Consider the following 268,146-nt stretch of genomic DNA (forward strand, 5'->3'; position numbering starts at 1 on the left):
CAGCCTATGCTATGCATACCAGTGGTGGCAACACATTTGGGCACAAACTTTTATTATTATTTTTTAAATGTATTTATCTATATTATACTTTTTTTTATAACTAGCAAGGTCCATGTTAATGATGATGGGGTTGAGCATAATAATGGCTATTTACCCTTCAGCTAAAGTACCTCCCAAATTCATTATGACATCACCAGGTCATGTGCCTGCTGCAGTCACATGGTAAACAGTTTAGGCAGCTGCTGCATATATTACTGTTCTTGTGTAGATTAAAGTTTTTTGAACTGGATATGAAGAAAGTGTAATGAGGACACACCAGTGGAAAGAGGGGCAAGTGGGGAATAAGATGCTGATTGGGGGGTGGATGTGACAAAAATATTTTGGGCAGGATAGCAGGTGAGAGAAAAGCTAGTGTTCAGGGGGCATGTGATCAGAAAATGTGGTGGGCAGGGTCCAGGGGCGGGCTGAGCCAGGGGGGCATCGCCCCCCCGGGCCGGTCAGTCTAACCCCCCGGAAGCAATATTATCCATATATAACCAGGAGGCCGCATCACTTGACAGGTGTTGCGGCTGCGTCAGCGCATGTGCGGCCGCATCACATCACACGCGATGCGGCCGCATCATCAATGACGCGGCCGCATCACGTGTCATGTGATGCGGCCGTCTGTGTGCCCCCCGGGCTGCATGTTGCCAGCCCGCCCCTGGCAGGGTCCCATGTGGCAACAATATTGCTGGGACGGTGGTTGCAGGTGAAAGAAGAGCTGTTTATCAAGTGGGCAAGTAAGTGAAAAACTGGTTCGCAGGGTGTGACGTGTGTGAAATGTTGGTTTGCAGAATGGCAAATGAGGGAAAAGCTGGTGAACAATGGATGGCATGTGATAGAAAGGCTGGAGGGCAGAAGGCATGTCATATTCTATTTTCCCAAATTTAAAAGCATAGTTTCACTTTACAAACAACTATGCAACTATTCCATAGATAAACAACCTTATAGTTTTACATGTCTGATTAAGCTTCTTACACAATCTAAACTTTTATAAAACTCTGCCACTCAAAGTCAGTAGATTCCTGATCATTAAAGCAAAAGCTTATAGGACAAGCTTCTTACGTAATACAGACATAGTATGCCATTCTGTGGTTTGCTTCAGATTCAAAGCAGTCATGGGGGTATATTTACTAAACAGCGGGTTTGAAAAAGTGGAGATGCTGCCTGTAGCAACCAATCAGATTGTAGCTGTCATTTTGTAGAATGTACTAAATTAATGATAACTAGAATCTGATTGGTTGCTATAGGTACCATCTCCACTTTTTCAAACCCGCAGTTTAGTAAATATACCCCATGGAACGAGATTACTGTTATTCACAAAATGGTGAAGCTGCTGATTCACAGCCTTCTTTATTCGCTGGAATACACACATGCAGTCTATGCAACTGAAGGTCTTAGTAGCTATGTAACTAACCCTTTAGTCCCAGGATCCATCCCACTCAGTCCATTAATTCACCCCACTCAGTGCCCACATAGACTTTCATTGTGTGATAATTAAGTTAAAGAGAAGTTGTGGATAATAAGTGTAAAGTTGGGAGTCAGTAAAATGTTTGATCTGATAAGATCATAGATGTGTTGTTATTGTATTGTGAGAACTGAATGGTAGGTGAGTAATTAGGGGCCTATTTATGAAACTAAAAGGTGGGATCAATCTCTGAATACTAACGTTTTTGGGGATTAAACGCAAAATTCTTATTTACTATCACTGCATCGCAGCAGATATCATAGATATCTCTTCGTGTTACTGAGCAGTCCCAATAACAGTGTATGGGCACTGCTCAGTATCGCTATTTACTAAAGATTGATAAAAAAATTTTTATCTTTTTTTAGCAATTTAATGTACACCAGCTGTACATTAACATAATTCAAAAGTTTCAGTGCTGTCAGCTCTGTTCCAAAGAGCAGAGCTGGACAGCGCATGTGTGGAGGGATCACATGATCCCTCCCTGTCACTCACCGCTCTCTCTCTGCAACTGTATAGTGCAGGGATGTTTGTGCGCATGCCCAAGGTTTTCAGTGGACGCATGCGCACTGGAGTGAGAACAGGACCCCCGTGGATCGCATATTTCTACGGAGGTGAAGAGGCAGTGGTAAGTATGTTTTGCATTTCACAGGAACAGCAGTTTTTCGGAACTGCTGTTCCTGTGTTGCTTTTTTCATAAATATGAGAAATAGTTCAATCCTTATCAATGCAATAAGGATTGTAAACTATTTTTCATTTTATGTGGTAGTTGATAAATGTGACCCTTAATGAGAAGTGGGGAACTAAAGGGACACTGGAAATAATCAATGACTAGGAGATGAGATGTCAGGATAAATTGGGAAGTATGGATTGGATATGATGTGGGGGCTAAAGGGATAAAGTGAGTAAAAGAGATGTAGAGGGGTAAGTAGAAGTTGGAGTGCAACTAAAAAATTAGGATCTGGTTAGGAATTTAGAAAGTTATATTGGGGTTGAGATGTGTCTATTGACTGAAACATGAGGACTGAGATTGGGATCTGAGCGGGATGGTTCAGGCTACTGAATGGTTGTGGTGAATGAGTGTAATGGTTCTGGCAAATGTTTATAGAAGCTGAATGTGCTGAATGTGTAATGGAGAGTGTTGGTTATGGGTACTAAGTGGGATGGTTATGGAAACTAATTGGGGTGGTTGTGGGGACAGACTAGGAAGTGGGGACTGAGCGGGATTGCTGTGGGGACTGAATGATATTGACGTGAGGACTGAGTCTTATGGATGTGAGGAGTTCTGTTACGCAGCTGCTCAGACCGTCAGATACCCTGCATCCTCTCCTCTCCCCCTTTCTCCTGTGCCCTTTGGAATGCTAGATCAGTCCGTAACAAATTGACTGCTATCCATGACCTTTTTTTATCCAACTCCCTCAACCTTCTGGCCATTACCGAAACCTGGCTCTCCGATTCAGACACTGCCTCCCCTGCTGCCCTCTCCTATGGTGGTCTCTCCTTCACCCACTCCACCAGACCCGGGGCCCGCCCTGTCGGTGGAGTGGGCTTCCTCCTTTCCTCCACCTGCACTTTTCGTGTCATCCCTCCTGAACCCTCCCTCTCCTTCTCCTCCTTTGAAGCCCACTCTATCCGCCTCTTCTACCTCATCCATCTCCGCGTCACTGTCATCTACCGCCCCCCTGGCCCCACCTCCCTTTTCCTTGACCACTTTGCTGCCTGGCTTCCCCACCACCTATCCTCTGACCTCCCCTCCATCATACTCGGCGACTTTAACTTCCCCATCGACAACCCCACCGACCCCGCCTCCTGCAAACTGCTCACCCTTTCTTCCTCTCTTGGTCTCACTCAGTGGACCTCTTCCTCTACCCACTGCCTTTGTCACTCCCTTGATCTTGTCTTCTCCTACCTTTGTAGTCTCTCTGACTTCTCAATTTCTCCCTTTCCTCTATCTGACCACCATCTCCTCTCCTTCTCACTCTCCTCTTCACCTGCTCCCCGCCCCCAGCCCAAACCTACTCTGTCCATTCGCAATCTTGACGCTCTTGATCCAGCCATTCTGTCCTCCTCTCTCGATACTCTCCTTTCTCCCCTTTCCTCCCAGGCCTGCCCCAACCAGGCGGTCTCCCTCTACAATCACACCCTCACCTCCGCTCTCGATGCGGTTGCCCCTGCCCACTCCGTCCACCCTCGCTGCTCTAAACCCCAACCCTGGCACTCCAAATTTACCCGCTTCCTACCCTTTCAGTCGGGGTCCCTCAGGGCTCTGTTCTAGTACCCTTACTCTTCTCTCTATACACCTCTTCCCTGGGTGAACTCATCAGCTCCTACGGCCTCAAGTACCACCTTTATGCTGATGACACTCAACTCTATCTCTCCTCTCCTGATCTCTCTCCCTCCCTCCTCTCTAGGGTGTCCGCCTGCCTCTCTGCCATCTCCTCCTGGATGTCCTCTAGATTCCTTAAACTCAACCTCGCCAAAACTGAACTCATTGTCTTTCCTCCCCCTCATATTTCCTCCCCCTCTGACCTCTCATCCACTGTCTGCTCCTCCTCTATCTCCCCTGTCCCCCAACTTCGCTGCCTCGGTGTCATCCTCGACTCCTCTCTCTCCTTTGCCCCTCACATTCTCTCTCTTGCTAAATTCTGCCGCTTCCAGCTGCGTAACATTGCACGCATTCGGCCCTTCCTCTCCCAAGATGCCACCAAATGTCTTATCCACTCTCTGATCATCTCCCGCTTCGACTACTGCAACCTTCTCCTCACTGGCCTCCCCCACTCTCATCTCGCTCCCCTTTGTTCTGTGCTTAACGCAGCCGCTAGGCTTATCTTCCTTTCTCGCCGTTCCTCTTCTGTCTCCCCCCTCTACCTAGCCCTTCACTGGCTCCCCTTCCCCTACAGAATCCTGTTCAAGCTCCTCACTCTCACATACAAGGCCCTCGCCAACTCCACTGCTCCCTACATCTCCAGCCTCATCTCTATTCACGCTCCATCCCGCCCTCTCCGATCTGCCAATGACCGTTGCCTCTCCTCCCCTCTGATCACCTCCTCCCATGCGCGTGTCCAAGACTTCTCCCGCACTGCCCCCCTCCACTGGAACAAGCTCCCTCCATCAGAACATCCCCTAATCTGTCCAGTTTCAAACGGCTCTAAAAACCCACCTCTTTCTCAAAGCCTTCCAGTCTCCCACTTAACTTCCTACCTCTTTTTGCCTCTTCCCCCTCCTCTGACTCTGCCACCGTTCATCCTTCTCTCCCTCTCATCCCTGTGTCTCTCTGTCTGTCTACCCCTCCCATTAGATTGTACGCTCCCTTGAGCAGGGCCATCTCTTCTCTTGTTTCCTTCACTTCTAACTCTGCTCTCCAGCTACCCTTCCCCCCACCCCTCTGGGGGTCTCCCCGTCATCCGTGCCCATCCTCTTGGGCTCCAGTGCTTGCTGGTTTTCCCTCCCCCTCTCTCTAGCTGTGCTTTAAGCTTACTGAGTTACTGTGCTTATTGTTTACTGTACCGTGCTGTCCCACCTTGTATTGTACTTGTTTGTCCCTGTACGGCGCTACGGACACTTAGTGGCGCCCTATAAATAAAAATTAATAAAAATAACAATAATAATAATGTAGGTATTACAGTGAACTCAGAAATCTATGAATTAGCAGCTCCCATATTGTAGGAATGGCAGCAATCTCAATCCATGATAGTGATGAATATGAAGTTAATCACTGGATGTGATCGGATACCATGTTTACATTGCACAAGGAAAACAGCCAGTAAGATTTCTGCTTTAATGATCATAATTTATTTAATTTTTGGAGTAATTAAACTTTTTTTAGCCTAGTTTCAAAAGTTTTCTTAAATTGTAAATCATGTGTTAATATATGAAGCCTTAATCTGACATGTCTAACCGGAAATTTTCTTGTCTATGTCATTCTTCTTTCTGATAAATCTATTTGCATTGATGTCACGCCTGTATAAAGATATTTCACATGTGAGAGCAGACAAGGGCTCTAAATATATTAAATTCAAACTATTATTGACCTTTGAATAAAAATGTCATGTAATCGCCCTTTGTGTTGGTCACATTACATTTCACCCTCTGTAGGGGGCAGCTGGGATAGATTTAGATATTATTTTGAATACTTCCAGGTGAATCTATATTTATTTCCATATACAGTCTTACAGCACAAACTGAGTGTAATTAAACATGATAACAAAGACAAAGTCCACGAGGGTACAGTATGTAATGTTCTACAAATTGCTCTTCTCCAGCATAACTTTTCTGGAGTTAAGCTCAGGTTTTAGAAGCAGAATGTAGAGTTTTGGGAAAAATATACAGCCAAGAATTCCAGCACATGAGGACAATATGGCGAATATCTCCACAGCCACCATGTATTTCCCTTTAGTGCTCAGATAGGCCGGGATCATTGCAATCCAGACACTGCAGAACACCAGCATGCTGAAGGTGATGTACTTGGCCTCATTAAAGCTGTCCGGTAATGTCCTCACCATGAAAGCCAGAACAAAACTCACAGCCGCCAGAATCCCCATGTAACCCAACACAGAGTAAAACCCAATCACTGATCCTTCATTACACTGAATGATGATCATTCCCTGGTAAGTGTGGTGGTCATACTCTTGGTAGGGAGGAGAAACAGACAGCCAAATACCACAAATCAGTCCTTGGACAGAGGAGCACACAATGACCACATAATTAGGTACTTTATATGTGACCCACTTCCTCCAGGAACTGCCAGGTTTGGTGGCCTTGAAAGCAATGCAGACGGTTACAGTCTTGGCCAGTACAGAAGAGACAGCAGTGGAGAAGAAGATCCCAAATGAAATTTGTCTCAGCATGCAGGTTATATCCACCGGCCGGCCGAGGAACAAGAACACACAGAGGAAGCTCAGCAAGATGGAGACCAGGAGAATGAAGCTTATAGCCCGATTATTGGCTTTCACAATTGGAGTGTTCCAGTAATAAATAAAGATTCCTAATATAAATAATGTTATGATAGAACAAGATAAAGCTATTACTGAAGAAATTAGCACAATAACATCCTTATCATAGGACAGAAAGTCGTATGTTCTGGGAATACATTTCATTCTTCTCTCATCCGGCCACTCTTCATCTGGACATTTATGGCAGACGTCACTGTCTAAAATTAAATGTAGAAAACACATGTATTATCTGTGTGGTCAGTAATGTGTTCAATATGAAACAATCAAACAACATGCAAGAATAAAAAAGTAACAATATTTAATATCACTTAAACCTGTCGTTATAGTTCATTGCATTTAGTGCATTTATATGTAAGTATATATGTGTGGGTGTGTCTGTCTAACCATATTTATGTTCATATACTGTATGACTATATATTTATACTAGAGATGTCCCTTGTATTTCAGTTTCAAAACTGGTGTCGGTTCTAAACCGCATTCGTGTTGTGGCTTTGCTGCTGGTTTTGCCAAAAATTCAGAACAGGTTTTGGTTTTGATTTTGGATCTGGATTTAATTAAACATTGTCATAAATAGCAAATAGATAAAATAATGTCATTTGACCTGTTTTTGCTCCAATTTGACTATTTATAATATTAATTTCCAGTCTTTCTCAGTCTATTTTTTAATGATCCCTTCACAACTGTCCCAATTTTCACCAATGTTGACCAAAGTCTGCAGTGAGCTGTCTTAATGAAGGATTCTGTAACTTTGCCATCATTGCATTTACTTTCTCTGATTCAGTTCAAATAATTATAAACTGCATAGTGTTGATTTCTCTTTTTCATTGCACCCAAACTTACTTCGCATGTTTAGACTTACTATTACTGTAATTGAATAATTAGATAACTACACGGACACCAATGTATGTTTGGCAAAAGGTAACAATTTTTAGTTAAGAAAAAATGGTGGCGGAGAGAGCAATGCGACTCAGCTAACAACAAAGAGCAAATCCAAACAGTCAGGTCAAATTGCCATTACACCGCTGGACCCAGGATATAATCCTTGTCGATGTTACAGCTTCCTAGTAACTGTCATAAGCTTTTAGAACTAGCAGGAGAGGTCTTCACCTATAGTAGCTGCCTTTCCTGTAAAATAGATGCACTCACACGTACTCAGATGCATCCAGAACTTAACTCAAAGTAGTAGTAGTAGTAGAGCTTATGAGCAAGAACTGGTAACACAGAGATAGGACAAATGGGACCAAGAGCATGCTCAGCACTGCTGAATCTTGCAAACAGCTTTTTTTAAATATAGATATCTCTGAATGACCCTGCCAAATTAGACAAGCATGAAAAATAGAAGATATTAGAATAAATAGCGTTTTTTTGAAGAGTGCAGCTGTGTGTTGACCCTCACATAAATGACCCTTTCAATATTGACATGTATTAAGATTAGCATGGCCCCTGCGCAAGGATGACACGCAAATTCGTGAAGCGTTCCATATTTTTCTCAAAGCCTAACAACCATCCACTTAACCCCCATCTCCTCCGCTCATGCTCCCCTCTCTCCCATTGCCTTAACTGGATCCTCTTGTGCCAGGTTTTTTCTTGTGTTTTCCAGTCACCTTTGCTCTGACCTTTGTGTCTGATCTACAGCCACATTCAGATTGCCATTGTGCAATGCACTTTGTGTCTGTTTTGCAGTCCACTTTCAGCTTGTTATTACGTTCTGCAACTTTGCATTGAATTTTACGGCTGTTTTATAGTGAGTTGTCAGCTTTACTCACATGTCAACCCATATGCCCACCAACTTTTCTCACATCTCACCCCATATGCCTACCAGATTTCTCTCACATGCGACCCTATATTCAGAATCCAGTGCTCAAACAGGTGTCAAAGGAAAAGCGATGACTATCCTCAGTCCGAGGGTGTGAAGATACCGGGTTTAATGTAACTGTCTGTGGTGCACAGCTGACCTACCCGGTACCTATCCAAGGTTCAAAATCACCCAGGCAAATATCCTAAATAAAAGTAAATAAGTTTATTTAACAAAATGGTAGCACCAAACAGCAATAAACATATTTCAATAATAACCTACAACAAATAATACTACATTCTGGTACAGACAACATACATGGTATAATGAAAACACTTCACCAGAATCCTATCCATGCTCAGGGTGTGCTGTCTATCCATTCAAGCTTCTCCCCCTCTCTCCTTTGAGGCTACCAGCAAGGCAGTGGTCCTGAGTCACTGTCAATCCGCTTTTGGCGGACACACAGCTCCCCGAGACCTAGAGAGGTAGATTATGGCAAAGGCAGTACTCCAGGGACCGATTGTCCCTTTCCTGTCAGGGGCAGAGGAATCAACCTCTGCCTGACTTTAGCTATCACTGGGTAGTGAATACCTATATTCTTTTCTCTAGAGATCCTTTTTAAAGCCTTAAATGACCTCATCAGCAATTTCAGGACCTAGCTAAATGGTCCTTTTCTGTGTTTACCTTTTCACAGGTAAACATACAGACAAAGGGATAGCAGATGAGTCACTCCTGATATAATTAAAGATAGGTATTGTTATGTGGTTATACAGCAGAGTTTGTTTAAACAGTAGAGATCACAACCCAGACACATTACATGTAAATACACAATGCAGTCCTGTGTAGTTAAACATAGAGCTCTGTCTGTGATCCTTTTCCCTATCCTAATACATGAGCCCCCCTGGTGTGATACATTCATACATGACTGGTGGTCAATAATCCTGCCTAGGCTGAGACAATGAACTAGTTTGCAAGATAAGAAAACCATGCTCGCAGATATTTTAACTACTTACAAATGGAATATATACAAGTTTAAATATGACTGAGAAATATGGGGAACCAAAGGCCTAGAAAAAGTCTATGTTTTTATAGTCCACTTGTGAGAAACGAGGTGCAGACTGGTGGAGGTGATATTAATACCTTGTTTCATCAAGAGGGGAAAAATCTATTTGATTGTCGTGTAGCACAGACATTAGTGCCTTCCCATCTCACTACAGGCTATGAGCGGAGTGGGGCTGGCCTGAGTTATACAGCTGAGGATAACAGCTCCGTATTAGCCGGGATGACTGTGGTTCTGTATGGCTGGAGGTTCAGATCTCACACATACACATAGCAGTGGAGATCTGACACACACAAGTAGAGAGTCTTTCCAGTCACTGTCAGAGTGCAAGCTGCACAGGACCATCTGTTGGATTTACCTACAGTGATTCGCTAGAAAATGGAGTTAATGTTTCTATCTCCATAGAGCTAGATTCATTCAATCCACAAAGTTCCCTTTCTTTTCTGGTTCCCTAAGTATCATTAGTGACAAAGTGGCACACAGAGCACAGTTTCCTATACCCTATTCCCTGCACTTATCACTGCTACCTATGGTCAGAGCAGGAACCGGAGCACAGAGCAGTTTTAAAATGAAATTGAAATTGGATTCACTAACAGCCGCCTCGAGCACCACTCAGACAAATTGAACTTTGTTATGAAATCAGCACCAGTGCTAAAAGTGGTACAGTGTTCCCTCCAGCCCCAAAACACACACCAGACCCACCGCGGCTGGCAAACATCGAAGAAGAAAATGTTTATGCAAGGAAAAGTCAGCCATATTTTTCCTCTCAAGTGAAGCCACTCAGAATACACCCAACACACATCTCTATATGACATGCGTAATGCTATGAAATCCCCTATCTTCAAATTTTTAAAACTAAACGTTTCTCAAAAATGTAATCCCTCAAAGGCACTCCAGAGTAACAATAGCTTTCTAACAAAACAATCACAATGGGGTAAATGTATCAAGCTGGGATTTTGGCAGCTTGATACATCAATTATCCCCATTTTTACTATACACAGGTTTATCTGAAATGCAGACAATGTCCGCATGTTGCCATGATGATGACGAGTCCTTAGAAGGCAAATCCACCTAGGTAGAAAAAAATATGTTACATAGTTAATGTCACTGGGCCTGATTCATCAAGGAAAGTTAAGCAAAAAATTGTATAAGTTTTCTTACTCAAGGTTTGCAAAGGGGTGTAAATTAGTTTATTATATTGCACATAAGGAAAATTCTGACTGTTTTTTCATGTAGCACACGAATACTTGATAGCTTATTTGTACACTGAAATTTAAAGTTGATCTGATACATGTCCTACACCAAATATAAATTTGCCATCACATTTTAAATTTACAACTCCCTCAAATGCAACATGGTTTTGCCTCACTTACGCACTCTTGCTTAACTTTTCTTAATTAATCAGGCACACTGTCCTTACACATTTTAATCAGTGGTAATCGCTTCAACGATTACGATAACATCGACCATCATCGGCCACCCGTACCCCACCCATTTTAATTAACCAAGGAACATCCCCAAGCCTATATGTCACCACAGTCGGAGATGGATTTAGTAGAAACACCAGCAACACACAAAGCAGCTGAGCAAGACATTTATCCTAGAAAGTGTAGATCAATTTTTGCAAGTTGTGGAGTCTGCAGAACCTGCACCACAGAGCCTTCCTCAAACAGCTCCACCCCAACAAGCGGAATCAGCAACTGCTCAAAATTTGCCAAGTTCCACAGCACAGTTTTGTGAAGTACAAAACAATTTATTGTAATTCCATCAAGATTCTATGAGGGGAATCCAAAGGCAGCTGACAGAACTTCCATAAGACCCAACTGCGGCTGTATACAACTTGTGAAAGGATTAATTGCAGCCTTGTGCAATAGACTGACTGGGGCAGTGAGAGATCTCTCAGGAAGTCTCATATCATCATGTGGCCAGATGCAAAACACACTAATAACATTGAATACATCCATGTCACGTACTCCACAGCGTTATACTGGTGATATCATGAACTCCACACCTAAAAATAAAAAATAATAGCAATTTGTTAATGTTGTTATTGAAAACCCTTGTGCTTTTTTTTCCTGGAAAACATTGCAACATATAATAAAAATGCAAATTTGCACATTAACACATTGTTGTCTTACTGTTCTTATACATCTTAAAAAAGTAAACTTTATGCAAACTGCTATTGGCCGTTGTGGTTTACATTAAAATTCTTATTCGGATATTTATGGTATAAATATTTAAAACATTAGATTATTTTTATTACAAAATTAGGTTTATTTCAAATCACATACACATATCCTTTAATTGGTAGCAAAGACTGAAGTCACCTAGTCTTGTGCTTATGATGAAGACTCTACATCATATATACAGAACATTAAATTTAGTGTAATGGTAGTTTGTAAAAATTTACATTTGACGATAAACCATATTGACCAGAAATAAAATCTGAACGATATCAGCCACATTAGCTAGGTCATATAGAAGCACAATACCAGCTGTATCAAAGCACCTGAATCTGGACTTCAAAAGGCCAAAGATACGTTCTATCACCCCTCTAGTGGTTGTGTGTGCCTCATTATATCTGTGTTGTGCAGGAGTCTGTGGATTCAACAGAGGTGTCATTAACTAATTATTTGACACCCATATCTTGAGTCACCTAGAGTGACACACAAATTCAAACAATTTAATAAATCAATAAACACACACAAAAAAAATATATAATGCATGAAGCTGCATGATTATTATATTACATGCCCAGTAGCCATCCCTCCGGCATCTCACCACCACTCTGAAATTTGTGAAAGAGGACTGCCTGGCAAAGGATATAGGCATCATGGCAAGAGCCAGGATAGCCTGCAACAACACTCATAACTTCCATGTTTGCATCACAGACCACCTGCACATTCATAGAGTGTGAATGGTGTCTGTTTGTATAGACTTCAGCCCTTTGATGACATTAGGTAATCCTGACAGCCTATAGAAAGTTACTTTCAATTCATGCCATACCGAATCCTGGTGAGGGAAGTAGACATATGTAGGCACCAGTTTGTTAAGAGCCTGGAGGATCTTGCCTGTGTGAGCCCTACAACCTGTGAGCACACAGACTGAAATGAGCCAGTTACAACAAATTGAAGAGAATACAATAATTTTTGCATTGGAGCAACATATAATTGGCTCCAAGTCATATCCCAAATGTGCATACAACTGCAGGAGGTTCTCTCTGTTAAACCTAATCATTTTAGTTACCTCCTGCTCTAAGAGGGAGTCCAGGTTCATACGTGTTCTAAAATCACAAAGCCTTTGAAAAAGTCAATACTGGATGAAAGGTGTCGCCTTATTACCTTGCTTTATTACCTTTGATTAAATACCAATATTGGATACCCTACTTTCTCTCAACCTTAATCGCCGATTAGTATATCCTGTATATGGAACTTATGTGATAAGATTGTTAGACAACATTTGGTGATCACCATAAACATGTGGAACAGCCGGGACCAGAGGACCTGCGCGGGCCTTCATATCGTGGAGACTGAGTTCTAATTATCTATTGGACTCCTAAACAGCCCAGTATCACTTGAGATTTATAATCTGAGTTCTAAAATATTTCTTAATTTTCATTGAATTATTTTATTCATGAATCTATAAGGCGGAAACAACAGATGATAGACAAATGGGTATTGATAAACATCTTTCTGGAAACAAACTGGTGGTGTTTTCTATGACTTTAAAAACACTTGGATTTTATGTTTATATGTTTTAATCAGCTAACCACAAAAATATAGTATATAGAACATTTAATATCTCTGCAAGACTTGGAGCTCATTTATACTAACCAACTAATTATATAAACAACATATATTGGAATATAAAGATTCTAATAGTTGTCAAATGAGCAGAGATTATGACTTAGATTATGAATGCTATTTGCCATATATCTGGTTGTATTGCTTCTAACTGATATTTGTGACTATTCATGTTGTTTGATTTGCATGAGGATTTATTACTGGTATATGGATTTTTAATATTTAAAATGAATAAATTATATGATTAAGGTTTAGCAATTTCCTTGGATTTACTTATTTAGATATTTTGTACATTATTCAGACCCAGATAATGAGAGAGTAAAAGTTATATACTCTGGGGCAGCAATATCTGAGCATCTCTCCAGAACAAAGGATGTCAATAAAAAAGACTCTTTCCTGAAGGTCCAACATGAGGTCAAGTCCCTTACAGGAGAATGCTGCCAAGATCGATCATAGACGTCATTGTAAAGGCTAAAGGGAATAAAGGGCATTATATGGAGTACAGGGTGTGAGGTACCAAAAATATTGAGGGCACATCCGTGATCATACGGCCCACACATCAACACAAGACCTGTGCAAAGCCGCAGCTTCGTCATCAAATCATAGTTTCCCAGACATTACCTTCTGGAGGTTATAATATCTGAGGATTCTCAGTTTGCAAGAACGAATCTTCAAGCAATTGATTACTTTTGGCATGCATAAATGGATCAGTTTTGATTTATTTATTTTGTTGCCCCTCCCTCCTCATCCAAATGAATTGCTTGAGTAGATCCCGTATACAAGGGCTGTCATGGAGTCCAATAAGAACTCCAGGCCAGTACAATATTCCCATCCATGCTTTTTGAACATGTTTGCAGAGACAGGGAATGAGAAGACAGGAAGGATAGGAAGAGTCTCTCTCTATACCTTCCAGGAGTAACAACCTTTCTTCCTGTCTATACTCTACTAATGGACTAAACGGATATATAAGGGCTGCCATGGAGTCTGGTAAAGAAAGATGCAAATTATGTTACCTGATCATTTATTTTCCTTGAAGAATCCATGACATTCCTAATATTCCCAGCCATGTTGTTTTGAAGATTTCCATAGAGTCAGAGACAGTTTGGGAAGACAGGGCGAATAGGAGGAGCCACCTTATATAGCTTTCTTCGTGTATACTCTCTACTAGGGTTGTCATGGAGTTCTTAAAGGAAAATAAAGTATCATTAAAATAATTAGCATCTTTAATATTGGTGACATTTTAATTGCCACAATATAAATATGTTTATTAAATAAATATCACCACAATTCTCATTGTGTTGAGCCACAGAAAGACAGAACAATCCCACATAGTGAAAGTTGCCAATTTAGCTTCATAGGGGGAAAAAGCCCATCCTGACTCCAAAAATAGGATTCATTTCCTGAATTATCCCATAATCTCATCTAGTTATTGTAGTAACATATACAAATTCTTGTAAGAAAGGTGTCAGAATTTCCAATATAAAACCATGGAAAGAACGTAATGAATGAAGTGGTTTTTATTAAACACCGGTTACAAAAGTTTCATGCTGCAGTACGGTTGGGTATGGCAGAAATGGCAAAATAACTCAGTAAATAACATATGCAGAAGGCGATGGTCTGCAGGACTTTATCACACAGTAGTGAAGATGACACACTAGGTGTGACAGTCTGCGGAGCAAGGCACTGAAGGTAACGGACACAGGATGCAATGGTGATGGTCTGCGGATAAATGTGCTGGCGACTCAGAGAACAGGTAGTAATAGTCTGCAAAGCGTCACCACAGGATAGTGGAGTAGACACAGAGGCTGTGATGATCTGCGGATAGATGTGCTGGAGACTCAGAGAACAGGCAGCAAACAGGAGCCAGGGAACAGGACATCTGAACAGGAGAATAGACCAGAAGCTCAATCAGGATAAGACATGGGACCAGGCACAGCGACACAGGAAAGGCCACAGATGATCTGGCCCAGGTTGCTAGGACAGGCAGCCTTTATAGGCCAGAGGCTGGTGTCTAAGCTTCCAGGAACAATGAGGCAGGTCTGGCAGATGAGAGAGCAGTCTGAGTACCACAGTGGCCCCTTTGGTGGAACATGGTATTACAGGCAGGATACATCTATATACAAAGGTCCAACAAAGTTACTGGCAGACAGGAGCTGCCGGATGCAGATCGTGACAAAAGGCATCCAATCCACTCTTACTTTCTGTGAATTTGCCATCACATTCTCATATGATATGAAATTTCACAACTTAACCAAACTTACATTAAAGAACCCTTCCTAAGTCCTTTGTTTTTCTATTCACAATCCATAACCAGTATGATCCTTGAAACAAAAACTTGTTCAAATAAATCTTTGTATTAACTTCAGATATATTTATACATCTTGAATAAGGTCACCTCTAACTCTCATTTAATCCCAAGTAAACAAACCTATATTTGTAAACCTTTCCATTTCCCCTTTCACTGATACTTTCTATCTCTTTTGATTTCAGCATTGTCTATCACCCAACTGTACCCAATATTCAAGATATAGTGGTTTATGACATGATAATACTACGCTGCATCACTTGAATTATCGCCTTTTTATGCGTCCTAGGATTTTATTTGCCTTTGCAGCCAGTGACTGGCACTGTGTCCTTATACTTAGCTTTATGTCTACTAGTATTATTAAATGTTTTTCCATCTCAAGTTTCCCCAATTGTATTACACTAAATCTGTGAGTATCATAGTTATTACCACAGCCTATGTGCATACATTACATTCATCTGCATTCATTTCATCCTCACCACCCCACCATGCACAAGTTGATGCACCTTTTCCTAATTATCTCCACCTCTCCTAAATCCAAGATCCCAGTTCTACACTCCCTTCATTACTTCCCCACTGCCACCTTTCTAGCCTGCCTGTATCTTTGGACATCCTCAGCTATAAGGACCCTCATTGCTCTCCAGCTGATACAAGCTGAACTACCATTACACCCACATATCACTCTCCCTGATCCTATCTTTAACCACCTACTGCTTGCTGACAAAACCTCCTTTTTAATTCAACAAAATTGATGGGGGATGATTTGCAAAGCCACATGGAATAGTAGAAAGTCTTGAGGTTACCATGGGAATTATGTAGGGGAGGACCAAGTCTGAGGTGGAGGAATACTAACAGATTTTGGGAAAAGAACAGAGGGTTATGGGAAAACATCACTACAAAGAATAAGTGGACAGGGACAAGGAGCTCCATAGAGGAGTAAGTGAACCTTAGCAAGGAGCATATAATCAATACATTAATATACATAAATCAGGTAGTATCAGGAAGCAGCTGCTCTTAGTATAGATGTTGAACCAAACATTTTCAATGAACTATTAAGAGAACAGAATCTCACAGTTAAAAACAAAAAAAAACGGAAATGTTGTTCACTGAACTAAACTCAGATTATGAAATTGCTAAAAAAAAATAAAAAAAATTTAAGCACAATCTTTGGTGGAGGAAACATTATCTAGGATATTCAGTAAGTTGTGAGTGTGATCCCACATGCCATTCTGATGAAGGAGTTTTCTCATGACTGTTAGGAGGAACACAAGTGTAGGAGGTCACTGAATCTGAATTAGGAAGGGTGTCCCCTTTGGAAAGAATGACCTGTTCTCTCACATGTCACCTCATATGCTCACCAGCTTTTCACTCACAAGTGACCACTGTAAACCAGCTTTTCCCCCCACATATATTTACTCTCAATGTTCCTGCATCCCTCCTTCAAGGAAGAAAGTAGCTCTTTCACCTCCAGAGCTGGTTTCAGATGTGAGCTGCAACTCAGCTGTTCAGCTCCTCAGTCCTGATAGTAGCGAGTGCTCCTGCTTCAGTCTCCCTGGCAAGAGCCTGTCATTATCTGGGGTCACAGTCCTTAATGGAAGTGGTAGAAAGACCATGTAAAATGAAGAACGAGCATTGAGGAAGTATGGGGAACTTACCAATAAGCCTTTGTTAAATCAAGAGTAATCAAGTAGTTGCTACCAGATATATTTTCTACCCGTGGCACAGGGTATCGAAGTGGGATACACTATTTAACCGTCTAATGTTGCTCCAGAACCGAATACTCCCATGGGGCTTGGGACAAGCACAATAGGACCGTTCCACTCACTAGTGGATCCCTCAATCATGTTCAGCTGGGCCATCTTCTCAATCTCCTTTCTCAGCGCAGCCCTTCTGGCTTCAGGAATGCGGTACAGCTTCTGCTTCATGACAACTCCTGGAGTGACAATGTCATGTTCAATTCAAGTAGTAATGGGAGAGAAGACTTCCCTGTTCCGGCATATCATTTCCTCAGTCTGCTGTTTTTGCCTAAGAGTTAGAGCTGGCTCTATGGGAAATTATGACTTTTCAATGACAGTATTCAATACCCGAGGAGAGGGGTCCTCATTATTCCAAGGTTAAAGGAGAATGACAAGGTATATTTGTTCCTTCCTTCTCATCCCCAATTGATGGACCCTATAATTGACAGACTATAGGACTTCATACAGACCTTGCCAGTGGATGAAAAGTTTGCTTTCCTGGGTTGGGACCAGCACCAAAACCTTGTCCCCAGGATTGAAGGACCGAAATACAGCAGTTCCTAAGCCTCTTTTACATGTTGTTGTACAATGGGCCCTATATTTCCCAAACTCTCATTCGTTTGAACCACAAACTATACCAGATTTAGCTTTCTGGCTCCTTGCTGTTCCCACCCTTCTTTCAACATATCCAAGATACCCCTTTGCTGTCTCCGGAACAATAATTCAAAAGGGCTAAAATCCCGCTTGAACCTAACAGGTGACAAACAATAAATGGAGGATAAGATTGTCCCAATCGTTTTTCCCTTTTGTTATTCTGAATACACCCCTCCTGTCGCAGTAGGAGGAGCCTACTGCCACCACTGGACTCCTTTATGGCATCCAGAACCACATTCCTTCTGGGTAACTGTTGCTGCTAGTGTACTCCCGTGCTGGTACACCTGAGCTGGTACCCCTGACTGCTTACTATGGATCAGGGTGCTCTAGATGGATCCCTCCTGGCCCATCACACTGGCCAGAGCTGCTGGGTAGCAGGCAGAGCGGTGGTACTAGGAGCTGGGTCCAAACTTCAAAACAGCCTGAGGACGGATTAGATTTAGGGTCTAATTTGTAGATCATAGGATTACAGCAATTTTGAAGAAATTGTCAAGCAGGGTTTTGAAGCAGAGAGTAATGATTATTTTGCTCAAGTGTCCTGACAAGGACAGTTCCACTGATTAAAGTTACCAGTGGTCAGGTCAGATGGGACATCAGAATGATACATTTCAGTGTACAAGGGCTTCCTTTTTATACAGTTTTAGACACAGCCTCACAGGCTATTTTTAGAATCAGGATGCAATTTGTTTACCCAAACAAGGATTTACATGCAATGCAAAGCTAACAAAATTTACGCTTATGTGTGATACTCTAAAACCTTCCTGTGATTTCCTGCATCTTATTATGGATACAGTGGATATCTGACAGCAAGTCTAATTACCCCTTTCTTTCCCTTAAGGGGAATTGGACACTCACATCAAAAGGTCTAATTAACATGAGATTAGCATGGGTGCTTTCTTCCAACAGTTGCAGAATACACATTTCCTTAAAAGAAAATAATTCCCCATGAAAAGTTGCAAACCCCAAACAAAGCTTTTCCTTACAACAAGATATACAAAAGACTTTGTAAAAAAAAAAAGTCTTATTGTATCAGATATATACATCAGAAATAATGCATTTCCTCTATCAAGGTTAAAACAGAAAAAGCAAAGTTTCTCCTCTGGTCTCAGAAATAAAGAATTCCCATATCAAAATATACACAATATCAAAAATAAGTGCACTGGCAATTATATAACTAAGCATCCTGAGCTATTTCCTTTAAATAAAGTTATACCATAAGTTACTTATAAGTGACCCAGTCACACTAATATTTAATATTTTAATATAATATATTTTTATAGATAGATAGATAGATAGATAGATAGATAGATATACAGCCAGATGGTCGGCACCCCTCCTTAGAATATCTTACTGCCTAGGTGCCCTCCAAGAGAAAAAACTTTTTCAAAATACATCACCACCGTGGGGGCGGCACTATATCTATCTATCTATCTATCTATCTATCTATCTATCTATCTACCTATCTATCTATAGATCACCACATGGGGGCTGCACTCCTTGGTCTTCCAAAGAATCTATATACAAAGTTGTTCTTATTCTCTTTTTCCAACGTTTCAATCATGTTTAATGATTCTCCTCAGGGATAAAACATTTACCTTAAATAGGCAGCTACACCATGTGCACATCACCCAGCAACTCCTCCTGGAAGTCGGCTGACAACATCAGAATGCACCACACCCTCTGGTGTGCATCACATCCAACATCATCACACCAGACCTCCAGGCCTACTTGCTAATTATAAAACCAATGCAAACACTCTCCACCAATAACAAAACCACAACCATGAGATAGAACTGCAAAAGCTGTCATAAACACAATCAAAACAACATACTATATGCTGTAATTGACACTAGGATCCGCATAATGCCTATTTCACATGCTTAAAGTCCAACAAAACAGTTGTACCATAAGTTTAAGGCGACAATGTATCGTGCCCTGCAAACCAGGGAGTCCATACACAGAAGCCATCACTAGGGATATGGAAATCTTACAACTAGATCCATATAGACACATGTAAGTACAAAAATGCCACAAATAATTACCATTGCCCTATCTACCACGCTACAGAGCTAAAGCAGAAAGAATCTTCTCAGTTAACTTGGATCTAAACTACTCAATAATTGTCCACCCCCCCTCCTCTATTGTACACAAACAACGCCTCCTATTGGGAATAAATAATGCAAAAAAATTAAATAAAAAAATATATGTGTCACCTATCCAAATAGATATCAAGTAGGATACTAGGTAAATAACAACTATTAGAACACTCTAGCTCAAAAAATGTTACTCCATTATTTACAAAATCCCAAAAATTATAACAGATTCACACAAAATGACCTCTATGACAAAAATTCAAATAAAGGCCCAATGGAGCCACAGTGTTAAGATGATGTATCCATCTGGCTTCAAGTTGAAGCAGCCTTCTCTCTCTATCGCCCCCTCCCCACAATTCAGGAACATGATCAATTATTTTATATTTCAATGTGGCCAAAGGTTGTCTAAGTTCTTCAAAGTGATGAGCTACTACTTGTTCAGCTTCTTTGCCACTCAGTGCCAACCTAATAGAGGATCAATGCTGTGCCATCCGCTATATAGACATACAAATAGTCTTTCCGACATATGTCAAGCCACACGGACAAGTAATGATGTAAATAACATAACTAATCGTACAATTTAGCACATGTTTGATTGAAATTCTCCTGCCAGAATGAGGGTGTACAAAGTCAGGTCCTCTATCTAGATATCTGCATGTGGTACATCCAGTACACCTATAACTCCCCGGGGCTTTAGAGAGGAAGTGTTCAGACCTTTCAGCTACTTTTATTGTAACATAATTATGCACCAACCAGTCTTTCACATTCTTGCCACATTTATAACACGGCATAATGTTTGCACCTGCCAAAGCAGTAATATTTGTGTCAGTCCTGACAATAGGCCAATATTGTTTGGCTATTTTGTTGGTTAAGTTACTTGCTGTGGTATAACGATGTATAAATGGAAATCTGTTCGTTGTAGTTCGTCTTTTTATAGGGCACAAAGTATCTTCTCTTTTAATTGACATCACCTTAACTTTGAACAATTGTAACTCATGGGGATCATACCCTCTGTTGATAAAATTCTGAATTAGATTGTCGGTCTGTATATTCGCTTTAGATTCCAAATTGGTGATCCTTCTAACGCAGAGAAATTGTGAGTATGGAAGGGCTTTTTTCATTGCAATCGGGTGGATGATCCCCATGAATTACAATTGGCCAAAGCTAAGGTGATGTCCATAATAGGAAAAGCATTAAACATGATTGAAGTCTTGGAAGAAGAAGAACTCTGCATATAAATTCTTTGGAAGACCAAGGAGTGCTGCCCCCATGTGGTGATGTGTATATATATCTATAGCTTCTCACAGGTCTGTCTCAATCATTTTTCTCCTCCTCACATAGCACTGTCTCCCCTGTCCCTCTCCTTTGTGTCCAGCAGTAGAACCATTAATCTTCCCCTCACCACTGTCAGTGACTCCCTTGTCAGTTCCAGCTGCCGGGGACTCTGGGATATGTAGTTCCGACTGCCGCCGGCTTCTATATGTAGCTCAGTGGCGGATGTTACATGTAGTTTTGCTGTGGGGATGCCTATCAAAGGCTCAAGGTCACTCTGCACAATCTTCATAATTTCCAGAATGTCCTTTGGTGGGAGGACAAACTGCTTCTCTCCTCTATGACCAGTATCCCAAAGATGCTGGTGGCTGTAGTAAAATTATGACAAGTGTTAACATGTGATTCTATGTGAAAGAAGAAGAAACACTACAGAGGAAATACGTTGGGTGTGATTTCTGCTGGAGAATTTGTAGACATTACAAATAATGCAGGATATTTAAAATAAATAACGGATATATGATGACATCCCTACAGGATATATGATGACATCCCTACAGGATATATGGTGACATCCCTACAGGATATATGGTGACATCCCTACAGGATATATGGATGACATCCCTACAGGATATATGGATGACATCCCTACAGAATATATGATGACATCCCTACAGAATATATGATGACATCCCTACAGGATATATGATGACATCCCTACATGATATATGGTGACATCCCTACAGGATATATGATGACATCCCTACAGGATATATGGTGACATCCCTACAGGATATATGGTGACATCCCTACAGGATATATGGTGACATCCCTACAGGATATATGGATGACATCCCTACAGAATATATGATGACATCCCTACAGGATATATGATGACATCCCTACAGGATATATGATGACATCCCTACAGGATATATGATGACATCCCTACAGAATATATGATGCATATGGTTGTTACTAATTATACATTTTAAGTAACCTTATACACAAGTTTTTGCTTTGTAAAAACACTTTCATCTTCCACACTGTAACTTCACAGTTCAGCTCTAATGAACAGCATATAAATATATAATGTGACAGGGATAGGGGTATTGTTTTTCCAAAATACCCCAAAATATTTAACTAATGGAAACTACTGAGGAAGAAAGGGATCTAGGAGTCCCTATTTCAGGTGACATAAAGGCAGGTGAGCAATGTAACACAGCAATGAGGAAAGCAGGTCAGATGCTTGGTTGTATAGGGAGTGGAATTAATAGCAGAAAGAAAGAAGTAATAATACCACTGTATAGGTCATTGGTACGGCCTCATCTAGATACTGTGTTCAGTGCTGGAGGCCGTATCTCCAGAAGGATATAAATACATTAGCGACTGTGCAAAGAAGGACAACTAAAATGGTGCATGGCCTACAGCACAAAACTTACCTGGAAAGACTCAAAGATCTTAATATGTATAGTTTGCAGCAGAGAAGGGAAAGCGGGACATGATAGAAACTTTCAATTATATCAAGTGTTATAACAAGGTACAGGAGGGAAACATTCTTCAGAGGATGAGAAGTATTCGAACACAAGGACATGTACTGACACTGGGGGGAAGAGAAGTATTAGAACACGAGGACATGTACTGACACTGGAGGGAAGTAGGTTCAGAGGAAATTTGAGGAAAAACGATTTCACATAAAGAGTATGGATAAATGGAATAGCCTCCCATCAGAGGTGGTAGAGGGTAATACAGTAAAGCAATTTAAACATGCTTACGATAGACATAACAATATACTTACAAAGAATAAAGGATCAAATAGGGTTTGAGGTTACCATAGGTTAAAAAATTAGCAGACTAGATTGGCCAAGAGGTTCTTATCTGCGACAAATTCTATGTTTCTATATTTATATCCTGGTATGGCATTGAGGCAATCATAGTACCCAACTTATGCACAATCGCAATAGCCTACTCGAACATGAACATTCTAATATAAATTTCATAGGCACAGGAAAACAGCATTGTTAATTCTGAATGTAAAAGATAGTTTCTACAAATAAAATATATATTATAGTGAAGATGAGGGTTTAGAGAGAGAGTGCTTGTGTTACGGTTCTGATGCCTTAGTCAGTATTTGCACAGGCTTACCTAGGGCGCGGAGTCTAACGTCCTTCCGGTCTTCACCAAGAACCACCGCAAGGTAGGGTGGACTTTGCTGCCGAAGAACCGCAGGTCGCGGCCCCCAGGTTAGCCTACTGACGTAAGGGAGAAGGCTCTAAGTGATGGGTAGTCAAACAGGCAATATGACAAAGTGATGCAAATACAGGCACTAACTGTGAATTCCAGGGTTTGGACGTCTAGAGCAGTCACCGGTAGATGAACAGAGTCGGTTGAGTGCGTAGCAGGAGATGGGTCCAGAGGAGTCGAGACACAGCCGGGTCGGTACACAGGAGGTATCAGGTATACGGTGCCAGAGGGAAATCCAGAGAGTAGACGATAACACAGCCGGGTCGGTACACGGGATGGTCAGTCCAATTTGCGGTGCCAGGGATAAAGCCAAAGAATAGTCAGGTCACAGCCAGGTTGGTACACAGGAGTAGAAGGGAAATGGAAGTTCACAGGGAGCAGGGTCACAGGAGTCAGGTACACAGGAACAGGTAGCCAGGAACAGGAAACACATTGCTCTGACACAGGCAGCGTGTCAGAGCAGAGTAGATATAGAGATTTGAATTCCCCGCCCAGGAGTCACATGACTAGATGCAGGGAGAACCCGGAAGTGCGGGGGCACCATCGGGAGAAGCGCTGAACAGCAGAGCGGATACAGCTGCCAGACAACGCTGACAGCGCAGCGGAGCGGGGACAAGGTAAGTTCCTAACAGCTTGAAAGATTGAAGGTTGGAGGAGTGTGGTCAGAAGAGGTAGAGATTCCTTAAGTACGGAATAGCACTGGAGTTAAAGGTGGTTACCAGAGAGGAGCAGAGGTGTAGGTCAGAGACAGATCAAAGATGGTGTAAGAGAGTGTATCTCATGACCAGGTCAGAGATGTATGACTTGATATAATATATAGCTGCAACACTAATAAAGTTCTATCAGCTAGATGGGCCCATCGCCAAACAACCAATCAGAATAGGCTACATAGTGCTATTGATTGTCATCATCATCTTCATTGGGTATTATTGCACCAACCCTCCAATGCCCACAAGAGATACACCTCCTGACAACACCTCCACCCCTGAATTGTAATTACGTGAACATGCCCTTATTGTACTCGGCCAATGCTTGGAATGGGGTGTTGATGTCTGCAATTACCGCAATGTATGAGGACATGTGCACTCATCCCAAATCAAAGTGGAAGTAAACTTTACTTCCTCTCCAGTGCATGCTTCTAGATTACAATAGCTTGTGTAGGCTAATTACATGACATTACATGGCTGGACAAGAAGAAACACAATTAATCATTTGCTTTCACATTTCAAGTATACTTTTCTAACTTTTCTGTCAATAGGATTATACTTGCCAACTTATATTTACACCACTCATTGAGATAATAAAAGGGAGGTCGGGTGGCATGTGGGTAGGGTAGACCCATGTCTCTAAACTCCACCTCCACCAGGGATCCGGGGCCGTGTCTACTCTTCTGAAAGTCTGGAAGGACTCACCAAAATGTGGGAGTCTCCTGGAAATTCCAGGATGGTAGGAGAGTATGAGCAGTCGGCACACAGGGACAGACCAACAACTTGAATGACCTGAGGTGAAATTGATGTATAGAAAACATTTTAATCCACATGCTATATAGGCATTAAACATTAATGACCCCTTGTAGAGTTAGAAGCAAATTTGCTCCTTGACAAACCATGTTGTATTATAGGGGGATGTAAATCTGAATCTGTCTGCACATTTTAACCCCTCCCCCCTTGCAGTGCATCATGGTATTACCAAGATGCAAAATGTCTTATTGTTATTCTTTGCCTTTAATATTGTATGATGACATGGCATTAGTACAGTGTGTAACTATTAATTACAGATTAATAAGTACATGTTTAAAGTAGGGGTGTGCACCGGCCACTTTTGGGGTTTTGGGTTCTGATTAGCTTGAGGTTTTGGGTTCTGATTTGTTTTGCCAAAACACCTGACGAAAGGTTTTGGTTCTGATTTTGGGTTTTGGGTTCTGATTTTTTTTTAAAAAAAGCCTAAAAAGTGCTAAAATCCATATTTTATTTTTTTTCACTCCTACACTATTATTAACCTCAATAACATTCATTTCCACTCATTTCCAGTCTATTCTGAACACCTCACACCTCACACCTCACAATATTGTTTTTAGTCCAAAAGGTTGCACCGAGGTAGCTGGATGACTAAGCTAAGCGACACAAGTGGGCGGCACAAACACGTGGCCCATCGTAGGTGGCTGTGTAGGCTTGAATGGCCTTTTGCTGCTCCTCCATCCTCTGCAGCATATAGAGGGTGGAGTTCAAGCTCATCACTACCTCTTGTTTTAGTTGATGGCAGGGCAGGTTCATGCTTTTTTGATGTAGCAGGAACAGTGAACGTAGTTTAATATCTGATACTAATATTTCTGCACTGCAGGAACAGTGAACGTAGTTTAATATCTGATACTAATATTTCTGCACTGCAGGAACAGTGAATGTAAATTAATATCTGATACTAATATTTCTGGACTGCCTATTGAAGTGGAATCTCAACGGGATTTGGTACCGGGGACACAATACCTCCATCAACCATCTAAATTCCACTGCACAGATGGCGGACACCGGATGCACGTCTAACACCAACATAGCTGTTACGGCCGCAGTTATCCGCTTTGCCATAGGATGACTATATAGGAGTGGCACTGCAGTGGCAGACAGGATGGCAGTTTGAAAAACTAGGCCTCAAAGAGCACATAATGCCAAAAAAAGAGTTGCAATATGGAATTGTCCTTGGGCCCTCCCACCCACCCTGATGTTGTTAAAATAGGACATGCACACTTTAACAAACCAATAATTTCAGCGAAAGGGCCTACCAAACTGTGGCTGAAATGATTGGTTTGTTTGGCCCCCTTCCAAAACAAGCTGGCAAAGAAAAAAAGGAGGTGCAAGATGTAATTGTCCTTGGGCCCTCCCACCCACCGTTATGTTGTTGAAATAGGACATGCACACTTTAACAAACCAATCATTTCAGCGACAGGGCCTACAAAACGGTGGCTGAAATGATTGGTTTGTTTGGGTCCCCACACAAAAAAAGCTATTCATCTCTCCCTGTACAAACTAAACAGGCTCTACTGAGGCAAGATGTTGTCCTCATCCTCATCCTCTGATTCCTCTCCCCCTACAGTGTGTACTTCCTCACCCTCACACATTATCAATTCGTCCCCGCTGGACTCCACAACCACAGGTCCCTCTGTAGTCTCTGGAGGCCAGTGCTGTTCTTGAGTGAGGAATTGATTATTCATTTTTATGAACATCATTTTTTCAACGTTTTGCGGAAGCAACCTCCTTCGCGACTCACTGACCAGGTTCCGCGCTGCATTAAAAACTCTTTCCGAGTACACACTGGAGGGGGGACAACTCAGGTAAAATATAGCCAGTTTGTACAGGGGCTTCCAAACTGCCTTTTTTTCCTGCCAGTAAAAATAAGGACTGTCTGACATGTCTACTTGGATGGTGTCAGCAAAGTAATCCTCCACCATTTTTTCAATTGTGACAGCATCCAATGCAGCGACAGTAGACATGTCTGCAATGGTTGGCAGGTCCTTCAGTCCGGACCAGATGTTCTCAGCATCCCCGCCAGCGGGTCTTTTAGGAAAACTGAGCTTTTTCCTCGCAGCCACAGGTGTTGAAGAAAATGAAGGAGGAGCTGTTGGCATGTCACGATCCTCTTCAGAGGACAATCTCCTGACCAGCAGGTCTTTGCACCGCTGTAGACTTGTGTCCGCCGGAAACAGAGACACAACATACGCTTTAAACTGAGGATCGAGCACGGTGGCCAGAATGTATTCCTCTGACTTTAAAAGAGTGACCACCCTCGGATCCTGGCAAAGCGTACGAAGAGCTTCATCCACAAGAGCTACATGCTTTGTTGAATTGCAATGCTTTACTAGCTCCTCCCTCACTTTCTCCAGCTGCTTCTGCAACAGCCTGATCAGGGGAATCACCTGACTCAAGCTGGCAGTGTCGGAACTGACTTCTCGTGTGGCAAGTTCAAACGGCTGGAGAACCTTGCACAACACGGAAATCAGTCTTCACTGCGCTTGACTCAGGCGCATCCCCACTCCTTTTCCTATGTCGTAGGTGGCTGTGTAGGCTTGAATGGCCTTTTGCAGCTCCTCCATCCTCTGCAGCATATAGAGGGTGGAGTTCCAGCGCGTCACAACCTCTTGTTTGAGGTGATGGCAGGGCAGGTTCAGCCTTTTTTGATGTTGTTCGAGTCTGCGGTAGGCACTGGCAGAATGCCGAAAGTGTCCAGCATTTTTGCGGGCCACCGCAAGCATCTCCTGCACACCTCTGTCACTCTTCAGGTAATGCTGCACCACCAAATTAACGGTGTGGGCAAAACATGGGACGTGCTGGAAATTGCCCATATGTAATGCCCGCACAATGTTACTGGCGTTGTCTGACACCACAAATCCCCAGGAGAGTCTAAGTGGGGTAAGCCACTGCGAGATTATTTCCCTCAGTTTCTCTAAGAGGTTGTCAGCGTTGTGCCTCTTATTAAAACCGGTGATACACAACGTTGCCTGCCTTGGAACGAGCAGCCATTGTGGAGATGCTGCTACTGATGCAGCTGCTGCTGTTGCTGCGGAAGGCGATGCATCTACCCAGTGGGCTGTCACGGAAGAATCCCGGTTTGAAGAGGACTCAGTCATGCCGGTGACATGGCCTGCAGGACTATATCTGATGGAGATCGTGGAGGAAGTTGACGAGGAAGGTGTTGGTGGTGTGTATACAACAGGACCACGGGATTTAGGTGTCCCTGGACTGCTGACGGTCCTAGCCACAGGTCCTGAACTAAACACTGAATTATGAAGGTTCTTCAGGTGACGTATAAGGGAGGATGTCCCTAGGTGGCCAGGATCCTTACCCCTGCTTATTTGAGCTTTACATAAGGTACATATGTCCATACATTTGTTGTCCGGATTGGGATAAAAATAACTCCAGACCGAAGAGGTGGATTTTTTGGTCTTCTGACCAGGCATGACGATGGGCTTTTTCATCCCATAGACAACAACTGTTTCCCACCCTGGTGCCTCATTAAAGATAACCACATCAGCATCCTCCTCGTCAAGTTCCTCAGCGCCAGCTACATCAATATCCTCCTCCTGGTGTACAACATTGACACCTTCATTATCCAAATCTGTAACTGAACTGTGGGTGATCCTTCCAGCATATGCAGAGGGCATGCTGCAAATGGTGGAAAGAGCCACCTCTTCTCGTACAGTGATGGGAAGGTCAGGCTTCGCAACCACCAACACCCTTTGACTCACCTTGGGGATTTGTGATGCCATCTCTTTAGAAGGCAGAGTTGTTTGCTGTGTTGTTGATGACAGCTTAACTCTCTTAAATTTTTTAGAGGGGGGAGGAGGAGGGCTTAGATCCTTGGGTGAAGCTGAACCACTAGTCATGAACACGGGCCAGGGCCTAAGCCGTTCCTTGCCACTCCGTGTCGTAAATGGCATATTGGCAAGTTTACGTTTCTCCTCAGATGATTTGAATTTTCTTTTTTTACTAATTTTAGTGAACTTTGGCTTTTTGGATTTTACATGCCCTCTACTAGGAGATTGGGCATCGCCCTTGGCAGACGACGTTGATGGCATTTCATTGTCTATGTCATGAGTAGTGGCAGCAGCTTCAGCATTAGGAGAAAGTGGGTCTTGATCTTTCCCTACTTTATCCTCCAAATTTTTGTACTCCATTATATGCAGCACAAGAGAGCGTACCCCTAAACCACACACACTTTGGGACTGCGGAAACAGTGAACATAGTAATATAGATTGCAGTACCTATTTTTTGGGACTGCAGAAATAGTGAACGTAGTAATATAGATTGCAGTACCTATTTTTTGGGACTGCAGAAACAGTGAACGTAGTAATATAGATTGCAGTACCTATTTTTTGGGACTGCAGAAACAGTGAACGTAGTAATATAGATTGCAGTACCTATTTTTTGGGACTGCAGAAACAGTGAACGTAGTAATATAGATTGCAGTACCTATTTTTTGGGACTGCAGAAACAGTGAACGTAGTAATTTAGATTGCAGTACCTATTTTTTGGGACTGCAGAAACAGTGAACGTAGTAATTTAGATTGCAGTACCTATTTTTTGGGACTGCAGAAACAGTGAACGTAGTAATATAGATTGCAGTACCTATTTTTTGGGACTGCAGAAACAGTGAACGTAGGTAAATTTAGCAGTACTAATATTTCTGGACTGCAAGAACATTAAACGTAGGTATTGCAGTACTAATATTTCTGGACTGCAAGAATATATTTCTCTAGAATTGTTTTTATACTTTTTAAATTATTTGTTTATATTTTTTTTTAATTATTTTTGTATCATTTTTTTTTATTTTTTTTACATTTTTTTTATGATTTGTTAATAATTATAAAATTACTATGGACTTATCAGAACAAAGCACAGGACAAAAGCACCACTGGACTCAGCAGGACAGAGCACAGGACACAGCACCACTGGACTCAGCAGGACAGAGCACAGGACAAAAGCACCACTGGACTCAGCAGGACAGAGCACAGGACAAAAGCACCACTGGACTTAGCAGGACAGAGCACTGGCCAAAGCACCACTGGACTCAGCAGGACAGAGCACAGGACAAAAGAATAAAGCACCACTGGACTGATCACACAGGAGCAGAAGCACCACTACCCTACAACCTCCCTCTTCCCTGATCACAGCCCAAATGAAGATGGCGGCCGCAATCAGCGAATTTATGACATCCGAGTCTCGCGAGATCCGACGCGAGACTTGGATGTCACAGCCTCGTTTCGGATTTTTTTCCCGTGCGGAAGTACCCGAACAGTGCTCGGATCCCGCAAGGAACATACACACAACATTTTTTCCCCAGCACACTGCTATAGCCAGCAACAGATCTGCCATTTCTACTGTAGATAAAAATGCAAAAGTCTTTGTTGCACACATTTGCAAATGTATGTTTAAGCCATCCTGCCACGCCAAGGCGCTTTTGCATATAGGATGGTCCTACTCTAAACAATGAGAGTCCCTATATGTGGGCCATACATATGTGTTTTTAAATTGAGAGCTAACTTACCAAAGAGGTACCCCAGAAGCCTCCAAATAGCAATCCAATGTCAGCACTCCCCCTCAGCTACTGACACCAACATGCCTCTCAGACAAATACAAAAGTGGAAGCTGCTCAAATCAATGATTTGAGCAGCTTCCACTTTTGTATTTGTCTGAGAGGCATGTTGGTGTCAGTAGCTGAGGGGGAGTGCTGACATTGGATTGCTATTTGGAGGCTTCTGGGGTACCTCTTTGGTAAGTTAGCTCTCAATTTAAAAACACATATGTATGGCCCAAATATAGGGACTCTCATTGTTTAGAGTAGGACCATCCTATATGCAAAAGCGCCTTGGCGTGGCAGGATGGCTTAAACATACATTTGCAAATGTGTGCAACAAAGACTTTTGCATTTTTATCTACAGTAGAAATGGCAGATCTGTTGCTGGCTATAGCAGTGTGCTGGGGAAAAAATGTTGTGTGTATGTTCCTTGCAGGATAACCCCACCCTTTCAGCACCTGTTATGGCCTATAAATTGATTTGAGCAGCTTCCACTTTTGTATTTGTCTGAGAGGCATGTTGGTGTCAGTAGCTGAGGGGGAGTGCTGACATTGGATTGCTATTTGGAGGCTTCTGGGGTACCTCTTTGGTAAGTTAGCTCTCAATTTAAAAACACATATGTATGGCCCACATATAGGGACTCTCATTGTTTAGAGTAGGACCATCCTATATGCAAAAGCGCCTTGGCGTGGCAGGATGGCTTAAACATACATTTGCAAATGTGTGCAACAAAGACTTTTGCATTTTTATCTACAGTAGAAATGGCAGATCTGTTGCTGGCTATAGCAGTGTGCTGGGGAAAAAATGTTGTGTGTATGTTCCTTGCAGGATAACCCCACCCTTTCAGCACCTGTTATGGCCTATAAATTGATTTGAGCAGCTTCCACTTTTGTATTTGTCTGAGAGGCATGTTGGTGTCAGTAGCTGAGGGGGAGTGCTGACATTGGATTGCTATTTGGAGGCTTCTGGGGTACCTCTTTGGTAAGTTAGCTCTCAATTTAAAAACACATATGTATGGCCCACATATAGGGACTCTCATTGTTTAGAGTAGGACCATCCTATATGCAAAAGCGCCTTGGCGTGGCAGGATGGCTTAAACATACATTTGCAAATGTGTGCAACAAAGACTTTTGCATTTTTATCTACAGTAGAAATGGTAGATCTGTTGCTGGCTATAGCAGTGTGCTGGGGAAAAAATGTTGTGTGTATGTTCCTTGCAGGATAACCCCACCCTTTCAGCACCTGTTATGGCCTATAAATTGATTTGAGCAGCTTCCACTTTTGTATTTGTCTGAGAGGCATGTTGGTGTCAGTAGCTGAGGGGGAGTGCTGACATTGGATTGCTATTTGGAGGCTTCTGGGGTACCTCTTTGGTAAGTTAGCTCTCAATTTAAAAACACATATGTATGGCCCACATATAGGGACTCTCATTGTTTAGAGTAGGACCATCCTATATGCAAAAGCGCCTTGGCGTGGCAGGATGGCTTAAACATACATTTGCAAATGTGTGCAACAAAGACTTTTGCATTTTTATCTACAGTAGAAATGGCAGATCTGTTGCTGGCTATAGCAGTGTGCTGGGGAAAAAATGTTGTGTGTATGTTCCTTGCAGGATAACCCCACCCTTTCAGCACCTGTTATGGCCTATAAATTGATTTGAGCAGCTTCCACTTTTGTAAGTGCTCGGATCCCGTCGGATCCGCACTGTTCGGGTGGGCTCCGATTAGCGGAATCCGAGCCCGCTCATCCTTAGTTTAAAGCTACACCTTTATTAATGAAGTTTCCTCATTTATTTCAATGTATTTTCCAGAACAGCCTGTACATTGTAACACTGTCAGTGCAGGAGAGCCAGTTATTGTTATGTTACAATTACTGAACTTGATAAAATTGACCATTGAGTGTTATGGGGACTAAGGTATTGTGCGGTATTTTATATCTCCTGCGTTAGACTTTTCTTAAATGGCCACTTTACTTAAAGATTTCTAAACCATGCGGAAAAAAACATTTCATCACTACAGTGCACTAAAATCACTGGGATATCAGAGTAGACAGTACAGGGTCCTGATTATCCCCCATTATCCTAGAGCCCATTATAGTCCCTGCGCTGAATAGACTGGTGTCTGATCACATTGTTGTCCCTCACATCAGGCCCCTTCCTCTCATCATTCAAGCGCACCCTCGTCTCTCCCATAAATGCTCTGTTTGATGATTGCATCAACTAAACTGTAACTACTTTTATATGTCTCACCTCAGACCTGGGAAGTGTCTGGGACACAACACATAATAGTGTAGGTACAGTGACAGCTATCTAGTGACAGATGTGTCATGCAGACAACACTAACTACCGTGCACAGACATGTGGTGCTCTGATTAGCTGTATCTTGTCTTAGTACACGACTTTAGTCATAGCTCAACACTGTACGACAAGTTGGACAGATCGATACAGCAGATGTATCTATGTACAACACTATATGCTTAATTGTGAGCTGGATGTATGCTAAGATATGAGCAACTCCAAACACACACATAAGAACACTGATTTTGGCCTCAGTTTCATGCATATATTTAAGCTGCAGAATTGTGGCACACTATAAATATGGCCTAAGCATCAATGTCCCTACTCCCGCACCCCATCCAAATGTGAAATACAATAGAATAAAATCCAGCATTTATGTCTCTATTTTGGCTGGAATAATACACCATTATATTTATTATTTTAATGTTTCTTGATTTTATTGTGATGTTTGTTAGTTATCCCTCCAGAGAGGAGCAGGAAACGTGGGGGCAGAACCATCACTGAAGAATTTTCTGTTTGGTGCAAAATGGTCATTGATGGATCCTGAGGACTGCAGGGCTCTACAGTTCCACTATCACTTAAAATACACAAGTTTCAGATGGACACCTACGTAGCCCCAGCAACTGAAGCCTAAAAACTGTGTGTGAGGAAGTAATGGAAAGGAGTTTACACTGACATTTACAATTAAAAAAGGCTATTTTATTGCTTCAGTTGCTGGGGCTACACAGTGCTCTATCTGATTCCCATATGCAATGCCCCAACTCACTTATTGATAAGTAAATGTGGTGCACTTGTCCCCTTTTCATTTTGGGTCTGATATTGAGTTGGGCAGACGTCCTTTTGCTTAATGTAAAATATGCACATTTGTACAGTGCATGTGTATGCCTACATCCATGTGCCGACTCAGATGCACCATACAGTTGGGACCCCTTCCACTTAGAGAGACGGGACAGGGGATGGAAAGGGCAGTGTAGGCATTGCACAGTAACCGCATGGTAAAGTATATGATTCAGAGCTGTGTACAGCCACTTATATGTCTGCCAGGATCCTTATCAGTTGTTGCTGTAAAAGGTTGGTGCAATGTTTCATGATGCTGATGATAATAATCAGTGTTTAACTTACTAGTGTAAAACTAGGTTATAAGTAAATAAAAATTGTGTTTAACTTCAAAAAAGTGCTTGCGGCACCAATTTTCATAGCCTAGGCTAATTAGGGGGGAAAAAACAGTGTGGGGGTCCCCAAAATTCCACTATCTGCACTAGACTAAGACAGGCTGGACTGGTGACAATATAACTGGTAATCGGCAGTGTGGGGGCCCCCTGGAATGAAGTCATGCAGCCCTAGCCCATTAAGCACAGGGCTGAAATTCCTGGAATGGGGCCAGCAACAGTAATGATGGACCCCTCTAGAAATATACAACTTTGTGCTGAAAGCACAAGGGCTCCCCCCAACTACCCCACTCCCCTTGCTGGTGGTGTTGGGTCTGTAAAATGTTTAGATAAGATAGATATGAGGATTTTTTGTGCACTACTGGTCCAGGCAAACATGGCCAGCCCTAAACTGTTTGTGTATGCTGGCGCTTGAGATACCCATGGCTGCCAGAACTTGTAGAACTATGAACACCAGCATGCCCTACATCCACTGCCCCCCGGCACCTGTGGTGCATTTTCCAAAAATACATTGAAATAAACACACTGGAACTCTGTAAAATACAATTTAATAAAAAGAAATGCTGGAAAAGGTTTTTCGAGAGGTTCATTAGTTCGCAGGTGATGTCACAGCCTTCATGTCCCCATAAAAGGACTTGTTTTTACACGTCCTCAGAGGCAGGGGCGCTGGGAATTTATACAGGAAAGTAGAATTTTAGGTACATTGTGACCAATGGAAGAAGTAACATACAAGTGTGTGATAGAGGCACATATGATAACAACAGTTCTGATGTCCCATCTCTCTCATGATTTATTTAGGACATAAACAGAGCCTAGCTAAGCAATGTTTTATGGGGAAAACAGGTAAAACAGAAATGAATGTAAGGGGTGGTCTGCTCTCCCTGTATCTGTGCTATAGAGGTCCACGTAGGAGGGGGCCACTGACAGACCCTCTGGTAGTTTACATGAGAAGTCTACGACTTCCTACATACACACATGATGTGATTAGTGTCATTTGTCACCTGCACAGATTTACTAAATATACCGGGAGGAACTCAGCAGTGAGGAGAGTAGAAGGATGTGTTATAATTCATGTAACGTGATGTTTCATATTGTCCCTCACATATTGTATTATATGATTACATAGTGAGGTCAATATTCAGTTTAATGTACTATAACCAGTCACACACTGAAGATCTATCCTGACGAGCAGATGGTTAACATCAAGTTCAGTCTCTATTCAGTGACTCTTTCCCGAGGGAGCTCTCAAAGTTTCTGCTGTAATTCTTATTATACTTGTTATTCTGCAAATCTGACTTTCACACAACCATTATTAAAATTACTTCACGGTCTCTGCACTGTAATTATGCATCTGGCTGAGAGAAGCCAGGTGAGACTTAGTTATTGATAGATGGAGAAGTGTAACCACAGGAGAATGAGCGGAGGATGAGAGAACGCCCTCCCTACAACATCAAACATTATCTGTGATTATTTCAGATCCAATGTGTGAAACAGACTTACTAGTTCAATACACCAGAGGCCAAACTTACAAGACAAACTTTCTGAAAGCCAAAGTCACTGATACATTGATCTTGAATCACAGATATAAGATATTGAATCCCTTTCTACATTAACATTATAGCTTACAGTACCTGGTACATTATGTAATACAATATTAGAATGAGTTACACAATATACCAGTACAATTTTTACACACTATGTGCAATGCCCAGTGATATATAGTGGGGATACGGGGTGGTTATAATATGTAAAATCTTATTATGTGACATATAAATGTGTTTTATTTCCACCTATGTGCCCATTCCCATATAACTCCACATCCTCTCTGCTCATTATCCTTCATTATTCCATACTCTACTTTCACCCCAGGGAATGATTTTTATATTGTATCCCAGGTCTGTCCCCATTCTATATGATGGCTGTACAGTATGTTGCTGTATTGGACAAACTACAGCCATATATAGTATATATGTAATGTACATCATCTTCTAAACTAAGGGGCATATAAACAACTCATCCTCCATATTTGTCACATCAAAGTCGATAGGCGCAGATAGGGGGCGGGGAATAGGATAAAATTATGGTGAGCTCACATAGTAATGAGATTAATCCTCACTATGTACATGTGCCCCGGTCCCTCCTACATCAGAGGTGGAGATCATCTCTATCATCTTTATACATTAGTGCACAGTGTCCATAGTTTTCATTTCCCAGGAACAACATGAGAAATACAGAAAGTCCTTAATAATCATTATTCATCTATACTCTTTTCCTATTATAACGAATATTGTTCTGTAGATGGGATTAATTTGCTAATCTCATTCTTAAGCCAAGTCTCCATCTTCTGCCATTTAGTTGCTCTGATCTAAATGTCCTCTCTCTGTCCAGTAAGTTTATTTTAAGCCATGATCTGCTCTGTGCTGAAACATTGCAACAATTTAGAATTTGTGCACTGTTGAAGCTAAATTTTCTTAGAACAGACTAGTACACACACACGCACACACACACACACACACGCGCACACACATACACAAACACACACACAGACACACACACACTTGTTTTTATTGCATCGTGAGGACCCAAATCTGGACCATGGCGTATAGGGACACCCCTTTCTTAATGCCCTGCTGACAGAACAATCATAGGGGTAGGTGTAGGAGCGGTTTGTCACCAAAGTTACCACATGAGCTTTACACTTTGACTTTGTATAAAGTACTGACACGGACTGCATGATGGGGAACATGTCATGTATTTTCACTGTCTGGGGACATCCACATTCCCGCATACATAAATTAATAAACAAGAACAACGGTGGGCAAAGTTTTATGTGTTTTGGCCATCTGAGGACATCCGCATGCCCGCTTACTCCGACACCTAGCCATGAAGGTTGCAGCCCTGTTCAACCACTGCGCCTTCTATGTGTTTCCTTATGTACAATTTCACCCCTGACCAGTACGTGTTTTTTAATATGGATGGCTCAGTCATGAGGCACGCAACACAGTCACGCTTTCCGGGCACCTGGCGTGTATTTATAAACTTCACCAAGTTTTTCTCCACAGCCTGGATCTCATCTCTGTATCAAATTTTCTTCCACAGTTCTTTGCAATCTGAAAGGATGTAGAGTGGTCCATTGCGTCTCTGCAAAATACATGGGGGATTGCTGATTATCTGACATGTCTCTCAGTAGCTGGACCGGTTCTGAACAGAAACAGATTTGTAAATAACCAAGGTAAAATTCAAAAGCATACATCAGACACCAGGGGGTAAATGTATCAAGGTTCCTATTTTTTTCAGCGGGTTAAAATCGTGGCAAATAATATAATAATTAATAAAATAAATTTGTAATTCCAAAAGTCCTGCTTGTAATGTCTTCTATTCTTCTGCCCAGGGGGGGGGGGGGGGGGGGGGCATTTTTGCTTGCAGTCTTCTGTTCTTCAGCAAGGGGGGCCCTATATTTGTAACATCCCCGAATCTTCTTGCCGCAAACAGCTTCTACTAGCTAGAAGCTCCGATACGCAATGAGCTAAGCTCATTGCTTATGGAAGCTCCTACTGTGTAGAAGCGCCAATACGCAATGAACTTAGTTCATTGCATTAGTTCTGTTTATAGTATCAGGTGATTTTCCCACGCTAGTGGGAAAATCCCCTAATACTATAAATAGACCTAGCGCAATGAGCTAAGCTCATTGCGTATCGGAGCTTCTAGCTAGTAGAAGCTGTTTGCGGCAGTTCTTCACTTTTTTTACTTCCTTTCAATCAAGCAAGAAGATTCGGGGATGTTATAAATATGGGGCCCCCCTGGCTGAAGAACAGAAGGCTGCAAGCAACAATGTCCCCCCCCCCCCCCCCGGGCAGAAGAACAGAAGACATTACAAGCAGGACTTTTGGAATTACAAATTTATTTTGGACTTTGTCAAGCATGGACTTTGGGAATTACAAATTTATTTTGGACTTTGGTGCAAGTAATTTTTGGATTGAAAGCTGCTGACAACAGAAGAAAACTTAATTGGTGAGTATATTGGGGATTTATTATTTTTAATAAAAATATGTGGTGTAAATGAGGGTGTTTATTGTTATTATTGTGGGTTTATTATTTTTATTAAATGTTAGTGGTTTTAACTAGGGTGTTGTGGATTTGTAAACATTTTGGTTTGTGGAACTACAGGTCCCAGCCAGCCCTGGGTGTCAGGGCATGTTGGCACTTGTGGTTCTCCAAGTGCCAACATGCCATGGCTGCCATGGGTATGCTGGGACCTGTAGTTATACAAGTAGGAGCATGCCCACACTATTTAGGGCAACCTGGCTGGCTGGGACTTGTAGTTCCACAAAACAAAATGGTGTCAGTTTGTTTTTTTAACACTTTATCGCTGTTATTACCCTACACCCACTGCCCAGGGGTGTAGGAAGAGCCATAGTGATTTCAGCACTGGGCTGGGTGTCCGTAGAGGGGGTCCCACTCGTTTATAATGACAGGCCCCACTCCCTAGGGAATCCAGCCCAGCACTGAACAGCCTGGGGTTGGTTAGTCATTATGGCAGGGGGACCCCTGCCGCGGGTCCCCCTGCTATAGTGCCTCCAACACCGGCTGGTTTGCCCAGTGCTGGTTCCATAAAAATAGGGGGGACCAAATTTTTCCCAGATTTTCACGGAACCAGCAGTAGTCTGGCAGCACTAGGGTTAAGATTAAATAGAGTGCGGTCCCCACGCTTTTTTTTAAAAAAACTTTTTTTTATTCTTTACTGTTTTGACAGCTGCCGAAGTATGACAGGCAGTGTAACAGTGATTTGTTTACACAACACGCTGTTAGCAAGCAGCGTGTTGTATCTGGCGTGTTTGAAAGCAAACGCTCCTGAGTTTGCTTAATCGCAGCTTCATACATTTGAGACATTTGCAAGCTGGAGTGGAAAACAGTCGGGAGTTTTATCTCTAGCGATTTTGTAAATAGCGATTTTGACAGAAGCACAACTCTGGCGATTTTACATGTAATATCAGGTTATCACATCTGCGAGTTTTAACTCTCCCGAGAAAATTGTTGGATTTGCAAAATCGCACCTTGATACATTTACCCCTAGATTTCCTACTTACCGCTCGGATCAATGTGCATCTTGTCCAAATTCTTGCCTTTGAATTTGGCCAGTCTGCCACTCTCGAGAGCCATTACCAGTTTGCTGATCTTGGTGAGTTGGAGTGTTCCTTTTGGGAGGTGGTACTACAGCCATTAAACCCCGATGTCGTGCTAAAGGAAGTCTGCCAACTGATCCAGTTTCTGTGTCGTTTAGGTTGAGGGCCTTCGAGAGAATGGCAACGTGTTTTTGAATCTTCGTTGAAGACAATGTGTGGGCATGTATAACCCCACACTCTCAAGCAAACAGTCGTATGCAATTGGAGCCTTTGAAGTGTGACAAGGCAGCTGGTCTGGCAAACATGTAGACATTTTGGATTATCCACTCCACATTCTTCACGCTTCTCTGCAAGCAGTTCCATTACATCTTGCATGGCTGGTGTCAGCAAGCTGGGGACCTTTCTCCCTCGTTTTCCTCGGATTTGAATGAGTAAAATGCCAGCAGAGCTTCCTCTCAATCTCGGTAAGTGCTAGGGCCACATCTTCGTGGAGATCCGAAGTGTCTCTTTTGGAGAAGGTAGTCAGCCACATTTTGGAAACTTCCCCTTCTCTTCTTTGATTGAATAAGATCGCCTGGCCAGGGTTACTTTTGCAAGCCGTGTCCAGTGGTTAGCCGTTGGCTCGGTGGATAGTCCACTTCAGTATTCTTGCTGCTTCTCATCGAGGTACAAGTGCATCTTTTTTGCATCTTCTGTGACAGGTAAGAGCTGAGGCATGTTCCATTTGGAATCCTTAAGAGTTTTCAACGCAGCTGATGAGATCAACTCATACCATCTCGTCTCATATATCCTCCTAAAGTTTTGTGTGTTTTCAACCGCAGCACTGCAGCCCTCCATCATGGCTTGCCACCCCACAATCCTCGCTATCTTTTGCAGGCCGTTTCCGACCCTGAGTGCCAATGAGGGCGTCTTAAATGTACCTGTCTCCTCATCATAGCCAGCAACCAGCTTCACAGCTTCTACTACGTGCATAAAGTTTGATGGGGTGGTAAAACCTTCCATCCTCTCCAAAGGGTTAGCTCTTCTGGCCTGTAGCAGTAGCCTGCCCATTTCTCTAAGCTTCTGATGGATGTACTTGTGCCTACCAACATCTGAATCGACCCGGTTAAAAAGATGCTACCCCAAACGATTTAAAGCGAAGCAGACTTACCTGCATCTCGACGTTGGAGATGTCCGATGAGCGCAGGATGCTGACTGCAAGTTATTACGACTACTAAGGTGTCCGTCAGGAGACTTTAACATCAGTGTGACTTCTATTCTACAAAATGATAGCTAGAATCTGATTGGTTGCTATAGGCAACATCTCCACTTTTTCAAACCCGCAGTTTAGTAAATACAGTATACCCCTTAATCTGCGGGGTTTGACATTGCCGCTTTAAATTAAAAGGGATAGAAGTCGCACTGACGTTAAAGTCTCCTGACGGACACCTCAGTAGTCGGAGTCACTTGAGGTCAGCATCCTGCGCCCATCGGACATCTCCAACGTTGAGATGCAGGTAAGTCTGCTTCTATTTAAATCGTTTTTTTACAGATTTGTATTTTAATTGGAGGAGTCCTCGGTGTCGTTATGGTGGTAATAAAAAAAAAATGATTACCACCACTACATGCTGTACCCAGAGAGGAGTGGGTTAAGCATCTTGAGCCCACACTACGAGGACGCGCAGAGGAGGCATACCGTGGAGTGCCCTCTGAGGCTATGATTTAGTGAAAAGGGCGCTCCTTAAATGGTACACTATTACCCCAGAGACCTATCGTCTGAAGTTCTGGGACCTTACCAAGAACCTCCAGGCCACCAATGAGAAGTATGCCAACCTGCTGCGGGAGTCTGCTAGGAAGTGGTGCGTGGCGCAGGTGCCCAGACGGTGGAGGAGGTAATAGATCTGATGTGTCGAGAATAATTTTACCGCCAGTGTGCCAGGGGTGAAAGAATGGTTGCTGGACAGGAAGTCAGGCACCCTGGAAGCAGCCGCCCAGTTGGCGGATCAGTATGTGGCAGTGAGGCCACACTGGCAGAAACGCCAGTTTAACAGCCAATACCAAAGGACTGTACAATCAGTCGGACACCCCTATTCTACTCACCCCCAAATGCAAGTACCTAACCCTTCGGGGGCCCTTTGCCAGCCACCAGCCCGCCCTGTCCCTGGGAGTTATCAGAGACCATCGGAGCCCAGGCTGGAGAGGAAGTGCTACAGCTGCAGGAAGGCAGGTCCCCTCAGGGTGGACTGTCCCACAGCCCCAGCACCCCACTCTTGTGCCCCTAATCCTAGTCCTGGGGCCCAGCTGACTTACTTAACTGGCGAAAGTGAGCCATTAGAGACTGTTTCCACCCCTAGCAGCCCAACAGAGTGTGGGGTGACTAAAGGTGACTTGGAGAGAAGAGTTACCTGTTTGTCCAAAAGACATCCCAAAAACATGTGGAGAAACCAACCTGCAGCTGGTTCAAGTGGAACCCCTGCAGACAGAATGACTTTGAGACTCAGGGGCTTCAATCACTATAGTGAGCACCTATCTTAATGATCCTGCTGCATTATTCGACTGCGCTGACCAAAGTTTCAATGATTTGATCACAGCAAAAAATAATAACCAATACTCTCTTATAATTCTCCTGGATCTCTCTGCTGCATTTGACACTGTTGACCACTCTCTCCTCATACAAACGCTGCAATCCCTAGGTCTTGAAGGCACTGTCCTATCCTGGTTCTCATCCTACCTATCTAATCGCTCTTTCAGTGTTAATTTCTCTGGATCCACCTCTGCTCCGCTTCCTTTATCAGTTGGAGTTCCACAAGGCTCAGTCCTAGGTCCTCTGCTATTCTCTATCTACACCACTTCTCTTGGAAAAATAATAAGCTCCTTTGGATTTCAGTAACATCTCTATGCGGATGATACACAAATCTATCTATCCTCTCCTGATCTTTCACCATCTGTGTTGTCTCGCGTTACTGACTGTCTTTCTGCCATTTCATCTTGGATGTCTTCTCGCCAACTCAAACTCAATCTTTCAAAAACTGAATTAATAATATTCCCACCCAAGAACAGAAGCTTCCTGCCTGACATTTCTATTTCTGTCGATAACATGACCATAAATCCCACCCCGCAAGCTCGTTGCCTAGGTGTAATCCTTGATTCACAACTGTCGTTTATTCCCCACATCAACTCTATATCTAAATCATGTTACATACACCTAAAGAACATTTCCAGAATACGCACATATCTGACACCATTGCCGATGGACTGGAGAAAGAAGTGCCTGTACGAAGGGTGTTTCTGGACTGGGCGGATGGCCAAGAGTTGCGAGATGTTGCAATTATGTATTGCCTCCCAACTGAGGTGATCTTGGGCAACAATGTTGGGAGTGGAATTGTGACCGCATTTCTCAACTCTATTACCCGGTGCTAAGCTGCCAGAATACAGTTTTCAGGATTTACACCTGCACAACCCAGCCCAGAGGAAAAAAACACCTCTGCTATTTGTTCAGGAAGCAGGCAGCCCTTTGCTTCTGGAAAGACTACACCCCCTAACATCGCAGAGGATGTTGTCCTTGCCAACCTGATCTAGCGGGGGTGCCGGTGATGCTTTTTCACTAGCAGTATGTCAGCTCAGGGGTTGAGTATAGCTAACCACAGTGACCTTCCTTTGACTGACCCCACTTTGACTGACCCTAGTAACCCCAACATAGACCCCCCTGCAGCAAATCCTGACTTAGACGATAGTGAGGGCCGCAAGGAAGAGTACAGGGCAGCGCAGCTCTCTGATCCCTCACTGGAAGGCATGCTGCGCCAAGCTGGCAGTGGCCTTCCAGGTATGGAGGTGGGGAGTGTGACCTGGCATAAAGGGTTGTTGTACTGTGTAGCTACTAGAAAGGTAGATGGATTTAGATCAGTCAGGAAACAAGTTCAACTGGTGGCATCATGGAGCTTTTGCACGCAACAGATGTCAGTTGCACACTAAATCCCTATGGCGGGACACCAGAGAGAGACTGAACACTGAAGAGCCTGACACAGAGCTTTTTCTGGCCGGGAATGCCGGATGATGCCCATTCCTGCTGTAAGTCCTGTGATGTGTGTCAGCGTCTTCGGCGCTCCAGTGCTCGTGCTCCCATCAGGTCCTTGCCAATAGTTGGGGAACCTTTTCAGCGAGGGGCTGTGAACATTGTAGATTCCCTGCCTGTGCCCCGTAGATTGGGAAAGAAGTACATCCTCACCGTGGTGGACTACTCTACCCGGTATTCAGAGGCTGTAGCTCTGGCCGCAATAACTGCGGAAAAGTTAGTGGATGCACTGCTAGGAGTGTTTACAGACTAGGGTTCCCTAGTGTGATCCTAACCAATTAAGGTACACAGTTCATGAGTGAACTGGTCTAGTGTCTCTGGGCAAAGTGCAGAGTGTGGTAACTCTGTTCTGCTCCCTACCATTCCCAGACTAAAGGACTGTGCGAGCAGTTCAATGGTACTCTAATGCACATGCTACAGGCATTTGTAACTTCGGAGGGGGGACTGGAAACGTTACCCGCTGCACCTCCTCCTTGCTTATTGGGAGGTGCCACAGGAGTCTACCGATTTCTCCCCCTTTGAACTACTATAGGGCTGCAGAGTCTCTGGACCTCTTGACCTGTTCCGGGAGTCTTGGGAGGGGAGCTACCCACCCAGGATGTCGCTGTGGTGGAGTATGTGTTGAAGCTCAGAGATAGGTTTGAGAATCTCATGCGGCTTGCGCAGGCTAACCTAACTTAAGCACAGGCAAAACAGAAGACTTGGTATGATCAGGGAGCATGCCAGAGTATTTGAAGAAGGGCAGAAGGTCCTTGTTCTGATTTCCACGAGCCAGAACAAGCTCCAAGCTGCCTGGGCTGGACCGTATATGGTCTCAAAACACCTGAGTGACATCACTTACGTGGTGTCATTTGATAGCGACGGTAGGCGGCTGCGGACCTACCACATGAATATGTTGAAGGCATATCACGAGCGTGTGGAGTCTGTAGCAGAGGTTTGCCGCTTACCCACTGACCTTCTCGCGGATGTCCGATATGAAGGTGGTGTAGAGGAAGTAGGCTGGGATGAGCAATTGAGTGCCTGCAAAAGGGAGCATCTTGAAACAGTGCTGTGACCCTTTGCAGCTCAGCTCAGTAGAAAGCCCACCGGACTTCTATGGTGATGCACCATGTGGCCACTGGTAAGCATAGGCCAGATAGGCAACCCACTTATCAGGTCTCAGCAGAGGCCAATGGAAAGTATTTACAAGGAGGTACAGGAAATGCTAGAGCTAGGGTTGATCCAGCCTCATTCTGGATTCAGCAGCTGCAGAGACAGGTTGTGTCAAAGCAAGCTCTGTGCTCCAGTGATCCCTGGAATTGCGTCCAGGGAAAGATGCAGGATCCTGGGGAAGAGGAGGAGGATAATATCAAGTGAATTGCTGGAACCTGAAAGCAAAAAGCAAGAAAATCTTGGAAAGGATAAACTGTTTGAGGATGCTGTTTGTGATCCCCAGAAGCAGTATCATGATATAGACAGTGGTTTGGAAATCACAGAATTCTCTCTAGGACACGAAAAAGCAACTCCTGATTGTGTAGGAGGAAGTTATCCCATACAGCAAAGGGTTAATGCTTCATCCTAATCAGAGGAGAGTGAAATAGAAGGTGGAAACATCAGTGAACAAGTTCAATGACTGCAAGAAAAGGCTCCCAGCAATGCGGATAGGCTGATTCGGCAGGAAGAAGCGATTCTCTGTTTCACCTCCGATAATCTTAAGAGACCGGGGACCAAATCGTGGGGACATGGCCCACTGGTTGACCACATGGTCAAGGAGGGAAGCATGTAGCTTCTTCACCTATTAGTAACTTATTGTAATAATATATTTTTAAATTATTAGCACAGTGTGCCAATTTATATTGTTGCAAATGTACAGATTACTTGATACTGTGTATTATAAATGTACTTATTTTATTATATTGCGTTATATTCCTTTGTAGGAATTGCATTAATTGCTGAGGTATATGTCTGATACAACGAGCATTTGTTTGAGGAGTCTATTGTGTAACTTCGAGAGGAAGTCCTCATTCAGGCTAATTAAGTCTATTCAATGTGAATGACCAACACTTAAATACACAACAGGGAGTTGTTACCTGTATCCTGCCTGGATAAAGATAAAAGAACCTGTCAGAACATTGTAAGCAGCACGTGATATAGGATGTCACAGATAAGTGTAAATTTTGTTAAGTATAAATTGCATTTAAATCCATGTTTGGGGAAGCATATTGCATCCCGATACTAAAAATAAATCAGACTTTTTGGAGCCAGCAAAGAGTTCAGGGGACTGACTTACCCAATGCTAGAGTGCGTCCAATACTGTATAAAACAGCATTGGTTTGTACTGAAATGTATTATTATTGTTCCATCTGACATTCTGATCACTGGTACCTTATCAGGACACTTGAGAGAATAAACATCACTTGCTTCAAGATCCTGCTTTAACAACTACTTCCCTGCTGAATTTCCTATGACCTACAGATTAGACCCAACTCTAATCTGTTTCCGCTGTTCTGTGGCTTGGACCCAGCTTTCATGTACCACTGCTCTGTGGTACCTAGCTGCTCTGACCAGTGTGATAGGCCAGGGGGGATGCAACCACAGCAACCCTGATCTATAGGAAGAGGTCAGTGGTACCAGCCCAGGTGCACCAGCAAGGGGGTACAATAGCAGCGACCGTTACCCCAGAGGAATGCGGTTCTGGATGCCATTATGGAGTTCAGTGGTGGCAGTATCTTAAACCCCTCCTACTGCGGTTAGAGGGTGCATTTGGGAATAGAAAGGGAGCGGTGGCAAGGTAAGCCCAGCCGGTTCCCAGCAACAACAGACAGGGTAGCATAGGCGGTCCATCCTGTCACACAGGCGAATAAATGAGGTAATGGATAGAATGGTTTGGAGGTGGTATGATAGGTGAGCTTGAAAAGGTAAATTTTAAGAGAGCGTATGAAGGCCTGAAGGTTGGGGGAGAATCAAGTGAGATGGGACAGGGAGTTCCAAAGAATGAGGGCAGCATGGCAAAAGTCTTGGAGTTGAGCATTGGAGGAGGTAATTAGTGATGAATTGAGGTGAAGATCAGAGGCAGAGTGGAGTAGCTTGGTAGGTTTGTACCTTGAGGCAAGGTCAGAGATGTAAGTGGGAGAAGTGTAGGTCCTTGTAAGTGAGGTAAAGGAGCTTAACTATATTCTGAAACAGAATGGGAGCCACACAGAGGAGTAGTGGAAGAGTTGTAGCAGGAGAGGAAGATGAGCCTAGTCGCAGCATTCATTGATTGAAGGTCAGAAATGTGAGAGTCAGGAAGGCCAGTGAGAATAGTCGAGACAAGAAATGATGAGTAAATGGACCAGGATTGTGGTTGCTTCCAAAGAGAGGAAGGAATGGATTTTTTTGATGTTATAGAGGAGGAAGTGGCAGGATTTGGTGAGGGACTCGATATGGGGATAAAGCTTAGGGCTGAGTTAAGGGTGAATCCAAGGCAAAGAATCATCTGGGTTTATTAGAAAGGGAGGAGATGAGGGATGCAAAGTAGATTTGCTTGGCTAGAGAGAGGGCAAAATAGTAGAAGGAAGGATGAATTTATAATGAGTGAAGTCAGCAATGAAGCGGGATTTCCTCCATTGGCGTTCAGAGGAGCGGGAGCACTTTTGGAGGAGATGAGTAAGAGGAGAGTTCCAGGATTGAGGTTTAGATTGGTGGAGACAAAGGGGGGGAGGGGCTGCAGTATGAAGGGAAACAGAGAGTGTGGAGTAGTAAAGAGAGACAGCAGTGTTGGGACATGATAGGTAAGAAATGGGAGCGAGTAAGGTTTTGAGGGAGGATGCAAAGATGAAGGGGTCAATGCTGTTGATGAGATGCAGAGTGCAAGCAACTTTGGGTGGTTGAGAGGGCCAGGGGTTAACATAAGGGAAAGGAAAGGAGATTGTGGTCAGAAAGGGAAAATACAGAACTGGAGGAGATGTCACTAGGTCCAGGGAGTGACCATCACGGTGGGTGACAGAAGTTGTCCATTGGGAGAAGCCATAAGAGGAAGTGAGAGTTTGGAGTTTAGAGCAGCGGTAGTAATAGGAGAGCCGGTAAGGATGTTAAAATCCCCAATAATAATAGTGGGAAGATCAGAAGAGAGATATTGGGAAAGCCAGGCAGCAAAGTTATCAAGAAATTGCGAGGAAGCGCCAGGGGGGGCGATGGATAACAGCAACACGAAGGTGAAGAGGAGAGAACAGGTGGATTGCATGAACTGCAAAATAAGAGAAGGAAAGGGGGGATAACACTGAAGCTGTACCCAGGAGACAGTAGAACACCTACACCACCTCCCGGGAGGTCCCCAGGACAGGAAGTGAGGGAGAAGGAGAGACCCCCATAGGAAAGTGCAGCAGGGGAAGCAGTATCAGAGGGGTAGATCCACGTTTTAGTATGGGCCAGGAGACCAAGTGAGTTGGAGAGGAAGAGGTCATAAATGGGAGTGAGTTTGTTGCAGGCAGATCTTGCATTCCAGAGTGCGCAGAACAGGGGAATGTGAGGGAAGGATGGGAGTAATGTTGGTGGAAATGGATGTTCGAGGGGGGACAGGGTGATATGTGGTAAGCTTAGGTCTGTAGTATGGAGTAATGATGTGGGGAGCCATGTGAGGGAGTGGATGAAAGTGCTGAATGGAGAGTTATACGGTAGTACAGGAGATGTAGTAGTTGAGACCTTGCAGACTAATGAACTAGGAAAGTGGGAAATGGCCACATGCAGCTCAAACTCATCATATTAGTGATGGATGCCAGCAAAGCTTTGAGTGGGTTTGACAAAACAATGAATGAGTTAGATAGATGACTGAAACAACAGTGACAATGGGAGGGAATGGGTGAGCAATAAGAGCAGCAGGCTGGTTAAACAGAGGGGATGTTGCAGCGAAATAAACTGACAGATAAACTTTCTTGAGGTGAGAATGAAATAAGCTCCTAGTTCAAAATATAGTTCTAGAGAGGTGAAGTTTGCAGCCAGGGAGAAATTGAGACACCAGGGGGTAAATGTATCATAGTGCGGGTTGTACAAGTCACCAGAAATCGGCGAGATGACAGCTTAAATTTAAAGCAGCGCTGCCTTGTAAAGGGAAACTTCCTTGTGTATGTTTGCTTTGCTACACAAGAGGGTGTATAAATTTATAACAAATGCACACTGGCTGACACAGCCTCTTTCTCATCAATAAGTGAATAAACCTCCAATAATAACACATTACAAAGACAGTCAGAAATGATTAAGTAAACAATAAATTACAAATCAATTAACAGACAACACCTCAGATTTGCAGGATTATGATCTCCTGTATCAGTGGTATTTTGTAGCATTTTCTTCTCCCTTTTAAGCTATATAAATTCTAATACACTCTTATTTAAACACACTTATTAATGCAGCAACACCGGCTTGCAGCCATACTACAACGATTATATATGGTTAAACACATCTGATCAGTAACAGCAATCAGACCCCCCAATAACTCACAACAAAGGTTAGCAATACAAATCTTAAACAAACAAGCAGCGATATAACAGCATAACATCAATTTAAAAAAACACTTTCTGATATTCAGAATTATTATTATTTGTATATATGCAGCAATGTGCTAGTTCCCCAGACAGAGGTGTGTTCATTCTTGGGCTTGTAGGATATTTAGGCGGTTTACATCTTATTGTTTCTTCTTTGCCGCCTGCTAAAAGATTTTTTTTTTAATTCGCCCCCTAACTACATTTAGTGGTCTCCATGTCCTTCAGTCCCCACATTTTAACAAATAATTTTCTATTAAAATGTATGTGTCTAATGTGGGTTTGGATTATTTTGTGTCAAGACTTGAGGCGGCAGAACAGCTGCTGTGCATTGTATCCTGGTGGTCCTCAAACTCCATCATGGAGAAGTAGTGCCTCAAATGAAAGAGGTCATCAAGGTCCTCCATATCTACTTCAGGGGGAGTTTTGTTGTTGTCACTGACTATGCCCCATGAGATGATTTCACTCTTTGCAGGATGCCAATAAGGTGGTACCTGATGCATCAGGACATTTTTTTGAAGTCTCATTATCATATGGGATGTCTACATCTCAGATGGGGCTGAAGTGTCTGTCTTCTGCCTCAGCTGCTTTGAGATGAACTTATAATGAGGGATGTATGAGTCCAGGTGATAGTCATCCATATGTGAGGAAGGGGTACACTGCTCCAGAAGTATGGGGTAGATCTGCCCATTTCCCACAATGGGTGGGATTATGCTGTTTATAAAGCCCAACAGGCCCAGTATAAGAAATCATCTGCCAGTGTAAATACTGCTTGTACTGTATATAGACCCATCACTCTCATCCTTCACCCCCTTCACTCTGTGCTAATCTCTACCAGTGTAAATGCTGCTTGTACTACATATAGGCCCATCACTCTCATCCGTCAACCCCCTCACTCTGTGCTACCCTCTACCAGTGTAAATACTGCTTGTACTATATATAGACCCATCACTCTCATCCGTCAACCCCCTCACTCTGTGCTACCCTCTACCAGTGTAAATACTGCTTGTACTGTATATAGACCCATCACTCTCATCCTTCACCCCCCTCACTCTGTGCTACCTCTACCAGTGTAAATAATGCTTGTACTGTATATAGACCCATCACTCTCACCCTTCCCCCTCCTCACTCTGTGCTACCCTCTACCAGTGTAAATACTGCTTGTACTGTATATAGACCCATCACTCTCATCCTTCACCCCCCTCACTCTGTGCTACCTCTACCAGTGTAAATAATGCTTGTACTATATATAGACCCATCACTCTCATCCATCACCCCCCTCACTCTGTGTTACCCTCTACCAGTGTAAATACTGCTTGTACTATATATAGACCCATCACTCTCATCCTTCACCCCCCTCACTCTGTGCTACCTCTACCAGTGTAAATAATGCTTGTACTGTATATAGACCCATCACTCTCACCCTTCCCCCTCCTCACTCTGTGCTACCCTCTACCAGTGTAAATACTGCTTGTACTGTATATAGACCCATCACTCTCATCCTTCACCCCCCTCACTCTGTGCTACCTCTACCAGTGTAAATGCTGCTTGTACTATATATAGACCCATCACTCTCATCCATCACCCCCCTCACTCTGTGTTACCCTCTACCAGTGTAAATACTGCTTGTACTATATATAGACCCATCACTCTCATCCTTCACCCCCCTCACTCTGTGCTACCCACTACCAGTGTAAATACTGCTTGTACTGTATATAGACCCATCACTTGTATCCTTCACCCTCCTCACTCTGTGCTACCCTCTACCAGTGTAAATACTGCTTGTACTGTATATAGACCCATCACTTTCATCCTTCACCCTCCTCACTCTGTGCTACCCTCTACCAGTGTAAATACTGCTTGTACTATATATAGACCCATCACTCTCATCATTCACCCCCCTCACTCTGTGCTACCCTCTACCAGTGTAAATACTGCTTGTACTGTATATAGACCCATCACTTTCACCCTTCACCCCCCTCACTCTGTGCTACCCTCTACCAGTGTAAATACTGCTTGTACTGTATATAGGCCCATCACTTGCATCCTTCACCCACTCACTCTGTGCTACCCTCTACCAGTGTAAATACTGCTTTTACTGTATATAGACCCATTACTCTCATCCTTCACCCTCCTCACTCTGTGCTACATCTACCAGTGTAAATACTGCTTGTACTGTATGTAGGCCCATCAATCTCACTCTTCACCCTCCTTACTCTGTGCAACCCTCTACCAGTGTAAATACTGCATGTACTATATATAGACCGATCACTCTTATCCTTCACCCCCCTCACTCTGTGCTACCTTTATCAGTGGTAATACTGCTTGTACTGTATATAGACCCTTCACTCTCATCCTTCACCCTCCTCACTCTGGGCTACCCTCTACCAGTGTAAATACTGCTTGTACTATATACAGACCCATCACTCTCATCCTTCACCCTCCTCACTCTGTGCTACCCTCTACCAGTATAAATACTGCTTGTACTATATATAGACCCATCACTCTCATCCTTCACCCTCCTCACTCTGGGCTACCCTCTACCAGTTTCAATACTGCTTGTACTGTATATAGAGCCATCACTCTCATCCTTCTCCCCCCTCACTCTGCGCTACCCTCTACCAGTGTAAATAATGCTTGAACTGTATATAGACCCATCACTCGTACCCTTCACCCTAATCACTCTGTGCTCCCCTCTACCAGTGTAGATACTGCTTGTACTGTATATAGAGCCATCACTCTCATCCTTTTCCCCCCTCACTCTGTGCTACCCTCTACCAGTGTAAATAATGCTTGAACTGTTTATAGACCCATCACTCGTACCCTTCACCCTCCTCACTCTGTGCTACCCTCTACCAGTGTAAATACTGCTTGTACTATATATAGACCTTTCACTCTCATCCTTCACCCTCCTCACTCTGGGCTACCCTCTACCAGTATCAATACTGCTTGTACTGTATATAGAGCCATCACTCTCATCCTTTAGCCCCCTCACTCTGTGCTACCCTCTACCAGTGTAAATAATGCTTGTACTGTATATAGACCCATCACTCTTATCATTCACCCTACTCACTCTGTGCTACCCTCTACCAGTGTAAATAATGCTTGTACTGTATATAGACCCATCACTCGTATCCTTCACCCTACTCACTCTGTGCTACCCTCTACCAGTGTAAATACTGCTTGTACTGTATATAGACCTATCACTTTCATCCTTCACCCTACTCACTCTGTGCTACCCTCTACCAGTGTAAATACTACTTGTACTGTATATAGGCCCATCACTCTCATCCTTCTCCCCCTCACTCTGTGCTACCCTCTACCAGTGTAAATAATGCTTGTACTGTATATAGACTCAACACTCGTATCCTTCACCCTACTCACTCTGTGCTACCCTTCCCCTACAGAATCCTTTTCAAGCTCCTCACTCTGACTTACAAGGCCCTCGCCAACTCCACTGCTCCCTACATCTCTAACCTTATCTCTATTCACACTCCCTCCCGCTCACTGCGATCGTCCAACGATCGTCGCCTCTCTTCCCCTCTGATTACCTCCTCTCACGCACGTATCCAAGACTTCTCCCGCGCCACTCCCCTCCATTGGAACAAGCTCCCCCGCTCCATCAGTACTTCCCCTAATCTGTCCTCTTTCAAATGAACATTAAAAACCCACCTTTTCCTTAAAGCCTTCCTGTCTCATGCCTAAACTCCCACCGGTCGGCTACCTCGCTTTCTCATCCCTTCTTCCCTTCTCCCCCTTCCTCCCGTCTCTCCGTCTCATCCATGTGTCTGTCTGTCTACCCCTCCCTTTAGATTGTTCGCTCCTTTGAGCAGGGCTCTCCTACCTTCTGTTTCCATCACTTTTAACTGCGCTCTCCAGCTACTCAGCTCACCTCCTCTTAGTCCCTCTGCCCTCTGTCTCCTCTCGCTTCTCTCCGCTCCCCTCAGTGACTCTCAACCTGTCATCCGTGCCCACCCTCTTGGGCCATAGTTACCTGCCTGTACTCACTTTTCCCCTCCCTCCCTCTCTTTCATGCTGTGCCTGAGCCCCCAGAGTTATAGTGCTTACTGTTACTTGTACTGTGCTGTTTCACCTTGTACTGTGCCATTGTTTGTCCTTGTACGGCGCTACGGATACTTTGTGGCGCCCTATAAATAAAAATTAATAATAAAATAATAATACCCTCTACCAGTGTAAATAATGCTTGTACTGTATATAGACCCATCACTCGTATCCTTCACCCTACTCACTCTGTGCTACCCTCTACCAGTGTAAATACTGCTTGTACTGTATTTAGGCCCATCACTCTCATCCTTCACCCTCCTCACTCTGTGCTACCCTCTACCATTGTAAATACTGCTTGTACTGTATATAGACCCATCACTCTCATCCTTCACCCTCCTCACTGTGTGCTACCCACTACCAGTATAAATACTGCTTGTACTATATATAGACCCATCACTCGTATCCTTCACCCTACTCACTCTGTGCTACCCTCTACCAGTGTAAATACTGCTTGTACTGTATATAGACCCATCACTCTCATCCTTCACCCTACTCACTCTATGCTACCCTCTACCAGTGTAAATGCTGCTTGTACTGTATATAGGCCCATCACTCTTATCCTTCACCCCCCTCACTCTGTGCTACCCTCTACCAGTGTAAATAATGCTTGTACTGTATATAGACCCATCACTCTCATCCTTCACCCCCCTCACTCTGTGCTACCTCTACCAGTGTAAATACTGCTTGTACTGTATATAGACCCATCACTCTCATCCCTTACCCCCTCACTCTGTGCTACCCTCTACCAGTGTAAATACTGCTTGTACTGGATATAGGCCCATCACTCTCACCCTTCGCCCCCTCACTCTGTGCTACCTCTACCAGTGTAAATACTGCTTGCACTGTTTATAGACCCATCACTCTCATCCTTCACCCCCCTCACGCTGTGCTACCCTCTACCAGTGTAAATACTGCTTGTACTGGATATAGGCCCATCACTCTCACCCTTCACCCCCTCACTCTGTGCTACCTCTACCAGTGTAAATACTGCTTGTACTGTATATAGACCCATCACTTGTATCCTTCACCCTCCTCACTCTGTGCTACCCTCTACCAGTGTAAATACTGCTTGTACTGCATATAGAGCCATCACTCTCATCCTTCACCCCCCTCATTCTGTGCTACCTCTACCAGTGTAAATACTGCTTGTACTGTATATAGACCCATCACTCTCATCCTTCACCCCCCTCACTCTGTGCTACCTCTACCAGTGTAAATACTGCTTGTACTATATATAGACCCTTCACTCTCATCCATCACCCACCTCACTCTGTGCTACCCTCTACCAGTGTAAATACTGCTTGTACTGTATATAGACCCATCACTCTCATCCTTCACCCTCCTCACTCTGTGCTACCCTCTACCAGTGTAAATACTGCTTGTACTGTATATAGACCCATCACTCTCATCATTCACCCTCCTCACTCTGTGCTACCTCTACCAGTGTAAATACTGCTTGTACTGTATATAGACCCATCACTCTCATCATTCACCCCCCTCACTCTGTGCTACCTCTACCAGTGTAAATACTGCTTTACTGTATATAGACCCATCACTCTCATCCTTCACCATCCTCACTCTGTGCTACCCTCTACCAGTGTAAATACTGCTTGACTGTATATAGACCCATCACTCTCATCCTTCACCCCCCTCACTCTGTGCTACATCTACCAGTATAAATACTGCTTGTACTGTATATAGACCCATCACTCTTATCCTTCACCCTCCTCACTCTGTGCTACCCTCTACCAGTGTATATACTGCTTGTACTGTATATAGACCCATCACTCTCATCCTTCTCCCCTCCCCCCCACTCTGTGCTACCCTCTACCAGTGTATATACTGCTTGTACTGTATATAGACCCATCACTCTCATCCTTCTCCCCCCCCCCCACTTTGTGCTACCTCTACCAGTGTAAATACTGCTTGTACTATGTATAGACCCCTCACTCTCATCCTTCACCCTCCTCACTCTGTGCTACCTCTACCAGTGTAAATACTGCTTGTACTGTATATAGACCCATCACTCTCATCCTTCACCCTCCTCACTGTGTGCTACCCACTACCAGTATAAATACTGCTTGTACTATATATAGACCCATCACTCGTATCCTTCACCCTACTCACTCTGTGCTACCCTCTACCAGTGTAAATACTGCTTGTACTGTATATAGACCCATCACTCTCATCCTTCACCCTACTCACTCTATGCTACCCTCTACCAGTGTAAATACTGCTTGTACTGTATATAGACCCATCACTCTCATCCTTCACCTCCCTCACTCTGTGCTACCCTCTACCAGTGTAAATACTGCTTGTACTGTATATAGACCCATCACTCTCATCCTTCACCCTACTCACTCTATGCTACCCTCTACCAGTGTAAATGCTGCTTGTACTGTATATAGGCCCATCACTCTTATCCTTCACCCCCCTCACTCTGTGCTACCCTCTACCAGTGTAAATAATGCTTGTACTGTATATAGACCCATCACTCTCATCCTTCACCCCCCTCACTCTGTGCTACCTCTACCAGTGTAAATACTGCTTGTACTGTATATAGACCCATCACTCTCATCCCTTACCCCCTCACTCTGTGCTACCCTCTACCAGTGTAAATACTGCTTGTACTGGATATAGGCCCATCACTCTCACCCTTCGCCCCCTCACTCTGTGCTACCTCTACCAGTGTAAATACTGCTTGCACTGTTTATAGACCCATCACTCTCATCCTTCACCCCCCTCACGCTGTGCTACCCTCTACCAGTGTAAATACTGCTTGTACTGTATATAGACCCATCACTCTTATCCTTCACCCCCCTCACTCTGTGCTACCCTCTACCAGTGTAAATAATGCTTGTACTGTATATAGACCCATCACTCTTATCCTTCACCCCCCTCACTCCCGTTCCTTTGAAGCTGTGTTTGGTGATCCTGCACTTGAGCATTATAAAGCTGTTGGTAAAACTTGTAATATAAATATATATTGTTACATTTTACTCCCAGTAATAAGTTCTTATAAACATTTTGAATATATTTATTCATTTTTTTCGAATAGAAATCTAGCATAATTATGTTAAACATTATTTTATTTTACTTCTCCTTCTCCTTGTTCACCAATGTCTGTTTAAAGCTCATCTTGTATAAAAATAAATACATAAATAATAAAAGTCTACCAATTAAATATAAATAAATTATATTCACAGTATGTTCATATTTAGAATCCTCAATTAGGATCTGCACTGCAGCTGTCAGTCTATATTGGTCAGAGATAAGGTATATAAACTGCTGCTAGTTAGTATTCCTAACAGATTGAGACTGGAGTGCTGAGGATCTGCAGAGCTGTCAGTGTCAGCATGCAGTGAACACCTTACATCATGGATAGGTCTCCAGCGCCCGCTGCCTCTTATGTGCTCACAGTTATATTGTGGCTCATTCTCCTGTGTGCATCATCCTGTGGAAATGTATTGCAGAAACCAAGAGGATGTCACCTGACTTTTGCAGATTCGAAAATTAAATTGGAATATTATCAGAAAGGAGACGTCATTATTGGGGGACTGTTTTCTATGTTCATCATTTTGCATCGTGTTCCACCTTTTAACAATCTTTCTGTAAGATTTCGAACCTTTGTGTAAGTCTACATTCTTCTTTATTAGTAACATATTTCAGATCCACTTAATTGTCTAAAATGTATTTAACAGAAGACACAGAAGCTGCAATGTTTCACCCTTTACCCTGTCCCTAAACCTCAGCTTGTGGCCATGTTCAATCCCAGACACACTGATATAACGAGTGTAATTTTGGGATATATAAACGCCAGGGGTTACAGATAAAGATTAGTGGAATCACTGAGTTTATGTAAATCATTGGACAGTGGATGTTTCCTGGGTCTTAAAACATTTCCAGATATCAATGTATTTGGGCTAAATCCATGTGAAGGAGTTTTTATGTATCTGTCCTGCATCAATGCTCACTAGGAATTCTGTGGTTTCTTCTCCCCAAATAAATGTTATTTAGGTTTCTGGGACAGACGTGGAATTACCACATCCATGTAGATATATGTTTCATTCACAGGCTCTATCCAAATCACAGGCAAACTGTATAGAAAACAAACAAAACAGAAACACTTTTCTATGCTTCCGGCCTTAGCTATTTTCAAGCAATTAATTTAACCCATGAAATAGACCCCTAATTATAGTCTGTACTTTGTAGTGTTACAGAGGATGTATATATCACATATCACATTATACAGGACTAGACTGCAGGAGCACACGTTATACACTGATAACATACTAATCACAGTAACTAACGTCTGTGTATTGGAGTCTGTAATATCGATGCACAATATAATATTTAGGTTCTTAGAGCACAGTTTGAACAAATCCCCTTTAATTTTCCTGTTTAGCACTTTTATTCCTTCTTTGCCCCCGGCACCCCCCTATTCATACACATATTATACTTTCTATTTAGTAATATCCATCAGCAAAGCTGTCACTCCCATAAAGGCCTCTGTCAGAGTCTCAGTCAGTACACAGCATCTCTTCATGTCCTGATATTGTCATCGGTAATAGGATTTGCACTATAGAATATTTCTGCATTTCCGTTTGTATTTGCCATCCTCACTTCTCATGATATGTTATTTAGGAAACTTTTGTGTGTTCCTGTCTATTATTAATAATAGACAACCGCCACATAACAGACACTGAATGTTGCTGGCACAGGAATTATTCCTAGACCTGGGCTGACATAAACAGCAATCCTCAACCTCAGGATTTCCTTTAATTGCAAGTTCAACAACTCCTGTCCCTCTGTCACTAAGGGGCCTATTTATCAAAGATCTCCCCCCTGTAATTTAGAGGTAAATCCCCGAAAACAACAGTTTTTGGGGATTTACCACTAAACTATTATGTATTATTCTAGCATTGCAGCAGATATCTGCAGCTTTGCTTCTCTCATCATTTTACTGAGCATTCCCCATAACAGTGTATGGGGAGTGCTCAGTAACACTATGTACCAATGACTGATACTTAATTTTCAATCATGGTAATGTACGCCATCTGAAGCTGGCGCCATGTGAAGCTGGCGCCATGTGAAGCTGTACGCCATCTGAAGCTGTACGCTGTCTGAAGCTGGCGCCATGTGAAGCTGGCGCCATGTGAAGCTAACGCCATGTGAAGCTGTACGTCATGTGAAGCTGTACGCTGTCTGAAGCTGTACGCTGTCTGAAGCTGGTGCCATGTGAAGCTGGCACCATGTGAAGCTGGCGCCATGTGAAGCTGTACGCTGTCTGAAGCTGGCGCCATGTGAAGCTGGCGCCATGTGAAGCTGTACGCTGTCTAAAGCTGGCGCCATCTGAAGCTGTACGCTGTCTGAAGCTGGCGCCATGTGAAGCTGGCGCCATGTGAAGCTGGCGCCATGTGAAGCTGTACGCTGTCTAAAGCTGGCGCCATCTGAAGCTGTACGCTGTCTGAAGCTGGTGCCATGTGAAGCTGGCGCCATGTGAAGCTGTACTCTGTCTGAAGCTGGCGCCATGTGAAGCTGGCGCCATGTGAAGCTGTACGCTGTCTGAAGCTGATGCCATGTGAAGCTGGCGCCATGTGAAGCTGTACGCTGTCTGAAGCTGGCGCCATGTGAAGCTGGCGCCATGTGAAGCTTGCGCCATGTGAAGCTGTACTCTGTCTGAAGCAGGCGCCATGTGAAGCTGGCGCCATGTGAAGCTGTACGCTGTCTGAAGCTGACGCCATGTGAAGCTGGCGCCATGTGAAGCTGTACGCTGTCTGAAGCTGGCGCCATGTGAAGCTGGCGCCATGTGAAGCTGGCGTAGATTACCATGATTGAAAACTTTCACTGAAAACAGCTCTTCTCCGAAGAGCAGAGCTGGACAGCGCGTGTGTGGAGGGATCATGTGATCCCTCTATGTCACATGACTCAGGTTTCTTCATTCGGGGATATCTGTGCGCATGCCCGAGTTTAGCGGTCAGCGCATGCGCACGGGGATTGAAAGAGAGGCGAACAGCACCGCACAGGGAGGAGAAGAGAAGACTCCAGTGAAAGGTAAGTGTTAATCTTCACAGAAACAGCCTTTTTTCGGATCGGCTGTTCCTGTGTTGATTTTTTGATACATATGACAAACTTTTCAATCCGCGTCTATGCGATGAGGATTGAAAAGTTTCATTCATATGTTGTGGTGATTGGTAAATACACCCCTAAGCATCTAACCCCTTCCCATGAAGGATCCCTTCTCACTGGGAAAATGATAATATGTTGGCTGTGTTAATGGTATAATAAAACTCTCTAATAATGTGACCCATATAGGAACACGTCAGGTTGACACATTAACACTTGTACATCTGAGTTTATAAGCGTTATTTTCCCTACGGAGCCTCCCTGACCTCTCTGATGCTTTCAATACAGTTTTCAGTTTCTCCTTCTACCTTTCTAAACGCTCCTCCCGTGTCTCTACTGCGGACACATCTTCCCCTCCGCTCCCTCTTTCTGCAGTGTAAAGAGAGGTTCAGGCCAGGACCTGTGTATTGGGGGTAGAGGGGCATTGGGGTGCTGTGTCCGTGCCCCAGGGGCCATCAGTCTCTTAGGTTTTACTCATACAATGATCTGAATAAAAAGAAACATTTTTGTTAACGTTCTACACTTTATTATTGTACTTTCTATCAGTTATGGGATGGAGGCTTTAGGGCTGGTGCACTGATTATTTATACTTACATTGTATCTGATTATCACCTCTCCAGCAACATCTGTGTCCCTCCCAGCTCTGGAGCACTCAGTGTCAGTCTAAATGTATGTTTGGTAGTGTGTGATGCTCAGTGTGTTATATGTGATACAGTGATTGTTATCATAGCTCTGCATTCTGTATTTATTATTCTTATAAAGATACTGTAACCAATCACCACAATCTCAGTAGCTGCTGATAAGGCACAAAGTCTTCTGAAGGGAATATAAAGTCTTTAGTGTATTCACATCAGACGTGAACACTTCTCAGGTAGAGAGAACTGTCTCCTTGTGCAGACAAGTACAAGCTTCTATATCTATTAACAACATATGTTACACTGTGTAATGATCTTTACTCTTATTTATAGTTTCCTAATTAGGTAAACAGGTTTCTCATTGACATTTGCTACCTTGAGAGTAAAGCCTATGTGGTGGCATCGTAATGTTACTTCCCCTTATTGTACTTACATTTATCATTGACCTTTCTTACACCTAAAGGTGAAGGCAAAGCAGCGTCCTGGGGCGATCCTGCAGTGCAGGCAGAGGCAGATCCTGACAATAGTAAGCCACTGCGTATCATTTTAACAAATTTTTATTTATATTTACAAGCTATTATCTGGTTATTTATGTAGAAATTCACAATTAACCAGTTTCGATATCTCAGTGCTGATGGTCCAGCCATGTTACATGCAAAGCAAGCATGATTTTCAGGCACATTACATGTCTGAATGAACCAAATAATGTGCTTCTCCACAGCTAGGATCTCATCTCATCTCTGTCCCAGGTTTTTTTCCGCACTTCTTTGCGACCTGAAAGGAAGTAGAGTTGTCCATTATGAAGCTACGAAAAATAGAGAAAGAAACATGCTTTTGCATATCAAATTTGTGTGCTACATCAACCTTTGGAAGCCGTGGCTGGGCATTGGTCCCATGTTGCTGGGTCCATACACTGCCTTTCTCTTACTGGAAAGTGTCAAATGAATGTATGCTCACTTGTCTCACTGTTTCAGGTGTTTGCTCATCCTCTGATTCATCACTGTGTATCTGGACCGGCTCTAAAAAAGAACATATATTTAGGTGACCAAGGTAAAAGTCAAAACCATATATCAGGTACAAGATTTCCGACCTACCGTCTGGATCAAGGTCCATCTATTCCATATTCCTGCTTTTGAATTCAGCCAATCTTCCCCTCTTGAGAGCCATTGCTGATCTTGGCAAATTGGAGGGTACATTCTGGAAGGCGGTAATATGCGGCCAATGCAACCTACTATTGTGCACAAGGAAGTCTGCCATTTGATCCAATCATGTGTTGTTTAGGTTTCAAACTTGTAAAAGAGTGGCAATATGCATTCAAAGCTTTTTGGAAAATAATGTTTGAGGATTTTTAGCTCCACACTCTCAATCAACGAGGAGTCTCTGAAATGGGACAACACAGCTGGCCTGACAAACATATTAACATTTTCGGTAGCTACTCCACATTATAAGTTCCTTTGAGCATTGCATTGTACTGCACATTGCATTGTTGAAGTCAGCAATGGAGCAAAGTATCTCTTTAAGTGAAGGTAGTCAACAGCATCTTGGAAACTTCCCCTTCCTCTTCAATTGAATATGATCAGCTGTGCAAGCAACGCCCATTTTTAAAGCAAAGGCTTGGAGGATAAATTGCTTTGGTACGCTTGTTTTTTCTCATTGAGATACAAGTGCATCTTTTTCACATCTTCAGTGAAAGGTAAGAGCTAAGGCCCGTTCCACTTAGACTCCTTCAGAGTTTTCAAGGCAGTCGATGAGATCAGCTTGTTTCATCTTGTCTCATAGATCTTCATGAAACTGCATGCAATGTCCACTATAGCAGTGCAGTCCTCCATCAGTGCACAGCATTCCCTAATGATCAATATCTTTTGCAAGCCATGTCCGACCTTCAGTGCCAGCGAGTGTGTCTTGAATGTACTGGTCTCATTGTCAACACCATCTTCCCATCATCTACTACATACAGAAACTTTGATGGAATGGTAAAGTCTTCCATCTTCTCAAAATGGGTAGTTTTTCTCTAATGTAACAGTAGCCATCCCGTTTCTCGAAAATGCTGATGGATGTACTCATGTATGCCAACGTCTGACCAGACCTGATTGAATAAATGGTGCTCCATCTACATGATGTATCGGTCATTTTTGACTGTGAGTAAAATTTCATCTGGAGTCATATTGCTCACAAGCTTCCAAAAGCCACCATTGATGTTAGGGGGAATAGGCTGAACAAATGCACATAGAGACTGGCCTTAGTTTGGGTTTATTGCACTTTTGGTTTAGCTAACATGTCTTTTTGTGTCACCACACTTATTTTCCTGCAGACAAGCAGGACAATGAATGAAACCTTCGGAAGCCATGTCTTTGGTAGTTTGCATGGAACTCGAACACAGCTTCCTGTCCTTATCACAATCAGAGTTGTTAAGAACAGTACAAGCATTACTGCTTTTTGTTGTATGGTCTGGATCCATCACTTTTTCTGGAAAGTGTTTGGAGGGATACCGCATCAGATTTTCGATCTTGGGTGTTTAAAACACTGCTGCCATGAAGCTGCAATCCCCTTTTATTGCAGCCCAGCGCGGACCCTGGCTGCTCTATGACACAGCAGCAGACACGTAATTGATTATTTATGTGCCTGCAGTTCCACTGGCAGATGGTGCAGGAGCGAACACTTGTTACCCTCCATGGCATAAACACACTCACACTTTTTGTCACTGAGGTCTCACAATGTTGGTGTGTAAATAGGTCTAGTAAGTCCATTTGTATTGTCTTTAAAAACCACATATATGCATGCCACTACCTAGCACAGAACATATGTATGGTAAGTAAGGTAGACACATTGCCCCTGATTTATTAAGGAATGTAAATCTCGATACGTGCCGTGTTTTGTGTAAAATTGCTCTGCGCATGCTCAGAATCAGTCTGTACACCAGTGCACCCAATTTATCTTTAAATGCAAAGGGCACTTTACGTGCACACATGAACAGAACGAATACTGTACATAGAAGCAGCTGCCATCAAGAACAACGGTCCCACAATGAGTATTATTTACTTACCTGACTTGACTACAAGTCAAGTCAGCAATGGGTAAGACATTTATCAGTATTCTCTTTCTGACTATACTGCTGGGAAATGTGGGAATAGCTGAAACATCTTCACGTATTCAAGTGAGGAAAAGTGACATATGGACTTTTTTGTATTGTTTGGTAATAGTAAATTGAACAAAAGTTTTTGGATGCTAAACAGGATTCATAGACTTAATTGGTGACTCTTTAAAACTGAGGATTGTTTCCACCTATTGCCAAAGAATCACCATAGTCTGAGGGACTATTTCGATACCAGTAATATATGCACTCTTGATAGTAGCATTCACTCCATATGCCAGGTGTAGTGCTCTTAGCATCCATTACCCTTAGAGAGATGCAGGAGGCACAATCTCCATTCACCACTTTCTGTATCTGTATTATGAGGAAGGTGGTGAGAATGGTCATAGAAGTAGTGGGGATGTTGTATTATTACAGACAAATATGTGGTACTGCAATGGGCACTTGTTTTGCATCGGGATATGCAAATCTATTTGTCTCTCAATGGGAAAACAGGCAGAACAACCCCTTCGCTCATCACATCATAGAATGGAAGAAATATATAGATGATGTAATATGCATCTGGAAAGGAGGAAAAGAAGCCGTAATGTTTTATTTTTATGTGCAAATTATTGTGAAACACAGAATTTTATTACAGAATTGTGGACCTTAGTTAGATTCTCATAACTACTGAATCACATATATGTGGCGCCAGGAATTATATTTTTTGTACAATTTATATACCTAACAGCTTGGATAACTGTTATCCCACTGCAATACTATTCAGGGGAAAGGCTTTGAACCTATACCCACTGAAAATATATGCACAAGGCAGCCTAATAGTGATGTAGGGAAGCGCTTAACCTTTCTTTCTTCTTAAAAAAAAATCAGCCCAGTCTTCCCTTAATTTGGATTTGTAATTTCTCAAATTATTTCAAGAATGATACCATGCGGAGACAGTTGAGTATGGGGTTTAGAGGCAATATTGAAAGGTTTGTTTATCTTCCACAAACTCTGCTGATTTGGAAATTTCCTTGTACATCTTTGGTGTGTGAGAGAGTGTGACTATTACCACCACCCAGCAACACACCACCACCATCTGATATCTGGGATAGGACAGAGCTGTGAGTGCTGTACAAGCAGCCAGCATGGAGGTGTGCGGTACACTGTTGCTGTTCAATCAGCAGTGATTTATAAACAAGGTTTCCCCATTTCCCCAGTAGCTGAATGTACAAGAAGCTCTTTTCAATCAGAAACAAGTAAGGGGTTTCAAGACAGTTACATTATCTTTGATTTGCTGGTAGCTCCGACCAATTACATGGAAGTGTGTGAGACTAGTTGGTCGTGGATTTTAGTACGAATTAAGTTTAAGTTTGTTCCTAATTCTTGGATGTTTTTTTATATTGTTTATTAAGGACTTATTAGGGGTTATTATCATATAATGCATAAGCTAACCAAAACATCTTCATTTTAATTTTTAACAATTTGAAATATTTTTTGATCTTTCGACAATATTTTAATAATCGTGAATGATGTCTTGTTTGGATTGTGGGATTTCTCCCACAGAAGGTGTCTTCTTGAGCTGTTGAAAAAATAGACTAAAATAAAAAACATGTTTAGCTAATTGTTACAACATATATTACTTCAATAGGATGTACTTTGTTTATCCCATTTGAAGGGATAAGTAGAGGCAAGAAGTGTTACATAACTTAACATTGTTTGAAACCATTAATGGTATGCTAAACACAGTACTAGGCAGCGGATTAATACTTTTGGTTGATAGATGTATTTATATATACAAATTTGTGTGTTGACCGAGGGAATGGGTTTTACTTGAATCCATAAAAAAAAATTATTCTCGGCATCATGGCTGTCAACTGTTGAATGGATAACTAGCTATTCGGACAATGGCATGTAGATAATCATGATTTTTGAGCAACTACAATGTTCCTCTAAAGTAATACAATTGGGGAAAGGGTTTAATTTAAATACTTACATTCACCCATTGGCAGCTCAAACACCACCAGTGTGGCAGTCACCTCCTCCTCCGGCACCTTCTCAACCACCTCCTGCGCCTCCTCAACCACCTCCTGCGCTTCCTCAACCTCCTCCGGCTCCTCCTGCACCTCCTCTGGTGCCTCCTCAACCTCTTCCGGCTCCTCCTCCACCACCTCGGGTGCCACCTCAAATCACTCCACCGCCATTGCAGATGGACTACAGACCCGCGGCAGAGCAATCGCAACCATATGAAGCAGCAAACCATTTTGTAGGCCCACAGCTTCATTTCGTTGGTGACATATCTGCCACTGGGCATGCTGTCCATGCCCTCCGCCAACAGACGCAACTCTCTTAGAACAAATATAGCCAACCTCATTTTGTAACTCAAGTATTCAACTGTGTGATTGGTTCTCAGAGCACATGTGGGCGTGCTTATGTCACTCGCGGATCTCTTTGCAGAATGTCTGCATGTCATTCATTCCTCGTATCCTAGCAAACAGGGGGAGGCCCAATGGAAACTATACTCAGCTATTCCCAATTATAGGCACTTTATTTATAATATGTACTAGTTTTTGTCCAAGCTAAGTTGTAAATGCAAGTGTATAAATAAAGTGTAACATTTACAGGTAACTACCAGAAAAAGCATACAGTAAGTTACTTATGTTTTAAATTCCAGATACCTATCTGAAACCATAACTTGGTGATCTGGTTTTGATAAGGTTCAAAGTAACACATTATTAGGCCCTAATTTTCCTCATGAATCTGCTCCTCCTCATCACAAATTTACCCAAAAAATTACTTTTAAGCAATACACAGGTTATAGTGTTGTTATTTACATCTATGAGCCAAATACAGAACGACAGTGCTTTTCAAAGTATACCTGAAAAAAAGTAGGTCTGAAAAAGCAATGTACATTTGGGTGTCCTTGGCGTAGAGATGGTATTTTAGGGCAAATGACCAAATTAATTCCCCAACACAAGAGATGTGCAATATTAAAGTACAACATTTTGCAAAAAAAGGAGTCTTGTGACACCTCAATAGAGAGTGAGAGTGGAAGGGACAATGTGCCAGAGGTGGGTACAGAGGTGGGTTCACTACAGGAGCGGTTAGAGAGGTAGGAAGTGAGCCAGGAGAGAACTGTGTCTAGATGGACAATGAAGTGAAGGATGTGTAGGAGAAGAGGATGTTAATCACTGTCCAAAACAGCAGAGAGTTACAGGAGAATGAGTATTGCCCAAAAAAATTATAACAATAATCTATAGACACAATTACAGTTCACAATTACATGAGAACAAACTGAAAATACCAACTCCTTTGTAAGCTAAAAATTATAAGCACATGCATGTTGGTTTCATCCCATTGGTTAGAAGTGTTGCAAGGCAGGTGATGCTGGAACCCATAAGGCCTGTCTCCTTTCTCTGTTTAAAATTGAAAGAGAAAAAGCAATCAACCTCAGGCCATTTGGAAATCAAAAAATCATTGACTATTCTTTGTACACACCTGTACCTTCAAGCAGTAAAATAAACAGTTTGTTGGCTTAACTGTAACACAGGTCCCCAAATAACCTAAAAGGAATAACATAACTAGATACTTACAAGCTGCAAAAGGAAACTCCTCCATGTATTGATCCTTCTGCATGAAATTTAATTTGTCAATCCTCCTGGATTACTGAATATTTTTCAGGTGAGGCAGACATGTCCCAGCTAAGGCCTGGTATAACATAAAGGAAAGCCTTTAGTTTGGTCCATTTTAAACAAGATTCTACCAACCAAGCTGCATCATTATTTTTCTAAGTGCATTTCTAGAGCTATGGCTCTAAAAGTCACATCTGATAATCTCAGCAGGGGCAGAGACAGCCCTTACAGCACAATTTCAATTTAGCAGAATTCAAAGGTAGACTTTTGTTTAAGTCCAAACTATCTGGTGCCTGCATTTGTATATGTTTATAAAAATTAAACAGGCCTTTACTTTCATCACAATACAATTGTTTTTTTGGATGACAGATTTTACAAAGTGTGATATAAACCATATTTGAAAACATTTTTATCTTGCAAATCAATGTTTCATCTGAAGTATCCTTTATCCACAGTTTCTGGAGTACTATGGATCTGTTGGATAAACATGCACCATGGAAAATTTTGAAAGCCACATAAGATATAAAATAATAGATATTAGATTGAAAAACTTCACAACACCACCACCCCAAAAAAAAATGGGTTACAGTTTATAAGACAAATAACACACACACAATAAAATGCACTTTACATATGAAAAGAGAGATGCACTGTTATAGTGTAACATAAAATATCTTACAAACACAAACATTTAAGGTGTCTATAAAAGAATAAACTAAAATATAACTCTAAATACAAATAAAAGACCACTATACAAATTCCCAACAGAAAAACACACTATAGAGTCCTAACCAACTGCAAGTGTGCATGAAGTAGTCTTTTATAGTGGATTGTAATGAGACAAGTATATGCAGGTGTATGGCCCACTGTGGTGTCAGATGACAAGATCTTATGCTGAGTCAATGCAACGCTGTTTTCGAAAATGTTTTGTTTCCTTTTACACTGATTAAAACATGTTTGTTTTTATTTCTGATTGCGAATTAATCTGATATACATTAGCATAGACTTTTTTATTTTAGTTTTTATAAAACAAAACATAATCCTTTTATGCCGAGCGATTTTACATGCGACCGATGGTCCGATCGCTCGGTCCATGGACTGCATACACACCAGCTTTGTTTAGGACGATAAAGGGAAGAGCGGACGTCCCTTTAGCGACTTTTTACAGCCATGTTGTCGTGAACAATGATTTAAATTTCTTACACACTGCAGCGACATTTGCAGGAAATGTACGAGATACCAAAGACATTAGCATAAAGGGGCGGAGCTTTCACTATAGTTAACTCCCAAAACAGCATAAAAACAGAAGTCTACACTGTCCCTTCATTCATTCCTATTTGTAAACCTACAATGGCTACAGAAGAACAAGAACAAGCAGCTGCACTTCTCCTGCTTGCTGTGGCAAGAAGACTGCAGGTACGGAACCAAAGAGAAAGAAGGAGAAAGAATAGATCTTGTTGGAGCAAAGATTGGTTCAAGAGGAGAGACACGTTCTGCCATATGCCCCTGCTACAGGAGATACGGGACAACAACCCAGATGATTTCAAGAATTTTCTTCGTATGAATGATTCAACTTTTCAGGAACTGCTCCAACTAGTAACCCCTCTTATCCAGGGGGAGAACACCCATTTAAGGAGACCCATACCGCCAGAGCAAAGACTGGTGGCAACACTACGATTTTTGGCAACAGGGAGAACACTGGCAGATCTTAAATACAGCACGGATATTTCACCTCAAGCTCTTGGCATGATAATACCTGACACCTGTGATGCTATCATCCAAGTTCTCAGTGACCAGTATATCAAGGTTGGTGAAGAGCAATAGTATTTATTGTAAAAATAGCGGTTTACATATTAACATATATAACATTGTAAAAATACATTTAACTTGGAATGTGCAATTCGTAGATTGTTTGGACCAGAGCAATAGTTTATAATTGTTGGTAGTGCAAAATTTCGCTTGTGTCCCCTGCGTAATGTGGCATCCTTACTGATGGTAATGGCGTGGATGTCATACAAGGTTGAGACATGCCGCTTTGTCCACCCATGGTACCATGCTGCAACTGTGCTGTCTGAAATATGTATGCTTGTTTGTGTCTGTGGTTAGTTGTGGAAATAAAAGTGTCCAGCCACAAATCTTCAGTGGAAGCCCTACACATGAGGTCGCACAGCAGCCACTCCATTTCAGCTTGTATGCGCTTGCTACTACTTCTCATTTTGCTAGCTATTGTTGCTCCCAGGAAATCAAATGTGTCCTGTTCCTCTCTTTTTGTTATCAGAGTGTTAGCACAATCAAGCATCTTTTCTGCTAGTGCATCAGTTTCTTGTATTTCATTTATTCTGCGTCTCTTTCGCTTCTGATTGTTTTTTGCTGGTGTATCAGCTTGGGTCACATCTTGCCTGTCAGCAGTTAGCTGGCTTTCACGTGGAGTGCTATTAATTGTTGTAGCATTCTGGTCTTCAACTTCCAGCAAGAGCCCATCAGACAGTAGTGCAGGCTGAAAAAGAGCAAACGAATGAGGTAATGTAATTGCATGCATGTTCAAATGTAAACTATTTACACATCTTTATGTTTCAGTTTCCATCGACAGAGGAAGACTGGAAAGTGATAGCGGAAGATTTTGAGAGACTATGGAATTTCCCAAATTGCGGTGGTGCTATTGATGGCAAACATGTCTCGAATCATGCCACCATCAAACAGTGGATCTTTCTACTATAGCTACAAAGGGTTTTTTTTTAGCATTATTTTAATGGCCATAGTAGATGCAGTTATAGATAAAAAAAATCGATACACGAGGTTATTATACACGAATAGGCTTCACCCACAATGCTCCATTCTCTAAACAAACGCCCATGTCTCAGTGTATAAAATTATAGAGGAGCCTGTCTGGCCGAGGAACGTGAGAAGATGACGAATGAAGAGAAGGTGTTACTGGGGGTTGGAGCAATGGAGACGGAGACGCAGTCACAAATGGTGCTGGAAGGGCCAACAAATGTTTGAAAAGTTAAGGTGGGGGTGGAGATGCTCAAGAAGAATGTACTGCAGGTAAAAGAGCAAAGTCAATGAGCCCAAGAGAGATGGAGATGATGGTAAAAGTACTGGACCAGTACGACTACGACTGTCAGAAGCGAAAGTACAGAAAAGTGAATAATAGAAAGGAATTGATAATGCAAAAACTACTGCGATTACTGAAGGAAAAACTTGGAAAGAAAAGAAATAAATTCCAAGTCCAGAAGAGGTGGTCGGACCTTAAAAATAAAGAGGCAAGGAGACGGGAGCGAATCCGTAGAAACATAAAAAAAAGTGAGTAGCCCGTGTAGTCGTGTAATGTACCTGTTTGAAGGACTTTATGTATTTCATTCTACTGTCACATGAACCAATGCAAACGTATGATTATTGTTTTGCCAGAAGGAAGAATTAACAGTGACAAGGCCACTGTAGATACCATAGATGTAATAACACCTGTTATAAAACAAGAAAAAAATAAATGTGCCCGAGGGACCACAACACAAAGTGATCTCGAGCAGTGTGCAAGGTGAGCACATTTCAGGTGTTGGAATAAAACTTGTATTAACTTTATTAGAGATATAGAAACTATATGGTAAAACATTTTTATTTTCTTGCTTCATAGATACCATCGTCATATCCGATGAAAGTTCGGAAGAAGAAAAAAATGTTGCCGAGCTCTACGATCATTTTAAAGAAATGAAAGGAAATATTGCCAACATTAAGAAAAAAATCAAAAACCTTGATAATACTTTTGATGACATGTATATGCTGTTTGCAACTGTTGTGCCACAAACCAGTAGCACCTTTCACTGTAATGCTAATTTTTTTTTCACGTTTCATATTGTACTAGACAAATTTTATGTTGTTATTTTTTTTACCTGCAATAAAACTGTTGCGTTAACACTGTGTGGTTTATTCTGAGTATTTTATAAATAGTATTTAATAAAGGTTAGTATGACTTTATAACTTTCATAGTTTTTAAACTTTATAAAGGTTAAATGAAAAATTATTGCCAACATAGATGTAAAGGGTAATAACCTTCGTGCTTTATACACGTGTAATGGTCTGCAGCCAGACAGGTGCAATACACATCTATACAAAACACAAGCCTGTGATGTGCGGATTCCGCACCACGTGGGACTGGGATTGACATCAAAAATTTACATACACACGCCCCCCAGGTCGAGGAAGTATCGGAGGATTGTCGTGGATCTGTCGGAAGTTTATACACACTACACAGCGGAAACGAGATTGGAACGAAAATATTAAATGGTACGACCAACCAAATGAGGCGACAATCATCCATTTGGGCAGACTTTCGACCATCTTGTCACTGCACACACTGACCCGACTTTTGAACGAGCGGTCGTATGTCGGCTGTTTGAGCCGATTATTGGACGAAAACAGTGTAGTGTGTTCCCTTCTTATCTCCCTTTTCTGGGAATGCGCAGAGAAGATTTCCGTAAGAGCCGCAAGAAATGGGAGATCCGATCGCTAATGAATCAGGCCCAATGTTATTATTAACATTAGCACGGTGGCTAAGTGGTTAGCACTTCAGCCTCACAACGCTGGGGTCTTGAGTTTAATTCCCTACCATGGCCTTATCTGTGTGGAGTTTGTATGTTCTTCCCGTGTTTGCGTGGGTTTCCTCCGGCTGCTCCGGTTTCCTCCCACACTCCAAAAACATACTAGTAGGTTAATTGGCTGCTATCAACATTGACCCTAGTCTCTCCCTCTCTGTCTGTGTGTGAGTGTGTGTCTATATTAGGGAATTTAGACTGTAAGCTCCAATGGGGCAGGAACTTCTGTGAATGAGTTCTCTGCACAGTGCTGCGGAATCAGTGGCGCCATATAAATAAATGATGTTGATGATGATATTATAATTAAAATAAAAATGACTATGATAGTAATGTGTAGTATGTTGTATAAACTCTGAGTGTGACTAGTGGAATATGGTGATCCAGAATCATTTCCCCTTGTAAGGTGGACTTCAAAGGCTTTAGGGACGTGGGAGCCTCAGGACCACACAACACATCCCATCAATCTAGGTGGAAAAATAGAAAAAACGTGGAAAATGACAGAAACAGCAGCTGATAAAAAAATAAATTAGTTCCACTATTTGTGGCCACAGCATTCTGATTGGAATTGTAAAAAAAAAGTCCTAACTAGACTAAAGCCAAGACAAAGGAAGTAAGGGCTGAAAGAAAGTGAGATCAGTGCAGAGTGTTATTAAAGTAATAAAATAATTCCTTCAGCAAAAGAGACTTTAAGAATAAAATTATATCATTGTTTATTTACAAAAGAAAAAGCTTGCGCTCATTGTCAATGCTGAAAACTCTGGTCTTCAACAGACCAGACACGTACTTTTTGTTCCAACAAAAGTAGGTTGTACTACAATTTACAAATATCATATTTCAATTGGCTGAGAAGGTATATAGGCGTATCCTGATCCTTATGAGTCTCCTGGATGCAATGGAAAAGTTGAAGAAGTCTGTGTAAGTCTTTGTTCAACATCTTTTGATTGGAAACATCTGTTCTTTGAATAACTCCTTCATTCCTGTTCATATCCGCTGTCATTAGCTCACACACAAGGCTCCAATTGACATAACAATACCACATCAAATATTAATGATATACTAAAATAGGATAAAACAATGTAAATATTTTCAAGGTAAAATAAATTGTCTGCATCCAAAATAAAATATCTTTGACAGTGTCTTACTGTGACAGTGGGACTCATCACACCCCAGTGATTTTTGGCACTCGGATCGTTACTCTAATGGTACTCACATTGAGAGTTTCATTGCTACTGGCCTGGCTCGTCTGTTCTCTATGGGAGGGTGCAACTCCATAGTAAAACTGGATGTACAGTGTGCAAGAGCTCATTGCTAATCAGTATCAGGTACAGTCTACTTGCGGGGTAAAAAAATATTCGGGCCCCCGTACCTAGACATGACCAGGCCAATGCTGAGTAAAATGATGCCCGTCTCTGGCCAGTGGGTTCCAGCATAATTAAGTAGTTATGCACCCATTATTAAATATATAAAGTAAATATTAATAAATATTAGTGCTCCCCTCATGCTGTTTAAACATTGTCACCCTTTAAAACAATGCAGTTTGATTTTTCTCTTTAATAGATCCCTCGGTTTACAAACCGACCATAAAAGTGCTGGATAATCTGTGGTTTGAACAGACCTCAGGTTAGTAAATCTCCCCCAGAGACAGGGAGAGAGAGACAGACTAAGGCAGAGCAAGAGACATAGAAAGACAAAGAGAGCGACAGAGAGAGTTTAGCACATTTATGTGACACAACTGAGAAAAATACATTGAGACATAATGTAAGCGCTACGGGATTTGCTGGCACTATATAAATAAATGTTGATGATGATGATGATTATGTTAATCTTGTGTATAATCAATATATTATTATGCAACAAAATATGTATCACCTTTCCTAACATTTCCCCAGGCCGATTACACAGAACTATGTAGCCTTGCTGGCTTTTATATTTGCTGTTGATGAAATTAACAAGGACCCACAGCTTCTGCCCAATATTACTCTTGGTTATCATGTATTTGATGCTTTTGGAGATGAGATAAAATATTTGCAAACTGTTCTACAGATTATGTCTGGGCCCAAGTTGGATGTTCCTAACTATTCCTGCACCGAACACGGAGAACTAGCTGGTTTTGTTGGACATTCATTTGCAATGACACAATTGCTCAGTGTATACGGCTACACAAAGGTAAGTTGTAAAGGTCACATTTCTCTTGTAGGCAGGGCCGGTGCTAGGGTCCCCCCCGCAAAAATCGCCCCCCCCCCCCCCGCAAAAATCGCCGCCCTCCTCTCCATACCTTGTCTCACCACCGCCGCCTCTCTGCTCCGTCTCCTCCCCTCCACTCACTGACACTAGTAAGTGGAGGGGAGGAGACGGAGCAGAGAGGCGGCGGTGGTGACAAAATAGCCTCTTCCCCCCTCCCCATGCATCTGATGCCGTGACAGGTATGGTCAGCGGTCACCACACAGTTTTAAAGTCTTTTATTATTCTGTGGCGCCCTCCAGGCGCCCTCCAGAGCCCGGCGCCCTAGGCAAGTGCCTTGCCTAATGGGAGGGCCGGGCCTGCTTGTAGGAAACAGTCTCCATAAGAACAGATATGGTTACAGTGGAAGCACGTGTTTGTGGATGTTTCCAGGTAGAAATGAGTGGAACTGTGACTCAATGTGACACCTAAAATGAATAAATCTATTGAAGGCCTCCAGGTTACAACTATTCATACAATAGGCACACTGTACTGTACTGCACTTGTTGCAAATACCTTATGGTAAAGACTATAACACAGGACAAGTGTTGTATATAATGTAGATGATGATGTAAAACATGAAGTATGAGACGTGTGTGTGTAATAGTGTAATGTAATATGATATGTGATGGTAATGCAAGGTATAATATATTAATGTGTGTAGGTATATGGAGAGAGGCTACAGATGTAATATGTGAGAAGACAATGGATATTCTCAGATAGAGCTCACTAAGCATAACATACAATAGTAAAAACAATAGGCAGCTATTTTAGAATGTCTAACCCACCGGCCCCTTTCTCCACGGTCACATCTAACCAGATGGGAGAGAACAGATTTATTCACAAGGTGATACTGGGACAGAATGATAAATAGTTATCTGATAATCTGATAATAACTAAATGTACATAACATAACGACACAAACTGACAGTGATAATGTTGTGTAACTTACCTCTTACTGGACGCAGTAACCCTTGTGCTTTGGTCTTTTTCTCTAGACTCCCATAGTAATTATATCTTCACTGTCCAGGTAACATTACCCAGTGTTTTCCCTCTATTAGAAAATGGGGAAACCTACACCTGACATAAAGAGAACACATATACCTAATGGAGACATTCTAGAGCTAGATAAATTAAATACACATTTTACTGATATGCATTAAAAATATTTTTAATTTATTTTTATTTTTCAGTATTTCTAAAGCAAGCAAAATACAAAACCTTGTAAAAAAGTGTCCAGTGAAAAGTAAAAAGAAATTAAAAAAATAACATTTTGAGCTGTCAGTTAATTATTATTTTTGTATATGTGTGGTGCCCCAAAATCTGAGTACCCTGGGGTGTATCTATATGTTTTTAATTTGTTAATTTAATTTGTTAATTGTTAAAAGTGTTTATAAAGATTTAAAAAATATATATATATTTTCTTTAGGGAGAAGTGACAGTTGGGAGTGGTTGATGGTTGCCGGGAGTAACAAGAAGGAGGAGTGTGTGGCATAGCAACAAGTCTAATTTTGGTAATAACTGTGAACTCCCAGAAGGCAGTGGGAAGAGGAAAGTTCTAGACTTCTGAGGGAGAAAAATAGGGACAGAATGAAAATCGGACAAAGTGATATATAAGCAGATTAAAAGTGAAGTAAGTATAAGAAGAGAAGAAGTGGCCAAAGAGAGGTGTGAGTAAAAAGGAAAGTACTGAAAACAAATAAGCAGTATAGAGATCTGTGACATTACACTAAACAGACTGAGCTATGTACTGAGAACAGTGTGAGAGGAGAGAAAATAGAGAGGTCTGTGAATACACACAAAAGAGACTGTGTAATACAAAAGATCATCAGTTTATTTGGCGTGAAAAAGTAATTTATGGGCCCAAACCACGTGCAGCACTTCTACTAAATTCCTGTGCACAGTTCAACCCAGGACTGAGTGTAAAATATGGTAACGTTACCAGGGATAATATTGGTGCACCAAATGTTTTAGTTGAATATTAATGTTAAGTGATTTACCTGAAAATTGATTTATTATTTTATGTTAAATGCTATTGTGCTCTATTTTGATCAAATGAATATTTTGTCATTACCATTGAGTTGAAGGGGTCAGTGGCGCGGTGGCTTACCAAAATTATCTTTACCGCGTTATTAATAAACCCAAGTTACTTGTCCAATCCTTGTCCTTTTCATTGAAGAATTTATCTCCTGACCACCGGATATCCGACCAAAAAAGAACCTGACTTGTGTCTGGAGGACAAGGTAAGGGAAGGAAATCCCATCAGTACTCGACCACCACATATGTTCCTCTATCAATCTTATATTTTTTTTTACTTTTTACAGCAACTATACAAATTTTTTATTGAGGACAGAGCAGCCAAATTTGCAACATTTATAGACAATTGTGGATATAAAATGAATATTGAGCAAAATTATTGTTTAGCCATATACCTGATTCAAGTTATATTAAGAGAATCAGACAGGAATGATGTTCTAAAAAGAAAATATTGGATATATATTAAAGGACCACATCAGGCTCACAGCTGCCCCTCAATGTCCTGCAGTTCACGAGCTATAAGCTCTAGTTTGAAGAGAGCTAAATATTTGGAACGGACTAATCTTTTCATATATAACACAAAGAAAAATGAGGACACATATTGTTCTCCGCTTGGACATATTTTAATAAATCAGATCAAGGGTATATTTACTAAACTGCGAGTTTGAAAAAGTGAAATTGTTGCCTATAGCAGCCAATCAGATTATAGCTGTCATTTTGTAGAATGTACTAAATAAATGATAGCTAGAATGTGATTGGTTGCTATAGGCAACATCTCCACTTTTTCAAACCTGCAGTTTAGTAAATATATCCCCAAGTCTTAAATCCAAACTAATCTAATTAGTTTCTACCAGGAAGTTAGTGGGAACTTAGACCAGGGCAGCACAGTAGATGTGGTCTACTTAGATTTTGCAAAGGCCTTTGATACAGTGCCACACAAGAGGTTGGTTTACAAAATAAGGGAACTGGGTCTTGGAATCAACATTTGTACTTGGATCAAAAACTGGTTGGAGAATAGGGAACAGAGAGTTGTGATAAGTGGAACATTTTCTAATTGGTAAAAAGTCTTAAGTGGAGTACCTCAAGGTTCCGTGCCGGGACCACTCCTCTTTAATATATTTATTAATGACCTTGGTGATGGTTTAGAGAGTAAAGTTTATATTTTTGCAGAAGACACTAAACTCTGTAAGGTAATAAAATCAGAGCAAGATGTAGCTTCTCTATAGAGGGACTTAAATAAACTGGAGGATTGGGCGGCCAAATGAATATAAGGTTTAACATAGATAAATGTAAAGTTATGCATTTAGGAATCAAAAACAAGAACACAATCTATAAATTAAATGGAATTAATTTAGGAGAATCTATAATGGAAAAGGATTTGGGAGTGTTCATAGATGGTAGACTTAGCAACAGTGCTCAACGTTAAGCAGCAGATGCAAGGGAAGTCAGTGTGATTTTGCCACTGTATAAATCGTTGGTAAGACCACATCTTGAATATGCAGTACAGTTCTGGGCACCACAATATAAAAAAGATAATTTGGAACTAGAAAGGGTTCAGAGAAGGGCGACAAAATTGATAAAGGGTATGGAGTCATTAAGCTATGAGGAAAAGTTAGCCAGTTTAGGCATGTTTACTTTAGAAAAGAGGCGTCTAAGAGGAGATGTGAATATTATGAACAAATACATTAAGGGTAAATACAGAGAACTTTCATGGGAACTTTTTACCCCAAGGACTATACACAGGACACGCGGTCACCACCTAAGGTTAGAGGAGAGGAAATTTCACAACCAACAAAGGAAGGGGTTCTTTACAGTATGGGCAGTAAAGATATGTAATTCACTGCCAGGGAAGGTTGTGATGGCAGATTCAATAGATATGTTTAAGAAAGGGTTAGACAAATTTTTGGCGGAAAAGTGTATCCAGGGATACGACCGTTAATTAATATGAAGGATAGTAGTGGATATAGGGTGAAATTAAGACCGTAGTATTGGGTCTGGGGGGATTTTCACAACTGAAACAGATTGGCGTTATCTTACTCTGGATCAATTTCAAATATAAGTGAGGGATCACAGGAGATACAAAATAGGTTGTACTTGATGGACTGGTGTCTTTTTTCAACCTCATCAACTATGTAACTATGTATATACAAACAGTAAATAAATGCCAGGCAGATTTACCACATTATCTGTTCCTTACCGCACTAGCTTAAAGAGTTACAGTCACCTGGCTGTCCTGACTTGTAGAATCCAAGACCCATTTAGTTCTTCAGAGCTGAGTTGTACCAGCAAAATGCTCATTCCTGCAGAAGTCTAGAATCCAATGCTGGAGCTCTTTCCAGGATGCAAGCTGCAAGATGCAACCCACTAGCCCCACAATAGATCCACAGGCAAATAGAGTCTGTCAACCCACAGTCTAGGGAGTCTTCATATTTTGCTGTTCCTGGCCACTTGGCCAACTCTCCACCAGCGTGGTGGGACTCCGAGTATCAGTTTCTCCACTCCTGTTGGTTCACCAATTTACTCAGAACCTGCCGAATATCTCCCAATGGGGTGAGGTGATGACAGTTCCTGTAACCTGCTTCTCAGGTTACAGGACAGCGATGATCACCCGGTCTGCTGTTAGAGAACAGAAACTCAACACCAGTCAGTCCCACAACTTCTAGAAATAAATTCACAGAGAGAATACTTCACCATGCAGATTTTCCTTATATCCATAGTCAAATTCCCACTGTGTTATCCCCTCCTTGGAGAACCACTGAGTCTCTCCTTCTTAAACATTGGTGGATGCTGGACCAGGGTGTTTAAGTTGAAGTTGAGATGGGTCTGTCTTCCACAGTGACTCCCTTGCTGTGTCTATGCCACAATGTCTGGGCTAGTCTTGTGGAAGACAATGGGTAATAATTGGCATTCCCCACCTCCAGATCTAGGATAGCTCTCAGTCCCTCTTGAAATTAACCCCTTACAAGACTTTTCAGTCAGAACAAGCTTTCAGCTGATCAGAACTTCCTGTAGAGAAAGTGAGGGGGAAAATTAATGCATCTACGGCCCCCTCACCTGTATCCTGGAATTGGACCCCATCCGATCCTTACCCATAACCCACTTGGCTCCAATTTTAGAACAATGCATAAAAGGATTACTGCAATATCAACAATATACAATAAACAATATACATTTTTGAATCAGGCCCTTTATGTCAATATAATGTAAATAAATTGGCTCTTATAGTATTCACTGAATGAGAACCTGGTATTCCCTATTAATTACCAGTAAACAAATACTGCTTCTCTGTCTAAAGAAAAATGAACTGCATTGTACTTGATCTAACGTGTGGTACCTTGGATAGAATTTATTTCTCATCAAAATAAATTGTAAAAAATGTTGATGTCCACAAACAAGCTTCTTAAGTGGTGTAATGAACTGCACTGCATGTCAGTAATGTAATATACTCATTCCAATAGCACACCAAAATATCTAGCTATTCCATGCAATACAAACTGTTTCAGCATTCACATTTCACACCACACTAGAGCTGATGCAAAATGGGTGTATATCACATTAGTGGCACTATATAAATAAACGGTGATGATGATATCTCCCGTTAAACAATAGTCTGGTCTACTTGAAAATATAATTATTGATGTCTTGTTTATGCAGATCTAGAATACACATAAACTTACTCTTTTGACATAATTGAACAATAGAAAGCCCTAGGACTAGCATGAATACATCACCTACAGTGTAATAGATAACATAATACAATATATTACTAGCTGAAGTACCCGGCATTGCCCGGGTTTAAATCTTAAAGTTATTAAGTTAACAATGAGATGGATGTAACTGTCAACATTTTAAAAATAATTATCAGCTTAGAAGCTCTTCCAACACACTCATTAGGTCGCTGCCCAGTGTTGTTTTTGTTTTTAAATTAAATGTTATCCAAATTTATTCAGTGGAAGATCCAGAACAGGCGACCCCGGGTCAAATTTCTGGCCAGCGTACACCAATGGGAGGTGAAGAGATGAACGCAAGGAGAGAGGAAGAGTGAGGGGGAGGTAGAGTAAGGTAAGTCTAAAGGGATACTGATGAGGGATAGAGGAGGGCAGGGTTAGATGAATGAAGGATAGGATAACCTGAATAAATGGGTTTTGAGTGAGCTTTTGAAGTGAGACAGGTTGGAGAAGAGCCTGATAGAATGGGGTAGATTGTTTGAGAGAAGGGGGAGCAGAACGGGAGAAATCTTGAATGTGGGAGTGAGAGATGGTGACCAGATGGGAGGTGGGGCAGCGCTCCTTATAAGACCGTAGAGGGCGAGAGGGAGTATGAGAGGAGATGAGGTTGGAGAGATAAGGAGCAGTGGCATTAGAGAGATGAGAGCGAAGAGTTTGAAGAGGATTTTGAAGCAGAGGGGGAGCCAGTGTAGAGCTTGACAGAGGAGAGGCACTTGAGGATTGGCGGGAGAGGAAGATAAGTCAGGCTCCAGCGATCAGTACGGACTGAAGTGGAGCCAGAAGGGAGCAGGGGAGGCCAGTGAGGAGGAGGTTGCAGTAATCCGGGCAGGAGATACTGAGAGAATGGATGAAAGCTTTAGTGGCATTAGTGGAGAAGAAGGGTCTGATCACAGATAAATTGCAGAGGTGGAAGCAGCAGGATTGGTAAAGGCATTCTATGTGATGGGAAGAGTCAAAGGTGTCCCCCAGGCAACAAACTTGGGGGTGAAGAGAAGATGATGGTAGAACCAATGCGGAGGGGGGCGTCTCTAGAGGGTGGGAAGATAATGAGTTCAAATTTTGGCCATATTGAGTTTGAGGAAAAGTTGGGACACCCAGGAAGAAATGACAGCAGGATACCTTGTTGAGGACGGAAGAGAAGAGGACAGGAGAAGAGAGGTAGATCTAGGTGTTATCAGCATAGAGGTGGTACTGGAGGCCGATGGAACTGATAAGATTACCCAGTGAAGAGGTGTACAATGAAAAAGCAGAGGGTCAAGGACGGAGCCCGGAAGGACTTATACGGGAAGTGGGGAAAGGGAAGCCAGAGAAGGAGCGGTTAGAGATCTAGGAAGTGAACCAGGAGTGGACATTGTCAGAAAGGCCAAAGGAGCAAAGGGTGTCAAGCAGGAGAGGGTGATCAACTTTGTCGAAGGCTGCAGAGAGATCCAAGTGGAAGAAAATGGAGTAGTGGGATTTGGATTTATCAGATAAAATGTTGTTAGTGGCAACGAGGAGGGAGTTGTCGGAAAGGTGGTTAATAAGACGGCTATAGATTAGCAGTTCAAGTAGTTTAGAGGCGAAGGGTAGCGAGAGTGCGGTAGTTGGATAGGGTGGATGGATCAAGATTCGTTTTTTTAGAATAGGCACGACTATAGCATCTTTCAAGGAGGAAGGGAAAATTCCAGATGAGAGGGATAAATTAAAGAGAAAGTTTTATTTGAGAGCAGGTAGAGGGATCTGAGGAGGTGGGAGGTACTGTAATCAAGAGGACAGGTGGAAGGGGCAGAGGATCGAAGTAAGAATAGACTACTTCACTCGAGGTTGGAAGGAAGGAGGACATGGAATAAAGGTTGGAGGGAAATGGAAGGGAGGAAAACTGAGGGAGGATGAGATTTCGGTTGTAATGGAGTCTATTTAGGAGGAGAAGAATGTAGTGATGTCAGAGGCAGAAAGATAAGGTGATGGTCAGAAAGGGTAAATTGAGATATGTCAAAGTCAGAGAGTGCAAAGGTGGGTAAAAACATGGTCAAGAGCATGACCAAGACAGTCGATAGGGGAGGAGGTTCATTGTGATAAGCCAAAATAAGAGGAAAGAGCAAGAAGCCATTCCCATATGGTTGAAAGCCCCTTGTAGTTGTGGAAGCTCTCTTTTAATGCAACTTGGCCCTCTGCAGTGTCCTGGTCTTGGCAGATTGCACCTACTCTTTGCTTACCTTGTAGCTGATTGGAGATTAGGAGACTGAGGCTGCACTTCTCTTGCCTGATTGGTGCTTCTCCAAGTTGGCAATTTACGTTTAGCTATGCAGAGCCAGGCTGCAAATGCTTCAATTTTGTCTGCTATGCTTATAATCTGACAATGGAAAAGGGATGAGTCTCTTCTGATTAATTATGGAAAGCAGTGGCAGATCCGGGGGGTGATCGGGGCATTCCTCCCACCCCACCCCACCCCTAGCAGCTGCACACTATGTTGGCTGAGAGGCAGATAGATAATCTTACCTGCCGCTCTGATTGTGTTTTTAAACATAATCAAAGCAGCCTAAAAGCATACTCTGCCTGCCTCTCTGTTCAAAGGAACATGTATGTAGTGTGCTGCCGCAGCCTGGAAGTATCTTCTTCCGAAAGATACATGTATGTAGTTTTCTTCCGCAAACCACACATTACATACAGAAGTAAAAAAGGGAACAGGGACTAAATGCCCCCCCTCAAGAAAAAACTAGACCTGCTAATGATGGAAAATTTAAAGTGCCTAGCCTTTGGTATGGTTGTACAAGAGCAATGCTCTCTGGCTGCAGGCAGATATTTAAGTAGTCTATGAAGTACTTCCAGTAAAACATTAATACAAATGTACAGTACATGAGTAAGAACACATTCTGCCTATTGAAAAATACATGTTACATTGGCATATGCAAGACATTGTCTAGACTGGATAATCCCCTTACAGTTTGCTATGGCCAGGCCAATCGCAGGCAATTGGCAGGCCATTGTTCATGGACAATAGACTCCCCTGCTGAATACTGAAATCACTATTAACTTGGCAAGAGCATTGTTTCCCATAATTGTACTACACTGACTTTGCCATTGTACTGCTTATTACACATTAATATTCTCCACACCTGAAATGTAGGGGGCAAAAAGGTTGTGACTGGTTCCCTTTTGCCGTAAGGACCTAGTCCCCTTCCCCTTCATACGCAGGACCTGACCACTAGGGGGCAAAAAGGTCCTTTCAGCAAAGGGGAACTAGCCAGTTTGAATTAAACTAGCTAGATCCCCTTTACCAAAAGGACCAGGTCCTTACAGAGAAGGGGAACTAGTCAAAATGAGTCCAACTGGTGGAACACATACAGGACGTTCCGGATTTGAAGAAGAGACATGATGATAGGAATGGACCAACGCGTTTCGTCCCAAACAGTGACTTTCTCAAGGTGAGACGTCAAAAGTGTCCATGGTTCATACTTTATAGAAACAAATTAGGACGTCTATGTTATATTAGGCTAATGCAACGCACATGGTAATTGAAGGGGCACAGTATCTTTTGTGAGTGCCATCAGATGAGAAATGTACATCTGAATTGTAATCAATATACTAGGAGTAGAACAAAGTGAATAACAATATCTTCTTATGAATTTATAAACAAACATAAATGTAAAAGCCATAATCCAACAGTAGGTGATGGTCTACAGTGTACCATTAAAATCATCTAAAATCACTGCATAAGAAACATAATAAATGAATGACACATTATAAGCCAAATTTATTGATAACAAAAAAGAACACACATGTTAATTATACAGTTGTTATTGTGTGACATCACTGCATATACAATACATGACAACAATCAGTAATTTAAATGTAATCCTGAAGTATGTTTCTTAGAAACATAAACCATGATATGACTGTTTATTAATGTTCACATCTCACATGTATTAAAACCAACGTGGTTAGAAGGAAAAGAAGGGGTATGTAATCTATATCTGTCTAATTTGATATTTTAAAGAGGAAGGTTTATGTACTTAGCATGCATATTGGAAAATATGAGTGACATGGGCAGGTAAGTATATTAATTTCCAAAAACTTAATCCAAGAGGAGAGTGGTTATTAGGGAGAGAGTGGCAGCTTCCATAGGGCAGAGAATCATCAAGGGGGCAGGAGATCATATAGATAGGTAAATGTCAGTCCATCAGGTTTGACAGATTCTGGACCGCCATGCACAAGTTACGCCATTGCTTGCAGCACTAGGTTTTCCAAAGTTCATCAGTGCTTGGTATTTACCTAACCCAATCCTGTATCGCTTCCAAATTCGAATGGGGTTGGGCATATTTCAAGTTGGTATGGTCTTTGGCTGGCAATTCAACCAAGAAACACTCTCAAAGGCAATTCTGGATCTCAAAGTCAAGTTTCAAATCCCTTGCGGACAAGGATTTTAGTTAATATCCACCATGTCTCTGATATATTGAGGGTCTTCCAAAAAATGCCCCCCAAATTCTCTGCACCTTCTACATGGTTTGAAATTTAGGAGACAAAGGATCACTGTTATGTATCTGTTTATAATGACTCACTACACTATGGGTGTCTAATCCTCTTCTGATATTTTGTATATGTTCTCCTACTCTAATCTTCAGGGGTATTATTGTGCGGCCTATGTACTGAAATTTACAAGGACATTCTAGGAAGTAAATCACTTCTTTTTTGTCAGGAAATCTGTGATTTTGTGAGTCAAACCTGCTTCTGTTGAGCTAAACTCAATTTTGGATGTCAGGATCTGCCTGCAGCTTTCTGTATTTACATGCTGCTTTGTATTAGCAGCTACTGCATGACAGTGTGACCAGCCCAAAAAACAGCTTTGGAGCCATGTGAAAGATTTGCTTTGGATTTTTTTTTCCTGCGACTCCAACTACAATTTTTTGTTTATTTGTTTTCTCCTGCAAACACGTCTGCCTTACAAATTATTGCCTCTGCTACAGACTCTACAAACGGACTTAATTTAGTAATGCTCTCAGGTGGCTCAATTTTTTGCTTTACTTATGGACCCACTCAGGAGACTGTCAGTTTCTGCCGCCAGCCCTGAGGTGCCAGTTTCTGCCGCCAGCCCTGAGGTGCCAGTTCCAGCCCCTTGCCACGAGGTTCCAGATCCAGCCCCTTTCCTCAAGGTGCCAGTTCTAGTCACCTGTTCCAAGTTTCCAGCCTCTGCCTCCAGTCCCAAGGTCCCGGCCTCTGCATCCTGTCCTGAGGTTCCAACCTCTGCCTCCTGTTCCAAGGTCCCAATCTCTGCCTCCTGTTCCGAGACCCCAGCCTATGTCTCCTGTTCTAAGCTGCCAGCCTCTGTCTCCACTACAGTGACTTTGCTTACGCCAGAAATGGTGCAGTCCCTAAAGCCTGCTCCACTACTGCTTAATCTGGTTCAGCCCGAGTTGCCAATCCATGCGGTTCAGCCTGAGTTGCCACTTAATACGGTTAAGCCCAAGATGCCACTAGTTACCTTTCAGTCCGAGTCGCCACTTTAGTCAGTGCAGCCAGAGTTGTCATTTTATATGGTTTAGCCCACATTACCATTTGGTGTTCTCTGGTCCGAGGCTTCTCCCAATGCTGTCTAGTCCAAGTGTGCCCAGCCCGGGCCTTCATCCAAGTGTGCCCAGTCCAGGCCTTCCTCCAATTTTCCCAGTCCGTTCCTTCCCCTACTGAAGGTGCCCAGTCCGAGCTGACCACTGCCGAGGGTGTCCAGACAGATCCGTCTACTGCCGAGGGTGCCCAGTGTGAGCCATCTCCTGCCAAGGTGCCCAGTCTGGGTCTTTCCCTGCCGAAGGTGCCCAGTCCGGAGTTGACCACTGCTGTGGGTGTCCCGGCCCGAACAGTCTCCTGCCGAGGTTGCCCAGTTTGAGCCACCTCCTGCCGAGGCTGCCCAGTCCGAGCCATCTCCTGCCAAGGTTCCCAGTCTGGGCCTTCCCCTGAAAAAGGTGCCCAGTCTGGAGTTGACCACTGCCGAGGGTGTCCAGGCCGAATTGTCTCCTGGTGAGGGTGCCCAGTCTGAGCCATCTCCTGCCGAGAGTGCCCAGTCCAAGTTGTCTCCTGCCAAGGTGCAAAGTCCGAGCCATTTCCTGACGAGGGTGTCCAGTCCAAGCCGTCTCTTGCCGAGGGTATCCAGTCTGAGCCGTCTCTTGCCAAGGGTGTCCAGTCCAAGCCATATCCTGCTGAAGGTCTTCAGTTCCAGTTGTCATCTAACTTTGATGGGAACCTCTCTGAACTTAGTGTCTTTCTGAGGTTTTGTACTTCATTTTTTCCCTCCGTACCTAGTCTTGTCAACAACCAAAAAAAGCAGGTACTGTTTCTGTTATCAAATTTTAGAGGAGAAGCCTTGGAATGGGCAAACCCCTTTATCGAGACTAATCATCCCATCCTGTTTGATTTACAGCTATTTACTGAGCAGTGATCAGAAAGTTTGCGCCATCCCTCCCATTGCCAATTTGCAGGTCATCAGAACATTCGGCAATATCTTCTATCACCTTGGGCTAAGAATTAACACTCTGCTCCACTCAATTGGATCAGGCTCTTATTTTGAGGAAAAAAAAGGGTGCAAAAGAGAGGAGGGTCTGTGGTGCCTTAACTTCCCTCTGGCTTGATTTCCATTTCCTTTCCGCCCTTTGACGAGGGCTTCTCTACCAGGACCCCAACTCTGGACTATGCTTCAGACTTTTTTAACCATTTTTCTCAATTTGAGCACCTGGAATCCATTCTTAAGGGATGGGGTAATGTCAGGATCTGCCTGCAGCTTTCTGTATTTGCATGCTGCTTTGTATTGGCAGCTCCTACCTCCAGGACTTTTGGACTTGTTACATTGGATGTATTATCTGGCAGTTCCTCTAATTTAATTATGCTTCAGCTGAAAAGAAGGAAAAGATTTCTATCATACAGATTGGGGAATGACACTCCAATATTTCTAGTACAATTTTATCTTGCGTGGAGGGTGCTACCAATAACATATTAAGTATAATATGAAGAAGAAAGAGGCTAGAAGTTATTTTTGGTGCACAGTAATTCCTATCTTAATTATCAATTGTTATTGGGACATCAAGTACATTTAAAATATAACCTTTATTGACATATGTATAAAACTAATCTCTTTAAAATGCGTAAAATATAATATGTGAATTGGTGAATATTGTGAGTTTAAAACTCTGGATGCGCTTGTTCACTTCTATTTATTGATACATGACCACTTATTAACGTTACCTTTTGGTTTATCTGTTCTATATTACAACGCTAGCTATGTAAGTAACTATTCTGTATCCCTCAATAATTTGATTCTCATCATAGGGATTAGTAAGGTTTATAGAATATCTAGAATACCACTCATTATGGCTCTCTTATTTAGGATGGCTAAGAAATTGGTAGCACTATATTCTTATACATTGATAGAACATGTTTCTCTAATGAGTATGAATTCATCTGGCTCTCCTTATAAAGAGTCTTTTTTTCTTCTTGTAATATTGCTACTATTTTAAGTAACTCAATTTCTTACTACATAAACATTACAAGGCTAAGATTTCCCTTTTACACCTGCTTGGTCTTGCTGTTTCCTATACTCTAAAGCGCTAGCATGGCATCTGGTTCTATTATAGGAACTGAATTTTGGCATATGAACGTTAGAGTTCTATGGTATCCCTTATGCATCTGGTGGGTATGCACTATACTCTATATCGCTGACAATAGAACTACCGCTATAAAAAGTTGGTCATGTTGGTATAATTATTTAGGAGAAGTATAAGCAGACATCCAGAGAAACGCCCGACGCGCGTTTCGCTGTGCTTTATCAAGGACTAACCCATCACTACACTGGATTTCTCTCCACTCTGCCATTCTACCTGTATCTGCAACCAGTATTCAGCTTTATTCAGAAATACCTGTACAGTATCAGCAATATTGGGTTCGTACCATTTCCTGTATTTTCTGATTTAAACCCTCCAAATAAACACCTTATTCTTTTATCACATCCCAGGCTCCATTGCTATGATTTCCATTGATGCGTGGCAATGGGCTTACTGCTCCTGCATTTACTTGCTTTACACCCATTACAGTGACCACAGAAATAGAATCCAGATAGATTCCCAGTAGATGTTCAGGATGTTTGTTTCAACTGTTTTGGTTTAATGTGATTTATAACAAATTTACTTTATGATCAGGGGCCTTTCTAAACACTACATCAGGATTTGAAGGTAGAATTTGTTTACGGTCCTCATCCTGCAAAAGGAGCTTCCATTTGTTCTTAAGAATATTTTCACTTCAAAGGTTATTGCAATTCGTAATGAAAAATTTTTACTTTCTGATTTGATGTCTCTTTTTTCGTCCTTGTAACTCAGCAGGTATGTTCTATTGGGGTTCTCTGTATCTGTAAAAGTTTTTATTCTAGTAAAGCTTGATTGTAAAGTTTATCTTTAAACTGTGCTTGTACTCTAAAATTATCTATGTCAGAGCAGTTCCTTCTTATCCTCTTAAATTATCTTAGAGGAATGTTGGATAGCCAATTTGGAAGGTGATTTCTTGTGACAATAATGTAACTGATCATGTCTACTTGTTTATGATGAATTTTTTATTCCAATTTGTTTGTATGTGTGTATACTACTAGGTTCAAAAATACAATACCTGTCTGTGTTGTTTTGTAAATTTTAGCTGATATGGATTATTGTTTAAATTAGTGGAAAAATTAAGGAATGAGGCCTCGTCTCCTTGCCAAATAAAAAAAAAATTAATCTATGTACCTACACCATAAGGCCAGATTTGCCCCTGTGCCATTGTAGAACCAGTTGGTCTTGTCCTCCCACTTACTCATAAATATATTGGCATAACTCGGAGTGAACCTATTCCCCATGGCTGTACCTCTAGTTTGTAGATAAAACTAGTCCTGAAACCAGAAATACTTATGTTTAAGAATGAAATTAATGCTTTCCAGAATGAACTCCTTTTGGTCTGGATATAACGTTTGATCTTGCAGTAGAAAATAATTAATACTTTCTAACCCTTGTGTATAATCAATGAAGGTATAGAGGGACGTGAAATCATTGGTTACCAGCCAGTAGTCTTCCTTCCAGACTATATCCTGAAGGGTTTGGAGGATTTGGGTGGTATTATGTAGATGTGATGGCTGCTGTTTGACATAGTTTTGAAGAAAAAAATCTATGTATTGTGACAGACTTGCAGTAAGTTAATTGATACCTGAAATAATAGGGCAGCCAGGTGGATTCTGTTAATTTTTGTGAATTTTTGGTAAATGGTAGAAAACCAGAATGACTGGGCAAGCCACATTAAGGAAATCAAATTCCTTTTTGATAAAATCCCTTACTCAAAACCTCTTTTGAGAAGTGTATTCAATTGTTCCTGAAAGTCGGTTGTTGGATCTACATGTAAAGGTTTTGATGTAAATGCATCATCTAGTACAGGGGTCAGGGAACTTTTTTACCTTTACCCCCCAAATATATTTAGATACGCCGACGTTACCCCCTTGATTTGAAAGGAAGGAAATCATATATTATTGATTATTGGAATTAAAAATTTTATTGAATGCTTCAACTTCAAAGCTTCAGGTTTTGAAGAAATGACGTTGCTTCATTTTTGATACGAGAGCATCAATATTGGGGCATTTTAATGTCAGAGCAATTTGGATACAGTCTTCAGCGTCCAATTGATTTCTCTGCTTTGTTATTATGTTCGTTAGAGTGGAAAATCCTTGTTCGCAAAGGTAGGTTGTTGCAAAAGGCAGCAACTTTTTGACTGCCTCCTCAGGTGCAATTCTGATGCCTTTGCAGCTGCTGACATCCAAAAAGATGACAGATCTGCTTTGTTTTGAAATGCAATACGTGCTTCATTACTGCATCGAAGCGCAAGAAGTGCCTCTGCCAACCACTAAGGCTCTTCTGGTACAACAGCAATTCCACATTTAAAGGGGTCTACAATCCAACTGACAGCATGTGAATCAGCAGCATTACCCCCAGGAATTTCATTTTTACCCCATTTGGGGTAATTTACCCCTGTTCCCTGACCACTGATCTAGTATATTGGTGGTTTCCCTAATGTAGCCCTGTTTGTTTAAAATAACAATGCCCCCTCCTTTACCCGCAGGTTTGATTATTAAATCCTCATTGTTTTGTAGGTCACATAGTGCATCTCTTTCAATTGTAGTTAAATTTGGATTTATAGGTCTTTTGTATGTATTCATTTTTTAATATCTTCCATAACAAGCTTCTCAAATGTATGGATACAGGGACCTTTCAGATAACTTGGATTAAATTGTGGGTGTGGGCTTCAAGTATGTATGTTGGAATGTACTTGTGGTTGGATTGGTAGGTGGAGCATTTTAGGTATAACTAGCTGCTGTGGGGGACTTCAATGCTAGTTACCTAGTGAACCTCTGTAGATTCATAAAGATGCTGAACTTTGTCATTTGGTTTCTTGGTGCAAATTTAAGACCTTTATGAAGCAAGGAACTGTGAGCAGGCATCAAAGTGGGTACTTAGGTTAAAAATCCCTAAAGGTGCGGTGCTACTTCTTCTATTATCATGTGCATTGTTTATTTGGTTCTTTTGATACCCCCCCCCCCCCGCCAGGCACCCTTTTCTTCTATTTCCAAATTTTGTTTTTGACTTACTTAGTGGTGTTTGCACCATTAGTGTTATATTGTCTGCCAGGTTCTCCTGAGTGACTAGTTCTAAAAAATATAGCTGTAGACAGCCAGACCTGATTACTATTTTTTATATTTTGAAAGGTCATCAACATTTGTCTGCATGAAATGTGTACATTTACTTGTGATTTATAGATATTGGCTAATAAAGTTTCTTAATATGTTGCATTCTTTTATCGAGATCTGTGCCCATTAGTATATCAAACAATGAACTTTTCTTAAGTGAAAGATGCATGGCATTATTATACACAAACTCTACCCAATCATCTTGTTGAAATCAAGCTCATAGATATTGTTCAAAATATTTTTTGAACCTTTCTGTTTGGCAGTTTATGATTGGGGATAGTATGCCAAGGAAAAATCTATATAAATGTGTAAAGATTTGCAAAAGGCCTTCCAAAACTGTTATTTAAATGTTGTCCCTCTATCTAATACAATGATTCAGAACAGCCATGTAATTAAAATATAGTTCAAAAACAGGTGGAGATGGCAATTTCTTAAGAGGTACAAAATGTGCCAATTTTGTAGAATGATTCACAACACCGGAATGGATGTAAAGCATTAAGAAGGTGGTAGCTTGGTTTATAAAGCCACAAAAATCTTTCTAATGATAGAGGTTGGTATAGATGGAGGCTGGAGAATTCTGGCTTGGAATAAATGAGAAATCTTGATTTGAGCACAAGCCGGGTGATATGGACTTTTGTAGAATTAATCCAAAAACAAAGTCTGTTCAGAATATTGTCTTTTATTTATGTATGCGCAATACAGACTATTCAATGCAAATAAAATAATGGCAATTTCATATTACTTTTGCAAGCATTTTATACCCAAGGCCACATTTAAAACCACAGATTAATATGTAAATAAAAGCATCATTAAATACTTTAGACCAATAATATCACTCCACATCTCAGGAACTATCGATATTACATGGTCTAACGAACATTAATACTATCATATAATGGATCATGTTCTACTCTTATTCTCTCAATTTGTCCGTAGTCATTTCTCTCCTCTAGTATCTGCATTCGTACATATTCCCCTTCTCTACCTACAATAGACTCCTCCTTGGTCTTTACCACTTTCCTTATTCCTGAACAGCACAAAGGAAAACACTTGGAACAAACATAAATCACTGCAATAATCAGCAATCCTACCACCACATACTGTAAGATACCACTCATCATTTACCAAACCAGCCAAAAGGATTCCATCCTTCTTGTCCAAACTCCTTCAGACTGCCCTGCAATTCCTGCACTTTAATCAAATGATCATGTACCTCTGCCTCATTGTCCTCAATATATGTGCAACATTCTTGTCCTACGAATGCAAATGTTCCTCCTTCTGAAGCCAATATCTGATCCAAGGCCATTTTATTTTGCTATGCAACCTTTCTGATTTGAGACACTTCTTCCATAGTTTGATTTATGGCTACAACTGTCTCACCTACCATGTCATCCATAACATTAATGATCTTACTCAATGCCATCTCCATCAGATATATTGTAGACAATGAAAACAATGTACCTGCAGTTCTTTCTCCATCACTACATCTGAATGCATCACTTTTCTTTCTGGACAACCCTCTTTTCTCCCTGTGAGTCAAATAAGTCATCCCATCAGGAATCATTTCATGTTCTACAGGAATATTTCTAGGATACTGTTCTAATTCTTTATTAACCTTAACATATGGAAACACATATGATAAAGCACATTGTCCTGTAACGCCCCATGGAATCCTAGAATAAGCTTTATTTACACAAATCCAATATAAACCCTTTGGCAATGGGAGTGCTCTGTATACATTGTATGCAGTTCCTAATGCTTCCATAAAAATAGCTGTGTTGTTCCCTTTTGTAGTGTAACAATTTTTATAATTGAAATCACAACGCTTTGTTTTAATATTTGTCAATGTCTGATTCCCAACCAAAGTTCCATTTTTTGCTGCATTATATCACCGTAATCTTTCATAACTATACTTTGTAGGAAATTTAGTCACAAATTTTGAGTGAGAACACTTAGTATTCCCCATTTCCTGACCTGGTATTGGGATATTTGCTACTACCTCTTGTGTATTTCTGTCCCATATTCTACGGTCTATCACCCCTGTATCTCTTATTTTAATACAAAATTGAGGAAACCCACTCAGCACTGTTACTATAATACCTGGGGACTTGTGCAATGATTCCTTAGTCCACAAATTCCATGGTATTTTTACTTCTATCAATGTGGGATCTGTTTTTTCTCTACAGTCCTTGTTCCCTTTCTGCTCCAAAAACTGCACAATTCCAATCCATATTATCTATGTCCTGTTCCGTAATAAAATGAGCTACTAAAGGAATACCTGATGTAGCGCTTACCGGCAAATGTGTACATGCCCAACAATCACTTTCATTTAATCTTGATGCTATCTTGCTGTGCATTTCCAACACTGAATTCGACATTTCTACCTCTACAATTTTCCTATGAATTTCTCTTTTCTTTATCCCATGACCATTGTTTTTCTTACACCATTTGACACATCTTTCCTCTTGGACTGGTAAGCAGTATTTACAAACATATATTTATGCACGTAACTCTCTTAACTATTGAGCATCCTAACTTTATTTTATAACCAGCTTTAATTCAACTTCCATTTGTGTGAATTGATTATCCATATCAAGGGGAGGAAGAAACATATTGACAAATATTCTTAGAAATTTGGGGCCAACAATAATATCTGGAAACAAGTTCCAAGGTCTTGACTCCACAAGGATGCCCAGCTATCTTGGAATGATGGTATTGTACCAGAATATTCTGTCATAAGGCAAGAGTTACGAAGAATATAGGGGAGAGTTGAGGTTAATCAGACGTTTTGTGTAGCTCAGGATATTTCCATTTCATTTTATGAAGACCGTGCATTTTTCCAGTGGAGGCAGCACAATGATAATGTGAGAGCTGCTTAAACTTTATTTGCTTGTATAACAGGCTCAGCCCATTGAAAAGTATCCCGTGAGCCTTCAAATTGTCATAAAAAAGCCTCTTCCTTGCCATTGCGTGAGCAGGGTCTGTAAGTAACTGTAAAATTGAATCTGGTATAAACCAAGACCTTTTGAGCTTAAAGGGCATTTAATATTTTGCAGAATTCAGGTAATCTAGGTTTCTATAATCTGACCATATAGTAATCTGTATACTGGATCATTCCAGAAGGTGTCTTCATACACTATTAGTGAAGGAAAATGACTAACAACTCATTGTCACCAACAGAATAATTATGTCCCGTTGATAATTATTTCTTTGACAAGAAGGCACAATTGTTTCTCAACTTGTCTTTGAGAGAGTACAGCCCTAACAGCAGTTTCAGAAGCATACATTTTCATAATAGAGGCCAGAATGGGGTCCGAATGTGCCAGGACAAGGGCATTTTCAAAAGTCCCTCTTAGTATAACAAAAGGTCTTATGAGCAGAAGTGGTCCAATAAAAGAGACGGCTTTATGGGTAAGAGCAGAAGTTACTTGAACAATTTTATAAAAAATTTTAATGAATTGCCTGAAGAAATTAGCATAAAGTAGAAAGCGTTGTATCACCTTCAGATCTTTATGTACAGGCCAGTCCTACACAGCTCGAGTTTTTGCAGGACCCATTTCAATGATGTCGGCACTGAATCTTGAGCCACTATCTGGTAGTGCACAGAGTTCCGATCCACATTCTTGACCTTTGAAAATATTGAAACCTTAATCATGTCAAGTCCTATATTTTCAGCAGAGATGGAGAGGCAGTTATTTAGGTTGTATAATCTAGGTGGCTGTTTTAGAGTGTTGTAAGATACCGTGTGCGTGATAACGCATTTCATCACTAGGTTGTGGCTTCTTCAGGGAGTATGTCATAATGTGCAAGGAAATCAGTGTTTTTATGTAACAAAAGCCAGGCAAATAACATTCCAATCAATAAAATTTACCCTTAATATTGGGTCATTAGTTTTCTTTGTAAAGTTCATGTTGATGTATACACTATCAACACGTAGAAATGTAGCACAATGTAATGCATCCAATTTAAATACATCTCTCTTAATTCAGATTCATAATTAATGATCCAGATTGCTCAATTTGTAAACTTAAGCACAAGTGCTATATAGTGCACAGGTGATTCAGTATGTGATTAGTTGATCATCACGACTACAAACGTCTTCATATCTTACAAACTTCGGGTTATATTTTTGATTTACATGTGTCACACCTATGTCATTTCAGAATGATAGGTGCTTTTGTGTTAATATTTTATAAGGATATACACCTTACACCACAGCAGCTCTGGAATCTAAGAACTCTACATACTCTGAATGCAGATACTTTCTCTCTGATTGTATGATCAATTTCAATACTTTTAATAGATGTGATGTGTCCCAACAACTTTACAGATTCAGCCTCAAAAATTCAGTATCCAGTTTAGTGATTAGTCCTTGAGCGCTAAGATGCTCCGTAACTGCTCCTTAACTTTTCCAAGATATCTATAAATACTTCTTTAACAAAATGCTGGAATGTGTCATGTCAATAACAAGTCCAAATGGTATCACCAAATAATCAAAGTGCCCATATCAAGTTCACAATATTGTCTTCCATTCATCCCTAGGACGTATACATACTAACTTAAATGACCCTATTTGGGGAAAAACTTGTCAGAGTGTAATCACTCACATAATTCTGGAATAATAGGCAAATGGTATCTGGTACATGTGGTAATGACATTTAAGGCCCACTAGTCCACACATGGATGAAGAATTCCATCTTGCCAACTAATAAGATGATCTTCCCAGCTGGTGATGTGTAAGGTCGAATTAAACAACTTTGCAGATTATCATCAAAATATTACTTTAAAGTGACAAGTTCAGGTTCAAACAAAGGGTAAATATTTCCAAAGGAAATTGTCATCCCCTTTCACAAGATCAGTAGGAGAAACTTTATGAGGAGGTGACAGGAAAGCTTCTGCTTGTCTTTTGTCAAAAACATCTTTAAATTATAGATATTGATCAGGATTTTTGAGAGGGGGGATTTGTGTTCTAAAACCACTAGGAATTTAGGTGATTGAACTATCTACAACACAAATAATTCACTAATAAAAGTACAGGACCTTTATTCACATATCCAAAGGCAATTGGTGAGCTGTGTATGGTCTCTAGAGGAATAATAATGGCTTTAACTTGATGGAAATTTGATTTTGCTTGAGAAATCCACTGTCAATAAAATTTCCCCTGGACCCAGGATCAACTTAGACTGGAGCAGATATCTGGGGGTAAATGTATGAAGCTCCGGGTTCTTCAACACCCGCGAGATCGGCACCTTCAGAGCTTAAATTTAAAGTGGCACTGCCTTGTAAAGGGAAGTTTCCCTTTACAAGGCAGTGCCGCTTTAAATTTAAGCGCTGAAGACGCCGAACTCGCGGGTGTTGAAGAACCCGGAGCTTCATACATTTACCCCCTGGTGTTCACCATGGCCCAATTATAATTTTAGGAAAATTAGCAACATGGAAAACAGTCAGTGGGTATGAAGCAGAATGACTCCGGCCCCCCATTCATCAACCTGGATACACTTGTTTCCTGACATGTTACAGTTTCCTCTTGGGAACGGACATTCTGCCAGAAATGTTTTGAACTAGCGCAATAATGACAGATTTTATTTCTTCCTCCTGACATTTTCCCCCAACATCTCCAATTGGCATAGGTTTTACTACTGGTTTTGCCGACCTCATTACAGGAATGATAGAATGTGTTTGTCTGCGTTTCTTTCTGGAAGGTTCAGTAAGTATCTATGTCAATAAATCTGTACATAAATTTTACCAACAAACTCAAGAGATCAAAGCGCTAAAGGACCAATTAATTAATAAATTGTTTAGTAAAAAACAAGGCCAAAAAACCAATAATATAAATAAAAAGTAGATACAATTTATTGAAAAATATAAAACAATGTCAACAATATGAGCTCAATATACAAAAACATCCTATATACAATATGATGGTAATAACTGTGGGGTCGAACCCTCCAGACAAAAAAGAGATGGTCGTATTTAGCCCATTCGGGTGTCAAAAATGTAGCTTGGGTCGTGTAGTTAGATGTCCAGAATCAACATCATAGGATATCTCCTTTTTAAATGTTTTCAACACTGAAATCGGGCTTATCAAGATGCCCATAGTAATAAGGGGCAGTTATAGTCATATAAGGTATGATCCAGATTCACAAGCCTATTGATTATCCAGGGAAATAAGGGATAGGTGTTTGAAAAACATTTGTACTCACAGTCTCCCAGGTAGTTCTCTGTTTTTATGGCTCTCTGGTCATCACTTTTCCGCGACTCTCCATTATAGATGTACTCCAAGATATGATAATTCTGGTCCGTGGAGGCAATCGGAAACAAGTATCAGAGAATAGTATAAGAATTTGTCTGACGCGTTTCATCTCTATATTGAATGTTTATTATATTATTATTTTATTCTAAGTTATATATTATTATTCTGCCTGTATTTTAAGTTATAAACATCTTTAGACTGTATCTCTATAGGGTTAATGCGGTAGGGTAACTGGGATGAGATAAAAGGGGAAAGGTACTGAATGTGTTACTATAAACTATATAGTAATATTACTAATTAACATCTAAGTAATATGAGATGGTTTATGAATAAGCTAAATATGAAAAAGCCAAATATAAGAAGATTTTGGTTTGGTTTTGTTACTACATATGCAATCTCACTATATGGTGTTGGTTTCCTATGTGGAGAACTGTTTTTTTTGCAGTGTGGATTCATGGTTTCACCGTATGAACATCAGGTGAATGTGATTCAATTAATTAACCAATTGCATTGGAACTATATAATACCCTCTGAGAGACATAGTAAACATTATCTCTGATGAAGTTGTTTGCTACAACGAAACGCGTAAGTTAGGTTCTCTTGTCTTTTTGATCTATACTCATATGCTGTTTTAAATACTGGGCAGTTCACGATTATATTGGAGCTGGAATTATATATATATTTTTTTAAAGACTTCCAATTAGATCCCCTATTGGAGATCAGTGATTGCTATTTTTGCCTAGGAGGACTGCATCGCTGACTGGGAGTCCGTGGAAAAACCCACAGTACACTTATATTCAACAAGAACCTGAATTCAGGCCATTTATATCAGGAGGAGGACTCCGGTTGCTTTACTATCTGCCTTTATTAACGAGGAATCATACAGAGTTTGGGTGACACATCACGTATACCAGAGTCTGGAACTTTAACTCAGGCTATCTATGTTCGGAGAAGGGCTCTGGCTGTAAAGACTGACAGCACTTATCAGCGAGGAATTAAGCGGAGATCGGGTGAGATACCACATATGCCAGAGTCTGGTAAGAAAACACTTTTCCTCTGTGGACTTTATCCACCTCCGTATCAATATTTGCTTATGATTAAAGACTTATCACTGAATCAGTTTACACTTACAATTAACAACTAAGTGTACTTGCAACAGTAATACCGGGGCGAAAGACTGTTTAACTCAGGTGCTGGGGACTTAAAGCGATTTCTCACTGACTTATTGGAACAACTTATCTCCACTATCTATTTAATATTTTATTGAGTCCGGACCCCCTATGTCAGTAAACGGATTTATTGATGTGAACTTTGCCCAATATCTGAATGTGATCAGGATTAATTGAATTTTTTATATAATCTACTTCATTTTATGTTTGGAGGAGTTAATGCAATTGGACATAAACTTTCAATATAGGTTATAATATAACCTATTCAACATTATGCTCCTCTTCTAGATGGTTACCAACATATGTTTATTGAGTATTGGTCATTTTTATGTCATTTTATGTTATTTGTTTTAATAAATATTTTTTATATATCCACACTGCAATACTGGTTATTTTGGATTACCTGTAGTACCACTGCAATTTGTTTGTTTATTTATCGTCTCTATATTGAGACTTTTTCAAAGCCCAAAATGAATATGTGCTCATTGTAGGAGCTGTGTCTTAAATAGAGGAAGGAGGTAGTACTAATCATCAATCAATTCATTAATTAGCTCTCAGCTTTGCTGATAGCTGGTCTTAAAGAATAGTTTACAGGTATGAATGAACATAAGTGTGTATATACACACGAAACTGACATTGTAATACAAATCACAAGTACATAATATTGTAAATATATACTTACATATAACAAAAGAGAAGAGAAGGGCAATAGTACTATAACATTAACATTCCACAAAACAATCTTCCCAACAATAAAAGTGGAAGGAAATATACTGATATACAATCAATCATATAGCCATATAATATATAAAGAGAATAAAATAAAAGTAAAGATACATAAAGTTAAATACATAAAAATAAAAATAAATATTTTTTTTTTAATATATAAATAAAAATAAAAATATTAATAAAAATAAGTATAAATAATAATAAAATGAAAATAAAAATAACAAAAATAAAAATAAAAATAAAAATAAATAAAAATAAAATATGTATATATAAAAATAAAAATAAACATAATAGTAAACTCTAATCACCAAATATGGGCTAATTAATGATCAAAAAAGTCCAAGGCTTTATAATAAAGTCCATCTGGACTTAAAGTTTTCAATTTAAAGGTCCATAAAGTTTCAGCTTCACATAACCTTCTAAATCTATCTCCTCATCCAGGACTTCTCCCGAGCTGACCCCCTACACTGGAATGACCTCCCTCGCTCCATCCGTCTCTTTCAAACGCGCACTTAAACGGGCACTTAAAACCAACCTGTTCCTTAAAGCCTACCAACCAGCCACCTTACCCCTCATCCACTCTTTTCGTTCTCCCTCTCTCCATTGGTCCCTCTCTTCTCTCCCCCTGCTTCACTGGCTCCCTTCGTGCCTGTTTTTGTTTCACCCTCCCTTAGGATGTAAGCTCTTATGAGCAGGGCCCCCCCTCCCCTCCTATCTCCATACCGGTTCTTCTGTTCTGTCTTTAATCCATATGTCTTCCTGGAGATCCTGAAGCATTGGTACTTTGTGTTTATTGTTCTGTACTTTGTCACCCTGTTTTGTACTACTGTTTGTACTGTGTACTGCGCTGCGGAAACCTTGTGGAAAATAAAGGATAATAATAATAATAATCCTCTGGAAGTCCTGTTGATTAATTGAACTCCTGTTACTGTTAATCCAGAGGGATTTCTGTCATGAACTATGGAGAAATGTTTAGATAAACTCTGTATCTGTAAACCCAAAATAATATTCCTTTTATGTTCTCTAAAGCGTGTCTTTAGAGATCTTCTGGTTCTCCCCACGTATTGATGTCCACACGGGCATTATACCCAATACGTAGACAACAAACTTAGAATCACATGTAATATATTGTTTTATGGGAAATATTTCTCCTGAGATAGTCAAAGTAATTTCTTTTTTCCTGTTAGAGACAAAAGTACAGGTCAAACATGTCTTTTTATTACACTTATAACAACCCAATAAGTTATTCTGAAGCCAATTGGAACTTGTTGGTAATGTAGTCTTTACTGAAATGAATTGACTAGAGGTCAGAAAACTTTTTAAATTTCTATTTTTGCGAAAGACAATTTTAGGTTTATCCCCAAGTAGGGGTTCTATTACCCCATCCTGTTTCAATATATCATAATTTTTTAGAATCATTTTCCTAATAATCAATGATTTTGTATTATATTTGGATATAAATATTGGATGATCCATATCTTTATTGATCTTGTTTCCAGCCATATTAGTTGTGTCATCTTTTTGTGTTTTTGATTGAAAAGTGTTAATCTATTTCTTTTTAAAGCAGAAGTTTTTGCCTCAGACAATAGATCACACAGATAACCTCTTTATGCAAAATCATGACACATCCTGCTTGCTTGTATCATGAAATCATCATCCAATGTACAATTACATCTTAATCGGTTAAGTTGACTTCTTGGTATTATTATTTACCTACGGTCTGTGGTGACCACTTTTATTGTGTAAAAAATTATTAGTATTAACAGATTTATTATAATTTCTCAACATAATTTTATTGTCTTGAATAAAAAAGTGACATAAATTCATTATATGTGTATGTGAAAGTTAAATTAAACAAATTTGAATTTAAATCCGAAACAAATTCATGTGCTAGTGTAGGTTCTCCATCCCTAATAATAAACAAGTCGTCAATGTATCGACCATACAACACCAAATTTGCCTCATATGGGCCATTCCAAATATGTTGGTCTTCTAGCTGAACCATATATAAGTTGGCAAAACTCGGGGCAAATTTGGTGCCCACTGCTGTCCCTAAAATCTGTAAATAATAATTGGTATCAAACAAAAATTAATTGTGAGTAAGAATAAATAATATAGAATCCAAAATAAAAGAACAGTGAAGGACTGAAATGTCTCTATATTTTAGAAGCGCTAACTTGATACCTTCAATACCACAAGATTGAGGAATGTGAGTGTATAAAGCTTGTACATCCAAAGTACAAGGAAGCCCATATAAGGTCTCCACTCAAATCCTTCTAATGAAGATAGGAGAGACATAGTGTCTCGTATATATGAATGCAAGGAAACAACATAAGGTTGTAAATAATAATCAACATAGGAAGAGAGGTTAGTGGTTAGGGACCCAATCCCGGAAATGATTGGTCTCCCAGGTGGTTGGGTTAGTGATTGATTTATGAATTTTAGGTAGAAAATAAAAAACCGGGGTAATAGCATACTCAACAAATAAAAATAATAATTTATCTTTCGTTATTAATCCCTCATTAAATGCGGTCTGTAAATGTTATTGCAATGCTTGTTTATATTGATATGTTGGATCATCATTTACTTTTTTATAGAAAGCTTGATCACCTATTTGTCGTGTCGCTTTAGTAACATAATATGAAGTATTCATCACAACAATCCCCCCTCCCTTATCTGCAGGTTTAATGGTTAACGAGGTATTTTTTTCTAATTGATTTAGGGCTAATATTTCACCCCTAGATAATTTTGTATTCCCCAAGCCCCTATTAGGGCATATATCACACAATCTCTTGAAATCATTCAGAGTTTTCTTATAAAAACCCTGTATTGCTGCACTTCTTTGATTATTTGAAAAGAATGTCGTTTAAAATGAGTCCTCTCGGATCTCGACACATATTGTGAGCTCTTGTTGATATCAAAGATTGGACAAAGCACTTTACTATTCTCTTCAGAGTTGTTATACTGAGCCCAAGGGATTCTAAGATCTCTAACCCCATTGTGTCATTATCATCAAGTAAAATGGATTCTAAATCACTAGACAGGTTTCTTATCTTTTTTTGTGCAAAATATCTTTTTCTGCAGAGACTTCTAATAAAATATTTAATTCAGAGAAGAGATCAAATAAATTTGGATTTGTGCTAGGAACAAAATTCAGTCTGATTTGTAATAAATTAATTTGGTTGGTAATCAGATTTACATGTGATAAATTAATAGACAACGTTAGTGTCTATTGGTTTGTATATGTTTTTTTTATATTTTCTCCCTCCTCTCTTACCTCTAAATCTCAGGATCTTTTTAGGGATCTTAAACGAAGTTCTTGGAATCTGTTTTGGTGAGCAAATTGCTCCTTCCTCCTAAAAAATGTTGGTTGGTGTCATCAGTGTATTTAGAGGTATCAGAATATGACATATCTTTAGTTCGTGTCATTTGGTCTTCAGTGAGAAAAGTATTAGAATTAGATTTGCTATCTCTATAGTCAGCTTTATGTCCTTGTAATGTTTGTTGGTCTTTTAAAGGAATCTTGTTAAACCTCCCATTATTTGTTCTATCACGAGAGGAGGAGGAGTACAATCTTCCTATTCTGAAATTGCAGAGGGTTTACCAAATTTTGGAGAGGATCCATAGGGACCAGTCCATCCTTAATGTTAAGCCCCAGACAATACTGATTGCATTAACATTAATGAAATAGTGTAATCTAACATGGAGTGTGGCCTTGTTGAAGATTGGATAAAACTGACTCTGCAGCAGTAGTTCTCTGTGGGTTATCAAAGGCCTTCCTAATTGCTTGAATAAAGATTTACAGGGAATTTAACCTTGAATCCTAATAGCAGGGTGTGGCCCAGGGTAAGGATTCTCCTTTAAGCAGGGTGAGGAACATGCCGACCTTTAAGGAATCTGAGACACAAGTGTGAGAGATATACATTTTATGAGCTTCTTGAAGTAATGCATTTTGTATAATTACTGCTGAAAGAAGAATAATCTGCAGGCTCGCAGATCATTCTCTATGACCTTTGCCTTACATTTCTTTTCTCTTCGTCAACATGTTTCTTCTCAAGAGGATGTGCACATCTTGCACCTTCTGATAACACACCCGGAAACCACTGAAGGCCCCTCAGGGGGGAGTGTGACTGGAAACAAGAACTTCAAGGACATCTGCTTTTTGGACTGACCACAAACTGCTGACATGTGCAAACTGCTTTCATAGACCTTGTATTCCTTATCTCCTTTTCCTGTTTTTACTATGCATAAATAAACGTACTCTGACTGAGGGCTGGTCAGATCCAGATGGAGTTTCAGCCTAATATCTGAACTTGTCTGTCTCTCTATCGATCGATACCCACAAGGTATAGCAGCCGGAGTTCAGGAGAAAGGACCCGTTTAGGTCATCTCTGACACAAGCTCGAAAACACTTTTAAAAAAGTAAAAGCATTTAGCACTAAATGGATTATAGTGTACTTGGTTCTCAGGTCTCTCTACTTTAGGTTCAGGGTCTGCATTATTTGAAATAGGCAAAACAACCACAGGTAATGTAGAAGCAGTTATAGGCATCATTGTGCAGATCATCTAGATGGGCCTGTATAACAGTAAGCCCAGAGACTCTTCAATCACTTGAACCAATGCTAATCTGTATGAGCAACAGCAGCCCTAGAGGGATCCATAGCGTGATGCCAGATTATTCTGCAACTCTTATACCGTATACCCGTATACTTGTATACAACAATGATCTATCCAGCAGCAGAGAAAACTAGACTTTTATACAGGATATAACTATTGTGGGATAGGAGTGGACATGCCATTTTGTCTTCTGTGGATATTTTCCAGCTTTTCTTGCCATACTACTTACATAGATCCTTAGACTAGCTCCATCACATGGATTAAAGACTTCACACAGTAGAGCTTCTGCTTTACAAAAACAATTGTAATATATAGAGAAATCCCTCTGCACTGTTTGAACCATAGAGAGGAACATTACAGTGTGTATTGTCTCTCTCTTGTCCTCCTGCCCAGCTCTCTTGTTGTCTCTCCTCTCACCCCCTTCACTGGCAGTGTACTGACTTTATCTTGCAAATAGGCAGCATAAATTCAATGTGTTTTCTAGTACAGGTCTCTCAAACCATTATATAAATAGTCACATACTACATAAAATGTGTAACTCACTATGTAAATGTCACAGAAACACCACAGTGACAACTGCTATAAATATTTATTCTGTCAAATAACTACATGCTCACAGGTCTTATGTTGTTAAAATAATGATTTCATAAAACAGAGAATGGTATTTAATGCAATTAACCAAATGATTCAATGTCACCTTGGTCCGCACAGTGGCACAGTGGTTAGTATTGTTGGTTCACAGTATTCAGGGCGTGGGTTTGAATTTTTATATATTTTCATGGGTTTCCCATTACTCTTAATAGACATATTGTTAAGTTCATTGACTTCTGTTTAAATTAACTCTAGTGTGGTTCAGTGTACTAGAAATATAGATTGTAAGCTCCACTGCGGCAGGGACTGTATAATATATAGTACTATATAAATTACGATTAACAACTTCTAGAATAATTTTTGTATTTCTTCCAAAGATTAACTACGACATCACTGATCCACTGTCAAGTCACAGTGAGTTTGGAAAGTCATTTTTCACAATTGCTCCAGATATTTCGAATCAGCATTTGGCTATTATATTATTACTAAAACATTTTGGCTGGAACTGGGTAGGAATTATTGTACCACATGATGGCAGTGGAGATGCAGAGCTGCGGAATCTGAGCAAAGAGATGGCCAGACATGGAATCTGCATCGAGTTTGTCTTTAAATTATCTCATGACGTAAATATTCGTTTACAAACACATCATATTATTCCGGAATCTACTTCTCAAGTTATAATATTGTGTGGTCAATTTTCTATTACTTATCCTGCTTTAATTCCAAAACATTTTCGCAATAAAACACTAATCCTCAATGATTCATGGTTTATGCATCCTCATTTTGGAATTGACTATATGAAGACAGTTAATTGTAGTTTCAGTGTTTCACAACCTCATAAATCTATCCCCAGGTTTGTGGAATTTATAAAGAGTGTAGATCTGAACAACCGTCCGACTGATCCATTGCTTACAGCAATTTTAAGGTTTCATTGTTTAGATCCAAAACAAAACTTCTCACTTCGTCGTGCTTTAAATATTTCTGTATATAAATGCAATACAACAAATATTCCGGAAGTAAGTGCTCATTTACATAATATAATGAACAACTACGTGTATACTGCAGTACATATCCTAGCTCACGCTCTCCATGACATGGATCTGTTTCTGAAAAGGAATCATGATGTATCCATAAGTTCTGGATACAGGGAGAAGGTAAATAATATTAATAATAATAATAATAATAATACTACATTCATGCGATTCAATGTACATGTAACGTAACCCATGCAGTTAGTATTCTGAGCAATGTATCCCTGTGACTGGTGGCAATGCAGGGATCAAAAGTAGGGACAACAGCACCAACATAGAAAGACTTTTAAATTGGATGAGACTAAAGCTGGAGTATCTTTTATAGTTAATGTCCTTAATAAAATTGGTGCCAGCTGCTCAGCACCAGAAATTGGGATAACGCTCTTCAGCAAGTTTAAATGAGCTCTGAAACCTCATTCTCTTAAAACAACAATTGTTGCTCAATATGAATCATATGAAATAGTAAAATTCAAAGTGATTTTTTATACAAAGTCCTCACGTAACCAATAAATAATGAGTTCATTTATATTAATTTACCAAAACAACTGTCTCAGAAATATCGGTAGATGATTTTCTTTTTCTTAACGCTGTCGCTCCTCCTGTGTATGCCCAGCGTCAGAGGTGTTGAAATACGGTGTTAACCCCTGTCGCCTCCTAGACTTGTATTTTAAGTGTGTATAGTAAATGAAATAATATATTTAATGTATGGGTGCCGCAGCACTGGTAAGTAACTGGTTCGCATCGCTGAAAGGGTTAAGTTCCGGTGCTGGATGTGTAAATGTATTTCTTATTTTTCATGTATTGATTTGTTGACAACTGGGAGCAAAGTGCACCAGATTCCCAGAGAGTAGCGCCGTCTTCTCAATGGACATTATTGGGAAAACTAACCCCTCTGTCCTAATAAGAGGGCAGGATCGCCGGGCTAAAAATCCAGTTGGCGGCCTTAGGGGACAAAGCAACTGAAGTTGAGAGGGTACAGGTCATCCGGGCATGAAGCCAAGAGGGAAGGGCACCAGCTGTGCGGCCCAGGGAGGAGATAGCCCCTAGGTCATTATCATCTTTATCTTGCCCTAAATTTGAGGATAGTGCTGGAAATATTGACAAGCAACTGCAAGTATTTGAAAGGGCCTGCAGACTAAATGCTGTTCCCAGTGTGGAATGGGTCAAGCATTTGTTACCCATACTGCAAGAGCTTGCAGTGTAGGACTACCGTGGAGTGCTCTCAGAGGACTGTGTGAACTATAACAGTAAAGAGGGCGCTTCTTAAATGGTACACAATTGCCCCAGGGACCAACTGAAAAAAATTCAGAGACTTTGCCAAAAACCTCCACGCCACCAATGAGTAGTTTACCAACCTGCTGCAGGTGTCTGCCAGGAAGTGGGCGCATGGAACTTGTACCCAGATCATGGAGGAGATCATATACTTAATGTGTCAAGAGCAGTTTCACCACTGATGCACACCAGAGATGAAATAATGGGTGCTGGACAGGAATCCAGGAACCTTGGAAGAAACCGCCCAGTTTGCAGATCACTACATGACTGTTAGGCTACACTGGCAGAAACACCAGTTTACCAGCAAAGCCCAAAGAACTATACAATCAGGGGAACACCTCTCTTCTACTCACCCCCAAGAGCAAGTATGCAACCATCTGGGTACCTATCTCCAACCACTGACCCGCCCTTTCAATGGGAGTTATCAGAAACCTGGCCAGCTTAGCTCTCTGATCCCTCACTGGAAGGTATGAGCTGCCAAGCTGTCAGCGACCTTTCATGGATGGAGGTGGGGAGTGTGACTTGTCATAAAGGGTTCCTGTACTGGCTACTCAGGAAGGTAGATGGGGATAGGTTAGTCCAGGAACAAGTTCAACTGGTGGTCCCACAGAGATTTTTTTTTTTTTCAAAATAAGTTTTTATTGAGATTTAAGAACATAAAAAGGTTATACAAACATTTTCAACAGTATTTGTTCTGATTGGTCAATTATAAAGAAAATACAATCATTATGTCAATATAAAGGATGAACATTTCTAATCTTATAAGGAAAGCTATTAATAACCTAGTACCAAAAACTAAAACACAAGCACAGGGGTGGGGAAGGGGTAAAAACAGAACTAAAGGGTGTTAGGATAGTATAATAAGAACTCATAACAATATATCAATTAAGGTCTCAGATAATCGATTAAAATATATCTAAATCTTATTTAAAACAATTTTGAAGAATAACCTAATCTAATAATCATATAGATCCCTTATATCTCTGTATCTATACATATATATATATATATATACACATATACATACAAATACACATACATACATATACATACACATACACGTAGCTCAGGTGGGTATGTTTAAGGCTGCGAAATCTGGAGAATCAATAAAATGCAACCAAGGACCCCAAATAATAGAATATGTTTCAAAAGAATCAGTAGTTGATAGATGTAGTTCCTCCATAGACCTATAATACTCTAATCTATTAATCCAGTCACGGATATTTGGTGGTGTAGTTGTTTTCCATCTTGCAGGTATAACTGCCTTAGCAGCCGATATCACAAATATTAACAAAGATTTTTTTAAAGCAGGATATAGACATATCTATTTTATTGAGGAGCCAGAATACTGGGGTATCGGGAATGGATTGGCCAAGTAATTTCCTTGTAATGTCTTTAACTTGTGACCAAAAAGGTTGTAGTATAGGACAGTCCCACCAGATGTGTATTAGTAAACCTGGTTCCTGTGTACATCTCCAGCAGACATTAGATTGTCCGCTAAAAATTTTCGCAAGATATGTCGGGCATCTATACCACCTTGTAATAACCTTAAAGTGAGTCTCTAATATTGAGACATTAGGAGAACAAGCATGGATTGTTTGAAAGATTTTAGACCAATCAGCTTGTTGTAACTCTATTCCCAAATCCTTTTCCCATTCTAAAGTAAATTTCAGGGGAGACTTAAAGAGATATTCCACTAGAAGCTTATAGATAGTAGATAGAGAATGTGGAGGATAATGTGATCCACTGCAAAGGGACTCAAAAACCGTTACATTTCTATTAATATTTTGTTTTGGGAGACTCATCGAAAGGAAGTGTTTAAGCTGGAGGTATCGCCAAACCTCTTTATTAGGTAATTCCCATTTAGATTGTATCTCTGTAAAAGAGAGTATCCCTGAAATTCCCACCAACTGGCCGACACAATGAATTCCCGCCTGCAACCACCGATTAAATGTCAATGGAGTAGTTCCTGGAGGGAACATTGGATTATTGTACAATGGAGTCAATGGGGATATTAATGAAGAGATGTGAGCAAGAGTTCTGAGTTTGGACCATTTTGCAAGGGAGGGTCCCAAAGTAGGATGTGATATCTTAGGTAATTTGGCGAGCCAAATTAATGTAGTACTAGGGGATTCAAGAGATAATGATTCAATTTCTACCCATTGCTTTTTTCCTGTTTGGATTGATATCTCCAATATTCTAGTTAGGATCACCGCATCATAGTACGAGGGAATTTGAGGAAGCTGGAGACCTCCCAAATGTTTACGTCTGAATAATATTTTGTGCTTGAATCTAGGGCACCTCCCACTCCACACAAAATCACGCACCAGACGCTGGATGTCTTGAAACCATGAGTCGGGTATAGAAATAGGTAACGTTTGTATAAGGTATAGAATTCGAGGTAAAACATTCATTTTGATAATATTAATCTTACCTATCCAAGAGAAATTCTTATTTTGCCACTCTTTTAAGTTAGTCCGGAGACTCCCCAGGAGTGGTTTAAAGTTGAGGTCACAAAAAAAAAAAAGCTCCCACAGAGCTTTTGCGTGCAACTGTTGTTAGCTGCCCATGAAATCTCTATAGTGGACACCAGGAAAGGGTTCAAACACTGAAACGTCTGACACAGAACATTTTCTGGTCTGGAATGTTGGATGATGTACGAGCCTACCGTAAGTCCTTTGATGTGTGTCAGCAATCGGGGTGCCTCAGTGCTCGTGCTCTCCTCAGGTCCTTGCCAATTATTGGGGAAAAATTCCAGCAAGTGGCTGTGGACACATTATGCACACTACCTGTACCCAGTAGATCAGAGAAGAAATGTGGACTATGCCACAAGGTACCGTGAGGTGGAATGTAGTCAAAATGGCGACAATGAAAATTTCGCCATTCAGAACTTTTAGATGTTCATTAGGTCGTCACAATTAAAATGTTGACATTATGACTGTCGACTGTTGTGGTGTTGAAAGTCGCACTGTCCACATAATGCATTAGATTAAAAATCGGCAATGCCTCAGCTGCCGGCACTACCACCAGCACTACATAAAAAAAATGTCAGTAAATTAAAAAAAACATTGTCCCCCCCCCAAAAAAAAGCTCCACCTACCCTACCCTTTGCCTTCCGGTGCCGGTGGCACAATAGCGGGGGAGCCCAAGGCATAAGGTCCTCCTGGCATTATGACAAACCAGACCAAGGCTAGTCAGCACGGGCTAGATTCCGTAGGGAAGTGGGATCTGTAGGAAAAAAAGCGTACTAGGGGTACCCAACCTTGTTGGCTGGTTGGTTTAATAAACAGTGTTGCCTTACTCAGACTTTTTACCACACTAAATAATACAAGCTTTACAGAACTATTTATTCAATAACCACTGTATCTCAGCAGTCCTTCACAGTATATATTTATTATAAATAAACCTGCATGTACACGGAGAGCTAGCAATTCCTGTAGGAGCTTCAAATGTTTCTCCATAGTCTCTGTATGGAGTAGTAGAACATCCACATATTGCAACAGGCTTTCTGGGTGTGAAAATACACTCAGTACTTCTGCTAATGCCTAATGGAAGTATGTCGGTCTACTGTGAAATCCTTGGGGTAATACGCAAAACATGTATTGGGTATCTTGCACAGTGAATGCAAATTTGTAACGGCAGCTTTCTGCTAGTGGTATCGAAAAGAAACCATTGGCTACATCAATGGTAAAGAATACCTTACTTTTGCCATTTATTCTTGCCAATATGTATGTGGTCTCTGCTACCACCTGGGCTGACATGGGGGTATATTTATTCAAAACCCTGAGATCAATTGTGAGTCTCCAGGTGTTAGTCTCCTTCTTCTTTACAGGCCATAAGGGATTATTGCACTTGGAATTTCCCTTTACGACCACCCCACTTGCTTCTAAATCAGTCACAGCTTCTATCACTGGTTCCATAGCTTCAGGGGGGAAACGATATTGGCGTTGAGGTGGTGGATCTGGTCCTTGTATGTCCACCTGAACATCAATCATCTTTCCACAATCATTCTTCCCTTGAGCCCACAGCTCTGGGAATTTGTATACAATAGGTTCAAGGTCTGTGTTATTCGAGACCTCTGGCCATTTGTGTACAACCATGTTAGCTGTTCCACAAATTTCATGTTTGGGTGGTCCTAAGTGATGTTTCTTTATCACACAGACCTTTGAGTTTCGTGGTCCCTTCCATAGTAAACAGTTTGCTAGATCTAAGATCCAGCCATTCTGTGTCATTACATCAGTTCCGATAATGTTATCAGAACCTGAATAATACCACATAGGAATTTTTAAAGTGAAATCATTGTTGATTTCCACAGTGACTTCCTTAATTCTTTGGGCTTTTTAAGTCATGTTCTACATTAGTGATTGAAATTTCTGCCCCAGTATCACACAGAACTTTCAGTAATTCATTTTTTATTTTGGCCATTATGTGGGGTCTCCCTGAGGAATCCAATATGATATTGCATATTGGTGCCAGATCCTTAGGGGTTCCTAACCTTCAATCTAATTGCACCAGATTCCCAGTAGGGATATCTGCTGTGCGAACTGCTACTTGTGCTTTCTGTACGTCACAATTGTTTACCTGTTCTAAAGAGTTCTGTGTCTGTGGAGTCACTGAGTTATGTGACTGTACATGAGACTGTCCTGTTTGGCCAGTATGTGTACTTACAAGCGACACACATTTTTGCATCTGATTCAGGTGCTGCAGTTTTGACTGGGTATGTGTTTGCTCATCTAACTATCTAACATGAGGCTTGTTTTTAAAGCCATTGTTATTGCCCAGGTGTTCAGAGTTCCTTATATAGTCTTTGCGAACACTTTGTGGACAGTTACATCTTACATGGCCAAATATTAGGCATGCATAACATTGCACATTCACCCATTTCTCCTGTGGAGGAACTGTAGGGGTAATATGTGTCTGTCTGCGCTAATTGCCATATGTTGTGTAACGGTTATTTTGTGATCTGCCATTTACCACAACATATTCCCTGATCTTCAGTGAATTCCTATTTTTCATCAAATCTTGTCTACTCTTCTATAACCATTGCTGCATCTGCAAGCGTTGGTTCTTTAGCCTCACTTAAACGAATCGCTGTGTCAGCGTAAGGAAACTTTTCCTTAAACATGCATATCATGCCTTGTGGAATGTCTGTACCTTGATCTTTGGTTACTTTTCTATACATTGCTTCAAACCTACCACATAGAGACAATGGCTCATCGTGAATGGTTGGTTTAAAGTTAGATAGGATCTCTGGGGTAACTTCCCAATGGCCAGTTGCCATTTCATGAGGACAGAAGTCTCTCTTCCAAATCATGAAATTGACAATTTTTGGGAGCAGCTTTTCCAGTTGCTGCATACATCTGATTGAGGTGAGTGGGTAACCACAATTTAAAGTTCATGCGATGTTCTGGGGCGACACTAAATTTGTCACAATGTCCCTCAAAATTATCGCAGGAAGTAAAGGGGTCTATAATGGGATCATATTTTGAATTTTCAACAGAAATTGAGTCTTCTCCATACTATAATTTCGATGGGAAACATGCAATCCTGTGTCATTACCGTGACTTGTTTGTGGTGTAGGAGCGGTATGTACAGTTTTCCAACCGTTGCCTAGGCCAAAAAAATTGATCAACCGAAAATTGTGCATGACCATTAGATCCATTTCCCATGGGTGTAGGGGAATAAGTTAATGTGCATGCTACTCGGTCAGCCACTAAGGCTATTGAATTTCTCTGATCTATCACAAGAGTAAGTATGGGCATATGTAATTTATGTCCTATACTCCCTGTTTCACTGCTTCTCTTATCTGTTATACATACCTGCTTTCTAGCCATGGATGTATTATGTGTTGTGGAGAAGGGTGATAACTCATTGATTATTTTTTGCATATTGGTTATCAGCTGTGCTCTACTGATTAAATCACATTGTATTTCACCAATTAGAACTTCATTAGATGCTACCTTATCCCTGAATACATTGATCTCTGTGTACATTTCTGCCAATTCCTTATCAACATCTGTGTAATATTTTTCTCTCTCTAATATTTGAGAATTGAGCATACAAATCTGTCTTCCCCTATCTATATTGGCCATATCTTTGTTTTCCAATTGTGCTTCAAGTATGGAAACACTTTTAACCTTTTCAATGCAGCACTGCCCAAGAGAATTTGCATCAGTGCCCTTTTTGTTTTTAAGTACCATTTCAGCGTGTTCAGATATCCAAATCCTATCTTCATAAGCATGTACCAATTTAGCTAACATGTGGAGACGTTTGTTTTTTTTGTTGAACACGGTTCTCCTGTTAATACATAGCGCATCATGTGTATAAGCCTGTTCTAAAAGTGTTGCCCATAATGTTTTCAGCAGATGTGTAGTTATTAGGAATCACTGGGTTAAACATACTATTTGCTGACAACTTCTCAATGGTAATAAAATTCATACTCGCCTGTCCAGATACAGAAGTAATTTTTGTTCTGTGTTCAGTGTTACTTCTCACTGTAATACCGGTCCCCTTAAGCCTCCGAGACTTAAAAATGCTGCTTCCAGAAAGATCCTCTTCAGTTCAGGAATGTCTTTCTCCTCTCAGCAGGACCCTTCCAAAGGACTGTTGCAACCTTCAAAACTGAATCCATGTTTCTCACAAACGCTCACAGTGCGACAAACCGTTCCTTCTTAAAGAAAGAAATAAAACAACGAGTATCCAAGAAACTTTAACTTTTAAACTAGATTGTAATTAATTGTATTTCTTCTAGGCTTCAAGAAAAACAATGTTATCTGTCCATAACCCCTTTCCAGAAAAAGCGTACGCTAATAACACATAAGTATCACCTCCTTTGTGTACCTATGCTATTCATCCCCGCCCCTCTACCAAATTAGGTTTACAATATAACAATTTTCACTACTATATCCTAGAATAAATATTACAATTTGGCCATGGCTCGCCAATGTAAAAAGACCTGTGATAGCACCTCACATGCGCACGCTATCCTCTTATTCTGTTCCTAGATACACTAGCTATGAAACTCTCACTTTTATGCACTTTTCCTTACACAGTGTTGCCTTACTCAGTCTTTTGACCACACTAAATAACACTTAAGCTTTGCAGAACTAGTTATCCAATAACCACTGTATCTCAGCAGTACTTCCCAGTATATATTCGTTATAAATAACCAATACTCACAACCATACGTGCGCGAGTGCACTTGTCGCGTGCACGCATGCCGTGGCTCCCCCTTTATAATGCCCAATTATGATAAGGATTTTATTGTGCAAAGTAATGTTTTACAGTACAGACTTGGAGCAGTGCTCAGTCACGTGGGGCCAGATGGGCAGGAGCACCCTGTAGCCAATTTTAGCAGCAAACTGCTAAACCGGGAGGTGGGGTATGCCGTGTGCTGCTGTGTCAATGAATACCCAGCGCACAGTACCAAAAGAGTTAGGTCCATGCACTGGGAGTGTAAATCTATTTATTTTCATATTGTCCATGTATAGATTTATTATGAGCTTCTGGAAGAAACTTGTTTCTGTAATGTTTCCGAAGAAAGAAAATCTAATTCTAATTAAGCCTTTTCATGTGAGAGTGACCCACACATCTTTTTAGAGTGAATACACAGCAGGGAGTCATTATCCTGTGTCTTAAATAGATAGGGAATATCTTTGAATAAGGAAACAGAAAGAAATTTGGGAAATCACAGATTGATGTAAATGATGTTAAGTTTAAATTGCTTTAAATTGAAGTTTAGAGTGTATATATAGCATCCTGATGCTAAACATTGAATGTGATATCTCAGAAGCGAGAAGGGGGCTTGGCTACTCCCTGCCCACATGTGTATCAAAAACTGTCTAAAAAGTGTTGTGCCACTCTGTCGTGTTGCTGGGGACCAGCTGGGCTTGCCATGCCATCCCAATTGTGCCCCTCTTAATGCTTTAGGAGGGGCTCTGCTCCCAACATTAGGCTCCTTCAACGGCACCTAGAACTGCTTCCTTCTGGGTAACTTTATGCTAGTGCTCCCCCTTTCTGGGTACCTGCGCTGTTATAGATGACCTCTTCCTTCCAGATCAGGGATGCTGTGGATAATTCCCACTGACCTCTCACAATGGCCAGTGCTGCAGGATAGCGGACAGAGCCTTGTTATTAGATGCTGGATCCCAACCATAGAACAGCCGTATAACGGATTAGATTGGTCTAACAGGAATTATAGCAGATAAGTAGATGTTAAAGCAGGATCTTAAAGCAATGATGGTTATTATCTCAAGAAGTCCTTATAAGGACAAGTTACGCACTAGTTTGAGGTACTAATGATCATCCAGAAAATACAGATGGAAAAATACATAACATGGTCAAACATGGCTCTTTTTATACAGTTTCTGACAGACTTGTTGGCCAGGGTAACCCTGCCCCCTTCCTAGCTTGCATCACAAAGCCTGAGTTATTATATCAGATATTTAGCATCACCATGTAATACATTCTCTATTTTTGGATTTAAACAAAATTCACATTAATCTGTGGTTTCCTAATTTATTTACTGTTAGATTTCCTATCTCTCTAAGACACAGGATGAAAAGCTACACAGAATAGAAAGGTAACGACCCCCTGCAGTGCATTCAGAATGAAAAGTCGTAATTAGCATGGGATTGCTTGCCTTCAGAGGTTACAAAATTAAATATCATCCTACATTGCATACGGCTCCGGAAATCGATACATTTGCAATTAAAAAATCAGTACATTTCCAATTATATACATTGGTGCACAGCGCTGCTAAATAAAATAAATGTATACAATAAGTTATCAGCAGCAGCAGCTATTTAAATAGCGCCACTAATTCTTTAGCCCTGTACAGAGAAATCACTCACATCAGTCCCCATTGGAGCTTACATTCCAAATTCCCTAACACACACACACACACACACACACACACACAGACACACACAGAATGAGAGAAACTAGGGTAAATTTGATTTCACCCAATTAACCTATTAGTATGTTATCTACAAGTGCTGTAGTTTATATTACAAAGTTATATAACACCTGAAAGTCTGGATAATCACTAGCACCTCTAACTAGTGTGTAACAGTCCTTGTAAGGATCCTTTCTGAGCAATAAACATCACTTCCTAAAAATAAATGTATACAATAAGTTATCAGCAGCAGCAGCTATTTAAATAGCGCCACTAATTCTTTAGCCCTGTACAGAGAAATCACTCACATCAGTCCCCATTGGAGCTTACATTCCAAATTCCCTAACACACACACACACACACACACACACACACACACACAGACACACACAGAATGAGAGAAACTAGGGTAAATTTGATTTCACCCAATTAACCTATTAGTATGTTATCTACAAGTGCTGTAGTTTATATTACAAAGTTATATAACACCTGAAAGTCTGGATAATCACTAGCACCTCTAACTAGTGTGTAACAGTCCTTGTAAGGATCCTTTCTGAGCAATAAACATCACTTCCTGCTTTGATGCCTACGTACCTGCTGTAATTCCTGTTACCTACAGATTAGATCAGTCTAATCTGTTATCCGGCAGGTTTGAGGTTGGGACCCAGCATCTAGTAACAACGTTCTGCCATTCACTGATGTATGACCACGAAGGAACGGAAACTTAGGTTCGGCATATGTGGTAGATTAAGAGAATAGACTTATTCATTTACGAGAACGGATAGCTACAATTAGCAACATGAGAGCCACAGATACCCGCACTCACAGCTGTGGATGCTGTATACTAATGAACGCTATGGAAAGAACATAAGTTAGAGAGAGAACTAAGTGGGTAAAGGTAGTTATATACCAGATAATTAATTTACAGGTAATGTAACCATTGGTTCAAAACTGGCTAATTAACTAATTGATGTACTGATATCCTGCATGTGTATGTGCAACCATGACCGCTCTTCCATGACGGAATGAAACGTGTTGAGCCATAAAGATTGTCATTGTATACAAACTTGAACTATTGCAAAGTATTACACCCTGCTTGGAGAAATTGAACAAATCTGTAGCTATATTTGGACGGTGTCGGACATCCGATTAGTTTATACGAGCTAATTTCGGACTGGGAACCTGAATATGGTGAAATGAGAAATGCACTCCTTTATTATCGGTACAGAATACAATGATATCGATTACAAATACTCTTGTCTGCATGTAACCTCCGGAGACTGCGTTCACAAGCAGGGGATACAGCCAGGATACAGCCATCGCAGGTAAGACATGTTAGCAAGACCAAATAATTATGTTCAGGTGGAAATTGACAAAGATTCAGTTAAACAAAGAGACATTGAACCAAGGACATCAGTGTGGTACTATTGACTGCAGCAAGTGTGCAGGTCGTTTCTAAGATCCACAGTTCTACAAATTAGTAGATCTACTTTATATGTTTATACCTTGTATAGACAATTATTGTGGTATCTTTTCTAACACATATTATATCCAGATTAAGCACTGAAAGTGTGTGTAAAATTAGGTTTAGTAGAACTATTGTATGAAATTTGGGCAGCAACCATAGTAATGCTTGAAAAAGGTGTTTTATTCTGTTGTGTATTTATATGGATTTCCAATGATGCATCAGAATTTGAACAAATGAATGTTCAACCTCAAATTGATTTTCTTAAATCTAAAATGCACATATAGCAAAAGTTGCCTGCATCTGTGTCAGGCAGGATGAATTTAATTAAAATGGTGATACCAACCATATTTCTCTATGTGATCCAATAGGCAACTTTCTATATATGGCCCTCTACATTTTACTGATCAATCATTACCTCTGTTCGCTGGAATGGGGAGCTAAAGCTGCAAAATTAAATCTAAGCACCCTATATAAGTCCACACACTCTGGAGGTCTTATGCTGCAAACCTTAGACTATAATATTGTGCTATGCAACTAGGTTGCCTAAAATTCTGGGTGTCCTTCCTGGGCTACAAAAATCTGCACTGGGAGTTGGTGAGACATTACGGAAGTGGGCGTACTCCTTTTCAGGCTTTGCTGGCAGGTAAATGTCTGAAACACTTGCTAACCCAGGCTGTGAAAATTTAGAAAATTTGGAATGATAAAAATAGACTAATGGGGGGAAAGGGTATAAATTGTTGTACCCTCCTTTGGTGTAATGCTGGTTCTCTCTGGATGATACATGGGGTGTCCACTCTCGGATAAATATATTGAGTGCTATCCTCAGGTCTTTTGAGCAAATTAGGGAGGAATTTTCATTTCTGAGAAAAATGTAGCTATACCATGACATACTAGGACCATAGAAACTTATCAGCTGCACTGATTTCTCTTCCATACATGATACAGCATCCCGTAATGTGATATGATTTATATCCTTCTCTTGCACCCACTACATAGAGAAGGGGAGATACACATTACAGAAATATATACCCTGAGCCGTTCTAAGCTCTCTGTCTAGGCTTCAGCTCCTCATGTGTCCTGGCTACTAACTAATGATGATATAGCACACTTCTGCTGGTACAAAATAGTGGGTACCCTAGGTAGTTTAATGTAACAAGCACCTATGCTAATATATTGTCATGTAACTCTCTGTATTAAGTCATGCTCACCACTGCCTGTATAATAAAGGGCCGCTCTATTGTTATGATATGATGGTAAACCCATAGTTGCCGACTTTGTGACTCTTTTCTCCAGGAGGACAGGTCACGTGACAGGGGTAGAAGACATCTCTGCATCACCATAGCCACGCCCCCATTATGAAATGCCTAAATTCACTGCATTGAATAGGTGGAGACGTGGCTTAATGACGCAATTAAGCCCCCCTCCCCCCCGCAATATTAAGTGCCGTGAGTTTCAACATTTTTTAGGATCTGGGAGGGTTGCCTACTCTTCCGGGAGTCCAGAAGGACTCCCTGAAATTATAGAGCCTCCTGGAAATTCCAGGAGAGTAGGCAAGTATGGGTAAACCCTGCTGTTATAACTTGAGTGTGTATAATCTTATGGGCTTCACAGCTATAAAGCAATGTCCTGGGTCTGGTAATGTATTTAAAGAAATTTGGTCAATAAAAAACATTGATTTTCATCACATGCAACATTTATATGATATCAATCCAGGTTTTTTTTCCTGTAATGAGATTTGTTTAAAACAAAGATCAGAGCATGTAATACTAACTATAACAATAACAATAACAACAATAATAATAATAATAATAATAACAATAATAACAATAGTAATGATAATTCTTAATCTTCTTCTTCTTCTTATTATTATTATCATTATTATTATTATTTATATAGCACCGCAAAATTCTACAGCTCGTTATAGTGGTGAAATCAACCAACAGGTAAAATACCATATTGAGGTTTGTCAGATTAGCGCTCACTGGAATGGGGGAGGGGAGCTTTGGATGCTGCTACAGATCCACAGAGCACCTGGATCCTCTTTCAGGATTCAAAATAAAAAAGTTTCAATAGGGAATGGGGCGCAATGGGCAGGAATAGGGACAGGAGGGGAATATGTGCACCATGTACCCTGGTCTGCACACAATTGACCTTATCAGACTCATTTAGTAGTGGGTACACATACAAAAGAAGAGAAAGAAAGGGATCCGATAGTGAAGTATGTTAAGTCCATTTATTAGATGAAATAATCAAAATCGCACTCATAGTTGGGAGGATGCATGAAAGCAGATTGTAAACTGACGCTTTAGGAAACCCTTTCAGGTTTGGCACAATGATGCAATCCTCTTATGGCTGCTTCACTCTGCCGGCCATCAATTATTATCGGGATTCCAGAAAACAAAAGGTGACCAACCTAGAATGCTCCAAAAGGTGGTTGCCTGAGATGAAAATGTGGAATGTCACCCAACAAACCAAAAACATAGGGTCATCACAAAAAAGTGGATAGACATCTCTGGGTGCTACAGGCTATATAGCGATAACAATGTATGCAAGACTAACATCACACAAGTCCAATAAATGGTAAATTGATTTTTTATCCAGTCCACAAAGTGATTCATGACTTGACTCATGGAATGGATGTATATAGCAAAACAAAAAGAAGGAAAGTGCCGTATTGTATTAAATTTATTCATTAAAAATAATCTAAAAATATATATAAAATATGCACATCAAAACATATAATGATATAATGATATAATGATATGACACTCCAATTTCCAGGTAAGGGCCGCCTACCAGATATGGTAATGGCTTGTAAAAAAGTTATTTTCCAGATGGCCTATTGGATGTAATACAAACTTCAAGAAACAAAGCGGTCAATCCCAGGCTGGAGGCTGAAATTATACAAAGCGTTTCGACCTTCCACAGGTCTTTATCAAGGCATGTCTTATCATTCTAATAGGGAAACTATTTATAGTATGAGACTCTATCAAGTATCTTAATCAAACTTGTGCCACATGATCTCTGGAATAAAATATACCCATTATAAATAATGATAATATAATTCATTCAGAATTAAAACATTCCCAAATACAATCCAATAAAAACACGGTCCAATAGAAATACTTAGTGGCATATATAGCACAAAAAAAAAATCTAAATGCATTCATAGTCCTCCTTTCATGTCCGGGAGGTGCTCCAGAAAGTTTGCCAAAATCACTTATAGGCAAAACTTTAAAAGTGTGAGTTTGAAGTTACCCATGTGACTTTCCTGAGTTATGTTATCTTACCTAGTGAGTTCACTATGGATCCTGACAAAGTCAGGGCAGTCCAGGACTGGGTACTTCCCACCAACTTAAAGGCCATACAGACATTTCTTGGTTTTGTCAAATATTATAGGAGAATTTTTCACGCATTTTCAACGTTACTGGCACCAATTACTGCTTTCACTCGAAAGGGAGCTGACACTGTTAATTGGTCTCCGGCAGTATTGTCTAGTTTTTCATCCCTCAAAAACACTTTCTCTTCTGCTCCAGGCCTCAGGCATGGGGAGGAGAGGAGATACCATTCTCGGTCTTAATATACTGAATCCTGACGGGCTGGTGGCTGCTGTCTTGCTCTCCCTGAAACTGGATTAGCTGTGCCTGGCACTGGTGCAGCTGAGAGTCATTATATTAAAATATAATTATAATATATAAAATATGTGTTTTTAAATACAATAATGGAAAGTACTGAAGAATATCGGATTCAGTTCACTGAGAGTACAATGTACATTTTTCATGTCAGAATCGCTCTGGTTCTTAGGGGGCACTGGGGAAAAAACGGTGTGAATGGGAAGGGGGGTAATGATTGACAGACAGAGCACCACTTGCAATGTATGTCGCACAGTTGCAGAATAGGTCATTCACTTACAGTTGCGGATAGGGGCGTGTATATATTCACCATTGACACCATTTAACAAGTTATACCTCATGCCAAATTTCACTCACCCCACTCACTCTACCTACCTTTACCTACACTCCCCAATCCAGTAACTGAAGATGAAGTCACTGTACTCTTCTTATCATCTCACCCTACAACCTGTCCACTTGACCCTATCCCTCTCAACTTCTCCGCTCCCTCTCCACCAATGCATCTCTGTCAGGCACCGTCCCTGCATCACGGCCATAAAACGGGGACAGATGCTTGCTACTTCCAACCGAGGGAGCTCCTTTGACAGGCAACAGAGAAGCAGCTTCCCTCGGCAGTCTGAACGTCTCCTGATCAGGCGCAGTAGCGCCCCCCCCTTGCTAGGCAACGGGACGCTATTCTGGCTTCCCATCTGTGGTCTGTGAGGCCCCTGACCACCGACCTATCACTTGCTGTGCACTACTCTTAAAAGCTGACTCTGACACCATTAGGGTGCCAGAGTATTGGGTCTTTTCCTGCCTCCATCGCTCCGTGTGTTGTGCTTCTTCAATTGACCTCCTGTTTGACCCGGCTTGTTCTGTGACCATTCTTATGGATCCAAGCAAACCTGATTTGGTTTGCTTGATCTCCTGGTTTGACGGCTACTCTGACCATTCTTTTGAATCTCCCTTGCTACTGTGTTGTCCAATTTGCTTGACCAGGTGTAGTACAGGGACGGCAGCCTGATAGAATTGGCCAGGGGCATCCTGTTGCCAAGCAACAGGCACACAGCATCCCCGGCCTTCCTCTGCAAGGCAACGGGATGTTTCTTGTCAGCGGTCAGCGTGCTCTGACCGCCCTTCGCCCCCCCTGTGCGCACCTATCGCCTCCTCACTGCTCCTATTTAAAACCTGCTCTGGCGCCATTAAGGTGCCAGAGTATCAGTGTTCCTGCCTCTAGCTTACCTTTAGACTTACTTACCTGTTGTGACCCGGCTTACCTGACCATTCTCCTTCTCCTGCACCATTCCTGTTGTGACCCGGCTTGCTGACCATTCTTCTCCTGTTGTCCCGTTCTGTTCCCGCGATTTTGGCTTGCCTGACTACTCTTCGGATTATCCTTTGGCTCTGTTTACTCCTGATTGGCTTCTGACCCGGACCGTTTGACTTCTCTACTGCTACACCTGCAACTGGCTAGTGGGACCGTGACTTGCATGCCCTGCGCAGCTAAGTCCAAACCTCCTTGCGGGGGTCCCTGGTGAACACCAGGGGCATGTTAGACTCCACACCCGCTAGTTCAGTGGCGCTAATACCGGTTAGTGGATCCTGTGCTTCTGCACTTCAGCCGAGCCTTTGCAGCGAAGTCCAAACCTCCTTGCGGGGGTTTCTGGTGAATAGCGTTAGACTCCGCATCTCCTTGCACAGTTGCACCAATACCAGTTAGTAGCTCCAACCAATTATGACAATGTCCACCTCTAATGCACCCAGGGCGGATTAACCCGGGGGCTTTCTGGGCTGCAGCCCAGGGGCCTCGAGCACCTGGGGGGCCCTAAAGATTTTAAAATGGGTCTCTTTATTTAAAAAAAAAAATAAAAACCGCCGACTTTTTCTTCATCGGGTCGGGGCTAGGGGCGGATTGGCCATCCGTACACTGATTCATGCGTTTTTTACTTTCAGTACATTTTCTTTTAATTTGTTTCCCGGCGGTGCGGGGGATGGTGGTGGGTGGTAGGGGAATCTTTCGTACTTGGTTGGTCCTGAAGGGGCGGACCCGGCAGTGCACTCTGTCCTGGCAGCGAATAAGGAGGCTGTTTGTCACAGAGGGAGCTGCAGAGGCTCTCGCGTGACTCACTTCACTTCAGCCCAGACGGATGTCTCATCCATCACGGAGCTGAGCGCGCGCCACCACAGGTAAGTAGTTAGTAACTAATCAAAAAAGTGTGTGACAATGACAGTGAGGGTGTGTGTTGATGTTCCCTGGATTTTTAAAAATGTTTGCAGATATTTTATGATCAGTTTATATATAGTGAAATAGCATGTATAAAATAGCACAAGCATAGAAGCTTGGTCATATTGGATAGATTACATTAGGGGCAGGTTAAACAGGTCAGACATTTTTGGAACACTGATGGTAAAGAGTAATTAGACTGGTGCGACAGCCATTTGGAGAAGTGACAGCCACCAGAAGGAGAGAAAAGTGAGGGGAAAAGCGACTTACAAACTCAGGAAACACAAGAGGATGACTCTGACATAGTAAGGAGGAGAAGCGCAGTGCAGCAGATGCTGTTTTATTCCAGGTCTATGGAGAAGCACACGGAGATATATATATATAATGTATGTCTGTATATATTGCACTTGACATGTTATCCAGAAAAACAAGTGAGCTTTATGAATATATTCTCTTCCTAGGTTAGGATTAGGCTGCAGATTCATTTGAAGTTGAGGTGCAGTTTAGTGGTTCCATAGGGGAGCTGTGAGTAGGTAAAAGCATAGGGTTAGACTAAAAGGAGGTAGGAATAGGTTAGAGTTAGGTTGTGATGCAGTAGGTGGAGGTTAGGTTTAAGATGCAGTGGAAAAATTAGGGTTAGGCTGTGAGGGGGTAGACATGCCAAATCCGATATTACTGGGGGGCCCCCCAATATCGGATTGGGCATAAGTTGCTTGACAAATGGGGGCCTCACAGTACCCCTAGCCCAGGGGACTATAATGTCTTAATCCGGCCCTGATATGCACCTCTTCAACCTGTCCCTCTTCACTAACACATTTCCATCCCCCTTTAAACATGCGCTCATTTCACCTTTTCTAAAGAATCCATCTCGCGACCCTAATATCTTGAGCGCTCCCAGCCCAAAGGAGTGGGAATTTAAAAAACCAGGAACTGTTCTCTGTCGCAACCCAAATCAAGGGTGCCAATCCTTATAAAAATAAACCAAATGAAAACAAATCGGGTGCGCCGAGGGAAACAATCCTAATAAATACAAAATAACTAAATAAATAGAAGATGGCGGGCTTTGTCTGAAATAAAATGAATTTATTGTGACCAATGTAATTATAATAATCTAAAAGTATATTCCATATACGCAAAAAATTACAAATATATCAAAACTACCTCTAAAAAAAGATATTAATATATAAGGTATTATGCAAGTCTGAAATTGCAGAAATAGCACAGAGTGTAAATAATCGACCCTTAATAATAAAATCCTCACTCTGGAGATTGAAACAAATCCAAATTGTGTGGCCAGTACACATTGTAAAAAGTCTATAATCCTGGACATGTGCAGACAACCAAAGGTATCAATCTCGGAGATAATCAACCAGCAGATAACAGATTGCGGTAAGTAGGACAGTCTCACCCGAACCTCTGGCACCTACTGACGGTGCTAATCGCACATCCAGAGACAATATTTCTGTGTAGTAGATGAAATACTGTATGGGCACTGTGTATCCCTTGTGCTCATAATCTCAATGCTGCAAAATAGGGGCGTCCAGGCTGTTAGGGAAGGTGCTTCCCCTATGAAGTTCCAGCAGCCGAATAATATTGCTGGCCCCGATCTGGTGTGCTTCCGTTTACAAGGGTAGAGATAGGATGGTATACACGCTTATAGAATGTTGTCTGATAGTGTCCAGCGTTAATAGCTCTAAATCAGTCTGTTTATCCAGGCATGCACTTGTTTCAATCAAAAACATCTGATGTTGTTCTCTTCTCTCATTCTATTCTTGACTGTCTGCAATCAGGGTTCCGCCCCCAACATTCCACTGAAACTGCTATCACAAAAGTGACCAATGATCTACTTACTGCAAGATCTAAGGGTAATTTCTCCATACTCATTCTCCTGGAACTCTCTGCTTTTTTTGATACTGTTGAACACCCTCTTCTTCCTCACACCCTTCACTCTATTGGCCTTTGTGACAGTTCCTTCCTGGTTCATTTCCTACCTATCGAACCGCTCCTTTAGTGTTTCTACCTCTGGCAATCCGTCCCTCCACTTCCACTATCTGTTGGGGTCCTACATGGCTCTGTTCTTGGTACTTTACTTTTTTCATTGTACACCTTTTCTCTTAGGGCACTAATTCACTCATTTGGCCTCCAATACCACCTCTATGCTGGTGACACCCAAATCTATATATCTTTGCCTGACCTCTCTCTTTCTGTACTGTCTCGTGTAACCAACTTTTCATCCAACTGGGACATCCAATCTCCAAATGGATGTCCCAACGCTACTTAAAGTTCATAATGTCCAAAACAGAGCTTATTATCTTCCCTTCTACCAGAGTCACCACCTGCCCTAAAATCTCCCTCACTGTCAATAACACCACATTTTCCTCAGTCTCCCAAGCCCACTGTCTTGTTGTCACGCTTGACCGCGCCCTCTGCTTTATGCCTCACATCCAGACTCTTTCCCAGTCTTGTCTACTCCACCTTAAAAACATTGCCGGAATACCGCCTTTTTTTACTCAACATACTATCAAAACTCTTATCCATTCTCTCGTCATCTTCCGTCTCGACTAATGCAACTTCCTGCTATCTGGCATTTCTGAAACCCATATATCCACACTTCAATCCATCCTAAATGCTGCTGCAAGACTGATCTTCCTTTCTCACCGCTCCACATCTGCTGCACCACTTTGCAAATCCCTACACTGGCTCCCTGTGTCCTCCAGAATCAAATTCAAACTACTCACCTTTACCTACAAAGCTCTCAACAACACCACCCCTGCATACATCTCAAGTCTCATATCAAAATACTCTCCCTCCCGCCCTCTTAGTTCTACCTCTGACCTACGCCTTGTCTCATCTCTGGTAACCACCTCTCAATCCCACCTACAAGACTTCTCCCGTGATGCTCCCCACTTATGGAATTCCCTACCATGCTCAGATTATGCCACAGCCTTCAAATCTTTAGATGCTCTTCGAAAATCCATCTCTTTTTTAGAGGTAACCTTATTCTCGATAACACTATTCACACAAATGCACCCTCACAACTATCCCAATCTCCACTCTGAGACACACTTACTCCTCTTGTTTCAGCTGTGCCCACTTCCACTTAGAATGTAAGCTCTCTAATGACTAGGGTCATTCATACCCTTTGTTTTCATGTCTGCATTTGTTTTATCTGCCTTGTATGTCCCTGTTTTATGTATGTACTGTTTTTCCTACTGTACAGCGCTGCAGAGCACTTTGGCGCCTTACAAATCGACAATAATAATAATAATAATAATATGCAGAAAAATATATATAAATGTTTATTGAAATTGATAGCATGCACATATAATATTGTTAGAACAGATGGTTGCCGGCAGGCAAGTATATCGTCGGTAAATAATAAAAAAACCTTTCATCGATGAGTGTGACAGTGGTTCAAGGCCGTCAGTTGAAGGGAATCTGGACTCCCCATATGAAAAAATCAAGAAAATAATATATATACACAACAGTGCACTAGAACCACCATCTAAAATACAAATAAATGGGAAAACATGGAAAAAAGGTCTGTGGATATAAAACAAAACAAATTTAAAAATATATCAATTCACAGTATACATGTACAAACATGATATCATAATATTGGTCATTCAATTACACTTGGTAATAGACACATTTGCACATATAGAAATAATAGAAGCATGTATAGAATCATGTATAAACACAGAAATAATATAGATGGTCATTTAAATTGACAGCATTCATACATAATAATGGAAGAACGGATGGCTGCCAGCAAGCTTATACAATGCCAGTCATGTAGTTAGTCTGCTAATATGCATATAGAAATTACACCTGGAAACTAAATCGATTCTCCAAAACATGTAATGAACCTCTGTGTGTAATGGCATAAGAACTGTATAAACATTTGTGATACCTGGGTGAAGCGAACTGTGAGGACATCTTAATTATTGCACTAGAGACTTGCATACAGATAGGGTTAATTTTCCGATTTGTTTTAAACATTTATTTTTGCTACTGACGGTTTTGTATTGAACTATTGGGAGACCTGCTCTAATATATCAATAGGTATATGAATTCATGAATTATGTTTACCAATATCGACAAATCTTCAACTTTATTATAAGCAGCGAATTGTCTGCAGACCAGGGTACATGGTGCACATATTCCCCTCCTGTCCCTATTCTCACCCCTGACCATTGCACCCCATTCTCTATCGATACTGTTTAATTTAAGGAACATATCATGCAAGCATAGGCAAATCTACAGGATATTGAAGAAGCTTAAATGCAAGAATAGCATGAAATAATGCACAATATTGTACATAAAACATAATGGGGAAGGTATTTAACAAAAGAACATGCAAGAGATTTGATACAATTTGATACAATGATGTACAGCTGGACAAGGTAGGAGCAGATAAGAAGACAGGAGCAGAGAGGGATCTGCCTGTGAGAGTTTATATAATTATTGACTGAATTCCCTTCAATAAAAGTCCAATTACAGGAAATTAATCTTGTGCAATATGTACAATGACACTTTTTGTAGATGCATTTGTTCCATTGAGGCTCATGTATTCTGTTATCTGAATCTTTGACACTTGTGTATAGAATAGTTTGTGCTATATATTAGAGTACAATAATTAGACTAGAGAATATAGGACATATTTGCAGCTTTGGACTTATTACTGTAATTGAATTTTGCTTCTACATAGGAGTTGACTGGTAACTGATTTGCACTGAAATAGATAAGAGGATGGAATCTATTGGTCTTTATGACCTTATCCCCACTTCTGCTTGTTTCTGTATTCAGGAACTGCATCCTCATTTTCTTACATAGCCGACTTATCTGTAGGAGGTCAATGTAATGTTCTCCATTAACCCTCCCCGTCCTTACATGTGACAGGTGGAATCACCGATATCTTTTTATTACCATTGGGAAATCAATCGTAGATATCTCTAAATCAGGTCCTGCATTGTCCTGTCTCTAGGGGGGAAACTTAAAAGTTTATTTATAATGTCTTTATTTTTATTTTATTGTACATGTTTTGCTTTTGGCAGCTAAAAAACTTTGTACGAAAAGTTAATTACAAAGATTATCTTGGAAATAATATTTTATTTGATGAGACGAGACGACTCCGTTCTACACCTATGTTGATGTTAAGAAACTGGGTGTTTCATTATTATGAATTTAATAATCAACTATATTACATATATCAGTCAAATAACAGAAGCTACTTCTATGCACAAGAGTCTCTGCCTGAGGATAAATGGCTCCATATAGAAGAGGATGAAATAAAATGGAGAAATGGAAGAGTAAGCAATTGTATATGAATATTATAAAACAATATAACTATTAAATGTTAGAATAAATAATTTGACAAATATAGGCTGTAATAACTACATTAATATGTACTAACTTACTATGATCCTAGAAGAAGAAGGGAAATTATTAAATAATGTTCTTTCTCACTAGCTGATGGATATCTGGGCCTCGTGCAAAAGGGAATTATAACCATATCCTATGCTCTGTGAAAGCCTATAATCCTGGCATCTTTCCATTATAATGTCTTGGGGTTTGTCAACTACAGGTTCATCATCATCATCATCATCCTTATATATTTATAAGCTTCCGCTAAAACTCTGTAATGCCGTAAAGTCAGTATGGCATCAAGGTTTTATATTCCTGCAGAAGATGTAAATATTATTAATAAAAACCAGGACAAATGTTAAAACCTAAAAAAGATTTTGCAACATTAAGGAACTTTGAAAAAAAAAAATTAAGAAACCTGCAAATACTGTAAAATTAACATGGCAAAATAGGTTCTGTACAGGCGACTTTTATTCTAGGTGTGTGGAGAAAAGATGGCCAGAAATATGAGCCCCATACTCTGTAATACACACCAGGAAGAATTGATCATTATTTCTAAATAATAAAATCAACTATCCTGAGTCATCTTTCTTCTTTGACCCAAATTTGACGTAAAAATTGTATCATTATACAAAGCAGTGAAAACCGGTGCTCACAAAATCAGAAAAATTGTATCACTCATGAACATTCAGGTAGCTTTACCACATTTGAAATATGCTGCTTCCAGGAAAAGCACACCCAAGTGCATGTGTAACCACATTCCAAACATATAACACCTCCTGCTTCCAGGAAAACCACAGCACAAAGTGTATCGCAAAATACAAAACCAGCCAAAAGAACACACAATATTTGGCTTCAAAAATATCCATTGTATTAGCAATTATTCATGAATTATTAATGAATTAGGGAAAAACAGAAGTTACCAATCTCAACTATTTTCAACTATTTTATATACCATCAAAGCTGTAAAACATAAAAAACCATGTCAACCACACTAAGCTCACAGTCATACAGCTTGTAAAATCAATATCAAAAAACACCTTTCAAATATGCTTCAGCCACTCTTTGGTGATTATTATTATTATCATTTATTTGTTAGGCGCCACAAGGTATCCGCAGCGCCGCACACAGTACTAACAGTAGTCTATACAGGGTGAAACCATACAGAACAATGAACAAGAGTACCAATACTTCAGAAACTCTGGCCAGTCATATGCAGTTAAGACGGAGTGGAAGAACAGGTATGGAGACAGGAGGAGAGGGGGCCCTGCTCATACGAGTTTACATCCTAAGAAAGGGTAAACAGACCAGGCACAAGAGGAGCCAGTTGAGGCAAGAGGAGAGAAGGGAGGACGAGCTAAAGGGAGGAGATGGGGGTTAAGTTGATGGTTGGTAGGCTTTGAGGAAGAGGTGAAATTTGAGTGCACGTTTGAAGGAGCACAGAGTAGGAGAGAGACGGATGGAACGAAGGGAGGTCATTCCAGAGAAGGGGGGCTGCACAGGAAAAGTGAATTCTGGAGTGGGAAGAGGTGATAAGGGTGGAGGAGAGGCAGCGGTCGTTGGCTGAGCGCAGGGAGTGGGCAGGAGTGTGAATGGAGAGAAGGTTAGAGATATAAGGGGCAGTAGAGTTGGAGAGCCTTGTATGTGGTGGTGAGGAGTTTGAAAAGGATTCTGTAGGGGAAGGGGAGCCAGTGTAAAGCAAGGCAGAGAGGGGAGGCAGAGGAGGAGCGGCGTGAGAGGAAGATGAGTCTTGCGGCCGCATTGAGTATAGAGCGGAGGGGGAACAGACGGGAGTGGAGGAGGCCAGTGAGGAGGAGGTTACAATAATCAAGGCGGGAGATGATGAGTGCATGGATGATAGTTTTAGCGGCATCCTAAAAGAGAAAAGGATGGATGCGGGCGATGTTGCGTAGTTGGAAGCGACAGGCTTGGGCAAGGGAATGAATGTGGGGGCAAAAGAGAGAGAGGAGTCGAGGGTGACACCCAGGCAGTGAAGTTAGGTGACAAAGGAGATGGTGGTGTTATTGACGACAATAGAGAGGTCATGGTGGGATGGGAGTCTGGGCGGAGGAAAGACAATGAGTTCCATTTTAGAGTTATTGATTTTGAGAAAGCGCTCGGACATCCAGGAGGAGATGGCGGAGAGGCAGTCGGATACCCGAGCGAGGAGGGTGGAGGAAAGATCAGGAGAGGAGATATAGAGTTGAATATCGTCAGCATAAAGGTTATACTAAAGACCGAAGGAGGAGATGAGAGCACCAAGGGAGGAAGTGTAGAGCGAAAAGAGTAGAGGGCCAAGAACAGAGCCCGTGATGCAGAGCTGAGTTATAAATCAAAATATAAGAACATGTTTGTTAAAACTACAATTGAAATAACTTTTCCATTTTTAGAGAGGAGTTCTTCATGAATTTTCAATATTCAGTATGTCCTCTACCTGTGCCACCCCTGGTGCTCACACTGCGCCGTTGTGGAGTAGTAGCAGGTGACCCAGCAGGTGTTCTTCCCATACTTGTGTCACTCAAAGTGGCGGGAACCAAGTTACTATTACATGTTGGAATTGTACAGCTGTAATTTAACATTGGAGTTTAACTCCCTCACAGACCCCATGTAAAACGACAGTCATTGGGACTAAATTATTGTCCCTTCACTCCGAAATTTTTGCTATCGCATTTTGAGTATTTTCAGTAAGTGCCTGGTGTCTTATACCCCTTTTCACCTTCTGAAGGACTTTGTCCAACTGGTGTTTCCATAAATGGACCTAAAGTTCAGCTAGAATTGCTGCCATGTGCATTGCAGGATTCATCGGAAGTGGCTTAATGGATACTGGCCGAGGCTGAGGAAGTGGAGGGTTTCTAGCTGCTATAGGCGGAGCAGGCTGCACATCAACAAATTTCAGGTAAATGGCGTTGCCCTGTCTCTATCAGATGTACCACTATCTGCAGTTTCTTGCTCAACAGCACCATTTGCATTGCGGTTCCTGTAATACAGAGATGTATACGAACATGTAAGTATATTTTTTGACACAAAATATGTAATGTTGTCTTGTTTGCCTACACTTCTCTTTCTTTTGAGAACAAATGAGCTAAGTACAATACCAGATTTGATAGAACAATATTTGTTTGTTTTTTAGGTGGACTTACCCGCTGTCTACTTATGTATGGCTTTCTGTTTGGGGGCATCACTTGGATTTGTGATGAACTTGTTGATTGATTCATGAGACAAGAAATGTGTTATTGTGTGTAGCTTGTTATCTTTATCAAGACAAAACTTTCAAATACTTACATGTGTCATCATGTTACCATTGATTTGTATGCATTCATCAGGCTTTTTTATACAATCATTTAAAATGAAATTTAAATTTATTTATATATATTGTACAACTACTGACTCTGACACCCTTAGGTGATTCAAACACAAATAACTTCTTGCTTCAAATCAAACAGTGCTTAATTGTTTGCATCACAATAACAACAAGCAGTCTTGTCAGGATGACACCAGTAAGCAATCTCCAACTTGCCTACACCTCCTGGTGACCCTAATGCTAACTAATCCCAGAGACCAGCTCTCTAGACACCGGCCAGTTCTTCTAGCATTGGTCACAAACATGAGTGAACAACACAGTTTTTTATCCCCTGCCCAAACACTGCGAACCAATCAATAACACCCATGATGCACCTGTGTGTATTTGTGCATTGGAAAATGCTGTGTGGGAATTAACTCTGCCTGTCGTATATATTTGCAAACCCTTGGGATCCCTCCTGTCATTAAGCAGGAGTGTTTTGGCAAATAGGCCTCTCTGCCACAATATATATATATATATATATATATATATATATATATATATACACATATCTGAAGTACCTGGTGTTGCCCATGTTTGAATCTTCAAGTTATTAAGTTAACAGTGAGTTGGATGTAGGTGTCAACCTTTTAAAAATAATTAGCAGTTTAGAAGCTCTTCCAACACACCCGTTAGCTGGCTGTCCAGTGTTGTATTTGTTTTTATATTAAATCTTATCCGAATCTATCCAGTGTAAGGCTCAGAACAGGCTCCCAGGGTCAAAGTTCTGGTCAGCGTATACCAACGGTAGGTCGGACCGGGACCTCAACCCCCTAGAAGGTCTTCTGGGATCCAATGTTATCAGTCTATAAAATTTTAATTTTTCAATCAATCCAGTGGAAGGTTCAGAACAGGCTCCCGAGTCAAAGTTCTGCCTAGCGTACACCAATGGAAGGTCCGACATGGACTCTAACCTCCGTAAAACCTGGACAGGATCCAACTGGACCACCTTGTATTGGTTTCATCACAATTGGTGCAGGGGTGTCAAAGATATTTGCCGACAAACAAACCTCTTATTTTATATATATATAGATGTTTTCGAAATCCATTCAGTGAAAGGCGAAGAACAGGCTCCCGGGTCAAAATTCTGGCCAGAGTACACCAATGGTAGGTCTGACCGGGACCTTAGCCCCCTAACATGTTTCCTGGGATCCAATGGTACCAGTCTGTTAAGTTTTTATCCAAATCCATCCAGTGGAAGCTCAGAACAGTCTCCCTAGGTCATATTTCTGCCAAGCATACACCAATGGGAGGTACGACCGGGACCCTAACCCCCTTAAAACCTGGCCAGGATCCAACTGGACCACCTCGCATTTGTTTTATCCTAATCGGTGAAGGGGAGTCTGAATGCATATCCAGACAAACAAACAACCCAAATCCATCTAGTAGGTGGCCCAGAACAGGCTCCCCGGGTCAAAGTTCTGGCCACCGCACACCAACGGGAGGTCTTACTGCAAGCTCAACCCCTTGGTATGTCTTCTTGGATCCAATGTGACCAGTCTGTGAAGTTTTCATTCAAATCCATCTAGTAGAAGGCTCAGAACAGGCTTCCCGGGTCAAAGTTCTGCTCAGTGTACAAGAAACATGGCCAGATTCCAACTGGACCACTTCATCCAAATTGGTGCAGGGGTGTCTGAATGCAAACAAACTAAATCCATCCAGTAGAGGGCACAGAACAGACCCTGAAATTTTGAAATTTTCGTCCAAATCCATTAAGTGGAAGGATCAGAACAGGCTCCACAGGTCAAATTTCTGACCAGTGTACATCCACGGAAGGTCCGACCGTCTCCCTATATGCCTTAATATCTGCCTGGGTTCCAATTGGGCCACTTTGCGTTGGTTCCATCCAAATCTGTGCAGGGGTGTGGAAGATATTCACCTACAAACAAACCAACAAACAAACAAACAAAGAGATGAGCAAACAAAATTTCTTTTATATATATATATATATAGATATGTTCCATCAGCCTTCTGAGAGACGTAGTCCTATCAGTATCATACATGTAAATTCCCTTAATAAGGATTTCAAGCAACTCCTCCTCATAGTTCATACACTCACTACACTAAGTTTGGTGCTCATTGCTCATTTTCTTCTTTGTGGCACTGCTGAATCCTATTCAACCAGGTGGCATCTGCTCCTGGCCCTGTGCAGGTTTTTGTGCTCATGAATGTCGATCTCTTAAGGAATTGTTCACATTACCATTTGTGCCTCTAACAAGCCCCCTATTACTCTCTTCACTATGTATGCCTGCTCTATTCCCAGCTAGGATGCCAGGGCATTTATCTAAGACCCCTGTCTAGTATTAGTTTCTGTCTCCCTATATTACTATCTAGCAAAACCCTCATAGTTCCAGAGTCTTTATAGTGTCCAGTGCTGCTACACATTGCAGCTACATTCCTGTTTAGATTCCAGGTGCTGTGTTCAGCTGGCATATTCCTGATGAAGTTTCATGCTGATATTTTCCTGGTTCTCTATCCTGCTGACATATATATACCTGATGTGATATCCTCCTGGCATTTTCCTAGTTTTATATCCTGCTGGTTTGTTCCTGGAGTTATATCCTGCTGGTTTATTCCTGGTGCTGTATCCTGCTGTCATACTCCTGGAACTATATCCTGTTTTCATATACTGGTGCTGTATCCTGCTGCTGGTATTCCTGGTGCCGTATCCTTCTGCTGGTATTCCTGGTGCCGTATCCTGCTAACAATTTCCTTGGAATATTATCTGGCCAGTTTTAGTCCTTGTACAACATTCTGCCAGTGCCTTACCTGTGCCTTAAGTCCAGTACCTAACGTCTGCTACTATATTCTGGTGTAACTCCATTCCCACACACACGCTTAAAACCTACCTCAGGTGCAGCAACCTGCATGGCGCAAGCAGTCAATTCCATCCTGCTTTCCGGCAGGCTCTGGTGAAGACAGACATCATGTTAGACTCAGACCTGGGGATAGGTAGCGCAAATTTGAGTTTGTATTTCAGATCACATTCTTTGTCTTTCCTGATCGATAAGAGGGAGGTCGCCGCATTTGACTGCTGAAGCCTTTTGATTCTCTTCCAATTTTTCTTTGAGGCGCCTTTTAATATCGGAAAACCTTTGCATTGAATACTGAAAAACCCCACTGCATTGTCTGCATCACAGATCTGTGCCTACAACTGACGCTTGCATCATAGCATGGTTTGGTTGCTTGGTTCCTAAGATTTGCTTGTAACGGGATTATAGTGGTTACAACTATCGTTATGTAATAAACTAATTTTACACCCTTTCTAGGTCTTCTGTATCTGACTGCTTGCATATCCCTCTTTTTCTCTCTCCTGTACCTCCTCTTCCCCTTTCTGCTTTACCGGTCTCTCTTCCTCATTCACACTTGCATCGCCTCTCCTTGCTCTCTTCATACTATTAGGAAGCACAGAGAAGATGATTGAAAATTAAAAGAAAACAGTTGATTTTTTTTTAGCTACTAAACAATGGCACTACAAATCATTTTACAAACATGCAAGCACACCTCAGAAGTAAAGGTACAGTAACCCTGATACCACTACCCTGGGATCATTGGGGTGTCAAAGTTGACACGACAAAGTTGTCCCGGGTTTATCTATAATCAGACGCCCACAGGCCAGGGGCGCTGGTCCCTCTGTGACAGCATCTGACAAGATTACTGGAGACCGTGGCTCTGGCCTAATCTGTCCACCGGTGCTCCCAGTGGTGCCATTTCTCCCATCCTTGACCAGGCCATCCGCCTCTACTGGAGGCAATGGCTGCTGTCCATCAGCCCGTCTGTACTTTCAAGTTGACCACGTATTTCTGCTTGGTGTGCTGTCCATTCCTGTCCATTTGACAAGGTGATTAGTGATATCTGCTGCCCTGGACTCTCCATTGCAAGCCTCTGCCTCTTCTGGCATCCGGTCCTCGGCTTCCAATGATATCCTCCTGCCTCACTTGCTCACTGGCTTCCTCGTAAGACCCACCTACTGGACTGCACAGCTTGTACTGTCAGCCCCCTCCTGATGCCAGTCCCCTGTTATCTCCCAGCTCATTTATCCTCCTGATGCCAATATTCATCTGGCCCCCTCTTCTGGCCTTCTACTGCCAACCCTCCACAGCCTCCATCATCTGGCCTTCATCTTATGCTCCAGATGGCATCCATCCTCTCCAGACCTCATCCTTGTGTGTTTCCCATCCCTGGATTGCCATATCCGATACCACCCCTAGACCTGGGGGTAAATGTATCAAGCTAAGAGTTTTCCAGCAGGTTTTAAAACCATTCAGATTCTAGCTATCATTTTGTAGAATGTGCTAAATAAATGATAACTAGAATCTGATTGGTTTTAAAACCCGCTGGAAAACTCTCAGCTTGATACATTTACCCCCTGGTCTCTTCCCTCCTGGACCTCCAGAACCCTTGCCTAATAGACTAAAACTCCTTGGACCCTCAGTTTTGGTCATCCTCCAGCCCATTTCCTCATGGACTTTTTACATCCTTTTTCACTGCTATACTTCCCATTGTTGTACTATAAGCTACTGTGTGCTGTATCTGGTATTATATCAATTGTTGCACTGCATAAATTACTATATGCTGCATCTTAACTTCACCACTCTGTTTTGATAAACTACTCTGATATCTCTTTCTGCAAATGTTTATTCAGTATCCTGTTAGTTGTAAAAATGTTGATGTAAATTATTCATTTAGTTCAAATTTTATGGGATGTTTTCAGCCATAGGACGACAGCCGTAGGAACTTTTTACGTCAAGCTTGCGGCTTATATCTGCATTTTTACATTTACATATTGCAAGTTGTTTTGTGGTCGATGACAGTTAACACAGCGGTGTTTTAGTTTGTAGTTTATATTACATTTACAGTGTTATTTTAATTTTTAATGAATATATAATTTGTTCATTTGGATTGAATTTGGTGGAGGAACAAATTTCTTTTCCACGTAAACTCGGCATTGAAGTAAATTTGTTTTTATATTTTACACATTATTTAATCAATTGTATTTTTATTATTTATAAACATTGCCCGTCTTTAGTGTTCCCACAGCTCTGTTTTTGTTGTATATATTGGTTTTTTCTGAAGGGGAACAATAGTCCCTTTATACAGCTGCAGTGGGAGTTGACTATTTGAAGTACATATCTGGTAGAATTTATTTATTTTTTACGTATATGCATTTTCTATTTTAGCGCAGGATATTATCTCCTCGTTTGAAAGATATTTTATTGCACCTTTAACCCTGCCAATCTCATCAACATCTCCCCACTTCCTAATTTCCCTTTCCCCTTTGCCCGTTGCAATGCCAGATCCATCTACAATAAACTGCCCGTGGTTCACAGCCTCTTCATATCCAACTCCTTTTACCTCCATGCCATTACCGAAACCTGGCTCTACTCCTCTGACACTGCTTCCCCTGCTGCTCTATCCTTTATCCTTTTGACTCTTTCCTTCATCCACACCATCAGGACTTGCGATCCTCCTGGTGGCGGCGTGGGACTTCCCTTACATTCTCCTCATTAGAGGTCCACTTCATCAGTCTCGTCTACCATTTTCATCTCCATGTTGCTCTCATATACCACCCCATTGGCCCTACCTCCCAATTCTTTGATAGCTTTACAGCCTGACTCACCCACTACATCATGCCAGACCTTCCCTACACTCTATCATCCTGGGCGATTTTAACATCCCCATTGATAATCTCTCCAATGCAGGTTCCATCAATCTACTTGCTTTTTCCTCATCTTTTGGCCTCTCACTTCCTTCCTCACTCATTGTCTTGACCATTCATTTGACCTTGTCTTCTCCCACCTTTGCACTCCGTCTGACTTTTCCATATCTCCATTCCCTCTTTCTGACCCCTCCTACACCCTATCCTGATCTTCCACACCTCTCCCCTTACCCCAAACACACTTTCACTCAGCGCAATTTTGACACCCTTGACACTGCTGTCTTTTCCTCCTCTCTTGAAACTCCACTTAATCACCCTGACCTGTCCCAACCTGGGAACCTCTCTACAACCACTACCTTTCTTCTGCCCATTACTCTGCCTGCCCTGCGTCCTCTGTCTCCCTCTGACGTTCCAACCACCAAACTTCGCACTCTAATTTACAGATTTCCTAAAAAAATGTTCACAACCTGCTGAATACCACAGGAGGAAAGTCTTGTTCTCTGGCAGATTTTCTTCACTTCAAGTTCATTCTCTCATCCTTCAGCTCTGCCCTCTCCCTAGACAAACAATCCTTCTTCAAGTCCCTATTATCTCAGATCTCCAACCCTCGTCAACTCTTCGCCACTTTCAACTCCTTACTCTTCCCTCACCCTCTTCCCCTTCCACCCTCCATCACTGCCACTAACTTTGCTACCTCTGTCACTTCCAAAATTGCTTGCATCAGAAACATAATCTCTGCCTCCCACCTCTCTGATACCGCTGCCCATGGCCTCTCTGCCACATCCACCTCCAGTCATCATCCTCTGTGCTCCTTCCACCCCAGACTGCAGGTGAGAAAGTCAGATCTCTACTTTTGTCCTTTCCCCCTCAACCTGCCCCTTGATCCTATTCCCACATCCTTAGAACCCTCTCACCTACTGCCTGCTACCACCTTGCCCACCACTTTAACATCCATCTCTACTGGTATTTTTCCCTCATCCTTCAAAAATGTTCATGTCTCGCCAATCCTATAAGAAGATACTTGACCCCCACCGCCCTGCCTATCTACTGCCTGAGCGCTCTCCTCCCTTTTGCTTTTAAATTATTTAAACTGCTTGGCTTCATCCATCTCACTAGCTATCTCTCTGACAACTCTCTTCTCGATCCTTGCCAATCAGGATTCCGCCCCCTTTACTCCACATAAACTGCCCTGACCAAGTTAATTAATGATCTACTATATGCCAAATCCCTATGTATCCTCTTAGACCTATCTGCAGCCTTTGACACGGTTAGTCCCCCTTTCCTACTTCACACCCTTGCACCATTGGCCTTTTCTGAAACTGTCCTTTCTTGGTTCACCTCCAAACTCTCAAACTGCTCTTTCACTGTGTCTACGTCGGTCCTCTTTACCTTCCCCATTCCCCCTAGGAGTCCCTCAGTGCTCTGTCATTGGCCCATTCCTCTTTTCTCAGCACACCATCTCTCAGCTCCCATGCCTGTCCAAGCTTCTAAGGAGAAATTGCTTGCACTCGCCTCACACACTTTCTTACAGCAAACAACCTACTGGATTCTCTTCAGTCAGGCTTTCGCTCTCAAGACTCCACAGAGACTGCTCTTACCAAGGTTGTCAATGATTTGGTCACAGCAAAAACTGAATACCACAAGGCTCAGTCCTAGGTCCTCCACTATTTTGTATCTACACCACTTCTCTCATAAAAATAATAATCTCCTTTGGATTTCAGTATCATCTCTATGCGGATGATACACAAATCTATCTATCCTCTCCTGATCTCTGACAATCTGTGTTGTCTCGCGTTACTGACTGTCTTTCTGCCATTTCATCTTGGATGTCTTCCCGCCAACTCAAATTTAATCTTTCAAAAACTGAATTAATAAAATTCCCACCCAGAAAGAGAAGCTTGCTGCCTGACATTTCTATTTCTGTTGATTACCTGCCCATAAATCCCACCCCGAAACTTGCTGCCTAGGTCTGATCCTTGACTCATAACTATTCTTTGTTCCCTAAATCGACTCTATATCTAAATCGTGTTACATACATCTAGAGAACATTTCCAGAATGCGCACATATCTCACACAAGACACTGCAAAAACCTTAATTCATGCACTCATCATCTCCCGCATCGACTATTGCAATTCCCTCCTTACTGGTGTTCCCAAAATCAGACTTGAACCCCTACAATCTATTTTGCACGCTGCGGCTAGATTGATTTTCCTTGCAAACCGTTCTTCCTCTGCTGAGCCACTCTGTTAGTCTCTACATTGGTTGCCTGTTTTTCAACGAATCCAATATAAAATTATTCTACTAACATATAAGGCCATCCACAAAATTGCACCGACATACATCTCCTCACTTGTCTCAAAATATCTCCAAACTCGACACCTCCTTTCTGCACAAGACCTGTGTCTCTCTTCCACTCTCATCACATCCTCCCATTCTCGGTTACAGGACTTTTTTTGGGCTGCACCCACTTTTTGTAATTCCCTCCCTTGCACAGTAAGACTTTCCTCTAGTCTTCAAACCTTCAAGCTTATGATTATCCTCAACCATCATCTTAATCTCTCAAGGTTACCCTATTACCACCCTCTACACAGCTAACATAAGACAACCACCCACTGACCTAAATTGCTGTGTGACTGATCACACAGCCCACTCAATACTTTTTACCTTTGCTTTCTAGCTGGTCCAATGTGCAATATGATGTACCACATGCCCTTGTGTTTCAAACTCCCATTGTCCTTTAGCTTGTAAGCTTACGAGCAGTGCCCTCTTACCTCTCTGTCTGCATGTCTTAGCCATTATTGCTTTATTAAGGATTGTTCCCAATTGTAAAGTGATACGGAATTTGCTGGCGCTATATAAATAAATGTTGTTGATGATGATGATGATGATTAGTTCCTTCGACCTCCAGTACCACCTCTTCATTGATGACACTCAAATCTACCTCTAATTTTCCTGACCTCTCCCCTTCTCTCTTCACTAATGTGTCCTGCTGCTTCTCTACCATCTCCTCCTGGATGTCCCAACATTTCCTAAAACGTAACATAGCCAGATCTGACCTTGAAGTCTCCCCTGCCTCTAGAGTCCGCCTCCTCCCCCACACTCTCTATAACTATTGGCACTAGCAACATCTCCTCTATCACTCTATCACAAGTTTCATGCCTTGCAATCATCCTTGACTCCACCCTCACCTTCTTCCCCAATGTTTAATCCCTCACCCAAGCCTGCCGCTTTCCTCTCCGCAGTAGAGGTCACATGCGACCCTTCCTATTCATTGATGCCACCAAAACTTTCATTCATTCTCTGATCATATAGTGCACATCCTCCTTAATGAACTCCCCCACGCCCGTTTCACTCCTCTTCAGTCCATACTCAATGCTGCAGCAAGACCCACTTTCCTCTCTCTCTGGTCTTCATCTGCCTTCCCTCTCTGCCAAGCACTCCACTGGCATCCCCTCTGCTGTAGAATCCTCTTCAAACTCCCCTCCCTCACGTACAAAGCCCCCTTACCTCCACAGCTCCTTCAACACCATTCACACTCCCTCTTGCCCCCTACGGTCAGCCAATGACCACCGCCTCACCTCCCATCTGGTTCCCATGTCTCGCTCCCGGCTTCAAGATTTCTCCCATGCTGCCGCTCTTCTCTGAAACAATCTCCCTTGTTCTATTGGGCTTTCCCCTAGCCTGCAAATCTTCAAATACACCCTCAAACCCCACCTATTCAGGAAAATCTACCTTTCCTTTGTCTAACCTCCTCTGTCCCCTCCACAACCCACCTCTTCATGATCCTTCTTCACTAATCGTAGTACACCACATAATACCCGCTCTCGTTCATCTCTACCTTCAGACTTCTAGTCCTCTCACTCTGAATCCCCTCTTTGTGTTTCCTGTTTGTTGCCCCTTCCCTTTAGATTGTAAGTTCCTGTGAGCAGCGCACTCTTATCCTGATGTCCTCCTCCTTCTGTCACATCTGCTTTCGGCACCCCAACCTCATTTTTGCCCTTCGACACTGAGCTCCTGTTCTTGGTCTCCTCCTCTCCCCTGCCTTTGGATCCCTATCATGTGTCTGATCCTGTTAGTTGCCCCCACACTCCTGGGCACAGGGTCAGCTTGTTTTAGTGCACCCCCCTCATCCACCTTCCCTTTTTCTAGTCTCTAAGGTGTTCTGGTCTTTACTAATAACTCTGCCTAGTGTACCAGTCCTCAGCTGAATTTAATTTCATTGAATTGCACTTTGTTTGTATACCCTGTATGCTCTGTTATGTTTCATCCCATTCATTCTCTGTACGGCACTGCTGACCTTGTGTCACAATATAAATAAATGATAATAGTAATACTACAAGCATCCAGCATGGAGGATTTAGGATGTTATGTTAAAGTAACACAATGAGAAATGGAAACATACACATCGTATGATGTAGTGAGATCACAGCTCCATCTACTGAGTTGCTGGAAAAACTGAGAAAACAACTATCTCTTATTCTCCCTAAATCTCACATTTTGTATTAAATATATTTACTTTCAGTATCAATTGTTTGTAAACTGTTTAGAAACCTACTAAAAATAATTTCCATATATTTATTTTATACAGATGAGCAATGAGAGATGGAACCATGCAGAACTACAGTAGTCATGGGTTATGGTGGGGACAGGAAATGTAATTATGTGCCCATATAAGATTCATTTGGTTTGTTATTATAGAGGTTGCAAATGTAATTGTCCTGTTAATTGAATTAACAAATTTAATATTCTGCTCAATTATACCCATATACCGGTTTTTACGTATTTCATTTACATCAATTATGTCCAGTGTACAGAATCTGTCGCTCCATATGAATAGATGATGATGATGATCATGATGATGATGATGATGGCGATGAGGAAGATGATAATGATGATGATGATGATGATATAAGGGGCCAAAATGTGTGGAGTGTTTAGAGATATTGAAAATACCTAATTCACCAGCAGAGAAAAGTTTGTGGTGTGAATATTATTCTTTGTTAACAGTGTGGTGATTGGTTAGTGTTTGTGGGGAACCATCCTAGACACACCCCCAGACACCCTACTGTTTCAGATCCTTCAAAAACTGATGACATAGGACACAATTACAATCTAACATTTAATTCACTATAATGATCTACCTGTAAATGGAATGATACAGAACACACTACTAACTATAGGAAAAGTTTAAATAAAAATTGTAATTAAAACTTTGACATTTAACAAACTTTCATTTTCTGAATGGCTTTTTTTCATGTGTTATAACTTTACAAACATGCTTACACTAAAGAATAATTTCAGAATATCAGGAGATATACCTCATCCCATGAGATTACCTACCTGGGGACCAAAATTAATGAAGTGTGGCCATTGTCTTGCACGCACTTGGTAGCATTCTACTCTCACTGGCTGACAGAACTGAAGGGAGTGCCGCATTTTGTTGAGCACTTTGCTTGTTCCATTAGATCAGTCTTTTTTCAGCTAAACCTTGTGAACATACAACCACAGGTATATTTCAGATGAGGTACAAATTCAGATTTTTCCACCAAAACAGAATTTTTATTTTTGTGTGGGATTATCCTTTATCCTTATCTTTTACAGACAACAAATATAAATTCTATTTTCTAGATTCCACAAGCTAATTGTAAAGAAAAGTGTCTTCCTGGGTACAGAACATCTACCAGTAAAGGAATCCTTGCCTGCTGCTCTGCCTGTGTCCCATGTTCTGATGGACACGTGTCTAATATAACAGGTAGGAATGTGTTATACAGGGGCTAAACCATCATAGGAGAGATACAGAGACTAGATAATGATAATTGTACTCAGAATAGAAATCATATAACATCAGTGTATTACTTTTTAGTATACTAACATAAAATATGACTCATTTAACCCCTGAAATTACACACATTAGGGTTGCTAGTTACACAATTTAGGGTTAACTAATCCAACTAACCTATTTTAAAGTAATTCTATCGTTTTCAAATAAGCATTGCCCAATCAATTGTATGTGTTTCCAAAGCACAAAGTGATATATTTTAGCGGATGTAAATAGTCAACAATTCAATACATTATTATATTATGATACAGTACAGTACAGCCAATACCAAGTGATAAATACATACCGATGCTATCGCATGCGCTCGCTGCGCAAACCACGGGACCCAGTGGACAGTATATCTGTTTAGAATACTGTGTCAGTTGACTGAGGGCCAGGGGGAGTGTAGCTATGATTATATACCGTACAGTGTTACACAGTGAACAATAGAAATGACGTAGATTGTTTCTATAGGTCTAGATGTTGGGTGGGTCCAGGGTAAACAGGTCATAGGCTGATTCAATCTATGGAATCCAAAGGTGGGGGTCGTCTCTCCAGGTGGTCTGCTCCTTTCATAGCCAGCATCATACAAAGGTTTATTCCCTAATATCAATAACTAAAGTATGCAATGTGCGATCTCTTCGCCGACTGCACCAGACAGCTGCTGATGAATAGGGCTTCAATATGACACTAGGCATGATACCTTTCCTATAACCTGAACCTTGAATATCACTGAAGTGTACATATAATCATATTATATAAACTAATAATAAACCAAATACTATCTGCTCATAAATTACAGTGTAACGGAACCAATATGAATATGAATTATATAAATAACTAAATGTTGTAATGCGAGTGTGTGCGTGCGTATTTTAGCGTGCGATCGCACCACGCCACGTGTTACGTGGCGTACGGATCAAATCGCACAGCAAAACAATATTAAACCAATATACTTTCGTTCATCCAATTATACGACTTCGACAGTCCACGCTTTTATAGTACAATAAACTATCACCTTAAAGATGTTATATGCAGGATCTCAGTACCACTTTTCATTTTTATGTAATACAAGTCCCCCTAGGTGTATGACCATGCTGTTTGTAGCTATTAACAATTTATCATAAGAGAGAGTCTCAATCCTCAAACGATTTATTTTACTATAGACCGTACTCTTCTGGAGCTTGGAGATAACATTTTGTATGCCCTTCAAGGGTGCAATAAAACACTTAATACATTATTTGGAAAGGTACAAGGTACAATAGAACATGTATCAGTTATACAGAATTCTCTACTACAGTTCTTCAAGTTTAACAGGTTCTTCTGTCCAACGCATGTCTTTAAGCTCAGAATACATTTAAACACTTCATGTTCATCAATAGCATCATCCTATGTCTATCAATAATGTCATATACAATCTCCTTCAGCTTGCGTTAATATACACACTTCTAATAATGCCATCAGTTCTTTTCATCAACACTTGTGAGCGGGCTATTGTCTGTTCATTCTTCCCAGTCTCCCAATACTCAGATTTAACAGTGATCGGCTTGCAAAGCATTGGGAGACTTCATACTAAGGGACCTAGGTGTCATAATTTTTCCCCTAGTGACCTCCCACCCATAGTTCGGGTACCTCAAGATTATTTAGTGGGAAGAGAACTAATCCTACTTGATATAATCACTGAGGCACGTGTGAGCACGCCCAGCACTTTGTTTGGTCTAAAACCTTACCCTCCCAAGAATGATAATCATTCTCAAGGATGCCTGCTCAAGTCCGAATATTACTGGACTGGCATCGCTGGGTGTAACTCTTTTTAACTACGGACGTAATGCTACTCAGACAATAGCCCCTCGCACTTTCTCCAAGCTCCGAGGTTTCCAAATCTTCCTTTACCCCTGAATTGAATAGAGTAATTGGCTGGACCGATTATGCTACTAACTTCTCCTTCATCCCCATTTCCTCAAGATCATTACCTGAACCAGTATCTGTCACCTGCTAATATTTAAAAGAATTGACCGTCCTGAGAAGAGAATGAAATGAGAGAACACAAAACAGGAAAACTACAACTTCATGCTGGACAACAGTCTTAGCCTTTGGCTCAGGTGCTAATAACTGCATTCGAGGCCTTCCAGAACAGACTCATGAGTGTCCTTGGACCCTTCTCTGAGTGTTGGCCCCTCTGCAGTGGGTGGAATGGGCACCAGTGTGTCTCTGCTACCCTTGAAGCTGTGATGCTGGTAGCCTACACCTGGTACCTGTCTGTCAAATAACCTAAGCCTAAGAAATTACTGCTCCACAACTTACTCTCCCGATCCAACATCCTGACAGTTAGTGTGACTTTTCAGGAAACAGTGTTTTGGACGTTCTCGGTTGCTGTCTCACTATTTACCTTCTCTGAAGGTCTAACCTAGCCCCCCAGTTACAATCTCCTCTCACGAGGGGTCAAGAACATTTCAAAATCGTCAGGTTAAGAGGCTACCCAGGAGTGATGTTTTGGTGGCGGGGAAGGACTAATGGCCGAAGCTATCAGTCACTTCAATCAAGTTTCAACGCTTATTCTATTCAATTCGTTCTACCTAGTACCACTACTTTATGTTCACACTGATTTATGGCTAATTGAAAGTATGTGATTTGTTACCACTACTCATACATTATACCTCTATTATCAATAACATGAATACCCCTATCATCTATTATAACTCTAGGGCTATCACATTGAATAACAAAAGCTTTGAGTATGATACAGTAATACATTAGACACATTTCAAAACACCTTTACCCAGACATATTTCATTAGTACATCACTGTATACTTGAGGATCCTGCATGGTGGTAATTGAATGACGTGGATTTGTTTTACCTGGAGGAAAACCCATCTGCAGGAGGGATATGGGATGGCTCTATTGGTATAATTTTCCTGACATTCTCTTAATCAAGATAGGACATTGCCGTCCTTCTAGCTTGAGAATAAATGTCTGGTGCACCCCAATATACTCTTACCAGCTTGCACATACCTTCTGTACCCAGCTGAGCCAGACCCTTTTCTGCCTCCTCAGGGTCTGGGAGATACACTCTGGGAGCTACTGGTTTACCTTGTCCATCTCTCCAGGGTCTGCCAGACTCCTCACCACATCTCTTCACCTTCCAGACAGTTTATCCCTCAGGTAACACAAATCTTCCTATATTAACCAATATGTGTATGCGTGCATGTGTGTGTGTGTTCACATTTTAAAACTAAAACAATACAACGAAAAACAAAAAATACATAGATTTGTTAGCTGTCACATAAAACCCTGCTGTCTATTTGACAGCTGTGTTCGCCCTGGTGTGACAGCTATGTCTGGTCGTGTGTGTAAGTGTGGACTTTACTAGCAGCTACTTCAGTTGGTAACTGTGTCACTGTATAAAGTCCACTATGTAGTGTCCTACTCATGTGCTGGTTTTGCTATAAAACGATTTTTCAGTTAACTCAACATCGCCACCTAGACTAGAAAAATGCTGAAGACCAATGTATATCAATCGATTTTCCCTCTGCCAACTCACATGCCATTCTCAGTACCTCACATTCAGTTACTTGACTAAGTGGGAAAGGCAAAGGGGTCTATTTCTATAACACTTTATTCAAATATAACAGTATCCAGTACATGTCTGTCTAACAGTGAAAAATATACAACACGAAAATTCTACATTTTCTAGGGTTTCACATTATGTTGTATCTTGTGGTAAAAATCCTACTCCAATGTTCTTCACAGAGATGCATATCTGTATGCTTAACCTCTAGCATTCTTCTGTCCTCCTGTCCTCCCCACCCTTTGTGCATCCATATAAAGGCACATTTTTGTACAGGAGGCACGAACCAAAACAAAAACAAAAAAAATGAAACAGATATGCAATCTATAAAACATGAATCGTATTTCCACAACAGAACCTTGCTGCTTAAAATCAGCAGTTTATATACACATAAAAACAAAACCCCTGACTGTTTCTGTAACTCATGTCAATCTAGTGTGTGTATCTCTGAATTTGTCTTCGCCCCATTGATGAGACTGTGTCTGTTTTTATTTCTACAAGAGCAGAGAGAGAGAGAGAAGAGAAAGAAAGAGAGAGAAAGAGAGAAAAACAAAGATAGAGAGGTACTAGCATAGATGTAAAGAATGAGACATAAAAAGCAATGAATAATAGGAATTCAAAGATTTGAATACAAACATACATGCAGAAAGGGAGATTTTTACAACAAAATGACAGCTTTGTAAAGTTCGTGTTACTGTAGTGTGCCACGGTTGGCAACGGATTCTACCCGAAGTATGTAGTGTCGCTGGAGCCACTTGATCCAGGGCAGTTGCTAGGGTTTGATGAAAATGGGGTACTGCCTGATCAGGGGAGGAGAATGTAGAAATTGGGGAGAGAAGGTGTTGGAGAGAGGTGGAAAACTGTTGAAAATCAATAGAGTTGAAATTCCTGCAGTTGTGAGGAGGCTTGGAAGAGTTTGACACTAGGGAGAGTAAAGAACAAGGGGTGAGTGAGTAGCTAATAAGGTGATGATCCGAGAGGGGGAAAGGAGTGTTAAGGAAATGAGAAACTGAGCATAGTCTAGAGAAAACAAGATCAAGACAGTGGCCATCCTGATGAGTAGCGGATTCAATCCACTAGGAGAGGTCAAGTGAGGATGTTAGAGAGAGTAGTTCGGAAGCAGCATTGGAACGTGAATTAGAAATAGGGATATTGAAATTACCCATGATGATGGTGGGGATGTCAGTAGATAAGAAGTGAGGGAACCACGCAGAGAAGTGTTCAAGAAATTGTTGGTGTGGACCAGAGGGGCGATAGATGACAGCAACACGCATAGAGAACGGGTTAAAAATCCTAACAGCATGTACTTCAAAAGATGTGAACATGAGTGATGGGACATTTGGTAGAACTTTGAATGTTCACTGTGGGGAGAGAAGTAGTCCAACCCCCCCTCCTTGTCTGCCTCTCGGTCTGGGTGAAATGGAGACCACCATGTGAAAGTGCTGCAGGTGAGGCAGTGTCTGATTGCGTGAGCCATGTTTCTGTTATTCCTAGAAGGTTGAGGTTGTTTGAGAGAAAGAGATCATGAATGGAGCTAAGTTTGTTACAAACAGAACGTGCATTCCAACGGGCACATTTAAAGGACTTTGGAAGAGAGGGGAGACAGGTGAAGCGTTTGTGGTTTGCTGGATTTCTGTAGTGTTCAGATATATGAGTGTGGGAGAATTGAGGGGGACCTGGATTAGGTGATATATCACCAGCTAATAGAAGCAGGGAGGAAGAAAGGTAGGAAAGATGATTGTAAGATGTGTGTCTTTTTCGTTTCTGGCGACAGGGTGAGGCTGTTAAAGTTATTGAATTTAAATAGCAAAACAGTTCATGAGTGTTCGCTAGAGATGAGTCAAGTAATGAAGGGGCAATGTGGACAGAGATGTGTGTTACAGAATGGGTGAGGGATGATATAGTCCTAAAGATAATGCCATAAAAAGAGAGAAAGAAAAATATTTTGGCAAGCATTGGGATTTATGAGTCAAATAGCAAAGATGAGGAAATTAAAGGAATTACCTAATTACAATGTCCAGTATAATCAGATAAGTAATGCAGAGCTATGCTGCAGCAAATGTAGTGTATTCCTGGATGTCTGGATAGTATAGAGTAATGATGTAGGGAGCCATGTGGGGGAGTGGGTGGAAGTGTTGAATGGAGAGTAATAAAGAGCAGGTGATTGAGTAGCTGAGATTTTGCAGACTCATGAGAGAGGAGAGTGGTTGAAAAACAGTATAATTTCTTCTTACTCGTGATGGCAGACAAAGCTTAAAGTAGAAATAATGTACAGTGCTGAGGTAAGGGACTGAAATAACTGTAGCATTGGTAGGGAGTGGTTGAGCAAGTAGTAAAGCAGGCTGATTAAACATAGTGTCATCAGTCAGAAAAGAGAAACAGAAAGACAGAATCAGAGAAAGAGTTCTAGCATCAATTGAAGCAAACCACTACAAAATAAATGACCATAAATAAGTACAAAAATATTAAAACTATTATTAAACAAAAAAAATTAAAACAAAATGTCACTTAATAAATGTCAGTTGGATACGAGTAATATCTAGTACAATCTATAACAATAAAATGATCCTTAATTAGGCAAGGTTTCGTATCTTGAGCCAGAAAGGATGGTATTACAAATCATAAATGAAAAGAAAATATTTAAAAAAATTATAAGTTATAAATTAGGGATGTGCACCGACCACTTTTGGTGTCTCGTGTTTTGTGTTTTGGATTCGGATTTGCTTGAGGTTTTGGGTTCGGATTTGTTTCGCAAAACACCTGACGAAAGGTTTTGGTTCGGATTTATTTTGAAAAAAACATAAAAAGTGTTAAAATCAAGTTTTTTTGGTTTATTTTAACTCCTACGCTTTTATTAACCTCAATAACATTCATTAACAATCATTTCCACTAATTCCCTGTCTATTCTGAACACCTCACACCTCACAATATTGTTTTTAGTCCAAAACGTTTCACCGAGGTAGCTTTCTGGACTGCATAGTGCAGTGGTCCCGGTACACAATTTGGTACCGGGGCCACAATATATCACCCTCAACTGGCCTCAATTCCACCAAAAAAGTATCTGGACTGCGTAGTGGAGTGGCCCCGGTACCCAATTTGATACCGGGGCCACAATATAATAAAAAAAAACCTCAACTGGTCTGAATTTCACAAAAAAAGTATCTGGACTGCGTAGTGGAGTGGCCCCGGTACCCAATTTGATACCGGAGCCACAATATAATAAAAAAAAACTCAACTGGTCTGAATTCCACCAAAAAAGTATCTGGACTGCGTAGTGGAGTGGTCCCCACAATATAATAAAAAAAACCCTCAACTGGTCTGAATTCCACCAAACAAGTATCTGGACTGCGTAGTGGAGTGGCCCCGGTACCCAATTTGATACCGGGGCCACAATATAATAAAAAAAAAAACTCAACTGGTCTGAATTCCACCAAAAAAGTATCTGGACTGCGTAGTGGAGTGGTCCCCACAATATAATAAAAAAACCCTCAACTGGTCTGAATTCCACCAAAAAAGTATCTGGACTGCGTAGTGGAGTGGTCCCCACAATATAATAAAAAAACCCTCAACTGGTCTGAATTCCACCAAAAAAGTATCTGAACTGCGTAGTGGAGTGGTCCCCACAATATAATAAAAAAACCCTCAACTGGTCTGAGGTCCACCAAACAAGTATCTGGACTGCATAGTGGAGTGGCCCCGGTACCCAATTTGATACTGGGGCCACAATATAATTAAAAAAAAACCTCAACTGGTCTGAATTCCACCAAAAAAGTATCTGGACTGCGTAGTGGAGTGGAATGGACGTCTAAAACCAACATAGCCGTTAAGGGCGCAGTTCCTCTTTTTTGTGACTGCACAAACAATTAACGTAGTAATAGAAATGATAGGGTTTTTTTTGTTTTAAATATAGAAAGAAAGAAGGTAGTACTAGAAATGGCAGTTATTCGAATCCCCAGGAGAGTATAAGTGGGGTGAGCCACAGAGAGATTATTTCCCTCAGTTTCTCTAACAGGTTGTCAGTGTTGTGCCTCTTCTTAAAACCTGTGATACATAACTACACACACTCGGCAAAGCTTTTACAAATTATCTGCGGCACAGGAGAGTACCACTGGACTGTACTTTAATAGCAGTACCTATTATTTTTGGGTACATCAACAGTAAATGATCGTAGTTAGACTTTTAAATAGCAGTACAAGCTAGATTTTTTAAAATTTTGTAATATTTTTTTCCAATTATTTTTGGAATTTTTTTTTTTTTTTTTTTTAATTAATTTTTTATAATTTATTTTTATAAAAAGAAATTAGTTTTTTTTGAACTTTTGGATAACTTGGAAATAACAATGCCCTTAGCAGAACAGACCACAGGAAACAGGAAATACAGAAAGAAAGAAGGTAGCAATAAAAATGGCAGTTCCTCTTTTTTGGAACTGCACAAACAGTGATGAAAATGAAGGTGGAGCTGGTGGCATGTCACGGTCCTCTTCAGAGGACAATCTCCTTACCAGCAGGTCTTTGCACCGCTGTAGACTTGTGTTCACTGGAAACAGAGACACAACATACGCTTTAAACCGAGGATCGAGAACGGTGGGCAGAATGTATTCCTCTGACTTTAAAAGATTGACCGCCCTCGGATCCTGGCAAAGCATACGAAGGGCTTCATCAGCAAGAGCTACATGCTTGGTGAATTCGTAATGGTGTACCAGCTCCTCCCTCACTTTCTCCAGCTGGTTCTGCAAAAGCCTGATCAGGGGAATCACCTGACTCAAGCTGGCAGTGTCGGAACTGACTTCTTGTGTGGCAAGTTCAAATGGCTGCAGAACCTTGCGCAACACAGAAATCATTCTCCAGTGCGCTTGACTCAGGAGCATCCCCACTCCTTTTCCTATGTCGTAGGTGGCTGTGTAGGCTTGAATGGCCTTTTGATGCTCCTCCATCCTCTGCAGCATATAGAGGGTGGAGTTCTAGCACGTCACTACCTCTTGTTAATTTAGATTGCAAGGCTTGTAAATACTTTGAAGATAAAAAAAATCAGGCTGCACAGACTGTGGAGCTAGAAAGTGAAATTAAATGGACCACGTTACTTTGGTGGCAATCTATGCCCCCCCCCCCACCCCGCCCTACACTTGTAGTTGAATATAAAAAAAGCAGCCTGCATAGACTGTAGAACTGGAAATGCAAATATACAAAGAAATGGACAAAGGCAGTTTGGTATCTGTCTGCATCAGATCCCCTCTCCATTAGGAGTAAAATAGAAAACTATTCAGCCGTTATATAATCTAGAATATAAATAGAAATTGAGAAAGGCAATTTGGTATCTGTCTGCATCATAATCATCAACATCCTCCTCAGCGCCAGCTACATCAATATCCTCCTCCCGGTGTACAACATTCACACCTTCATTAGCCAAATCTGTAACTGGACTGTGGGTGATCCTTCCAGCATAAGCAGAAGGCATGCTGCAAATGGTGGAAGGAGCCACCTCTTCCCGTACAGTGATGGGAAGGTCAGGCTTCGCAACCACCAACACCCTTGGACTCGCCTTGGGGATTGTGATAATTTCTCTTTAGAAGGCAGAGTTGTTTGCTGTGTTGTTGCTGACAGCATAACACTCTTAAATTTTTTGTAGGGGGGGAGGAGGGCTTAGTTCCTTGGGTGAAGCTGAACCACTAGTCATGAACACGGGCCAGGGCCTAATCCGTTCCTTGCCACTGCGTGTCGTAAATGACATATTGGCAAATTTACGTTTCTCCTCAGATGATTTTAAGTTTCTCTTTTTGCTACTTTTACTGAACTTGGGCTTTTTGGATTTTACATTCCCTGTACTAGGAGATTGGGCATCGGGCTTGCCAGATGACGTTGATGGCATTTCATTGTCTATGTCATGACTAGTGGCAGCAGCTTCAGCATTAGGAGGAAGTGGGTCTTGATCTTTCCCTACTTTATCCTCCAAATTTTTGTTCTGCATTATATGTAGCACAAGAGAGTGTACCCCGAAGCCACACACACTCGGCAAAGCCTTTAAAAATTATATGCGGCACAGGAGAGTACCACTGGACTTATACTGCTGAATCAGTGAACTTTGTAATATAGCAGTACCACTGGACTTATACTGCTGAATCAGTGAACTTTGTAATATAGCTGTACCACTGGACTTTTCCTGCTGAATCAGTGAACTTTGTAATATTGCAGTACCAATTGACTTATACTGCTGAATCAGTGAACTTTGTAATATAGCAGTACCACTGGACTTATACTGCTGAATCAGTGAACTTTGTAATATAGCAGTACCACTGGACTTATACTGCTGAATAAGTGAACTTTGTAATATTGCAGTACCACTGGACTTATACTGCTGAATCAGTGAACTTTGTAATATAGCAGTACCACTGGACTTATACTGCTGAATCAGTGAACTTTGTAATATAGCAGTACCACTGGACTTATACTGCTGAATCAGTGAACTTTGTAATATATCAGTACCACTGGAATTATACTGCTGAATCAGTGAACTTTGTAATATAGCAGTACCACAGGACTTATACTGCTGAATCAGTGAACTTTGTAATATAGCAGTACCACTGGACTTATACTGCAGGATTGTTTTTGGCTATTTTTTTTATTTATTTTTTTTTTATAATTTTTTTTTTTTTTTTAATAACTTTTATAACTTTTTTTAAACATTTTTTTAACTTGGGAATAATGGGGAAATTACAATGCCCTTAGAAGGACAGAGCACAGGACACAGCACCACTGGACTGAACAGGACACAGCACAGGACCCAGCAGCACCACTGAACTGAGAAGGACAGAGCACAGGACACAGCACCACTGGACTGAGCAGAACACAGCACAACACAGCACAGCACAGCACAGAACTGAACAGCACAGCACAGCACAGCACGAGATATAGCAGGACAGAGGACCACCTAACACAACCTCCCTCTACCCTGATCAATGCCCGAGTGAAGATGGCGGTGACTAGCGGGGAATTTATAGGATCCGAGTATCGCGAGATCTGACAGCGGGATTATGACTCAGAGCCTCGGTTTCAGTTTTGCAATTGGCGGGAATACCAGGATCTGTCTCGGATCCGGCTCGGATCCGCAACGTTCGGGTGGGCTCGGATTTCAGATATCCGAGCCCGCTCATCTCTATTATAAATATATATGTCATACAAGATTTAAAACATTCCAGTTAATAACAATAAAAAATAAAAATAGTAGAACAACATTTTTATTTTTAATATTTTTATGTAAAAAAAAACAATATAATATACAATTATATCTATAAAATTACATACTAGGTCCAGTCATCTAAATTAATTAGTAATTGATTAATTGCATTATTTATAATTGTAAAATACAGTGAATCATTTATATTACTATTAAAGTTTAAATAAAACATTACTGTTGTTTCTTATGCAAAAATCAGCTAAAATATTTTTTAACAATTGCAAGCAAAAAGAGAAGACTAAATATGTTTATTTTACCCAATAGGATGCCTGGAAAAAAATACATTTTAAGGTACACTATTTAAATGTCCATACACCATGAAAATTATTTTGAGAAGAATTTCTGGCCTAATGAAAAAACACACAGCTAATAATAAATATAAATAACTAAATAAAAGATTACTTTTACAAATGATGAACAAATAATTATGGTTAGGTTTCACTTTCTTTAACTAATATATTTTTATTCAACAGTTTTGACATTTGTGTTATTGTAAGAAAGAGAAAAATAACTAATGCTATCATATATTTTCTAATTTTCCAATAGATAGTAAAATCTGCCACAAATGTCCTGATGAAGAGTGGCCTGATGAAGGAAGAGTGAAATGTATTCCTAAAACCTACGAGTTTCTGTCATATGAAGAGGATATTATAGCTTCATGCTTCTCCGTAGCAACAATATTATGTTGTTTTATCACATGTTTTATAATAAGAAAGTTTAAAGTGTTTTGGGACACTCCAATTGTGAAAGCCAATAACCGACCTCTGAGCTTCATTCTCCTGGTCTCCATCTTGCTAAGCTTCCTCTGTGTGTTCTTGTTCCTCGGCCGGCCGGTGGATATAACCTGCATTATGAGACACACTCTGTTTGGGGTTTTCTTCTCCACAGCTGTCTCTTCTGTACTGGCCAAGACTGTAACCGTCTGCATAGCTTTCAAAGCCACCAAACCTGGCAGTTCCTGGAGGAAGTGGACAGGAGTCAAAATATCCAATTCTATAGTCTTGACATGTTCTTGTGTTCAAGTTTTGATTTGTGTTCTGTGGCTGTCACTGTCTCCACCTTATCAAGATTATGATATGTTCACTTATATTGGGAAGATCATCATTCAGTGTAATGAAGGGTCAGTTATTTGGTTCTACTCTGTTTTGGGTTATTTATGGATTCTAGCGGCATTGAGTTTTGTTCTGGCTTTCATGGTGAGGACATTACCGGACAGCTTTAATGAGGCCAAGTACATCACCTTCAGCATGCTGGTGTTCTGCAGTGTCTGGATTGCAACGATCCCGGCCTATCTGAGCACCAAAGGGAAATACATGGTGGCTGTGGAGATATTCGCCATATTGACCTCATGTGCTGGAATTCTTGGCTGTATATTTTTCCCAAAACTCTACATTCTGCTTCTAAAACCTGAGCTGAACTCCAGAAAGCACATGTTACAGAGAACCAATGTGTGATGTAGTACTTACAGCTGTTAGATTGTACATTGTTACCAAACCAATGTCACAATGAGACTATAAAATAACAATTATATATGTTTTATAGAGAATCGCTATGTTCTGTATTTGTTAAATTGAAATTAGATTTGCTCTAAATTAAACTGTAAATAATGTTATAGAAAGGAAAATACTGTCAATGAAAGTTAAGAGGTAAAAAAATATTCAATCAGTTGGGTATAAATTGGATAAATCTTATTTAATAAAAATGTAGTAGACATGAGAATCATTTCTTTACAACTGAGAAGATGTTAATAGATTAAAAGAGCTCAGGAAATTAGAGATACAATATAGGGGCTCATTTAGAGTTGGACATTTGCTATCTTGTTGCTTAAGATACATTTTCTGTCCTGCACATGTGCAGAAAACATGCGTACACATGCGTCATATGTAGATTGTCGCACATTGCTGACTTCTGACCCCTTACACATGGAAAGGTGGATCAGTAAGGGTGAGATCAACATAATTAGACATAGATGGAACCCCAGATAGGCCCCTTAGGTGTATCCCTTTCAGGTATTGGAGGCCTGGGGCAGCAATATGCAATGATGATGATGCCCATTAGAAGCAGCACTATCTAGCTGCTTTTATTTGGCTGATTGTGTAATACGCCCTTGATAAAGTAATAATGGCGCTGCATACCATACTTCATCTGTAATGTTACACAAGAACCTCCTGTTTGTGCAGTAAGATACTTTAAGACCAATCTATGTTGTATTAGTTCTGTTTTAAAAACGTGACATTTTTTTTGCACCATAACAGAAAGTTTCATCATACACATTAGTTATTTATTAATGTAGCTAAACTTTGAATATTAAACCCTATTTATATTTCTATGTACAATACCTGACAATTCTAATGCAGTCAATACTTTTACACCAGTTGATTCACTAATACATTGTGATACTGGTTGTTTTCTACTCTTTTCATCTTTTCATCTTTACTTTCTTGTTACTGAATTATCTATTAAATACTTTTGTTGTACAATTTCCTTTAAATCATTATGTGTAAATATATTAACAGCTGGAATTACCTTACCTAAATAACGTATTCTCCCTGAATTCAGTGGTACCCACTTATATGCCTTACTTCGCATATGTAATATATATTATCTGGCAGCATATATGGTATTGTACATGTAATATATCTGTGCAGAGAGTATCTATAAACTTTCCATAGTTATTATTCTTTAATTCCTCTTTACAATCACCTTCTTATAAAGTTATATTACAATATTTTGATGCTACTGTTCCCAAATATCTCTTTGATCCAACATATCTAAATTTGGGGTTTTTAAAGCAGGACTTTTCCCAATTTCACTTAAATGGTTACCTGTCCCCAATAGGTCTAATGGTTAGCACCCATCCAAACCAGTCCAACTCCCAATATTTAATCTCTTGTGTACTTGTAAAATTTAGACATATAACACTTTCAGTTAATACATATGGCAAAAATTTTAAGTAAGAAGGTTGTGTTTCATTATATGTTTCAGCAACTGATCTTCCCTCTGGCAAATTAAGTAACTCTGTATAATTTAAAGGCATTGGCAACAATCCAACATTTTGATGTCCATGTGGTGTATGTGTTGTCAAAGTAATATTTAACAAAAACCCTATATTACCAATTAGGTCAATATAATGAAGTAATGAACTTGAATTTTATGTGTCTGTGCCTTTAAGAGAACGGACAAATACATATAGCACAATAGTCAGAAAAACACTTTATATAACACAAGATAAGAAACAGATGTTTAGTAAATTTCCAGGACCTTCTGGATGAAATAATTCCGAAAATAAGAGCCAAAATGAATGGCCAATAACCTATCAATTTAATGAGTATCAATAATAGAGGTTTTGAGTTTTGTCAGCGTTGATGTAAGTTAGGGAAGGTGTGGTTTTGGCAAGAATAATTAGTGTTTATGGCATTGATAAGTAACATTTCTATAAAAGAATGAGCTAACTAAAGATACATTGTCAATTGGCATTTGAGACCCTGGGCTCATGTCTGCTTCATCCAGGAAGGGCTGTTTCTAGGTATCATATCTTTTAATAAAGAATAGAAATATTATATTTTGAAAACCTGCTCATCTTAATTAATTATTTAAAGAGAAGATTAGAGACATTTTACTCAGTATACATAACCAACAATTAGTTTGTTCAATTGCTCGTCCTATCATACCATGATACAGTCTTGAGGATGTTGATTTTAAAAATGTTCTGGGTCCTCCTGACAGCATTTAACACATCTTTCTTCAGGAGGGTTATCACAATACTGACATATATACCTTTCAGTTGGCAGTTTCTCACCAACATGTTCATATTCATCTCCAATTATGTGTCTTTTAATTTTACCATTATCTGTGTCATTATTGTATTTGTTATTAGTTGTGAATAGAAAGAATGATGAAGACAGGTCTGATTCTCTATTTTTACAACTATGTACCACCTTTCTACAAAACCAGTACCAGATCTTACCATCAAATCCTCATTGAAGAAATGTCCAAAAATAATATAAGGTATAACAATCAAAAAACAAATCATGCCTATAGCGATGGCAATAGTAATAATTATATTATTCTTTGACTTCTGGGTCAGATTCTTCTTCATAAACCACATCTTTGTCAGAGTCCTGAAACAAATTTGTTTTATCTGGTTCCAAAACTTTATTAGTCTCTGCGTCTTTCCAGGTCAATGTTGGATGCGTGAATCCAAGTGTCTTTCTCTGCAATTTTCAATGCCGTAGTTGTGATTAACAACACTCAAAATCGTCCTATCCAACAATCTGTCACAACCAGAGCGTAAAAACCTTCTGACCATAACATATTCTCCTGGATTTATATCATGACAGTTCTCTGTCACGAGTCACAAGGGCTGAAAGCCACTTGCTGATATTTGCGCTGGAGGCGCTGAATTTAAACACGATCCCGGTCTTCGTCAGGGACTCCTGCAATGGAGTTTGGTGCAAGGAATGTGTAGATCGCAGCCCTCCAAGCTGGTTATCAGTGGAGTGAACAGTTAACAGATGTGGTCGTGCAGGCAGGGGTCAAACTGTACTGGCAAACATGGTATCAAAGGGTAAGGCAAATCAGAGTCAGCAAGCCAAAGGTCAGATACAGTGGGAGTAATCAGGCCGAAGGAAGATCCAGAAGCAGAACCAGGGAGAGCCGAGTTGGTACACAGGAGGTCAGTCTGAGACCAGGGAAACAGGCTGGAACGCTGGAGCATCGGAAGACCTAGATACTCTGATGCCTACCTAGTGTTAGAGACAGGTTTAAATAGTGGAGACCAATCCCTGATTTGTAGCAATGGAGGCGGCAGCCCGAACAGCTGCTGCCGACAGAAAGTGTAGTGAAGCGTCTCATTGTTAGGAAACGGAGACTCGAGTGGACACAGATGCCCACAGTTCACAATCCTAAGGAGAGGGGATGGCGTCCAGCTGCCCCGCAACAGACAGTTCTGCCTGATGGTGAGTGCGGGGAAGGTCAGGAGAGAAAATCAGAATGTCATTTTGATGCACAACCACCGTACTGTAGTGCAGGTAACGGAAGATCTCATTAATGAAGGACAGGAATACCGCAGGAGCATTACAAAGACCAAAGGGTATCACTAGTGTCCATCGGGGGTACTGAAGGCAGTTTTCCACTCATCCCCCTCCCGGATTGGGATAAGATTGTAGGCTCCCCATAAATCCGGTTTGGAGAAGATTTTGGAGGTGCTAAAAAGGTTAGGGTTAGAGTTAGGCTTAGGGTACCTTCCTCTCAGAGATGAGAGAAGGGGGTATCTGTTTTTAATGGTTATAGCATTCAACTGCTGATAGTCAATACAGGGAGGTAACGTCCCATCCTTCCTCTTCACGAAAAAGAAACCAGCACCTGCAGAAGACAAAGACATCCAGGAATACCGCAGGAGCATTACAAAGACCAAAGGGTATCACTAGTGTCCATCGGGGGTACTGAAGGCAGTTTTCCACTCATCCCCCTCCCGGATTGGGATAAGATTGTAGGCTCCCCATAAATCCAGTTTAGAGAAGATTTTGGAGGTGCTAAAAAGGTTAGGGTTAGAGTTAGGCTTAGGGTACCTTCCTCTCAGAGATGAGAGAAGGGGGTATCTGTTTTTAATGGTTATAGCATTCAACTGCTGATAGTCAATACAGGGAGGTAACGTCCCATCCTTCCTCTTCACGAAAAAGAAACCAGCACCTGCAGAAGACGAAGACATCCAGGAATACCGCAGGAGCATTACAAAAACCAAAGGGTATCACTAGTGTCCATCGGGGGTACTGAAGGCAGTTTTCCACTCATCCCCCTCCCGGATTGGGATAAGATTGTAGGCTCCCCATAAATCCGGTTTGGAGAAGATTTTGGAGGTGCTAAAAAGGTAAGGGTTAGAGTTAGGCTTAGGGTACCTTCCTCTCAGAGATGAGAGAAGGGGGTATCTGTTTTTAATGGTTATAGCATTCAACTGCTGATAGTCAATACAGGGAGGTAACGTCCCATCCTTCCTCTTCACGAAAAAGAAACCAGCACCTGCAGAAGACGAAGACATCCAGGAATACCGCAGGAGCATTACAAAGACCAAAGGGTATCACTAGTGTCCATCGGGGGTACTGAAGGCAGTTTTCCACTCATCCCCCTCCCGGATTGGGATAAGATTGTAGGCTCCCCATAAATCCGGTTTGGAGAAGATTTTGGAGGCGCTAAAAAGGTTAGGGTTAGAGTTAGGCTTAGGGTACCTTCTTCTCAGAGATGAGAGAAGGGGTATCTGTTTTTAATGGTTATAGCATTCAACTGCTGATAGTCAATACAGGGAGGTAACGTCCCATCCTTCCTCTTCACGAAAAAGAAACCAGCACCTGCAGGAGACGAAGACATCCTGATGAATCCTCGTTGCAGGTTTTCAGCAATATATTGGGACATTGTTTAATTCTCTGGTAAGGAAAGTGGATAAAACTGACACCTAGGAATAGGTTTATCTGGCAGCAGATCGATGGGACAGTCCCAAGGATGATGCGGAGGAAGGGTCTCAGAAGCCTCTTTACAGAAGACTTCCTGAAAAGAAGTTTAGGGAGCTGGGAGCTCTGGTAGGGATGAGATGATTCTGCAAGGATCAGCAGATCTTCCAGGTTTGATTGTAGAGAGACATCTTCTGATGCACCGAGTACCCCAAGAGGTAACCTGGACCGAATTTCAGTTGAATTAAGGTGCAAGGCAACCCCAGAATGACAGAATTAACTGACTGGGGAAGGACCAAGAACTCATTTCACTCCAAATATAGCACCCCTATCGGCAGCCGAATAGAAGAGGTTATCCGGGAGACAGAACAATTGGTTCTTAAAGAATTGGCTGGGGTTGTGATAATTTGGCTGGGGAGCTGATTAATTGGCTGGGGGGTGATGAATTGATTGGAGGGGGTGATGAATTAGCTGGGGTGATGTATTGGTTGGGAGGGTTGATGAATTTGCTTGGGCGTTGATGAATTGGCTTTGGGGGGTAGATTAGTTGGTTCCTGGGAGTCAATAAAATGGCAGAGGAGAGTGATTAATTGGCAGGGGGGGTTGGTTAGCAAATGAGTGGCTAGATGGGTGATGAAATGGATGAGGGGTCATAAACTATCTAGTGGGGGTTGATAAAAATGGCTGGCGAATGAATTGGCAGGTGGGGGGAGGTGATAAAATAGCTTGTGGGGGGCATGATCTCTGTATTGTGTGATGGTGATGTGGATACTCTCTGTGGTCACAGCAGTCAATAGGATGCAAAATACTAGACAGATGGGGCTAGTAGATTTTAGTACATGAGTATAATTATACATGTGTGTGTATATATATATATATATATATATATATATATATATATATATATAAATATATATATATACATATATATATATATATATGTACCATGGTCAGAGCGGGCTGGAGGAAGCAGACGGTGCTGTGCCATACTACCATTTCTACTGTTTTAATTATAAACTTATTTCAAATTTACACTTTGGCCACTGTGTGTACATGTATATATATAATGATGGGGTGGGGTGGGCATCAACTGGTGTATTAACCCAGGAGGCTGGTAACCTTAATCAGACCCTGAGGTGGAAATTGCTTTATAACCTGTTATGTTCCTGAGGAATAGTGAATCATACACAACATACTGGTGATGTTGTACTTATGTGAGACTGGTGAGTACCCTGATGTCAGAGGATATAAAGTATATATCTGGTACGTGCTTTTCTTTCTGCTGTTGGTGCTGTTGGTACAATGTATTACACTCATATTACACTTCTACCACCACGTGAACTGTATCATGAATATCAAAACTGAAAGAAAATTTCCTCCATAAATGTTCAATGTATAAATCTATAAAGACAGAATGTATCACTATATTCACCCAAAGACCACAGTAAGATAATAATAGATGTATTATTGTACATTTATTACATGCATTATTCATAGTTACACATAATATTGTACTTTATCAATTTTATTATTTGTATTATGTTCTGCATTCACATTGACACTAAAGGGACGTTGATAGATTTTTATTTGTTGTATTTTTAATATTGTTGTTAGCTTCATGTGTAAACAGAAATTATTGTTGGTATAATGAGCATCTTTTTGAATTACTATCAATAATCATGTTGTGTGTTTTTGAATTTACTTATTGCACTATTGCAGCACCCCTGGATTACATTTTGTTTAGTGAGGGAGTTGACCAGATATTTTGTGTGTAGCCCTGAGATATTAGTTGTTTTGAAACTGGAGACTTTAAAGGAACAATACAGCACAATGCGAATTTGCAAAGTTTGGTGATTTCAGGTTGTTTTGCTTGCAGTGAGGACGCTGGCACCTCAAATACATTGTGTTACCAGCTCAGGTATTGGCCAGGTGCTGTTGTTCCTCAATGGTCACATGAGAAGTGATTGTGTGGAGCAGCATTGGGAAGCTTCAAGTATATCCCCATTATTTTAGAAGCTGATGGTTATGAAAGATGATCACACAAGTGTTGAAAAAATTAAGCAAAATGCTGAATGTGATCTGAACCCTGGAAATTATTTTACATCCAAGAGAAATTTTGCAATACACTATTTATTTATCCTCTCCTGATCTCTCGTCATCTGTGTTATCCCACATTACTGACTGCCTTTCTGCCATTTCATCTTTCAAAAACAGAGTTAATAATATTCCCACCCACCAACAGAATTTACTTACCGGACATCTCTATTTCTGTTGACAACATGACCTTAAACTCCACCCTGCAAGCTCACTGCCTAGGTGTGATCCTTGACTCAGAACTATCCTTTATTCCTCACATTGACTTTATATCTGAATCATGTTACATATATCTAACAAACATTTCCAGAATCCACATATAATTTACAAAAGACACTGCAAAAACTCTAATTTATGTACACATCATCTCCCACATTGAATATAGCAATTCCCTTCTTGGAGGAAATTGCAATATTCAATTCCCTCCCAAACACTCTCTGACCCCTACAATCTATTTTACATGCAGTTTGATTTTCATTGCAAATCGCTCTTCCTCTGCTGAACAACTCTGTCAGACTTTATATTGGTTGCCTGATCAAATCCAATATAAAATTCTTCTACTAACTTGCAAGGACATCACCAAAACTGCACCAACATCTCCTCACTTGTCTCAAAATATCTCCCAACCTGACAACTCTGTTCTGCACAAGATCTGCATCTCTCATCCACTCTCATTACATCCTCCCATTCCCGGTTACAGGACTTTGTTCGAGCTGCACACACTTTGTGGAATTTACTCCCTCACACAATTTCCTCTGGTCTGCAAACCTTCAAGCGTTCTCTGATAACCCACCTCATCAGGCAAGCTTATAATATTCCTCTACCACCCTCTTAACCTCTCTAGGTTACTCTATTACCACCCTTTACAAAGTTCACACAAGACAACAACCCTCTGACCCCCTGACCATCATTTCTGTGTGACTGGATCATATAGCATACAACTAACTTTTTAAATTTGCAATCTGGCTGGACCGAAATGCAATATGTAGACTTATGTGTCCAACTGGCATTGTCCCATGCATTGTAAGTTTAGCACCCGCATTTCCGTAGATCAGGTGGGTGTCTTTGTAAAGCGTATTGTGACCAATGGTGTTTCCTTTACTTCTATTCTCAGTTAACGCACCTCCTCCACCTTGGTCTGAGTGCAGTAGGCACTTCATTGGGTAGTGATGACAAGCAACACCAGAGGAAGACCAAGGAACCCTCCGCCCCCTACTAACAAAACCACAAGCACACACAGAAAAAGACAGCCATAGACAAAATGGTCTTTGAAAGCCACGCCGGCACTTTTATTGATTAGTCACGTGCTCACAAAGGATTTTCATGTCTGATTAGCCTTTTTATATATAAAAAAAAGAATATCTCTTGTATAAACCTTATTTTAAAAGTATCCCTTTAAAACAGGTGAAATATAGTAAATGTGCAAGAATACAATGCAATACCTTAACCCAGTGTTTCCCAAACCCAGTCCTCAGGGACCCCTAACAGTGCAGGTTTTCCAGGTGACAAAAGAAAGTTAGTACCACCTGTGGATCTTTCAAAATGTGTCTGTCAGTAATGACTACACCAGTGCTCCAGTAGAGAGATATGGAAAACATGCACTGTTGGCGGTCCCTGAGGACTGTGTTTGGGAAACACTGCTTTAACCTTTTCTTGCCCAAGCTATGAGGTTCCTCTACCTTAAATCCTTACTTGCAATTATTCTCCAACTGTAATAATGTCTAGCAATAGTATATTCTAAATTCAACACATATCCACTAACTTAACATGTTATACATCAACATGCATATCAATAATATAAAAGCCTAGCGGCGTGTGTTAGTCTGTGTGTGTAAAAAAAACAAAAAAACTAGCTGCAGCGTCACCTGCTGGGCGGAGTTATACACTGACCTACTAAATTCTTAGCATTATCTAATATATAAAAGTAAAAGCCTATCGGCGTGTGTTAGTGTGTGTGAGGAAAAAACTATTTTCTCAGAAAGGGCATCACACCTTCCCCCCGTGGGAGGGGTAGTAAAGGCTAAATTTACGAGTTGAGGGCTCAAACTCGTTTTCGTGAGGTAATTTTACCTCATGAACACACATGTGTAGCGGCGTGTGTTAGTTTGTGTGTGTGTGTGTGTGTGGAAAAAACTATTTTCTCAGAAAGGACTCATCCAATTGACCTGAAATTTGGTATACTGACATTATTTGACAAAAAAATTAGAATAGTGAAGTCAGTTAACTTCCATCATCCCCCCTTCCCCCCGTGGGAGGGGTAGTAAAGGCTAAATTTACGAGTTGAGGGGTCAAACTCATTTTCGTGAGGTAATTTTACCTCATAAACACACATTAAAAAGGGCGCTTGCGTCGGGAAGTAACGCTCTTCCCCTGAGGAGGCCTGGGCTAGGTCCAAATGCATGACAAGAACCTTTTTAAGACCTTAAGTAGCTTGATTTGACTAGAATGCATGAGTATCATGCACGGGTTAACTTGTTTAGCAATAAAATGCAATGAAGTGGTCTTATGAGGAAAACAATGACAAGCAAATATCTCTCCAATTCTCTATCCCAGAAACAGTGGACTGTTGTAGAAAAGGCTCCAGAATAAAGTCACTGGTGTCAGTTTTCCTTGGCTTTGTCAAACATAAATCCATAAAAACTGGAAAGGGGGGGGGGGAATTGAAGAAAATCAACTGGGTAGAAAGAGCATGGATATACAGAATGAAAACACTACACCCTTTGGGGTTGAACATAGATTTCGATGTGAAACAATCATTAGGAAAATAACAACATGCAACACAAGCAATCTGCTGAATAGGGAATGACCCTATGTATTACAACTAAGGAGGAGGTACAGATTATTTTTAGAAGTAGCTGTATCGGATGTTTGCACACAGAGACTGTTCTTTCACATGGGGTTCCCCCGTAGTTTCACATAAACATCTATATAAGTCCCAATTATATAGGGGCAGACATAGAACAAGCCCATTTACAATACAAATTACTCATTTGCATAGGGTGTGATAGATTTACGGAAGTACCCAACTGCTTAGGGTAATAAACACCTTTGGGGGCAATATGTATTATACTGTAGCCATAAACAATAACATTTCATGAGGTCACTATCTGGAATGTTAGGAAGTGAATATATAATTAGTATTAAATCATGTATGAATTAAAGATAGATATTGGATCATTCTGCACTTCACATGAACGGAGTTACTAGCACAATTTGAGACGAAAAGAAGACAAATCATTGTGATGTCGGCACATGCAGTTGAGTGTAATAAGAGTTAATGAGCAGGGGCGGTGATACGTAACGGAACATCGAACTTGTGAGAGTATATATGACACAGACATGGACTACAATCCATCTCCTTAAGAAAGTCCCATTAACGGGACGAAACGCGTTGGTGTGATACTTATAGCTCACAGAATCATTGTTATCATTGAGGACTATCAGCATTAATTTTATATTGGGGAGTTTGTAAGCTGTGGCCACAGCTATCTTATATCATTGACATTCTTTGGATTATTGTACAGATGAGGGAGTGAGAATGAGGCAAACACCGCTCACTGTGCCTGACGGAGCTCAGGAAGCGATCTCTATATACAGTGTGATATATCTACACTACAATCAGGGATCATTTCATACCAGGACCTACCTAGCAGCTGCAATGCCATCTACGTAATACCATCTCAGACCACTAGAGGTAATAACAACATACCTTGGTTAGTGTTCACACTAATTGACAGATCAATATACAGAGTTTTATGACAATCATTCTAGTTCAAACCCGAGGAATGGAATATCCATTATCGTATGCGCAGGTGTCTTCTAACCACCATAAAACTACCATTAAGATTAAGAAACTACCTGTGGTCTATTACCATTAGAAGACTTCTAAGAGATGTTTTTACACTAAGGAAATCACCCTTTTATATATTTGTAATATTTTAATCTTTATTAAAGCCTTTCTACACTTTATGCACTATTCTTGTAGAATTATCCTTCTATATCGTTTAAGGGTGATGTGCGTTGGGAATACTGATTCAATATTGCTCTCACCTGTCACATTTCCCTCTGAGCTGATTCCTCTTCCTTCTAACTGTCACTGCCCCCTTGTCCTGCTGGGAAATGTTATTTTTATTGATCAATCCCTGACAGTAGTGCATGATGCCCGCCGGCCCTACACAAGCTTGTGAGCAGGACCCTCTTACCTCTTACCTCTTTAGCTGTTGTACCAATTATTGTTTATTAATGTGTTTGTCCCCAATTGTAAAGCATTACGGAATTTGCTGGCGCTAAATAAATAAATGTTGATGATGATGTTTGGCTCCCCCATTGCTGACATCATTAATTGTGGCTCATTTTGCCTCGTGTTTTCTTTAAGGAAAAAAGAAAACTGTAGGAGGCATCATATGGGTTAACTACAACTTAATCCTATGGATTGGGTTTGGAGATAGGTCTCCATTCATCTCACATACTTACAAAACCTCAATGCAAACATCATCCAGGAATCTACATAGAGGTCAACATAGGGGAGTTGTAAACTTGCTCTGCACTTTCAGCTCTGTGTGTGATACATTGTAACTAGATTATAGAATAGTGTATGGGAGCAGAACTGCTTTATCTACAATACATCTGTAGGAGATTGCTGCACAATTACATATGTGATGGTGACAACTGACGCTCAAAGGACTAATGTGGTCTCTATTGATCTCACTGGTCACATCTATTCTTCTGCTTCAGGTGCAATAAGAGTGTAAATAGGAACCAGATGAATTTAAAAGAATTCTGCTTCACTTCAAAGAGCAAAAATGGGAAGAAATTTGATAGAAAGTGATTAAATATTCATTTGTAAATCATAGTTGGATAAAATTCATTGATTAAATGACAGAACAATCTTCTATATGAACGAGCTGTTAGATAAGTGCCCTTATTGTCCTTTTTATGGCTATATCTCCTATTATCAGTGCTAGATCATCATCATGTATTTATCATGTATTTATTTATGATCCTCCACAGATTCTATGGCCCCACATTGCAGATTTCCTGTCATACTTATGCTGGTTACGTCCACTTCATTGGACCCATTCTGTTTATAGCTCTGACTTTGCTGCTGCCAGCCTAGGTTATGAATACCAGTGCAGATAGCACATTTGGGAAAATGCTTTTACTATTATTTTTAAAAAGTATTTATCTGTTTATTACTTTTTTAACCATAGCAGGGTCCATGCTGATGACGATGGCGTTGAGAATATTAATGGCTATTTATCCTTTAGATAAAGCACCTTCCAATATCATTATGACATCACCAGGTCATGTGCCTGCTGCAGTCACATGGTAGACAGTTTAGACAACTGCTGCATATATTACTGTTCTTGTGTAGCTGAAAATACTGGTGGAGAATTGGGTATAAAGAAAGATCAATGTAGAGACACCAGTGAAAAGAGAGGCAAGTGGGGAATAATCTGAAGATTGGGTGGGGGGGGCATGTTAGAGAAAATCTTATGGGCAGAATGACAGGTGAAAGAAAATCTAGTGTTCAGGGGGTCATGTGATAGAAAAGCTAGTAGGCAGGGGCTGGAATGTGTCAGAAAATGTGCTGGGCAGGGTACAATGTGACAAAAATATTGGTGGGCAGATGATGGCATGTAAAAAAAAATGTTTCTCAAGTGGGCAAGTGAGAGAAAAGCGGGTGTGCAGGGTGTGACATTTGAGTGAAAAGTTTGTGTGCAGAGGGGCAAGTTATATTATATTTACCCAAATTTAAAAGCAACGTTCAACCTGACAAACATCTATGCAATTCCACAGACAAAAAGCCTTACGGTTTTACATGTCTGAATAAGATTCTTACACTTACACAATCTAAAATGTTATAAAACTCTGCCACTCAAGCTCCAAAATCAATAGAATTTCGACCATTAGTGCAAAAGCTTTAATGGACGTGCTTCTTGCACAATACAGACAGGGTATGTCCTTCTGTGGTTAGCTGCAGGTTCAGCACTATCATGGGGTAAGATTACTGTCATTCACAAAATGGTGGAGCTGCTAATTCACAGATTTGTGTGATCACTGGAATACACACATACAGTCTATGCAATTAAAGGTCTCAGCACCTATGTAACACAAACTTTAATCCCCACATCCATCCCACTCAGTCTCCAAAATCATCCCACTCAGTAGCAACATAAGCTTCCCTTGTGTGACAATTAGGTTAAAGAGAAGTTATAGATAATAGGTGGAAAGTTGGGAGTCAGTAAACTGTTTGACCTGATATGATCATAAATGTGATGGTATTATAATGTGAGACATGATTTGTAGGTGAGTAATTAGTGAAAACTGGGGAACTAAAAGGACATTGTAAATAATAAATGACTAGGAGATGAGATGTCAGGACAAATTGGGAAGTATGGATTGGATCAGAGATGGGGCTTAATGGGATAAGGTGAGTGAAAGGGATATAGAGGGGTAAGTGGAAGTTGGAGAGTAACTAAAATGTTATGATCTGGGTAGGAATTTAGAAAGCTAAATGGGAGTTGAGATGTGTCTATTGACTGAAATTTGAGGACTGAGGTTGGATCTGGAAAGAGTAACGAATGAACAGAGAACTGAGAGCCATGGTTGTGGATATTGAGTGGGATGGTTCAGGCTACTATGCTTGTGGTGAATGTTTGCAATGGTTCTGGCAAATGTTTTTGGAAGCTGCATGTGATAAATTTGTAAGTGAGAGCGTTGATTATGATAATAAGTGGGGTGGTTATGGGAACTGGTTTAGATTTTTGTGGGGACTGACTAAGATGTTGGGACTTAGGGATATGGATGTGAGGATTGAGTCTTCTAGATGTGTGGACTTAGCTGCTAAGACTGTCAGTTAGAGAGTCCGCATGTGTGTATTACAAGGTACATAGGAATCTATGAATTAGAAGCTCCCCTATTGTGGGAATGGCAGCAATCTCACTCCATGATAGTGATAAATCTGAAGCTAATCACTGGATGTGATGGGATACCATGTTTACCATCTTTACATTGCACAAGGAATACGGCCATTAAGGTCTCTGCTTTAATGGTCACAACTAATTTGAGTTTTGGAGTATTTAAACTTTTTTTTGGCCCAGTTTCAAAAGTTTTCTTAAATTTTATATCATGTGTAAGAAGCTATAATCTGACATGTTAAACCGGAAGTTTTCTATGGAATTTTTCTTTGTGATCGATCTATTTCCATTGATTTCATGCCTGATACGATGCCTATAAAAACGTACCTCCTTTGTGAGCAGACAAGAGCTGTACATGTATTTAATTCTAACTATTATTGGCTTTTGAATTGCACATAAAAATGTCATGTAATCGCCCTTTGTGTTGGTCACATTACATTTCACCCTCTGTAGGGGGCAACTGGGATAGATTTAGATATTATTTTGAATAGTTCCAGGTGAATCTATATTTATTTCCATATACAGTCTTACAGCACAAACTGAGTGTAATTAAACATGGCTCAGATAACAAAGACAAAGTGCATGAGGGTACAGTATGTCATGTTCTACAAATTGCTCTTCTCCAGCATAACTTTTCTGGAGTTAAGATCAGGTTTTAGAAGCAGAATGTAGAGTTTTGGGAAAAATATACAGCCAAGAATTCCAGCACATGAGGACGATATGGCGAATATCTCCACAGCCACCATGTATTTCCCTTTGGAGCTCAGATAGGCCGGGATCATTGCAATCCAGACACTGCAGAACACCAGCATGCTGAAGGTGATGTACTTGGCCTCATTAAAGCTGTCTGGTAATGTCCTCACCATGAAAGCCAGAACAAAACTCACACCCGCCAGAATCCCCATGTAACCCAACACAGAGTAAAACCCAATCACTGATCCTTCATTACATTGGATGATGATCATTCCCTGGTAAGTGTGATGGTCATACTCTTGGTAGGGAGGAGAAACAGACAGCCAAATAACACAAATCAGTCCTTGGACAAAGGAGCACACAATGACCACATAATTAGGTACTTTATATGTGACCCACTTCCTCCAGGAACTGCCAGGTTTGATGGCTTTGAAAGCAATGCAGACGGTTACAGTCTTGGCCAGTACAGAAGAGACAGCAGTGGAGAAGAAGATCCCAAATGAAGTTTGTCTCAGCATGCAGGTTATATCCACCGGCCGGCCGAGGAACAAGAACACACAGAGGAAGCTCAGCAAGATGGAGACCAGGAGAATGAAGCTTATAGCCCGATTATTGGCTTTCACAATTGGAGTGTTCCAGTAATAAATAAAGATTCCTAATATAAATAATGTTATGATAGAACAAGTTAAAGCTATTACTGAGGAAATTAGCACTATAACATCTTTTTGATAGGACAGAAAGTCGTATGTTCTGGGAATACATTTCATTTTCTCTCATCCAGCCACTCTTCATCTGGACATTTATGGCAGAAAACACTGTCTAAAATTAAATATAGAAAATACATGTATTATCTGTATTATCACTTAAGCCTGTCACTATAGTTTTTAACAGACTGTTAGTAACACATTGATTTTAATGAAGTCACTTTGTTGCCTCCTTAAGTGAAATTATTTTTTTAATACATTTAGTAGGTATGTATGTATTTGTGTGTGGGTGTGTCTGTGTAACCATACTTATGTTCATATACTGTATGAGTATATAATTATACGTTAATTATATATAAGTTATACAGATATAAGTGTTGTAGATTAAATGTATGTGTATAAATGTATGATTGCAGGTATTTGTATGTGTTTTTTGAAATGTTATATATGATATTTATTATGCCATACATGATGATTTCTGTACTATTTTGGAATTTAAACAATGGAATTGAGAACACTAACTTGTGCTTTCCCCCACCACCATCCACTTTGTCTCTCATATTTATAATTTACCCCAATCATCATCCTCTCCCCCTCCACTCTCATCCATATGCCTGTCTCATCAACACCCTCTTACAATATTTAATACCTTCATCAGCTCCTTCCATCTTTTATCCTCTACTTTAAATCTCTGTCCCTTATCACCCCCTTTGTTTATTACCGCATTTTATCAGAATACTGGTATATCCTAAGTACACAGGGGTGTGCACAGGGTTTACCGGTTGTGCCCAGGCACACCCTAATGAACAGCCATAGGCACAGAGTGGATTATTAGCACTGTATTGTTCTTGGTGGTTGGCCCATCTTCCAGGACCCTCTTCTTGGTGTACACCCCCTTACCATGTGTGTCTGCCTCCTGACCTACCCTATGTTTGTATATCTCACATGGGACATGTACCACATGGCAGGGGCTGTCACATGTAAGCAATCTGCAAGAGAGCAAGCATAAGGTTTACTCAAAATAGCACAGCTTTAAGAAGGCAACTGTGAGTGGGGTGTGAGGGGTTCTTAATGTATTGTGGTGGGCTTTTAATGTAATCTTGGGTGAGGGCTAATTATTTAATGGTGGGTGTTATTCATTTATTTGTGGGACATTTAATTTTATAGTGGGGCTTTTAATTTAAGGTAGGGTGGTGTATACCTGATGGGTACCTAAATTTAATGCTGGGGAGGTATAATATGCATCACTGTATGGTAAAATATGAACTGCAGCACTTCTGTGTAGCATATTATGTACTGAGGGCACTACCAGGTGGCATAATATACATTTGGGGCACTACTGTGTGGGTTGTAATGGACTAGGGGGACTTCTAGACCCCCCCCCATATGCAGTACTACAAATGCCCCTCCGGTGGCAAGTTAAAGCACAGAATATCCCTCTATAGTTATACCTGGGTACATAACCTAATGAAATGTACTGTGCATCCCTATTCTTTATTAATACACAAGCATTACTTAAGAAATAAGGGAAAACAAGGTGCCTTCTTTAAATTAAGGCAATGAGTGCAAGTGAAAAAAATGATTTGAAAAAGTACTGTCAGGATAAATAAGACCCTATTTATGTATATGCTGACACACAGTAATTTATACAGTGTTTGTTTTACACCGCCAGACCATCTTTTCTTTTGTTTTAAACATTATTTAAGGTTTAATAAGAGAGGGAGATTAGGGGAACCTAATGTGAATTCAGCATAGTTATCTACATTCTTGTAATGTCTCTTTGTTAAGTAAGGTTCCCCAAAGTCATCTGGGGAACAGTTTCTTTAGTCTGTGTATTATTTTAATTCTATCATCTGTCTTCTATCCTGAGCACATTTCCCATCACAGTTCTATCCTCAGTGACTCTCATATAAGGATTTATCCTGTGTATAACACATTCTCCTGTTACATTGGACATTTCTCCCTCAGAACACATGACACAGTCATAGCAGCAGATGTGGAATCCTCCATTAGAAACTTTTCTGTATCCAGGAGGACACCTGTCATTGCACCGAGATATGGGGATCTTGTACATACAATAATATGTAAATTAGGACACGTTGTAGATACATATTACATATTTCATAATATCTGTTTAATTGTCAAATACTTTGTATTTGTAGACTATATACTGTATCATGTTCAGTCTATACAGCATGTAATTCCCCATCCATAACCTCTGTACTTGTTTATATTTATTGGAATTAATCAATATAAGACTTGATTTATGTTCTATGTGCAGTGTAGTTATGTCCTCACTAATAATGTTACAACATGCTTACAGGGCAGAGGATGGTAGGTTCCTTAGACATATCTTGTCATTATGTCCTGTAAGTATTGGTGCCATGGTATCTGAACATTCATCCAGGTATTATACTGGGCTCTTCCTGAGTATATAACACATTCTTTAGCATGAATAACACTACAAGCTAACTTCAACCTCTCTTGTCTCCCACCTGCTCTGACATTTTACAACAAGAGAAATTCCTCAGCAGGTCACACTCTTTACAATATGATCAGTTAATATTCTCATCTTTGTATTACACGAGCATTATTGGTCATCTTTGGTAACATGTGGTCTCTCTGTACATAGGCAGCGCAGTCACAGATTAGTCACAAAAAAATTATATTCTGTTGTGGAAATTTCCTTTTTGGATACTGATTATGTCATTGAAACATTTCACAGTCTCTCTACCTGAGCATCTACTTATCTTGCTGTGCAAAATAATTCTAACTTTACCTTTATTGATTCCTGGATTTTGACCTTGGTGACCCTTTGGAACTTGGTCATACTTCCCCACTATGCTTTCCAGATAACATTACTGTACTTTTTGTTCCCTGCCCTGTAGACCTCCTGCAGTACAAGGTAATAGCCCCTTACTTGGTTATATGGTGAAAAGAAAGAAGGTCATGAGCATCCATAATCCAGTGGTGCCAATTGCAGTTACCAGAAGCACAGAAAGCGAAAGTCTTCATGCGGATCCTTACAGTTTGCTCAGGTAATGTCAGCAGGTAACACCGATGCGACTCTCTCTGCCCTGCTGGTGGTGTCCCGGCCGTCGCCATGATGACTGGGACGTCACTTCCGATTCATTCGTCCCGCTTGCCTAGGCAAGAACTGGGACAATTCAGGCTCCCTGCCACCGCTCCCGGCCAGCTGTCAAACAGCCGGGTGTGGCGTGCAGGGCTGTGTAGGCTCAGCCAATTATGGCTGATTAATGTTAGGAACTCTGCTGGGCACTCTGCTTTTTCATTGGCTGCAGTGCCAGTAATTTAATAGGCAAGTGCTCGGAGCACTTGCAGGGCTTTGCCCTGATTGGTCATCTATACTATTTAAGGCAGTGAGGACTGAGCCTCACTGCCGGGGTTATAGTGTGCTGTCTCAGTACTACTGCCTGCTCCTGTGCTATATTGGTGTCGAACCTTGGATTGATTTATCTGTGTATGACCTCTGCCTGTGCCTGTGCCCCCGACCTTCTGCCTGTACCCAGACTCAGAACCATTGCCTGTGACCCTGACCCTTCCTGACCATGGCCTTATCTTTGTTGAGTTTGTATGTTCTCCCAGTGTTTGCGTGGGTTTTCTCTGTGTGCTTCGGTTTCCTCCCACATTCCAACAACATACTGGTAGGTTAAATGGCTGCTATTAAATTGATCCTAGTCTCACTCTCTGTCTGTCTGTGCGTGTTTTGGTTTTGGTTTTGTTTGGTTTTGTTTTGCTATTTTTGAAAAAAATACATTTTTTTTTGTCTAAAATAACCTAATTTAGTGCTTCAAAAGTTTCTTGGATAAATGAGGTAATTCTAAAGCTAATAAATTATGAAAAGAAAACAGTTTAATCCCTGGTAGGCCATCCTTAATTCTAAAACGAAAAAAAAAAAAATTAACAGCCTGCATAGACTGAACAATATAACAAATAAATGGACCACGGTAGTTTGGTGGCTGTCTATGACCCCCCCCCCCCCCCCCTCCACTTGTAGTTGAATAGAAAAAAAGCAGCCTACATAGACTGTGGATTTAGAAAGTAAAAATAAATGGACCACGGTAGTTTGGTGGCTGTCTATGACCCCTCCCCCCCCCCCTCCACTTGTAGTTGAATAGAAAAAAAGCAGCCTACATAGACTGTGGAATTAGAAAGTAAAAATAAATGGACCAAGGTAGTTTGGTATCTGTCTGCATCAGATCCCCTCTCCACTAGGAGTAAAATAGAAAACTGTTCAGCCATTATAGAATCTAGAATATAAATATAAATTGAGAGAGGCAGTTTGGTATCAGGTGATCATTCCAGACCAACCAGATTCAGCAGCTGCGATCACATGAACTTTGCAGCCAATAGTTGCTTGGGGCACCTTATTTAAGCCTGCTGCTGAAATCTGTTTATTGACAGAACAAGACACTTCTCTTCTGAGGATAGATCTAGGCTCTAGGCTCTAGGCTCTAGTTGTTCCTGATTCCCTGTGTTTACAAAGTGATCCTCTTTAGTGTACATCCTGCTTTACCATCTACATATCACTTTGCAATTATCCTGCATCCTGAAGAGCATATCTTCTTCCAAGCATCCTGCATTATCCGGAGCTCATCATTCTGCAAGTACTCTGCACTTCCAAGCTGCTCATATTCCTGCAATATTCTACATTCATCAAGAGTTCTCACCTCAGTAAGAACTTTGCACCATCCAGTATCTATTCTGCAGTACCAGTGGCTTTACCAGTATCACCTGTTCTGTTGCTACAGCTGGTTCTGAGTCTCTAGGACTTATTTCCAGTTCCATGTATCTGTGTATGGGTTCCAGGTCCGTTCCTGCCACACAGTCCTGAGTTCGCCATTCCGTGTCACGGTTCTGAGTTCCTATTCCCTGTCTCCAGTTCCAGTTCACTCTGTTCTGAGTTTCCGTGTGTTTCCTATCTGAGTTCTTATTAGTGGGTTCCAGTCTCGTGTGCTTGGCCACAGTCAGTTGTTACTCCGGATTCCAATCCAGTACTCAGGCACAGACTCCGATCCTTATACTCCTACTCTGAGGACTCTACATGAGCAGGAAGATCATCCAGGCCGCTAGGCTCTGTTTCAGTCCTGCTACAGCTAGTCCCAAGGGTCCCGAATTGGATCAAGAAATGCAGACGACCATGTCAATGACGTTCCATAAAGAAATATATTTTGTCTAAAGTGGCAATTCTCAGATCTTCAACAATAATAATAGACATCTCCAAACTTTTTAATTATGTCCTGTTGTAAATACAGTGTAAAATTAAGAACATGTTAACTAAATAAGAAGGCTTTTAGTCCTGCAAATTTTTCCACCGATTAATTAAGTCAACAATTAAATTGAATCAAAAATTGCTGTTTAATATGTTCTATTGTATAACAACAGATAACACACTACCTAAAGTTGCTTGGGAAACTCCAAAGTAATTGAGATGACTGATTCTAAGATCTCAGTAGTATCTTGTGCATTATCACTGCAAAATGCCCTCGTCATCTTGCCTTGAAGGCTAAGACATTGGGCCTGATTCATCAAGGGACATAAACTATGATTTAGTGCATATAATCTGCAAAATTATTCTGCACAGAACCAGGTCATACACCATAAATCGTAGCAATGTTCAATTAATCTTTGAGTGCAAAGGACCCTTGTATAGCCCAGGATTTCTGAGATAGAACGAGGTGGAGAAGGAGCATTTGGCTGTAGTCAGTGTACAGTAAGGACGTGCCAAACTCGAGTGCCCACAGCAGCGTCCGGTTCAAGCTCTGGGTATCTCTCAGCTGTTTATTTATGAGACGTATCTCTTGCTCCAGCTATAGGGCTATTCTATACGCGATAAGTAGTCATGACAGTCGCGTATGCCGCTACAATAGGTGTTAGCAATCGGTAGTAAGAGTAAAAATGTATTTTTACACTTACAGTACAGTACAATAGACATTAATAACATCCTAATAAATGTATTTTATGGGAAAAAATAAATAAAAAACTTTTTTTCTTGTTTTGTCATCAATGCCGATATTATTAACTGAAGACATTGTTTCAATATAATATTTTTGAGTGTTCTTTTGAGAATTTCTTTTCCTCATATATATTGTACGAATCCTGGTGTCTTTTGTAATAGAGCAGAACAGTGCAGACTTGACCCCGTTACTGGATCACTATTAAATAACTTTTGGTAAATATTCATTTAAAGCTAATAGTGCAGGGCACTTATTTATGTAATTGCAGTTGCACTTATTTTTTTATATTGTTTATATTGTGAGATAGGTAATCGTTATTTCTGAGACCGGGTGAATAAATGTGTCTCTTGTCTAACCTTGCTATAGGAAATGCCTATTTCTGATGTATATATCTGATACAATAAGCCTTTGTTTTGAAACCCTTTTGCATATCTTAGTGAGAGGAAATGCATTCATGTCTAAGGTGTATGTTTGATGTCTGATAAGCATTTATAAGTCTGTTGTGTAGAGTAGAGGATGTGTCCTTATTAAGGCTAATTAAGTCTATTCAATGTGAGTGACTAACACTTGAATGCACAACAGGGGGGCTGTTACCTGAGTGCAGGTCCTGTTAGACAGATCGGAACTCTAAACAATGGAGACAGCACATCTGAAGGGGGGATTTGGAAGTTAAATTGTGTTCGATGCAAAACTAGATTACATCCTGAGATCTGATGGAAATCAAGTTGATATATAAATTCAATTATGAGATGCAAAATTAGATTACATCCTGAGATCTGAGGGAATATTCTAGATGGGTTGGAGCCAGGGGCTGGTTACCTCTGCTAGGAGTTATGTCAGAACTATATAAACGGTGCGCTGTGTTAGCATGTAATGTATCATTCTGATGTTCCATCTGACCTGACCACCACTTTAAAGACCTGCTTGACAACTTCTTCAATATCGCTGTAATCCTGTGACCTGGCGATTAGACCCTAAAATCTAATCCGTTCTCCGGCTGATTCTGAGGTTTGGACCCAGCTCTCCAGTACCACCACTCTGCCTGCTACCTGCAGCTCTAGTCAGTGTGATAGGCCAGGGGGGATCCATCCACAGCATCCCTGATCCATAGTAAGAGGTCCGGAGTTACCAGCCCAAGTACAGGAGTACACTAGCAGTGACAGTTACCCAGAAGGAACGTGGTTCTGAGCGCCATAAAGGAGTTCAGTGGTGGCAGCAGGCCCCTCCCACTGCGGCAGGAGGGGCGTATTCATAATAAAGAAGTTCAGTGCTGGCAGCATTTGTAAGCCCCTCCTACTGCGGTTAGTGGGCACATTTGAGATAACGAAAGGGAAAAGTTTCAAAGTAAGCCCAGCCGGTTCCCAGCATCAACAGACAGGATGGCATAGGCGGTCCATCCTGTCACACCCCCATTTTCATCAATGCACGTATCTTCAGATCAGTTCCTTGTTGAATTTGGTTGTAGAGATACGAGAATTATGTACATTTTGAAACAAACTCACATTGCGCTCAATATACGTCCCTTGATGAATCAGGACCATTCTGTCTGCCCCATCTGAAGAGAATGTGTCTTGAGAGTAAGTCAAAATAATTTAAGATAAGGTAAGATAATGAGCTTATTTATGTATTCCATTACTTATTTTGAAAGTTGTGTTTTATCATACATTAACTGATTTCATTTATGATATATCTGATAATTACTTACTGTGCCTTTTTTCCATGTGAGTTCTCCTGGCTCAATATGGTGAAACTGGTCGTCTTCTAGGGGTTCTTTAAAGGTTATCAAGGATTTTACAAGAAATTCAGATGGCAAGATGGCCACCATAAATGTCATGGGCACAATCAGCATCTACTCCCACTTTGAAGAATGATGAACAGGAATGCTGCACAAGTAGTTAGTGAGGACATCTGAGGCAGGACAGTCCCTCAACTAATTATGCGTCGTCCCTCCCGGGGATACTAATAGTTTGATTAATTTCCAATGGGCACAAAGCCCGGCATATGCCCACCACCTCAGAAGAGTGGCATCTGTAAATGTGCAAACAGATAAATAGTTTGCTTCACAGGTAAACTGATTACAGGGTGAAGGGGTAGCAGTCTGTGCAAGAGAGTTTCCCACAGCAACTCTAATAGACATAGATTGAAGGAGCCACAGATGTTAGTATGTCTGAATAAGGGTTCTTTAGCAAGGCAGTCCAGAGGATATGTATATATATAATATATGACATGATTTCAGACAGTAATGTATATAATTATTTTAATACTAATGGTATAAATATTGAGAAGCAATGCAATAGAAGTGCTCATAATATTGTACCTTAAAATACTGTGATAAGAAGGGTAAGGAGATAAAGGTTGTGTCACGGTTTGTACTGTGGAAACAATCCACAGCACAAACACCCCTTTTCCTCCTGGAGTGGCTCTTTATTTCCAGTGTCAAATTTCCACTGTAATTTCCCCTGTCTGGGCAAATGCCTGGGTCTCTCTTTCTTGAATATTAATGGGTGCTGGACAAAGAGGTTGGAGTGGACTGGAAATGAGCTGTGCTTCCACAGTGACTCCCCTGCTGTGTCCCTGCCAAAATGTCTGGGCCAGTCCTGTGGAAGACAATGGATAATAACTGGCCATTTCGCCTCCAGATCGGACAGTTCTCATTCCCTCCTGGAATTAACCCCTGCCACGCTTTTGAGATGTGTCGGGGCTTCCAGCTGTCCAGCACCTCCTGTCTCTTCTTCCCCCCATATGTTATCAAAAAATCCTTCCCCAGGCCATAGGGCAAAATTTAAGGCCCTGAAGCGGAATTTGAGAATTCTGGTGGGTTGTCAGTTCCAGGCAGCAATGATTTTATAATGCTCACCATTCTCCTCTGCAAAGTTGTAGATGGCCTTAACCAACATCTAGGGGGAAATAGGATAGAGTGGCTGCAAAGTATGCATTTTTGACACTGCTCTTCGCTGCACCTTCAACCAGGGCCAAGCCCCACAAGGTTGGGTACTTCCTGTTTGGCGGCCATCCTGGCCATGGCATTTCTGGCGGTCTGAGGCACCAAAGACGGGAACCTCACATGCAGAAGGTTTCCGGAGATTGCATTACTACAGGGTTGGGACTTTGACATTTACACAGCCTCTGGAATACTATAGGGCAGAATATCTATTGAACTCTTCTGACACCCGGCACAACATCATATACTGCAGCCAGCCCAGTGGAGACATGAATATAATATGTGGCTCATTGTAGTTTCAGCGACCGGCATGGACTCCTTTACCATTGGAAATAAATCCAAACACTATAGTGCAAAATTAGCGCTTGTGAAAAATTATATCTTAACATCCATATACATCATAGATGAAGAAAACAAACTTATATGTTCAATTTCACTTACAATATCTTACAGTTCCACCGTGCAAAAGGTCATCAAAACTAATATAATTCTTGTTCTGTCATAGATGATACATTTTATTCATGTGCACTCCAGCATGACATGTGAAAAAAATCAACATTATAGTGTAACCTGTGTGATATTATGTGTATATTATCACCTTATTTTGTGTACAATGGAATAAATCTTAAACAATGTGAGTGTTATAAAAACATTTGTTCAGGAAAAAATATTTTGTCTCTGTTTTCTCGGGGCACAGCTCTCAATCAATTATATACATGGCCATCTTAAGAGCATTATGGCCCTCCAGGCACAGCAGTGCGCTAGGGCCCCTACTTACACAACCACTTACAGGAATAAAAATGTAAATTATCAATAAAATTAAGCTTATATTTATTGTTACCTGCAACAAAACCAGTCTTTAAACATTAAAAAAACATGCTGCTTTTGCTCCCCTTCTGTCTCCCCTATATCTCACTGTGCCCTCTATGCTGATTTTGCTCCCTTAATATTCAAGCTATTAAGTTATCAATGAGTTGGACGCAACTGTCAACATTTTAAATATCATTGGAAGCTAAGATGTCATCCAAATCCATTCAGTGGAAGTCACAGAACAGGCTCCCCGTGTCAAAGTTCTGCCCAGCATACACCAATCGGGACCTCAGCCCTTTAGAATATCTTCTGGAATCCAATGTTACCCTTCTGTAAAGTTTTCATCCAAATTCATCCAGTGGAAGGCCTAGAACAGGCTCCCTGGTTGACAATTCAGGCTAACGAACACCAATTGGAGGTCCAACCGGGACCTCAACCCCCAGGTATGTTTTCTGGGATCCAATGTCACCAGTCTGTAAAGTTTTCATCCACATCCATCTAGTGGAAGGCTCACAACAGGCTCCCCGGGTAAATGTTCTGCCTTGCGTACACCAACGGGAGGTCCGACGGGAGACTAACCCTCTATAAACATAGCCAGAATCAACCTGGACAAGTTCTCGTTGGGTTTCATCCCAGTAAGTGCAGGGATGTCCGAATGCATAACCAATCACACAAACAAACCAAACTAATCCAGTGAAAGGCCCAGAACAGGCTGCCTAGGTCAAAGTTCAGTATGTCTTCTTGGATCTAATGTTAACAGTCTTTGAAGTTTTCATCCAAATCCATCCAGTGGAAGGCCTAGAACAGGCTCCCTGGTTGACAATTCAGGCTAGCGAACACCAACTGGAGGTCCAACTGGGACCTCAACCCCCAGGTATGTTTTCTGGGATCCAATGTTACCAGTCTGTAAAGTTTTCATCTACATCCATCCAATGGAAGGCTCACAACAGGCTCAACGGGGCAAAGTTCTGCCCAGTGTACAACAACATGAGGTCCGACAAGGTCTCTTACCCCCCTAAAACCTGGCCAGGATCCAACTCGGCCACCACATATTGGTTCCATCCCAATTGGAGCAGGGGTCTCCGAATGCATAACGGACAGACAAACCTAATCCATCTAGTGGAAGGCCCAGGACAGGTTTCCTGTGTCAAACTTCTAGCCAGAGGACACCTACAGGAGGTCCGACTAGGACCTCAACTCCCTAATATGTCTTCTGGGATCCTACCAGTCCATGAAGTTTTGATCCAAATTCATCCAGTGGAAGGCTCAGAACAGGCACCCCAGGTAAAAATTTTGCTCAGGGTAAACCAACATGAGGTCAAACCGAGACCCAAACCCCCTAACACTTGGCCAGGATCCAAGTGGACCAGATTGCATTGGTTTCATCCCAATCGGTGCAGGTGTCCAGAATACATAGCCGGACAGACAAACAAACAAAATCCAATCAATGGATCTCTTAGAACAAGCTCCCCATTTCCCAATTCTGCACAGTGCACATCAACAGAAGGTCCAACCAGGACCTCAACCAGCTGGTATGCCTTCTGAGATCCAGTGTTATCACTCTGTGAAGTTTTCTTCCAAATCCATCCAATAGAAGGCTCATAACAGGCTCCTCGGGTCACAGTTCTGGTCAGTGTACACCAACAAGAGGTCCAACCAGTACCCTAACCCACCTAAAACCTTGCCAGAATTGAAATGGACCAGTTTGCATTGATTTCAGTGAAATGCCCAAATCAGGCTACCCAAGTCAAAGTTCTGTCCAGTGTATACACCAACTGGAGGTCACACCAGGACTCTAACCCCCCTAAAACCTGGCCAGCATCCAACTCAACCACCTCATCTTGGTTTCATTCCAATTGGTGCAGGGATGTCCGAATGCATAACTGGACAGGGGCAGCACGGTGCTAAGTGGTTAGCACTTCTGCCTCACAGCGCTGGGGTCATGAGTTCAATTCCCGACCATGGCCTTATCTGTGTGGAGTTTGTATGTTCTCCCCATGTTTGCGTGGGTTTCCTCCGGTTCCTTCGGTTTCCTCCCACACTCCAAAAACATACTAGTAGGTTAATTGGCTACTATCAAAATTGACCTTAGTCTCTCTTTCTGTGTGTCTGTGTGTATGTTAGGGAATTTAGACTGTAAGCTCCAATGGGGCAGGGACTGATGTGAGTGAGTTCTCTGTACAGCGCTGCGAAATCAGTGGCGCTATATAAAAAATGATGATGATGATGATGACAGACAAACAAACTAAATCCATCCAGTAAAGGCCTAGAACAGACTTCACAGGTCAAATTTCTGGCAATCTTACACCAACAGGAGGTCCGACTGTGATCTCAACCCTCTAGTATGTCTTTAAGGATCTTATGTGATCAGTCTGTGAAGTTTTCGTCCATATTCGTCAAGTGGTAAGCTCAGAACAGGCTCCCCGAGTCAAAGTTCTGCCCAGCAATCACCAACGGGCAGTCCAACCGGGACCCTAACCACCCTAAACCCGGAAAGGATCCAACTGGACCAGCTGGAATTGGTTTCATAGCAATCAGTGCCCAGAACAGGCTTCCAATGTCAAAGTTCTGCCCAGCGTCTAACAACGGAAAGTCTGACCCTAACTCTCTAAAACTGTCAGGCCTAAGGCCTTCCGAGGAATGCAACGGAGCAAAACACTAACTGGTATTAGCGCCACTGAACTAGCAGGTGCGGAGACTAACGTACCCCTGGTGTTCGCCAGGGACCCCCGCAAGGAGGTTTGGACGTCGCTGAACAGGGCACGCAGGTCGCGGTCCTACTAGCCAGTTGCCAGTGTAGTGTAGAAGGGTCAGACAGTCCGGGTCGACCCAATCAGGAATGTACGGTACCAGGGAGAATCCGAAAAGGGTAGTCAACAGGCCGAAGTCACAGTACAATATGGGTCTCACAGATAATAAGATTGTCGCCAAGCCGGGTCACAACGGGGAACAGGAAACAGTGGAAGCACAGCAGGGAACAAAGGAGCAGGAGAACCAGGATGCTAGGTATAGAACCTGTTACTCTGGCACCCTAATGGCACCAGAGCCAGGTTTAAATAGGAAAGGTAATGATATGATTGGAGGAGCCAGGAGGCGGGTATCCCGCGGGACAGGTAGCGTCCCGTTGCTAAGCAACGGGACGAGGCAAGGCGCATACGCCCGACCGAGCCCTGAAGCGGAAGCCACAGCGCGTCTGTTGCTTAGCAACAGACCGCTACGGCCCGGAATAAGGAAGGCGTCCATTCCCTGGCTGACAGGGGATCAGCGGGGACAGCGCCTGACAAAAACATGGCCAGGATCAAACTGGACTAGCTCGCGTTGGTTTAATCAGAATTGATGCAGAGGTGTCCGAATGCATAATCGGACAGTCAAACAAACCAAATCTATCTAGTAGAAGGCCCAGAACAGGCTCAACAGGTCAAAATTCTGGCCAGCGGACACTGACAAGAGGACCAACAATGACCTTAACCCCCAGTCTGTGAAGTTTTCATCCAAATTCATCCAGTGGAAGGCTCAGAACAGGGTCCCAGGGTAAAAGTTCTGCCCAGCGTACACAAGAGGTAGGTCGGACCGGGGCCTAACCCCCCTTAAACCTGGCCAGGATCCAGCTAGACAAGCTGGCATTGGTTTCATCCCAATTGGGGCAGGGGTGCTGAAATACATAACCGGATAGACAAACAAACAAAATTAATCCAGTGAAAGGCTCAGAACAGGCTCCCCGGCACAAAGTTCCAAGGATCCAACTGGACCAGCTTGCTTTTGCTTCATCCCAATCGGAGCAGTTGTGTCAAAGATATCCGCCTACAAACAAACATACAAACAAACATCTAATTTAATATATATAGATGAGTGGGTTGATTTAGTATCTGTACACTGTAATTGTGTCGTGGCCATTTGTAGATACTTAGACGCAATGGAATACAGATGGATCTTTGTAATAAAGGTGTAATTACTTATAATAGGGGGGTGGGTGTGTTGGTTTGCAGTAATCAATCTGACATACAGGCAGCTTACAGCTAGAAGCATACTAAAATGTATTCATTAAAGAAATAAGTGTGTTTCACTATAGAGATCAACGGGACACAAAGGAGATTTATATATGAACGCATGTCACAATGTGCATTAGCTGTGGGTGTATGTAACTTGAAAGGAAAACCTCTTAATTAGAGATGAACAGTTCGGATTACTTGAAATATGATGAAATCCAACATTGGGGATCCAAGTGAAACCGAGTTGTGACGGTTTTTCCCTCCAAACTCGTTTCTCAATATGAGGTGAAACGTCATTTCCGTGATTTTGTTTTGCAAAACTCTTGCGAGTTTTTTATCGCTATCTTTTGTAAATATAGTCCTCCCTCATTCTCTTCAGTGCCACTTAATAACAGACAGTCTGTAGGGAGGAGGTTAGCTGCGGTGCTCTGCTTATAAAATAGCGTTAAGTCTGAATCAGGGACATAGGAAATCAATAGAATCCTATCATTATTGTACAACAGTTCTGTACCAAATAGTCAGCTACAATAGTTTGCAGATAAATTGCTTTTAATTTGAAACATAAATATACTTTATATAGACTAGTGGCTACTGGTTTTTGTTCATGCATTTCATTGCATATATATAATAGTACTAGACAGTATATACAGACTGAGTTAGATAGATATGATTCTGAACTAAAATATTTATTTCTTTGAGAAAACAGTGCTTTTGCTGTCTGACTATTGGCAGCAGAATCCAAAAAACAAACAGATTTATTTATTTTAAACTTAAAAGTTTTTCTAGCAAAAGTAATCTTGTGTGGGGCAGTGACAACTGAAATCATTTTGAAGAAAACTGGGTGTTTGTATGTGAGATTCAGCAGCAGTTACACACCCCAAAAACAGTAGGGATGAGCGCGCTCGGATTTCTGAAATCCGAGCCCACCCGAACGTTGCGGATCCGAGTCGGATCCGAGACAGATCCGGGTATTGGCGCCAAATTCAAAAGTGAAACTGAGGCTCTGACTCATAATCCCGTTGTCGGATCTCGCGATACTCGGATCCTATAAATTCCCCGCTAGTCGCCGCCATCTTCACTCGGGCATTGATCAGGGTAGAGGGAGGGTGTGTTAGGTGGTCCTCTGTGCTGTTTAGTTCTGTGCTGTTTAGTGCTGTGCTGTGCTGTGCTGTGCTGTGCTGTGCTGTGTTCTGCAGTATCAGTCCAGTGGTGCTGTGTGCTGTGCTCTGTCCTTCTGAGGTCAGTGGTGCTGCTGGGTCCTGTGCTGTGTCCTGTTCAGTCCAGTGGTGCTGTGTCCTGTGCTCTGTGCTTCTAAGGGCATAGTTATTTCCCCAATATTCCCCTGTGTTTAAAAAAATAAAAAAAATTTTTTTTTATAAAATACCAAAAACTACTTTAATATTTTTTAATTACCACAAAATTTTCACAACCAATCCTGCAGTATAAGCCCATTGGTACTGCAATATTACCAAGTTCACACATTCAGCAGTAAAAGTCCAGTGGTACTGCAATATTACAAAGTTTACACATTCTGCAGTATCAGTCCAGTGGTGCTGTGTCCTGTGCTCTGTCCTGCTGAGTTCCGTAGTGCTGCTGGGTCCTGTGCCGTGTCCTGTTCAGTCCAGTGGTGCTGTGTCCTGTGCTCTGTGCTTCTAAGGGCATAGTTATTTCCCCATTATTCCCAAGTTTGTAAAAAATAAAAAAAAAGTAAAAAAAAATAAAAAATTAAAAAAAAAAATAAATATATAATAATTATAACCAAATTTGCAAAACCAATCCAGCATTATAAGTCCATTGGTACTGCAATATTACCAAGTTCACACATTCAGCAGTAAAAGTCCAGTGGTACTGCAATATTACAAAGTTTACACATTCTGCAGTATCAGTCCAGTGGTGCTGTGTCCTGTGCTCTGTCCTGCTGAGTTCCGTAGTGCTGCTGGGTCCTGTGCCGTGTCCTGTTCAGTCCAGTGGTGCTGTGTCCTGTGCTCTGTGCTTCTAAGGGCATAGTTATTTCCCCATTATTCCCAAGTTTGTAAAAAATAAAAAAAAAGTAAAAAAAAATAAAAAATTAAAAAAAAAAAAATATATATAATAATTATAACCAAATTTGCAAAACCAATCCAGCATTATAAGTCCATTGGTACTGCAATATTACCAAGTTCACACATTCTGCAGTATCTTGTGCTACATATAATGGAGAGCAAAAATTTGGAGGATAAAGTAGGGAAAGATCAAGACCCACTTCCTCCTAATGCTGAAGCTGCTGCCACTAGTCATGACATAGACGATGAAATGCCATCAACGTCGTCTGGCAAGCACGATGCCCAATCTCCTAGTACAGGGCATGTAAAATCCAAAAAGCCCAAGTTCTCAAAAAACAGCAAAAAAAGAAACTTAAAATCATCTGAGGAGAAACGTAAAGTTGGCAATATGCCAATTACGACAAGTAGTGGCAAGGAACGGCTTAGGCCCTGTCCCGTGTTCATGACTAGTGGTCCAACTTCACCCAAGGATCAAAGCCCTCCTCCCCCCCCCTACAAAAAATTTAAGAGAGTTATGCTGTCAGCAACAACAACAAAACAGCAAAGAACTCTGCCTTCTAAACAGATGACATCACAAATCCCCAAGGCGAGTCCAAGGGTGTTGTTGGTTGTGAACCCTGACCTTCCCATCACTGTACGGGAAGAGGTGACTCCATCCAGCATTTGCAGCACGCCCTCTGCATATGCTGGAAGGATCACCCACAGTCCAGTTACAGATTTGGCTAATGAAGGTGTGAATGTTGTGCACTGGGAGGAGGATATTGATGTAGCTGGCGCTGAGGAGGATGTTGATGATTATGATGCAGACAGATACCAAATTGCATTTCTCAATTTCTATTTATATTCTAGATTATATAACGGCTGAAAAGTTTTCTGTTTTACTCCTAGTGGAGAGGGGATCTGATGCAGACAGATACCAAACTGCCTTTGTCCATTTCTTTGTATATTTGAATTGCTAGTTCTACAGTCTATGCAGGCTGCTTTATTTATATTCAACTACAAGTGTAGGGCGGGGGGGGGGGGGGGGGGGGCATAGATAGCCACCAAAGTAACGTGGTCCATTTAATTTCACTTTCTAGCTCCACAGTCTGTGCAGCCTGCTTTTTTTTATCTTCAAAGTATTTATATTTACAAGCCTTGCAATCTAAATTAACTAGAGGTAGTGACGTGGTAGAACTCCAAAAGGCAGTTTGGAAGCCCCTGTACAAACTGGCTCTATTTTTTAACTGAGTTGTCCCCCCTCCAGTGTGTACTCGGAAAGAGTTTTTAGTGCAGCGGGGAACCTGGTCAGTGAGCGGCGAAGGAGGTTGCTTCCTCACAACGTTGAAAAAATGATGTTTATAAAAATGAATAATCAATTCCTCAATGAAGTACAGCACTGCCCTCCAGACAGTACAGAGGGACTGTGGTTGTGGAGTCCAGCGGGGACGAATTGATAATGTGTGAGGAGGAGGAAGTACACACTGTAGGGGGAGAGGAATCAGAGGTTGAGGATAAGGACGACATCTTTCCTCAGTAGAGCCTGTTTAGTTTGTACAGGGAGAGATGAATTGTTTTATTGGTGTGGGGGCCCAAACAAACCAATCATTTCAGCCACAGTTGTTTGGTAGGCCCTGTCGCTGAAATGATTGGTTTGTTAAAGTGTGCATGTCCTATTTCAACAACATAAGGGTGGGTGGGAGGGCCCAAGGACAATTCCATCTTGCACCTTTTTTTTTGGCATTATGTGACCATTCAACAGTCGTTTGCCATGTTCAAAAAGTAAAAGAAAATGCCAACAAATTCAATAAATTAAATCAAAAGTTAAATGCCCTGTCATTATTTAAAACAAGAGGTTTTGACGTGCTAGAATTAGTGTAGTGTTAAGATGTTATAAACACTACACTTGGAAATTGGAGGAGGTAATGTGGCCCCGGTATCAAATTGGGTACCGGGGCCACCCCACTATGCAGTCCAGATACTTGTTTGGTGGAATTCCGACACGTGGAGGGTTTTTAAATTATATTGTGGCCTCGGTACCAAATTGTGTACCGGGGCCACCACACTACGCAGTCAAGATACTTGTTTGGTGGAATTCAGACCAGTTGAGGGTTTTATTATTATATTGTGTGGACCACTCTATCTATACCACACTACAACTCTATACCACTCTATTTCCTACTTTAATTCTATTTAATTCTATTTCCTACTTTAATTCTATTACTAATTAATTACCATAAAGAGGAACAAAAAAAACCAATTTTACCAAAAGTATAATATGACTTAGACTTACAAACACTACACTTGAAAGATCGTGCCTTTAAATGAAAAAGTCAGTCTTCATTGCACGACTATGTGCAAGTGCAACAGGGACATTTTTTTGGGTTTACAAAGTCAAACAATAACACTACGACCCTGTCTGTCTGGGGTCTGTCAATGACGAATTGTCTGGAGCATGTTTTGAGGAGGTATTGTGGCCCCGGTATCAAATTGGGTACCGGGGCCACCCCACTATGCAGTCCAGATACTTGTTTGGTGGAATTCCGACACGTGGAGGGTTTTTTAATTATATTGTGGCCTCGGTACCAAATTGTGTACCGGGGCCACCACACTACGCAGTCAAGATACTTGTTTGGTGGAATTCAGACCAGTTGAGGGTTTTATTATTATATTGTGTGGACCACTATCTATACCACACTACAACTCTATACCACTCTATTTCCTACTTTAATTCTATTTAATTCTATTTCCTACTTTAATTCTATTACTAATTAATTAACATAAAGAGGAACAAAAAAAACCAATTTTACCAAAAGTATAATATGACTTAGACTTACAAACACTACACTTGAAAGATCGTGCCTTTAAATGAAAAAGTAAGTCTTCATTGCACGACTATGTGCAACAGGGACAGTTTTTTTCTTTACAAAGTCAACTAATAACACTTGGACCCTGTCTGTCTTTAACATACTTAATGGGATCTCAATGACGAATTGTCTGTAGCATGTTTGGAGGAGGTATTGTGGCCCCGGTATCAAGTTGGGTACCGGGGCCACCCCACTACGCAGTCCAGATACTTGTTTGGTGGAATTCTGACACGTGGAGGGTGTATTTATTTTATTGTGGCCCCGGTATCAAGTTGGGTACCGGGGCCACCCCACTACGCAGTCCAGATACTTGTTTGGTGGAATTCTGACACGTGGAGGGTTTTTTAATTATATTGTGGCCTCGGTACCAAATTGTGTACCGGGGCCACCACACTACGCAGTCAAGATAGATAGATGCGTATCATAGATAAAGTACATTCAGTGGTGTGGGGCAAATTGAAAAATATTCAAAATGCACTGACATTATCAAAAACAAGAGGTTGTCACACGCTAAAACTCCAACATGTATATGATGGAGAGGATGGAGGAGCAGCCGTATGTGTAGTGTAATGCAGACCTGTTGAAGGTTTTTTATATATTTTATTGTGGTGCCCAGTGCCCACTCCTCTACGCAGTCCAGGTACATTTATTGGTGCGATTCATAAAAGTTCAGGGTTTTTAATATATTGTGGTGACCCACTCCTCTACGCAGTCCAGGTACATTTATTGGTGCGAATCAAACAAGTTGATGGTTTTCTTATTATATATATTGTGGTGACCCACTCCTCTACGCAGTCCAGGTACATTTATTGGTGCGATTCATAAAAGTTCAGGGTTTTTAAGATATTGTGGTGACCCACTCCTCTACGCAGTCCAGGTACATTTATTGGTGCGATTCATAAAAGTTCAGGGTTTTTAAGATATTGTGGTGACCCACTCCTCTACGCAGTCCAGGTACATTTATTGGTGCGATTCATAAAAGTTCAGGGTTTTTAATATATTGTGGTGACCCACTCCTCTACGCAGTCCAGGTACATTTATTGGTGCGAATCAAACAAGTTGATGGTTTTCTTATTATATATATTGTGGTGACCCACTCCTCTACGCAGTCCAGGTACATTTATTGGTGCGATTCATAAAAGTTCAGGGTTTTTAATATATTGTGGTGACCCACTCCTCTACGCAGTCCAGGTACATTTATTGGTGCGATTCATAAAAGTTCAGGGTTTTTAATATATTGTGGTGACCCACTCCTCTACGCAGTCCAGGTACATTTATTGGTGCGATTCATAAAAGTTCAGGGTTTTTAATATATTGTGGTGACCCACTCCTCTACGCAGTCCAGGTACATTTATTGGTGCGATTCATAAAAGTTCAGGGTTTTTAATATATTGTGGTGACCCACTCCTCTACGCAGTCCAGGTACAATTATTGGTGCGAATCATAAAAGTTCAGGGTTTTTAATATATATTGTGGTGACCCACTCCTCTACGCAGTCCAGAAAGATACCTTGTTGCAACGTTTTGGACTAATAACTATATTGTGAGGTGTTCAGAATACACTGTAAATTAGTGGAAATGCTTGTTATTGAATGTTATTGAGGTTAATAATAGCCTAGGAGTGAAAATAAGCCCAAAAACTTGATTTTTAAACTTTTTATGTTTTTTTCAAAAAAAATCCGAATCCAATACCTTAAATCCGAACCGAGACCTTTCGTCAAGTGTTTTGCGAGACAAATCCGAACCTCAAAAATAACGAAAATCCGGATCCAAAACACAAAACACGAGACCTCAAAAGTCGCCGGTGCACATCCCTAAAAAACAGTCTATATAGTATTATTATGTTCTAACCTTTTCTATTTTCATTACTTGTCCATTTTGGAAGGGTCATTCGGTGAAATCTATGTTTAAAAAAGGGAGTTTTTGTGTGAGGTTTTTTCAGTTTGTTTGTTTTTTTACATTCAGTGACCCGCATGTAGAACATCGCAGCGGCTGCAAAAAAAAGTAATCTGCCATGCCACCAACTGACGCATGCCCATTGGATAAATTAAGCAACAAAAAAATGAGTGTAAGGTAAAAGAGATAAAAATGTTTAAATGCTACGCACACTATAAATTTGAAACGTTATACAGCAGGCTATATAGAGTGTGAAGAGACAGAAACAATCCAATGTCATTAGATGGACAGAAGCATCAGTAAATATTTAGACAAGTAGATACCCAATTGTATAGAGACTCCTAATTTGCTGTCCCAAAATAAATGAGGATGCTGAGAGATGATGAAGCCTGCACCCATACTACAAAAATTCAAAGATTAGGCACACAATACATTGCCAGAGTATTTATTCAGAGATTTTAGACCTGGCAGAGAATACATGTATAAATGGAGATATAATGGATGATGATTTATGCTTTGTGATGAAGTTAGAGAACCATAAAGTATGGTTAATTATTTTTTTAACTGAATCGGAGAAAGCAAATGCACCGGTGGCAGATTTACAAATTAAGACAACAGTGGACAACCACAGACAGCAGCATTAGTAGACATTTAAAGGATGGTGAGAGGGCACAGTTTTAAATAGTGTACTTCAAGATGAAATTGTCCTTGGAGTGAGGTAGATCTTTGCAGGAATACTGTTGCTCTGAATCAAACCAGGGGGCTCATAAAAATGTATGTGGGAAGGAGGGAGGAAAAATCATTGCCCCAGGGTAAGCTTCGTCCAACCCCAGGGTAAAGGGCACTGTCCGAGTGTGACGTGACAGGATGGACCGCCTATGCCACCCTGTCTGCTGCTGCTGGGAACCGGCTGGGCTTACTTTGAAACCTTTCCCTCTTGTTATCTCAAATGCGCCCACTAACCGCAGTAGGAGGGGCTTACAAATGCTGCCAGCACTTAACTTCTTTACCGACATCCAGGACCGGGTTCCTTCTGGGTAACTTTCACTGCTAGGGTGCCCCCTTGCTGGTAGACTTGGCTAGTACCACTGACCTCTTACTATGGATCAGGGTTGCTGTGGATGGATCCCCCTGGCCTATCACACTGGCCAGAGCTGCTGGATAGTAGGCAGAGCGATGGTGCTGGAAATCTGGGTCCAAGCCTCAGACAGCCCGAAACGGATTAGATTTTGGGTCTAATCTGTAGGTCACAGGATTTTCAGCATGGAGAAGTTTACAAGCAGGTCTTTGAAGCAAGTGATGTTTATTTAAACCTTCCTGTGCCTTCAGGTGTTTGGACACTTACACATCAAAAGATCTAATTAACATGAGATTAACATGGTTTCTTTCTTAAGACAGTTGCAGAATACACATTTCCCCAACTCTATTGCTAAACCCCAAACAAGTCATTTCCTGACAACAAAATACACAAATGACTTTCTAAACAAATGCTTATTGCATCAGATATATATCTCAGAAATAATGCATTTCCTCTATCAAAGTTAAAACACAAAACAAATTTCCTCCCCTGGTCTCAGAAATAATATTTCCTTTACCAAAATACACACAATATCAAAAATAAGTGCATTTGCAAATATATAAATAAGCGCACTGTGCTATTTCCTTTAAATAAATTTATACCATAAGAGAGGCGGTCCCCAAGAAGGTTTGTACTCACTCTGATGCCAGGGCAACTGGGACACCTCACACTGCTGCTGCATCCCGACTAGTGACAGGCTGTAATTAAATTACTGCTGCCTCATGAGTGAAGGTGGGGGACATGTTCTTGGCTCTATTTCCCCTATCTCCGTGCTGCTGGTTCCTGCTCATAAGCTTTTACTATGTTGAGTTAAGTCCTGGAGGCGTCCGAGTATGTGTGAGTGTGTCCAACTCTACGTGAATGGTGGCTGCTATAGGTGAAGATTTCTCCTGCTAGCTCTAAAAGCTTATAACAGTTACTAGGAAGCTGTAACATCATAAAGGATTCAGTGGTAGTCAGCATATCGATGCCGACTACCCCGACAAGACTCCTATTTTAGAAAGGATTATACATTGTACATGGGTGCATACTTACATCACCCCCTTAACAACATAGATAATCCCGTCGGCATGCTCAATGATGTCAACAGCTGCAGCCGCCTTCTTGCTTCATTGTCATTGGCTGCTGTCGAGGTGAAGAGGAGTCGTCATTGGGCAGGGTCGGGAACCAGCTGCTTCGGAATAGTCACGTCGGGGTGAGTCTTGTCGTTCTTCTCGGCATCAATATGCCATACCACACCCAAAGTATTATATCCTGGGACAAGTGGTGTAATAGCAATCTGACCTTCCGCTGTTTGGTTTTGCTATTAGTTGTTAGTTGAGTCGCATTTGTCTCTCCACCACCATTTTGAATTAAATAAAAACTGTGATCTTTTGCAAACTTACATTGGTGTCTGTGTGGTTGTTTATTTATTCAATTACAGTAATAGTAAGTCTGATCATGCGAAGGAGGTTTAGGTGCAATGAAAGGGTGATATTAACACTGCAGTTTATTTTTTTTGCAATTGAATCAGAGAAAGCAAATTGAAGTTCGCTGCAGACTTTGGCCAACATTGGTGAAAATTGGGACCGTTGTGAAGGGATAATTAGAAAATAGACTGAAATGACTGGAAATGAATGCTAATGCTATAATTAGTAATGTAGGCACACAAACAGCGCAAAATAACATTATTTTTCTTATTTTTCTCAATTTTTTATTAAATCAAGATACAAAACCAAAACCTTTTGCGTTTGTTCGACAGAACCGGTAAAAAAGCCGAAACATGAAGTTGGTTTAGAACCGACAACGTTTTTTGAAACTGAACCACAAGTGTCAGCGCACTTCTCTACTCTTTATGTATCGGTTTTGTTTTCTGTCTAATTGTGCATAATAGGTGTCTTGTAAGTTTTTATTCATTCAGTTAGTATTGGCATGTACATCTTGTTTTGGCTAAAGGTTTATGTGTAATAGTTATTTACATACACAATCATACTAAGTATAATCTTTGTAGCTGAATGTATTTTATAGTCTGCTTTCAGTGATTAATACACCTATGAGATTAAAAGCATTGGAAGGTTGTGTTAAGAAAATGAGAGGTACTGCTTAAAGTCAACTACATGTGTGCAGACTAATCTGATTGGCTTGGCCTTATTTATAAATCATAAACTATTGAAGTTCTTCCACAGCCTTGACAAAGATTTTAATTAAAATGTGTTGGGAGTGGTGGGATCTGACACTGGAGCAGATGATCTCTGGAAGTCCGGGAGCCGTGGAGCAGTTTTCCAGCATTCTATGATTTCACCTTGTAAAGGACTGAGACTGCGCGTTTTACATCTGTTTAGGGTAAAAGTCCATCCACACTTGTGTCGAAGATTTGGATATGTAATTTTAAGCGCAATTTGTTTTTATCTGTATCCAGCTTGTGTCTGGTAATAAAGATTATATATATTTATATTAAAAGGCTTATGTCTGATATCTTGACCTCCTTTACCTTCTTACTCTTATTTAACTATCATCTTAATTAACAACATGAGACCCGAGTGTGTCAAATTGAAATGATTTATTTAAAAATGGTGGTGGAGAAACCAAAACCCAACTGTCCCAGCATTAACCTTTGGAACCTCATCAACTGGGGAACAACCAAACCCCTGGGTTCAAGTGGGGGACCAAACAATCACACCTCGGGCCCACATATCTACCTTGATGGGACACTATGTCCCGACTTTACAGAACCTGCTCATCCTCTGGGCTAGACAGAAAGCAACCACATGGCAACCCACACGGACGGTACCTGTACCGAAACTATAGCCAATTCACTCGAAGAGAGGTGGGTTCATTGTGCCCAATACCGTAAATGTGCACCCAAAACCACTGGCCGTCGACTGCACTGCGTTTTCTGGCTACGCCCGGATTCCTAAGAGCTATGACCTGCCACCATACCTACACCTGCCACTGCCAAAAACTCATATATATCCCGAACAAACAACTTTGCCCTCCTCACTCAAATGCACCCCGTACCCCTATATAGCAAGAGGTTCTGAAAACAAATCCCCTGGTGCTCAATCTGCAAACCACCTATAGAGTGTATGAAATGTGCAACAACAGAATTAACCTTCCTCCTCACTTTGTCTGCTACGCATCCATCAGGAAAGGAATGCCAAATCCTCATTGGCACTATATCTGACCAGCTAATGACAAGGGAAGGCCAGGAGGCATAGACCCAAGCCAAATCATCCTGAATCCGTAATATCAAATCAATCGATCTGCAACCCAGATCATTCCCCCCTAGATGTATCACCAGAACATGGGAAACCCCTTGCCTAGCCACATTACCCATCAGAAGCTCTCTAAATCCAGGCCATCTCAAACCTCTACGACCTATTCACTGCACAACCACTGACCCCGTGAAAGGAGAAATATCCCCAGCTGCCCTGTGAAAACCAGCCCAATGAATATACGGGTGTCCCAGCACCCAAGTCCGATGGTCTGTAAGGCAGGAGAGAAAACTAACACATTAGCACACCAAGGCATCGTCAATATGCTACCAGCAAGAAGAGCGGGAACTCAGAGGAGCACCCTGAAAATGAAAAAATTGAAAAAGAAAGATACTAAAGAAAAGACCAGAAAAGATACATCTTACACCCAGCTCAAACAGCAGCACAACCTCCCAAGACCACACAACTCACAAGGAGAAATGAGAACAAAAGGGGTGAGCGTAAGTAAAGACGAAGGTAAAACCATAAGACCTTGTGGTGCCAAGTGCCAATCAGGCCCATTTTTTTGAGGAAAACATGGAGAAATCCCTTCACGCCCAACCTCTAAAGGCCCAAGCAGCCGAAACCCTGTGTCACGACAGCAGAAAATAGAACAGGTTAAAAAAGATTAGGTAAGAAGAGCAGGCCGCACATAAGGCTTGTATAACTTCGTTTTCCACCTACCAATCTCCTGGATGGCCTGTCCGGCTGAGCCAGCTACCGCTGCAGACGTGGAGGCTCTGATTCTAAAGGAATGAGTACCAAACTGGGACCCGTCCAAACCCAGTTTTGCCAATGTCCACCGAAAACTGGTATTTGGTAATGGGGGAACCATCACCATATACCAGCCATGGGACCGCGGACTCCGGCCGCATAACAGCAAACTCACCAATAATTACCACAGGGCAAACAGCGAATCCCTCCCTTGGCACCAGTGTAACCCAGTGTCCTCCACATAACTGGTCAGACTTGGATCTCCTGACTTTGCAAGACACAGAGGAAGAGGAAATAACTAAGTGCCCACATTTCTGACAAGGGGGAAGACTTAGAAGAGGCAACCACTTCGCTCACTTTAAATGCCCCAAAGTAAAGCAACGTGAAATAGAGCACTCTAATAAGCATCACGCACAACTTCCGGGACAGCTACCAGCAGTTTTGACAAAAGAGCATCGCTAATGGGCCGTCTTTGTTCGGGTAGCGTCGGGCGTTCAGCCCCTTAAAGCCCTAGATATCACAAAACTCTTGGTGTAATCAACCTCTCCCCGCAATCTGGCGAAGAAAGATATCCATGGACCCTGCCATAGCCACCTTGGACCCCTTCCAAACAAAGGCTAGCATCAGTTTATGCCCAACGACTTAGCACCATACCCGCGGCTCCGGAAAACACACCAGTCATGCCAAGCTGTACTGTACTTCTCCCTTGTAGCAGGGGCCAATGATGACTATGCCAGGCCCTCTATCCCAGCTTGACAATCTGCCAGATATAAGCGTGACAAGGTGAGGGATGCCCGGGGAGCCAAAGCTCGAAACGTCTCCCACTGCCCCCTAGACAATGAGTCCGCCAGCGCATTCTCCGCCCCGGGAACATGTTGTGCCCTGAAGCAGATGTCATAAGATAAACACCTCTAAACTAATCTAAGCAACAAGGTGATCACTGGCGGGGAGGTAGCCCTCTGCCAGTTGATGGCCTGCACCATTCTCATATTATCGCACCAGAAATATGCTTTCCCATGAATCTAGGGGCCCACAACTAAACTGCGACCATGATCGGCAAGATTTCTAATAGTAACAGGTTAGCAGTCCAGCCGGCCTGCACCCATTCATCAGGCCAAGGTGCGCACCAGTCCCCCGCAAAGTAGGCTCCAAAACCCACACCCCCAGCTGCATCAGTGAAAAGCTCCAGCTCTTGACTAGACACAAGGGAGGGGGACACACATGAACCCCATTGAACTCCTGCAGAAAGAGATCCCATATTGCCAAATCCGTCCGGATCTCAGCAGAAAGCCGAATCTGACAGTTAGGAAGCTTGCACCCCGCTATCACTTTGTACAACTTCCTACAGAAAACCCACCCCATCGGTATCACCTGTCACGCGAAATTATAGAGCCTCAGCAAAGACTGAGGGCTAGATTTACTAAGCTACGGGTTTGAAAAAATGGGGATGTTACCTATAGAAACCAATAAGATTTTAGCTTTCGTTTATTTAGTACCTTCTACAAAATGACAGCTAGAATCTGATTGGTTGCTATAGGCAGCATCCCCACTTTTTCAAAGAACCTAGCCTGTGAGTTCACGCAGCTTCCCTACCTTGTCCATTGGGAGTCGACAAAGGCCCAAGACTGTGTCAATCTCGATGCCTAAGTACGACAGCTGTGTAGTAGGACCCTCCTTTTTATCATGCGCGATCGGCACACCAAGTGAATGAAAAAGAGCCCCCACTGAAAACAGAATCTCCCTGCAGGTGGATCCTTGACTTGGGCCCACCACAAGGAAATAGTCCAGACAATGGGCTACACCATGGTGACCAGTGCCGGCACAGACGCACCAGTGTAGAAAGGTACTAAAACATTCAAAGAAAGCGCAGGAAACCGCGCACCCCATGAGTAGGCACCATTAGTATCCATCATTTAGCCGGAAACCCATGAACGGGATTGAGTCAGGATGTGGAGGGAGAAGCCGAAAATCCGACTCAATGTCGAACTTCGCCAGTAATGCCCCAGACCCAAAAGTTCTCACCATATTCAACGCTACTTCAAAAGACTGGTACACTACTCTGCAGAAGTTTTCCGGGATGGCATCATTCACAGAAGGAAAGGTGCTGAATCAGGGGAACTTCCCCACAGCCTTTTTGGGAACCACCCCTACCGGTGATACCACCAAGTTCCGATAAGGGGGGTTCAAAAATGGCCCGCTCATCCACCCAAGCATCACCTCTTTGCGCACATTATCTGCCAAAATTTCAGGGAACAAACTAGCCAACTTCAGGTTCACTACCGCGGCTGTCTTAACAGACCCCATAAAAGGCAACCGAAAAACATGAAGGAACCCATCCCGTAAAAATTCCCTGCCCCCTTAAGTGGGTAGCGGTCTAGACACCGGCTGAGACTGGCCACATTAACTGGGGACGCAGATTTCCACAATTTCATCACCCCCACCCGACCTGATCGGCCTATCACAAGCCTTGGCGGAGTGGTTGCCCCCACACGGCTTACAGATGTGTGAGAACCTACATGCCACTCCGCGTAAGCAACCGGACTTGTTAAAGGGGAAGCAGAAGCCCCTGCCGACATAGGGAGCACCAATCCTGCAGCGCCCCAGTGGCAGGCGCAACCCCGCTCCCTGAGAGAACTCCCTCTATCCATCATGGGACACCTTAAGCCACATCTCCATATCCCTATACCCTAACATGAGGCTCACATAGCCATCATATTTTTCTCGAAATGCTTCATCATAGGCCAACCACACCCCTGGGCGCGAAGATGTGTACATTTTTTGGATCATGTGAAGATACTTCAACATATCCATCCACTCCAAAGGACGTGTCTCCAGGTAACATGCTGCGAAAAGGTACGCCCCTGTCAGCCAGTTCTTATAGGACTTATAACTCGTCCCCGCCACCCCGCGCGAGGGCTTTGGACACCACTTTTTTCCCCTTCTCTGTCATAGCAAACATCTCAATGTATCTGCCCTATCCCTGACCAACAATCTAACCCCTTGCAATATCCCGATGCTAGCGCAGTGCACCATTTCCTCACCTGTGAACCGGGAAGCTCTGAACTGACCAGCCTGCCTACCTACCGCCCGACCCTCTTCCCGTGGAACAAAATGCTTGCGCAATATTTTAAGCAGTCTCTTGGAACAAGCCTCAGAGTCATCAGACTCCGTACTGGAATTATAGCAGTCGGACCACACAAATTGTACATCAGGCAAATCAAACAGTTCATGCTCACGCAGAGCCAACCTCGGAACCACGTGTTTGACCTTCCATATCCGACGGCGCCCGGTAGCAGTCCCCCCAATTCACTGACTGGCATACTGATCCTCTCCATACCCACAGGCTTCTGCTGAGAAAGAGATGTTACTACAGGAATCCTGAGACAGGGAACCTCGAGATGCCGACCTACGCTCCCTACTATCTAAAATCAGCAAACCATGCCTTCCACTGTGAAACTGGGTCCCTCCATGCCTATCAGTCCCCCTGGCACCACTCTCTGACCTGCTACATAACTGAGACCCGTGCCGCTCGTCCAAGCCGCAAACCCCAGACCCAGAGCCCGCTGTCTCCCCAGCCTAGACGAAACCTGGGATGCTGCCATACCTTTAAATTGCCCTTCCTGACTTGAATCGACCACAGGGAAAACCGCTCCACCAACAGGAGCAACCCTCTGACTTGTGCCCTCCTGCACACCAGAAACCGCTTGCTGTGTCACACTACTCCCCCCGCAGCTGCCTTGTGCCTCTGTCCAAGTGCCCTAGACATTGCAGGGCGAGCCACCCCCTCTGCCTCATACACCACCCAGGAAGGGGATCTGCTGCTTCCAATTCCCCATTCATCATAGGACCTAGCTTCCCCAGTGTCAGCGAGGGGGGGACTGCCCCCGGAAACTGCAAAATACCTTGGGGGGCTCTCCTACTCCTCCCAGCAAAATGGCTGCTGGACCTATTCTCCAGATGAGCGGCGGGGGGAGCCACCCCCCCCCCCCGGCCACCCTGCTGCCCCCAGCCTGCCAGATGTCCCTCCGGGACCTAGCCTGCGCTCCCCAGATACCAACAACGCCTGGAGACACACCGGCGTGAGAAGACAGAGACCGGAAATGACAGCCGTCAATTCTGGCCTGGAGACGCGGGTCCTGGGCAGCGGCATAGCTTTCTGCCAGGGGCCGCACCGGAGGACCCCTGATCCGACCACTGGCTCTCCGGACAGGGAAGCAAGTGGCCCTCCCAGACCATACGGTTGTAGAGGCAACCGACCCTAAGCCTGCCATAATACCGGACACGTGAGAACACGGAAGGGGGGGGGGGGTGAAGACTACACAGGAGAAAAGAGGGGACAAAGGAAGCAGAGGGGGAAAAGAGGGAAAACACTGGGGTAGGCGGAAGGAAAGAAAGGGAGCACAATACAATAAACTAATAACAAACAAAAATACAAAGGGGAAAGAAATAGCAAGAAAACATAAGAAAAGAGAAAACAACAAACAAGGGGTTAAATAAGGAGAAATTATGACAGAATAAATAGAATGAAAGCAAAAACGCAGCAGGATACAGAGAGAAGGCACAAGATACTCATCCAACAACCATATCTGCAGAGACTGAATAACTCTCCGCCCATCCCACTTATAGCCTAACTATTAAACTCCAGAGAATAATTCCAATTAAAGGTACAGCAAAGTTTTTAAATTCCCTTCGGTCTTATCCAGCCTTCAGTTCTTAGTAAACTCTTTTGGAATTGTGGATAATTTACTTTCCTTTGAAAATAAATATGTCCAGAATTTCTTCTAGTAAAGGAGAATAGGAGTTTTAACTACCTGTGTTCAGGATTAATTATATATATTTGACTGAGAACTGTGTCCCCGTATTTGAAGGGGTAAGACGAAAAAATTCTAAACAAATGCTTTAATAACAATCACATTGTTTAAGATTTTATCCGTTTTGCACAAGGTGATAATGTACACATAATACCACACAGATTACACAATGATACCGGTTTTTATTTTTTTTACATGTATTACTGTAATACACATGAAGAAAATGTATCATCTGAGACAGAGCAAGAATTATATTGGAGTTTTGATCATTTTTGCACGGTTGAACTGTAAGATATTATAAGTGAAATTGAACATTTAAATTGTTTGTTCATTTATGGTATATATGGTTGTTGAGATAATTTTTCACAAGCACTAATTTTGCAGTATATTGTTTGGGTTTATTTTTTAAGTGGGTTTTTGTTGGATGGAATCTTTAGTTTGACCAGCTGCATGTGACATTTGTGCAGGATAGTCTAGATAATTTGTTTTAGATCCTTTACCATTGGAGCCCACAGCCAGTTGCGGCACCTGGTGACTCGTTAGTCTGTTTTGGTTCCCACAGACTGTACCATTATTCTATTTGCCTTATTGGCTAATTACCAACATTGCAGGTTGCTTCTTACACAGCTCCTCTGGCTATTTGTGATGCCATGTTACTCCTACTATATCACCTCTGCCTATTTGTGACTTTACACTATAAATTAGGTTAGAGAAGAAAACCACAAAAAACTTAAAAAAGGAAAAAAAGATAAAACGAAAAAAAAAAATACACTAATTTTATCCACTGGACTGTGACCTCTGTGCTATTGAGATTTCTGTAGGAACCATGTTGTCTTCTCTTTCCTTGGATTTTGCGATTGTGGAGAGCGTTTGGTGAATCTTTGTCCTGATTTGGCCTTCACATCCTGTTCTACTATTTAATTTTGCTGCCATATGGTTTCACTATTATTATTGCAGACGGCTTTTGGTTATGGTTTATATTTTATTAAGCTTCAATGTATTTGTGCAGCTGTTCCATCACTAATTTTAGCCGGCCAGCTCGCTGCAGTCTTTGGCCAAAATTGCTGAAATATATATTTATTTAAGATCATTAGAAAATAGACTGTATATGACTGTAAATGAATGTTAAATCTATAAACAGTAATGTAGAAACAAAAATCACATGATTTTATGTTTTTCACAATATTTAATGAAATACAGATCCAAAACCAAAGCACTTTTAGTATCAAGTCAGACATAACAGCATTTAGTATTTGTGACTGGATCACTTATAAGTAATTAATGGTATAAAATTATTTAAAGAAAATAGCTTATTTACATAATTGCAAATGCACTTATTTTTGATATTGTGTATATTTTGGCACGGGAAATCTTTATTTCTGAGACCAGGGAAGAAACTCATTTGCCTTAACCTTGCTAGTGGAAATGCATGATTTCTGAGATATATATCTTATATACAATAAGCCTTTATGGAGGAAGTCTTTTGTGTATCGTGATGTGGGGAAACGACTTGTTTGGGGTTTGTGACTTTCTTTGGGAATGTATATTCTGCAGCTGTCCGAAGAAAGGATCCAAGTCAATCTCATGTTAATTAGACCTTTTGATGTGAGTGCCCAACAACCCTGAAGGTACAGGAAGGGCTATTTAGACTTGTAGTCAGATGTCCTCTGTGTCCAAAATAAGATGCACGAAATCACAGCAAGCTTTAGGATATCACAGATAAGCGTAAATATTGTTAGCTTTGCATTGCATGTAAATTCATGTTTGGGTAAACAAATTGCACCCTGATTCTAAAAATAGCTCAGACCTCAAGGGGGTGGCTTACCCTTTGAGGCTGTGTCCATATCTGTATAAAAAGCACTGTCTTTTTTTGAATATTGTCCTTCTTGTTCCATCTGACCTGCTCTCTGGTATCTTCAACCAGTGTGAGCAAATAAACATCACTTGCTTCAAAGACCTGCTTAACAATGTCTTCCATGCTGAAATCCTGTGACCTACGGATTAGACCCAAAATATAATCCGTTCCCAGCTGTCTCAGGTTTGGACCCAGCTTCCCAGAACCACCGCTCTGCCAGTTTCTCATCAGCTCTGGCCAGTGTAATAGGCCAGAGGGGATCCATCCACAGCAACGCTGATCTATAGGGCGAGGTCAGGAGTACCAGCCCATTTACACCAGTAACAGGGTACACTCGCAGCATCAGGTACCCAGAAGGAACCCGGTTTTGGATGCCGGTAAAAAAGTCCAGTGGTGGCAACATTTCTAAGCCCCTACTGATGCGGCAAGAGGGAGCGTCTAGGATAACGAAAGGTAACGGTGGAAAAGTAAGCCCAGCCTATTCCCAGCAGCCACAGACAGGGTGGCATAGGCGGTCCATCCTGTCACATATTTCTGGTGGCAAATGGTGGGATAACCCCAGGTGGCTTTTCGTGCTCCAGTCAGGAGAGTTGAGGAGAGGAATAACTGCATCCAGGAGAACGCACATGATGTCTAAGTACAATAAAATGTCCAGGGTGGACCTTTAGATACTGTGCCAATCGAAGAAGTTAGAAATTACTTATACAAGGAGCGAATTGAAAGAGCCGCTGAAGGCCTGGGATGCTTAGTACAGGTTAGCAGATGAGGAAGCTGACTGCGACAGTGACCGGGTGTTACGAGCCGCGGCGGTGCCCAGCCGCCGCGACTCACTCACCTGCGTCCCGGCCGTCGCTATGGCGACCGGGACGTCACTTCCGGCCCTGACCCGGCCGTTGCCGGGGCAACGAGAAGACGCTTCAGCGCTGCGTCCCGGCAATGAGAGGAAGCCGGGCGCAGCGCTCACCATATGTCCTAGCCTGTGGGCTAATTAATGCAGCCTATTAATTATGCTGGGGGCTGTGTCTAATTCAGAGCTAGGCTCTGATTGGTGGCCACTGGTATTTAAGGCAATGAGGTCTGCTGCCTCATTGCCGGTTATAGCTCCTGTGTTCCAGTCTGCTAACCTGCTAGTTCCTGTCCTGTATCCTGATATCTCTATTTGACTCCCCGTGTATGACCCTTGGCTTTGATTTGGACCTTGCTCGTGTCTCCTGTGACCCTGATCTTTGGCCTGTTTACCCGTTCTGCTATTTGCCTGTGACCCCTGACCTCAGCTTGTTCATCGATACTGTTGTCTGCTGCCGGCCCTTGACCTCTGCGTGGACCTGACTCCTCTTGCCTGGGTTCTCCCCAGCTGGTACGCACTTCACGACCCTCTGTCAGTCTGCGGCCCAGTCTGTCCCCACCATCAGGGGCTCCAGTGAACACCTGACTGGCAGAGTAGATTCCGGGTTGTGTTGTGCCGGCTAGAGGGGTTCCTAACATTATAACCGGCCACTCACGGAGACGAGGTTGGAATGGATGCAAGTGGATCCTCACCGTCTCCGGCACAAGCCCTAGCAGCCCATGTTGAGTCCTTATATCAGATGATCCAGGGATTGGCTGAGCGTCTGTCTGTTCAAGAAGAAGCCACAAAAGTGTCACAACCCACTCCAAGTTCCGTCTGTGAACCTAACATGAACTTGCCAGATCGCTTCTCTGGAAATAGGTCCCTGTTTCGGAATTTCAGGGAGAGCTGCAAGCTCTATTTCCGATTGAGACCCCGCTCCTCCGGGTCAGAGCATCAAAGAGTCGGGATTATCATTTCCCTTCTACAGGGTGACCCCCAGTCCTGGGCGTTTTCCTTGCCGCAGACCAGTCCTGCCATGCAGTCAGTAGACGCTTTCTTCGAGGCGTTAGGTCTACTATATGACGACCCGGACCGTACTGCCTCCGCTGAAACTCATCTACGGGCCTTGAAACAAGGCCGGCGCTCGGCAGAGGAATACTGCGCTGAATTCCGTAGATGGTCACCTGATAGTGGATGGAATGATCCTGCCTTGCGGAGTCAGTTCCGTCTTGGCCTGTCGGAACAGGTCAAAGACTCTTTGGTGCAGTACCCATCTCCTACCTCTCTGGAGGATCTGATGCACCTCTCCATTAAAATCGACAGGAGATTTAAAGAGCGGAAAATCGAAAAGGAGACATCATCACCTCTATCCGGCTTCATTCCTGTTCCCACGGATGGTGAGGAACCCATGCAATTGGGGGCGTATCGTCTCTCCCCTGAGGAAAGAGACAAGAGAAGATCACAGGGCCTATGTCTCTATTGCGGCACAAAAGGCCACTTCTCCCGTTCCTGCCCGAATAAGCCGGGAAAAGAGCATGCCTAGGGAACGAGGGGAAAGTTCATCTAGGTCTGCAGATTGTCTCCCCGAAAAACGCCGTATTGATCCCTGCACAGCTCATGTTTAGTGCTCGTTCAATGGACCTGTCCGCCTTCGTTGATAGTGGAGCTGCAGGCAACTTCCTGGACATCGGGTTCGCCCGCGCTGCTAAAATTCCGATGGTAAAACTCAAGTCCGCTATTACTGTCTGTGGATTAGATTGAGGTCCGTTGCCTGGTGGCAAGATTTCCTGGGAGACCTCGCCACTACAATTAAAAATCGGAGCTCTCCATTCAGAGTCAATAACCTTCCTTCTTATCGATTGTTCATCAGTTCCCTTGATCTTGGGCCACCCATGGCTTTCCCGTCATAACCCTGTCATGGACTGGGTAAAAGGAGAAATTGTCTAGTGGAGCTCTTACTGTACACAGTCCTGCTTGTCACTGCCCCTGCGGGTGATTCAGTCTATTCCGGAGCAGCTTCCCTCACAATATCATGAGTTCTGGGATGTGTTCTCCAAGAAAGCTGCTGACACCTTACCACCTCACCGTGACTTTGACTATGCCATCGAGCTTATTCCTGGTTCCAAGTTGCCTAAGGGTCGCCTGTACTCTCTCTCTGGTCCGGAGACCAAGTCCATGCAGGAATACATTGAAGAAAATCTGGAGAAGGGCTTCATCAGGCCATCTAAATCTCCCGTAGGAGCAGGATGCTTCTTTGTATCCAAAAAGGACGGAGGACTAAGACCCTGTATTGATTACCGGGGATTGAATCTTATTACAATCAAGAATACCTATCCCCTTCCGCTCATCTTCGTATTATTTGATCAGCTGAGAGGTGCTACTGTCTTCTCAAAAATCGATCTTCGTGGAGCGTATAACCTCATCCGTATCAAGGAGGGAGACGAGTGGAAGACGGCATTCAATACGCACTCTGGCCATTATGAATACTTGGTTATGCCGTTCTTAGCAATGCACCTGCAGTATTCCAGGACTTAATCAATGAGGTTCTTCGGGACTTTCTTGGTAGTTTCGTGGTCGTCTATTTAGATGATATCCTCATCTATTCCAGATCTCTGTCTGTACATCAGAATCACGTTAAACAAGTTCTACGAAGACTGCGAGAGAACCACCTTTACGCCAAACTAGAAAAGTGTGAGTTCGAGGTGCAGAAAGTATCCTTTTTAGGTTACATAATCTCTTCTGAGGGATTCTCCATGGATCCAACTAAGGTTCAGGCTATTCTAGATTGGGTGCAACCAAACAACCTTAAGGCGGTGCAGAGGTTTCTGGGCTTCTCCAATTATTATAGAAGGTTCATTCCAGGTTTTGCGGACATCGTGGCTCCCATTGTCGCCCTAACCCGTAAAGGAATGGATCCAACTAATTGGTCGCCTCAAGCAGTAGCCTCATTCGAAAGCCTGAAAAAAGCCTTTGTCTCTGCTCAGGTCCTTAGACACCCGGATCCAGCTAAATCATTTGTTCTTGAGGTCGACGCCTCTGACGTCGGTGCTGGGGCTATACTATCACAGAAGGACCCTCATACTAATCGTCTACACCCGTGTGCCTATTTCTCCCGCCAGTTCTCTTCAGCAGAAGCCAACTATGATGTCGGGAATAGGGAACTGTTGGCAATCAAATGGGCCTTCGAGGAGTGGCAACATTGGCTGGAGGGTGCTCCACATCAGATCTCTGTCATTACCGACCACAAGAACTTGCAATATATACAATCGGCCAAACGTCTAAATCCCAGACAGGCCCGTTGGTCGTTATTCTTTACCCGGTTCAATTTCCTGATCACCTATCGACCGGGTTCCAAAAATGTCCGGGCAGATGCTCTGTCCAGAAGTTTCTTGGCACACCACGTTCCAGTTTCGAACCCAGAGCCTATTATTCCTCCTTCCATAATCCATGTTGGATTAACCCAAGATCTGAGTATCACACTTCAGAGATTCCAGAAATTAGCCCCTGATACTACTCCGGAACAACGTCTTTTTGTTCCAGTCCATCTAAGGAAGGCGGTTCTTGCAGAGGCGCATAATAGTAGGTCTGCTGGACACCCTGGAGTTTATAAGACGCTGGAGATCCTTTCCCGTACGGTCTGGTGGCCATCCTTGTCCGCTGACGTCAAGAGTCATGTCCTCTCGTGTGAAATTTGTGCCAGGAACAAAGTCCCCAGGACTCGCCCGGTGGGTCAATTGCTTCCATTGCCCATTCCTGCAAAACCTTGGACACATTTGTCCATGGATTTTATTGTTGATTTGCCACCTTCTTCAGGACATAATACTATTGGGGTTGTGGTGGACCGTTTCAGTAAAATGGCACATTTCATCCCATTAACCAGGCTTCCTACAGCTCGAGATCTGGCCATTCTCTTCATACAACATGTTTTCCGGCTCCATGGACTTCCTTCCGATATTGTTTCTGATCGTGGTTCACAATTCATAGCACAATTCTGGAAATCCTTCTGCACCCTCCTCGGAATCCGGATCAGTCTGTCATCTGCATACCACCCTCAGTCTAACGGGCAAACTGAAAGGGTTAACCAAGCACTTGAACAGTTCCTCCGATGTTATTCCTCAGAATTCCATGACAACTGGTCATCTTTGCTGCCTTGGGCAGAGTTTGCCTACAATAACTCATCTCACTCATCTACTCAAACTTCCCCGTTCTACTGTAACTTCGGTTTCCATCCCAGGTCTAATTCTCTGTACTCTCTCAAATCTGCTGGTATTCCAGAGATTCATTCCACAGTTGCTGATCTGAAAGTAATTTGGGGGAAAGTTCAGTCCTCCTTGAAAAAATCCTCATTGTCGGCCAAAAAATTTTCGGATCGCCACCGTACCACCTGCCCATTCAAAGTGGGCCAAAAAGTATGGCTATCAACTAGAAATCTTAGGCTCAGACAGCCTTGTAAAAAACTAGGGCCTAAATTTATTGGGCCGTTCATGATTACCAAACAGATCAATCTGGTAGCTTTTAGATTGAAGATTTCTAGTTCACTAAAAATTCCGAACACATTTCATTGTTCATTGTTGAAGCCGGTATTGTATCCTAGCCAATCCTCAACTGTGCCTGGGGGAAGTTTGAGTAAGCCACTAAGATATGTGGTTCAAAGGATTTTAGATTCCAAAAAAGTGCAAGGACAGGTGCACTTCCTGGTGCAGTGGAGGGGCCGCGGGTTAGAAGAGCGATCTTGGGTTCCGCGAAGACAACTCCATGCCCCTAAACAATTGAGGGAATTCTTCAGGAGGTTCCCAAGAAAACCTGGATGTCGGGGTCCCTCGACCCCTCCTCAAGGGGGGGGTACTGTTATGAGCCGCGGCGGTGCCCAGCCGCCGTGACTCACTCACCTGCGTCCCGGCCGTCGCCGGGGCAACGAGAAGTCGCTTCAGCGCTGCGTCCCGGCAATGAGAGGAAGCCGGGCGCAGCGCTCACCATATGTCCTAGCCTGTGGGCTAATTAATGCAGCCTATTAATTATGCTGGGGGCTGTGTCTAATTCAGAGCTAGGCTCTGATTGGTGGCCACTGGTATTTAAGGCAATGAGGTCTGCTGCCTCATTGCCGGTTATAGCTCCTGTGTTCCAGTCTGCTAACCTGCTAGTTCCTGTCCTGTATCCTGATATCTCTATTTGACTCCCCGTGTATGACCCTTGGCTTTGATTTGGACCTTGCTTGTGTTTCCTGTGACCCTGATCTTTGGCCTGTTTACCCGTTCTGCTATTTGCCTGTGACCCCTGACCTCAGCTTGTTCATCGATACTGTTGTCTGCTGCCGGCCCTTGACCTCTGCGTGGACCTGACTCCTCTTGCCTGGGTTCTCCCCAGCTGGTACGCACTTCACGACCCTCTGTCAGTCTGCGGCCCAGTCTGTCCCCACCATCAGGGGCTCCAGTGAACACCTGACTGGCAGAGTAGATTCCGGGTTGTGTTGTGCCGGCTGGAGGGGTTCCTAACACCGGGAAGAGACGCTAGCTCCAAACCTGGAGGTGCCTGAAGTAACATCCCAGAACACAGCACCTGCTGTTTTCAGCGATAGTCATCCCCCACGGAGTGAACCAGCGGTGCATGTACAACAGAGCGATGAGGGTAACTTTTCTGTACAAATGCAGCAGCTGGGGTCCCTGGGAGACAAAACAACTGAGGTGGAGCGGTTGCTTATCATCAAGTTGTGGGGCAATCGGTGGCCCGTGAACAGTCATCTGCTGCTCCCAGAATGGGCTTTCTCCAGTTTAACAAATTTGATGACACTGTTCGAGATATTGATGGACATTTGCACATGTTCGAAATGTCTTGTAGCCTCCATGACTTACCCAAACAGGAGTGGGTAAAGTATCTGGTTCCCACGATACAAGGTTGTGCAGTGTAAGTTTATCGCGGAGTGGACCCAGAGGACTGTGCGGACTATGACGTGGTGAAACGGGCCCTCCTTAAGCGCTATGTTATTACCCCGGAGACCTGCCAGCAGAAGTTTCGGGACTTGGCTAAGAGCACCCATATCAACCATGAGGAATTTGCAAACCAGTTGTGGCAGTTGGCAATAAGATGGATTAATGTATCTGACGGCAAGTCCTGGAAAGAGTTAGTGGACTTAATTTGCAGAGAGCAGTTTCACCGCCTGTGCGCACCGGAGTCGAAGTAGTGGGTATTGGACTGTAGCCCAGCAACCCTGGAAAATGCAGCCCAGTTGGTGGATCAGTATGTGGCTGTCAGGCCACACTGACAGAAGCGCAAGGTAAAAAGCCAAGCCCAAAGGACTGTACAATCAGCGGGACACCACTCTTCTACTCACCCCCGAAAGCAAGTTCCTTACCCTTCAGTTACCATTCGCTGGCCACCGCCCTTTCAAGTCCCTGGGAGTTATCAGAGACCACTGGAGCCCAGGCTGGAGGAGAAGTGCTACAACTGTGGGAAAACCGGTCATTTAAGGATGTACTGTAGAACAGCCCCAGCACCCCAGACTTGTTCCACTAATCCGAGTCCTGGGGCCCGGCTGACTTGCTTAACTGGCGAAGGTGAGCCATTAGAGACAGCTTCCACCCATGCCAGCCGAATGGAGGGAGAAGGACTTAGAGAATCATGAGTCTCAATTACTGTAGTGAGTCCCCATCTTATTGATCCTGCTGTAGTATTGCAGGGTCGCACTGCCAAAGTTACTGTGGTAGATGGACTGGTGAAGGAAGTGCCTGTCGCAAGGGTGTATCTGGACTGGGATGATGGCCGAGAGTTGCGCGATGTTACCGTTATTGATGGCCACCCAAATGACGTTATCTTGGGAAACGATGTTGGGGGTGGAATTGTGACCTCATTTCTCAACTCTATTACCCGGAGCCAAGCTGCTAAACTACAGTCTTCAGGATCTACACCGGCACAACCCAGCCCAGAGGAAATGAGCACAGCTGCTAGACAACAGCCATCACCAGCAACCACAGCTTCCGCCAGCCCAGAGGAAAAGACCACATCTGCTATTTCTTCAGGAAACAGCCAGTCCTTTGCCACTGGAAAAGTCCCCTAGCAACGCAGAGGATGTTGTCTCTTGCCAACCTGATATTGTGGGGATGCCTGTGATGCTCCTGTCCCTAGCAGTATGCCAGCTCCAGCGGTGAGTATAGCTGACCACAGTGATCCCATTTTGACTGGCCCTAGTCACCCCAAAATAGACCCCCTGCAGCGTATCCTGACTTAAACGATAGTGAGGGCCGCATGGAAGAGTTCAGGGCAGCACAGCTCTCTGATCCCTCACTGGAAGGCATGATGCGCCAGGCTGGCGACAGCCTTCCAGCGATGGAGGTGGGGAGTGTGACCTGGCATAAAGGGTTGTTGTACTGTTTAGCTAGGAAGGTAGATGGGAATAGACCAGTCCGGGAACAAGTGGTACCACAGGGCTTTCATGTGCAACTAATGTCAGTTGCCCATGAAATTCTTATGGCGGGACACCAGGAAAGAGACTGACCACTGAAGCACCTGACATAACTTTTTCTGGCCTGGAATGTTGGATGACGTGCGGGCCTACTGTAAGTCCTGTGATGTGTGTCAGCGTCTCGGGCGCACGAGTGCTTATGCTCCCCTCAGATACTTGCCAATAATTTTCAGCAAGTGGCTGTGGACATAGTGGACCCTTGCCTGTGCCCATTAGATTGGGGAAGAGGTACATCCTCACCGTGCTGAATTACGCTACCCAGTATCCAGTGCCTGTATCTCTGTACTCCTTACCTGCGAAAAAGTGTAGCGGAAAAGGTATCGGAAACGCAAGCAAAACAGAAGACTTAGTATGATCTGGATGCGCGTGCCAGAGTGTTTGAGGTAAGGCAGAAGGTCCTTGTTGCACGTGCCAGAACAAGCTCCAGGCTGCCTGGGCTGGACAGTACATGGTCTCAAAATGCTGTAAGAGTGACATCTCTTACGTGGCGTCATTTGATAGCAACGGTAGGGGGCAGTGGACCTACCATGAAAAAAGTTGAAGGCATACCACGAGCGTGTGGAGTCGGTAGCAACGGTTTGCTGCTTAACAACTGAGGACCCACAGGTATGTGACCCACTACCTGACCTCCTCGATGATGCCAGAGGTGAAGGTGGTGTAGAGGAAGGGGGCTGGGATGAGCAGCTGAGTGCCCGCAAGAGGGAGCAGCTTGAGGCAGTGCTGTGGCCCTTGTGACTGAGTTTAGTAGAAAGCCCGGTCGGACTTATTTGGTGATGCACCATGTGGACACTGGTGAGCACAGGCCAGTTAGGCAACATGCGTATCGCTTCTCACCAGCAGGCAAGGAGAGTCTATGAAGTGAGATGTGGGGTCTGCTTGAGCATGGTGTGATCCAGCCAATGCGCAGTCCATCTGCTTTCTCTGGTGTATCGCTTCCCACAAATGATCTGGCAATGCAGTTTTGCATATACTACCACCAGTTAAATAATGTGCCCATGTATGATACCTACGCCTTGCCCTGTATTACCACTTTTGTAGATAAGTTGGACAGGGTTCAGGGTTACCTAGAAGACATTTCCATGTTCAAAAAATTTGGGAAGATAATCTGGAGCAAATAGGGCCTGTGTTAGGGAAGATTGGGTGGGCATGTCTGACTGTTAGGGAAGAGAAGTGCCAGATGGGGATGTCAGAGGTACAGTACCTAGATCATCGTGTGGGTGGAGGTAGGGTTAGGTGAGAACCAGCTAAGGTAGAGACAATCTGGGACTGGCCCCAGCCCACAACCCAGTAACATGTAATGGCATTTTTAACGACTGCAGGGTACTAAAGACGTTCTTTCCCAGACTTTAGCACTGTAGTGAAGCCCCTGACAGATCTCAGTAAGAAGAAACTCCCCAAAGTAGTTGACTGGACACCCACTTGTGAGCTGGTATTTCATTCATTGAAGGAAGCCCTGGATCGTGCTCCAGTACTGTTGGCACCCAATTATGACAAGGACTTTATTGTGCAAACTAACGCGTCGCAGTATGGACTGGGAGCAGTACTTAGTCAAGTGGGGCCAAATGGGCACGAGCACCCTGTGGACTATTTGAGCAGAAAACTGCTAAAGCGGGAGGTGGGGTATGCCCCAATTGAGAAAGAATGTTTGGCCAATGTGTGGGCAGTAAAAAACTTCAACCTTATTTGTATGGACGACATTTTACTGTGGTGATTGATCATAATCCTTTAAAATGGCTACAACACACCTCAGGGGAAAATGTCAGATTGTTGCGCTGGAGCCTTGCTCTTCAAACTTATGACTTTCACATAATTCACAAGCAAGGAAAGGCTCACAGCAATGCGGATGGACTGTCACGGCAGTAAGAGCCAGTCACCCTCGGTAAACCTAAGAACTGCGGGACCAGGAGCCAAATCGTTGGGAAATGGCATGTTGGTTGCTCGCATGGAAAAGCGGGGTTGTGACTGGATCACTTATAAGTACCTTATGTTATAAATTTATTTAAAGGAAATAGCACAGGGAACTTATTTATAAAATTGCAAATGCACTATTTTTAGATATTGTGTATTTTTTGGTACAGGAAATCTTTTTGAGATTCTGAGACCATGGAAGAAACTTGTGTGTTTTAACCTTGCTAGAGGAAATGCATGATTTCTGAGGTATATATCTGGTACATTAAGCCTTTGTGGAGGAAGTCTTTTGTGTATCGTGATGTGGGGAAATGACTTGTTTGGGGTTTTGTGACTTTCTCTGGAAATTTGTATTCTGCAGCTGCCTGAAAAAAGGATCCATGTTAATCTCATGTTAATTAGACCTTTTGATACACCGCTGAAGGCGCAGGAAGGGGATATTAGACTTACTATCAGCTGTACTCTGTGTCTAAAATAAGATGCTGGAATTCACAGCAAATTTTAGAATATCACAGATAAGCGTAAATATTGTTAGCTTTGCATTGCATGTAAATTCATGTTTGGGTAAACAAATTGCATCATGATTCTAAACATAGCTCAGACCTCAAGGGGGCTGGCATAACCTTTGAGGCTATGTCCAAATCTGCATAAAAAGCACTGTCTTGTATTGAAAATTGTTATTCTTGTTCCATCTGACCTGCTCCCCGCTACCTTCAACCAGGGTGAGCAAATAAACATAACTTGCTTCAAAGACCTGCTTGACAACGTCTTCCATGCTGATATCCTCTGACCTACAGACCCAAAATCCACTGCTCTGCCCGTTTCCCAGCAATTTTGGCCAGTGTGATAGGCCAAGGGGGATCCATCCACAGCAACCCTGATCTATAGGACTAGGTCAAGGTTACCAGCCCAGGTATACCAGTAACAGGGCACACTTGCAGTGTCAATTACCCAGAAGAAACCCAGATCTGGATGTTCAGTGGTGGCAGCATTCTTAAGCCCCTCCTACTGAGGCAAGAGGGTGCATTAGTGATAACAAAAGGGAACAGTGGCAAAGTAAGCCCAGCCGATTCCCAGCAGCAACAGACAGGGTGGCATAGGCGGTCCATCCTGTCACTGTAACTAATGTTTTTCTTTTCTCTTTTTATACTGGTAGTATAAGTATATAAACTGCATTGATTGCTATCCCTTTTGTCAGTATACTCAGGTGGTAACAGAGTCCTAGGGGGTATATTTATTAAACTGCAGGTTTGAAAAAGTGGAGATGTTGCCTATAGCAACCGATCAGATTATAGCTATCATTTATTTAGTACATTCTACAAACTGATACCTAGAATCTGATTGGTGATTGGTTGCTATAGTCAACATCACAACTTTTTGAAGCTCACAGTTTAGTAAGTATACCCTCTGGAGCTCGGAAGAAGGGACACAACTAAAGCATCAAACATGAGAGATATTGCAAGGGATAGAATTCTATTGAATAAACTTCTTTCTTGACACAGGTTTCGCAATAGTCCCATATCACTGTTTGTTCTCTTTTTTTTAGCATTTAGCATTTTTTCACAATTCCTTATAACGATTTTCCATGTAGTGGTATATACATGTACATATATATATTTATATACATATTCCATAGACAAAAGACCTTACATTTTAACACGTCCATTTAAGGTTCCTTATACACAATCTACAATGTAAGAAAACGATTGAAGCTCTTCAAATCAAACTCCAAAAAGCAATGAAATTACGACGATTAAGGCAGAAACCTTAATGGACGTGTTCCTTGCGCAATACAGACATGGTATGTCATCACATCCTGTGGTTAGCTGCAGATTCAGCACTATCATGGAGTGAGATTGCTGTCACTCACACAATACAGACATGGTATGTCATCACATCCTGTGGTTAGCTGCAGATTCAGCACTATCATGGAGTGAGATTGCTGTCACTCACACAATACAGACATGGTATGTCATCACATCCTGTGGTTAGTTGCAGATTCAGCACTATCATGGAGTGAGATTGCTGTACATGTCAGATAGAGTCTTGTGCAGGGTGTAGTATATGTGGCTTCACTTGGGAGTACAAATATGGCTGTATGTTCCCCTGCATATCGATTTTGATTTGTAAACTACAGACAAATTAGAGATATTTACTGGCTGTAGGTGGGCTGGTTAGTGTTTTGGTTCTGAGGGGGGGGGCACACTGTATAAAGAAAATAGAGTTAACAAAACAAACGGATGCGATTTCCGGCTGCCGGAATGGATGGGGAATGCACTCAGCACATCATTCCTGCAGCCGGAATGAATGGGGAATGAACTCAGCACTCCATTCCGGCAGCCAGAATGGATGGGGAATCCACTCAGCACTCCATTCCAGCAGCCAGAATGGATGGGGAATGCACTCAGCACTCCATTCCGGCAGCCGGAATGGATGGGGAATGCACTCAGCACTCCATTCCGGGAGTAGAAGGCACTTAGCTATCCATTCCAGCAGGCAGAATGGATGGGGAATGCATTGAGAAAGCCATTCCAGGAGTGGAATGCACTCAGCCATCCATTCCGGCAGCTGGAATGGATGGGGAATGAACTCAGCACACCATTCCGTCAGCCGGAATTGATGGGGAATGCACTCAGCACTCCATTCCGGCAGCCGTAATGGATGGGGAATGCACTCAACAGACCATTCCGACAGCCGGAATGGATGGGGAATGCACTCAGCACTCCACTCCGGCAGCCAGAATGGATGGGGATTGCACTCAGGACTCCTTTCCGGGAGTGGAATGCACTCAGCCATCCATTCCGGCAGCCAGAATGGATGGGGAATGCACTGAAAAATCCATTCCGGCATCCGTAATGGATAGGGAATGCACTCGGCACTCCATTCCTGCATTCATGAAGTCAGTTATAACAGATAACTGTAATGTATAGGAGTAATCTCCAATATATATATATCTATGGAAGTATGTAGCAAAGTTGATCCCCATATTCCAGAGAAGATATCTGTGTAGCATACCAAAATGCAGTCTACAGGAATAGAAAAGACAGGCATCTTTACTCAAGACCCAGCAAGCAGCAGATGGCGCTATATTAAGGGAACTAATTCCGGCAGTTGCGGATTTAACCCAAAGGGCCAAAATATCAGCAAATATCATACACTTTACAGTGGCATTTATTACAGAGGTGTCTGTAAGGAAAAGAGGCTTATTTTACACAAACGTACTAATGGAACATTTGTTATTATAAGGGTACAGTCGTGCCCTTATATTAAGGTTACATGTAAAAAACGACTTTCTGCCATTGAAAATCTGTGAGAGGGGGGCATGGTGTTTGAGGCTCTACATCTTAAAACGTATTAAAGCTATTAAGCTGAAATTTGGCATGCGAATGGAGAACTGTCGGCAGGTGCCGCATGTCAAATTTCAGAAAAAAAGAATAAAAAATTAAGGAACAATCTAAAGTTCAAAATCTGGCCGTTTTTTTCCACTTCCTGTTTTGCAAAAGTCGCCGTTTTTCTCGGTGTACAGTTCGCTTAAAGACACGCGATACGTTTTGTTAGAAAGCTATTAGGCATGAGGAGTACCTTTGAGTGTTCACAAGTTTGACAAAGTTACAGTTTTTTAACAATTTGGTAAAACATGCCTCATTATAAAGAAAGTTCATAATGTGGCACGTGTCAGATAGAGTCTTGTGCTGGGTGTAGTATATGTGGCTTCACTTGGGAGCACAAAAATTGCTGTGTGTTCCCCCGCATACCGATTTTGATTTGTAAACTCTAGACAAATTATATATTATGATATTTACTGGCTGTAGGTGGGCTGGTTAGTGTTTTGGGTCTGAGGGGGGCACACTGTATAATTTTCAGCCCTGGCACCGCTTTTATTTCAAATGTTAAATTTTATCGCTCAGTGCTATGCCAGAGGCGGCTGTTAGGGAATCCATGTTGAACCTCCCGCCCCCTCAGTCACGTCAGTTAATTTATTCACTGCACTGAGCGGGGGGGTGGGAAATTTAAAAGTGCTCTGAGGTTCCACCCTCTATTCACTTTTAACCCTAGTGCTGCCAGCCCACTTCTGGTTCCGTTAAAATCGGGGGAAAAATTTGCGTGGGGTCCCCCCTATTTTAACCAGCACTAGGCAAACCAGCCGGGGTTGGAGGTACTATAGCAGGGGGACACGTGGCAGGGGTCCCCCTGCCATAATGACTAACCAACCCCAGGCTGTTCAACGCTGGGCTGGATTCCCTAGGGAGTGGGGTTCGCCAAAAAAAACGAGCGCCCTTCCCCCCTAAGGACACCCAGCCCAGTGCTTTTAGCACTAGGGCTCTTCCTAGACCACTGGGCGGTGGGTGTAGGGTAATAACGGCGATATAAGTCATAAAAAAACAGACGCCATTTTGTTTTGTGGAACTACAAGTCCCAGCCAGCCAGGTTGTATAACTACAAGCACCAGCATACCCATGGCAGCCAGGGAATGTTGGCACTTGGAGAACCACAAGTGCCAACAAGCCTTGAAACCCAGGGCTGGCTGGGGCTGTAGTTTCACAAAATAAAATGTTAACAAAATCACAAAACCCTCATTACAACCACTAACATTTATTAAAAATAATAAACCCCCAATAATGACAGTAAACACCCTCATTTACACCACATATTTTATTAAAAATAATAAATCCTTAATATACTCACCAATGAAGTATTCTTTTCTTGTCCACAGCTTTCAATACAAAAATGGCTGTAAACAAAGTCAAAGTTTGTATCCAAATGTCCATGCTTGCCCCTGTCCCAAATAAATTTGTACTTCCAAATGTCCATGCTTGAAATCTCTTCAGTTTTTCTGCCATGGGTGGGCCCATTGTTGATTGCAGTCTTCTGTTGTTCGGCCAGAGAGGCCCCATATTTGTAAGATCCACAAATCTTCTTGTGTGATTGAAGAAAAATAAAAAAAGTGAGTAGCCGCCGCAAACAGCTCCTACCTAGTAGGAGCTCCGATACGCAATGAGCTTAGCTCATTGCGCTAGGTCTATTTATAGTATTAGGGGATTTTCCCACTCTAGTGGGAAAATCCCCTAATACTATAAATAAACCTAATGCAATGAACTAAGTTCATTGCGTATTGGAGATTCTACACAGTAGGAGCTTTGATGCGCAATGAGCTTAGCTCATTGCGATAGTTCTAATATGGGGCCCCCTGGCCGAAGAACAGAAGACTGCAATCAACAATGGGCCCAATTCAAATGTCTCCAATTGTCACAGAATTCAGAGACAATTGGAGACATTTGAGAGCGCATTAGTCACATAGAATTTCTTGTGATCTGTGCTTTATATTATTTGATTCATTGCCATATATGCATTGGAGTTTTTCAGATTATGTTTGCCATCTATACACTGCAGTTTATACATTTTCATGCATTTTTCCACACTGGCCAGTGATTCCCATGTATTGATTTGTTTTTATGAATAAATTGTTTTATTTTTACTTCACGGTTTGTTTGTGGGTGTTGTGTGTACCAGTTGCCAGCGCTGTCATTTGTGCTTTTTTGAATCCCTTTCTTTTTGAGATCTCACTGATCTCTTCAGCTGCAGGTACTGTTACACCTACACTTTGTATTTAAATACCATATCTCTGTGTACCAGGTTTTTGCTTTTTTTTCTCTCCAGTACATGTCACTTGTAAAGAGGGACATGTCAAATGCTAATGTCCAGATACCTCACATCTACTCCCATCTGTGATTACCAATGAGTGTGATCAGTACAAGTACCACAAAGCACTTTTGAATAAATTAACTGATGTCACTGAGAGGCGGGAGGCTTGCAATGGATTCACTAACAGCTGTCTCAGGGAGAGATTAAACTCTCAGTTGAGAGCAGTGTCTGGACTAATAGTACTACAGGGTGCCCCTCCCATATCCCCAAAACATTAACCAGCCCCCATGTGGCTAGAAAATGTGGGTAATTTCTTCAGCTCAGTGATGAAAATCCCTTAGTCAGACTCAGCCATGTTTGTGCTCTCAAGTGAAGCCAGTCTGAGTACACCCAGCACAAACCTCTAACTGACATGTGCAACATTATAAAATCCCCTATCTTTAAAATGGGGCAAATTTTACCAAATTGTAAAAAAAACTATAATTTTCTCAAAATTTTAAACTTTCAAAGGCACTCCTCAGCCCTAATAGCTTTCTTATAAAACAAACCCCAAGGGGTAAATGTATTAAGCTGAGAGTTTTTCAGCGGGTTTGAAAAACCAATCAGATTCTAGCTATCATTTATTTGCTACATTCTACAAAATGACAGCTAGAATCTGATTGGTTGCTATAGGTAACATCTCCACTTTTCAAACCCGCTGGAGAACTCTCAGCTTGATACATTTACCCCCAAGTCTTTAGACCTCCTGTACACTGAGTTACGCTGTCCATTAAAAACACAGAAAACCGGTGACTTTTGCAAAACAGGAAGTGGAAAATGACGAGATTTTGAACTTTAGATTATTTCTAATTTGTCATTTTTCATAATTTTTTTCTGAAATTTGGCATGCGGCACCTGTGGGCGGTTCTTCATTCGCATGCCAAATTTCAGTGTAATAGCTTTAATACTTTTTAAAATGTAGCCCCTCAAACACCATGCCCCCCTCTCACAGATTTCTAATGGCAGAATGATGTTTATTGAATGCAACCTTAATATAAGGGCACGCCTATGGCCTTATTATATATATATATATATATATATATATATATATATATATATATATATATATATATATATATATATATACCTATGTCTATGTATATTCTACTTACTATTTTTCTTAATCCATATGTTCCAGATTTATTTTGATGTGGATTCATTTTCTGCAAAGCTTGAGCCAGAGCATATACTGCCGTGTATGTATAGTAGGGCCTTGAATCCTTCGTACCATGATGTGTCACTGGTAGACTTCTATTGCCTGTGGAATTAATTCCAGTAAAGTTATGTAAGAATTGATAAACAACATTTTTGAATTTGTTTTGGGAGAGACAATAAAAACTTCTGAGCCAAATATCTTCTATTAATGGATTGTTTGGATGATTAGCCGGGTTTGCATTATAAATGCAATTTTCAAGGTTGGGTATTTGTTTTGAGGACAACATAAAAATCAAACTGCAGTTTACAAATTGTTGGATAATTTTATCCATATATTTAATATTAGTCCATGATTCGTGGAGGATTAGTGTGATATTTTCATCAATATTCTGACTTTCTGGTTGATAAAGAAATTTAAAATAATTTGTAGAGAATAGGCCACATATTACTATAACTCTAGCAGTTAATTTCTTAATATTAGTTATTTTCTTTATATTAATATTGTCATCATTGGTCAATTTAATGATCAACTCAATGCAGATCCCATGCTGGGTCATCATTTTACTGAGTTCTCGTAATTCCATGTCCCCACTACCGTCACCCGGTGTAATTATTCCAACCCAGTTCCATCCAAAATGTAGCAGACACTTAACAATAGCTGCGTAACGAACCCGATCATCTGGGACAATCCGGTAAAATGTGGGATATAATTCTCTGTCATTTAGGACAGGGTCAGTGGTTCCATAATTCATCTGGAGAAAGAGAATATACAAGAAAATACTGTAAACATATTCATATTATATTCAACAAAATTTATTTAGGAAAAGGTTGTTGAGGAGATGCTATTTAAAAACTAAAACAAATATTCTGCCACTGCATATTTTTATGTTGATACCTTGTCCTTTATAACCTCCAAAGTGGAGACTTGACAACAGAAAGAGATTCCTTTTCCAGCAGACCTTTATTTACAAAACAATGACAGCAAGTCTAAAGATGGTCTGTTCTCTAAATCCTTTCTTTTCTGTCCATTCAGCTTATTCAAACTCTGCTAAATAATAGCTACATCCGAATCTAGGTGATAGACCATGTGTTAGAATTTATACATTTGAAATTAAAACTAAAAGAACTTAAAATTCTTAATATATTGCTGTATTAATCATTGACTGTTCACCTTCCAGTACAGCCACTGGGATTAAGGAGGTAGACAGGCACAATTCTTGGAAAACAACAGGAGCAAGAGTTCATTATTTTCCTATTGTGTCTTTGGCAGTGTTCACATATTAGCTTTGGACAATAAATGATGATATGAATCACATATGGTCTCATTGTATACATGTAAGCAATATATGAACTGGTTAAAGTGCAGCCATGTAAATCATACTTGCCAACTCTCCCAGAATGTCCGGGAGCCTCCCGAATTCTGGGTGGGTCTCACGGACTCCACGGAGAGTATGACATTCTCCCGCATCTGCCCACTTGAAGTGATTTAAATCCAAAATGCAGCGATTCACCGGGAATAGCAGCATTTGGCCACACCGCCACTGTAAAATGACGCGTTTGCGCCATTACGTCAGGGGGCGGTGCCAAAATGATGCAATTATTGTAGTCCTGCCCCCTGTACGCCCACCTGCCCCCCATAGCTCCTGGATCATACTTACCATACGTTGGCAAGTATGATGTAGATTAGTAAACTGATGTCGGAGAGGATCTTATGCTGGGAGCCCTACCCAACAACTTGGAGCCAGTGAGGAAGGGATCAGATAAATGACTCCCAGTCTATTTCATAGAGGTCATCTGAAGTGACATCCTTTGTGCAAACCTGGACGCAACAATTGGATATATTAACAACATCATCTTTTCTGGTGACTTTTGATTATATTACAACTGATTCTGAGAAACAGACGGCTATTGCACCATTTCCAGAGTTTATAAACTAGGTCAAACATGACAAAAATACATTTTAATTGGCACTAATTTTGTTCAGAATGTTATTTCCAGGTCAAGCTTCATCCATACTGCGAGTGTCTGAGAAGCCTGCTTATATATAAGTCATACGATCAACAGTATCGGAAATCTTCTCCTTATTGATGTTTCTACCTGAAGAGGGAGCAATAACTGGGACAACACTATGGCTCAGCTTTGCTTCCATCACTGCCAGGGGAAAGCTACGGCTGCTGTAAGAGCCAGTATATATATATATATATATATATACCCCAAGGATACATAGTAACAGAGTAAGAATACCTGTCATTGTGAGTAAAGAGCAGATACTTATTTATTAACATCAAGATGATTAATACTTGGGTGTCTACATCACACCTCAATTATACAATTTATATAAAATTAACTTTTCTCCACTTCTGGAATGCATAGCTTCTGTGACTGGATCACTCATAAATAACTTATGGTATGAATTTATTTAAAGGAAATAGTGCAGGGCGCTTATTTATATAATTGCACATTCACTTATTTTCAATATTGTGTATATTTTGGTAAGGGAAATCTTTAATTTCTGAGACCAGGGTAGAAAATATTTTTTTTTCTGTTTTAACCTTTCTAAAGCAAATGCCTTTTCTGAAGTATATATCTGATACAATGAGCCTTTGTGGATGGAAGCCTTTTGTGTATTGTAATGTGAGGAAATTGCTTGTTTGAGGTTTGTACTTTTTCTTTGGGAATGTGTATTCTGTGACTGTTTGAAGTATTCATGATGCCATTGCTAGTAGGTCTCCTGGCTCTGAAATAAGATGCAGGATATCACAGAAAGGTTTTTAAGAATTTTATAGATAATTGTAAACATTGTTGGCTTTGCAATGCATGTAAATCCACGTTTGTGTAAACATGTTATATCATGATACTAAAAATAGCCTATGTCTAAATTGTATAAAAGGCACTGGCTTCTATTGAAAACTTGTTCTTCTAGTATTATCTGACCTGCTCATCTGGTACTTTCAACCAGATGAGAGCAAATAAACATCTTGGTTCAAAGACCTGCTTAAAAACATCTTCAACAGTGCTGTATTTCTGTGACCTGCAGATTAGACCCAAAATCTAATCCGTTCGCTGGTTGTTTCTGAGGTTTGGACCCAAGCTTTCCGGTACCATCGCTGTGCCTGTTACCCATGCAGCCCTAGTCAGTGTGATAGGCCAGGGGAGATACATCCACAGCATCCCTGATCCATAGTAAGAGGGCAGGGGTACCAGCCCAGGTGCACCAGCAACAAGGTACACTAGCAGCGTCAGTTACCCAGAAGAAACACGGTCCTAGATGCCAGTATCGGAGCCCAGTGGTGGGAGCCTTTGTAAGCCCCTCTCACTGCGACAAGAGGGAGCATTTTGGATAACGAAAGGGAACAATGGCAAAGTATGCCTAGCCAGTTTCCAGCAACAACAGACAGGGTGGCATAGGCGCTCCATCCTGTCACAGCTTTTATTTGAAATAATTGGAAAAACCTACAATTATCTTTCTTTGGCCGGAACACACTACTCAAAAGTGTTATATTTCCCAAAAGAGCGTATTTACTCCAAGGGCTAGATTTACTAAGCTGCGGGTTTGAAAAAGTGGAGATGTTGCCTATAGCAACCAATCAGATTCTAGCTATCAATTTGTAGAAGGTACTAAACAAATGAAAGCTAGAATCTGATTGGTTGCTATAGGCAACATCCCCTTTTTTTCAAACCCTCAGCTTAGTAAATCTAGCCCCAAATGTTGCCGATCAGCATCACTATATCAGATGTTTATGCTTGTACTGTAATGTTCACACAGTTTTTATGGCAATCCAAAAAGCTGAGAATTACCTGAGTAAAACTAACTCTAGATAGAACATATGGAGGGATTGGGGGCCTGATTCATTAAGGATCTTAAATGAAGAGGATCCTTATTTCAGTCTCCTGGACAAAACTATGTTACAATGGAAGGGAGGGGTGCAAATGTGTGTTCTGTTTTGCACATATCAACTTTAAATTTCAGTGTACAAATAAGCTATCAAGTTTTTTTGTTTAACCCTTGTGCAAAAGAGAACACACATTTGCACCCCTTCCATTGTAACATGGTTTTGTCCAGGAGACTGAAATAAGGATCCTCTTCATTTAAGATCCTTAATGAATCAGGGCCCGGGTTCCCAAATGTCGAAGCTTTCTCAAGATCAGCTCTGTTCAGATATGCCTTGGACTGGCTTCTGGATTGAGATCTATATGCCAAAAAAAGTTTGGAGGAAGAGGTTTATGTGCCTTACTCGAGGGCCGCCCTGCTACATCTGACGAAAATGTTGATCTCCCCCAATATACAGAATAACATATTATTCAATAATACTATAGTACTATACAAATAGTGGTCCGCAATCACCAAGTCTTACAGCCGTAATACGGTCTACACTAAATATATTACATTGTGGGGCAATCCAGATTTTCAACCTGGCCTGGATAATGCCACATTACTAGCATGGAAAATGTAAGGAATTGTGGCTATTAAGGATATTTTCGACCCTGTAGGCACCTTGTTTACATTCCAGCAGCTTAAAGAAAAAAGATATCTGACAACCACTCAGTTTACATGTACTTACAGGCAAGACATTATGCTATGACCATCACTCAAAATAAACCACATCATCCATCATCTGATGAGTGTGAACCCCTCTTACATTTCCTAGTCACCAATAAATATAGAATCTGATATCTTTATGGGGACTTAATAATGGTTGATTTGAATGCCTTGTTGTCAAAGACACTGACTGCTTTGCAATAAGATTTACCAGACGTGTCAATAAGATTTACCAGACGTGTCTGATTCAGGGCCCCTACTAGAACCTCTGGATCACATAATGAAAACATTGACGTTTGCAGACTTACAGGAGGTAAACTACAAAACTCTTTACAGAGCGTATATATCACAACATCAGCGGAAACATATGGTCCCGAATGAGACAGGCAGATGTCCCAAGTGTAAATTTGACAAAGTTACCTTGATACACAACCTATGGCATTGAAGAAAGATAACAAGGTTTTGGGATAAAGTCATGATGTTTATAAGTTCTAGTTCCCAAACTTCCCAGTTTGATAAAAGAATTTAAGGCCTTACTATTTGCTGATTTTCGCAAGTGGCTTCCAGATGTCCTGGAGACTAACATTACACCAATTTTGACAGTTCTGGTGACTATAGTGAAAAACTCATCCTAAGAAACTGGATTTCAGCTTCCTTACCCTTACTTAGTGGTGTGAAGTCAAGGTTGTTAGAGATTCTCTATTTCGATAGGAGGTCGACTATTCCTGATATTGAAAACGGAGTAGAACGTTTTTTTCCCAATGGGGGCCATATATTGAAGCTTTGTCAGGGGAAATGCAAACACCATCATGAAGATATTTGATTCAACCTCCTGGTCACTACTACGCTGTTTACGTGTTGGTGGGGTTGCTGTCTTACATATATATGTTGCATGATGTATGTTCAAAAGGAATGGGCTGAGCATTACCTGACTGGGTAACACTACCTTCTCCCCTCTTTTCCCTTTTCTTTCTCCTTACTCCCAATATCATAACTTTACAACAATACTTCAAATATTTAGTTGTCTCCCCCCGTAAAGGGGATATTTTCAGTAAAGCGCAATTATTTCCCTCCCCCCTTCCCTTCCCTTTAATTTTAAAAATTCATGAGTGCGCAACAACTGGAAATATAAGAGAATGGTTACAAAGGTATATAGTTTAAAAAATGATAACACAAAATGTAGACTATGTTATTAATATTATGTACTGCAGAACTTTATCTTGTTGTGTACAATTATCTTTGTATATGTATAAAAACAGAAAAAAAAAAAATATTCACCCCCTTTGGACTTTTCACATTTTGCTGTGTTGCTAAATGGAACCATGATGGATTTATTTGAAATTTATTCCCACTAATCAGCACAAAGTACTGGATAATGTGCCTGGGTGCCGCCCTGTAGCAATGACAGCACCACACGCTATTATGATATAATTGGATTACTGTTGTGTTAGTTGTGACATTATAAGTAAAATTGTGAATTGTATACTGGCCACTATCTAGTTCTGATCATATCAACAGAGATTATTTATTTACTAGAGTGGCATCGCCAACGATCATATGGAAGTCCAATATAGTGCTAGGTCCTCTGTTATTCTCTATCTACACCACTTCTCTTGGAAAACTAATAAGCACCTTTGGATTTCAGTATCATCTCTATGCGGATGATACACAAATCTATCTATCCTCTCCTGATCTCTCACCATCTGTGTTGTTTCACGTTACAAAGTCAACAAATAACACTTCGACGCTGTCTGTCTTTGACATACTTGATGGGATCTCAATGATGAATGTTTTGTACCATGGTCATCAAAAACAAGAGGTAGTGACGTGCTCGAACTACACCCTCTATATGCTGCAGAGGATGTAGGAGCAGCCATATGTGCAGTGGAATTCAGACCAGTTGAGGGTGATATATTGTGGCCCCGGTACCAAATTGGGTACCGGGGCCACTCCACTACGCAGTCCAGATAGCTGTGCAGTGGAATTCAGACCAGTTGAGGGTTTTATATTGTGGCCCCGGTACCAAATTGGGTACCGGGGCCACTCCACTACGCAGTCCACATAGATGCGTATCAGATATTAAACTACATTCACTGTTGCTGCTGTACCCAAAAATAGGTACTGCAATTCCAAACTACATTCACTGTTGCTGCTGTACCAAAAAATCAAATATTGTGAGGTGTGAGGTGTTCCGAATAGACTGGAAATTAGTGGAAATGATTGTTATTGAATGTTATTGAGGTCAATAATAGCGTAGGAGTGAAAAATAAACAAAAAACTTGATTTTAACCCTTTTTATGCTTTTTTAAAAATAAATCAGAACCCAAAATCCTAAATCAGAACCAAAACCTTTCGTCAGGTGTTTTGGCAAAACAAATCAGAACCCAAAACCTCAAGCTAATCAGAACCCAAAACACAAAACACAAAACACTAAAAGTGGCCGATGCACACCCTTAATTTTTAAACATCTGCCGGACCTCCGGCTCTATAGATAGGGCAGTGTAACAGTGTAACAGTGATCTCGCAGCTAGATGAGGACAGCACAGGAGAGTTTGCTAAACAAGGGAGTGTTTGACATCGCAGCAAATCGCCAGAGATAACCAATGATTTTTAGGATCAGAGTAAAAATCGCAGTTTAATACATCTATCAACTTGGGATGCTGAAAAAATCAGACCTTGATACATTTACCCCTCTGTCTTCTTTTCCTGCAGACAAAATGCTGTCACTCAGAGCAATTTCCTCCCTCTCACACTTTTCAGGTGTCAGCCACAAATCATGCCTCATCACTGAAGATTTAAGAGCCCCAGCTTTCATCATTGAAGACAGAAGAGCCGACTGGCGTGAGTGACCACGCCACATCAGGTAAGGACACTTTGCACCACACATATCCTTCTCTCCTACTCTCCATATCTATTTCACATGTACTGTGTTTGTCCCCACTCTGGCTTTTTTTCCTGCAGACAACATGCTGTCTCTCCTTTGTTCTTCTCTTTTCTCCATGTCTACTTCATTTATTTGCATTGTATTTAGCACAACATTTTTATCTATTTACAGAGTGTTGAGATTAAAGTCAAGACTGTTTACAAACTTTATCCGACAATAACCTCTTCAGCTCACAAGATCCAGACAGCAGAGAAGTCAATTAATCACAAGGTTTAAATGTAAGTATTTCTACATTCAAATTTGTTTTTTCCTTTCCTCTGGCAAAAAAATTTAGACATGTTATTTTTCAAAATCTTTATTGTTTTTATTGTTCTTTTTTACTTTTCTCTCTTAGGCCTGCTACAATATTTTACTACATATTTTTAACAAATGTATTACATCATTATTAATATCTTTCAATCTATGGTTACAGATTTTAAAGAATATACATCACTGTAAATGCAACCAGTGTCCAGCATCATGAAGTTATATTGCACCAAAATTTCTACAGTTCTGTACAGCCATCTGCATCACATCTGTCCCAGGACCACTGTTCATTAAAGATGAAATTCACTAACCAAGACACAAAAAGGAAGAGACTAAGGTCACTTTGAGACCAGCCTATTAATCTTCTATTATGGTTTAATACATGTTCACTATCAGTTTTGGCCCAACAATTATTGTTTGTTCTGGATGAGCAAAGTATCTAATATTGATATGAGCAATGTAATTGAAATAAACCATCAAGGAAATGTAATATTAAAGGATGCTTTTTTTTTTTTTTTTCAAATGCTTTAATTTGTGTGTGGACATTAAATTTATTCTAAGTTTATTTCATAAGTAAGGATATTAATATACATAATATTAAAGTCATTTTATCGCTTACCAATAAAACATTGTCCAATGCGATTATTGTGGTTCCAAAGCACAAAGATATTTAATTGCAAAATTATAAAGGATTTGTAGCAAGCCATTATTACGCATTAAAGAAGTTAGAATAAAGCAGGAAAGTATAAAAACACTGAATACATTACATCTCCTCTAACGCTTCATCCAGGCTCAGGATAAGGTAATCATATCTGCTGTGTAATGAGGCAAAGAGAGGGAGAACAATGGGCCAGCATACTTATATGCAGCTTCAGAATAAAAATACAACTGGTGATGTCACTATGTACACAAGCAAAATGTTTAGGGTCTTCATTGGCTCAGGCTTTAATGATGTTCCAGTTGCCTGCTGGTCATAGGCTAATTCAAAAGATTTATCTGGGAAGGTGTGATCACCTTCCCCCAACAGCTGAAAACATGTGCTTCTCAAGGAAACTGACCCAAACCAGTTCTAAACAAACTTAAAACACAATGTCATTTTGATCATTCAATCTTTTATCTTCCATAATTATTGATCTCAGGAAGTGATTGCAAAGCCAAAAGTAGCGGATTAGAGATGGTAATGTGCAGATCAAAATGACACTAAACATGATACATTTCCTATATCCAGAGCCTTAGATACTTTTAATATATTATCATTTATGTATAAACAATCTAATACATTTTACTAATAAATAAATGTGGATTGGAACCTTAATAAATGTGCATTATTTACAAGTGTAAGTGCGAATGTAAATGTGTGTTATGAATCCGTGCGATTGTGTCATAACACGTGGTGTATTAATCGAAATTGCACGGTAAAACAATATTAATCAATTTGGTTTACTTCATCCAATTATTTGACTTCCCCATTCCACCCTTTGAAAGTGTACCTAATACTCTCACCCTAAAATTTTATTGCAGGATCTCGGTAGTACATTTCATTGTTCTGTAATGTATGTCCCTTTTACGTATGATCACACTCTCTGTGGATATCAGTCAGAATACCATAAAAGAGAGTCACAATGCTAGAAACAATGTTCTTTAACTATGGAACATTTACCTTTGGAGCTCGGAGTTAACCTTTTGTATGCCCTTCACCCACACATGTAATACATTATCTGGAAAGATACAGGGTACGATAAAATATGTAACGACAATATAGAGTATTCTACTAACGTTCTTTATGTCTAGCATGTTCATCTGTCCAAAGCATGTTTTATAGCTTAGATGACATGTAAATAATACATTTACACCAATAATATCATCCTTTGTCAATTAATATAATCTTATTTATGATCTCCTTCAACATTTGTAGGTAAACACACTTTAGTAATATCAACAGGTTTTTCATCAATATTTGTGCGGCTGGCTATTATCTGTTCATTCTTCCCAGTCTCCCAATACTCAGTGTCTTTGCACGTGAAATGGTGATCGGCCTGCAAACTAAGGGATCTAGTATTACCTTTGCCCTACTGGCCTCCCACCCAATAATTCGGGTACCTCAGAAATATTTAGTGGAAAGAGAACTAGTCTTACTTGATATAATCTCGGAGGCACATGAGAGCACACCCAGCACTCAGTTTGGTCTAAAACCTTACCCACCCAAGAATGATAATCATTCTCAAGGATGTCCACTCAAGTCCGAATTACTACTGAACTGGCATCGCTGGATGCACCTCTCTTCAACTATGGGGTCAAAGTACTTACGGACACAATACTCCTCAGACGATAGCCCCTCACACTGCCTCTAAGCTCCAAGGTTAACAAATTTTCCTTTTACCCCTGAATTGAATAGAGTAATTGGCTGGACCAATTCTACAAACAACTTCTCCTTCATCCCCAATACCTCCTCAATATCAATACCTAAACCAGCCTCTGACATCTGTTCACAATTGAAAGAACTGACTGTCCTGAAAAGAGAATGAGATGAGAGAAACACTGGTCAGGGAAAAACAGGAAAACCGCTGCTCCATGCTGGATAACAGTCTTTGCAAAGTCCTTGGCTCAGGTGTTGTTAATTGCGATCTTGGGTCTCTCGGTACAGATTCCCGAGTGTAATTGGAACCTTCTCCGGGTGTTGACTCCTCTGAAGTGGACGGAATGGGTATAAGTGTCTCTCTGCTATTCCTAGGGATGTGATGCTGGTCATCAACACTTGGTACCTGTCTGTCAAACAACTTGAGCGTAGGAAATTACAGTCCTTAACATACTCTCAAAGTCCAACTTTATAACAGTTAGTATAACATATCAGTAGACAGTTTTTAGAAACGTCCTTTGTTGCTGTCTCACTATTTGTTTTTCCTTACAAAATCTTGAACAGTGCCTCCATTATAAACTCAACTCAGGGAAAATCAAAAGTATTTTCAAAAGGTAACAGGTTTAAAAGGTGGCTTAGGAGTGATTCTGATAGTGGGGAGGACTAGTGGCCAAATCTACTGGCCACTCCAATCTAGTTTCAACCATCATTCTATTCAATTCATTCTAGCTAGTACCGTTTACTCTATTTTTCCACTGGTTTGTCCCTGATCAAAAGTATGTAACCTACTATCACTGCTCATACGTTATACTCATTATCTAAACATTATTACCAGTAAATTAATACCCCTATCACTTTCTATAGAACTCTAGGGCTGCCATATCTACTAATGAAATTCTTGAATATGACACAGCAATATTAGAAACATTTCAATAAACCTTTACCCATATATATTTTATCAGTACACCATATACTTGAAAATCCTGCAAGGTGGCAATTGGATGAAGTTGATTTGTTTACATGGAGAAAGTCCATTAGTAGGAGGCGTATGGGATGGCTCTATTGGTATTGTCTTCCTGACATTTTCTCTTAATCAAGTAAGGGAGGACATTGCCTTTCTACTAGCCTGAGAAGAGACGTCAGATGCCCACCAATATTCTCTTACCAGCTTGCACATACCTTCTTTACCAAGCTGAGTCAGACCATGTGCTGTCTCAGCTAGGCCTGGAAGATACACTCTGGGAGCCACAGGCCTACCTTGTCCATCTCTCTAGAGTCCAGAGGTCTCCTGACCTCATCCCTTCACTTCCAGACCGCCTTTTTTTTTTTTTTTTTTTGCAGGTAAAACAAATCTTATATTTTAACTAATTCATGTGTGTTAACAATTTTTAAAAAAAACAAAACATTGATTTGTCGGTTGTCATATTTATACAAAAAATAGGAGCGCTAAGTATATCACTTCATTGCTATTTATTATACAAATATGCATACATAAAAGATTACGTGAATATGGCCATAGACACCAAGGGATAAAAAAACAACACTTATTTAGTGCATAAATAACCCGAAATTCCTAATGAAGGAAATGTAATACATATATTAAAAAATAAATTTCAGCACTAAAGAGAGATATAATAACGGGGCTTATATATAAGTCAGGCTCACAATTGTTGAGTGGAATAGCATTAATAATAAGGCAGGTATGGAGCATAAAACATGATATATCACAGCAGTCTATATAAACTCCAGCCCGTGGAGGAGGGGGGACAGAACTCAAAATCCCCCTTGTGATTTATTCCTTGTTCCAATATATACTGCAAATAAACCGATCAGCCTTACTCCGTGTGTAATGAATCCAACACAGCTATGTGTGTAATGAAGATGTCTACCATTCGTAACACCGAAATCCAGAGAATCTGATCTTTGTATAATAGTCACCTGTTTCCTCCGTCCAGCTAGTGAATCTAACAGTAGAAGAGACGTTTCACTAGAAGCACCCGATGATGTTGAATAAATTATCTGTGCTGTTGAATAATGGAGTCCCTGGGGTCTCAGAGGCTGGAAAAAATAATGAGTAGGATGTATTTTTCCGGCAAAAACTTGACGCGTTTCTCAGCTGTAAAGCCATTTCCTCAGAAGCTGATTCAGCATATGAAATGCCGGAGGTATTTATGTGATCCCGCAGGTGTCCAGTTAACTCGTTAGTCACATCCAATTTAGTAGGATTGAGTGACCTCATTGTGGTAGCTGCATAATCAACTCTGTAGCTTTTATTTACGGACATCGCACAGTCTATTGGTATTATTGGTGTCTGTTTGCACAAGATATTCGTTCTTATATGTCCTTCCCAACAGAAATTGAGTAAAAGAACACATTATAAAATATAAATTAAAATAAAGAATATATAATATATACTAAAATAATTCAGTACTAAATATACATAAAGTTATGAAAAAGACTCATACTCCCCGCATACATAATTTAATTGGTAATAAACCCGATTAATGTAACAATGTTGAGCTGTGTCCGTGGCGCTCCACTAAGATATGCCGCCCTGCTTGTATCAGAAAAAGTTCACCACAACTTTACAATCACATGGACATATATAGATCGATACATACATTAGGCGCTGTCTTCACACACACTAGGAAGAAGGATGTATATTTCATATAGGAACAATGTCCAAATTTCAATAATCTAGAGTATGAAACATAATACACAGCAAGAAAATTTTGATGGTGAAGTATGTTGGCAAAAGTGTGATCTTGATAAATCTTTAACACTCCTATATAAATATATGCCCGTGCCAGATATTGATGGTACACATAACACCCGTGTTTTCACTCTGTGGAGGCCCCCCTATAGGGTATGCGCTTACTCAATAGTAGAAATAATCAGGCCCTCAGAGGATATAACGATGTTTCACTTGATCCAAATATTACTCTTGGCGATTTTCACTCTTTGCTGCCTTTCCAAGTTGTCCCTGCTGTCCTCAGGCTCTGCTGGTTTCAGACCTCTCTGTAAGTTGCTGTCCAGTCTGTCTCCACTCCAGAGATCCCTCCAGAATCAGAGTATGGGCATGGCCATCTTGGATTCAGTCACCCGATTAAGCTAAAGAAAAAGAAAAAAGTTCTTTATATAAAATATATATATAAACATATAATAATGCCAAGAATAATATTATTTACTCAAATAATTAATTAAATAAACTTGTCAGACCAGGGATTCCAAAGAGGTCTCCCATTCAGGTATTTACCCGGTCTAGCTCTGCTTAGCTTTGAAAGGCACACTTTAACAGAATGGTGGAGCTACAAGCAAGCTCTGTATAAAGTGATTATAAATATAAATAATAATAATACTAATGTTAATAGAAATAATAATAATTATAAACCAGCACCATAAGATACATATGTATCAGTCACATCGATTGAATAGATCGGAATCATATACATATAAAGTATAGTTAATAAGATTTCTCAAAAGTTATTAAGTTCTATACAGTCATTAAGGCCACATGGTGATAAGGTCTTAAGTCTAAAAATCCAATAAGCTTCACGTTTGCAAAGCTATTTGTAATATTAACCTGTTCAATAGCTCTCACCAATAAACCTGTTAGATTATTACCCTGACATGAATTAACATGTGGCGATAAGGAGTGGGTTCTTAGATTCTTCAGTATATTCCGGCAATGTTCTTGGAAGCGTACTCCTAATGTTCTAATAGTGAGACTAACATATTGCTTCCCGCACTTACAATTAATTACATATACTACGAAAGTCGAATGACAATCTAAAATTTTATCAATTGGGAATTTTTCACCTGACATGAATGATTCAAATTCTGTGGTTTTATGATCTGCATATCTACATGAAATACATTTCAATTTTCCACATTTGAAAAAACCTCTACCCCTACTCAGCCATCTTTCCGCATCAAAAATCTTAGTGGAAATAACCATCTTGTTGTCACCCTTATAAAAACTCGGTGCCAATCTTTCCTTTAGGTTCTTAGATCTCCTTAAAACCGTCATATGATTTATCTTAATAAGATGACCAATATGATCATCCAACTCTAAAAGAGATGCATTTTTACTCACAATTTGTTTAATCTCTTTGGCATGGCTGTTATATTGAGTCACGAAAACCAAGGATTTATGATTATGTTTTGGCTTGAGTGAATGTTCTAAAAGGTTAGAAATATCAAGTTTTACAACATCATCATAAGCCTTATCCAAGACATGACAAGGACAACCTAATTCCACGAATGACTTATAAAATTGAGCTGAATGTATCTCGAACTCCTCCCGTCTAGAGCAGTTCCTCCGAATACAGAGGAACTGACCTTTAGGGATATTAATTTTGCAGGGTCTATAGTGGACACTCGTAAAGTGTAGAAAACTACAAGTGTCCACATCCTTGGAGTAATTTTCAGTAACAACAAAATCCTGGTGGATTCTTAATGAAATGTCCAAATAACTAATCCTGGAATGATGGAAATTACTTGTGAATCGCAAACCAAATGGGTTGAAGTTTAAATGTGTAGTGAACTCGGAGATAGATTGTAAATCTCCCTCCCAAATAAAAAATATATCATCAATGTACCGCCCATAAAGGACCAGGTTCACCCCATATGCAAAATCCCACACAAAAGTCTCTTTTGCACAGGTTTGCATAGCTGGGGGCGAACCTGGTCCCCATGACTATACCCAGTATCTGGAGGTAATAAACTGAATCAAACAGAAAATAATTATGATAAAGAATACATTTAATAAAGGGCAGTAAAAAATTTCACATAGATGTATCAAGTTGTTCCTGTCTATCTAAAAAAAACTTTATTGCATCCAAACAATTTATGTGGGATATTTGAATACAATGATACCACATCACACGTAAGGAAATAGTAAGTTGGTTTCCATACCAAACAATGCACCATCTTTAAGAAACTTGTAGTGTCCTTTATGTGTAATCTTAAGGTCTAAACAATTATTTGAAGGTAAAAATCTACAAAAGAAGATAAATTACTTGTTAAGGACCCAATGCCCAAGATAATGGGTCTACTCGGAGGTTTAGAGAGGGTCTTGTGTATCTTGGGCAGATGGTAATAGGTGGGGAGCACTGGAAATTGGGTTTACAAAAATCAAAAATATCTTTTGAAATAGCGCCCTCCAAGAGGGCATCATCAAGTAAACATCTCAATTGTTGTTGGTAGACCAAAGTGGGATCACTCTTTAATTTAGTATAAAAATTGGGATCCTCTAATTGTCTCATAGCTTCATTGTAATAATCTGACTTGTCTTGAACTACCAATCCCCCCCTTGTCAGCTGGTTTAATAATAATGCTGGTATCAGTGACTAGATCTTTAAGAACCTTTCTCTCCAGAGGAGACAAATTGTCTCTGGTATATTCATTCATCGATCTTTCACATGGCACCCTAAAGTCTTCCATAGTTTTTTTTATAGAAGCTATCTATCAGTGGTCCCTTAAATTGCAGGGGATAGAAGCTTGATTTTTTCTTAAACTTTCCCAGGGTGGATGAAGAATTAATATCAAATAAACTCACTAGCAAGGTTGAGTCTACATCATCACCTTCTCCTTTCAATGACTCCAGATAGGTGAGAGCTAATTGATCCTCTGTATCTAAAGCTATCAGTAAGGCATCATTAACCATCTTATCAGTCATTTTACTTGCAAAATAACGCTTCCTACTAAGGGATCTCACATATCTATTCAGGTCAACTAAAAGATTGAATAAATTGAGTTTGGTGGTAGGGGCGAACTTAAGGCCCTTCTGCAGAAAGTCTAAGTTCAGATTGTGATAAGACTTTAGAGGACAAATTAAAGATTGCCCTACCAGTTAATTCAGATGTATGTTTTTTGCCTGATTTGAAGGCCCCTCCCCTGGATCCTCTATCTCGCTTCCTCTTAATCTTTTGGACAGATTTAATCCTTGAGTGGTTTGATGGTGATTTGGGGAGTAGCCTCTTCCTTAAAAAGACACACTAGATGACTCAGGGGGAGGCGATCTAGTCCAAAGTAGTATATCAGTATCTTCACAAGAATCTAATATTCTATATCTTGATCCTCTAAAATGATAATCCCTCTCCTCAGATTCAGCATATGAACGTCCTTTATTGGTTTTATTCCTACTTGAATATGGATTACTATTTGATTTAAGGGTATTTTGTCCCATGTTGTCATCGGTTTCCAGCTTGCCATCTGCTCTGAGTGAGAAGGTTGCATGTGGACCTTATCCCTTAAAGGATTCCCTCGGGGCTTATCTTTATAGGCAACCATAGGGGATATATCCCTTCAGGAGGGTGGAAACCCTGTCCTCTGTCTGACTAAGTGATTATTATTGCTCATAGGAGCATTTTTCCTGTTAATAGATGGATTCCTAGGATATTTATTGTATGTCCTCACTCTGACTCTATCATAATCATCCTTATCACGTTTCAATTTGGTATCTTTCCGAATTATTAAAGAGCTTTCAAAATCAATTATTGTTTTGTTTATCTTATTATCTCTTTCTTGAAAACCCTCCACTGATTCAAAAGCCTTAAGTGATTTCTGGATCTTCTCAATCTCTGGATTCAACCTTGGTGTTCCTATACTTTTTAATTGAATGGATTCAACCTTGGTGTTCCTATACTTATATATAGAGTACATGTTATTTATTATTCATTTTAATTTATATTTTATAATGTGTTCTTTTATTTAATTTCTGTTGGGAAGGACATATAAGAAGGAATATCTTGTGATTTTAGTATATATTATATATTCTATATTCTAATTTATATTTTATAATGTGTTCTTTTACTCAATTTCTGTTGGGAAGGACATAAAAGAACGAATATCTTGTGCAAACAGAGACCAATAATACCAATAGACTGTGTGATGTCCGTAAATAAAATCTACAGAATTGATTATGCAGCTACCATAATGAGGTCACTTAATCACACTAAATTGGATGTGACTAAAGAGTTAACTGGACACCTGCGGGATCACATAAATACCTCCGGCATTTCATATGCTGAATCAGCTTCTGAGGAAATGGCTTTACAGCCGAGAAACGCGTCAAGCTTTTGCTTGAAAAATACATCCTACTCATTATTTTTTCCAGCCTCTGAGACCCCAGGGACTCCATTATTCAACAGCACAGATAATTTATTCAACATCATCGGGTGCTTCTAGTGAAACGTCTCTTCTACTGTTAGATTCATTAGCTGGACGGAGGAAACAGGTGACTATTATACAAAGATCAGATTCTCTGGATTTCGGTGTTACGAATGGTAGACATCTTCATTACACACATAGCTGTGTTGGATTCATTACACACGGAGAAAGGCTGATCGGTTTATTTGCAGTATATATTGGAACAAGGAATAAATCACAAGGGGGATTTTGAGTTCTGTCCTCCCTCCTCCACGGGCTGGAGTTTATATAGACTGCTGTGATATATCATGTTTTATGCTCCATACCTGCCTTATTATTAATGCTATTCCACTCAACAATTGTGAGCCTGACTTATATATAAGCCCCGTTATTATATCTCTCGTTAGTGTTGAAAATTGGTTTTTAATATATGTATTACATTTTCTTCATTAGGAATTTCAGGTTATTTATGCACTAGATAAGTGTTGTTTTTTATCTCTTTGTGTCTATGGCCATATTCACATAATCTTTTATGTATGCTAATTTGTATAACAAATTGTAATGAAGTGATTTACCTAGCGCTCCTATTTTTTGTATATTTTCCTTCTTTATAGGTCTGTAATCTATTATTGGTGCTGCTGGTATACACTTCAAAGGTCAAAATTAGCACCCAAATTGTGTGTATTTTTGGTTGTCATATTTAACGTGACAGCTTTGTCTGTACCATTATTAAAGTCATGTGTGTAAGCTTTAACTTATATATCAGCTACTTCAGTTGGTAACTGTGTCACTGTCACAAGTTCTTTATGTAATGTGAGTGTTCTACTCGTGTACTGCTATTGTCATAAAAGTTACTCAGTCGCCTCAACGTCGCCCCCTATCTTAAAAAAAGTACTCAAAAGCAATGCATATCAACTGATTTACCCTCTGCCAACTCACATGACATTTTCAATCCCACAAGTTCAGCTACCTGGCTAAGTGAGGAGGGCAAAGGGGTCAATTTTTCTAGTACCTTCATCAATTATAACAATATCCAGTACACGTCTGTCTGACTATGAAAAATATAAAACATGAAAATTTAAAATTTTCTAAAGGATTTCACTTATGTCAGGTCTTGTGGCAAAAATCTTAATCAAATGTTCCATACAGTCATTTTCAACTAGTCTCCTGTCTCCTTCCTTCCACCCTTTGTGCATCTAGAGGCACACTTTGTACACTTTGTTCAGGAGACGTATGTAGTTTAGGCAGAACTTAGGAGGGCAGATACAACATGCAATCTATAAAACAAATCATATTTCCAACCCAAAACTTCTGCTTAAAATCAGCAGCTTCTATAAACATAAAAACAAAACATTTATCTACCTTCTTGACTATGTCAGTGTAGTGTGTGTATCCCTAATTTTGTCCGTTGTCAAAAATGTCTTAGTCCCGTGGGTGAGACAATAACTTAAGCATTGGACCTTTGGGACAGTGTCTATATATATTATATCTCTTTATAAGAAAATAATGAGGTACTGACAGTTAGAAATGTAAAGAACAGGAAATAAGACAGCAAAGAAGAAGAATAATACTGAAGTGACTTACAGAACAATAGAAAAGCAAACAAGGAGAGACGGAGATTTACAGCAAAATGACAGCTGGATTGAGCACTATGTGGAAATGGCTCTACTATTTCACTAATCCCCTTAGCTATTAACTAATCTATGAGCCCTTCCCGATTCTTATTAAGTTTAACAGGTAGTTACATCACCCATCCAATCCAGTGTCGTCCATCGTTAGCTCATATGGAACTTGGTATCTATGATCACAATATCTATAAAACCTTGCGATGGACTTGTGTTTTAAGGGAAAATGTTGTATTTCTCCTGCAATCCCCATAATTGCTAAATATTTTTCTCTGGCTGTCCTTGTCTACAAAAGAGAAAAACAAAACAAAATTAGTATTAGAAACAAATAAAACATTTTTATTTCTTTACTTTCAACAAACACAAAACACAAAACACAGGGGAAAAAAAATCAAAATCAAAACAAAAACATACTCAGAATCTATCCGAAATTAAATAATTGTGTGCCGCACTGGCTAAACCCAAAAAAAGACCAGTGATATTTTTATAAAGTCAAGAATGACTTATTTGTGCAATAAATATACAGTCTGTCACTGGAGATGGTGCACCCTCAGATTAGGAGTATTGTGACAATAAGTAAGGAAAAGAAGAATATGCGCTATGGGGCACTCAGAGGGTTAATGCAATACAAAGTATATATAGGAAATAATAAAATATCTCTTTATTAATAATAATAAAAATACAAAAAAAATTGTTTAAATACAATCTTTATTTAGAATCCACATAATTAGCAACCGTTTCTTATGCAGAAAATTCACTAGCAACTATTATCTACAGACTTTTGTATTGTTCTAAGGCTATATAGCCTCACTGCAGTCAAGGCCAATTAACTAAGACTATTTGTCTTGACACAATGGATATCTCTCACCTACTACTAATGGAAAAGAAACAAAGGCTTCTACAGACTGTTTGAAAAACTGATTTTTTTTCTCTATTGCAGCTTTTTTTACTAAATTTAATCACGCACCATGCACAAATGCAAAATAAAATATACATTTAAGTTACTCATCTTTAAACCTGAATAGTTACACACGTAATAAAGATTATCAGTTGCATTTGCTATTTTTATAAAAAAAAAAAAAAAAAATTATTATTCGGTTTTATGCTTTCCTGCTTGTGCACGTTTATCTAAGCTCAGCAACACAATTTTTCGATGCACACGCTATCCGGCTACATGCTCCTTTTACTATTGCCACAATTTTAAACAGTCAACTAAATTCTTAGTTTTCACAATTTTTTATTTTTTATCACTAACCTTACTTAGTACCTCTTGATAAATTTTATCAATCATTATGGGAAAAATACACACATCGGTCATCTTGACCCACTGATCACAGTATATCCTTGTATACCTTACATTTACTTACCTTTACTGTATGCCAATACATACATAACTTTACTGTATACTTACCTTACACTTTTCTACTCACAAACACAGACCCTATCGGGCCTACTTATCGACCATCTCTAACGCTTGTCTAGCACCCATGTGGAAATGGAATTTTTCAGCACAAAATCTCCCGCTAAAGACTTTTAATGGCCATGAACGAATTACACAAGCTGCGTCTACTCATTAATCTCAACTGTGTACAACTGAACAACACCCGTGATTGGCAGCATACCCAGCGAGGTCCCTAACATAGAAACTGGGAGAACAAAAATATCAACTTCGCAATATCCTGCCTTTTCAGCACACCTGCTGATTATTCTACCACTGGTAGCACTAAATATTTTCTATCACCAGCCTTGCCAGCGTATTTCCTCCCACAACTCCCAAATCACAATCATGGCTGCACTGTCAACCATGCGGTCCGATCGCACCGCTTAGAGATACTATCAATAAACTTTGCGACTACTATTGGGAGTGAGACGAAAAACCCTTGTTTTCGTTTCCAGTAAACCTTCTTTGTATACCAATCCTTGGTTGTCATATCTGTATTGTCAAACAGCAACTGACATTCCCTGTCTCTTTCAACAGTAAATAACCTACTTATCTTCACAATCATTCAATTCACATACACATACACCTTTGTTTTACGCGCAAAAAAATACTTTCCCAAATGGTTATAATAACTTCTCAGAGGTTTTAACAATTCATTTCGCTATGAAATACAACAGGACTATCTATCAACACAACTGCTTAAACATGCGTAAACACAGGAACACATATGCGTATGCTAAGCAAACAAACCACGTTTAAATCACAAAAATTACATGAAAAAAATAAACAGTTTTTCTTTCTTGTCCCTAAGTTCTCACTAGCACCTCATAGATTACACAAAGCGGATATTCGGTTTAGCAACACTGGATGATATAAAGGCATAGAAATATATGACATCCCGCCCTTTGTTGGTAAACCGAAATCCGCAGGTTTTGCAAATCCTTGAGCAATGTAGCGCCTTGCGAGCCCCCAAATTATTAAAGTCATTTTATTGCTTACCTATAAAACATTGCCCAATGCGAATGCTGTGGTTCCAAAGCACAAAGATATTTAATTGCAAAATACAGCAAGCCATTACACGCATTAAAGAAGTTACAATAAGGCAGGAAAGTATAAAAACACTGAATACATTACTCATCCTCTAACCTTTCATCCAGGCCCAGGATAAGGTAATCATGTCTGATGTGTAGTGAGGCAAAGAGAGGGAAAACAATGGGCCAGCATGCTTATATGCAGCTTCAAAATAAATATAAAAAAACTAATGGTGATGTCACTATGTACACAAGAAAAATGTCTAGGGTCTTCATTGGCTCAGGGTTTAATGATGTTCCAGTTGCCTGCTGGTCATAGGCTAATTCAAAGGATTTCTCTGGGAAGGTGTGATCACCTTCCCCCAACAGCTGAAAACATGTGCTTCTAAAGATACCATGAATGAGCCTTTGGGCATGGAGACAGTATCTCCGGGTGTTACTAGGGTAAATTCTCCCCGTCCTTTATATACCGCATCTGCATTGTACCCATCTTGATCTAATTTTGATAAAATGTAACACATCATTAGGGCACAATCCCCATAGGAGAATAAAGGGTGGACCCAAGCTCCCCAGCGGACACGTTGAATTGCGGGCAGAGTTAAATGCTCTGACAAGGTCTACCTAGTATTGTCAGGACGAGACAAATAAATTCATATCCGCCAAATGCAGGGCAACCTGCTAGTCACACCTCTGCTAACAGTATTCCTGCCTCAGGCTTCAATCTTTCCTAGAAATTCTGTTCCTATTAATGGAATGCCGTGTAAATGTGCATATAACTGGCTGAATGTAGCAAAACATGTAAATAATAGCTATCACTTATCCCTAGAGGAAAAAATATATTAATTGCAAACAGTAAATAATAAAAGGTAAATTCTGTATATGAGACTATTAACCTATTGTTGCTGAATGCTGAAGGTATAAGAGTATATGAGGTTGTATTACAGACACAAATCTAATTTATCAGATTGCAAGGCATGCCAAGGCCCCTATATGTGGGAGACTTAATGCCAGAAAGCACTTAGTTCAGACTAAGCTTATTTATATAACTGTAAAAACCCGTCGATAGGTGGCTAACCGAAGAATGGGCTGGAAACCGGGGTAAAGAGGGGGATGTGTGTATGTAAGACCCTTAGGTATGGAGGGTGGGGTTGCAGTTGCTGGAGAGGACCTTCAAGGGCGGGGGAGAGGCAGACCACACGGAAAGGGAACGTTTGTGTATGGAAAGCTGGCCCTTAATAGAGGCAAGCCAAGCAGCATAGGGGTGTGAATGCGTGGGGATGACCTGTATTTTATTATTTAATTATATATATTTTTTTATATTATTTATATTATTTATATTTTATTTTTATTTTTTATATATATATTTATTATCTAATTTATCTTTTAGATACTATTTAGAATTTATTTTATTACATGATTTAATATAGGCATGCATACATATGTATATGCATATAAACATATACATGCAACATACATACATACATAGGAAGATATATATCACACCGGTTAGACTACTCCTTCTTACTCATTGATTTTTAAGTCATATATTAATTGTATTAACTTATAATCATAATGAGACTCAGAGGACAGGTGCACCCACACATCTGAATCAATTATTTGGAGTTGGAGAGAGAGAATGGAAAAATGTGCTTCTAGGGCATTCACAGTCTAAATGTTAATACTTGTACATTTTATTGACATGCATTAAATTATATCATTATCCAAAGAGAACTTCATATACTAAAAAAACAAATGATTAGCAAAATATTAAAAGATGAAAAATAGTGACTGTAAGAACTTAAATAAAGGTCACTGTTAAAATTGGTAACTTAGCGATACCTTAGCGCGCCGCTTGACTCATATTTAGTGTCACGGGCACGAGGAGTCTTTACCCAGAATATCACCAGATGATGTTCTTACCAGAGTAATATAGCTGGTACTATGGTCCTCTGGTAGCAGGGTGACAACGGAACAGGAGAATCAGCAGATGGTGAGAGAATGCTCGAGGAAAGTCTATGACTAGCAGCAACTGGTAACGACTTAGATGTATGTACACGAGGAACCAGATGGACAAGTAAACGTGAGGAGAGTCAGTGGTCTGCGTACAGCAAGTTGTACCACTGCTATAGTGAGGAGGAATGTCCAGGAGGAGCGAGGAGGTAGTGAAAGTCACTGGTCTGCGTATAGCAAGTTGTACCACTGTCTATAGTGAAGGAATGGATTCCAGGTGCAAGTAGGTAACAGGGAAGTCAGTGGTCTGCGTACAGCAAGTTGTACCACTGCTTATGTGAGAGGATACTTGAAAGTGGTGCCAATGGGAAATAGGAGTCAGTGGTCTGCGTTCAGCAAGTTGTACCACTGCTATATATATGTGAGGAGGGACACGAGGAGATGAATGGAATACTGAGGATACACGGGGCACACGGAACCTGATCCCACGATGATATCCACAATACAATAATAACTGACAAGCGCTGCTTGAAGTATACAAAGTCACTATAGAGATCCAGGCAATAGGAAACAAAGTCAATAGTAACAATAGCCTTAGTAGATGGAAGACTCCGGAGATGAACACAACACAGTCCAGACGGATATGCAATACAATAGCAAAGTCAATGGAAAGTATGCATACCGCGGTTCAGGAGAGCAGGCTGTCAGGGAGACGTGTAGGGATACCTGAATGGCTGAACGCCGGCAGGAGGAGAGACCACTGGAGGCTGGAAGCAGTAATCAAGTTGGTGCAGCGCACGGAAGGTAGCCGGTAATCAACGGAGCAATACTCAGGAAGCAGTAGTAAGTAACACTGGAAACATGATGAACACGGGAGAGTTGAGGCTGTCTGGTATCCGGCAGTAGAAGCGGAGGCAGCGGAGGGAAGGCACGCTGAACACAGGAGAGTAGAGGCAGTCTGGCATCCAGCAGTAGTAGCGATGGCAGCGGAGAGCAGACACGCTGAACACAGGAGAGTTGAGGCGGACTGGAATCCGGCAGCAGTAGCAGATAGGAATCAGCTGAGTGCAGACACGATGAACACAGGAGAGTTGAGGCGGATTGGAATCCGGCAGCAGTAGCAGATAGGAATCGGCTGAGTGCAGACACGATGAACACAGGAGAGTTGAGGCGGACTGGAATCCGGCAGCAGTAGCAGACAGGAATCAGCTGAGTGCAGACACGATGAACACAGGAGAGTTAAAGTGGTCTGGAAACCACAATCGAAGTAGACAGGAATCAGCTGGAGCTGAATACACGAGGAAACACAGGAACACCTTTAGAGGCTCATGGGGAATGAGACTCCAAGATCAGGCAACCAGGTAATGATCACAGGTGGTTTAAATAGGGAGGGTTGCCTGATCATCCAATCAATTAAAAGCAACAGGTACTGAAGGTTTCATAAGGGCTGCACATGCGCAGACCCTCAGGATGGCGGACGGCCACGGTTCCTGAACATAGGAGAAATGGCACTCACAGTCCGGTGAGTGACAGTACCCCCCCTTTTAAAGGTGGGCACAGATCACCTGGAACCGGGTTTGTCCGGAAACTTGGAATAAAACTTCTTAAGAAGAGCTGGAGCGTTGAGATCTTCTGCTTTAATCCATGAACGCTCTTCAGGACCAAAGCCCTTCCAATGAACGAGGAAACGAAGCATCCAATATGTGAGTAATCTCAAAGTCCTCCTCTTGATGAACTTGAACTGGCCGAGGTGCTGAAGGAGGGACCGAGAAACGGTTGATGATAAGAGGTTTGAGCAAAGACACATGGAAGGCATTGGAAATACGAAGGTTCTTAGGTAGTAGAAGTTTGAAACAAACTGGATTTATCACTTGAATGATCCTATATGGACCAATAAAACGAGGAGCGAACTTCATAGATGGGACCTTCAAACGAATATTTTTGGTTGATAACCATACATGTTCTCCAATTTTAAGTGGTGGAATAGCCCGTTTCTTTTTATCTGCAAAAGACTTATATCTGGCAGATGTCTTCTTTAAACAGGTTCTGACCTGAGACCAAATATTTTTGAAGGTCTGACAAACAGTCTCTACAGCAGGAACTTGGGTGGGAGGGAGGGCAGGAAATTCCGGAAAAGACGGATGGTGACCGTAAACCACAAAGAATGGAGTTTTAGAAGATGATTCATGATACATGTTGTTATGAGCGAATTCAGCCTATGGAAGCAAATCTACCCAGTTGTCTTGGTTGGCTGAAGAGAACATCCTTATAAAAGTCTCAAGATCTTGATTGACCCTTTCGGTTTGTCCGTTTGATTGAGGATGGTAGGAGGATGAGAGTGATAATCGGATACCCAAGGTCTTACAGAGGGCCCGCCAGAATCTGGAAACGAATTGCACTCCTCTATCTGAAACAATCTCGGAAGTACATCCATGAATACGGAAGATTTCTTTGATGAAATGTTCAGCCAGAGTAGATGTAGAAGGTAAACCGGTCAAAGGAACGAAATGTGCCATCTTCGAAAATCTGTCCACCACTACCCAAATAGTATTGCACTTTTTACTAGGAGGAAGATCAGTAACAAAGTCCATACTAATATGGGTCCACGGCTTGGAAGGAATGGGTAGTGGTTGAAGCAAACCCGCTGAAATTCTGCGGGGAGTCTTACTGGGAACACAATTCACAAGCAGCCACAAAATCTTTGACATCTCTCCTCATAGAAGGCCACCAGTAACTTCGAGAAAGAATTTCAAAAGTCTTGCGTTCACCAGAATGTCCAGAAAAACGAGAAGAGTGAAACCACGAAAGGATTTTCTTCCTAAGAGCAGGAGGCACGAGGGTTCTCCCAAATGGTAGCACCTTAGTGGAAAAAGCAGCCAGAGAAACACATTTGGGGTCTAATATAGAGTGGTTGGGACCATCTTCAACGTCTGAGGACGTCACAAAAGCTCGAGATAGGGCGTCTGCTTTTTTATTTTTCGCAGCTGGTTTGAAGGTTGTAATTAGTTCAAAACGAGAAAAGAAAAGAGACCATCTTGCTTGACGAGGATTCAAACATTGAGCAGACTGTAAATATGACAAATTTTTATGATCAGTAAAAATTGTCACATGATGACGAGCTCCTTCCAACAAATATCTCCATTCCTCTAATGCTACTTTTATAGCCAGCAACTCCTTGTCCCCGCTGGTATAATTCTTCTCCGCAGGCAGAAGACCCCGAGAGTAAAAGGCACAAGGATGGAATTTTTCTTGCTCCGATCTTTGGGAGAGAATGGCTCCTAAACCAACATTAGAGGCATCTACCTCTAGGAAGAAGGGAAGCGTCACATCAGGCTGTCGAAGAACAGGAGCGGAGGAGAAGGACTCTTTGAGAAACTGGAAGGCTTGAAGGGCCTCAGAGGACCATTGTTTAGTATTGGCCCCTTTACGAGTTAGGGCCACAATAGGAGATGCAATCGAGGAAAAGTCTTGAATGAAGCGTCTATAGTAATTGGCAAAACCTAAAAAACGCTGAATTGCACGAAGAGTAGTTGGCTGAGGCCAACGTAATACAGCATTCACCTTTTCTGGATCCATCTGAAGACCAACTCCGGAAACAATATATCCGAGAAATGGAATCTGGGGCAACTCGAATGAACATTTTTCTAACTTGCAGAATAATGAATTTTTCCGGAGTCTGGAAAGGACCTCTGCCACATGTTGATGATGAGAAGGCAGGTCCTGAGAAAAGATTAATATGTCGTCCAGATAGACGACAACACAAACATATAACAAGTCCCGGAAGATCTCATTAATGAAACCCTGGAAAACAGCGGGGGCGTTACATAACCCGAAGGGCATTACTAAATATTCATAATGCCCGTCTCTGGTGTTGAAAGCTGTCTTCCATTCGTCACCGGACCTGATTCAAATTAAATTATAGGCACCACGAAGATCCAACTTCGTAAAGATCCGGGCTCCCTAGATACGGTCAAATAACTCAGTAATTAATGGAATGGGATACCGATTTTTGATAGTTATGGCGTTAATTCCACGGAAATCTATGCAAGGACGTAATGACCCATCCTTCTTTTTCACGAAGAAAAACCCTGCTCCAGCGGGAGAGGTAGAAGGTCGAAAAATCCTCGCTGGAGATTCTCCTTGATGTACTCAGATGTGGCTTGAGTTTCAGGTAACGAAAGTGGATACACACGACCCCTGGGAGGAGTCTTGCCAGGTTGAAGATCAATCGGACAGTCCCACGAACGATGAGGAGGAAGACGTTCAGACTGAATTTTATCAAATACATCGGCAAAAGAAGCATACTGAGGAGGAAGTCCCGGTGAACAAGGTGAAATGGAGGATTGCTGTAATTTGAGAGGAACGACTTGAGAGAGGCAACGATGATGACATTCAGGCCCCCAAGACGTAACTTGAGGAGTGTGCCAGTCAATCTTGGGAGAATGACGTTGAAGCCATGGAAGGCCTAATACCATCGGACTGGTAGTAACAGGAAGAATTAAAAATGAAATTTCTTCCTGGTGTAATACACCTTTTTGAAGGGTTACTGGAGACGTACTCTGGGTGATGAGACCATTAATAATGCGTGATCCATCGATAGCAGTCACAGTAATAGGTATTTTCAAAGAATTCACTGGTAGGGACCATTGATTCACGAGGGATTTAGAAATGAAATTTCCTGCAGCTCCAGAGTCAATAAGTGCTTGGGACATAAAAGATTTGGTAGCAAAGGAAACCGTAACATCAAAAGCACAAACTTTTAATTTCGTAGAACATGGAGAGGACTCCAGGGACCCTAACTTCACCTCTCCAGAACTGGTTAGGGCCTGGCATTTCCCGATTTTTTAGGGCATGAATTGAGCATATGAGTAGAATCAGCACAATAGATACAAAGTCTATTTTTTACTCTTCAGTCCCTCTCCTCTGAAGTTAATTTAGAGCGACCTATCTCCATAGGTATCACCGGAGATGAAACTGGGTGAACTTGAGGACTTGAACGAAGAGGTGCTTTAGATGAAGTTGTTTTTTCAGACTCTCTTTCACGAAATCTCATGTCTACACGATGGCAAAGAGAAATCAAATCTTCTAGAGAAGTAGGTAATTCTTGAGTAGTCAGTGCATCTTTAATTTTATCAGAAAGCCCCTGCCAGAAGGCGGCAATTAAAGCTTCAGTGTTCCACTGAAATTCAGAGGCTAATATCCGAAATTGAATGACGTACTGGGCTACAGTACGAAAACCCTGACGTAGACGGAGGATGCTGGATGCAGCGGAGATAACACGACCAGGTTCATCGAATACACTTCGAAACTTGGAAATAAATTTGGCACTATCTTGTAATAATGGATCATTTCTTTCCCACAGAGGGGAAGCCCATGCGAGAGCTTGTCCGGAAAACAAGGAAATGAGATAGGCCACTCTGGAACGATGAGTAGAGAAATTGTGAGGTTGAAGCTCAAAATGAACTGAGCATTGATTTAGAAAACCCCTGCATGTTTTGGGGTCTCCATCATATTTTGAGGGAGTAGGCAGGTGTAGCATGGAAGCAGTAGACACCTGGGATGGCACTGGGGGAACGGAGGAAGGCACAGGAGCATCAACAGTAGCTGTGATATTTTGCGCAGACGTTCTTTGAGAGGCTAACGCCTGGCAACATTGCAGCAATTGTTGTTGGCGAACATCCTGTTGTTTAATACGGGTAACCAGATACTGCAGCATCTCTTTAGCTGTATGTTCCGTTCCTGGGTCTGTCATGGCCTGATCTTACTGTCACGGGCACTAGGAGTCTTTACCCAGAATATCACTAGATGATGTTCATACCAGAGTAACATACCTGGTACTATGGTCCTCTGGTAGCAGGGTGACAACGGAACAGGAGAATCAGCAGATGGTGAGAGAATGCTCGAGGAAAGTCTATGACTAGCAGCAACTGGTAACGACTTAGATGTATGTACACGAGGAACCAGATGGACAAGTAAACGTGAGGAGAGTCAGTCGTCTGCGTACAGCAAGTTGTACCACTGCTATAGTGAGGAGGAATGTCCAGGAGGAGCGAGGAGGTAGTGAAAGTCACTGGTCTGCGTATAGCAAGTTGTACCACTGTCTATAGTGAAGGAATGGATTCCAGGTGCAAGTAGGTAACAGGGAAGTCAGTGGTCTGCGTACAGCAAGTTGTACCACTGCTTATGTGAGAGGATACTTGAAAGTGGTGCCAATGGGAAATAGGAGTCAGTGGTCTGCGTTCAGCAAGTTGTACCACTGCTATATATATGTGAGGAGGGACACGAGGAGATGAATGGAATACTGAGGATACACGGGGCACACAGAACCTGATCCCACGATGATATCCACAATACAATAATAACTGACAAGCGCTGCTTGAAGTATACAAAGTCACTATAGAGATCCAGGCAATAGGAAACAAAGTCAATAGTAACAATAGCCTTAGTAGATGGAAGACTCCGGAGATGAACACAACACAGTTCAGACAGATATGCAATACAATAGCAAAGTCAATGGAAAGTATGCATACCGCGGTTCAGGAGAGCAGGCTGTCAGGGAGACCTGTAGGGATACCTGAACGGCTAACCGCCGGCAGGAGGAGAGACCACTGGAGGCTGGAAGCAGTAATCAAGTTGGTGCAGCGCACGGAAGGTAGCCGGTAATCAACGGAGCAATACTCAGGAAGCAGTAGTAAGTAACACTGGAAACATGATGAACACAGGAGAGTTGAGGCTGTCTGGTATCCGGCAGTAGAAGCGGAGGCAGTGGAGGGAAGGCACGCTGAACACGGGAGAGTAGAGGCGGTCTGGCATCCAGCAGTAGTAGCGATGGCAGCGGAGAGCAGACACGCTGAACACAGGAGAGTTGAGGCGGACTGGAATCCGGCAGCAGTAGCAGATAGGAATCAGCTGAGTGCAAACACGATGAACATAGGAGAGTTGAGGCAGACTGGAATCCGGCAGCAGTAGCAGATAGGAATCGGCTGAGTGCAGACACGATGAACACAGGAGAGTTGAGGCGGACTGGAATCCGGCAGCAGTAGCAGATAGGAATCAGCTGAGTGCAGACACGATGAACACAGGAGAGTTGAAGTGGTCTGGAAACCACAATCGAAGTAGAAAGGAATCAGCTGGAGCTGAATACACGAGGAAACACAGGAACACCTTCAGAGGCTCATGGGGAATGAGACTCCAAGATCAGGCAACCAGGTAATGATCACAGGTGGTTTAAATAGGGAGGGTTGCCTGATCATCCAATCAATTAAAAGCAACAGGTACTGAAGGTTTCATAAGGTCTGCACATGCGCAGACCCTCAGGATGGCGGATGGCCACGGTTCCTGAACACACGGGAAATGGCACTCACAGTCCGGTGAGTGACATTTAGAATATAATTAACCTCCTCCTTTGGGGATATCTTTCTGCTTAATAAATTTAAAATAGGTAATGATACTAAATATTAATTCTATCTGAAAGGAGGTAGATTCTAGCCATAGAGTAAATAATGGATTATCTTAACCTTCATCACACTGATGAAAGGGATCCTGTGTATAACACTGCCTTCTTAATAGGGCATTTGACAACATGTAATCTCTGCCCCTGGTCTCAGTATAACCACCTCTAGAGCTGATCTCAATGTTAATTCCTCTATAGAGTAGTGTCGTGTATAAATAGCCCCCAGTTGTGCCGTCTAAGCCCTTGGATTAATGCTAAAGGTGCTGAAGCATTCTAAGCAGTGAAGTATATTGTAAGGTAATGAGTGAGCAGCGTTCTACACCGCCGACGCTCGTTTTGCTAATTATCTTTCTCAAGGCAACCCAACATAGCCTCCAATTCAGCCCTTTATAGTAAATAGCCCCGCCTTTGTTACACGTCATCCTTAGTAACGTTTGCTGGTAACAGAGACGTATTATTGAGTGACAAGACTGCTGACCAATTGGCAGGATCATACCCGCTCCTTCATGACATTAAACCACAATCACTATCTTAGATAGACAGTAGACGTTACAGTTATTATATGGGCTGACCTAGCCCAACCATCCTCATCTTAATTGGATTAAAGAAATGTAAACTTTAGGTTTATGATGAAAAACCAGACCTATCCAAAAATCCCTTGACCTAAATATAACCATGTTATCACTGCAACTTTAGATTCCCTCAACAACAGAGGTGAATATCATTTATATGTAATGGTGTAAGTATTTGTATATATTCGCTACCTAAGACATCTAAATCCTCATGCTGCCCTTGGAATGATAGCAATAATGTCACTTGTTTAAGAATAATTTCGATTCAAAATGAGTCTTAATTAATTATTATAGAAGAAGGTAAGTATAATAAGATACAGCTAGGTATTCATCAGCATAAGATTATCACAGAGTATTATGGATTTGTGCATTGTATTTTCCATAGTAAAGTATAATAATTAAATAAATTGACGTCCCAACTTTTTGGCAATTATATATAACAATCATGAATAATGAGTTACACATAAATTACAAATTAGTACCTGTAGTATTTAATAATTAAATATGGTTATTATTTTTTATTACAGAACAAAACTGTACAACAGTGATGGAATATAACTATAATAAGTGAACTATAAAAGTGATGAGATGTTTGATATATGGAGTGAGAGCAATTATAGAAATATAAACCAAAACATATCACTAATCTAACTAAAGTACATAGGTAGAATGTGACCACATGACCAATATGCTAATATTTAATGATTGGGAGAACCCTAATAAAGGACCCAAAGAAACCTTGAGTGAACAGCTGAATTTGTGTGCTGAATTGTTCAAAATTGAATTGTTACACCCTAACCATAAACTTAAAGTAAATATAACAGCTTTACTGTACTGGACCTAAAATAAGACCTTACAAAACACCCTAGGTGAAGTATAGATCATATCTTTATCCTCCAGCACTAGACCCCTATAATATATGGCATCAAAAAACAATTAGAAATGGAATATTGGTATACTGATGTCCCTAATTTATAGAAATACCATAAAATTGTTGTAGTCATTCAAGACCCTTGGGGCCAAACTGTCCATGAGAATTCTTTTTGATTCCCTCTTCAATAACTCCTGATTAAGGTCACCCCCTCTTAGACCCATCTTGATCTGTTCCATTGCAAAAGCCCTGAGTCCAATGGGATTGTCCTCATGGCATTTTAGAAAATGCCTGGCCACCGGTGTTAGCTATTTAAGTTTATCCTTGTCTCGCTGGACCCTCCTATTATTGCCCTCATGGACAGGACTGCTGGTCATACCAACATAATGTAAGCCACAGGGGCAAGTAAGACAGTAAATAACATGTAGGGAGTTACAATTCAAAAATCCTTTCATTTTCCAAACATTGGAATATTGATCCCTATACTCCTTGGTTGGATCTTAAATTGACAAGCTCGGCAAGTTCCCCATTTAGAGAAACCCAATGACTTTTTGGAAATGTTTCTTTCAAGAGGTAGAGTGCTGTGCACCATATTATCCCTTAGGTTCTGAGATCTGCACCAAGTAATGGCAATTCTATCCTCCAGCACCCCTTTAAGATCATCATCCAATTTTAGAACATGCCAATGCCTTTGAAAAATGTTATCTGTTTTCACGTGGAACAGAACGTTCCAATCATGCAAACTTTTGAGTCAGTATATTTAGATTTCGGGGGTGGGTAAATCAGTTTCCCTTTGTTTCTTCTTTACAGATCTTTCAGCATTACGTATAATACTTGTGCTGTATCCTCTGCATTTTAGCCTGGTTTTAGGTTCATCCTCTCTTAAGTCATAAGTACAGTCTTCTGAACAGTTACGTCTTGTTCTTAGCAGTTTGGTATTCCTCGTATTACTGCTGGGAAATGTGAGCTAGTAGAATACAGCAAACTGTTGGTTGCAGTTTTCTTACAATATATATCCGTAATAAGTTTTCCTTCAATTGCTTTGGATATTGTAAGGTCCAAAAAAATCAATCTTACATTCATGGATTTCTGATGTTAACCTGAGTTCAGTTCATTGATGTTAAGAGTGTTGGTAAACTCTCAAAAAAGGGTGCCTTCGCTGACCCACAAGATGAATATATCATCTATGTATCAAAGACATATTTGTATGTGGCTGATGTATCGTACGTTGATCTCCGTGAAGACTATTTCCCTCTTCCACCATCCCAAAAATAAATTAGCATAGGTAGGCGCACATGCGCTAACCATTGCAGTCCCTCTAATTTGCAAGAAGAACTTCTCTTCAAACACAAAATAGTTCTGGGATAGCACAAACTTCAGTAGAAATAGAATAAATTCACTGAAATCATCATTTTGTCCCATCTCCAAGAAATATCTCAATGCATAGAACCCATGTTCATGTCCTATATTAGAATATAAGGACTCCACGTCATATGAAGCTAGCATAGTTGTTTCACTCACAACAATATTATTCAGTTTTGCTAATACATCTGATGTGTCCCTGACTTAGGAGTCCAAACTGGTTACATATTGACTCAGGTATTTGCTGGCATTCTCAGTAAGGCTCCCTACAACACATCTTCCAGGCGGATTGTTCTCGTCTTTGTGGAGTTTAGGCAGGACTTAGAATGTTGCTATCTTTGGATTATTCTTCTGCAAAAAGCTGAAATCTGATTGTGATATCACCTCCAAAGAAAAGGCCTGTTCAATTAGCTTATTATATTGGGCTTGATAGTTTGCTGTTGGATTGAAAATGAGACGCTGATAACATTCCTTATTATTAAGCTGACGATAGATCTCATTTACATATTTAGTACGGGGACACAACACCTCGTTGCCCCCATTGTCAGATGGTTTTATTATAACGTCCTCCCAACTTACAATCTCTCTTAATTTCATCAGTTCTTTTGGAGTAAGATTCCCTTCCTATTTCCTTGGCAACTGATTTGGTGATATAAAAGATCAAGATCCTTGGATACTAAATCTTTATATATATATCTAACTCAGGAGATGGTAACACCTATGCGATCTTATGACAAAATGTTATGTATTAATAACAACCAGTAGCCACTACTCTAAACTCTCTGACAGACTGATACCTAATTGATCAGCAAACTATTCTAGCTGACTGATTTCTACAGAAATAAACAGCATTAAAATAATCATAGTTATTGTATTGTTTTCTATGCAAATTTCATTTTTCAACCTGTCTAACACGGTTGTCTCTAGTCTAAACATGATTTTCAGGGCACTGCCTTGCAGCCACCCTCCTCCCTACAGACTCTCATCTATGTCCGATGAGAACACGAGAGAGGGCTGTATATGAGATATATTGATCCAAAACTAGCGAGATCCGTCATTTTCACAAAAATCATGTTTTGCCTCATTTTCAGATCTGACATTGTCGCAAGAAAACGAGTCATGCTCCAAAACTCGGATCTGTCGGATTTATTTGAATCCAATTCATTCATCTCTACTATTCACATTATTTAACTGATATTGGATTTTGAACTGTCTAATGGGAAAAAAAGATCTTTAATTAATTGAATTTAATTTGTACTTTAAGATTATATTTCTATCTGTATGTATTTGTATTTTACATGCTAAATGCGACTTTCACATTTCTTAATAACAATGTACAGACTCAATACTATCTTATGCTTAGGACACCTCATCACCATATTTTATTAAGTACAAATTGAGTAATTTGATTGGTATTTACTACTATAGCTGTCAGGCCATATTTCTATGCTTTTGCTACTCCTGGTGTTAAACTATACTATTCCATACTGAGATGCGTCTCATTGTACATGTAAGTGTGTCTACCCAACGCTTTTTGCTCCTGTGTTTTTATGTAAAATGCGTCCAACTCTAAATGAGCCACATTGCGCCTGATTCAAGTCAGAGATGCATTTTGATTTGAATCTGGGTGTAAGTACACTCTGCTAAAAGTGTTGTATGTTAACAGACTCCGCAGAGTGCAGAATACGCACATGTATATGTGCAATATAAAGTCACATCAAAATGCAAGTAAAACATTTTTTATAACGCAAATGAACAATAATACTGTAGTCATTAATAAAACTATTTGTTCTTTCTTTTTTGCATTACATACATGAATACATGAAAAGGGATGTTCTTAATGTGTTCTATACATACAATACATTTTTATAGTTTGCATACACATGTTCTTTGTTATCTAGTTGCATTCGTGTAGTTCTTAATATAAAAGACTGTTATATCAGTCATCACTATCCAGCTACACTTACCCCTGACCTGTAGCTGGTGATGATACACTATGAGTAGCAAAGGACTTAAGTCGTTCGCATATTCATCTGAATACGCTTGGCCGTTCATTAGTGTAACATCCGTTTTGGAGCATGCACTCATGCGAATTCACACAAAATACAACACATGAAGGTACTTACGTCCAAACATGAATCAGGCCCATAATCTTTGTTTTATCTAACAAATGTGTTCGTCAATTGATATGTTGCTATTATTATTATTTAATTATACTTTATTTATATGGCACCACAATGGGTCTGTAGGAGAAGTACTACTTATATGGAAGGAACACTCATGGAGAAAATCCTGTATTGTTGAAGGGACACTTCATTGTGGATAACAAGAGTGGATAGAAATGAACAAAAAAATTAATTGACACTACACTAGAAAACTATTTATTAGTCATGCAAATAAAACTGTATGGTTAAAAAGCGAAACGTATATTCAGAAGATCAATACACTTTAATTGGTTCTGTAAATATATACCGGGAGTCTCTATCTATGGTAGTTATATTATACAGATGTCTTGTGAAGGGGTCTTGAAAATACCAACAATTCATAAATAGTGATCATATAAGGTAAGTGTATTGTGTTTCCATCATATGGACATGAGAATCATACAGTCACATGTGGTTTACATAAATGAGGTATAGGGTGAGTGTCACTTTGATGAGTATGTCACTATAATATGTCAGTATAGACCCAGAGATCCACAGTAATAAGGAATATATACAGTCCTGGTAAGTGTATTACTGTGTTAATCTTCAAATCACACCAATTGCCACGTTGGTATATAGATGGCAAATTATTTCATGTTTGTATACACCTGTTCTGCTGTACCAGTACTAGGATAGTATATCTCCTTTTTTTGGAGTTTAAATACGTATAGCATCAGTTAAGGACTTTCTACATGTGTTCTTGTATACGAATGGTACCATATATACACCTGTGCTGCTGAAGCAGTATTGCTGTATATCCCACATTAATTCTCATTATTATGTGGCCTCAAATTGGGTAAAGTCTCTAGTGTTCTGACATACATAGCTGAAATTCAAAATATTTTAAATAACTGGAGAATCTATAAAAATGTGATTATAGTACATCAATTATGCTTTCTTGATCTTAATATATATATATATATATATATATATAGATACCTGTCAGAAAAGGGGGTAGTGTAGCAAAATATTTTAGTAAAATGAAGTTCGTGTTTGTTATATTTATGACAAAACAATCATAGTTGGCTACATATACCCTATTTCGTTTGGTATATATTCACTCAGAAACACAGACTTTTTCTACAACTGGCATTCATCACAGCTGGTTAATTAGTTATACAAATCACAGTCAGGGCCATCTTAACAACATTATGGGCCCCCGGGCAAAACCGTGCACCGGGGCCCCTATATATATATATAGATAGATAGATAGATAGATAGATAGATAGATAGATAGATAGATAGATATAGATAGATGCTCTGTGACCCTTGAAGGTTTTTTTGCAAGTTTTTTTCTTTTGCAGGATTATTTATTCTAATTAAGAGCCCTGTCTATGGGGCCCCCTTGCCCGTGGGGCCCCCGGGCACCTACCCATCGTGCCCAATGGAAAAGATGGCCCTGATCATAGTTCCAATTATCTTCACTTGCAGTCAGTGTATGTATTAAATGTACACATTATTTAATTTTTCTCACTTTTTTCTCACCCATTTTATTATTATATTTTAGCACACTCACAGGTTGCACTTTTGTTACTTTAATCACATTTATGTTTCATATTTGAGTATATTGTCAGATATTTTTATATTATAGTTATCTGTTCATCACTACAAATTATATATAATAAATAATATATAATATCACATATCTTTTCATGTCATAAATATCAATTATTTTACATGTATATATATCATTGACAACACATTTGGACTCTAGATATACATACATTAAATAACATCTTATAAAGAACCTATTTGGATCTCTAATAAAAACACCTAATCTATATACTTCAATATATTGCATTATCAGCCTCACACTTGAATCAATTCTATATTCCAATGCGTCATGTCTGAATTTTATTTATGTTTTTTGTGTCATCTTGTCTGCTTATCTCTGGCTCTTTCTCTATTACCATTTTTATTACTAATTGCATGCCTGTATAATTATCTGTTTACTACATTCATAGCCTGGGATCATAAACTGCTATAAAACTGCTGATATATATATTGTCTAAATAAAATTAACACTAAAACTCATTTCATTGGTTGAAACTTATGCCAATCAAATTATGAAGTACCTATTGGTGGATAGTTACTTAAATAACCAGCCCGAATTACACACTGGTTGCCTCACAGTAGAAGCAATTAGCGAAACGTACGTCAGGTGTTGTTTTTAGAAGGAGTCTGTGAGTCAGGTCAAGCAGGGAGTCCAGCATCTAGCTGGTTATAAGAGAATCATAGCTATATCAGAATATGATTAGTGCTCTATAAAGGAATTCCTCTATATGAATCTAGTGGTAGATAACTAAAGATGTCATTAACAGAAATTAAAGCAGATATACTGTGATGAAATTCTTAAAGCTTTTTTTTTATCATAAATCAATCCAACTAGGTCTCTATTGTCTGTGTCAGAATACTAGAAACACAAAGCAAGTTGTGACAGTATAAAAAATATCCCATAAAAATTATATTAAAAAGATACGAAAATATTCATATAATTTAAGATTTATCTATCGATCAGTCCTGGCTGCTAAACATCTGAGAAATAGCATTAGAACTGTGATTTGCATAACTAATTAACCAGATGTGATGAATGCTAGTTGTAGAAAAAGTCTGTGTTTCTGAGTGAATACATACCGAACCAAATAGGATATATGTAGCCAACTATAATAGTTTTGTCATAAATATAACAAACACGAACTTCATTTTACTAAAATATTTTGCTACATTACCCCCTCTTCTGACAGGTATATATATATATATATATATATATATATATATATATTATTATATACCTGTCTTCCGCGCCCTCCTTCTTGGGCCCCGTCGTTTGCGGATCCTCCCTCCCCCTTCCCCGCCCTCTCTAGCTGTGCATTGAGCTTACAGAGTTGCTGTGTTTACTGTACTGTGCTGTCTCCCATTGTATTGTAATTTTGTTTGTCTCTGTACGGCGCTGCGGATGCCTTGTGGTGCCTTATAAATAAATATTAATAATAATAATAATAATAATATATATATATATAATGATCAAGAAAGCATAATTGATATACTATAATCGCATTTTTATAGATTCTCCAGTTATTAAAAATATTTTGAATTTCAGCTATGCATGTCAGAACACTAGAGACTTTACCCAATTTGAGGCCACATAATAATGAGAATTAATGTGGGATATACAGCAATACTGCTTCAGCAGCACAGATGTATATATGGTACCATTCGTATACAAGAACACATGTAGAATATCCTTAACTGATGCTATACGTATTTAAACTCCAAAAAAGGAGATATACTATCCTAGTACTGGTACAGCAGAACAGGTGTATACAAACATGAAATAATTTGCCATCTATATAACAACGTGGCAATTGGTGTGATTTAAAGATTAACACAGTAATACACTTACCAGGACTGTATATATTCCTTATTACTGTGGATCTCTGGGTCTTTACTGACATATTATAGGGAAATACTCATCAAAGTGACACTCACCCTATACCTCATTTATGTAAACCACATGTGACTGTATGATTCTCATGTCCATATGATGGAAACACAATTTACTTACCTTATATGATCCCTATTCATGAATTGTTGGTATTTTCAAGACCCCATCACAAGACATCTGTATAATATAACTACCATAGATAGAGACTCCCGGTATATATTTACAGAACCAATTAAAGTGTATTGATCTTCTGAATATACGTTCCTGATCAAGATTCCGAAATTTTAATATTTCGCTTTTTAACCATACAGTTTTATTTGCATGACTAATAAATAGTAGTTATATAGTATAGTGTCAATTTATTTTTTTTGTTCATTTCTATCCACTTTTGTTATCCACAATGAAGTGTCCCTTCAACAATACAGGATTTTCTCCATAAGTGTTCCTTCCATATAAGTAGTACTTCTCCTTCTCTCCTATTATATACAATACATTACTACTGGAAGCAGCACCTCATACTATCAGACTAACATATTAAATCATATATTCAAAAATATACATTAATTGGAAAGATTTTTTCTCATGCGGGAAATCATATGTATGTTACCACAATGGGTCCGCAGTGCCGCACATAGAGCATGGATGGGTCAGGTACAGCATACAAGGCAGCACGATAACAGAGTGCAATTAAACCAAACTCTGCTGAGAACAGTTGCACAGTATAAAGGTACAATTTAAATTCAAGAACAGTTAGGAGCTAGGAAATGGAAGAAGAAGAGGTAGAGATTGAATGATAGAAAGCTGTGCCTGTACCCGTTAGTGAGACAAAAATAGGGGAGTCAGGGTGAGGAAACTAGTATCTGAAGGGAGAGATAGCCAAGAGTAGGTAGCATGAGGATCAGAGGCAGAAAAAGGGGGTCGAGGTACACTATGATAGTAAAGATGGATCATGAGGAGGGCAGGGGAGAGGTTAGACAGGGAAAGGGTTCGGATTTCCTGAACAGGTGGGTTTTAAAGTATCGTTTGAAGTTATGCAGCTTAGGGGATAGCCTGACAGAATCAGGGAGATCATTTCAGATAAAGGGGGTGGGCAACACAAAATAAATCTTGAATGCAGGAGTGAGACGTTGTGAAAAGATCAGAAATGAGGTTGGCTAACCGTAGAGGACAAGGAAGAGTATGAAGGGAGATGAGGTTGGAGACGTGAGGGGCAGTGGAGTAAGAGAGGGCTTTATATGTGAGGGTGAGGTGCATGAAGAGGATTCTCTAATGGAGGGGGAGCCAGTGCAGTGGTTGCCAGAGATGTAGAGGCAGAAGTAGACTGGTGGGAGAGGAAGATTAGTTGGTCTGCCTCATTGAGAATGGATTGGAGAAAAGTGAGAGAGGTGTGTGGGAGACCAGTAAGGAGGAGGTTATGGTAATCAAGATGATTAGAGAATGGTTGAGAGTTTTGGTGGCATCAATGCAGAGGAATGGTCTAATTTGAGCTATGTAGCAGAGATGGAAGTGACAGGATTGGTGAGATTCGATGTGGGGGGTGAAGGAAAGGGAGGTGTCGAGGATGACACCGGGCACTGAACTTGGGGAAGGAAGGAGATGTCGGTCTAGTCAATAGTGATGGAGAGGGTGAGGGAAAGGATTGTCTTAAAGGAGGACTATAAGTTCCCATTTAACCATGTTAAGCTTAAGGAAACGATGTGAAGACCAGGAGGAGGTGGCAGAGAGGCAGAATCACACCTTAGTGAGGAGGAAAGCGGAGAGGTCAAAGATGAGAGGTAGCTTTTTTGTCGTTGAATGTTGTTACATGAATATGTGTGTAATTGTGTGTTGCAAAAAAAATCCCTTTCCACCATCTCTTTTACTAAGCTAATTGCAAACTGCGGAGTTACATGCTATATAAGGAAAAGAGACCTGAAGGCACATGTATTCTCACTGTGTCCCTGTGTTCATGTTCTAGGATATATGTGAGGATCTCTGACTGACTTTGGACAAAAGTTTAAACTGACAAATGTGTTTCTGAATGTCGATGTTAAACATCAATTGAAATAGAATCTGATGTTGTTGAGAAAGAGTAATAGATGATGTAATATGAGTCTGTGGCAAGTAATTAGTGTTAATCACATGTTAGTTGTGCGTCCATTGTTCCAGCAGATGTGTTTTATGTCCAGTCGCTGTGTCTGTGAGTAAGATCTCAGGCTGGGTGACTGGGTGATATAACATGGTAAGAATACTCATTATGTTTAATATGAATGTTAATGTTATTATTATTACAATATTTGCTATATTATACCAGTTATTTGTGTGACCAATTATGTTTAGTTGTATTACTATGTAGAGCAATCCAGTTACTATATATAAATGTCTGACATATTTAATTAGATATAATTTTACTTTGCAACAAATTTTCGTTCACAAAAAAATAAGTGGCCAATAATCATTGTTGAAAGATGACCCAAAACACTGTAATTTATTTATTACTAGAAATATATATTTTATAATATGTGTTTCTGTGTTATATATGTTTTAATGATCACACTAATTGGAAATTTCAGGATATGATGAAAGCTTTGATAATCATTAAGGTTAGAGTCCTACCATTTTACAGCATTGACATCAAGCTTTTTTTTATAGCATATCATACATAATTCAATAAAATATTTTTTTTCTCATGACTATTAGACTCGCATTAGATATATAACTAGGTGCAGCACTTAGTTTAAGCAGTTACTGGTGTACGTCTAAAGTAATTATAAGCACACAACAGAAATAAACTGTCTGGACACTGTAGACGATTGTTTAGGTGGCTATAGCTATATAACCTGCTATGTTCCTGGGGTATAGTGCAGTGGTTTCCTAACTTTTTCAGTTTGCGGCACCCTTAAAGTCTCCATAATTTTTTCAAGGCGCCCCTCCAAAATAATTAACGAGCAGTCCCGTTTATTAAGTATTTGAGTCAAAATAACATAATAAGTATTTAGGTCAGGATAGAAATACTTAGTAAGTTGTTTGCAAAAATAATATACATTAAATCCAAGGGAAAAAGAATATTTTTATATATGTTTTTCAATTATATTTCTGTCAAAGAATAATTTACAGCTAATATTAAGAGGAATAAGATCAAACAAAATAAAACAACATGTACAAAAATAATCACACTGTGCCCCTTCATCCACACTGTGCCCCTTCATCCACACTGTCTGCCCCTCTACATCCACACACACTGTCTGCCCCTCTACATCCACACACACTGTCTGCCCCTCTACATCCACACACACTGTCTGTCCCTCTACATCCACACACACTGTCTGCCCCTCTACATCCGCACACACTGTCTGCCCCTCTACATCCGCACACACTGTCTGCCCCTGTACATCCACACACACTGTCTGCCCCTCTACATCCACACACACTGTCTGCCCCTCTACATCCACACACACTGTCTGCCCCTCTACATCCACACACACACACTGTCTGCCCCTCTACATCCGCACACACTGTCTGCCCCTCTACATCCGCACACACTGTCTGCCCCTCTACATCCGCACACACTGTCTGCCCCTGTACATCCACACACACTGTCTGCCCCTCTACATCCACACACACTGTCTGCCCCTCTACATCCACACACACTGTCTGCCCCTGTACATCCGCACACACTGTCTGCCCCTCTACATCCACACACACTGTCTGCCCCTCTACATCCACACACACTATCTGCCCCTCTACATCCACACACACTGTCTGCCCCTCTACATCCGCACACACTGTCTGCCCCTCTACATCCGCACACACTGTCTGCCCCTCTACATCCGCACACACTGTCTGCCCCTCTACATCCACACACACTGTCTGCCCCTGTACATCCACACACACTGTCTGCCCCTCTACATCCACACACACTGTCTGCCCCTCTACATCCACACACACTGTCTGCCCCTCTACATACACACACACTGTCTGCCCCTCTACATCCACACACACTGTCTGCCCCTCTACATCCACACACACTGTCTGCCCCTCTACATCCACACACACTGTCTGCCCCTCTACATCCACACACACTGTCTGCCCCTCTTCATCCTCACACACTGTCTGCCCCTCTACATCCGCACACACTGTCTGCCCCTCTACATCCACACACACTGTCTGCCCCTCTACATCCGCACACACTGTCTGCCCCTCTACATCCGCACACACTGTCTGCCCCTGTACATCCACACACACTGTCTGCCCCTCTACATCCGCACACACTGTCTGCCCCTCTACATCCACACACACTGTCTGCTCCCCTTCATCCTCACACACTGTCTGCCCCTCTACATCCACACACACTGTCTGCCCCTCTACATCCACACACACTGTCTGCCCCTCTACATACACACACACTGTCTGCCCCTCTACATCCACACACACTGTCTGCCCCTCTTCATCCTCACACACTGTCTGCCCCTCTACATCCGCACACACTGTCTGCCCCTCTACATCCGCACACACTGTCTGCCCCTCTACATCCGCACACACTGTCTGCCCCTCTACATCCACACACACTGTCTGCCCCTCTACATCCACACACACTGTCTGCCCCTGTACATCCGCACACACTGTCTGCCCCTCTACATCCACACACACTGTCTGCCCCTCTACATCCACACACACTATCTGCCCCTCTACATCCACACACACTGTCTGCCCCTCTACATTCCCACACACTGTCTGCCCCTCTACATCCGCACACACTGTCTGCCCCTCTACATCCGCACACACTGTCTGCCCCTGTACATCCACACACACTGTCTGCCCCTCTACATCCGCACACACTGTCTGCCCCTCTACATCCGCACACAGTGTCTGCCCCTCTACATCCGCACACACTGTCTGCCCCTCTACATCCACACACACTGTCTGCCCCTCTACATCCACACACACTGTCTGCCCCTCTACATCCACACACACTGTCTGCCCCTCTACATCCACACACACTGTCTGCCCCTCTACATCCACACACACTGTCTGCCCCTCTACATCCACACACACTGTCTGCCCCTCTACATCCACACACACTGTCTGCCCCTCTACATCCACACACACTGTCTGCCCCTCTACATCCACACACACTGTCTGCCCCTCTTCATCCTCACACACTGTCTGCCCCTCTACATCCACACACACTGTCTGCCCCTCTACATCCACACACACTGTCTGCCCCTGTACATCCACACACACTGTCTGCCCCTCTACATCCGCACACACTGTCTGCCCCTGTACATCCACACACACTGTCTGCCCCTCTACATCCGCACACACTGTCTGCCCCTCTACATCCACACACACTGTCTGCTCCCCTTCATCCTCACACACTGTCTGCCCCTCTACATCCGCACACACTGTCTGCCCCTCTACATCCGCACACACTGTCTGCCCCTCTACATCCACACACACTGTCTGCCCCTCTACATCCACACACACTGTCTGCCCCTCTACATCCACACACACTGTCTGCCCCTCTTCATCCTCACACACTGTCTGCCCCTCTACATCCACACACACTGTCTGCCCCTCTACATCCGCACACACTGTCTGCCCCTCTACATCCGCACACACTGTCTGCCCCTGTACATCCACACACACTTTCTGCCCCTCTACATCCACACACACTGTCTGCCCCTCTACATCCACACACACTGTCTGCCCCTCTACATCCACACACACACACTGTCTGCCCCTCTACATCCGCACACACTGTCTGCCCCTCTACATCCGCACACACTGTCTGCCCCTGTACATCCACACACACTGTCTGCCCCTCTACATCCACACACACTGTCTGCCCCTCTACATCCACACACACTGTCTGCCCCTGTACATCCGCACACACTGTCTGCCCCTCTACATCCACACACACTGTCTGCCCCTCTACATCCACACACACTATCTGCCCCTCTACATCCACACACACTGTCTGCCCCTCTACATCCACACACACTGTCTGCCCCTCTACATCCGCACACACTGTCTGCCCCTCTACATCCGCACACACTGTCTGCCCCTGTACATCCACACACACTGTCTGCCCCTGTACATCCACACACACTGTCTGCCCCTGTACATCCGCACACACTGTCTGCCCCTCTACATCCACACACACTGTCTGCCCCTCTACATCCACACACACTGTCTGCCCCTCTACATCCACACACACTGTCTGCCCCTCTACATCCACACACACTGTCTGCCCCTCTACATCCACACACACTGTCTGCCCCTCTACATCCACACACACTATCTGCCCCTCTACATCCACACACACTGTCTGCCCCTCTACATCCACACACACTGTCTGCCCCTCTACATCCGCACACACTGTCTGCCCCTCTACATCCGCACACACTGTCTGCCCCTGTACATCCGCACACACTGTCTGCCCCTCTACATCCGCACACACTGTCTGCCCCTCTACATCCGCACACACTGTCTGCCCCTCTACATCCACACACACTGTCTGCCCCTCTACATCCACACACACTGTCTGCCCCTCTACATCCACACACACTGTCTGCCCCTCTACATCCACACACACTGTCTGCCCCTCTACATCCACACACACTGTCTGCCCCTCTACATCCACACATACTGTCTGCCCCTCTACATCCACACACACTGTCTGCCCCTCTACATCCACACACACTGTCTGCCCCTCTTCATCCTCACACACTGTCTGCCCCTCTACATCCACACACACTGTCTGCCCCTCTACATCCACACACACTGTCTGCCCCTCTACATCCGCACACACTGTCTGCCCCTGTACATCCACACACACTGTATGCCCCTCTACATCCACACACACTGTCTGCTCCCCTTCATCCTCACACACTGTCTGCCCCTCTACATCCGCACACACTGTCTGCCCCTGTACATCCACACACACTGTCTGCCCCTCTACATCCGCACACACTGTCTGCCCCTCTACATCCACACACACTGTCTGCCCCTCTACATCCGCACACACTGTCTGCCCCTCTACATCCACACACACTGTCTGCCCCTCTACATCCACACACACTGTCTGCCCCTCTACATCCGCACACACTGTCTGCCTCTCTTCATTCTTTTGCCCCATTGCTGTTTCCTTTCACCTTCCCATCCGTTTCTTTATTTACCATACTTGGCCTTCTTTTTTCTATTCCTTCTGTCTTCTCTTCTGTCTTCTTACCAATGCAGCGGCGCCTGGGATCCAGCATCTTCCTCTCTCCTGCCTCTTCTCACTGAATATGTCGGGCGTGAGAACGACACGTCCGATATTTAGTGAGAAGCGAGGAGGGAGGAGGATGCTGGGTACCAGGAGCCACCGGATTGGTAAGTTGTTTTTTTTTGTCCCCTGGCTGCGGCACCCCTGTGACAGTGCAGCAACACCCTGGCGCACACTTTGGGAACCGCTGGTATAGTGAATCATACACAACATAATAGTGATGTTGTTCTTATGTGAGACTGGAAAGTACCCTGATGTCAGGTGATATAAAGTATATATCTGGTACGTGCTTTTCTTTCTGCTGTTGGTGCTGTTGGTACAATGTATTACACTCATATTACACTTCTACCACCATGTGAACTGTATCATGAATATCAAAACTGAAAGACATTTTCCTCCATAAATTTTCAATGTATAAATCTATAAAGACAGAATGTATCACTATATTCACCCAAAGACCATAATAAGATAATAGATGTATTATATTACATTAATTTCCTGCGTTATTTATAGTTACATATAAAATTGTACTTTATCAGTTGCTTTAATTTTATGGTTGTGTTTCTACATTGACACTAAAGAGACGGTGATAGGTTCTTATTTGTTGTCATATTTTTATTAGTGTTGCTAAATTCATGTGTAAACAGTAATTGTTGTTGGGATAATGCGCATCTGTTTAAATTAATATCAATAATCATGTTGTGTTCTTTGGTTTCACATATTCATCTTATTGCACCACCCCTGGATTACATTTTGTTTATTGAGGGAGTTGACCAGATATTTCCTATGTCGCCCTGAGATATTAGTAGTTTTCAGGCTGGAGACTTTAGATGGACAATACAGCACAATGGGATGAGCAAAGTTTGGTGATTCCAGGTTGTTTCGCTTGCAGTGTAGAATAGTTCTGAACACATAGATCAGTAATATGGGGAGGTGAGGCCGCCTCATCCAGTGTTGTTGTAGTACAAATCCCAGTGGTCCTCAAGTGTGTCTGACGCCTTAAGTGTAGACAATAGCTTTAATTTAAAAATGGAATATATCAAATTTAATAATGCATATGATTTAAAAACAATGTAAACTATCTTCTATTATATTGTACTATATTAATATGCCTTCATGTTTAATTTATATTCTATTCTTTAAATTTACAGACAGATAACTATTATATAAAATCATGCTGTTCATGTTTACTTAATATCACATAGTATTGTGCACCCCAGAACTAGACCTAGATTTGTGGAAAGGACACAGAGGGTCAGTCTAATACAGCACAGATGCAGGATCTGATCATCTCACATACTTACAAAACCTCAATGCAAACATCATCCAGGGATCTACAGTGAGGTCAACATAGGGGAGCTGTAAACTTACTGCACTTTAAGCACTGGGGGGTCTACGCATCAAGCTTTTTTGACACTTAAAAGATGTGGAAACTACTGATAAGTATGGGTGCTCTGCATTAACTGCCTATTGGAGGAGATTTCACAGACATCCATATAAACTATAGACTTTTATTCCTTAAGTTGGCGCTTTTTTTGGGGGTTGGGGGTTGGAGGGATTTCTTAGGGAATTGAGCCCCATGCTGAACAGACTAGAGCTGTGTGACATTATGACGGGGGGACCCCACATTGTGGATGTCCTGTCATAGACTGATGCTGGTTGCGTCCACTTCATGGGACTGGGGCCCATGCTGTTTATAACTCTGATTATTTTGCTACCAGCCTAGTCAATTTAACTGTCCTTTTCAGGACTTCCTGAATTGACAAATATCACTGCTTAAGGAACCCACTTTCACGTCTGCTATAATTCGTGTGATCTGCAGATTAGACCAAATCTAATCCATTATCCGGATGTTCTGAGGTTGGGACCCAGCATTCCAGTACCACCAGTACCAAAACTTTGCCCGCTACTTGCAGCTCTGGCCAGTGTGATAGGTCAGAGAGTAACATCCACAGCAACTCTGATTTGAAGGTAAGAGGTCAGGGGTACCAGCCTAGGTGTACCAGAAAGGGGGTTCACTAGCAGTGACAGTTACCCAGAAGAACGCAGTTCTGGATGTCGCAAAGGAGTCCAGTGCTGGCATCAGCATTAGCCCCTCCTACTGCGGTTAGAGGACACATGTGGGATAGCAAAAAGGGGATGGTGGCAAGGCAAGCCAAACTGGTCCCGAGCAACTCAATAGTCAGGGTGGCATAGGCAGTCCATCCTGTCACAACCTTCCAAAATCATTACGACATCACTAAGATGTGTACCTGCTGCAGTCACATGGTAAACAGTTTAGACAGCTGCTGTTATATTACTGTAACTGAAAGTACTGGTGGAGGATTGGGTATGAAGAAAGAGTAATGTGGACACACCAGTGAAAAGAGAGGCAAGTGGGGAATAATCTGCAGATTGGATAGGGGGGCATGTGAGGGAAAATCTTATGGGAAGGATGGCAGGTGAAAGAAAATCTAGCTTTAATAGACATGCTTTTGAGCTATACAGACATTGTTTACCAACACATATTACTACACAAATTAGCTACAGATTCAGTACTATCATGTAGTGAGTATCACTCACCGGACCGTGAGTGCCTCTGCGCTGGTGCGTGGCTCCCTAGCCTTCCTGCCGGCACCTATCCTGAACCGCGGCCGTCCGCCATCCTGATGGTCTGCGCATGCGCAGCTCCTAAGAACTCTTGTGTCTGTTGCTTTTAATCCAAATTGGTTGATCAGGCAACTCCCTATTTAAGGCACCTGTGTGCATTACCTCATTGCCTGATCTTGGAGTCTCATTCCCTGTGAGTCTCTGAAGGTGTTTCTTGTGTTCTACTAGTGTCTTCAGTTTCCTGCTGATTCCTGATCTACTCATCGCTGGTTTCCATACCCGCTACTATCTCCTGTGTACTACTTGTGTCTTCAGTTCCTGTGGATTCCCTGTGCTACTCATCGCTGGTTTCAATACCTGCTACAGTCTCCTGTTTCCTGCCTGTGTCCTCAGCTGGACTCTGATTACCGGATCTACTCACCTGTGGTTCCTACACTCGTCTCTGCCGTCCAGCGTCTCTACAGTTCCTGCATCTCCCTGTGGACAGACTGTTCTACTGAATAGCGGTATGCCTATCTGTTATTGACTTTCTACGTTTACTCTGCATATCCGCTAGGACAAGTTTCCACGCTCAGCAGCGGTATCCATACTGTTATTGTTACGCTGCATACCTGTTTGGAGTTAACTGTACTACTCAGTCGTTATATGCATAACTGTGATTGACTTTCCATTATTGGCCTGTATATCTGTGCTGAGCAAGTCTTTACCAAGCAGCGCCACACATACGTTATATAGACTTTGTTGGATACGCTGCATACCTAT

At 41.3% G+C, this 268,146-nt stretch overlaps 2 protein-coding genes and 1 pseudogene across 2 annotated transcripts; 1 reads left to right on the plus strand and 2 right to left on the minus strand.

Moving 5' to 3' along the window:
* Positions 1-5,745: 5,745 nt before the first annotated feature.
* On the minus strand, positions 5,746-171,962 carry LOC142110745 (vomeronasal type-2 receptor 26-like). The gene is made up of 4 exons (XM_075193779.1): positions 171,912-171,962; positions 171,081-171,197; positions 164,674-164,680; positions 5,746-6,653 (listed from the first exon to the last, which is right to left on the minus strand). Exons 1-4 carry the CDS (start codon positions 171,960-171,962, stop codon positions 5,746-5,748), a joined length of 1,083 nt encoding a protein of 360 aa, XP_075049880.1.
* Positions 7,883-7,944, plus strand: LOC142137205 (U6 spliceosomal RNA; annotated as a pseudogene).
* Positions 168,341-169,800, minus strand: LOC142103514 (vomeronasal type-2 receptor 26-like). Its single transcript, XM_075187550.1, has 2 exons — positions 169,782-169,800; positions 168,341-169,083 (listed from the first exon to the last, which is right to left on the minus strand). Exons 1-2 carry the CDS (start codon positions 169,798-169,800, stop codon positions 168,341-168,343), a joined length of 762 nt encoding a protein of 253 aa, XP_075043651.1.
* Positions 171,963-268,146: the final 96,184 nt, after the last annotated feature.

The sequence above is a fragment of the Mixophyes fleayi genome, chromosome 1 (assembly GCF_038048845.1).
Source record: "Mixophyes fleayi isolate aMixFle1 chromosome 1, aMixFle1.hap1, whole genome shotgun sequence".
NCBI classification, from domain to species: Eukaryota; Metazoa; Chordata; class Amphibia; order Anura; family Limnodynastidae; genus Mixophyes; species Mixophyes fleayi.

Excerpts from the sequence above, each read along its gene's own strand:
- LOC142110745 (XM_075193779.1), bottom strand. The coding sequence starts at position 171,962 with ATGACCAAGTTCCAAAGGGTCACCAAGGTCAAAATCCAGGAATCAATA. Across the intron at positions 171,198-171,911 it reads AAATCCAGGAATCAATAAAG|ATCCCCATATCTCGGTGCAA; the intron begins GTAAAGTTAGAA and ends TGTATGTACAAG.